Source organism: Ostrinia nubilalis, chromosome 13 (genome assembly GCF_963855985.1).
Source record: "Ostrinia nubilalis chromosome 13, ilOstNubi1.1, whole genome shotgun sequence".
NCBI classification, from domain to species: domain Eukaryota; kingdom Metazoa; phylum Arthropoda; class Insecta; order Lepidoptera; family Crambidae; genus Ostrinia; species Ostrinia nubilalis.
This window is the reverse complement of record NC_087100.1, coordinates 11,708,208-11,961,305: the sequence shown is the minus strand read 5'-3', so window position 1 is coordinate 11,961,305 and position 253,098 is coordinate 11,708,208. Positions and strand designations below refer to the sequence as shown.

The window sequence follows — 253,098 nt, the reverse complement described above, 5'->3', positions numbered from 1 at the left end:
AAATACAATTTTAAGGCTCAAAATCTGAAACTTAAGCGCGTGCAAACGTCTGCATCAATCAAGAGGCAGTGTGGTGTGACCCAGTTCCTCGAATGCGGGTTCGCACAATGTTCTCTCGATGCATTCGAACACTCTCTTTGAGGATTACAAGGAGCAGCATTTGCAATGCGCTTACGAACATACATTTTACATATACACTAAGGCTGGGTTGCACCATGTTTCTTTAGCTTTAACAAACGTCAAAAATCTGTTAAACTCCATACAAAAAGCATCCGTTATCGTTATAGTTACGGTCGAAGTAAGATAGTGCAACCCAGCTTTAGATCTATACCTTTATATTACCTATAGAAATAGGAAAGCTTCTGCCGTAACCTTTAGCATTTACATACAGTACCTGGGGAACGTAATCTTGTTGATAAATAGCTCTACATAGACTTTTTCTTCGCATCGCTCGGGATTTACGTAAGACCTAAACAAACCGCTTCAGGTAAGTAAACCCTACTTTTTCTTACCTATTTTACATCTAGGAAATATACTAACAAGGATCTTGTTTGTTTAGTTCTTGTTGAGCCTGTAAAAATGTTGACAAGATTTTGTTGGTTTTCATTTAATTTTGTGTCAAACCGATCATTATTTCAGAATATTTTTTATTTTTTCAGGTGATTTAATTAAAATGTCGATTGGTTAAATATAGGTAATCTTTTTTACGTGTCGTTAAATGGCAGTTAAAATAATCTTAAGAAAATCAGTTTATTGTGTGTGTTTTAGAACAAGCAATGCAAGTTTGTATATTGAACGCGAAGAAACAATTCAATCCCAATACGAATTTATCATCTACTTCGGGACAAGATTTATATTTCTACCTAGGTTTCAATATCCAACTTCTGCACGGAAGAATTAGACGTGTATCGGCGTTGTGACCTACTTTGCACTGAGTGTACACTGAAAGTGCAGGGTTGTAGCGCATCGATGCGCATTCCGAGGGGGGATTAGGGCTTCGTGGGGGATAAGGAACGCTATTTCGAAACTAACACTGCTAGAGAGTGGGAAGTAGGATAGTATTTGCTTTTACTAGTTAAATCCTCGATTTAGGAATCTGGTGCAATGGGACCTCGGAATTGGATCAAGTGTTAGATTACATAGCTTTTTTACTCGTAGTAAAAGGTGGTATACATAGAATAGAAGAAAAGTTTAAGTTAATAATTGAAAAGTTTGTAGCCTTTGAATAGGCACCTTTATGAAACTAAAGTAATTTCATTATTTCATATGAGTATTTAAATCAACTCTAATCTACTCTCCTTTCTTGTCAGGGACATTTAAAATATTTACGTAGCCTGTTTGTACCCTTACCTAGTTTATTAAAATTTAAATTATATCTTATCTAATGACTATTTCGGTAACACATGGCGCCAGCTTTACGAAATTACCTACATAAAACATGTTTTTAATAGAACATGCTAACACAGACAACAATACAACAAATTGTAACGAATCTCCGAATCAGAACATTCGGCCTCGGGCGGTCACAGATAATTAAAATGTAAGGTTTAATTGCGCAAATGAATCTTCGGCTTTGCCGGCTCAAACGGCTCGGGGCTGGAATGGCTCATTAGAATATTTTTGGGGCAATAGAGGCTGCGTAAGTGAATTGGTGGGTGGCATTGGGACGTCTTAGGACGAAAATGCCGAGAAAAAGGGTTTAATTATTGAAACAAAAAGTGTTTATATTTGTCGTATGAGTCAAACAAAACTAGGTCTAATTTAGGCTCAAATATGGCCCAAATTAGAAGTACGGTATTAATACCAACAAGTAGGTATAATAAATGTATATTTCCTGCCAGAATGAGTCTTGTCCTGACAGTTGAACGAGACCACTGAGGATGAAAAGTATTGACTGATTGGGAACTAATGTAAAAGTTGTATGTTACGCTTATAGAAAGAACACACTCTGAAAGCGAAAACTAATTAATAGTTTTCATACTTCTTGGTATCTTTTTAAAGGTTTAAAAAGCTCCTGCATAAATAAAATCTGCTATCAAGTAAAGAAATAAAACTAGCCTAGATCCGTCATTTCGTCGGAACTGGGTCACATCTAAATTAAATAAGGCCCCGACCTGCCATCGGTCGCAGTGACTTCAAATTTCATTAAAAAATGTATTTCGCTCGCCGGAGCTGCCTCGCGCCGCTACCTACATTTTTAAGGTAATCTCGGCTGAGGTACAGACAAAAAAGACAGCTCACTTTAGACTCAAATCTTCTTTAAGCAAAAGCGTTTTACGTAGAGCTTCGAGATGAAACAAAGATATTAAAATACAGTGGGTTGTCTGGATTAAAAAGAAACTATGAGTAAGCTCTATACTCTCTCTTATAACTTAGATAAACTCGCTTCGTTTGCATGTGTATTGATAAGCACTTGTACCTACCTGTACATATAACTATAAGAAGATAGAAGGCGACTTTGGCCATCCTCACCGCTGCGCTCACATTCACTTATATGAATATGCAGCAGAGTAAGTTTATGAAGTCAAGGTAGCGTCAAAAGTTGATATAGCATAGTCTGCCTTTTAGTTTCGTTCGAATTAGCCTGGCTGTTTCGTCTAAGCTTTTTTCACTCCGTAGGTACCTACCATCTGCTCCCATCTCGATACAAGACTTTTAAAAATTGATTATGGCGTTTGCGGCCGGTAATGGGTAAGGGCGAAACCTATTAATGCAAATGCCATGTTAATTTTAAATCAGCAAAATGTTCCAAAAGGAATACTTTGGTAACATCTAGTTGTAGGGAATGAAAATTCAAATATTACAAAGTTAGGGCCAACTTTGGTGAAGTGGGGCGCAAAAGTTACGTCCAACGGTACAGTGGAATTCATTTCTTCTGTTTACCTACTATTTAAAAAGCAATAAACTTGGTCTAGAAGAAAATTAATATTTCTGTTCGCTGTACCATCTTTTCCTTCGTTTTAACGTAATTCGGCTTTAATAAAAATACCGCTCGGTCTTCTTGAGAGATTTCAAGGAAAAATTTTTACGCGTAGGTAACTTGAATGGACGGTTTATATTTTATGAAAATTTTCCTTTATTCGCCGGAAAAGCGGTTTTTCTGTTGAATATAACATACTTTAGATCGCCGGGCTCATACGGCTCCTTCCTGTGGTTACTGTAATATGTAGTTACCCGCGACCTAATAAGACCCATGTAGTGTTGGGACTAGGGTTTCTGATTTCTCGACCAATTTTTTTTCTCGAGTCTCGAGAATTCTCGAGGCCTAAGTCTCGAGTTTTCTCGGGTCTCGAGTCTTTTAATGAAAACTGCTGAAATCGGTTGAAAAGACAATGCCGGAAATTGGCGTCTTTTTTTTTTCGCGCGGCCATCGACCAAACCTTGTTTTTTGATTACAAAATAATGTAATAAACCAAACTTACTATAACATGTATACCTCTAAACTCAGTCTGAACTGAGTTACGAGCATTAGAAGTTTGATGATTTTGCATACTAGATTTGCTTTTTGCGCACAAGTTTTGTATGGAATTGCAACAAAATAGTGACATTGTATGTGTAAACAAACAATACCATCCATTAAAGGCTCCAGACATCAGTGTGGAGTAGAATCAGCGCAATAAAAAATAGCGGAATATTTTGTTGCAATTTCTTACAAAACTTGCGCGCAAAAAGCAAATCTAGTAATGTAAATCATCAAACTTTTAACGCTCGTAACTCAGTTCAGACTGAGTTTAGAGGTATACATGTCATAGTAAGTTTGGTTTATTACACTATTTTGTAATCAAAAAACAAAGTTTAGTCGATGGCCGCGCGAAAGAAAAAAGACGCCACCTTCCATACAAAATCTGGCATTGCCATTTAATAAAAACAGGTTTTTTTAAACTAATATACCTACTTTCATGCACAACAATCAATATTAGAATTTAGTACCACTTATTTTGGTAAGGAAATAAACAAAAAATAAAATCTTCTTTCATAATTAATTTTTACTAATAATCATTGCAAAACGGGACTATTCCCACCTCTCGTTCCCACCACTGCAACTCCAGTGTAGCCAGGATCTACAGCTTGACCGCCACAAAAACCCAACCAATGAAGGTCATGTTTGTCCCGGGGGAAAGTTAAACTGTCATTGGACCCGCAACGAAATTAATCAGAAGAACATAGGAGGAGTTCGAAATTAAGGTTCGACTTCCCTCCATTGCAAAGCGGATGACAGGTGACAAACTAAGGTAAAACCTTTAAGAAAAGATTATGCACCACGGAGAATAAATTAAATTAAGGGGGCCTATCTTATGAGCAATTAGCAACTACCTGCCAATAATATTTTTCACAAAATCGCTTAAAAGCACGGAAATTTTTCCTTGTCGCGACAATATCGGTGTAATAAATTGCGGAAACAAATGTATGTTGTATTGAATTAAGCATTATATCATATCATAATCATTGCAAAAGTCATAAGGCGCGTGTTCTTTAAGGATAAATAACAAAAATCTGGAGCTACAATTGAATCACTTGTTTTCTAAAGAACACAAGTCCGAATAACAAAATTACGATAAATAGTTTTTTTTTATGAACAAAAAGAACTTTTTAATTAATTTTTAAATTTACAGATAACGACTTGAATAAACTTTACGAGGAGGCACGAGTACCTAACCTAACGTCTGTTAGGTAAGGTGACTGTCTAGTTAACAAATTTTTCAGTCTTTTAATCAGTCAGATTAAACATACATAATAAATATAGCATACTAGTTGGTGAACATTTTTACTTAGTTTCGATTGAGATCATTACTTGCAAATCAAATCAGTTAAAAAAGGAAAGACTAGGCCAGTCTAAAAGCAACGTTGACCTATTAAATAATACTTTTCTCTAAGAAAATAGGCTTTCAGTAATATTAAAGCTTCAAAATCGAAACTCGAGAATTCTCGAGCTCCGGTAATTTTTTTCTCGTCTCGAATGAAGCCAAATTTCTCGAGTTTTCTCGAGTTCGAGAAAGCTCGAGCAGAAACCCTAGTTGGGACATCTTATCGATACGAAACTAATCATAATAAGGGCAAGAAAACTTTTCGCAATAACTTCCAGCCTAAATAGTGGAAAAACGCTATTCTAGAAAAATCTCTACACCGTACTTTTTATAACATTAATTAACCCTAATACTAATATAAAACATATTTTGTAACATGAAAATTTTTGATGTTAGGCAGGATCTGTGAATTGGTGGGAGTACTTATTGTTGCTCATAAATCGATAGGTTTTTCCCGTAAATATCGACAGTGGCAAAGCCCTAGGGCTCGGTAAGCGGCCTAACCGCCGCTGTATGATGCAGCCTCATATTAAAATTTTAAAGCTTTTATTTCGCCGTGTTGTAACATTGGAGGCTTATTTATAAGGCTTCAAAGGCTGGCAGAAGTGTACTTGTAAGGCTGACTTTCAATCTGGCCTGTCTTTGTTTACTTTGTAGACAAATGAAAAATTAAAATAATAAGATACAAAATTGTTTTCAAAACATTTGTTTGTTATTGTGAGTATACTTTTACTCCCTAAACTATTTTGTACTAATGATAACAATATGTTTTTGTACATCGAGCTATTAGTGTGTTATTTTTGTATATAAAAATATCCTGAATCTAAAAGATATATCAATTGAAACTGGTATACCTATAAATATCATTTTAAATAACTTTAACAAAGGTTAAAAGCAATACAATTACTGAACGACGCGACGGTCAATCGTGAACCCAATCTGTCGTTTTACTTTCATTGTCTCCACTTCGCAGCGATTATGTGTCGTCCATAAAGCTAAAAGCTTAAAGCTCTCGAACAAATTGACCGAGCTTTTGCACGTGGCTGAGTGCATTCTAACTAACGAGGGACACGCCCTATACAGGTTTTTTGTCTAATATATTTTGGCTTTGTTATTTGTTTTGGATTCTGTTTGAATATTTAAATTGAAAGAACATTAATATGTAAAAATCTTTTTTTTTACTATGCTTCACAGTTCAACTATTGTTGCCCATTGGTGTAGAACAAATGCAGTTATTGCTTTTTTAGAAAACAAAAACTGCTATTAAAGAAAATTCCATTCGATGAAAATACATGTATTCTCTAATGTATTGATGTTCATATTTACCTATAATACCTAACGAATAAACCAATAGTTGCTAACGTTTGTTGCCAACCTTTAAAGTTCTAAACTAACTAACCAACCTGTGAGAGACGTCTCCAAATTACTACTAATTTTACATCAATTACTGATGTTCCAAACTCGGCACTAGTAAGTTAATTATAAGCTGCTTGCTTACTAATCAGTGTGTTTGCTTTGCTACGATGATAATGTAATTACAGTATCGGATACGCACTTATACATTATTCAAATGTTTCGGAGCGCGAAACGTATCTTATGAAACGCGTGTCAGTTCCGTATGAATAAATCGAGAAAATATACAAATAATATTTATTTCTTAGCGTATATTACGTTAAGTCAATTAACATTATTTGTTTTCCTAATAATGTAAAAATAAAATACGTCAGTTAGTAAAAGGATGGTGGTACTTCACGTAGCGTAGGTACTGAGCAAAATACTATAAAGTGAATTCCCTTATGAATAGAATGGTTTTAATGAATTCCCATGTTTTCCATTGTTCCATTCAGATGCATGGTACGTAGATTTCAAACAACGCAGCTTGATTCGTAGCACCGCGCACCGTAACGCTCTGCTACGAATATTTGCTACGGTTAGATGGGTGCAGTACTGTAGTGTTCTTACTTTAAAGCGCTACTTTTGCTTATTTTATTTTAATTTTAAATGATACCTACTGTTTTCTTTTGGTATATTGATGCTTTATTATTCAACGATTGTTCTTGACTTGCCAATTTAATGTTCTCAAACCGTGTGCTAAAATTATTTACTAGTATAAGCACTTTAGTATCACTTCATATATTTGATGTCTATCATGTGAAGCATTAGTGTCATAAATCAATAACATTTTCAATGCTGTCCACTTCAGAGCAGGTTAAATGTGTTAGCCAGTCTATTTGGAAAATAAATATGAAATCAAACGCTAAGAGGCTTTCAGATGGCATCGCCAGGCTGGCTGACGTTAAACCAATGATTCGGGCGGACATTCCATTTGCTCGTTTGCACTGCCACTTGAGCTTTAATACGCTGACTGATATATCTTGATAGTTGAACAGGTCGAAATGTCAGCTCAATTTTTGTGTTATTTTTATTTTAAAACGTTGAAGTAACATTCCATTAGGCGATCAAGCGCTAAGGCATGAGAGGCATCCACCGTGCGTGCACGCGACACTGCCATCAAGTTGTTAAGGAACGATACTGGGAAAAGTTACATCTTTGCGAGAAACTCTTTCATATTTCTCGTTTCTCAAGAAAAAATGTTAGAGTTATTTGTCACATTATGTTTTTGTTATAATTCGATAGTTGGGATTCATTTTCATTCTATTCACGAACAGTTATTGAAATCTTAACGTAAATTGAGTTAATTTATTACATTAATCGGTTGATACTCTTTACTGAAATAAGAATTATCACGTTTAATAATGATTGATTCAATATTCTAGCCCCTTTGAATATTCCAACAATAAATTTAATTATAGCTTAATAAACTTGCACTTACAATTAAGTAACTTGATAGCAATTTAATACTAACTTTGAATAAGACTGTTGCTGTCTTGTTGTGGCATGTCTTCTCAGCATTTGCCAAATGTTGGTTTCGAAGCGCTGGTAGGGCAAAAGTATTATGAAACGTGTAAAAGGCCCCATGGTGTTTTATTTAAATATTTTAACACTTATAAATAATTACTGTTTAATAGTCTATGTACAAATAAAGAAATGTTTGACTTTGGCTCCATGAAATAATCCCAAAAGGGATTTATACGGAATAATAATACGGTAGTTTATGAATCACTACAGTGTCAAAGCTTCGCAAACATTTCGGCGAACATTTCATTTGGCCGCCCTCCATCACGCGCCACTCAACACTTGAGCCTGAAACGTACACCGATGCAAGTCTCTTGGTACTTTAATAGTATTTTCCATTAAAACCCATTGTAATATGATCCTGATTTTATGTTTTTTCCTGATAATTTTTGAGTGTTTTCAGTTAAAAGAGAACTCTACTGGCCCCCAGATGAGTTTCAGATAAATGTTATCAGTTCAGCTGGTAATTGTATAGTTTATCTCACGTCAAGTATCAAGACATTAAGTCGGCATATCGTGCATCTATTTTGGTGGCGCATTACAGGATTTGAGTCGGGATTGATTATTCGTATTTCCGGAGGAATTATCCATTTTGTCCGAGCTGTGTTTACTAGCGAGGCTGTTTAATGGAGTCCGACGCTTTCATGCTTGCTGTAGGCCCGATCCGAGCTTTTAATTTCGTAGAATTTCTGATCCCAGGTACGTTTCAATTTCATTATTGAAATAACTGTAGCTTAGAGCTGGTGTAAAATAGGAATACAGACATAAATACGAGTTAACAGCAATTAAATACATAACAGAATAAATTCCGTCTGACACATGTTAACAGTCTTACAACTGATGAAATTAACGGAGAAAGGGAATCAAATTAACGCTTTTTGCGAGCATGACGAGTCAAACATAGAGCTTAATTAAATAGCTGTAATCGTGGAAGGCTCGCAACAAATTGCCTTATCACTCAAAGCGAATCCTTCTTGCGACTGTCATCAGCAGAGCCTACCGTCGAGGGGTGTAATCCTGTTCAACAATGACTCAGTCGCTGGATGTGGCTTTTTATTGGTCCTTTGCAAATATATACTGCCTTTGATATAGCTCAAACGTTTTTAAAGAATTAAATTCCATGTCCATGTCAACACACAATTTACTTAAGATTTTCTAAAACAAAATGTGTTAAGTAGGTACGTACGTGTAGCTTTTTTACTTAAATACTTTAGCACATGATTGCGTTAAAATAACTAGTAGGTTTTAATAATGTAGATATTATCTTGTAAAATCAATTTTTATGCTAAGAAACCCAACAGTCTTTGCGGACGTACGGGTGGGTTCATCATCTAAACACTACTGTACGAATTTTGATGAGCCTACAATGTCACAGCTTATTGCTCAGAACAGTACTCAGTCTATAGTTAGATATTACTTTTTATCAAAATTTACGCAGATGAAGTCACGTAAAAAGTCAGTGTAATGAATGACAAGCCTCACTATGATGACTTTATATCCGTGTTCAAACCGTGTAAATGACAATGCGCCGTGACGAGCTGTTTGATGTTCGCCGCATTTGCGTTTATTGTGGCGGTTGTCTGAGGTTGTCTCGGCCGGCCCCGAACCGCCGAGGTTGGTGGAAGCTTGGGTTTTATAGGCAAAAAGCCATTGTAACTAATCCTGTGCATGGCCATGTTATTTGGCAGCAAGGATTGGATTTTTCATATTTTGAGAATGGTTAACATTTTAACCCAAATCTCAGTGGGTAATCTAGGTTACATACTTTTGAGTCATGAATCTAACTATGTCTACAAAGTAGACGACTAGAAATAGGTTAAAACTCAGTTCGCAAGTCACTTTTTCGTGTAAGCAGTAACCAAACATATTTTTCAGTGTTTGATATTTGTGAAATGCTCAAAATTTTAAACCAAGTCTCAGTGAGTACCTATACTTTTGAGTCATGAAACCATACTTATATCTACAATGTAGACGACATATTTATAACTTAATACCATTCTCGTCAAGTTAAAGAGATAGCCTGCGACAGAAGTTGTGTAAGATGACACATCCAACCCTCTGAATCCACCATAGGGACCGCCTGACAGTCAGTGACAGCCACGTAATACTTTCGGAACAAAATTCCCAGAGTCAAACTTGGGAGACAAAGTTCATGGCATATCCCGTCACACGAGCGGAATGAGCTTTGACCCAGTTTTGTCTCTTAGATCTTGCACATTCTTAGAGATTTTAATCATCCTTATATGGACAGAAATTAGTAAAATTTTTATTTAAAACTAGGGGTGAAGTTTCGAGTTTTTTTTAGGGTTTTTCCGGAAATTATTCGAACTTTTCTCGCTATAAAAACCATCCTTGGACTTCAATAAACATAAAAAACATTACCGAACTTATTATATTAACATAATATTAAAATAATTTATTTGATAAAATTAGTCCAGGCGTTGTTGTGTTTATGCTCTTTCGTACCACATTTTGCCATTCATTTTTATATTATGAACTAAGGTTCAGAATCAGATTTTCACGAGTGTTAATTTAGGCAATCATTAAGCAGACTCACACAAAGCTAATTGACTTATTGTATCCTTTCTGAGTAATGAGGCCTGTAAATTATTGATTCATTTCTGAAATACGAAAGTGGCTTTTATGGTTATTTATTTTCTTTATGTATTTAGGTAAGTGTTGGTAGTTTAAAAGCCTTAAAATGGATTATAGCACCAATATAAAGTGAGCACGGTACCCATTATTTTGATTTACTGCAGATAACGTACTCATCATATCTTGTCTCAACATATATATACAAAATACGTGGCAAATCTTATCATAGGTCACAATTCACGATAGTGGCACTACGCCAGTTCATTTGCCACTTGTGTGCTCGAGCCTTGACAATGTATACGGCGGTCGAGCCGCTTGCTTCTAGTCGTAGTTACTCTAAGACAATGTACATTTATTACAGCTTAACCGTTCCACGAGTGTGCTCTAACTCTCTAGCTCCTTGAATTCCTAGAAAGCTACAAAGTGCCACTAAACTAAAGTGTCCACGTTTGTTACATTTACGTCGCTATAAGCAATAACATCTACAAAATAATTTTGTAATGTTGTTTTTTTTCTCTTTATAATCATAATCATCATTGTGAAACGTAATTGGAGGTTTGATATAGACTGAAAATGGGTAATTATTTTTTACTGCAAAAAACTAACGCCAATATTCATAAACATTATCATGAGGTCTCACAGTGCGCATGAACGCACAGGGTGACATACGAACCCATCACCGAGCTCTATTTTCAAAATCAAAATCAAAATTATCTTTATTTGTTTAGACTAATTAAATTAGTTCTTGCAAATCGTCAAATGCTCTTAAGGAGCCTATACATGTCTCATTCTTTTTTGCCCTACCAGCGCTTCGAGACAAACATTTGGCAAGTGCTGAGAAGAAGCGCCGCAACAAACTCAGTCACCACTGTCTGCCGGTTTAAAAATATAAAAAAGTAGGAAGTTGTTCAACGCTGTGCTTTCCAATTGCCGCTTCACCTAAGCAAACATCGTTTGTGAATGCGGGCGTAAGATTGTCACATGTGTTGTATAACTTGCATGAATTTCATCATGATTTTTCGGCGAAATTATGATGATTGATTATTTTGAGTTAGAGCTGTATCCGTTCGTAGGCATAAAACTTTACTATCAAATAAGTTAATTAATATAAAAGATCGGCAATGTTCTCTAAATAAAGAAGCAAGTGAACCGTGTCCCTTTAGGGTTGAGCCTCGTTGCGGTCTGTTCCGCGCACTAAATGCGACCTCTGCTAAGCCTTATTGTTGGATCTGTAGGCTTAGGGCTGCCTCTTTGAAGACAAATAACTCCCTGGCGAGGAGGATAAACAATTCCTTTGACAATAAGTTATATTAGCTTTTGTGATCCTTAAAATTATGGAGGTAAAGTGCCTGAAGAATTAATACGATTTTAATACTGTGGTAGGTATTTGGTTCGCTTGGAGTCTCTCCATACTTTGATTAAATAATAATGTAGAATTGAAGCTACAGGTAACGTAAATGCGCCTATTACCGCCAGTTTAAGCTCACTTCGGATAAACGTTAGAAAATTAGATATAAGACGTGGTGATAGAAAAGACACTTTAATTTATTTATAACAATGATGAAGTAATCTTTGAATTCAAGTAGTAAAAATTAGTATTCAATCACACAATAATTAATAAATAGCAATTTAATCTGAAAAAGCAGTTGTTTCTATTACCGACCTATAGACGAGGTGTGTTTCTATTAACGTTTTTTCTGTTTCTATTACCGACCGCTAAGAATATTGCTCTTCAATTGGGTATATTCCAAGAGGCACGGGTTCGATTCCCGCTCAGAGGCTCGGGAACCACTTGATTTTTTGACGTTAAATTTGTTTGCCTTTTAGTTTTAGTGAAAACAAATTTATTTTTTTTTCAAGTCAATTTTTTTTAATTTTTTTTTTATTATTAAAAGAAAAAAGACGCTTCTCGAAAATAAATAAATAAATCAAGCAAAAATAATAGAATAATAAATTCCTCTATTATACTTGATTACGCGGTACCCGGTGTTCTAGTGAGTAGTGGGGGTCATTATTTAAACTATATTTGAGTTTCAATAAAATTAAATATTCATTTAATATTTTATTTTTATTTTTAATTTGACTATAATTTTCAGTTACTTTTTGACTTATGTTTTTGATTTTAATTGTGTGTAATTGTGTATTTTAATTTAAACTATGGACAATGGACACGGTCTGTATAATTATTTTAAATATTTTTTTATTATTCAAAATATCTTAAAAAGTTACATAGTAGTTGTGATAACGCATGATTGGTTTGGTGTCATGTCATAAATGTTAGTTATATACAAAATACAGGCTTATAAGTCTTCGCAGGTGGCGTTATAGTTATGAGGCGGTAATAGAATTAAGTATGAACATTACTTTATTCTATTAGCGACCGTAAAAAAAAACAGTAACCAGCTAAAATATCTACTTTAATGAAGACGTGATCAGTGATGTATCATTTTTATTAGGTTTTATTTTATATCAAATAGGTACTAATTAGAATTTAACAGGTATTTATAAAATCTATTATCATACATTATTAGAGATATTCTTTAATATTCATTGCAGTTTTATGCCAAACCTATGACAATTAACGTATGGCGTTAATTGATTTAATTATGTGAAATATTCTTATGAATCGATCAAGACAACAAAATGGAGGTTAAATGCGTAGTTAAAGATATAAATATTAAAATAAAAATCTTTATCAAAATTCTAACAACGCCATGGGTCGTTATTAGGAACCAAATTATGAAAAGTGTTTCTATTACCGCCCTTATTTAAAATTGTATTTAAGCCACAAAAATACAGCGAGAGGGCTATATTGAGGGTTTATTAAGGAAACTAAAGTACGAATTAATATTGTTATGCAAAAACATGTTGGTATACTCATTTGAAATGTGTTAAAATCGCTAATTAATAACAAGGTGCACCTTAAGTAGCTGGGAGCGCGTCAGTATGAAAAGTGCGTCTGTTGCAGGCGCGTCCCATTTAATGTCAAATAACTCCGTTTACTGGTTATTTACGAACACAAACTTTAATCGTTTTGATAGTCAATAAACATATCTAGATATTTTTTAGGTAACGTGTTTTCTGGAACCTGTTATTATGTATTTTATGAAAGAAAGAAAAATAGGGCGGTAATAGAATACAAATTTTGGGGGGTCGTTAATAGGCGCACTTACGTTAATTATAACCTACTTACTAGCTTTTGCCCGCGGCTTCACTCGCGTGAAATTTATTTTGTCACAGATCGTCATAAATTATCGCCAAAAATTGTTTCATACGTGTCATGAAATAGGCAAAAACACTGCCTTAGACAACCCTGGCTTAAGCTCGCGAACAAAAGCGTCGGCGGGAACATGTGAAATGATTTTTATTATTTTACGCGTCGCGGTCGCGCACGCGCTTACCTTCCTGAATGCGTCCCATGCTGAATGCGCTTCAGCGAATAGCGCATATTTTACATAGCGTGTTTTAGGTACTTATGATCTACTATTAGTGTATTAGTTACTGTCACTACGCTAAAAATTCTTGTCAATCTACTATGACGACATTGTTATAAGTTATTTTGCTTTGTATTTTACTGGGTTCATAAAACCTAAGAACAGAACGCGATAAGTTAACAGAAGATTATTTTGAGGATTATTTTTTATTTAAAACCATATCAAACTATTTTCTGAACTTCAATAGAGACCCAATCGCGATATCGATGTTATTTACGTAATAGGGACGCGCCATCGATGACTGCGCTTCAGAAATAATGGCGCTGTATTTTATACGCGCGCTCTATCGAAACAATTTAGCGGGTAGGCGACACGTTTCGAGCTCGGAAAATCCACCAGCTTTATGGAATTGCTTAATCATGGAGACTATTGAGAAATATGAAATTTTTCCAACTATCGTATATTACATAGTTAGCTCTAACCTACCAGACCAGGTTTGATAGGACTTCATAACAACAGGGTTGGTACTTAGACTGGGTATAAAATTATGCTGATACTCATTACACAAATATTTGATCCCAGCGGGATTTCAACCCGCAACCACTGCTGTTGCAATACCTGAAATACTTACAGCACGCCATGCGTTGAATAAGCACTTAGCCTTCGTTTAGGTTTATTCCACTTTGTTCACCTGGGTGATCTTTATTTATTTATTAAGTCCATTAAATTAATGAAAAAAGTCGCATTTATCAGTCTCAAGTATCAAGTCGTTCACCTGGTGAACAAAGTCGACTCAATTCACCTGGGTGATATCACCAGGGGGAAATGGTTCCGAGGTGAAATGAGGATACTAAAAAATTTAGTTTCTTCATCCAGGTGATATCACCCAGGTGAAAAGTGGAATAAACCTTCGTTTTTGTGGTTAGCTAGGTTTACGTTATAGCCGAAGCTGTGGGCTAAGCCTATATTTTATTCGTGACAGATTAAACCAACACTATCTGCAATAACTAAATTACTAGGCGTTGTGAAAAATTTCGATATTGAACTCGAATAGAGGGATGGCTCTATTTGGCAAGCCTCCATGAAATAAATACTGAATAGCTGGCTAGCATTGACATTTAGTAAAGTTGGTCAGGGACAAGGTAAATGCCATAATTGGGTATAGGAAATTACCTATACAGGGTGTTAGGTTAGGTTAGGTTAGGTTAGGTTAGGTTAGGTTAGGTTAGATGGGTATGGGGTGTCCAGCGGGTGATGGCCGCGAGGGTAATACGTGGGTACCGCACCGTGGCTACTGAGGCGGCCATCGCATTGGCTGGAACCTTACCCTGGGACCTCGACTCTCTGGTCCTTGCTGCGATTTATCAGTGGCGGGGAGACCAAAGGGCCCAGGGCCAACGTCCAGCGCTCAGGGAGGTCGAGGCAGAAAGAGATAGACACGTGGAGGTAGCCATGGAGGCTTGGGGGCACCGTTTGGCCCGATGCGCTGCTGGCCGCCGCACCCTAAGCGCCATCCAGCCCGTGCTAGATGAGTGGGTGCTACGCCAGCACGGTCGTCTAACGTACCGGACGACTCAAATCTTTACGGGCCACGGCTGTTTCGGGGACTATCTCCACCGAATAGGTCGGGAGCTCGACGCCAGGTGCTGGCACTGCGATGCTGCGACGGACTCCGCACAGCACACCTTGGAGGCGTGCCCAGCGTGGGATGTCGAGCGGGAGTCCCTCGTAGCCGCAGTGGGAGACGACCTCTCTCTGCAGGCCGTAGTGGCCCGCATGGTGGGGAGTAAGGAGGTATGGCAGGCAATGCTCTCCTTCTGCGAGGCAGTTATCTCGCAGAAGGAAGCGGCGGAGAGGGAGCGAGAGGCTTCGGCTGACGCCCCTATGATCCGCCGCCGTCGTCCAGGGCGTCGAAGGAGGGTTTACAACCTCCACGCTCCTCCCTAGGAGTCTCGACCGCCGGGTATGGGGATGCCCGGCGGGCGCCTAACGAGACCCGTGGCGCCGGCGCACCAGTGTCCAGGGCGCCGTTAGCGGATGACCCGAGGGGAATCACTATTCCCCTCGAAGCTGGAGGGGCTCGCCCAAGAGCGAGCTGTAGCCTGAGACGGAGCCGCGGACGAATGTCCAATAGGACAATAACTCGCGGCTTCGTATCAATGGCCCCGGAGGACACCGTCGGGTTTTAGTGGGTAGGCCCCGCCCTCCCGGCGGGGAGAGTCCCACATAACCCACTGACTGACTGTCCCCATCAGCCAGTGGGCATGCGCAAAGCATTTCCCGACGCAAAAAAAAAAAAAAAAAAAAAAAAAAGATGGGTATGGGGTGGGGTGCGATGGTGAGGGACCTCCCCGTGGTGCATCCCGGGCAACGTCCGCGTGTTCTGTCACGCGGGCGGCTGACTCCTCACCGGCGCGGCAGGTCGCGTCAACTCGGCGGGCCTGTCGGGCGACCCGTTACCCCCCAACGGAGGGGGGCCGGGGGCCCCGGCTACGGAAGTCGGGGCCAAGACAAGGAAAAGTCAGTAAAACCCTCAAACGTCAAGGTCTGGCGGGGGCCGAGGAACGATATCGGGTCCTATTAGGCTCGATATGGTCGGTGGAGTAGCACCGGCCGTTACCCCGCCCGGGGAGTTGGTGGGGCAGCTGCGCCCGTAAGCAGATCACATAATGGACAGTGCTGGCAAAAAAATTATTCCCCAGGCGGGTCCCGGAACTTCCGGGGAATCCCGCCCCGCCGCTTCGGCGGCGGGCTGCCCTACGTATCTGGGGGGGGCACCCACTGTTTCTCGACTTCAGCCGTGCGAGAAGGAGGAGTGTACATATAGTGTAAATAGATGTGTGGGAGAGGAAAACACTGCGCCTGAAAATGCAGGCATTGTTGTAAATAGTGTAAAGGAAGGAACTGTACATAGTGTAGATATGAAGGAAGATGGTGCGAAGCCTAGCAGCGACAAGCTGCAAAACATCATGCAGCTCCGCGTGGCACGTGTCTCGTTGGAACGCATCGACATCGAGTCGGACTCAGCATCAGCGGTGTCCATGCACTCGGTGGGATCTGGCTCGGGAAGCGAGTGTGCCCGGAAGAAGTTCTGGAGCCGGAAACGAAGTTGGGAGAGGAATACTGCCGCTTCGGATTCCGAGAAAGATGAGAGCGCCCCAGACCGAAAAGTGTCGGCGGGGAAAGCGTCTCGAGGCCGGGGCCGGCCGCCAAGTACAGGCGAGTATGTTGGCAAAGCCAAAGCACAAGCGGCGTTCAGAAAGGCCAAGTCCGAACTAGAACGGGAGGAGCTTCGGCTTGCAGCCGAGAAGGAGATCGTGGACCTGACGGCTCAGGCGCGGTCAACCAGAACCAGCGCGGAAGTCAGGATTGCCACTAAACAGGCGATTGAGGAAAATGAGACGATAGACGGCCTGCTGAAACGTGTGCAGACCGGGATCGATCTCGTACAAAAGGTGGAGAAGAAGTCGGGCCGTCTCCAAGGTCCGATGCAAGCTGCTCTAAAAGAGGCAGTAGTAATGATTAGGGCGGCTACTAACACCCTGGCCACCCGCACGGTAACGGAGGAGATCCACGACCTTCAGGCCCAGAATGATGTCCTGAGGGCCGAAATAGATGAGATGAGGAAGGAAATGGCCGAGTTAAAGGCCCGACTCCGGGCGAAAGCCCCAACAAATGTGACCTCGAATGAGACGCCCCCCTGCAATATGGAAGAGTTGGCGTCCCATATTCTCAGCGTAACAACGGCGCGGATCAACGCCCGAATTGAAGGGCTCGAATCGCGCCTGAACCCAGAGCCGAGGCTTCGCCCGGCCCTGGCATTTGAAAGACGGCAAAAGGAGGCCCCTCTACAGCCTCCCCCTCAAATTGTGACGTCACACACGCAACCGGAAACGCCAAGAGAGACGGAGAAAAGGCGCTCTCCTCCGGCTGCGCAAAACATACCTGCCCCAAGGGCTAACGAGGCCCCGAAGGGCAAGGCCAAGAAGAAGAAGGGGAAGAAAAACAAGAAGGCAGAAGTAGCCCCAGTAGAGACTGCTCCACCCGTTCCCCGCACGCTACCACCTGCGCCAGCCTCTATGAGCGAGGGCTGGAGCACTGTCGTCAAGAAGGGAAAGACGAACGGAGATAAGGGGAAAAAGGCGCCCTCTAAGGGCCCGAAAAGGACGGCTCAACCTGCCCAGATCAAAACGCGCCCGCCCAGATCGGCCGCTGTGGTGCTGTCTATACAGCCCGGAGCGACCGAGAAGGGCGTTACGTACGAGAAGGCGATCGGAGAAGCCAAGAGGCGCATCGACATCGGAGAGCTTGGCATTGAAGCCGTGCGCTTCCGCAGGGCCATCACCGGGGCCACAATTATCGAGGTTCCCGGGGCCACTAGTGATGGTAAAGCAGACGCCCTGGCTGACAAACTTAAGGCCATCTTTAAAGACGACGAGGTGCGGGTATCTAGGCCCGTAAAGTGCTCGGAGATCAGAGTATCGGGCCTGGACGACTCAGTCACGGCGGAGGAAGTGGCAGCCGCTGTGGCAAAGCTGGGAGATTGCTCAGTGGATAACGTGAAGGTTGGGACCCCTCGCCGCGATCACACTGGGTTGTTGGCGGTGTATGTTCGGTGTCCCACGGCGGCTGCTAAGAGCGTGCTGGAGGGTCGTCTTCTTGTCGGCTGGGTTGCCGCCAGAGTAAGACTATTACCGAATAGGGATCTGAGGTGTTTCCGATGCCTCGAAGCGGGGCACGTCCAAGCAGTGTGCCCGGCACAGGTGGACCGCAGTCGGCAGTGCTTCAGGTGTGGCCAGCTAGGACACATCGCAGCACAATGTAGCAATGACCCTCACTGCTCACTCTGCGCGACGACAGACAGACCGGCGGGGCATCGAGTAGGCAGTAAAGCCTGCAAGGCTCCTGCCACTAAGATTGGAAGGAGGGCAGCGGCAAGTGCTAGGAAGAGCCAGCCAATGTCATCCCAGCCCGCACCGGGGCACGAGGAGGTTCAGATGACCGGCGATTAGTATGGCTCAAAGGTTCTTGTTGGCGAACGTCAATCACTGTGCCAGAGCTCAGGATCTACTACACCAGAGCATGGCACAGTGGATGACACACGTATGTGTGGTGACAGAGCCTTATTACGTGCACGAGAGGGATGATTGGGCTGGCGACCTGGAGGACAAAGTCGCAGTGATCACCAACCCAGCAGCGGACTCCTTACCCTTCAGTAAGATCCGGAGGGGCCGGGGATGCGTCGCCGCTCTGGTAGGCGACATTGTGATAGTGGGGGGTTACTTCTCTCCGAATCGCTCTGTCTCCGAATTCGAGACGTTCCTAGCAGAGGCCGGTACTCTGCTGACTGGGTGGGGTCGTCCCCACGAAGTGTTGGTGGCCGGAGAACTCAACTCGAAATCGCAATCGTGGGGCTCCCGTGTGAATTATGTAAGTATGACATTAGCATCACCGGTCTAAAAGCCAACTTACAGAAATGTTCTTCTCCTTCATATTTTGTTTATGAATAGAAACGCAAATGTGAAAAATGCAAATGAGTCTAAAAATATCTTGTGACACTGAAACACTATGATAATGACCTACATCCCTGAGGTGTACGAGTATACTCGTGTAATACACATTTTGTTTTAAACCACACCAGCTTTAGCAGTCAAAGCAAAAACGTACGAGCTCATTAAAATTAACGAGGGGCGAAATCAGGGATAGTCCACAAAGCATTATTAATTAGGGTAAGGTCACCTAATGACGTCTTAGTTGTGTCTAAATTCTAAAATACCTGTCTCTGGGTGACACTTCTATAAATAGGATACCTTTAGGGACCGGCCTGTCTGTCGTACCTAAAGTTTTGGTAAATCCGATTGGGAGGTACTTGGTAGGGCTTTATGCTAAAGCCCTGTTATGGCGTCGGTGGGCTAGGTAAAATACGTTGTATAGGAAAACGAAGCACTTTTGGAAATGCTTACAAACTTTGTTATTTCGTTTGTTGGAAAAGATTTAATAACTATGAATTAACAAATCTGTGCTACTTATAAAGCATTAAAACCCGGAATCAACTGTATTCTAAGGAACCTCCAACTCCAAAGAGGGTTTTATTGTGCTCCTTTTAGAAACTAGCTAGTCCGGCCAGCGTTTAGACACTTTGATCTCAAATAGAGAATATTCGGGCAGAAACAGAGAATTTCACGTGCGACCGGCGGCCATTGTGGGGTCGTCAAAGCAAACACGGCCGGCAATCAGTCGCACGCACCGCGGGCGAGCACAATTAACTTGGAATAACAGGTTCCTGTATGTAGCACAGGGTTCAAACTAGGTAGGTAAAAGACATTCTACTTACTTATATTTAAGTTTAAGTTTAATTAGCCAATCCGATTTTTTTATTAAGTATTTTAGCATGAGATAATGAGATCAGCCGGCCTAGGATGCACACCACGGAAATAATCTTATCCTCGATTTCGACAAATGTATGGGCTTATCGTTCAAAACCGAATAAAATGCTTCGATGTAAGGTAATAGATAGATTCCATTGTAGGATATTGTCAAACATGTCTAGACAATAAAGGCGAATACGGAGAAAATTGACAAAACTTTCTTAATAATATAATCTATCGATAGAACAATCTGAGACGATATTGTACAAAACTTTTTCAGATTGATAAATAAATGAAATAGCTTAGCAAACATAGCCCGAAAAACAGCCCGCGTAAAAGCACCTAGGTACCTACTCAAAGAAGGCCACCTGCTTAGGTACAAAAGAAAAAGTCCGAAAGAAAATGAAAACCAAGGCCACTACCACTGGCTATTGTAAGGTCGGCAGCACAACCGCGTGAATAATCCAGCAGAGGGCGCGATGAATATTTAACGCGCTGACGGTACGCTCATCCCGGCAGACTTATTTATTGTTTACGTGACAAGTGGATGCTGGGAATGTTTTTTTAGTTTATTATTCATTTAATACATCACTATTTGCGTACTGGTATGATTGGAGTGTTTTTTTTCTGTGACTTACGATTACAGCTGAAAAATTGAAAGCACTAAAAACTTTCGAGTTCGAATCGTTTGCGTATTCGAATCGCCATCAAAAGATTTAGTACGAAAACTACAACAGCGCCCTTGTGAACGTGTCGTAAAGTGAACTTAGTGTGAGAAATGGATGCACGAAACTTATTTTGAGAATCAAAATTGTCACGTTATCGTTTAATTCGAAGGTTGAGTATCGAATTTTGTCGAATACGCAAACGATTCGAAGACGAAAGTTGTTCATGCTAGAGGTACAGAGGCGTAGAGGTCACCGATGAGTCAAAAACAAGATTCCTTATTGTGTCCAGTTTTTCAGCAGTTAAAGACATACTTCTAAATCAACATCTGCTACTAAATGTCTATATTTTTTTGGCTATTTACAAACACCATAGAATTAGCCTTCAAGATAAAATACCATTGGCATTTACGTACAACAATGATACATCGCAAACGTGAATCAAGAAGCAATAAGTTCCCAATAGAAGAGTCGATGTTGCGTTATATTTTCATTACAGATATTGCTTACTATTGAGCGGAGAATACGGTTGGAGAATCGGTCCAATAAATAAGCTCTCTCATACAACTTTCTTGGGAAAAGACCTTTCTTTGTCCCGTTTTGTTGGTACTTTCAACGAGGGTCAATCACTTACTTTCTTTCGATTATCCCCACTTTGTGATGAAAGAACTACTCAAGGGTACTAAGCTAATAACCTATTCAAGTTAGGCTAGGTCAAGTGCTTAGTCATAGTTTAATTTAGTTTTGTACAGCCTTTTACTTACTTGTGACCCAAAACAATGGTCGGTTTTTTATCGCCTGCTATAGCGCTTCTATATTTTTTTTATAACGAAGGAAGTCAAATCACACTAAAAGTACATCAATAACGGTATTTTAAGAACTAGGTAGAAATTGGTGAACCAATACGATGATTACTTACAATATTAAATACTTTTGATTGCGATTTCTAATAAGTACTTTCAGTTTAACTACACTAACGCAACACCTGAAAACTATCCTACTAACTGCTAACACGTAAAGGTACACCTACTTCAAAAACAATTTATAAAAAACCCGAAGATATAAATTGTCACTCGACATGTTTGCTTGGAGGCAATAAACAAGGTTTAATTATCTGTGGAACGGTGTCCCGGTATTCCCTTAGGACTAGGAACACTATTCCGTAACGGAGTGTGTTCTCTCCTCTGAATTTGTCTCTCTCGCTCCTGGCAGTATCTTTGGATGAGTGAAAGAGAGAGATAGAGCTAAAAACATGGACATAGTTTGCAGAGTAGGACCTTACATTCGTAACGCGACACCGCGCAAATACCTTCGTAGAAGGTGTACTCGTATAGATAAAATAGATTTTTCAGGACGCGCCTCATTGAAATTAAATGAAATCAACATTCTACTCTCACTTCGTCTTACTTGGGTTATTTATTAATTGTCTGACGTGACTTAAACTGAGAACAAGTAGGTATATCAATCTTATACTCGTATATTAATACGAGTTAGGGAAAACATATTTACAAAATTGGCTGAAATGCATTTAGGTATTTTCCATATTACATTGGTTTTTTAGTTACTAATTTTTACGTGCCTGTCTGTGGACTTAATCCAGCGCTTTCTATTAGAACTTCGCGTCCTAACCAAAATAAATTGCTACAGTTTAATTCCCAAATTTCTAAGTCTAATTGCAGTTGTAATATGTTCACCTCGCAAGTTTTAGCTGAGAACGTCGCGCCGGGTGTTATTAAGTCTTTTATGCATGGCACGGCTGAACGTGCACTTAAGTGATATCACTATCCCAAGAGAGTAAGAAAAGTTAGCTCTATTTGTATTTAATTTTATCCTTTGATAACAGAAAGACCTAAAGCGGATTTATATCCGCTGTAAATCTAGAGAATGTATTCTCATACGAAAGCCTCGTGAAGTATGAGGTAATCACTAAATGAGGGTATCTTCCCATTCGGGCATTTTGCCATTTGCGCAACAACATTTACATAAAAGTCGCGTTTGAAAACTCTGAAGAGTGAGACAGTGCAAGGTGCGATATTTCGGGTAGACTTTTGAATGTTTTTGCAAGGTTTCCGAAAGCTACAGTGCTCAAATGGGAATTTTCCATTCTGCACGAAGTGCCCGAGATGAGGAAACATATGAATAATTCCTCTTCTCGGATCTCGTTTCGGTCGGTTAAGGAAGAATAAAGGCGGATAAATTACTGCACTGGAACACGCCTCCTTCGGGATAATCTCGGTGATGTATTGCCATGTGCGAGGTTCCCATTAGTCGCGGGAATCTGGGAGCTAATCAGAATATTGGCACATTCATTTCGCTCGCATATTCATCTCGTAAATGTACAGTCATACCAAAATAATAAGCACATAATTTTTGCAATGTTTCAACACATTTCAGCACGAATTCAAGAAGACTTTGTACATACAAACCTTGACAATTTAACATGAAGTTTTACACGCCAACTACATCGTAACACAACTTCCTCGTTTACAAGGTTTTAAATTCGGTCATAAAATTCTATGTCGTGCAGGAGCGGTGGAATAAATTCAGTTATCCGCGGCTTAATGAAGCCTGTTAATAAAAATGTTCGTCTAGCCACTTTGCATTTGTAAATTAAAATTTGAATTTGAATTTTTAAGTCCGCAGACAGCCAGCCAGCCTCTTTGTCTTCGCAATTTGCGGACAACGGTGCGTCTCTTACTATGGGTTGTCGTATGGAGTTTGTGTTTACCTGTCTTTAAAGGGATCAAATAGGATGACCCAGTTTGAATGAAGAGCTCAGCTATAGTGCTCTACCAGAAAATCAAAAATAAGTGCCATAGTAATATTAGGGGCTGTGCAATAAACCTACATATTGTCAGCCTAAAACTCCGCTACAAGAGTGGCATTGTCAGTACATTCATTATCGTCCTGCTTGCATTTGTTAACGTTAAATCTTTCAGTCGAATCATTTTCGTTTCATAGGTAACCCTATGCTATTAAACAACCATTTGAGCCATAATTATCTTTAGATTCTTGTTGTGAAAATCGTAATTTGAAAGAAGTTCTCTATAAATGAGTATTTCAATTTAGTAAATTTATTTTTGCCCATTATTTTGACCATGGTAGTGGTGACGAGGAAGCTGGGGACGAGTTAACACACCCAGTGACGCCGACAAACGGGTAATCGCGTTAGTGTTGCCACATTTTGCTGTCGCCGCCAGTTATGCGATGACAATGCTATTTTTATGTGACTTTTTGTTTCGTGCATTATGAGAACTGGGATGTTGCTTTATTTCTACTTACCTCTTTATTAAAAAGTTACACACGCGTTGAACAGTAGTTTAAAATGACATTTCCACTTCACTTTAAGCTAAAGGGGGTAATGTGTAAAGGTAACAGTGATGTTAAATGTCGTCTTCAGTTCATGGAATATTTAAAAGGGTATTTTTATTTAGCTGCGATATTTGAATACCAAATCGATTTGATATTGGTGTGTGTATAGTGGCACGTTCAACGATAGCATGTCTACTTCTTTGGCACGTAATTCATTCGTTTTCTAAAATTTTGAGTCACTCTTTGAATGATTCAAATCATTCAAGTTCGATGCGTTTAATATAGACTGACTTATTTGATAAATACTGACAAAATGTTACTTTTATTAGCACTTAAATTAAAATGTATTGTATATTGTATATGTATACAGCTCAAAACGTTGTGAGGATCGCGCACCATTTTGTAAAATAGGTACAAAGAGAATATTAATGTCTTTCATTTCGCTAGGTCATATTAATTTTTTAATTAACTAAATTATGTTTTTGTACCTGGCAACACCAAGGCTCAGCGCGGGTAATTAGACGCCGTAGGCTGATCCGGCGCACCGAGCCAATAGAAACTGACAATGTCGTAAATAGGTATGCTTAATGATAAAAGTTATAATAAAGGATTTTATGAAGTCCTTTTACGTTTCCCTGTACAACTTCAACCCTACCACTGCTTCGGGAGAATAAGAAGAAAGTAGAGCAAGAATCTCAGTCACCTTTGTCAGTCTCAAAAAGAGATTGAACTGTCTCATTATCCTTAACATAACTTCACTTTCAAAGATAGCTTTACTCATATGTTAGTTACAAAACTTGCCAGTTTCTGTTGTCCCAGACTATACGTTAGTAATTCACTTAGAATCTGCAGCGTGCGCCATTGTTACTTTGCGTTAATAGCACTACACTTGTAAGCATTGTTTGCGAGTGGATACTTAGGTGAGAGAAATGAGTGTAACAGAAGTGACAAAGTTTCACTTCAATGTTGGCCTATGGAAGAGAACGATTGAAAAAATACTCGAACGAGTATAGGTAGTATCATTCAAATACTCGTACTATGTACTTACCTCCCAACTATTTAGCAAGTCACTTGTAAATGTCGCAGTCAGATTGTATAATCCGCCGTTTTACATTACAGCTAGGCATTTTGCATTACAGCTCTGTTTTGTAATACGGCGGCTTAACGTTTAGCTGGATTGAATACTGCTGAATGAAAATCCGCCGGAATGTATTCGGTGCCAAACGTTCTTCAATACGGCTAGCCGTAACGTAAAACAGCGTGTCATTACCCGCCGCTTTGACAGTTTTTAGTTCCTATTTCAATACCGTGGCGCTGCCTGACATAACAACAACAATGGCGTCGGATACAGAAATTGTATTGTTAAAATTGCGTAGTTATTTGTGAATTTAACAGAGAAAACGTGATAAATAATATGTCTGTCGACAGTGACTTTAAGAATAATTATAATGTGCAATTAAATAATTCAATGTAGAACAGTAAAAAAACCGTGGACAAGGGAACGAGTTTTAGAGGTTATAACCCACATCAAAACAGCTAAAGTGGCTATGAATTCTGGTATTCGGCGGAATCCTACACAATATTATTAGTGTAAAAATATGACATTATGGCTGTGGCCGGTGAAGATAATTTTATCTTAAAGAAAAATAACCCAGAAAAAATGACTAAAACTTTATTTTTTTGAGTTATCTGTCCCCTGTGATCATTTTTAATGTCTAAAAAAGACTAAAGCCGAATATCTTGTTTATTTTTAAAATGTTTAGAAAAGTTTAATTGTTTTGAGTTCCTTTTTTTAGATGGCTTATCATCCTATCCCTTGTGATTTATAAATAAGTAAAAAAAATCATTTAGTAGGTATACAGTAACGAAGATAATAATTCTTAAAATCTGTCTTATTAAAATTTATTTTCACTAAACATTGGTTTATTTTGTAAGTATGGTGGTCACCCTACAATCTAAATAGTAGTACGATGCGGCTAAACGTGGGCCGCCGTATTGAAGAACGTATCGCAATGACAATCCGCCTAAACGTTGAGCCGCCGTATTACAAAACAGAGCTGTAATGTAAAATGCCTAGTGGTAATGTAAAACGGCGGATTATACAATCCGACTGCGACATAAATATCAACTAAAAGAGTTATTCAGTTTCAAAAATTTTCAGCGTGGAGTAATGTTAAACTTTTCAAACAAAAACAAGATTAAGGTAAGTTTCAGGATTTCCTGAAACTGTAGGAAAGCTGAAAATATCTTACAGCACATAGTAGCAAGAGCAATTTTTACTGCAAGTTCGTAATTAGCGAAGCGTGGCTGAACAAAACCCATTAGTTTCGCTAACTCGCCGCCGGCCGCGGATTTGCTAAGCTGGTGATTGTAGCTCTAATTTACAATTTAGATGTGAGTTATAGAAATTAACGACTTATGTAGCTATACTGGGTGCATGTAGAATAAGCGATAAAACTAAATGGTTATCTCTAGGTCTTACTCGTAAATTGGACTTTCTTATCCACAAGTCTAAGTAGGTACCTACACATAAATTAATACGTTCAACCATATTTCTATAGCCATTGATAACTATAATATTCCCAATATCCTTTCATTACTACGTATGGGACCTAGGTCCCAGATTAGGAGGATCTACATTATTCTCTACATTTTTACTACATTACTAAACAACAGACTATTTTCCACGTCATACGAGCTAGTGTTCTAGTGTAGTAGGCTAGAGACATTGCAAAGACGCGTACAGTCGTAGAACCTATCCCGGCCCGTCCGGCAGTCTGCTGCACCATTAGCCACTTTCCACGGCAAATCTCGTTAGAGAGCTCAGTCAGATTAGGTAATATACTATAATATACCTCGTATGAATTTACATTGAAGGAAAATGCAACCAGGCTTGAATGAATCTATTCTTAAGTATAAAGTAGCATCTATTACGATCACATAAGATGTCATGGTTGTACATTGATGTACCCGTTTAACGACTTAAATTCTATTCAACCTCATCACACCTACCTTTAAATTTATTGAATATCCTAATTCCACTAATAAGGTCTCATTTTATGTTTGATTTAGAAAATTATGATGGAGCTTGAAAGAAATGACTTTTCTTGAGTTTCTCTTTAGATTCCGGACCATGAAGTGTGTAGAGTGTGAATTTACAGTATATAATATCGTGAAAAGTTATAGTTGCTTGGAAGCATTCATCACGTCGACGTTCGCAAACTGAAAATGTTCAGCAACTGATGCTGTATTTCCTAGGAAATGCACGTTTTTACCTACAATTTTATACTTCAAAGTGATAGTTGGAAACTTCAGCTTGAACGCGTTGCATGCAGCAAGCATTGTAGATTCAGAATAAACTTCGACAGAGCGCAAAATCGAAAACCGAAGTTATTGGCTCTACCTATTCGAAATCGAATTCTGAACTTTTCCGCAAGCCGTTAAGTCATAGCCAAGCCATTCCTAATCGAACTAGACTGTTAGGGGCATTTCTACTGTACGGTGTATTTTTTCTCAATTCGGTGCTAAAATTTATATTTAGTTTTTTAAGTAGTTTCAATACAAAAAAATAAATGTTACTCCATTCTGAATGTAAAAATAGCATTGTCACTAAATATTGTGAAGTGGTTTATGAGAAATGTTAAGCATCGAATTGAGAGAGCACCGAATTGAGAAAATGAATCACGGAATTGAGAAATGAATCTCCAAATATAAAAATCACTCCGCAAACTTAGAATTGATGACATTATGAAGAAATTCCTAATGTATTTCAATATTTAATATAATAAATACTGAAAACGTTTTGATATCTGATTGCTGGTCTATTAGTTAGATGTTTCATTTTAGGTTTATGTGTCTGAAATACCAATGGAATAAAACAAAAATCCTAATCAATATGTTTATTTTTTTAATAAGGAACTATAATAAATTCTTAATTTTTATATATTATTTTAATTTTATTTAAATAAAACAAATAAATTTAATACATAACATAAGGTCTCTTTGTTTATTTATTCTTAACCTTAAACATAAAACAGAATTAAATATTGCAAAACCCAAGAGGTCAGTTTGTACACGATTAAAATGGCACTCAAATAGCTGAAATATAACAAGGCACCATGTGTTACGGCATTATAGCTGAGCTTCGCCGGTACTAAAGGCTCTACAGAATCAGTTCAATTCCGTCATTCTCGAAGAAAAAACGCCTCCGGCATGGCACAGAAGTGTGGTGATAGCATTATAGACTCATTGTTAGTGTTTACCTGGGACAAGAGTCCAGATAGTTAGGTCCAACTTTGAGAAAGAGGTCTATCGCTGAATTCAACTCAGCTAAGCATCGATCGGGAAGCTTCGCTATTACGTCTGAAATACCGCAGCGTCTTAAGACAAAAGTCTTCTACCAGTGATGGTGTATGGATGTGAAACTTGGTCGCTTACTATGAGCCTAATAAGAATCAGAAATGACGTGAATATCGGCAAGAGAACCAAAGTGACCGGCATAGCCCGTAAAATTGCATAAATCAAGTAGCAGTGGGCGGGGCACATAGCTCGTACAGATAATGTCTGTTGGGACTGAAAAGTTGTCGAGTGGAAACCACGGATCAGTGAGCAGGCCCCCACTAGGTAGACCGACGATCTGGTGAAGGTCGAGGGAAGAACCTGGAAGAATTATTTTAATAAGATAGCAATAGCAGTGTATTTTTTTTAATGAAACCTTAATAAATTACTTTTATTGTCTTCTGTCAAATGACTGGTACGGTCCAATGATTGGTAGTTCACCCTATTATTATGCTCTATTGATTTCATTATTATTTTAAGTTACACAAACAATTTATAGCACAATAAAAGTATCTATTTTCATTTAATATCAATTCGGTGTACGTGTTTTCTCAATTCGATGCCCCATATTCCGCGGAATTGAGATCCACGGAATTGAGGAAAAATCACATTTCATCAAATTACTCGAAAATATTATAAATTCCAACAATTTCTACCAAACGTAATGGCAGATATCAGTTAAATACTTAATTAATTCAGCAGTAATCTCATTAAATACTTCATGAACATTATTAATGTCGCACACCGGTTTGAGAAATGACCAGTGACCAAAAATTCTGAGTGATTTCAAACCTCTGAAAAATGCTCCTCAAAGCGACAGATCCCTCTTCTATACTGCTCGACCACTCGAGTGCAACTGCTAGTTTATGGGAATCAGTCGTGGGTGTTCATACTGTGCGTAGTTAGTGATATAGGAGCACAAAAGTAAAAATCACGGAATTGAGGCACACACGTCGGACAAAATTTAAATGTGTTACTGTATTAAAACCCAAGGACTTACAATAAATAAACTCATTTATATGACTTTATCAACTATCCCTTGTTCTGTGAATGTGGGTATCATAATTGGGAAGTTATTATTTCAAAAGTTATGAAGCAAAAACGAGTAAATTCTGGAAACCGGACACTCCATTTTAGGCCAAATTTCGCCCGTTTTTGAACTTTCGGATTTTTTTAAGGAAAGATGTAAAACCTGGCGGTCTTCTAAATATGCTCTCCATCAAGTCAAGAGTCCTATAATTACGTGTGATTTTTTCCAAGTTCGTACTTCAATTTTAAAGGTACTTTTTTCGCCCCAGTAGGTCGATCGGTCGTCCCCGTAGAAATGCCCTTAGCACTATCTTTCGTCCTTGTCCGACCTGAGCAAAGGTGTTGTTGTCTCTTTCGGGCAAAGAGCACGATTTCAATCACAGGATTGCTGCAGTCTCCGACCTCCGTGGATTTCTGCAAATTTTTTATTACAATGCAACAACACATTAATGCCCACGAGCACATTTTAGTGTTATTCTCTAAAAGAAACTAGCGAGTGTTTTGTTTTTATAACGTATGTTTAATAAGATATGACTTTGTTTATTTTACATTCAATTTGACGTGATAAAAAATACAAGAAGACTATCGTCCAACTGGTCCAACTAAGTTTCTATTATTAATTTAAAATAATGGTCTTCATATCGCAAACAATTTGAACGTTTTATCACTTAAGTTTGTTGTAAAACATTTATTAAAATATATTAATTTAAAACACTTCTTGTAGTCTCTACTTCCTTATTCTTATCTTACGAATTGATCGCGTTGAAATTAAAACTTTTTTGACATATGATTAAACTTGTTCAATGACAAATAATTATTACAATACCTTTCCTAAATAACACACTGACATGGAAAAACGTTACATTTTAATGAAACAATCCCCTTCCGATGTCAAAGTTTAATGAACACGCGGTTTCAACTTTCCGGGACGAATAATGTCCCCAATAAGTGCGGGACAAGCACAACAGTGAATGGCTCTTATTGTTTTAATGGTAAAGTTTATTATCAATTGTTTAAGCTGATGACTGAATGCCAGAATGCGATGTATGGTTGATGGGTACGGTTAGTAAACTCAAATTGCTTTAAACATGGAATAACTTAGGAGTTGCAATTTTTTTCTCAAAAATAAGTTCCAAACAAAATGCAAAATAATTCTAATACGTGAATTTTGACGAGGAGCTTTTATTTTTCTTGCTTTCTCATACTAGGTACAAATAATTATACAGTGTGGCCCTGCACAAAATGCAGCCCCGGAAGGGGGTCAAACTACATCATAGATTATCGACAAAAAACATATTTTTCTTATTAATTTTTTTTCTGTATCATCTTAAGTGACAAAGGAATAATTTAACTTAATATTACAACTTATGCGTGTTGTCCATTAAATATTTACAAATATTTACAAATAAAAAATATGTCCCAAATCGCTGTCCAAACAACGCGACATGGTGCCCAGAATGCTGGCTGCATTTCCGCGCTGAATGGCCAAACTGATTCGTTGGCCAAGAAATGCGCCAGCTCTTCTATCACCTGTACAGTCAATCAGCCGCTTGGCTAATTCCCTGTACAGGCGATGAGCACTTGGTCCCCACGGACCTAGCGTCTCGACCCCAAATGGCTCAAACATGTAGGTACTACTAAGATACTTTAATTTAGAATAGACTTATTGCTTTTTTTGCCCGCAAAAAATATAACATTTTCTTGTAAATTGCAAACCTCAATTTCCTTCAAGTCTCTACATCGCGACGGCAATTCCACAATTTCTCAGTTGGCATCTAATTTAGGTACCTAATTGTTATTACCCTCAACTGCGTAAATTTGATAAAGAATAAACCTGAATTCAGTGTTGTTTGTGCTTTCATTTTAACCGTAACATATGCACGGACATGCCGTATGCAGAAAATTACAGGCTGTTAAATTTTAATGAGGCCGTGAAGTGAAATGCTTATGACGTATTTATACGTACGTCAAGAGGCGTATGAAATTGTGTTTTTGTTATACAGAGTGTCCCATAAAGACCAAACTTATGGAAAAGTTAGATGATGAAAAATGAATCATATCTCTGAAACGGTGATACTTTTACTGGGGATTTTTTTGTCTAGATGCGGTCATCATTTTAGTCTTTGGTCTATCTTCTCCTTAAGTTTGGCTCGGTCTTTATGGGACAGCCTGTATATGGGAAAACCCGGGAGCTATTGAGTTGTTAGACACCTGTTCTTTCTCACATTATTACGAAACGTAAAGTATTCTGAAGTTTCTAATTATGTTTGATAGTTTGAGTGTCCATTACTTTATAATATTTAAACGGGCAATAAACGGGTCGACTTTTGATTAGAAAATTATACCAATTTACCTATATGTACACCCTATATACATATGTATAATATTCAAATCTATAAATACGGGACTATTCCCACCTCTCGTTCCCACTGCTGCAATTCCTATGTAGCCAGGATCTACAGCTTGACACCCAACCTTCACTAGGCTAAGTTTGTCCCGGGGGAAAGTTAAACTGTCATTGGACCCGCAACGAAATTAATCAGAAGAACAAAGGAGGAGTTCGAAGTTGTGTAAAACGGTATCAAGTGATAGTAAATACTTGATTCACGTACAAATTGTTAACAGATTACAACGAATTTAATTGAAATAGAATGGAAACCCAATGCAATTTTATGCTCTAAAACGCACATGGACAGACCTTTATTATGCGCCCGAACTAACCAACTCTCGCCTATATTGTTTTCATTTTAGCTCGCTTTGAACGCACCGCGCTACAGGTATAAAATGGAGCTTTTAAAATTCAAAATTCAATAGACTCACGCTATGTTGCAAGTTCATAAAGCATGGATGAAATTTCGACGATTTTAGCGAATATAATATGAAATATTGCATAAAAGCAAAATGGAATATCTTTTAAATCATATATATGAACTAGCACTGATACTACACCGGTAATATTAAAAGCATTAACAACGTACAAAGTGGTGTTTTGGTTCAGTGATGCGTCAACAGGAGCTCTTTGTTACGTTTACGAGTATTTAACAAGCATTTTGCGTGCTATTTCACATGTGAATTTTAGGTTGTCAAAAAGTTGCTTACTGTTATTTTGCTAGAACATTATTATGAATTTTCATAAGCGCCAGTTGAGTACTCATTTCCTACAAGAAAGATTTTGCGACAAAATTTTTAACAAAACTCATCAAAATTGATTCAAAGATTCCAAATACATTTGAACTTCGGCTCCAGTCTTTATTCAAGCAATATCTGAGGGCCTAAACAAAGTTACGCCATCGGAAACTAACAAGAAGTGCACAGCTTGGGGGGGTGATGTCCAGGGGAGGGGGAGAGGCGTCATTAACAAAAGTCACGTACTACTCGGACTCACAATAAGGAACTTATCTCCACCACAACACCATTACCAGCCCCACAACTTAATACAGTCTAAAAGCAGCCTTATTACCAAGGGTCAAGGAAGGGTAAGTGGAAAAAGTGGCGTGTCGCAGGCAAAACAGCTGGGCCGCCCGTAATGTCCTTAGATTGTCTAGACAGGAACGGATTCTTAAAGTCATTTCATAATTACGATCACCTTGCGATGGAGTGTTTTCCATTAAACTGACGATTGTGAGTGTTTTCAGATGCTTTATTAAACACGGTTTATAATAATCGTATCTGCTTATGACAACGTATATAGAGATTTTATTATGTCATTATTTGAATACTTTATCAATAACAAACTCCAAGATTGATAGATAGGCGAATATGAAGTTACATAAAACACTACCCCTATTTGGAGTACTGGAAATTAATATCTTGTTAAAAGTTAGACAAATGAGAGTAGCTTTAAATGGTAACCCGATATGTTTAATTTCACAATACCGGTTCAAGTTACAATTTAATAATAAACTTGTTTAATTAGCAAAGATGAGCTCGGAGAGCGAACTACGAAATTTGCCGTAGTTGCTACGAGCGGTAGTTGCTACGAGTACGAAGCGCTACGGGGACTTCGTAGCGTTGTAGTTAATTCTTTTTTTCATTTACTTCGAAAATGTCTTTAATCTCAATCTACAGAAAGTAAGTGACGAGGAAAAATAAGATTTAAGATTTCTGTTAAACTTTTCGAGTCAATGAACTGGTGTTCGAACTTTCTATTGTTATTAACTACTCGTTTATAGTTCTTTCTATTGATTCATATTGAGTTCATTTGTCCTTTCGTTCGTTTCAGCCAAATGACGTCCACTGCAGGACAAAGGCCTTCCCTAAGGATTTCCACAATGACCGGTCCTGCGCTGCCCGCATCATATTGAGCGTTGTCCATTATTCAAATGTCAATGTACTGGTCATTCATGGCATATACAGTACTAGCTTTCCGCCCGCGGCTTCGCCCGCGTGGAATTTTGTCTGTCACAGAAAAACTTTATCGCGCGCGTCCCTGTTTCAAAAACCGCGATCAAAACTATCCTATGTCCTTTCCCAGGACTCAAACTATCTCTATGTCGAATTTCATCAAAATCGGTTCAGTGGTTTAGGCGTGAAAGAGCGACAGACAGACAGAGTTACTTTATATTAGTATAGAAAATGTTAACTGGCATATTTTTGGTTAGTTGAGTTAAATTTAACATCACATTACTCTCTCTTGATTGACATAGAATATTGATGATACAATCCAAATTGAAGCTGTCTTATATTTAGGAAAGTTACGCAAGATAACCCGCGTCAATCTTAGATATATTTCCAATATAAAGTATTGCAAAAACAGCAATATTTCTCCCGCCCACATACATATTTTATTATCTACGTCTGAATCAGTTACGTTTATCTGAAACTTTACCTCGCGCGAGTTTTGTTCTGTTTTATCTTTTTTTATTTATTAGGCTGTATCGAGCATCGATATAAATAATGGAGGCCATCGGCCACAAATCTCGTGTATACCCATTTATCATAATGTCAAAAGATGCAGCACACCTGTTTGGAACCGACCTAATTCGACTATAGATCTTTAGTACCGGCCGATATTCAAGTGAAACTATGCCGTATGTCGAACGAGTTGGGTCTGAAATGGGAATGCGTGGGGCACAGCTATTTGGCACGTATAGCAGGCGATCCCGGGAGATAAGCATCGTCGTCATATTTCGTACGGTTTGACGTTAGTCTCTGAGGTTTCTCGGCATATTAAAGATTTTTTTGACGGCTCGAGGCATTAGGAGATTGGTTCGTGGCACATGGAATATATCTCTTAGCTCTAAAACAAGTCGGTGAAGAAAATATTACAGCGCTGAGCTTATTTACTCGCTGATACTACTTGGCGGATTCCTTTCGGAATTCATTTTCTTAAGCTAAGAGAACCGACAATTCTTCCTCCATACTTTTCTAGATTGTGTGTAGTATGACAGGACCTTAAACGTAATGAAATATAATTCTAACGTTATAAACATATCATTTTTTTTACATTAAATTATCCTAACGCTGCAATACAATTATCCACAATAGCATTACACATTACCTATATCAGATCTTACGAAATAATACCTACTTATTATGTTAAAATACATTTTTATATGAAACTAGCGGCCGCCTGCGACTTCGTACGCGTGGATCCCGTTTTACCCCTTCATCTATCTTACGCGGTTTAGATTTTTTCATACAAATGTTTTTTCCCGTGGGAATTTTGCAATATCCTGTTGTAACTAAGCTTTAAGTTTACTAAGATACCTGCATGCCAAATTTCAAGCGTCTAACTTAAGTGGTTTAGATTTTTTCATACAAATGTTTTTTCCCGCTAACTCCCGTTCCCGTGGGAATTTTGCAATATCCTGTTTTAACTAAACTTTAAATTTACTAAGATACCTGCATGCCAAATTTCAAGCGTCTAATTTAAGCGGTTTAGATTTTTCATACAAAGGGATTTTCCCGCTAATTCCCATTCCCGTGGGAATTCCTAAGTATCCTATAACCTGCCCAGGAGTACGAAGAATAATTGTACCAAATTTCCTTAAAATCCGTCGAGTAGTTTTTGTTTCTATAAGGAACATACAGACGGACAGACAGACAGACAGACAGACAGACAGACAAAAATTTTACTGATTGCATTTTTGGCATCAGTATCGATCACTAATCACCCCCTGATAGTTATTTTGAAAATATATTTCATGTACAGAATTGACCTCTCTACAGATTTATTATAAGTATAGAAGATGTAAGTAAGCAAGCAAGAAGCTGTTAAGATTGCGAATTTGCGATTTCTGGGACTCTTTCATATAATTTCGTATTTTGTTTAGTTTTATTCTCTCAAATACTATTTTTTATAAAAAGGGAAACCTTTCATTGGCTATACTATCAGTCTAAATCTTATAACTAACATTTTCAATGTATCGCTGTTGGTTTCTATAAAATAAATAAATAAATACGTCTGCATAATCTAATATGATCAGAGAGATAATATTTTTGAATGACGTCTACATTTATTTCATTTTCAAACCCGTATGAAGTCAGAAAACCAACCACAATTTCTGATGTTTCAAGAAAAACATATAGCTTTGATCTACCAAGCGTGACTTGTGAATACGTCGTTCGCATCAAAGAAAAATTGTTAATATTTTTACATGTGCCCGATAAGGGCGGGCTGATCTGGGTGCTAGTGATGAGACTTTTTCATAATATGCGTACTAGGTCCAGCTATTCTGAATATCTAATAACTGTATAATAGACCCGTACCCTTAGACGATTATCACACTGCACCGCGCTCCGCCGCGGTCCGCGTGGCGACATACCGCGGCGGAGCGCGGTGTAGTGTGATAATCGCCTTACTTGTGGTAGTGATACTCGTACACCAAGCATTGTCATTTATAATGTATGAATGAGCGGTAGAATAAAATTTTATTGAAAACTTTACTATGGATATATACAATGTGAACATGACGTGTTTCATGTGTTTCAATTGAAAGTTAAGCTCTACGCGGTTTAACTCGCAAAATGCCCTCTCTTATCTAGTAATTAAGTGAACTAGCCTACAGTGGCTGATGTGGTAATTATTTCAGTTGGGTGGACCTAGTGCGCTGATTGTGTGACAGATGCCTCTAGTACGTTGTATCTGTTCCAGTATTGTTGGGCCAGCTCTACGCGGTTTAGCTCAAAGTGCCCTTAGTTAGCAATCAAATGAAATAGCGCGCAGTGGTGACGCGGTCACAGTAATTATTGAATGCAGTGGTCCTAGTACGCTGATTGTGTAACAGATGCACCTAGTATAAGTATCAGTTCCAGTATCATTGGGCCAGCTCTACGCGGTTTAGCTCAAAGTGCCCTTAGTTAGCAATCAAGTAGAGTAGCGTGCAGTAGTGATGCGGTTACGGTAATTATTTGAGTGCAGCGGATCTAGTGCGCGTAGCCATGAAAGGGTTAATACGTAGTACGTACCGCATTAGGCTCCCTAGAGACGTAAATATGGGCAGATTATACTTCAGGTATATCTGTTCCTTTGATCATCAGTGTAGATAGCTGAAGACTTCACATTTACTTGTCTAATATATTTAAGCTTTTTATTAATAAACAGGGTAAGTTTTTTTTTATATTACTCACTCATATTATTCCTTAGTGATCCGAATTGATATTTTTTCTTTATTTATCTGTATTGCTTAATTTTCGCGGTGTTAGCTAACTCTCTATGCATTGACAATCGATATGCTCTATTATTCGTTGAAAATTGCATTAGGTACGTACCTACTTTACTTTTAAGTCTGAAGAGTTTCACGAGAAAGAAAACTAAAGTTTAAATTCATACTTTAAATTCGTAGTATCTATTCTAAAATTGGCTCACTAAAGAGATCTCTCACAATTACCATCCGCCATTGAGAGTTGAAACTGTAAAAAAAGATGCAAAAGTGCGTTAAAGCGAATATGACTGGAGAGGAATGGAAACGCGAAGGGTCTGCGAAATGATTGGAAAACTGATTGGAATGATTGGCGCGGACGCCCAGCTGATTGCAATAGTCTGACGATAGGGGGCGCTCACATGCGAGCAACCGGTCGCTGCGCGAAAATGAGATTTGGTTTACGGCTCGTTCATACAGCAGCTTCTAATTTGTGCAGCAGTAACTTTATAAGTATACTTTGTTCAGTGACGCTTTAGCGAAATGCTCTCATGTTACCTACGATGTTAAAACCGAAGGGGACATGCCTCTACACGACTGGTATTGCTGGTACTGTAGTCTACCCTTTCCCGAGAGCTATTTGAAGGTCGCAATTTGAAATGTGATATTGTTGGGTAGTGTTCTTTTCACTAATCCCCTTTGGCTTCCTCATTTTCAGAGGAAATCTTTCTCCAGAAAATGGAAACCTTACAATTTGCTCTTGCTTAATTAAAAAGTTTGATCCCATGACCTCAGATTAAAAAAACATATATTTGTGATTTGATGATGATGTGTGTACCTATATTTATACAAAATCAGTTGTCTTCCAGCCGTTTGTAGCCAATCCAGCCCGAGCCCTTACAGGTCGAACGCATACTCCGCGCGCCTCTAGTGCCGACAGCCATTGTGGCCGCGTGTCGCGCGAGCGCTTTATCTCTCGAAGCAGCGCGTGACGAGACACTACAACCTGACTGAAATAAAATAAAATGTGTCATGTTAGTTACTAATCTTCATCGTACTTCTAGTATAGCACAATTCAGCCCGCGCCCTTACAGGTCGAACGCATACTCCGCGCGCCTCGAGTGCCGGCAGCCATTGTGGTCGCGTGCCGCGCGAGCGCTTTAACTCTCGAAGCAGCGCGTGACGAGACACCACAACCTCTTTGACTGAAATAACATAATGTTTTGAAAAAGTTACAGGATAGAGAAACGGTGCAACGAAGATCAGGCGGCAAGTGGATGTGGCTTGCAGGACCGGTCGTTGTGAAAATCTTTGGGGAAAGCCTTTGTCCAACAGTGGACGAAATTGAAACAGTATAAAAATGAAAACACGATATACGTTACTAACGTCGTTATTAACGTCGTTATTAACGACGGTTTTAAGTACGACAAAATCGAAATTGATTAGGGTAATAAACTTTTTTATGAACCTCTAAAAGTATGAAAACAATTCCATCTATTCTGAAACATTAATCAGATTTTTAAACGTTAAGGACCTTTTTACCTCTTAACACGGTGACAGCGGAGTGGCACAGAATAATAATGTACATACTTCGTCTTGTGGCCACGTTGTTTTACTATTTGTTTGTCGTTTATGGCCACTATTAAGTATTTTTCCTGCCACCATGTAGGTAGGGTTAATATAGGCAGGTTTGACTCTTCAAAAAGCCATAACAAAGTTATATCCTCGTTTTTTACGATTTTGCTTTTAGAGGTGTATCCTTTACGTTTCATAAAGTTTTCCGGTCCTTTTCAAGTCACGGCCGATTTGGATCTTAAAACCTACTAAAGGAAATATTTTCATGAGCGCTTTTACCCTTTTGAAGTCCTTTTTGCGTTGATGATGTGTTCTAACATTTTTTTTTGCATAAAGCAAATATAAAGAGGCCGAAACATACGCTAAAAATTATGATACCTACATAACTACATACATTGGTATCCTTGGGCAAATAGACGTCTTTTTGCTATAAAATTCTAAACTCGTGTTCTATTCTAAACGATAGCTTCGTCCAGTGGTTCACGCACTGGACGTTCCCATTCTGGACTACTAAGCTAGCTGCAGTTGCTGGTTCAAATTCCGCTGAGGGCATCAAATCTGAGCAAGTATTCAGGTTTGACTAGCAAGAGTAATGGACATTATGTATCCATTTTCTATTTTAATTAATTTATTATATTTTTTCAATTTCAAATATCCGATGGGAAGTATGTAATATGTCAACGTGAAATTGGGAACTCCGTCAGTTTATAATATAACGCGTGAGATTGTAAACTAACGGTGGGTTAGGTTAGGTTAGATTGTAATCTAACTACGTCAGATTATAATCTATCGGAATTCACAATTTTACGGTGACATATACAACACGAGGATAAGTCGAGAAATATCAACACCATGCATCAAGTGAAACGTGTCGACACGTGTGACGGAGGGCAACTGGTTAATTAACTCTGATGGATGGCGGGCCCTTGATCGAGGCTGAAACGGGATGCTCTTGACGAATGCCTGTCCGGTACGATAGGTGCCCGAGACTTTGGCATAGATCCGCTGTTTATATGTCATGGTTGGTTAAATAACTTAGTTTTTAGTATTACATTACTCTTAACCGCCTCTGTGGTCTAGTGGTAAGACCACCTGCTTCAGACGCAGAGGTTCCGGGTTCGATTCCCAGTGGGGGCAGATTTTTCTGTTCGGTTTGGTTGGTGGTAGGGCTTGTTCTAAGTCCGCCTGGCTAGCTCCACCATCTTACCTAAGTCTGTCACCATAACAACAATGTTAACAGCATTGTTGTGTTCCGGCAGTTAGAGGTAAGATAGCCAGTTCCTCCATGATTGAGGATTCCGGGTGAAGCTCGCTTGATCGTCATTTACCATCAGATGAGATACAGGCCAAGAGCTTCCTCGTTGTGGATAAAAAATGACAAGTCATGTTTGGTTAAATAACTTAGTTTTTAGTATTATATTAGTCTCACAGTGTGCGTGGGCGCACAGGGTCACTCCCGAACCAATCACTTGCACTTAAGCAAGTATTGTTTGTGAATAAGGGCGTTAGCTACTTTTGTGGTTTTGGTTTTAAAAGGTTCTAGACTCGGAAGGCCTGGGCTATATCATCAAGAGATAATGCACAATTGAAAATAATTTTACAGCAATCGTTACCAAGATTAGGTTAGTAAGGATTAAGACTAGGATACACGACAAAAGTATTGGATCCTAGAGTGATGCAGAATGACTCAAGCTTCAACCACACCAGCGCGAATGACAGGTCGTGCGACCCATGACAGTCCGCGCGACCTGTCATTGGCCTATGATCGTGCCGCGCTGGCGATCTGCACTCGTTGGCGTGGTTAGAGCATAAAAGTGTCTCTTTGTTCTGACTTCGCATAGCTCCACATTGCATCATAATTGTTTATGGTGTCGGGCACTTAGTTAAGAGGTAACAAATAATACTTCGACTAAAGGTAGTTGAGGCTGTTCTTATTAGTATTCCATTTATATTTGTACTTAATTCAATGAGATTAGTCACTGTTTGAATACAAATTCCTAGAGGAAGCTGTAACAGCTGTAGTAAGTTATACATCTATATACACTCGACATCAAATAAATCGCACCTCCCGCGACAAGCATTTTCAAACGTATGCATCCTCACTTCCCACCAATATTGGCACCATTTAAAAGCCTAGTTCTAACCTTCATTTCATTAAAGGAAAGGTTTTTACCCCAAAAATGAGTCTTTAGAAGGATCCAGAGTCACTTCTTCAAAAAATAGGTAGTTACGCTAGAGCCAACTTTTATGGCTTTAAAACTATTAAGTTGGGATTAATCGCTATCCATCTGTTAAAGAGGACACGTGAGATCATTATTTGGTTTTATAACCATAAAAATTGGTCTCATTGATCCCATAGGTGGGCCCAAAGTGAGGTATTTTTTCAAGTCACATTTATAGTATATGTTAATCATTTATTAAGAAATTAAATGTGTTTTTCTTTAAGGATATTTATTGAGCTTTTAAATAACACCAATATTGTTAGAGCACCATGATTAAGTCAGAAGAAAATCGTTAAAGTTCGCGTCGCGGAAGGTGCGGTTTATTTGATGTTGAGTATATATAAAAGAAAGTCGTGTTAGTTACTCCACTTATAACTCAAGAACGGCTGAACCGATTTAGCTGAAAATTGTCAGGGAGGTAGTTTAGAGCCAGGAGAAGGACATAGGATACTTTTTCCCGTTCGAAATAAAAAAAAAGTCTGCTTATTTATTGCCATTAAGGCGGAACAAAGTTCGCCGGGTCAGCTAGTAATTTATATGATACTTATGCCTTATATGTAAGTGGATATTAGGGTGGAGCGAAAATTTTTTTTTTACATTTGCGTTTGTGAATACCTCTTAAAAGTTGCATCTTGTTGCAACGATTTCGAGAAAAATAAATAAAAAAATATTGCGACCATTTTTTAGCCCTCTACTGGCTTTTGAATATTTCATAAAAATTAAAAAATAGGACTTTATTGCAAAAATCTTAAATTACCTTAGAATAGGTTTTATTTGATAAATAATATATTTTTGTAACTTTAAATATAATATACATCGTAAAAAATAATTGTAAATCATTATAATAATATGCTTGTCATAAACTTAAAACAATACATTATTAAAAGCGCCGATTATAAGCATAATTCACAGTCAGCGCGTAACTTTGCAACTTGAACTGTTGACATCAGAATTAGTCCAGTTACCTATTTTCTTCTTTCTATCTTTGTCTTATGTCTTTATCTTTAGTTAACTGATATGAATCAAGTAGATAGTTCGTAATTGCGTTGTCTAATTTTATTCTTCCAAAGTCAAAACAAAATCGAAATTAATCACTCGTAGGGACCTATTTTAGGATCTCCTTATTTGTTTTGTACCTTAATCAGTGTTACTACTGACACCTGTTTTTTTTTAAAATTAGATAGAGTGATTCAGGAGGAAGATTTTTAAGTATAATACATTACGTTGTACCTACCTATGCGAAGCAGGGGCAAGTCGCTAATTGGAAATAAAAAAAAAGGCAAACAGCCCGTTGTATTTCTCAAATTTTAGTCGAAACTAAGAGGAAAACTTCTTAGCCTGTTGTTATGTTACGATACAACGAATAAAACAATTGTTAAAGTTTGTTCTAATAAGTATTCACATTTCATTCGCTTTCCATAACCAAAACAATCAGATAACTTCAACGCTAAACCACAGAAAAGTAAAAAATGCATACAAGAACTACCTATTAGATAGTTTTCTTATAAATCTAGTAATTTGAGCACTTGTAATTTTCCAAAAGATGAGAAGTGACGTTATTAGAAAGAGCATTTTCACTAGATCAGAAAAATTTAGAAAAATAGCAACAGGAAGTTTAAATCAGATCAAGCAAAGCAAGACTGAAATTGATTACATTATTAAAGTCTTTGTAATCAAATGTTAAGAAAATTATTAAACGAGTTATTCAAAGAGTCACGTTTTTTGCACACCCTAAGCATCTTTTGTTAGCTTTGATGTACTATGAAAAACAATTATGTATATCAGAGAGCTTGAGACAAATAATGGCAGCAAGAAAAGACAACAAAGTACCAGGAGTATTAGAGCATTCAAAAATCGGAAGTTAACCTTTCATTGATATGAATTAATTTTAAAATAGTGAATGTTTCTAAAGCAAAAGATGGATTTGGAAACAACTGAACGAGCAATATAATGGCATCTTTCAATACCAATTGAATTGCAATGTTCTAAATAAAAATTAAGAAAAATCTAAATTTTGTGATTTTTCCATATATTTTTTAATTATTTCTAATAGTGTTTTTTCGAATAAAACTTTTTAATTCACAAAATTTATTTTTTATTTACAAAACACATTTAAATTAATTCTATTTTCATTGTTCTGTTTAATAATAGGCAGATTTTAGAAAATTTCCATACAATAAAAAATAATTAAATTAAAACGACGGTAGAGGGCTAAAAAATACATTTTAAAAATAAAATAAAAATATCCTTGTTATTATCTTGCTCTCATGCAACTTTTAGCAGGTATTCAAGTTCGTTTACGTAACTTTTTTTTTAACCATACAATGACGCTCCACCCTAGTGGATATCTATGTATTATACTTTCCAAGCCATAAAAATATGATTTATGTTCTGCGACTCTCTTTTTATGGGTAAATAAAATTATCGCCCAAGTTCTATTATAAGTGGGCGTTCATTGTAGAAAGATGATGTAGTAGACTATACTTAAAATAAGTAGTAAGTTCTTGAATTTAAAGCTTACTTCACAGAACGAAATAATATCCAACGTCCACTAGTATCTGTTTTAATTAAACAATAACATCTCTTTCACCCAAATATGCAATAACAGCAATTTCAAACTGCAAAGGATTTTAGCCTTTACGAATTTTAAATTCCACAGATGAATATTAACACGTCCACTGCCAGCAGGGAGTTAAGCAAACAAAATAGTCCGAAATGCGAGGGATTTTAAGCGAAATACCCGTTTCCACGAAAACTAATATTAATGTTTCCGACATCGACTGTAAAATAACGCGATTGTGTTTTTTGGATAAAGTTGAATTGTTTTCAACAAGTGTGAGGTTTGCTTTGTTTTGATGTTGAATTTCAAATAACTAACCATGTTTCTTTTAACTTACAGCGGGTAAAAGTTTTACGAAACTAGTACAATACCTACTAGTGGGTAGCAAAAATCGCTTTATATCAAAATGCATATTATATTAGAGCATAATTTCATTAAGTTTACGACAAGTCATAAAAATGCAAACCCCAAACTAGAACTTAATTTTGACTAAAAGCAAAGCCGTATAAGAAAATTAATAAAAGTTATAACATTGCGTTCGGGTTCGGTAGAGTAGTTTTTTTTGCTGTTGGTAAAGACAATGAATGGCACGTTAAGCTTTACATTGGCATCTTGAGTAGTGGTAATAAGAGCTATTTTGTAGAAAAAATGGGTAGCCTGATGCGCTTTCGGTACCATCGTGATGCGGTTGTTTGCCCCTGTAGGTACTTCGGAGTACTCTACTTTGGAATGTACAGGATGTAAATATGTACGGGCACTGAGCGTCTATAAAAACGGTCTATTGTCACAAATTGACTTTATTTTCAGAGCGTTAATGCTTATTTTACGATTGTAATAGCTCTTACTTGTACTAGTAGTTACTCTACTTTGCGTTTTATTTTCCTTTGAAGATCTGATAAGGGTACCTACGTCCCCTGTACGTTTATTTTTTGTTGATACTGTCTATTGTATATTTTTTTAGAAATCTCTATTAACATTTCATGAGAGATAAGTAGGTCCATAATTTACAATTTGATTAGTACAAGCTCGCAATAGAGAGTCGTGTGTTTCCACACTCAGGTAACCCGAGCCATGGGAGCGCCGACGATTTGGTAAATAACATCCCGAGACGTTTGCGCTCCAGTGACCAAATGTACGTCTTGGACCGGGACAAACCAAGTAAGTAGGTATATTTAAATTATCTAAGATAAGTAAATAAATATACCTACATCGCATCACGAATTTTTTTTTACCATATTTGATGAAGCGTTAATATTTAAGGGCCTCGCCACACTGGCGGATTACAAAACGCTTGCAATCGGCCAGTGTGGCAGCTCACTAACACCGGTTGACCTTCGAGTCATGCAATTATGAAACTATTTAAATAATTAAAATAAATTGTAGAACGAACATAGGCCTCCCCCAATGCTTTCCATGTAGATCAATTGGTAGCGGCCTGCGTCCAGCGCTTCCCTGCTACCTTTATGATGTCGTCGGTTCACCTTTTGGGTGGACGTCTCACGTTGCGTTATCCGGTACGCGGCCTCCATTCCAGAACCTTGCTGCCCCATCGGTCGTCAGTTCTGCGTACTATGTGCCCTGCCCATTGCCACTTCACCTTTAATGGACGTCCTATGGCTGAAATGATGATGATAATGAATTGTATAACGAAACGAAACGATATGGAACTACTCTAAGGAATACGTCCTTGTATTATGATTTGTTTTTATTTAACTAAGACTACTTTTGAGTATGTTAATCATATCTTATTAAGGATGTCTCCTACCACAAACCAAAGCCATGGCCACACCGGTGAGCCCGTCAAGCACTCATTTCAGCTGGAGCGCAGCCAGCCCGCATCCCGGGACTGCGCCGTAATCTACAAACATCCCACTCCATCATTTTGGAAAAAGTAAGGTAATAGCATATTACGGCCCTGAGATTGGCTGCAGAGTGGATATTTTAAAAGTAACTTTTCCTAGGAAAGACGGTTATTTAGAAATGGACTATGATGTCCATAATTAAAAAGATTAGGTACCCTATATGTTTGATTTTTTACTTTCAGACGATTATCGCGAAAAATGTATTAATCAAACCCAACTTTGGCAGGAGGAGATTGGTTTTCAAGAGAAAACTTTTCTTTTAAAAATGAAAACTAAAAAACTTTTTTTTATGTAAGTAAATATTTTACCGTGATCCTTTGATCCTTTATGTGATTAAGTACCTATCAGTTCCAAGAAACTTGTTTGTGTAACTATAACTAAAAGTTGAGTTAATTTGAATTTTCTGTGAAAATTACTAACTTAAATTAAAGTTCTTTTTTGAGTCAAAAGTGAGCTGAACACAAATTATCGTATATCACACGAGATACTGTATGTACTTTAGATACATAAAGTACAGTCACCCCAAGTTTGCGGCATCGCGGCAGGACCAAAATATTATCTCCCAAAGTTTAGCAAGACTTGAGCATACTGATGATGGTATGTGCATTCAAATATTCGTAAGCTTCTTACAGGTTGTATTATTCACGGCTGAAAACTACACTGACATCGCAAATGTTTGTTCTCCATTCACCTGATGAAAATTTGAAAAGCACGAAGGCGACTGAAGATGTGTGAAGACAACTGTGGATAGAATCAGAAGAGAAGAAGTGAGTTGAAGATTGTCAAAATAAGTATTTTCAATAATCGTGCATGTTAATCTATCATTCATAATGCTGTTATTTGCAAATAAATGCCAAGAAATTAAAGAATTCGTAGGAAAAAATAATAAAAACGTGGGAATGGGGAAAATAGCAGACTAGTGAAATATCAATATATTCTTCTACAAAAAGTGAAACTATTATTTAAAGTTCACAACTCGATTCTAAGTAATTTATCAACTTGATACTTCAGAATCGACTTTCAATCGATTGATTGTCCGCATTTTCCCAGACTGGAGGTCCTTTTTACAAATGAACCCATCGTTTTCAGGATCCATTTCCGGGTTAGAGCGGAGTGGGATCGAATTTCACGTAATATTTGCGATTGATCACGATAATTGGTTCAATGGCGGCCTAAATCCTAATTGATTTAGTTAATTAAGCTGTAGTAAATCTGGTAACGGTTATACTCGTATTAGAGTCATTTGGAGTTATGGATGCTCTTAGTCCTACTAATTTAATGTGATAGTTTGTGGATAGATGTTATTCTATCAGGCTGTAACTACTGAAAGCTATAATTATAAATATTAGAATAAATTATAATTGATCAAAATACAACGACAAACTGAATTTCACGCGGTTGAAGCCGTGGGAAAAAGCTAGTACTCGGTTTCTGTATGTTTTATCCATTATCCAGTCGCCAAAATTTAACTAAGTGCTTAGTTTGGGGGCTAGGGAGTGCACGGTAGACACGATAGTTCTTTGGCATAAGTAATTAACAAAAATTTAAAATCACTTATTCCCAGTAAGTTAATCTAACTTTTACAACGCTCATTAATCTGAGTCACCTTGGACGAATAATAAGTTTAAATAAAGTTACGTTTTAAATAAATATTAAAGGTAAGATATAATAGAATACACTTTATTGTACACCATACAAGACAAAAGAGAAAAAGAAAACAAAAGATAGGACATTTAGGCGGTCTTATCGTTACAAAGCTATCTCTTGCAGAACATACCTAGAGGACAGATAAAGAATATCTAAAATGTTTTCATCATATGTATTGTAAGTGAAATACTTATTGCCATAAACAACGTCTCTGTACGAGTCAAATTTAATATTCATCCGGCGGGTTCACGCTTCACGGCATTCCGGAGATTGTATTTACAAAGACGCCATACATTTTACATGTACATGTATGACACAAATCCCGTCTTGTTACATGAAAAAACATGTCTATGTCATGTTATGTGGGTTGGCATTATAAAATTAATGAATCATTTTCTGTCACATAAAGTTACAACACTTATTTCAGACGTAAAAGTCGCCGCACAAAACAAACTTTGTTGTTTGAACATGTCTGGGTGTTTTATTATACTATTATGTATCTGTTAACTAAATAAAGTGTGTTATATAGGTTGTTTGATAACCATAGATACTTCCTTAGTTATGTGTTAAAATGTCCAGAGACATACAATTTCTGTTTCTATCACGCTACAATTTCTAAATTGCAGATGCTCCTGAAATATCAATTTCACCAAAGCGTTCTAATTGATTACACGAAAGCATTTGCGATTCCATCTATAACGTTTAAAATGTAAAGCGAGAGTCGATCCATCAATGTCCAGCCAAAATGTTTAAGTAGCTATACTGCTGTAATCGAATAAGAGTATCGTCGTATCGTACTTCTTTATTTTGGAGCGCAGTGAGTGATCAACCTTAATGAAGACTGGCAGATTTAGGTTAACTGGAAATATGGCACGAAATGCGAGCTATTGAGCTATATTTATTTTTCAGTCTATTCAAACTTAAGTACTTCGATTACGTTGCAAAACTTGGACGTTTCAGAACTCTTTTTGTGAAATAGGGCAACGAAATTGGCAAGTTAAAAGAAATGGGTTTGTCTGAAAGAAAATTCAAGACTCATTTTTTTAAGGAATTACTTGACAGCAAACTTGTGTAGTGAAGATGTATTAATATGTATTTACACTACGACTACGACTACAATGAAAAGTTTGTAATACATTCTGTAATTTATTTAAAACTAGCTGACCCGGCGAACTTCGTACCGCCTTAGCGTAGAGATTTTCTTTATATTTTTTTCCGTAAAAACCTTGTACAGAGTATTAGAAAACTATAAAAAAAAATCAGCCAAATCGGTCAAGCCGTTTTCATGTTATGTCGTGACAACGGAAAACGGGTTTCATTTTTATATACAGTGTGAGTCACGTTAAAGTGTACATATGAAAATAGATGAAACTAGACCTATTTTTGTCGACAAAAAAGAGGTCAAAAAATTTTTGAGATTTTTTTTTAATTTTTTATAGAATTTTTTTTCTTCAAATTACTTATTGTAAAGAAAACGTAATAACTTTTAAACTAAGCGGTATATCCTGATAAAATAAAAACAGTAATAATGCTAAATAACAGGCGATACTAAAAAAAATACATAAAATACACAAAAAAGGCCAACAAATAATAAAAAATTATACTTTTTGAAAAAAATCCGCTTAAAAATTCGTGTTTTTTTTGGTTATTTTATAAATTTCTCCAAAAAATGCCCCTATAACCGGTGGTTTTTATTACTTTGTATTATTTTCTATCGTATTATCTTTGTAAAACCAAAAATCGCATGTCTCTATCCCTATCACAACATTTGCTATGATCGTTTGAACAAAGGCCTGCCACAACATTATTCTCCGCTACAGGTAGAGACAATTTTAATTTTAACTAAAATGCTTATTTTACTTCGAAATCTTTTGTTTTTATTTGAAATCTAACTTGTCTTTATCAAAATTACAAATCTAGAGCCATTTTCAGTTTTGTTGTTAACGAAGCGTTGAATGGCGCGCCCGGAGAGGCTTAGTTCAAACGATCATTGCAAACGTTGTGATAGGGATAGAGACATGCGATTTTTCGTTTTACGAAGGTAATATGATAGAGAATAATACAAAGTAATAAAAACTACCGGTTATAGGGGCATTTTTTGGAGAAATTTATCAAATAACCAAAAAAACACGAATTTTTGAGCTGATTTTTTTCAAAAAGTATATTTTTTTATTATTTGTTGGCCTTTTTTGTGTATTTTATGTATTTTTTTAGTATTGCCTGTTATTTAGCATTGTTACTGTTTTTATTGTATCAAGATATACCGCTTAGTTTAAAAGTTATTATGTTTTCTTTACAATAAGTAATTGGAAGAAAAAAAATTCTATAAAAAATTAAAAAAAAATCTCAAAAATTTTTTGACCTCTTTTTTGTCGATAAAAATAGGTCTAGTTTCATCTATTTTCATATGTACACTTTAACGTGACTCACACTGTATACAGTGTGTCCGGGCATGTAGTGATCAAACTTTAAGGGCGTAATCTAAAGACAATTTTATCGACGAAAATACTTCAAATTTGGGGCTTGACCCATTTATCGCAAAATTACAAGGATTTAAGTTTTTAATTTTTAGTTTTCACCTCTTCCTTCAAAAACAAGTGAAAGCGTGGGTAGCTTAACATTAAAAAGCAAATATTTTATATCATGCGAAAGCCAATAAAATTATGTATTAGTAGAAGTAGAAAACAGACACAAGTTTCATACATTTTATGGGAGTAAGAATGGATTTAATTAGAAAAATACATGACTTTTTTCACTTCTTTTTCAGTTATTTTCCAACACAAGAAAAACCAGGTCGTTAAAGTATGTTTTATTTGCATTGTATTCTTAGTGTTTGAGCTATTCTACAAAACGAATGTAAATTTATTAGTCTACGTCTATTAGTTTCGACGCAATTGTTGATAAAAGATACCCCTTCCCAGCCGGCTCCATAGCGCTGCTAACATGCGAAAATGCACTGCCTGAAAGAATCACACAACCTATTCCGACGCACTATGGAAGCGGCTGGGAAGGGGTATCTTTGTTCAACAATTACGTCGAAACTAATAGACGTAGACTAATAAATTTACACTCGGTTTGTAGAATAGCTCAAATACTAAAAATACAATGCAAAAAAAACATACTTTAACGACCTGGTTTTTCTTGTATTGGAAAATAACTGAAAAAGAAGTGAAAAAAGTCATGTATTTTTCTAATTCAATCCATTCTTACTTCCATAAAATGTATGAAACTTGTGTCTGTTTTCTACTTCTACTAATACATATTTTTATTGGCTATCGCATGATATAAAATATTTGCTCATTAATGTTAAGCTACCCACGCTTTCGCTTGTTTTTGAAGGAAGAGGTGAAAACTAAAAATTAAAAACTTAAATCCTTGTAATTTTGCGATAAATTGGTCAAGCCCCAAATTTGAAGTACTTTTATCGATAAAATTGTCCCTAGATTTCGCCCTTAAAGTTTGATCACTACAAGCCCGGACACACTGTATAGATGTGTCGTCTTTCATTATTCTTTGATCTCTTATGGCATTATCCTCCGAAATCATTGTAATTTCCGAACAAAATTTAATAATAATTGAACCGGATTCATATTATATTCCCTCTTCGCTGAAAAATTCTTTTCAGGCACAGATTAATCGGGGTTGGAAATATTTAATTAAAGGAGAGCGAGAAACGATTCCTGCTGCTTCAAACGATATTAAAAAACTCCAAATAAATAACTGCCGGCCTCTATTAGGACGAATGGAAATGATATTTCTGAATTAATTGGCTATTACGCGGCACAAGTTATAAATAAAATGGTATATTAGTCATTGGAAATAAATATTAATCTTTGAAGAGCTTCAGGGCAGTAGGTATTCTGAAACGGAAACTGAAATACCGATCTATCAATAAAAAACCAAATAAACAATATTATTTGCACAAAAATAAGTTTTTTTTTTCAACATAATAAGGACTTTCAATAGCATTTCGTCCTTTCAGAATTCACATGTTAAAGCTGTCATAAAAAAATAATCTTAAGAAAATGAAGAAGGAGGAAGGATGTTACAATATAAGAACAAAAGTTCTACGTAGAAATGATAAATATATCTCTGGACCTTAGTTTCTATGAAATTGTTGCGTCAAGCTTCTTCCTGCATCCGCCAGGTTGATTCATAAATTCTGAAAACTACGTAAGTGTATCGGTACAAACTTCCCGAAGTTTCTTCATTAAAACAGTAGCAGCTTGGCGTTTTCACTACCGTGCATCTTAAATAACTGTTTCACCTTAGCGGGCTTCTTTGTTTTGATGAATTATTGCGCGAGAAATAGTTTATTACTATCAAGGGACGCACTTGGTGATTAGTTGGTTCAATGCGAAGGCAGTGTGTGTGTGTTTTAATTTATAGTGTAGAAAAAACTTAGTTGATGTATGAATGACTTGTCAGGAAAAATTAAAATATGAAGATGTTGACTTTAATACGGGACTATTCCCACCGATGCAACTGCCAGGATCTACAGCTTGACCGCCAATAAAAACCCAACCAGTGATGACTTTAATACTAAATCCATTTGAATTTGTTGAAACAGGGTTGACTGACATAATGTTTAATTAATTAAGATTTTAAGAGGAGCTTGATTCTCTATTTTAATTAAGAATACGGTCTACCTACTCTAAAATTGGCATTTTAATTCTTTCGTTCTACTAAAATATTCGCATTGGACTACTGCCTCGGAAATTGAGCAAAACTTTAAATATTCCATCTCTAATTTTCAGCGATTAATTAAACAAAGTTGGTTTGACTTTTGAATGAAATTATTAGGAAATGTGTAAGCCGTAAGCTTACACAAAAATATCCCTGAGAGATCCAAACTTCTAAATATTAATTTTAATTGTACCTACTCCCATTTTCATACACAAATAAGAATTCTTAATTGAACGAGGTCGGTATTCATTGTTTTATTCCTACTAATATTTAAATGCAAAAGTAACTTGTCTGTCTGTGTCACTTTCACACCTAAACCAATGTATCGATAGTTTAGGTCCTGGGAAAGGAGTTTTTATTCCGGTTTTTGAAACAGGGACGTGCGCGTGAAAGTTTTTCTGTGACAAACAAAATATTAAGCGGGCGAAGCCGCGGGCGTAAAGCTAGTAGTCATCGTAATTGTCTTTTTATTGTTATTTACATTAACATAATTAAGAAGGTTTGACTATAACTACATAAGTATACAATATTTATTCATATCTGTAGGGACAGTAAAAAAATATAGCGGATTTTATCACTGTTTGAGCAGATTTGACTGGCATTAAAGCATGATTTTACTGAAATGAGATTCCCAAGACTAAATCTTAATCATTAATATTTACTGCGTCAATACCTACTGTCATTTTAACGAAGGTTTAAACCCAAGCTGCCTCGTGTCTCAAATGTTGTCAGAGGGTCCCCGTGACCCTTGATTAATTATGTATCGAGTTCAGAAGAATTCAGTAAGCCAATAAATCTCCGAGCCCTTCTTACCTCCTCCTTTTGCTAATTTATGAATAATAAAACACATCACCAGTATTGGGCGAAGCGATTCCTATTGACTTTTGACAATTTGAGATATCGCTCCGAAGTAACATTTTCGGAGGTTTTTTGAGTTTTGTTAGGGGTTAGGACTTTTAAACGCTTTGATTAGGAAGTTAGCAATTGTTCCCAAATTACTTACATCTTTAGTGCTTAACAATGATATTTTAAAACTACACTCGACAGCAAATAAATCGCACCATCCGCGACAAGCACTTTCAAACGTATGCATCCCCACTTCACACCAATATTGGTACCATTCAAAAGCCTCGTTCTAAACTTCATTTCATTATAGGAAAGGTTTTTACCCCAAAAATGTTTCTTTAGAAGGATCCAGAGTCACTTCTTCAAAAAATAGATAGTTACGCTTGAGCCAACTTTTATGGCTATAAAACTGTTAAGTTGGGATTAATCGCTATCCATCTGTTAAAGAGGACACGTGTGATCATTGTTTGGTTTTATAACCATAAAATTTGGTCTAATTGATCCCAGAGGTGAGCCCAAAGTGAGGTCTTTTTTCAAGTCACATTTATGGTATATGTTAATCATTTATTAAGAAATTAAATGTGTTTTTCTTTAAGGATATTTATTGGGCTTTCAAATAACACCAATATTGTTGGGGCACCATTATTGTGTCAAAAGAAAATCTTTAAAGTTCGCGTCGCGGGTGGTGCGATTTATTTGCTGTCGAGTGTATTTTCTTTGTCTAACAATACTTATCGTCTTCGTACCCAAAAAATATACCTATCCATATCGTTTGAAAAGTTTCAGTTTTGGATTATTGGGTTTATACATGACTGATTGTAAACTGGGATTGCGCTGATCTTATAGATATTTCTGAATAAGTTTCTAGGTGAATTAACTTACAGTTGAATATTAATTTCGATAATTTTTAACTCTGATAATCAAAGTTATTAATGTAGGTATAATAGGTATAATTTAAATTTAACCTCTGTTATTGAAACTTAACATGTGAAATACATTTGAAACTTTAAAGAGCTGTTAATTAATAAATTCATTGGAAAATTCCTGCCGATCAGTTTCCAAAATACGTAGGAATTCTGGAAAATCATATTTCCAGTTCGTTCCCACAATATCCGCAGTCCGTAGTCAATCATTCGTAACAGGCGTATTAATGTACCCATATGCCACAGCCTACAAAGAACAGCTTCGTCTAATCTACCGTCACCGACGATTTATCATTATATCTAGCTGCTCTACAATACCTGGATTTTATTAATAACAGATATGCAGCAATAGTTTTCTAAGCAAATAGGATTTCATCCTTAGTTTCTTTACTGGAAATAGAGTACTTTCTTGCTTATTGGTATCAAATATTAGGTTAGGTGGTTTCACTTGTATTAAAAAAATATCCCTTAGTAGGGTAATTAATAGGGTACCTAATGGTTGAATCAGTATGCGACACAAAAAAAAAACACAAAACACAGCTATAAAATTGATGACTGTTGTTTATAGAGTACCTATCTTTGCTATTCGCGCTGTTCCGTTATGTAGCCGTTCTGGCGTATCTACTTAGTCTGTGTAACGATATTTGCGGTGAGATTTTTCTCATTACCTGCGCAAATTGCGTCCGTAATTATGCGGACGGGTCGCCGTCCATCCGGATACGAACCGATTTGTAGAACATTGTCCTGTTAATTAATTTACACCCTTATTGTTATTCTTAAACGGGTTAATATGTGATAATAGGCATGCTAATTATATGACAACTGGTATCCAATCCTAAAAGAAGTGGGGATACAAAACAATATAAGTATTAGCTATTTTTAGTAGTAATATTTATGGTTACGTGGCAGAAAGACTTCAAGGGTATGTTTTGTATTCCAGAGTTCGGTCAATGCATTTTTTGTGTGCATGAACATAATATCTGTTTTTATTATGTAAGTAGTTATACATAGTTATTCTCTAGCTAGAGACTAGGACATAGAAGTCTCTGAATTTAATTTAATTAGTTTATAGTTTAACATATGGCGAAATGGGTTACAACTCAGGAAGTCGAATTCACTCACATGTCCCTTGTGTAGCAAGAAACTACTAAGATGTCTTTGAAATTAGTTTGCTAGTTAGATTGGAAGTTTTAAAACAAGATTATGTATGATTCAATATCTGGATACCAAGGATCGAAGGTGAAGGTCAGTCGTTATGGACATTTGACTGAAACGAACGAATGATACAAAGGCCGTGCATACAACGTTTTTCCAAAAACTAGTTAAGACAAATGAGTTTTTACAATAAGTAAAAATTGACAACTTGATTTGCATTTTATTGCACTTGTCATTGGAGCTGCGTTGTCTTAGGCTGAGTAGCACCACCTAATTTTGACCGTAACTTAGAAGATAACCGGTGTTTTTTGAATGGAGTTTGACAGATTTTTGACGTTTGTCAAAGTTAAAGTAAGATGGTGCAACCCACCCTTAAATAGGCTGTATGCACAATCTTTCTTTAAAACATTAACAAACGTCAAGTCTGTCAAACTCCATACAAAAACACCGGTTGTATGTAGTTATAGGTCACAGTTGAAATAAGGTGGTGCAACTCAAACTTATTGCATTTACTTTGTTCTCTGTCTGTTATTTCTCTGTTTCGTTTTGTCATTTCTTGTTCTTGTCTTAGAACACGTGTAACCAATCTATTTTATTGCCAACCGTACAAGTTACAACATTCTTCCCTCCGAACTTGATGCTGGCTAAAACAAAGAGCAATTAAACTGAGGTTCGTTCCTCAGAGGTAACAGGTAGCTATATAAATCTCTGTAAGGGAATTAGAGGAGGATGTCAAACGACCTCTCTAGGGAGTGTCCACACTACCTCTGTTTTATAAACTAGTATTTTGTGACTCTTGTTACGTTGTGTTAAGGTTTATAATAGTTTGTTTGTTGTGGATTTTAGGAAAATTATGCCCGTGAATGAGGGCAGGAATTGGTTTACAGTGTTTGTGTAACGTCTCGTGTAAAACGGTATTGCGGTTTCATTCGAACTGGGCGATTGTAATTGAAACCGTTATTCGAATGATTCAATTATTCGGTTGCCTTTGAATAAAAGTTGATTATAGTGTTGTGTTTGATGACTTTAATGAGCATTCTGACGTGTTTAATCACCTTTTTTGTACCAAAGTGCGACAACCAACGACATAGTTACAATTTTAAGTTTTAGAGATAAATACCTACTATTTCTACTAATAAAGTTTTCACTAGACTGTTTTAAAATTAACAAAAAATTAAAACCAATCTAAGAAATGATCAGATAAAGATACCTACTAGGTATCTTTGTATTACCTAGTTATTACCTAGGTACATAATATACAACATACTTAGATAGGATATTAAAATTCACACAAAGGAACAACTTATTTTACCATTTATTTACCCAAAACCCAAAACATAAAGGGAAGCCTTGCTATACGTATGTTTATTCACACAATAAAACCTTTTATATAATGTTTTTGTTTCGGAAACAAAAGCCGAAATCTTATAAATACACAATCAGGGATAATACACGAGGATTGCTACAAAAAGAAAGAGGAGCATTCCCGATACATTGAGCGAAACCGAATTATCCAAAAGCTTCTGAACTTAATAAAACGCAATGAGAATACGATATTTTCTCCTCCGATGTGATTACGCAGTGTACAAACAAATTGATGTTGGTATTTTTTGTAACAGAACTCATATTAAGAATACCAATAAGCCTGGTATAAGAAGAAGCGTCACGCTTTTACTTGTAAGTTTGAATCAAAACACATAATATTATAATCACAAAGCTCTGCGCTGGCTATGTTTTCTGTAACGACAGATCATACCTACCGTACGTTATGAACTGTCAAATAAATACGATTGCCTTACACAATCACACTAGATCTACTATTTATAATTCATGAGAATTTCATGGAAAGCTTTTTATCATTATCTCCTAAAACCTTATAGTATTTTTTGTATATTCTCTGTATAACTAAAACTTTAAGTAATAAAATACCTTGCGTACCTATCTACTCGTGTTTGTTTGTAGTCACAGGTAGAGCTTTGCTCTTTGCAAAATATATAAAATAAAGTTTCAGGGTAAGTTTATAGGCCAGTAGTTTTACCCCGCATGAAACTTCACTGTGCCCTAAAAGGATTGTACTGTGCATCTTCGCAAACTTTATGTAAAACTAGCGGCCGCCCGCGACTTCGTACGCGTGGATCCCGTTTTACCCCCTTCATCTATCTTACGCGGTTTAGATTTTTTCATACAAATGTTTTTTCCCGCTAACTCCCGTTCCCGTGAGAATTTTGCAATATCCTGTTGTAACTAAGCTTTAAATTTACTAAGGTACCTGCATGCCAAATTTCAAGCGTCTATCTTACGTGGCTTAGATTTTTTCATACAAATGTTTTTTCTCGCTAATTCCCGTTCCCGTAGGAATTTTGCAATATCCTGTTATAACTAAGCTTTAAGTTTACTAAGGTACCTGCTTGCCAAATTTCAAGCGTCTAACTTAAGCGGTTTAGATTTTTCATACAAAAGGATTTTCCCGCTAATGCCCGTTCCCGTGGGAATTCCTAAGTATCCTATAACCTGCCCAGGAGTATGAAGAATAATTGTACCAAGTTTCGTTAAAATCCGTCGAGTAGTTTTTGTTTCTATAAGGAACATACAGACAGACAGACAGACAGACAGACAGACAGACAAAAAATTTACTGATTGCATTTTTGGCATCAGTATCGATCACTAATCACCCCCTGATAGTTATTTTGAAAATATATTTCATGTACAGAATTGACCTCTCTACAGATTTATTATAAGTATAGATAAGAAGACAGACGGACAAGAACGTAACGTAATAAATTCAAGTAAGAACTACTTGATTTAGTAGAATACCTAAGGCGTATAAGTAACCTGTAATTTACTTTATGTTAAGTCTAAACAAAGAAAATACGATATGATACAGTTGCTGTACTGAAAATAACTGAAAGTTTAATACATTTTTTTTATATGCATAACAAGGCAGGTATTAAAATTGCAAGACATGCACCGCGCACGATGTGCAATTAATGCCTCAGGCTGAATTTAAAGTTACTTTTGCTAGGCATGCAGTTCACAGTCGATGTGGCGAATAGTGAGTTTTTTAAAAGCCTGCTTGCAAAATAAATGAATTTGTATTTGAGTTTGTATCCATAACGCGTCTTAATTGTAGATTAAGATCATTTGTTTTATTAATCATCATCATCTCAGCCACAGGACGTCGTCCACACAGAACATAGGCCTCCCTGCATCCATTCCTGCTACTTTTATGTGGTCGTCTCTCTACCATGTAGGTAGAAATCTGGCAGGCTTAAAGATGTTAATTCAGTTAACGTGAACTAGCGCCTTTAGTGCGAACATTTCCATAAGGCTAAACTTTCAGAATTTGCATTTACAAGTGTGGTTTATTCACGACACGCGATCCAGGCAACCTAGACCCGACCTAGAAGGTCGCTGATAAAGTAATTCTGTAATTCTGTGACCGCGGTTCGGAACTTTGGCTTTATGCCGCCGAATAGTTTGGTCTATTCAAAGGCTTGGCTTCGCTTAGTTAATCGATGGAACACTTCATTAATTTGGAGTGAGAGCATTTTCCATGGATCGATAGCGACATGTTTGAACTTTGAAATTTTGATATTGACTTAGATTGTTCAGAGTTATGTCTTTTGTGTATTTGTCGACACAGTTTTCAATTATTCCTTGTATGATTATGTCTTATCAATGTCATTCTGGAAGAAGATAATGGACAAACATTTAAATATTTACTTATAACCTGAACATTTAAACCGGTTATTTAGTAATGTCAATATCTAATAAGTAGGTACATCTCGTAAGTGAATCCAGTTTTAAGTGTCATTTTCCGAAAGTGCTCCCCTTATTTACCACCGTAGGCTATATCGATTTAATAAATGATTTAAGCTAAATGATTAATTAAACAAAGTATACCGTTTCTGATACGTAATGAATGGTTAATTGATATTGTTTGTGATTTAACTTCACATCTTTTATTACAATTGTTGCTTGAGGCATCAGACTCAATCTAAGGAATCGAACAAGAATTAGGTAGGTATCCCGTTTTAGTTAACAAAGTGAGACGCTAAAAGGTTCCAGTTTGAATTAATCTAGCCTTTATTTAGATTTAAGCAAAATCAACATAAAGCTATATTCTAGTTTATAGTTAGGTATACATGGAGTGGGTATGTCAGGAATGTCTCGCTCCAATAGCTTAAATTGTTCGTGGCTTGCTACAGACCGCCTATCACACAAGAAATGTACGCTACATACCATGTATAGTCGAGGCATGCTACTTAGTACATTATAGAAATACAAGTTAACTGCAGTAAGTAGTAAAACGTACTGCCATATAAATAGGAGTGATTATTACCAAAACATCTTTAATATGTTATGAAAAGGAAACTACTACTATTTTATGAAAGAACAGTGTTATGATTTATACTATCACTTGCTCATAAGGCTAAATAAAAACTGTGTCTGGCTAGAAATACACAATCGATCGATCAAAGGATCAAAAAGGGGCGAAAGAACTCTAGTCAAGGGCGAACATTAATCTTCTTAGATTTAATCTTACTTGTGTTTTTATTACACTAACCATTCGATCATTTTGTAACACGTTACCACATTGTTATAGTTAAGAGGCTAATAAATTGTTTCACTATTGTGTCTCGTTTGTGAACTTTGAAGACACCATGTGAGGTTTTAGACTGGAGCACCCTGCCTTCTAGAGTGAACGTTCTTTTTCTCTTCTCTAATTGTGCGCTACTTTGACAACGTGTTACACTTCGGTGTGAGAGGATGCCCAGAAATGGCGGATAATACAGCGCTTCGGGACAGGCATTGTTACTCACTCAGCAGTTAATTGATCAGACGTGATTGGCCCAGCCGATACCTGTGTCCACTAACTCAATGATCAAACCTGGATATCCGATCGGAGGTATAAGTACTCATTGACATGTTTATTGGACTGATATTGATATATTATAACAGACAAAAAGCTGAGAGATTCATAACGTAACGCATGTTTTATATTTAATGAATATTATGCTGCTTGCCCAGGGTCTATTCGCTATTGTATCTCTAAATCTCACAAAGCCTAGTTCATTCAACGGCGTACAATTTATAATAGAAATCATACTTAATACTCAATAAGAATCATATCCGAATACCGATCATAAAACTCGGAAAACGTATTTTAATATACTGTGACAAGGATCAAATAAAAAATAAATCAACCCGTCTAACAGCCCGGAACATCGAACCCAATTACGGAAATGTTTAATTCCGTTAAAAAACCTCACGCAATTACAAAGCGCCTTTGAAAGGGCGCTAACGAATTCAGGAAACCACGTTCGACAAACACAAAACTGTCAAAGGATAAGTATCGTTGTCGGTTAAATTAAGCTCTACAAATGTATACGGAGGGTTAACAAGATCCATAACCCGCCCGGAACTTTATTAAGGCGCAGGGGAACGGGAATGACCCCGTAAAGAATTCAGATGAGACTCAAAGGGTTAATAACGGGAGCAAACACGATCGGTTCCCTGGCTACTGGCTAGTCCAGTCCACAGTGCCGTGTTTCGAGTCTGTTTTTTTTTTGGACGTTTGACCGGTTGGAGCAATATTTACCTGCGTTAGTAGACTCAATTTTTAACTATTCAGTGCAACAGGACAGCCTTTGACAGGACAGGAAATGTTTAACTTTTGCCCACAGTTTTTCCATGCATCCTCAAGAGTAGATAATGTATAGCTTTATTATTGGTGAATGAATTTTCAAAATCGAACAAACTCAAACTCTTTAAAACATAAGTAATTATAGTCAAACATAATATTTAATGAATCTTTCATTTTTGCTCCGTCATAGTTGGATAAAAACAATCAGTTGCTAAACAGAACACAAACATCAAAGGCACTGAAATAAAAAGCTAATGAGTCGATGTTAAATTCTTTTCCGTTATTAAAGGAAGAAAATATTAACAGTTAAAGACTTTTTATGAGACGACATTGGCATGAGCGCATTCTACTAACAATAGCAACATTCTGCATTTCCTTGCTAAATCAAAGTGAACAGGCGAGCGTTATCTACAGAATATCCCAGGATTTTTAGATTTTAACTGGATTCAAACCGCTTTTCAGTCTTTTTTTCCGCAGTAGATTCTGCCGCGCGCCCGGTAAATTAGAGGCCAAGCTACGCTCGCAAACGCTACACTTCACTGGGTGTGGTATTTTTTCTTACCGCTCGACTCTGGTTCAGTTAGTTAGCTTTTGAATGTTGGTCTATCTTTTTTTGATTTTCAGACCGTTACAATTGCTTTAAACGCTGTCAGAATCTGTCAGATGCACTGGAAATGTGAAAATTTTGCGAAAATTGATGTTTGACTCTTTGACCAAAACCTAGAAAACAGATTTTGATGAAACTTTACAGTATTATTATTAAACATCAGATTAACATTAGCCTATAATTTAGGGGAGATAAGAGTTGTTCTAGTTTGACATCTGAGCCCACCAGTAACACGACAAATTCTATAGAAATCTATAGAAATACAAACTAGTTAGTTTCTGTGTTTTGTAGTATTGAAAATCCTTAAATATTACCAGTATGCTAACCTTGTCACTATTATAAACCTTAAGTTACAAAAAAGATCGCAATCCCAATAATAAAAACAAATATTCCTTCCCCAATATGCTACATAAAATAATTAGTAAGTAATCGCACAAGAGCCACCCGCGGCACAAACAGCGCCCGAAACAATAACAGCGAGCGCAGCGCCCATAAGAGTCGCCGTTATTGTTACAATCAATTAGCGACAGTCCAAGATTGCTTCCTTCCCTTGCTGTATGTATAGGGTTGTTTCAGAGCTAGGTACATGGTATATCGATAACCAAAACTTACGAATCATCCCGTAGATTTACACTACGATAATAGTGATTTACGATGTCGTCGGTCCACCTTGTAGGTGGACGTTCCACGCTGCGTTTTCCAAGCATTGGGGGAGGCCTATGTTCAGCAGTGGACGTCCTATGGCTGAAATGATGATGATGATGACGAATAGGTATTTACACTCATAAAAGGCTTAAGCGACATACAGGCTGATTTTGCAAACAGTTGCCATTTTTTTTTAATAAGCTCTATAGAACAATCTGAATCTAATTTTGAAACCGCGGGCAGCGGATAAACTGATTCTACCTGACCCAAAATTGCAACTGTTTGCAGAGGATTTATAGTTTGAAACTTTCATAAAAACATTCCAGATTCATTAATGCTATCTGTATAAGAGCGAAAGAGAGAAAATGAAATGAAATTGTGCACTACGAAAAAAGTGCTACAATATTCTACGAGTCTCGTAGACAAACTGTGTAGCTACGGCGTAGCTATGACGCGGAGTAGCGACGAAGATGTAATAAAATTATCTAAAAAAGTTGATAACATTGATGAGAGAGATGCCCAGTTTGAAAAAATAAAAATAATTACGAAGTTACCTTAGCACTCGTATATTTTTAAAGGAGTACCTACCTATTTCCCAAAACGATTTACAGTTTAGAGGTTAAGATTACAAAATCCAATTTTACTTTAATTGCGGCGATTTGGCGGGAAAATAAACAGTAGCCATTATCTGTGGAGTGCGGATCCAATCGGAACTTGGGAGAAATTTGAATTTTATCACTCTCGGGATTGTCTATGGTGATTGCGCAATGGCTATTTTGACTTGACTTCGAACATGACCGCCATGTTTATATTTGTTTTAAAGAAATTAAAACTTTGGCAATACTGCGATACAGGCCAAGAGCTTCCTCGTTGTGGATAAAAAAGAACTAAACATTAAGCAACCCATAACACCACAGAATTTTTACGGGAGCAATTAAGTATACATAAGTTTGTTTTTTGGTATAAGGTGTAGATATTTTTTACTGCTCAATAATTAGGTACATAAAATCTGAGACAGTATTATGTTTAACATAACAAACCGTGTAAGGGTATTTCTCATCGCCACGGTTCTCATCGTCACCTTCGTGGCGAATTTTATTTCTAACTTATTTCAACTTTTTGTAAACAAAAATTGTACCTCTTGATGTGAAGATTGTATTCTCAGTAAATCAGTCAAATAGTGAGTCTCGTTTGGAAGATTTAACGTTTTGAATTTTTTGATGCCACGAAAGTGATTCTGTACTTCACAGCAATAATTTTTTCAAACTTTACTACTGTAAGTGACTCTTAAGTGTTTATAAAACATATATTTTGTCTTATTTTCATAGATAAATAGCAATAACATAATATAAATAGGTACCTACTTAAATACAAGACAAAATTTTACCGATTAGGTCACCTACTAAGTTACAAGATTCTACGCAATTGGTTTTAAGGGTGACACTGGTGGCTTTTTGAAATGCTAAAGAAGCAAAAAACGGATTATCAGTACCTCAATAAACAGAACAGTTGCCATTTTTTTTTAATAAGCTCTATAGAACAATCTGAATCTAATTTTGAAACCGCGGGCAGCGGATAAACTGATTCTACCTGACCCAAAATTGCAACTGTTTGCAGAGGATTTATAGTTTGAAACTTTCATAAAAACATTTGTTTAACATAACAAACCGTGTAAGGGTATTTCTCATCGCCACGGTTCTCATCGTCACCTTCGTGGCGAATTTTATTTCTAACTTATTTCAACTTTTTGTAAACAAAAATTGTACCTCTTGATGTGAAGATTGTATTCTCAGTAAATCAGTCAAATAGTGAGTCTCGTTTGGAAGATTTAACGTTTTGAATTTTTTGATGCCACGAAAGTGATTCTGTACTTCACAGCAATAATTTTTTCAAACTTTACTACTGTAAGTGACTCTTAAGTGTTTATAAAACATATATTTTGTCTTATTTTCATAGATAAATAGCAATAACATAATATAAATAGGTACCAACTTAAATACAAGACAAAATTTTACCGATTAGGTCACCTACTAAGTTACAAGATTCTACGCAATTGGTTTTAAGGGTGACACTGGTGGCTTTTTGAAATGCTAAAGAAGCAAAAAACGGATTATCAGTACCTCAATAAAAAAGAACTCTAACTGATTATCAGCCCCTCAACAAAAATATATTTTTTATTTAGGCCTCGTATTTTTGTTGTACAACTTTTTACTCAAACTTCAAATTAAATTTATCTTACAAACAGATACACAGTCACATATACAGACATACATACAGTCATACAAACAGACAACAAAAATACGAGGCCCTTATTTATTTATTGATGTACCTACTGATCTCTACTTTACCACGTATAATTTATTAGTTACTAGCTGACCCGGCGAACTCTGTTCCGCCTTAAAGGAAATAAATAAGCCATCGCAATTTTTCCTTATTTGCTCACCGTTTAGACCTACCCTGGACTACGACAAACATTTTAAAACCAAAATCAGCTCAATCGGCCCAGCCGTTCTCGAGTTTTAATCAGACTAACGAACAGCAATTCATTTTTATTTGTATAGATTAAAATATTGTAAAAACATAAACACCAGTCACTATATTTTAAAATAAACCAAAGCAAGAAATCACTTTCGTGGCCTAAAATCACCTTCGTGTATAAAACACCACGAAGGTGATGCCACGAAGGTGACGAAAATTTTAGTTTTTTATGAATTATCCTTAAATTTGAATTTAACGGTTCAAGTCGAATACTACACAAATAAGTCTAACATGTTAAGTTTTCAATGGCAAAGTTTCAATTAAATTGTTTAAATTTTAGAGGTAGAAAATATTGTTCAAGCAAGCGACGGTATGTCTATGGACAATCACAAAAAGCTACGTATTTTTTTCGCGGAGCGACGATCGACCTATCTCACCTCCCCAATGGTCGAAGCGTGACTGACGTTAACCGAATAGAACACTGTGATTGGTTCCTGGTGTTCGGTTTAACGGCAATCTTGTATTATTACTCAAAATTTTAGGTACCTAAAATCGTGTGACCAACGTATTTCGCTTTCTCAATTCAAAATAATTATAAGAAGATATTTTTTTGACTATTGTGTGGAAAGTATATTTAATTACGATGATTTTAGTATATGCTACACACAAATTGAATGAAAATTGTGAATGCAGTAACCAAATGTTTCATTGCAACCGAAGGTGTGACACGATGAGAACGCGAAAAATTACCCCGTTTTTTATCGTTTCATGTGATGTTTTCGTATTCTTTTTGCTTCTATTACGATAAAATTTATTTTATATGTAGCTAAATAGATATTTTATCATCTGATTTCAAAGTTATTGTTCTAACTTATACCGTTTATGAACTATTATTGTGTGACCATCAAATTTGAGTGTAATTGAGAAGTACCGTAACATAAAATCTGACAGTAGCAAATAGGTATATTAGAATTTGAGTCTAAAATAAAAGATTTGAAGTCCTAATTAAATAATTTAGGAGTTACAAATAAACTAGGAAAATGGGAAATAAGCCTAGTCCTAATGCCCGTTTTCATCATCAATCCCTAATTTTTAAGTGACCCCAATGAAAACAATATGCCTGTTAAGAGTTACCATAGGGGTCACTTACAAATTAGGGATTGTTGGTGAAAACGGGCATAAGTTTCTTAGAGCTCCTTAATATAACGTCGAGCTCAGTACAATTCCGAGAGCAGTACACAATCCTAGATAGAGCCTGCAGCGACTTGGCCAGAGTTTTAATTAGCCTCATAAATACAAGCACGAGTATAGTACAAACACAATTTGACTAAAGCTGTGCTATAAGTTGTGATTATAGTACAGCTAGTAAGTGTATCTTCTAATGTATTGTTTATTAATTTGATTAAATACTCAGAATTTGGAACCATTTAAAAAACTTAAATTTTATATGCAGCTTTAGAATACGAGAAAAGCAATAGAAAAGTGTGGCTATTTCTTAAAAGTTTTTTTTTTAATATTTAAATTACATTTACTTGCCTTTTATTGCAAATGAAACAAAAGGCAAATTGAAAAAAGAACAGTATTCCTTAAATACAATGACATCTGAAAGCCTCAGTCATAAAATAATAGTTGCAACGTAAACATCCAAATGACAGGAGAGCTTTGGTCCTTTTTGAAGGTAGACGTATTTTATTTCCTTACACCTTACGTCACGGTCCGCACGTGTGTCGTTAACCCCACAGCTGTATTTATGGCTTACCCCAAGTGCAGAAACAAATGTTTTCGAGAACAAGGGGTTTATTCTACAAGACCACTTGAAAACGGTAGCTCTATCTGACCCTTTCACTCGTTTGACGGTGAGAGAGGGCGCTGGAAATTTCAAATCTTGTTGGTGGAAAATAGGACTTCTGGTAGCACACACAAAGTGCCGTCATTCACACGCGTTTTAGGGTTCTTTACGCTTTGAACAAGGAGTATCTGAGAGAATGTAAGCTAAAAATATTTATTTAAAGACATTAAGAAAGAGAAAACGCTCATTTGGTACCAAATGACAAATATTTTACTTTAAATTAAACTAAGCATTTATTTTGAATTAGGAGAAACTATATTTATTTTATTTTTAGGATTTTTTACTTTAAACTTTTTTAGCTTAGGTACATGTTTAGGTTCTTACAGGTACTGCAATTTTCGTGGTATCTCTTGTTTATTTATCAGCGTTATTAAAGGCTATCAATCGATTTTAAGTTCATATTTTCAGCCAACCTATAGTCGAGTACGAGTCCCGAATGGTCACTATCTCATGGCACGGTTACGATCCGCCCGCCCAACCAATTTGCTTTGTACACGAATCACGGAACAGCGCTATTTGGCAGCGTCGAACGTCGGCTATTCGCAAGAATTTTCTACCACGGTAATGAATGACCTACTTTTGCACTGTTGGTAGTTTTGAGACTCCTCATTTGGGTTTAATTTGAAGCTGTTCATATAGATTTTTGAGGCTCTTTAACCGAGTACGTTTTATGTACATTTTCTTGTAAAATTGCTTCAATAAGTGTTGTATCTTAATGAAGAGAATGAGTAGGATTAATATGACCTTATTCCTCCCGCTGCGAACTTTCACTTGTTATTATACATTCCAAAAATAGACCAAAGAACCTCTAGTTCCTTATTCCTACCAATATTCACCGAAAGGTTGTCATATGAGCAAATAATGTGACCAGCTGTGGGTCCCTCGCACTTGTCCCCTATTTTTTCGTGCAGGCGGGATAAATCAAGGTGTTCCCGCAGCTCACCGGCAATTCGCCGCTTTTGCCCCAAACGGGCCCATTTGCCCGCATCGAATTTTTGGCGCGCGTCTTGCGAGCTTCTTATGGTTAGAAGAAAAAAGCGCAGAAGCAGGTTCATTGATGTGAAATACGGCGTTAACATCTTTCTTTGTCTTTCTAAAGTATAAGTCAATACCGCAAGCTCGTCGACGACAAATCTCTATTCTTCAAACATACCTAAACCATTTTCTCCATACCACTTTATTTCATTGTATCTTGACAAATGACATGAAAGGAAAACCATAAAATTTTAAATAATTTTAATTATACAAGAAATGGTATGTTGTAGTACATTTTCGGAAAGGTTTGAATGCAGTTCTCTTTCTGTTCAAAAATAAAGGAAAGAGAAAGTATTCCTAGAGTAAATTTTCCAAACTCCATAGAGTAAATGTCTACTCTGTTCAGTTCAAAGAGACAAAAGCTCTCAATCAGTTAAAAGTTTAAACATTTTATTTTATTTCATCATTCAAATCTACTTGCCCAGCATTAAAACAAACTCCAAAATTCCGGAAGACAAGTATAGGGGAAGCTTGCACTTAGCAGTACAGTTTATACACTACAAAGTTCTGAATACACTAATACTTTAATACATGTCTTTAATACACGCAGCCACAAAGCTGTTCCGAATTGAAGTTGTATCTTCTACACATTTTCATCGCCCGCGGCGCGCTGCGAAATGAATTTTTAGTTGAAAAAGACAATTTCCCTGACTGCGAAGACACACTGAAGGATGATGTTATGAATTCTTAGAACGTGAATATTGTTTGAGTATTCTTTGACTTAAGAAAGTGCAATATGAAACTCGTGCAGTTTTCTATTTGGTCTATTTATACTCTGGAGTCGACGTGTCTTTGAAATCTGGGTATGAATATACAAGATTATATAATCCTTTATTATTATAACTCAGTGGGAATATATTTGACTGGATACTGGATGAGAATGCCTTATGGCATTAAGTTCACCTAGTGTTAATGTTTTTGGCATTGAAGTATAAATAAATATTTCCCATCATATTTTTAACCATTTATTCGCTTGTATTAACAAAAAGGCAAAAACAATGATTTTTAACATGTTATCTCCATTAAAGGGTTAAATATTTTCTGGAATCCATTAGCCTGTTGATTTTCATAGTACGTACACAGTACTAAATTGATTTGTGCCTTAGTCTAGACGAGCCAAACCGCAACTATATTAAATGATACATTTGCTTGAAATATTTTACTAAGTTATACCTACTTCGATTATAATTATGAATTGAGCCATAGTTTATTTATTGAACTTGTAGGGTAAATAATTGTGATATTAGCTTGATAATATTGAACTGTTAGATTTTTTAGCCCAAAATGAATGGTCTCCTGTCTCCCTAATTACAATGTTTCGCTTATTACATCATTATTTGGAGCGTCGACAAATTGAAAGAGAGGCTGCAGCCCGTTTGATTCAATTTCATAAGGCCGCTCACTTTGTGCCCGCCCGTGCATCCGAGAGCTGTCTTCACGAAACGCTTTGTTTATATCACGTTATTATTCGGATTTCTGCAAAGAACAGCTGAAATTCAGCTGGAATTTTGTAAAGAAAATACTGTAATATGTTTGAAAGCGACCTTGTTTGTTGGAATTCTGAAAAAGTTAGTCACGAAGTAACCAAGTCTGTCACGCTTCTATAAACTATAAATTAAGTAAGTAATGCCCGTTTTCACCATCAATCCCAAATTTTTTAGTGACCCCTATAGAACACATAACAGGATTTTTTTTTATAGGGGTCACTTAAAAATTTGGAATTAATGGTGAAAACGGGTACAACCTAAATACAAAAGCAATTCAATATGAAAAGAAAATTCTTTAAATAGGAATACCTCATAAATATTCAGTTTCGTGTACTGTTTCAATCCAAGTATTATTACGAAGTACCTACTGATAAGGGTGGATTCGGCCAAACAAGAGTAAATATTAATCTCAGAATAAATCGGCAGTTATTCGACATTTTGACATAATTATTTCCCATACCGAAACTGTAAATGTGCCAGTTATACCAGGAGTTATTCTCGGATAAAAGTTTGGTTGAATCGGGCCTAAGACAAATAAAGCACGTAATAAAAGTGCAATCCACAGTCAAGGAGCGGCCAGCCGGCAGACGTCAAACGTAAAGAATCGACAAATTGCACGCGGGGAAATGACTCGTCTACGCCGGACGCGATATTGGCGAGCGAGGCGGCTAGTGATGCACGCTTAATGCATTCATTTTATCGAGGTTTTGAGAGGCTTGTGCCCTTTTTCACCATCAATCCCTAATTTTTAAGTGACCCCTATGAAAACAAAATTCCTGTTAAGGGTTACTTAAAAATTAGGGATTGCTGGTGAAAACGGACATTGGTCTGCCACCTGCCTATCACATAAAAAATAGGCTATTTACCACAAGGGAGGTGCCACCTAAACCCTTGATTGAGTTAATTAGGTAGGATAATAGCAGTGCCAGGCCGTTAAAACCTCACATAACCATTAAACCAACCATCTAAATTAGGTATATTGGCGATTGAAAGTAACTGTAACATTGCAAAGGCACGTTATTTAAGAAGATAAATTAGTAAGCATAAAATTTATAGTTGGATTCGTGACCTACAGACGCTCTTAGCACAAGGTTGAACTAAGCTAGGAAAGCTTTTTTTATTCAGCAGTGGATATTGTAGTCTGATAGCATAGTTATCAAGATGAAAACCTTGTTATATTTTATCGATAACACTCATAAAACTGAACTATCGACAGAGAAAACGTCGATGAAGAGACATCACTGTCGTCTCTTTGAACATTGCACCTCCGGCCACAACGCGAGACACGGATTATTGCGGTAATTTGTCGCATTTTAGTGTGTTTCTACTGCAGTTCCACTTCAAATTCTTTGTGTATAGACCATGTTCTTACACAGACACGTTTTAAATCTACTTAACTATAGCGACTGTTAATCAACTTATGCCTATGTAACATACGAGTAGTAGAAAGTAGAGTCAAAAAATCAAGTACAGTAGATCAAATCAGTAGATCAACCAGCTGATCCAGCGAACGTCGTAACGCAAATAAAAAGTTGTCTATACCCAACAATCAAGTCTTTCCTCTTTAATAATATTAGGCTGAGTTGCACCACCTAACTTTAACGGTAACTATGACGATAACCGGTGCTTTTTGTATGGAGTTTGACAGATTTTTGACGTTTGTCAAAGTTAAAGTAAAATGGTGCAACCCAGCCTTAGTGTCATAACTAGAGAAAAAATGAGAACCTTTTTGATAAAGTTTATTTTAATCCAGCTATTGTGGACGAAGTTATAAGTTTATACCAAGAACCTCCATTATCATGATTTTTTTATAATATAGGTATCTACTAACATCCAACTTATCTAAACTTCAAAGTATTAAGTCTTGTAATACTTGAGCCACGGAGTCCCATATTGCCCCGTGATATTATTCCCATAAAACATTATAGTCTCCCCACGTCTCATCATCCAATACTTTCTAGCCATAAAAGGCTATTAGTTTGCGGGTAGTCGCCGAAGAAAGCTTTTGTTGGTACACACACAAGGACACTGCATACTCTATAGTTTTATGTGCGTCTATTCTACAGGGTGTTAGGTAAATGGGCATATGAGCCGACACTAGCCCATGTTAACATGGTCATATAAATGGTACGGTGAAGTCAGAAATTTGATGTCATCATTTAATATTTTTTAATTTTCATACAAAATAAATTTTATAAAATCCGATTTGTATGAAAATTAAAATAATTAAAATGAAGATATAAATTTTCTGACTTCACCATACCATTAATATGGCCATGTTAACATGGGCTAGTGTCGGCTCATATACCCATTTACCTAACACCATGATACTTTCAGTTCAAATTTTAAAGTACACAGGTTTAAAAACACATGAAACGTAGGACCTGTATGGGCAATTTTCTAATCAGCTCATTTTTAACCTTATCTAATTGACTTGTTCGAGGAGTGTGCCTCTCCACACAACTCCTGGGAGGTTATTCAATCATAATAACGCCACTTCAATACTCACACACACTTTATTATTAAAATATTATCAAAATCTATTACATATTAAATATTAAAACATTTACAACTGAATCTATCGAAATCCAATAATACAATGATACAATGTCACATTTTCTCGCTTTTCTACACCTGTCATTATTTTCAAACTTTATTCTATTGCTGTTTACTTTTAAAATAAAACCTGCCAGCAACATGTCATCTCATGATAAAATTCTATATCCTAACATCCCCTCTGAATTTTATCTTTATATCATCATAACAACTACCTATCTACTCCTTAAAACCCAACTTAACTAACTTACCCAATACAACCATACAACAAATATACTTTTGAATTAATTAACCTAAACACCTTACATAACTAACTTAAAATTAAAATTTCAAGTTAACTCCCAAAAACCTTATATTCTAATAAACCTACATAATTCGTCACATCACAAATGTCCACTATGTATCACTCACTATACATTGTCTAAGTCTCAAAAACTTTGTTCTATCCAGTGGTTTAGTTAAAATATCAGCCAAATTGTCTTTAGTAGGACAATAATAAATTTCTAATAATTTTTTATCTAATTTCTCCTTAATAAAATGGTATTTCACATCAATGTGCTTGCTCCTCCTATTTAAGATTCCGTTTTTAATCAAAACTATTGCTGATTGATTATCAACAAACAATTGTGTTTTTGGTAACTCCCCTGTCAACTCATGAATCAAACTCTGAATGTAAAGCAGATCTTTTATACACTCGGCTGCAGATATACAGTGTGAGTCACGTTAAAGTGTACATATGAAAATAGATGAAACTAGACCTATTTTTATCGACAAAAAAGAGGTCAAAAAATTTTTGAGATTTTTTTTTAATTTTTTATAGAATTTTTTTTCTTCCAATTACTTATTGTAAAGAAAACATAATAACTTTTAAACTAAGCGGTATATCTTGATAAAATAAAAACAGTAATAATGCTAAATAACAGGCAATACTAAAAAATACATAAAATACACAAAAAAGGCCAACAAATAATAAAAAAATTATACTTTTTGAAAAAAATCCGCTTAAAAATTCGTGTTTTTTTTGGTTATTTGATAAATTTCTCCAAAAAATGCCCCTATAACCGGTAGTTTTTATTACTTTGTATTATTCTCTATCGTATTACCTTCGTAAAACGAAAAATCGCATGTCTCTATCCCTATCACAACGTTTGCAATGATCGTTTGAACTAAGCCTCTCCGGGCGCGCCATTCAACGCTTCGTTAACAACAAAACTGAAAATGGCTCTAGATTTGTAATTTTGATAAAAACAAGTTAGATTTCAAATAAAAACAAAAGATTTCGAAGTAAAATAAGCATTTTAGTTAAAATTAAAATTGTCTCTACCTGTAGCGGAGAATAATGTTGTGGCAGGCCTTTGTTCAAACGCTCATAGCAAATGTTGTGATAGGGATAGAGACTTGCGATTTTTGGTTTTACAAAGATAATACGATAGAAAATAATACAAAGCAATAAAAACCACCGGTTATAGGGGCATTTTTTGGAGAAATTTATAAAATAACCAAAAAAACACGAATTTTTAAGCAGATTTTTTTCAAAAAGTATCATTTTTTATTATTTTTTGGCATTTTTTGTGTATTTTATGTATTTTTTTAGTATCGCCTGTTATTTAGCATTATTACTGTTTTTATTTTATCAGGATATACCGCTTAGTTTAAAAGTTATTACGTTTTCTTTACAATAAGTAATTTGAAGAAAAAAAATTCTATAAAAAAATAAAAAAAAATCTCAAAAATTTTTTGACCTCTTTTTTCTCGATAAAAATAGGTCTAGTTTCATCTATTTTCATATGTACACTTTAACGTGACTCACACTGTATATTCAGCCTCAGTACTAGACAAAGCAGTTACTGACTGTTTGCGAGAACACCAGTGAATTGGACCACCACCATAAAACACTACAAAACCAGTCGTGCTCTTCCTAGTATCAGGATCACCTGCAAAGTCTGCATCACAATATGCTTTTAAACTTAGATCGCTACCACGAACATATTTTATACCACTGCTAATTGTATTTTTAATATATCTAAAAATGTTTTTAATATTTGCAAAATCATTCAAATTAGGATGTTCCTGATGTCTACTACAATAACCAACATGAAACGACAGATCTAATCTTGTTTTTTTCACTAAATACAACAACGAGCCGATTAATTGCCTATAACGATGCACATCATCATCACCACCTTTCCCCTCTTGATGTGTATCTACCAAAATATCTGGATGACTACTATCTTTTAAGCTTTTGTATTTAAATTTATCTAAAAGTTGATTTATATAACTTTCCTGAAAAATTTTTATAAAATTTTCTTCAATTAACACATCAAAACCTATAAACTTTTCAGTTTTATTAAATTTCCGCATTTCAAATTCCGTTTCTAATTGATTTATTATTTTATTTAAACATGTCTCATCCTTACCAATTAAAATACCATCATCTACGTAAATTGCTAAGTATATATTTTTATTTTTATTATGAAACACACATGGATCTGATTTCATTTGTATCAATCCCAATTTCTTCAAAAATTCCGTCAACCTCTTATTCCACATAAGTGGCACTTGCTTCAACCCGTACAAACTTTTCTTTAATTTACACACCTTATTTTCTTTGTCCTTTATGTTGTATCCTAAGGGTATCTCCATAAAAATATCTTCATTTAATTCCCCATATAAAAACGCTGTTTTCACGTCGAACTGCTTTATTTTAAACCCTTGTTGAGCTGCAATAGCCAACAACAATCTAACACTTGTTGTGTTTACCACTGGACTATATGTTTCTTTATAATCAATGTTATACTTTTGTAAAAAACCTCTTGCCACTAATCTAGCCTTATATCTTCCACCAGGCTTTATTGTAAAAATCCATTTACTTGATATTATTTTTCTATTTCCTGCTTCCTGCCTTTCTACAATTTCCCATGTTTTATTCTTCTCTAAAGATTCTTTTTCTTCATCAATTGCTTTCTTCCATAAATCTTTATCAACACTACTCAAAACTTCCGTAAAAGTTAAAAACGAACTCTCTAAATCATAATCCATTAGCCTAGAAGGTAATCTCCTCTCTCTATTTGGTAAAATCCTTAAACCATCACTGTCTTCAACAGCTGAGTCTTCTCTAACCTCCCCTCTCAAATTTATATTTTCTTCAATACAATCTTCAATATTCTCAGTATTTCCACCATCAACTTCAACATCTTCAACTCTATCTTCAAAAACATCAGTAACTCTTTCTTCATAAACACCATTATCTTCAACACCATTTCTAATATCTTCATTAACTTCCTCATTACCAACACCACTGCTTATAACTTCATCACAAATATCACCATTAATAACTTCATCACTAATATCAACACTAATTTCTTTAAATAAATTATTTAAATCACTTTGTCTCACTTCCCTATAACACGTTTTTAAAAACTCACTAACATCACTCTTACTATTATTAAACGTTACATCTCTTGAATAATAGATTTTAAAATGTAAAGGATCCCATATTTTATATCCGTTATTGGTATAACCTACTAAAAGCCCTTTACTGCTTCTTGAGTCAAGTTTATTTAACTGAAAATTATTTTTAAAATATGTTAATGATCCGAAAATATTTAAGTGTTTTAAATTTGGTATTCTATTAAACCACATCTCCGCCGGTGTTTTAATGTTTACTGTGTTTGAACATCTGTTTAATAAATAAGCAGAAGTTAAAACCGCTTCACCCCATAGTTCATGTGGTAGCTGCATATCAAAGAGTAAAGCTCTTGTTCGTTCCATTAAGGACCTATTTAACCGTTCAGCTTTACCATTCAGTTGAGGAGTATACGGAATTGTATAATCAATATTAATACCTTTGGAAATACAATAAGTTTTAAATTGGTTACTGGTGTATTCTCCACCATTATCACATCTGAATGTTTTAACTGTTGTGTTAAAATGATTTTCCGCCAAATTGATAAAGTTTAAAATTTTAGAAAAAGCTTCGTTCTTGTTTTTAAGAAGAAATACTTTAACAAAATGTGTATAATCATCTAAAAATGTAATAAAATATTTGTAGCCATCCCATGTTTCCTTTCCAATAGGACCACAAATATCACTGTGAATAATTTCTAAAGGTTTAGTAGCTCTATATCTAACAGTTTTAAAAGGTTTTCTACAAAGCTTAGATTGTATGCAGACTTCGCAGATGTCTACATCATCTACTAAGTTTCTATCTATACCTAAAACAAGGTCTTTAGTCTTGTTTATAGGTACATGACCTAAGGCACGATGCCAGAAGCCTTTAATAAGGAATGTTTTGTCTGACCTCGAATGCACGACTGACTTTGACATGTCCATTGGCAGTTTCATATAATAAAGGCCATCCTCTCTGCGAACTCCTGTCTGCTTACACTCAGAGTTCTGATCCATGATTTGGCATTTATTTCTGTAAAATTTAACAATATAATTATCATCAGCTAATTTAGACACAGATAATAAATTCTTTTTAAGTTGGGGTACACATAAAACATTCTTAAAATTAATATTGTCTGTATAAATATTTCCCATGGTGTTAACTGGATGTATGTTTCCATCAGCAGTCATAATTCTATAATTTATGTCTTCTTTGTCATTCAGATAGTTTTCAGACGTAACAATATGACTACTGGTTCCTGAATCCAGGATGAAGTCCACAGTTGTTTTTAAAGGAATAAAATTACTCACATGCTGTTGTTGCTGTAGACAGAATTTCGTGTAATGAGAATTATGCTTGCAGTACATACAGTTCGTTTGTTGACTGCACTCCGTATGTTTGTGTCCGAACTTCAGACATCTGAAGCATTGCAGGTTATTATTTTTCCATCCACGATTTGCATTCATATTCTGCCGACAATACTTGGCAATGTGTCCTTTCTTGCCACATTGAAAACAACTCTTGACTACAAATGCGTTGTCATTTGTTTCTATTGCTGACGTAGACGGCGTCATTTCGGGTTTTTCTAAATTTTGATTTTCATTTTCTTTTCGCATAGTAAGTTCTAGATTTATTCTTGATAGTAGATTTATTAGTGATTTTTCTGAAGTTTGGGTTGACTCCCACGCAGTTCTAAAAAAGGCAAATTTTTCTGGTAAGCTTGATAAAATTTTAATCATGATTTGTTTTTCGTCTATGCTGTAACCCAAATTTCTTAATTTTATTGCTTGATTTTCAATTTCTGCTATGTCAATCATCAAATCCGAATTTGAAAATTTGAATTTGTAAAATTGTTCTAAAAGTTGGCAAATTTGTGTATCTTCATGTCCTAGAAATAATGTGTCAAATTTTTGTAAAATTTCTTTTGTTGTATTGCAATTCAATGCATATACAACAAATTTATCACATAATGAGCTTATTATAATGTATCTTGCTTTTGCATCCTTTCTATTAAAATCCTTTTTGCTCTCAGCATTATTTTCCAAAACACAATCTATATCTTTCGCTGTCAATAACAATATCAATTTCTTCTTCCAGTTTGTATAGTCTTCTCCTTTTGATAACGTTGATAATTTAAAATTTTCTTCCGACATATTGTTATTTTAAAATTTTCCAAAACAAAATCAGGATAGATCTTTAACTTTCATTCTTCTTATTCAAGAGATAATTCTTACAGCCCTCTGGATACATACGCTGGGCCCATAACCTGTTCGAGGAGTGTGCCTCTCCACACAACTCCTGGGAGGTTATTCAATCATAATAACGCCACTTCAATACTCACACACACTTTATTATTAAAATATTATCAAAATCTATTACATATTAAATATTAAAACATTTACAACTGAATCTATCGAAATCCAATAATACAATGATACAATGTCACATTTTCTCGCTTTTCTACACCTGTCATTATTTTCAAACTTTATTCTATTGCTGTTTACTTTTAAAATAAAACCTGCCAGCAACATGTCATCTCATGATAAAATTCTATATCCTAACATGACTATCTCTCTATTTAACTCATGTTGTTGTTTCAGTCGAAAGACGTCCACTGCTGGACAAAGGCCTCCCCCAAGGATTTCCACAAAGACCGGTCCTGCGCCGCTCGCATCCATTTAACTCTTGTACTTTCACCAAATTATGGACATAGCACTAAACGAAAGACGCATGTCACTTTTTAATACTTGCCAAACTCTCGCTTACCCCATCCACACTCGTAAAAGCGCCATAACTTGGCAATGCAACAATCTCTTTTGATTTAGATTATCATAAAACAAACATAAAAGTCTCGCACTAAACTGAACAGTGAATGCATAATACGCTCATTCGGCAAATGGCGCCTGGACCGCCAATAAGGACTGGTTTCACTAAGCGACGAGAAAAAAAGAGATATTATGTTGTAACAACAGTTAATATTTTGCTTGTTTAGACACGAGTAACTACGTAAATTAACCACGTTTTCTTTGATGAAGCTTGTAAGGCTGTCCTTCCATCAGAAATGTGAAAAGGTACGTAGAGAATTGTCTATGATACATCAAGCGTTTCATGTAGGTAGTTTATTTGTGAAGTCGAATCACTGTCCCAAACTTGATATTATTTTTTTTCATTCCGTCATTGGGGTTTTTCATAAACTATATTGACTTTAAAAATGATAATCTTCATTATGTTTTTACTTTATTTTACTCTAATATATTTTGGAAAACAGAGTTTTTACAGTAGTTTTACTTAAACCTGTCTATTCCATGCACAGGGAATACAGTAGGTATTCAAGGCTTAAATATTAACCAATACCTGAAAAGCCAGTCCCCATTTCCCTGCGCAGACCGGAAAATGGGGAATAGTGTCCAGAATTTACAGACCAGCGTGCAATTCTAGCAAACACTTGCTTTCTTTTCCACATTTTACGGGAGAACTTCCAAACTTTGTCTACGGGTATGTATGGGATAATCGCAAACAAAGCCTTCGTCGAACGGTCCGAATACTGCAGGTAGGTACCGATTGACTTAATAGTTACTTACTTGTGAAGTAAAAGATTTGCTGAGCTTTAATTTTGCTGGAGGTATTTAATTAATTTTGCTGAGGAGAGCTTCTAGCTTCGCAAGACTGGTGATTGGTGTGTGAATATTAACCCATAAGAGGATTGTATAATTCAGCGCTGTGCATTCGATTAGCTCCTTCACTTATGCAAGCATCGTTTGTGAATACGGGCGTAAGACTATACATAAATATCTAAACAACAATCAGGATTGATTTCTCATACAAGTTAAGTCAGTCGCAATCTATCTTTCTATTCTTTACCTATTGTCGCGGAACACCAATATCGGAATGTTCTGGTGAAAAGTGAAGCAGTAATTACAAACAATGCAGGCATTGCAACTCGCATCTCTAGGGCTGGCAATGTAAGTACATGAAACTGAAAACATTTTGAACTACTCGTACTTTTAAAAAGTATTTAAAACATTTCGAAGTACCTTCGAAACCATTTTTGGATTTCGAGTAGGCACCACCACAATAATCACTTTGGGCCTTTACAAAACACAAGGACAGATTTTCAAAAACTTATACCACTAATTTTCTTTTTTTTTTAGACCTGGAGCGAGATCAAGCGAGAAGCTCAAGACCGAACGAGATGGAGGACTGTTGTGGACGCCCTCTGCCCCATCTAGGGGACATAGGACCATAAGTCAAAGTAAGTTAAGACATCCCTTGGCTTGTGAAAGGAATTTTAAGTTTATTTCGTGAACATTTATTTTTAAAAGTGTTCAATCGTCGAAAAATTATTACAAAAAGAACGCAGAATCAAAAATAATACATTATTTACAACGATCAACCACGATTACAACGATCAACTCACTGAACAACGTCCATAAAACGCTGAAGTGTTCGTAACAAGTGAATTCTGGAGTATTGAGTTTATTTATTCGCGCAACCCTGAGGGCTGTCACTTGTCACTCTTGTCAGGTACAACGATACGGGAAATTGGTTTCAGTATTTTAGGCGGACGTTTTATCCCAAAATAATAAGCGTAGGAACTTATTTGTCAAGTTCATGCGAATTCTCTTTGAATTTTGAGTTATTTATAAGGATTTCGAGTTATTTATAAGCATTTCGAGTTAACGTCAATTATGACTTACGAGTTTCTCCAATCTCACGCAGGTTTAAGGATGCGGGAAAATTTTCATTGACACACTCTCAGTGTTTTTTTATCTGATTTGGATTTTTTAGACAGTTCGTTCGTTCGTTTCCGACGAAAAACGTTTTCCACAAAGACCGATCCTGCGCCGCCCGTACCCAAGCACCTCCCGCGACCGTCACCAGATCGTCGGTCCATCTAGTGGGAGGCCTGCCCACAACTACGTCTTTCGGCTCGTGGTCGCCACTCGAGAACTTATTCCATTTGAGATTCGAGAGAAATGACGGTATCCGAACTTTGTTAAGTCCTATTTGAATAGTGCAATTGGTAGTACCGTTCTATTTATAAATAAATAAATCGCATGTTATATTTGGGTGGAGTACCTATCCTGAAAAGGGCCAATACCTGTAGTAATAATTTACCTTTTTTATTTTATTTGTGTTTCCGTACAAGTGGCAGCCCTAGCATTTTGTGGGCCAACCGGATGATGAGTATTGCGCTCACGCGCGGCTTAATGAAACCTCCCTCAGCCCTCGATGCAAATACTCCGAATTATAGTTTATTTACCGATACTGACATTCGTTGAGTATTGTTTCCGTTGGCTGATATTGTGGAGACGAGAGTTTAATATGGGAACTAAACATAAAATAGAAAAGAAACCATAAATGATTCTATGAATAAACTTTGTAGTGAACAGAAGTAAATGCTGGATTCATTCAAAACTATAGAGTTTTACTTTACAAGTAAGCAACAAATGAGACAAATAATACCTTAATGTTAGGTATTTTTATGAAGATAGTGATTGAATCCATTTCATTAGCTAATTTTCGTTCTTTTCAAAGACATTTTGAGGAACATGTTTCAGATAAGTACCTATTTGATCCCATGACTAGATTGGAGTCCGGTACCGGTATTATTACCTATTTGTAAAAAAAACCTATTACTGTGTAAATATCTTCTTGTCAGTGCTATTATTGTGACCAGACAAAATATATCAGTTGAAACATTCCCTTGAATAACAAATTATTTTATTTTCCGTTCAAAAAATATTTAATTAAAGCACACATATCACACCTTTGTTGAGCAGTTTTCATATGCAAATTCCAGCGCACCATCAATCCGGGGTGAACGCCCGCCATAACGCAATAAAAACAATTTACTGCACTTTCCCCCTATGAGTGCACCACGAAGATCTAAATTGACAGATGTGGTCCTGCCGTGAGTTGCTATCACGGAAAAATGTGTTTAGTTGTACCTACAAATACGTAATTTTATTATTGCGACACTTTTTTACGTTGTACCTAAGCTTTCTTTGAAAGACCACAATGTACATACCTAGGCACTTCGTAGGGCACATTTCTTTTGTTTGCTTACTATAATTCTATCAAGCTAACTAAGTAAGTTACTACTATTGTACGAAAATATTAGGTTTAAAAATAAAATATGAAGATATCTAGATATTTTTCTTCTATTAATTTATTAAACATTATTAACATGTAAACTGACGTAGAGGGTCTATGCTACCTCTGGCATAGACCCCCTACGGCAGTTTTCATGTTCCCACAGCTGCAACTCCTGTGTCTACAGGACCTACATTTGACTGCCAATTTAATCGTAGCGTAGGTAAACGTAGACTATCTACTATCGTAAGACTGGAAAATAGTTCACGTAAACTTCTTTTATAGATTGATCCATCCATCAATTTAGTTCCATGGCGCACCCTACATGTTAGGTCACCAGTCACCACTCGTCCCCGTCTTATGAGCGTGAAAAATGAAATGTTTATCCCGTAAAATTTACGTCTGGGCGGGACTCGCTGAAACAGCCATTTTTCCATCGGCTTACAAGCTCTTATGCATGGTGGAACTTAACCCTACGCTGGTTTTGAGGGATGCTAAGTATTCGAAAAGTTCTACACTAAATATAGCTGTATCACATTAAATATACCTGTGCACACAGTACACTGTGAACTGTGAAGTCGTTTTAGAGCTAATATCGCAGTAAACTAAGACTCATCATAAAGTAAACTTATAGCATTATAAGATGGCCTTACAGCCAGTAACCACCTTTTTTCACGTTTAAACTATATTATGCTCATGTTGGTGTACTTTTGGGAAAGTGTTTTGAACTAGAACCACCCTCGCTATAATAGTTTTCTATGACCCACTTAAATCTTCGAAGGCAAAGCTACAGGAAGGAGTTAGTATTGGAATAATAACAAAATGCCTTGAACATATTCCAGTTTGAAGAATCGTTTTAAAAGTCCAATTTCCGATCTGCCAAGAAAACTGCCAGATACAATCGTGGTCGAGATAAAATTTTACAGCTTTAGCAATTTTTGGCTGACACCGCCAAAATCATGAAGTGGGAGTAAAATACTGATGCCAAGAAGATAAATAATATAACGGAAAATAAATCTGATCATGTTAAGGGAATCTGAAACACGCGTATTCTTATGACATAAATATAAGTAATAAATTACGTATAAGTAGGTACGTAACGCTACACGATTTTCAAGCCCTGAAGAACCCTGAAGTTTAGGGTTATTAAACTCGCTTCTCCAAAGATCGCATCTTCTCCCCGAAAGAGATTGTGAGCAACTAACATCAGAGCAAGCTTTAATTTCTTCTTTTGTTAAAAACAATGTGTTTCGATATAGTTTCGAGAAAAATAATCTTACCTTAACCCGTGTAACACGTTTTACATTAATTTCTAATTTCTATAAAATAAACAAAGAATATCTTTATTCGCGCCCTACTTGAGACATAATGCACTTCCCAAATCGTCGCGACAGCTGCAAATACCAACCCTCGAAAATAATGATCGCGTAATTTGGCCCAGGTTGGGAAATCGCAACAGCTGAGAACTTTCTATGCAGATCTCGAAAATCCTTTGAATGGATACAGCTTTTCGCTGTGGAAAGCCACGGGAAATTGTACCATGACACCATGAGATCATCAAAAACAATATTTTACACATGGTCTGTGCTAATTTTAATATTGCTATACTTTAGTGATAAAATACCTATAAAGTACCGTTTTACTTATCAATTTTTTGCGTTCTATTTTCGTAATTGACGATTTTCAACAGTAAATATCTTCAATAAAGATCCATCAGATCAAAAGATTCCATTTTCTAAGAATACCGAGTCCGAGCTCATAGTTTATTAAATGTAAGATACTTGCTAAGATTTCACTCTTATTTCGCCTTACATTTTAGATTGTAGGTAAATGTTTTTTGTATACTAAGCTTAAGCACATCAGTGAAAAATCGTCATTTCTATTTTGTGAAATCGTTTAAGGTGAAAACAGCCACTTTAACACTTGTGTATCTAATAATACGAGAGAGCTTGTCTCCTTAGTGTCGAAAGATAAAATCCAACTAAAAATATATCCCAAACCGCCTCAAAGACTGCAAACACCGCCTTTAAAATAATGTCGGAGTAATTTTTCGCGGGATATGAGAAATCGAGTGCGCCAGTCGGCGTCTCAAAATCCGTTCAGCTGCGATTGTTGAATCAGCTCAAGCTGACATATTGTTTGTAATGCAACGGATCCTTACGAACGAATGTTGAGTTTGTTGAGTCATCTATTCTATGGAAAAGATCTTAGGACACGGATCTATGAGCAAATTGAAAATGAAGTGTGAACATGTTTCCGTCATAATGATAACTGCTCTGAAGTAAGGTACTTTGGCGCTATTTGGCATTACATTGCAAGAAATAAGAGTTAATTTTACTTCCATTCTCTGAAGTGCGACAAAAAACCAGTATATGTATATTATTTAGTTACCGAGTGAAAATAATTTAGAAAAATAAAATGATAAGTACCTACTATCAATGTATACTTAACTTTCATTTCACAAAAAAACGGAGACAACCCTCGTAAAAAGTGCATTATCCTATGCATTTCGGATGCGCAAAATACTCACAGTGAACTGTATTTTTTATTAATACTTAATACCTCTTGTATAAAAGTGTATGAGCACAACTTTAAAGACTAATAAAGGTGGTTTATGGCCGCACTTCATTTAACTGCTGCTCAAATAATAACAAGATAAAGTTTTAGTTTTTCATTTTTGAAACCACAGTTTAAAAGGTAATATTGCTGCACATAGCTCTACGTTTTCTAGCTTGCTATCTTATTAGTACTTGTTAACTCCGCAATGCATTTTGAAGTTATAATGTTGAATGTATGAGTAGTATGGTGGGACATCCACCCACAAGGTGGACCGACGACCTTATAAAGGAAGGCGCCGAATGCAGGCCGCTACCAATTAGGCGATGAGGAAATCATTGAAGGAGGTTAGTAGTGGATGGCTGGAATGATGATTTCAGGAACGTGTTTAAGCAGTTTTTTAACGGTAAAAGTATGTACCTACTACTTACTTACTACAAACTTGCGAAAATATTATAGACAAATTATACAGTGTGAGTCACGTTAAAGTGTACATATGAAAATAGATGAAACTAGACCTATTTTTATCGACAAAAAAGAGGTCAAAAAATTTTTAAGATTTTTTTTAAATTTTTTATAGATTTTTTTTTCTTGCAATTACTTATTGTAAAGAAAACGTAATAACTTTTAAAATAAGCGGTTTATCCTGATAAAATAAAAACAGTAATAATGCTAAATAACAGGCAATACTAAAAAAATACATAAAATACACAAAAAAGGCCAACAAATAATAAAAAATGATACTTTTTGAAAAAAATTTGCTTTAAAATTCGTGTTTTTTTTGTTATTTGATAAATTTCTCCAAAAAATGCCCCTATAACCGGTGGTTTTTATTACTTTGTATTATTTTCTATCGTATTACTTTCGTAAAACCAAAAATCGCATGTCTCTATCCCTATCACAACGTTTGCAATGATCGTTTGAACTAAGCCTCTCCGGGCGCGCCATTCAACGCTTCGTTAACAACAAAACTGAAAATGGCTCTAGATTTGTAATTTTGATAAAGACAAGTTAGATTTCAAATAAAAACAAAAGATTTCGAAGTAAAATAAACATTTTAGTTAAAATTAAAATTGTCTCTACCTGTAGCGGAGAATAATGTTGTGGCAGGCCTTTGTTCAAACGATCATAGCAAATGTTGTGATAGGGATAGAGACATGCGATTTTTGGTTTTACAAAGATACTACGGTTGAGAACAATAAAAAATAATAAAAACCACCGGTTATAGGGGCATTTTTTGGAGAAATTTATCAAATAACCAAAAAAACACGAATTTTAAAGCAGATTTTTTTCAAAAAGTATCATTTTTTATTATTTGTTGGCCTTTTTTGTGTATTTTATGTATTTTTTTAGTATCGCCTGTTATTTAGCATTATTACTGTTTTTATTTTATCAGGATCTACCGCTTAGTTTAAAAGTTATTACGTTTTCTTTACAATAAGTAATTGGAAGAAAAAAAATTCTATAAAAAATTAAAAAAAAATCTCAAAAATTTTTTGACCTCTTTTTTGTCGATAAAAACAGGTCTAGTTTCATCTATTTTCATATGTACACTTTAACGTGACTCACACTGTATATTATTTTAGATAAACTGGTGACTGTATCCCACCATGCAAACATAATAGAAAATAACGAATAATCTATTGTTAGCAGTAACGTTTGTAGAGCTAGGTTTAAAAACCGATAAGGCCTGGGGCGATATGCAGGCTGCGAGAGACGTCGGCGGCAACAGGATATTAGATGGTACAGCTTTAGCTATTAAACTCACTTGTCTGGGATGAACTGTGAGGGAACAAAGAACCTTCTTATATCTTGTAATAATAGCAATTGATTTTAGAGTATGAACTGAACAATGTACCGCCTGAGGTGGAAATGGTGCTAAAGGACCCATTCAAAAAGAGCTCTTGGGCGAATCGCCCCGTGGCGTGGGTCGAATAATCTTGACTAAACGACTAAAGACCCGAAAAAGAACCCACAAACTACGGAAATACATACTGTTTTTATGAGTTAAAAGTAAAGTAGAACCAATTGGATTTTTCAAGTGTAATATTTTTGACAATACTATAAATAAACGAGGTTCTGTAGAAATGTACCTGCACCGTGACTAAATTCTCCATACATAGGTACTTGGCGATGTAATATTTGGTGCCACAAACTATCCACACTAATATAATCGAACCGCCATCGCCAGCGAAAGCTTTTAAAAACATTTTCCCGCTATAAAAGGCTAAATAGTTATTATTCAGCTCTATATTGTCGTTGGAAGGGTCTGCGTCTGACACTTGATCGCGCCATAGAGCAGCGAATAGCTCCGACATAGTAGAATGGCTCCGATCGCGACACCACAATGTCCCGCCCGCCGGATCACATTTTGTATGCATTTTGTTTGGCTACCCTTTTTATTTTACAGCGTTTGTGCACTGTATCGCCAGTTTGTTAGGTTTTTAGATTCAAACTTTGGGGAGGACAACAAATACAGGGTGTCCCAAAAAGTAGTATCAAGCCGAAGCCCAGAGGCAGAGCATCACTAGGGCTACCCGAATCACCGCGACTTTTGATAGTTTTCGAGTTATGATATTTTGGTGCCAAACAAGTCCGCTTTTGGGAACAGTGCCTACCTAAAGTTATAATAAATCAGTGTGACTTTTCTAGCAATTGTAACCAGACAAAATAAGGATTTTATATATTGGAATCCTGTTCAACTGGACACCTGTTGTCACAATCCTTTTAACGTAGAAAAGGACACACTACCTTACTTTTTGTAACTTTCGTTTACTTTGTAGAGACACGTTTGATTAGAAATTATTATTTTTATTAAGTTAAACTTTCAAAGCGATAATACCTAAATTAATTGCTGCCACGCCGCAAACTTTTACATTCCCACCACTCAGCGGTTTTAAAGCCCATTGAAACGATCGTATTGTCAAAAGCCTTCATTCGAGGCTCACCTCCGACACTTCCAAATGTTTGGGCCAAATTGGCCAACAAGTGATTGTAAGCGTTGTGAGTGCGAGGGAGTGGAAGTGGGTCACTCGAGGTGCCCCGGATTAGAGCCAAAGCACACGATGCGTTGCGGCGGTAGTGCGACGCCGGAGCGGTGTCGCTGCGTCGTCTTACATAGATATGTCCTCCTTACAAAACCGCCGCTTTTCGTGGCAGCTTCAGGTACTTGGCAACAAAATGTTGGAACAACATTCCTCCACCAATACGTAACTGTGTCACAGTCAGAGCCTTCAAAGTCAAATTCAAGCTACATCTGCTATCTATCCAAAAGAATATTTAAAGTACCTACCTACCTGCCTAAATGTATAAACTGCACATACCAACATTAAAAGTAATTATGATATTACACTCAATACATATTATTATTCATATTATCTTTTCTCTCTCAAACTTATTTTAAATACCTTAACATATATTCATATTTATTAAGTCATAAACCTTTATTGCATCATCTTAGATTATCATCATAATTATAAGGTGCTCAATAGCACAAATTAATGCACACTTACTTATTTTCTTCTATTCGTCAAATTTTGTAGTAAGTTGTAACGTTCGCTATGGGCCACGCACCCCTCTTTCATGGTTTCTGCAGAATACCAGTGGCCGTAACGTGCTCTTCAGTACGTTATGACCTCATACTGAGCAGAGACCAATTTGGTACAATGTATTTTGCTTTTTAAGTTGATTGTATAGCCTGACCAGGAACATAAAAACCCTGGCATAGAGGCGCGTCAATTGCATTTGATAGTGCAACACTGAGTACAGTCGTACCTGTGTTAAATTAATAGGCTAACTTTATGTATCAGGATTCAGGATTACGGGCTAATTTGATATTTTCATAAATTAACGAAAAAATATTATTAAAGGTAACCTGGTTTAAATAAATTAAATGAAACCATCAATCGAGTTAGTAGGATTTATTTTATTATTCATCAATAATCAAATTCAAAACTTGAATATTCAACTGCAATGTCTGCTCATTAACGCTTCAAACTCGGTACTTCTTTCCCAATTCCATAAAATTCAAAACTTAGAAAGTGACAAAAAATTTTAAAATAGGTAGTTGAAACAGACTACAGCTAATTTTCATAGTGGACTGTACTATACGATAAACATGTCAGTCAATTTGACAACCTTTGTCGGAAACATTATTCAATGAAAATATTGTCCGAACCGTTAGTATTTCTCTTCGACAAATACATTAACACATTGTGAACCACTTTTCTTTCACGACTATAAAAATATTTTAGCAGTTTAATTCACAAAATAAATTGCACACATTTAAAATAAAGTTTGTTTACACTTTGACAACAATAGACTGACATGCAAGGTGACATGTCAATGAAGTTTTCAGTTACTGTTGCCATTAAAAGAAATTAGTACCATTAGTTTTCCGCAACATGGCGAGGGTTTTTATGTTCCTGGTCAGGCTATACTTATTGTTTAATTTTTTGGTACCAAATAAATGTTTTTTCTTTCTTTCTTTCTTTCTTTCAAATATCTGTGGCGAGCACACGAGCGCGCTCGTCGCTGCGTCGCGCGATACGACGAAATCTTTCCGATGCGAATCCGCAACGCATCGTGTGCTTTGGCTCTCACTCGAGTTGCCCCGGGTGAGTCAGAATTTCGTTACCCTTATACGCCGGGGGAGAAATTACCGGCTTATGTTCATGTTTCGATAAAAGACTTTAGGGCTTAGGAAATCGATGTTTCGGTTTTAGCAGCTAGTACCTAATATTTGTAATACCGGACCAAAAGTGTAGACTACTAGGTCTTATCGTGGCTTACTCGTAGAGATCAGAAACTAGGTCAATTCTTTGGCAGAGTAACCTTACCAAATTGGTGAGTAAAAAGTAGATTACTAAAACTAAGAATACATTAATTTGTAGGAATCTAAGTAATCCAAATAGTCCAGTAGAATTAGCTTTTAAATCGGAAATAATTCCTACAAAAGATTTTATTGCTTTAATGGCTTCATTGGTTGCCCATTAAGACTCTCCTAAGTTTTCGACTTCGACGGAGTTGTGCTTAAGTGGTGGGGGCCCCCGAAAGGGGCGCTTTTTCGGTTTTCCAGTTATACCGCGTAAAGGACTTACCCTATCGAAAAGTGGTCTTCCTGATGGTTGAAGGGCATTTAATTCTGCATTAAATAAGACCAAATTCATATGTTTTGAACAAACCGTTCTCGTGCAAATGTTCGGCAAAGTAGAAAATATGTGTATAATTAATGACCCTCTCCACGTCCAATGGCTCGTTACCCGCAGGCTTCCAAGTCTTGAAAAGGAGCGCCTCAACCAATGTAACCCTATCAAGGCATACGAGCTGGATTCGCCGATCCTTGTTCGTCCCAGCCGTTCCTTAACTGCGGTTGCTGCACCTCTTCCTGGCACTCACCTGAACGACTCTGTGTTACCTACTGTGGCTGCCCCTCTTCCTTGTATCCTCCTGCACGACTACGTTGCCTAGCCGTATGCCTGGTCTAAGGTTTGACGCCAAAAATAGCATAGGTAAACAAATTATCGTTTTTACATTATGTTCTATCAATGTTTCAAAATTTACTTACACAATTTCAAAGTGCATTATGTACCTTATTACATTTTTAACAGTACGGGTTTTGAATATTTTTAGAATTAAATCTCAATGAGAATACATTATTACATTTAAAGGCAGTCCTTTCTTGTCCACTTTCAGAGGATACATTAAATTGTTATCTACTTTCCTATTTCATTAGAGGGGGTGAGGGCTTTCGGCCGGAGTCCCACGGGAACTTAATAAGAAATCCAATAAACTTGAAATTATTATCTCGTTATAAATATACTTAGACGAAAAGCTATAGCCATAGTCCGTATAGAAGATATTAATGAAGCTTTTGTTGTTGCTGGATTTACATAGTAATTTCAGGATTATGAAATAATCCCTAAGGAGAGAATACGCGTTCACAATGGATTATGCAGGTTTTTAAGCCACTTAACATTTTTAAGTGATGTCTAATACCTTTATTGTTACACAGGGTGATTCTTTGGCAGGTGACCAAACACAGACTTTTGATCCTCCTGCCCAAATGCAACAACTTTTCTCAAGAAGAAAGTGAAAAAAAAACTACATACAAATTGTCAGTCATCGTTTTTTTTAATTCTAGATATTGGTCCTGCAGGAAAATAAGTTGTATTTTGAGTACTTATTAGAAGTAACCCTTTTTGTTTGATCACATTTAACTCTACATTTATACATTTTTAACGCAGCTGCGTTCATCCAGATGCTGATGCGTAGATTTTATCTTTGAATTTAAGATATGACATTAAAATTAATATGCAAATGATGGCAAAGGAAACAATTTTCCACTCCATCTAAGATGTTCTTCACGTCAGTCATTTTGAGTGACATCGGGAGGGGAGTGACAGCGTGCACTCATGTTTACGAATCATTGCAGTATTGAGAACTCTCTTCGTAACTCGTGCTTGAGAATATGATTCATTCTTTGTTTTGTTTGAATAATTCGTCGTTATTATTTGTCGATAAATTATTTTGGCATGGCAGTTATATAAAAGGATGTTGGTTTTCTATGCTTATTTCTTTAATCGCATAAAAGAATTACTACTACCTACGTATCCACCTTTTTATCGCGGCTCGTGTGATAAAAGATTTCCAGTAAACAGAAGTACCTATAAGAAGATATGCGTACAAGAGCCCTTCTTAGTAAAATAAGTATTAGAGTAGGCGCACACCGTTGATTTTTCTTGCACACCGTTGGCTGTTGATCAGTATGGGCATGTATGGGAGTGCGCACACTACGCCGATTCGATTACAACTATCGGCCAACTAAAAATCAACGGTGTGCGCCTACTCTTAACTTACATTCACAATGTGTTGCTCATTCTTCTTTTCAATATTTAATATATCGGCTATATCGCGCCTCACGAAAAAGATTCACGGCGATATCTTGCCCAATGATTCTTTACAACCTATTCATTGACTTTTATTTATCGGCTAGCCTCAGAATGTATTGTCGCGGCCTCATCGAGTAAGTAGAGATTCGTGTAAAGTCTAGACTTTCTTGAAACTAGACAGATATAGAGCCTTTGAAACGGGTTCTTTTTGCGACATCGGAGCGAAAGACTTCTTCAATTCGTTGCTTGTCTATTACAATAAGGACTTGGGGACAAAAAGGGTACGTTCTTGTAATAAACTTGTCTGGTTCTGGAGGGTACTACTGAAATAATGGCACAGATAGAAGGACTGAAAAAGTGCATTGCAGTTTTTTCTCTCAAGAGGCAGGCAATCGCAAGTAAGTAATAAACGCGCACCCATAATGTTAATCGCACTTATACTTACCTAATACACACGCGGGCCCTGAAGTTTAATGTTACTCAGTATGAGTACATATGCGTACGTATGTTTAGCACATAGAAATGTATATAACTAGGTACCTACAATTATTATACAAATTATAATAATCACTGGGTGTCACAAGATGACTGAAGAGGCGACCTTTATATCATAAGCTCACTGGAGCGTCTTAAATTAGCGGTTACCAACAAAAGCTTTCGAGGAAAACCACTATCTAAATGTGTATTCAGAGCATAAATAACTAGCTGACTGTAATTAGTAGGTATTCCTTGTTAAATGTGTTAATTTCATTGAAAGGAGATTAATTTACGATATCTGAATGGTCTATTTATGCCATTCACCTCCCCCTCTACCTTCTTACCCTTTGATATAATGTAGAGAAAACATCACACAACCATCTACTTAGTAGTAAGTTAATATCAGTTAAAGCCCAAAAGATTGACAGGAAATACCTAAATACCGTACCGTGAAAAATGTAGAGCCAAGCTTCTCTGACTTTACTAACCAAACCAAGCTAAGACGCTAAGTAAGTACTCAATCATAACTAAATTAATCGACCTGAAACTAGGCTGAATCTACCTTGCTCGCTAGAATTGGTGTGAAACTGTATCTGTTGCAAGGAAGTGCAAATTTCCCAACTATGATCGATTCAGCAGACAAATTGTATTACAAAACGTGCGTATAGCGCCGCCGCCGACGCCCGAAATTAAATCTTCCAACTGATTTTCACGCCTCGATAGTTCCATAAAGGCTCCGCGATACCTATCCTTCGGGAACATCATTTCATTCAATATCGCATGCGAAACTTCCCGTTTGAATTCCAATAACCGGGTTTGTACTCCATATAGACGTAATAAGCGGCCCTTTCATATCACAACGTTCTTATATAAAATCCTTCTTCATGTTTCCCCATACTGAATTCACCTTTTTATATTATTTTCAAAAGTCGTTACTTTGTGTCGGAAAGGTCAATCGGCCGAATCTCCAAGGCCGGAAACGACTTTTTTCAAATAATAGCACCCGGGCAACGACCTCTATCAATTACCTAGGGGTGAAAAGGCCGGATGGCAGAAATATTTTATAATAATATTTTCTGTAAACGCCGAGATTTGAAGGTACACAGAAAGCTTTTATCTGCCTTTTATATAATAGAGCGGACGTATTATCCTCAACCAGATTTAAAAATACATGTCTACCTACTAAAAATAATAATAGAGTCTGTTTTCACGAAGAGATTATTTCGCGTTCAACCAAATTATTCAACATACTTAATTTTAAACAACGTGTTTAGGTGCATCGTAAATCCTCTTTACGTAACTATGCATTTACGTGCCCCAGTGCACACATGCAGCGTGCAGCTCGTCGCAGCATGCAGTGAATACACAGCTTAATTACGTCACGTCTTCTCTTTCGACCAAATTCGGGGCAAATTCGGCTCAAACATTTGCCGCTGCTAATTAAAATTTAATCGCTATTCGGTCTAAAGTTCGAGCGAATAGTTTCGAAATTGTGTTCATCAATTAGTAGAAGGTAATTCCATGATTACAATAGTACCAGCAAGTATACCGCAAATGGAAAACTGAAGTAAATTGTTTAGGGCAGTATTCCCCCAATGCAATTATGCTGAGTCCCACACGACCGGCGAGATACATTTAGCAGCACCATGCATTGTTTTAATCGTAGATTAACTTTGTTGAATAATGTAGTTTCATCTTCTGGATTACTCTGCTGAGATAGCTAACTATACAATATGTTTCTAAGTACCTAGTACTTATACTAAGTACGTTCACTTTGAACTTAGCCTAACACCAAATAACGTCAGTTACGCACTCCGTTTAAATCACTTGACTATCCAGCACTCAATTCTGAAGATTATCGTGCTAATAACTCTGCAATAAAGCTTTGTAACGAGATATTTATGTGATTAATATTCTACAAGTATCCAGTTTCTCCTGAATTTCCTCTTAATATCTCTTTTTCAGGCGCCGGGCATTCTTTTCGTGGAGTAATTTGTATTTTGCGTGTCGAGGAGCAGTATAAGGCTTATGGCCAGCTTATTATTTTGAGTTATAATAACAGGGATGGTAGTTATTGCTCACAAAGGTTAGTGGCGTCATTTTAATTTTGTTTATCACCACCAGTTGAGAGCTTATTAAGTAAGCCATCGTTAGCCCTACCTACTTTAATACAAATTACTAAATAAACATAATTATACAGCTAAATAACACCAGATATTGGTGTAAAAGCACATTTTTAGTGGACCAGGCAGAAGTGGGAGGCACTCCTCCCATTGCTTCGTATCTCTCATTCTACATCTTATTGCCCCAAGACCTAATTAAATAGTTAAATAAACGAATTGCCTCAGTGAAATAATACTAAACTTTTACCGACTTTTAGTTTTAAAATGTTACCTAATTAACCGGGCCCCAAGGAAAGCTACTTTCAAACTAATTCTGCAGAACTGCAGTTAAATTGCAGTGCTAATTAGAAACTTGACCTGTTTAAAAGAAACGTTTAAAGAAACTAGGAAAATATACTATTAGTTTAAACTCGCTTCTTTGGGTGCTTTGGAATGGTAGATAAAGTAAATATACCTATTATGACGTTGCAAAGTAAAATGAACCAGATTATAAGATCTTTAGGAGACCCTTATCCTTACCTTGCTTGGAAAGCACATTATTAGACTGCTAGTTTAGTTAGTCTCACACACTTAACTAAACAAAATCATATGAAGCCACGTTAACAGCATTAGCTGAAAACCCACTAAGATTTATTGACTTTCTTATTCTACTTACTTCTTAGAATTAACAACATATACATATAACTTAACCATACACTGGTAACTAAAAACCTTTATTTTGTACTTCCTTTGTAGGTTCAGTCAAAGCGTAGAGTGGGAGCTACTATAAGTTTATGAACAAACTTTTCTTGTTAGTGGAGTTGACATGTACCTCGAATCATAGGCATCTTAGTCCAGTCAATAAAGCATTATAGATGGAAAACTGTAGAACACAATTTCTGACTTCAGGACTATATTTAGACTAGTTAGGAGGTGAACATAGCAAAAGTCCCCGCCCTTAGCCCTTGAGCCGGCGGGGAGAGGGGGGTTTAAAGGTGCCACTTTTCGGTTTTTCGCTTAATCCTCGGAAACTATGCGTCCTAGTGACATGACTACTTTGAACCAAAAAAAGCATATTCAATTTGCTACAGATGAGATAGACAAGTTTTTCTATAAATTGTATAGTTTTCGCGGCATCTGCTCTAGAAGGTCTGTAATATTGGAAATTTTATTTTTGTCTTACATTTTCCCATCAGGAGAAAATCGACTAAATCAACATTGAGCAATCATTCTAGACATGCGGGAGCATGTTAAGCCTAGATCCAGCGAGGGGACTACACCGTGCGTATATTTAGACGAATCACTTTGAGCCACTTTTGAATCCTCATCACTCAAAAACTACTGTGCATTAACACTTCAAATTTGGCTCATGTGTTGAGACTTACAAGATATACATCAGTTTCAAATTTCATAAATATGCCTCAAACGGTTCTTTAGATATTGACGTCCAAAAATCTACATGTCTGACCTATAGACCAAATTCTAACCACTTCCAGATGACCTCGAAGGTTCAAATTTGGCATCCAGAAAGGTAGTTATGTAAATACAAAGGAACAAATAAAAAACCAGTAAATTTTAACATTTCACATGTGATAGATAGATAGTAGTGCTCTAAATATCGATTTTTGAACGTCTGTACATAAATAACCGTTTGAGGTATATTTATGAAATTTGAAGCTGATGTACATCTTGCAAGTCTCAATACCTGAGCCAAATTTGAAGTGTTAATGCACAGTAGTTTTTGAAAGATGAGGAGTCAAAAGTGGCTCTAATTGGTTCGTCTAAATATACGCACGGTGCCGTCCCCTCCATGGAACTAGGCTTAACATGCTCCCGCATGTCTATAGTGTTTGCTCAATGTTGATTTAGTCGATTTTCTCCTGGAAGGAACATGTAAGACAACAATAAAATTTCCAATTTTACAGACCTTCTAGAGCAGATGCCGCAAAAACTATACAATTTATAGAAAAACTTGACGGTCTCACCTGTAGCAAATTGAATAAGCTTTTTTTGGTTCATAGTAGTCATGTCACTAGGACGCATAGTTTCCGAGGATTAAGCGAAAAACCGAAAAGTGGTACCTTTAAACCCCCCTCTCCCCGCCGGCTCAAGGGCTAAGGGCGGGGACTTTTGCTATGTTCACCACCTAACTAGGCTAAATAAAGTCCCGAGGTCAGAAATTGTGTTCCACGGATTTCTCTCTACACCGTCGTTAAGGCATTCATTGACTGGACTATCTGTTGTGTTGTATTAATGAAAACATAGTTTTCTGAAGTGTTTTTTATACTTACTACAAAAAGCCTGATTTACAAAGCTGCCTACAATAAGTAAACCGCCCACAAACCTTTTGAGAAAACCGATGTATAAAAGACCCTACACTACAATAACCCCCGGGATTTTTAGCTATACTTACCTAAGTGAATGAGGTTTTATAAAGTGTATTATGTAATATTTACCTATTATATGTAGGTAACTGCACTAGTAATGTGACTACATTTTGATTACAAACTAAATTAAAATGGAAAATCTAAGTTCATCTTTTATTGTTACAGAATTATTATTTGAAGTCACTGCAAAGTCCATCCCTAGTCAGCACAACAGCCGGATTGTAGGAGCAATAATTAGAAGAGGAATATAATTTCACGACTCTCGCCTTGTGATTGATGCTAACTTTCGCTCCAAATGTTACGACGAATTTAATCCTAATTTGCAAGGTTCTGTTTCTGCACAGCATATCTTTGAATAATTTCCTTGACTGTTGGAGCTAAAAGGACGTTGTAGTGAAAATCTTAATGGAATTTTAATAAATGTTCCAAGAATACTTTACTTACCTACTTACTTTGATTCTTAGAACTTTTGCTTGTGTCCTTGCGATAAAATCTATTTTAAAAAGAAACTGGGAAGGTACCTAATCAGATTTTTTCCTTTTAACGTTATTTTTTTACTTATTCTTATCAGTAGAAGAAAAGGTAATGTTTTCTGTTCTTTAAAAGTATAAGCAAGTGTAAGTATGAGTAGGAATATTTATTTTGTTGTTTTTAAGTAAAGGCAAACGGCTTTATATGTATAGATTAGGTTAAAAAAAAGTTATAGAAAGTGTAGTAAAAAATTCAAAAATCGTGTTTTTCTGCTTAACTAGTTTATTGTATTAATTAAATCAAATGCGGTGAAAACGTAGGTAGGTATGTAACGTAATTTTCGTGATTGCCCCATTCTTCCAAGTTGGAGCGAGATGAGCCGGCGTTGGCGAGGTGCCAGCTAGTCCGAGGCATTATCAGCTCTGCGTGCTGCGGACCCTGAAGGCTTTGATTAGGTTCTCCCGTGATAAGTAATGAGCGACGCGACGTCATCGTCTGTCAATTGATTTTGTTTTTTATTAGAGCGATGATAAAATTGTAGAATTACCAATGATCTGGAAGAGATCGCTTTATAGCAATGAGACCGCCTAAATTGTGCCAAACGTTTTGCGTATTGTTTTGTGTGATGTACAACAATAAATTGTGTTCTAATCTATTTATCTATGCGGGTTTGTTAAGGTAATATCGATACATTGTCATAATATTTTTTATGGAAGTCATAGGATATTTCACCTCAATAGAATGTAGATTTACAAAACATGGTAGAATACGGGACTATTCCCAACGCTACAACTCTTGTACGGCCAGTGTTTCCAGTGTGATCACCAACAAAACAAAAAATTGATAAACGCGAAAGACAGGTAACTCGTAAAACAGTTTTCCAGTCTTATCCCTTTTTATCGAATAAATCTTAAAAACAACTATAAGTAGTAGATACGATTTAAAGTCACTATTCGAAGCCATTCATAAGTTAAAATGAAATAAATAATAAATCAAAAGCACACCAAGCTGCAATTTAAGCTGAGCGCTCCTAAGTGAGCTTAGCTCGCGGCAGTCCGAGCTAAGCGAGCTACAGCTCAGCGGTTGGCGCGGAGCCAGATTATTTCACGGTTTTCTTCACATATCGCGGTTCCGACGCTTCTTCTTTTATTAATTCTCAAATCTTGTCAGCTACTTTAATCTTGTTATAAATGACATTGTGGTTTATGAGTCGTTAGTCATGCAATTTTTTTAATTTGAAGCGACAAGGGTGGAAAGATTCGATAAAGTGGACTGTGTTCTGACGAAATGCGACTTATTATTATGTAGAAACTGCGATTGACGAAATGTGAACGACATAACGACCGAGTTCAACTTTCCAACTAACAGTGTTGCTGCTACCCGAAATTAATAATAAAGTTGCAACACTGAAGTAGTTCCGAATTTACGACAATGGTGAAAATAATTACATTTTTTAACCCTAAAATTGACAGTGAAGAAGGTAATGAAAAGGGTAGATTATTAAAAGACATCATTTCATAAGAAATAAAAACTTTTATTATTATCAGTTCAAATATCGTATTTACATTTTTTGAACGAGTAAAAGCACATTGTTTATACAATAAAAAAAATTAAAAATCATAATCAGCAGCAGGACAATTTCGTGATACCTAAAGTAATTAAATGTAGTTAATACATCTTAAGAATTAAAAATATAAAATAAATCTCATGTGTCTCCCTTACTTTGGGGACACGATCGGCAATGGCAACTCATAGGACTGTCAGAACTAAGAAACCGTAACAACTAATTAATAATAACTATATACAGAATTCGTTCCATCGTTATACTAATGTAGCAAACGGCGTGATTTAACATCAGTTCTTGGTAGAAATGCAAATAATTATGTATACAATAGAATTTCCTATCCTCATTCATATAAATGCTCCATATTACTAACATTTATATATGTTACATGCACGCACAACGTGCCCGGTGCCTCACTCAACGGGTGATTTATTTACTTTGCCACTCTCCCTTACAGTGCGGCGACGAAATGGGCGGGTTCATTGCGAAAAACTATTTCAAATACAGCACTTTTTGTTTTAGTTCCTCGTTTGAACGAGATATGAGCGAAGAAAACACGTCAAGTACCCAACACTCACGATCTTTGAGATTCAGAAGCGATCAAACTTATTGGTCACGATTTAGCTTATCCCCACTCATATTTCTTCAAAAAACGTGAAGCTCAAAATCAAAAATCTTAAGAAATTATTCTAATTATTCTATTCTTATAGCTTCTGCACCGAGTGAAAATTAGATAGCATTGAGAAATATTTTCACTAAATATAACACCAACCCTTCGTTTTCGCTGTAGAACCGCCGATTTCGTGGCCGCAACCGAAAAATATACATATAGACAAAACTCAACAAATCATGTACACAGAAAATATAGAATTTCACAGACTATACAATTTACGTACTATTTTGGTGTTCGCAACCGAATTTATACAGGGCGTCGCAGGAGTTCCAATTTGTGCCAAAATTGTCACTTTTGTGCTAATTTTTTTTAGTCTCCTGCTACGTATTCACTCGTATGTTTCGGTACACGCACACTACACTAAGTTGATCTACGCTCACTATTTCCCCGGCGCACACAGACAACTAAGACTTCCCTACGTATCTCTTATCAAACTACCTAATGAAGTGGCAGTGCGTTTATTGCGGTGCAGTTCATGAATTTTAAATAGAACCACCCTGAAACCTGTCCTTGATGTCAAGGTGCCAATCTATTAAAAGTAACCTTGAATGATGTGTGGAAAATCAATTCATTTTCAATTACGAATTAGTAAATTACTTTCATAACGAAAAATATTCGCTTCATTGACATTTGACCGTCATTTTAGAAAATAAGTTTATTATTAGCCTAAAAAATTACTGCAGTCATACCAATGACATAGTTATCGGATGATATTTATTTAAAATCTCTGGACTACACAGTGCATAAGGCTCCATAATATCCCGTAATATAGCCTCTTCTCGACCTACACTGAGGTAAGTATATTTCAAGAACGTACAAATTTTGTAAACCTATCGAAAAACTTTTAATGTGACCCTTTATTGCTACACATTACAGAGCCACCGCTATGAACGTCATTTCAGATTATTTAGTACCAGAGTAATTGCAAGCAGGAGTAAAAAGCGTTTTCATTTCACTTATCAACAAGGTTACCAGATGAGGTATCGTTATTCCATTTCATTAAATACATTACGTCATATTCAGACACTTTTTGCATATGGTAACCCTACTCCATTCCTACTATATTTTAATATTGTTCATTTCATATTAATTAGTATCATACAATGTCTGTAAAATTGTACAAAGTGGCAATCTACTTGTTATTGTATCATTATGAAAGATGTCATTAGTTGACTACGGACTAGACTGTCACCTGACGTGAATATACATTCCCCCCTATCGTTATAAAATTGTTTACAAAATGCGATTCCACGATCGTCCTATCGCGAGATCTGTCCGAATGAAGCGATTCATTAATTTAATTTACACGTTGGCACAAATTGGTGTTTACGTTTCGACAGGACTATAAACTATTTTCAAATCACAGATCATAATATTAATTTTAGATCAGTTGCATTTATGGTTCAAGTCGGCAATCTGACTTTTGAACCATAGACAAATCAAATACGAGTGTACGAAAGCCAAAAATTTACCTTAACCAAAATCTAATTACCTAGCATTTTCATACATTATGCATACCAGTTGAGAGTTATTACAAGTCAATTGAAGCTCATAACTGAGTTATGACCCAAGAATAGATGCTCCTTACAGCTATGCTTGAGTTTGAATCTAATTTTGAGTTCAATTCATGTTACGGATCTTAGTTTCAGCAGATGTACTATTCGCTTGAGATTGCTGGTTAAAATGTAAAATTACCTACAGACTTGTATCACAAATGCAACTTTAGATAGTATCTACACTAGAGACGATAGAAAAAATCGCATTCCTTAGCTAATCGTCAGTTGCCGATGCGCCGGTCGTCACTACACACTGCCTAACCTTACAGTGGGGGACCACTAATTTGACTAAACCGATTAATTTCACTAATCTTTAGTCTAGACGGAATCTACCTTCCATCTACTCTACCTCTCATACACCACAAGAGTCGAATCGAATTCACTATCACGTAAAAATTTACAGTAGGACGGTCCCACACTTAACTTGAGATCGGTCGCGATAAATTAATTTTGGTAAGTTTGTATCTGATCAATTCACGTTGTATCACTTCAGTGGCAGTCGCCACTCCGCCAGTCGCCACCCTAACCTTACTATTTGAGCACCGTGGAAGGAATGTGTGCATAAGATTTAGACAAACGCCAAGATTAAGGTGAGGGGGCCCTTAACACGAGTCACGGACGTGCGGTGCAGTCAAGGACAATGAAAAGTACACCCGAGGCTCGCGTAACGTTGTGGCGTTAAGCGTTGTTACGTGGAGTTATCTCAGCCAATCTGGGTTAACGATGTTCCCAAGTGTACGTTTCTTTGCACTTGATCGTACTTAAGATGCATTTATATGCATGCTTCTCTTCCTAGTAGATCAAAAAAGGATGTGGCGACAAAGATAATGCTCTTCGGTGTACCTCTTGTCATTTAATTTATTGTAAAAAGCTTTTTCTAAGCGGCCATTTAACTCAAACTAAAATAAGTTTAGAAAAAAACATGTCGCAATTATAGAGCATTATCCCTGACACCATAGGTTACACAAATCGCGAACTCGTGATAAAGGCCTCAATTAAAAAACCGTATAGCTTTCATAAGACTGCATTGGAGTAAACTTCGTCGACAATTATCCCTTATTATAAATAAACATCTTCAAAATTTTTACCAAATTATGAGCATATATCCAGCATAAAAATCTTTTAAAATAACACTTCATACTCTTCTCAATTATAGATATACATGGCACACTGCTCTGTTTATATATTTATACATATAATTCGTACACTCGATACCTATCAGTTTACCTTGTCACCATAGAATAATTGAATTATATGGATGGATATTCCGTTAGAAGCTTAACAAGCGCTTAAGTATTCATCGACAAGCGATCGACGGATGGACAATCAACGAACGAAAGGTGCGAGGAGTAGACGAATACTGCCGCTGGCATTCGATGCCCTGTGGAGCGTTTTTTAAACTAACAAGAGAAACTATCACGAAATATTGGTCCACCGAGACGATTCAACCAGATTTCGACGTTAAAACTATAGGAATTGAAACGTACTAGCTAACGAATGACGTCGCGCGCGGTGCGATCGGCGGCGAGCGACGTTCGGCGGCTGGCGAACGTTCGGTGGGCGATCGACGCGGCGACGATGCGGATTCAACTAAGGCGCTATGGGGCTCACTTGATGGCGGCGTGCCGGCTCTCGGCGTGCATGCTCACGCCTTCCACTGTGAAGATTGACACCTCTGCAACAAAACACTACGTTAGAACACCTGCATTGTTGGTCAATTAATTGTTATCCGCATTTTTTTGGAACTATTTTGTTAACTTTTCCTAATGTCCTAGGACTTCTAGCCGGAAAGTAAGCAATTATCCACGACTTATGATATAAATAATAAATAAATAAATAAATATCCTTGGACATTTTACACTGCGCCGCTAGCCCCAAACTAAGCAAAGCTTGTACTATGGGTACTAGACAACGGATATGAACATACTTAAATACTTTTTTTTTTGTAAATACATACATATTATACATAGAAAACACCCAGTCCAATACAAACAAATATGTTCATGCACACAAATGTTTGTACTGTGCGGGAATCCAACCCGCAACCTCCGGAATAGTAGTCCGATTCGAACCACTACACCAAACGGCCGACAATATTCGTGCATATAGTAGGATCCGAACTCCTATAAGTTGGCATTTCCATCCATTACGCCAACCACTAAGATAAGGCGTATAAAGAAGAAAGCGAGCTTCAATTCTCCCAAACTCAACTTAATATTCGTAATATCTCAACTTCTGAACAATGGAAGGTATTCAGAAATACCTATCATGAAAGCCAGCCGTCTTGAACTTGAGAATTCAATTATAAACAGCAATCTATTTTTCTCTAATGTATGCACAATCACATGACACATTTTACTCTGAAAGATCATATCAAACTTACAACTTTTACCAACATCCAAAACGTATTTCGTTAAAAACGCGACCTCGCGGGAATAAAGCCTTAAGCCCCACGACGTTTCTCTCTCATTTGTTTCTCCCCAACAAAAACATCGCTGAAAATCTTCCCCCATATTCAGTGATTTAAAAACTACAATGTCATTTGTTTTTAAATCAGTCTGCGGAGTCGCACGCGTCCCTCGTCACGCCTGGTTTCCCGCGACCCCTCAGTTTTAACTCAATTATGACCTCGTTCAGTCAAAGGGGAGACACCTGCGTTATTTTGATGGTGTGCTTTCCCATTCCGATGCGTAAGTGATAGTAAATTTTATTATCGCTACATTGGAATTCCATTTTATTTTTGTTTACTTCCCGTTTGCGGTAGTTTTGGTACAAGTTGTAAAAGTTAAGTGGATAATAAAAGGAGTTGAAACAAATGTGTAACATGCCGACATTGGTCTATCCAACTAGCGTGGGGAGTGTAGGCCAAATACTAAATTTGCATCTGGTAAATTGGACATGGTTGGGTTCCTGAACTGGAGACTAAAATTACCCTGATGATGAAGCTATGCATTTTGTAAATGTATTCACTTCTCTTTAGCAGGCTGTAGTAACGTGGCCGCTAGTCTCAACCTCGCGCCCACCCTATATCACGAGAACAGTTACTCACCATCAGGCAGGTCTCTCAACCGTGGCGGCAGGGAAGCGAAGTACGCGTGATACAGCGCGCTATGCGCCGCCAGACGCCTGGTGGGATCTGGCTGGAGTAACGTGGCCGCTAGCCTTTCAGTCCCCGGCCCTCCCGCAGTCAAGAGAACACATTTATCAAGTGTACTCACCATCAGGCAGGTCCCTCAACCGTGGCGGCAGGGAAGCGAAGTACGCGTGATACAACGCGCTATGCGCCGCCAGACGTCTGGTGGGATCTGGCTGGAGTAACGTAGCCGCTAGCCTCTCAGTCTTCCGCAGTCAAGAGAACACATTTATCAAGTGTACTCACCATCAGGCAGGTCTCTCAACCGCGGCGGCAGGGAAGCGAAGTACGCGTGATACAGCGCGCTATGCGCCGCCAGACGCCTGGTGGGATCGGGCTGGAGTAACGTGGCCGCCAGCCTCTCAGCCTCACGCCCTCCCTCCCTAAGCTGAGCGAATATATTTGTCACAAGAACAGTCACTTACCATCAGGCAGGTCCCTCAACCGTGGCGGCAGAGAAGCGAAGTACGCGTGATACAGCGCGCTATGCGCCGCCAGACGCCTGGTAGGATCGGGCTGGAGTAACGTGGCCGCTAGCCTCTCAGCCTCGCGCCCCTCCTCCATAAGTGTTCGTCAAGTGTAGTCACTCACCATCGGGCAGGTCTCTCAACCGTGGCGGCAACGAAGCGAAGTACGCGTGATACAGCGCGCTATGCGCCGCAAGACGCCTGGTGGGGTCGGGCTGGAGTAACGTGGCCGCTAGCCTCTCAGCCTCTCGCCCACCCTCTCTCAGCCGGGGGAAGGCTGACCCAAGCGGCCGGCCGGGGCAGGTGCCCCACCGGGTCACGTGTGTCCGGAGACCGGGTAACCGGCTGACGCCCACCCAGCTTTCTTCTGTCGGCGTGCCTACCACCTGTTAAAAGTTTTTTGGTTAGATATATGGTAGTTTTACAGTGACCAAAACGCGTTGTGAGCCTTTATTTCTATCTTTGAGCGTAAGGCAAGGTATAATGTAAGCAGTAAGCAGGCTTCCCAGTCACGAAGGTTATCCACCCGGATTAGGGCAGCGAAGGACCGATCGCTGTGGAAATTTTTAAAACCCCCTTTATTCAGCAGTAGACATCTTCTGGCTGAGAAAGGCTCTCTTTTGAGGGCATATACCTATGAGGAGCAGCAGTTCTAACCTTGAAGATCTTGTCGAGCTGGTCATGCGTGTCACGCACGCCAGGGAAGGTGGGCACGCCGCACAGCATCTCTACGAAGATGCAGCCCACGCCCCACATGTCCAGCGACGTCGAGTACTCCGTGCTGCCCAGCAGTACATCTGCGAGACAAGTTAATGCTGCTGAATGTTTATAGAACATAATCCCTATGACTATCCCTATTGTATTAAGATAGATGTAGCTCGTGCCCCACATATTAGGGACGTCGAGTACTCCGTGCTGCCCAGCAGTACATCTGCGAGACAAGTTAATGCTGCTGAATGTTTATAGAACACTAGCGGCCGCCCGCGACTTCGTACGCGTGGATCCTGTTTTACCCCCTTTTCCCGAATTTTCTTTGCTATAAACCTCACGGAGCCCGAGACCTTTCCAACGAATGCAAAACCGTGGAAATCGGTTCGTGCGTTCTGGAGTTATAGCGTCAGGGAGGAAAACCCGACTTATTTTTATATAGTAGATGATCCCTATCCCTATTGTATTAAGGTAGATGTAGCTCGTGCCCCACATATTAGCGACGTCGAGTACTCCGTGCTGCCCAGCAGTACATCTGCGAGACAAGTTAATGCTGCTGAATGTTTATAGAACATGATCCCTATCCCTATTGTATTAAGGTAGATGTAGCTCGTGCCCCACATATTAGCGACGTCGAGTACTCCGTGCTGCCCAGCAGTACATCTGCGAGACAAGTTAATGCTGCTGAATGTTTATAGAACATGATCCCTATCCCTATTGTGTTCAGGTAGATGTAGCTCGTGCCCCACATATTAGCGACGTCGAGTACACCGTGCTGCCCAGTAGTACATCTACGAAACAAAATATTCATGCTGAAAATGTTCTTAATAATTTGTCAGTAATTGCTTAATATCCTAAAATTGCTAAATGACATTAGCAGGGAAGCGCTGGACGCAGGCCGCTCGCTACCAATCGATCAACGTGGAAAGCATTGGGGGAGGCCCATGTTCAGTAGTGGACGTCCTATGGCTGAAATGATGATGACGATGATGAATTGCTGAATTCCTGTTAACCCTTACGAGAACGGTAAATATATGCTTAGGTTACGAGTTGATCCGATCCAACAGCCCTGGAAGATACTGATGGGTTTTAATGGACAGGCCCCGTCCTTCTAGCGGGAAGAGTCCCACATACCCCACTGGTTGCGCCATCAGCTAATGGATATGCGTAAAGCATTTCCCGACGAAAAAAGCAGTGGGTTCACCATAATAATCCCGTGATCGAGGGTGGTCTAAATACTCAAATCGTAGTCTGATGCCAACACCGATCTGTTCGATTGTGTTTTGAATGATCTGATTTTTAATTTAGCTGCAGTATTCTAAAGATTCCTCAGTATACTATTATACTATAATAAAAAAGCTGTACAGATATTCTTCATTAAACCTAATTTGGTTAAAATAGTTTTTTTTGCCGGTCATCTCATGAAGTGGTATTAAACTTTAGCCATTAACGTGTGCTAAAAATAACTTTAATTTACTCTTAGCGGTTTTTCCACTCACGTAGAGCGCTGAAACCTATTTGTGGAACTACAAATGACAAAGTAATACAAGTAACACATTAGGAGCATGCTAAAATTAGCGAATGCATAAATGAGTTTACACATACCAAATATAAATAATTGACCGGCCTACGTCAGAGCGTCACACCATATTAGCAAGGTAAATTATGACTATAATAGGTGATCATGATCGTTTATTTAATACTCGTTTCTGCCCTTGGCTTACGTAGACTTCATACAATAAGGTTGTGGCTTTTAGTTTTCAGTTGTTGACTCTAGGGTTGTGACCTCAGTAATCACAATCACCGTGAAAGAACCTCCCCAACCAGTTTGCCAAAGTCAATTCCTCCATTTGCCTCTGGTAAATTAAGAGAGGGTCGTGCTCCTGCAGTAATAACTAAATTGCCTGATGATGATGATTACACGAAAGAATAAGACAAATGACAAACAGTTTTCTTCTTTCTTCTGTCTTATCTGGAGGTCTATACCATAAGTGACGATTTTGTGCGAGTACGTGTGACTGGGAACCGACATGGCCCGCGCCAGCCCGAAGTCCGCTAGCTTGAGCTCGCCGTGTGAACTTATGTGACCTCAGTAATCAATGATCACAATCCAGTTAAAAAGAAAGAAGACTGTAATTGCTGTCTCACCTGGAGGTCTGTACCATAACGTCACGACTTCGTGCGAGTACGTGTGGCTGGGAACCGACTTGGCCCGCGCCAGTCCGAAGTCCACTGGCTTGAGCTCGCCGTGTGAACTTATGTGACCTCAGTAATCAATTATCACAATCCAGATAAAAAAGAAAGAAGACTGTAATTGCTGTCTCACCTGGAGGTCTGTACCATAACGTGACGACTTCGTGCGAGTACGTGTGGCTGGGCACCGACTTGGCCCGCGCCAGCCCGAAGTCCGCTAGCTTGAGCTCGCCGTGTGAACTTATTAGTAGGTTCTGTGGTTTCACGTCCCTGTTTCGAAGAAATAAGTATGTTTATTAATTAAATACATTAGTACAGTCAGCGTCAAATAGTTCGTGACACCCAAAGTAGCCAAAAAGTTCGCAACACGTCTTGTTAACTTGTCACGTTTTCTCAACTTTTAGCCCACTTTGGGTGTCACGAAGTACGAACTATTTGACACTGACTACAAGGATCGCTAACGAAAGAAAAAATTATATGACACAATGATCTACAGGAATAAAGACTGTTTTTATTTTCAGACAATAAAATTACTTCAACATACAATAACCCCTGGAGAATCGAGTCATTGGGTTTCATGAATGCGAAGCAAAATAACGAGAGAACGATTTTACAGTAGTGGTCGGATGTCAGAGTTAAGTAGACCCATAATTTTGTACAAATTATAGTTTCAATTTCAACGTATGAGCTTGAATCATTTCTTGAATATAAATACATAATATGTACTTGGATGTCGTCTCGGTAAAACTGTAAAGTATCACCGGGTGCAGGCATCGATATCTGCCGGCATCCCGCACGCCGCTCACGTCCGCACCGAACTTACGAAGCGCTCGCCCGTGCCTATATTAAACGCGTTATTTGCTGTTCTTCAAAATTACATATTTTGGATGACAAATAATAATAATATGTATGTAATATGTACATGGATGTCGTCTTATACTACGGGCTTGTCTCGGTAAAACTGTAAAGTATCACCGGGTGCAGGCATCGATATCTGCCGGCATCCCACACGCCGCTCACGTCCGCACCGAACTTACGAAGCGCTCGCCCGTGCCTATATTAAACGCGTTATTTGCTCTGCTCTTTTAAAGGCACATCTTTTGCTATTGGTATAATTATGATGACAAATGTAAGTTACTGCTCTATTGAATACTGTAACGTAATAGTCATACTTGAGTATATTCTTTAGAATACTAGGTTGTCATAAGAAATACAAATCAGAGTAAGTGTCAGCTGAAGTGACATTATTTTTAAACCATAATCTTACAATAATAATTAGTACATATTTGTGACTCATGTCTGACTGTAGAGGAGTAAAAAATAAAGAATCGCGTTATTAATATAAAACGTGTAGGTGAAATAAACGAATATAATTTAAAGAAAACAACGTTTGACGATTAATTGACGTATGTAAAAAAACAAAAGTACCTACATGATGCCAACATAAATAATTGTGATTTATTTGCGATTCGTTGTAAAATATCAGTCGATGTACTGATATAAATTACACAATTCACGACAAATACGTCATGTAACGTACCGGATACGTTATTACAACGAATGTAAGCTAATAAAACGAGCTATAACCAATTTGAAGTTTATTGCCGATGTGAAGTATACTCCGGAATATCGTAAAGTAAAAACTAATATCTATAAATAAAGTATCAATGAACAATAATCGAGTTACATACAGGGTGGGTTGATCAAGAGATGAAATAAAAATAAAAATCCCGTATTGTAAAACGATACTCAAGTATGTTTTTTTACTCCCGAATGGATCAATTGGTCCAAATATTGAATTTGAAACTAATCATAACAAGCTTCAACTAATGCCCGAGTTTGAATCGAATTTAATCGTTTCATTACGGGCTTAAGATGAACTCGTTTCGTGTTGAAACATCTAGATCCAAATCCAAATTAACAGCTTTTATTTGGACGAAAGCTAAACTAGATTCGAAGATTGTGCAAGTATTAAGATCTGGCAAAACGTTTCAAGACCTGTTTAATTGCCCGACGACTCAAGAAGATAGTGACTGGATGGAAAAAGCATGTGACAGTGGGGGAGGCTTACATCCCATAATACAATCACAGCAAATAAATGATTCTTGATTCATTAGTAAACTGTCAATGGCTGAAATGATGTTGATACTTTTGCAACACATACGTCAGCATTTATTGTCGAGAAGTAATACGGTTAAGTAATACTGGGAAAGCGCTTTTAGCTTTTTGAAAGCCTATTTGCAGGTAGTAAATAAATGACTATTATAACTTTCATACCTGTGTAAAACTCTTCTCCGATGGCAGTAGGACAGGCCGCGTAGCAGCTGGAACATGAACAGTCTGACGTTGTGGTGGTTCAACCCGCCCGGATGCCTCTCCATGTATTGTGATAGGTCCGTGTCCTGAGGGAAAAGGCTAATTGAAACACAACATTCTGTGTGACGTAGGCATGAAGATAAAGGTGCGTTTACGTTGATGCTGAGATACGTAGAGCGGAGTTTTCATGCATTTCCGACGCTTAAATACGTCGGATTTACCAAAATACTGGTCCGTCAAGCTCCGCTCAATCATCAATGGAAACGCAGCCTTACAGATAATATTTATTTAGGGCTCTTGTATGAAGGGTCAAGAGAGTTGATTGTTATTTTTCATGTAAAGCATAATGTTAAAAAAATTAATGAGATAAATCTTGCATAAAATTTCAATATGTAATACGCAAATACGAATTACGAAGATACTTAGCGTTATAGGGCTGATCATAAACCCTTCTTCCTAGAATTACTTAATACTTATCACTATCTACAGCTTGGTCTTTGTAATCGTTGAAAATATTAGTCGGTACCTACTTCAAATGCCGACTGTACGGAAAAATGTTTTATTTTATTTTATTCCATTTAAATAAATTTGGTTAGTTCTGCCGTCGAAAATAAATAATACAAGCAAATACGTAAGCCGAACGTTTGAGTGTTAAATTTTATAGCAATTTATAGCACTTCCGTTGTACTTAATACTTATGTGCTGAAATGTGGAATAATATTGCTTCAAAATATACTCGTAAATTCGTCTATTTTGTTGGAAAACTTTTACGCTGAAGGATAATTAACATTTAAATACTCGTTACGAAGTTGATCGCTCAGATACCGAAGTTTCCTCATTTACATGATGCGATCAGAATATGAACACAACAAGGGTGGAATATTTTATTATTGTTTGTTTATCAAAGAACGATTCAATTAATATACTTATCAAGGAGCAAATTAAAAAAGTAACTTCCTTATACCAAGACCGTGTAACGTAAAGCATCTATAAATTAAAACAGGCGTATCAGGAAATTAAATACAGTCTTTTGCAGAGATTCTGTATTATAAATCAACAATTGAGACGTAGTTGGTACAAAAAAGTATAAGGCTGAGTTGCACCATCTAACTTTGACCGTAACTGTAATGATAACCGGTATTTTTGAGTTTGACAGATTTTTGACGTTTGTTAAAGTTAAAGTAAGATGGTGCAACCCAGCCTTAGATTGGGAAAAATAAAAGAACAACGAAATAACAGCTGCAGTCTGTTTTATGCACAAATTCATCAGTAGGATACCCGTGCTAATATTAATCAAAACTAAACTAGAAAACATTAAATTGAGAACACAAGAACAATATTTCACGGAAGCAAACTCGTGTTTTGACTGCACACAACTAAATATTAACTCGCCACAAATACAAACACCAACGTGCAAGTTTCGTGGTACCGTTCGCGGTAGTTCGACATATTCCCCTTATTACAAAAAAGTTAAACCCGGGAATAACACTGGTTTAAATTGTCATTTCCATACTAAATGTCTATTTAAACCAGAGTTTAACTTTCTGTAATAAGAGGGATTGGGTTCGGCGTCTTGTAACGAGGAGTATAAAAGTGTAGGATTTACAACATGGAAAAGTTAAACTAGGCTGAGTTGCACCACCTATTTTAACCGTAACAATAACAATAAATGGTGCATTTTGTATGGAGTTTGACAGATTTTTGACGTTTGTCAAAGTTAAAGCACGATGGCGCAACTCAGCCTTAGAAAATTGTGGACTTCGTTGATTGTTCTGTTCAGAAAACACGTGACAATTTCAGTATCTACAGGCTTGATGCAGCTTAGGGATAGTCCATTAATCACAAGTTCGGAAAAAGGCGCGACATGTCACAAGGGGGTGTGCAATGAGATATAACGTGTATTAATTTTTTCTATGACCGCGGCTACTAAGCCAGAATTGGGCAAAAGGAAAGTGATTTTGGCGCCAAATACGTTTGACATTGCCCCGTATGTTACTTGTTTGTATCTAAAGATAATGCTTTAGGAAGAGGTGGTACGGGTTTAGTCTTAAAACTTCACCACGTAATGGGAGGAGGTGGTGAATAAAAAGTTGGGAACATTGTGATTAATGAGCGACGCCCTTCTTGATGGAAACGTATTCCGTTGTTTCGGGCTGTCTCCAAGTTTCTTTATTTACCTACTTACACTTCGAATGCATTACAGTTTGAGATAGGGCAAGGGTATGCCAACGCAGTAACAATTTCAGATTAGGGCAAGTCGGGTATGTGACCGCCTAAGGCGCCGGGAGTAAAAGTGACGATGCGGGGAAAGGGCGACCTTAAAATGTGGAAACCCTTTTTGGCCATGAATGTTGACATACAACATCATATTGCTATTGATGGAAGATAAGTATAGGGATACTTTAGTTCATATATTTCTTTTAAAACTTAGGTATCTGTAGCAAAAAGACTACGGGCATTCGTTGAGATGAGGATAAGAAGAGTGGTGAAGTCGAAGACTCGAGACTAAACAAACGTCTGTCAATTCGATTCGATGTTCAGCTTCCAACGACGCATCACGAAAGTGCCATCCTTTTCTTACAGCCTCATCTTTACCAACGTGGGACAGGGACAGCCAGATGACTCACCACAAACTCGTACACGAAGGTCAGCGTTTCCCGCGTGTGCACAATATCGTGCAGCGTGACGATTTAGGCGTGCTTCAACTCTTTTAGAAGAGACGCCTCACGGATCGCCGTGAAAAGCTTACCTCCTTTTCTCGCAGCCTGATTTCTACTAAAGAAAGACAAGGACAACCAGCTGACTCACCACAAACTCGAACACGAAGGTCAGCGTCTCCCGCGTGTGCACTATGTCGTGCAGCGTGACGATATTTGCGTGCTTCAACTCCTTTAGAAGCGACGCCTCACGGATCGCCGTGAAAGGCGCACCCTCCTCTTCTTGCAGTCTGATCTCTTTCAGTGCTACTACTTGCTGTGTTAAACTACGGACAAAGAACGGTTTATTAAAGAAATTATCTTTGAGTTGAGAACAATCGTTTTCACTGATATACTTAAGTAGAGGCATCAGTAGGTACTTGGTCGTGTGAATGGAATGACATAGCTATCTCAAGTTCATTGGCTAGACAGCTAAACTGTCTTGTTCTAAAATGTCTTGTTAACACCTCATTTGCTGTTAATGATCTGCTAACAACGCCTTTTTAACTAGTCATTCAGAAACCGTAGACGTAGACTTCGTTATAGATTAGACAAGAATGGAACCAGATTGAGACAGGCACTTTTAATTTAAAATACCAAGAAGTAACTGTCAAGTTGTCAAGTCGAATTGCCAGTCAATGAGGCGAGAAATAAACGTTATTTACAGCCGTCGAAAACTATTCTCTAGTAATTACCCTATTACGTTGTAATTACACATAGATGAGTGAGCATTAAACTGTACTAATCTGTTCTCTCGTTAGCTCATTTATTCGCATAGGGGGAGTTAGCGCATCGTAACTTTGGAGTGTTTGCGGACGGTGTACACAAACTGGGACGAAACCATAAACCATGGTAGCGCTGAAAGCGCAGGCTCTTTGAATATGGCCAAAAGGTTCTCATATAATATTCAATAATAGAATGAGTATCAGGAAAATGTTATTTTATTATTATTCCTGTTAATCTAAAATGGCTCTACAAGGTGTATAGGTTCTAAAGTTAGGGCTTGCAAAGTTAGAAGCTTGTAGGTATAAGATCTGATAAGTTTTTGATAGTACGAGCTGTAAATTTTAATGGCTTCGTGTTTTACAAGTAAATCATTTTTTAAATAGTATGAAAACAACGGCAAAATTTGATAACACGTCTAACTGAACATAATGTACACCAAGTAATTCCCTCGCGACTACCACACCCTCTCTTGCCATTTACATTGTATCGGCAACACTCGACAACATAAACAATAGACAACTTTCGTTTTAGCGGCAACTCTGTAGAGTCCGTACACTCCGACCCGATTAATTACTTGCTCCCAAGTATTCCCAAACTAATTAATTGTGGGAAACGTGCAGACACGAGCCAACTCTGTACCGCTGCCGGCTACGGATAACGCGATAAACTGTGATATGTGTGGACATCATTCGGAATTAATTAAGTACGTACATAATGGTAGATTAGTGAATTGTGGTATTAAGTAAAGTTCTAGTACTTCTGTGGGATTTCCAGCCTCCCGAAGGAAGAAACTGCTCGCCAGATATGGGTAAAAATGAAGAGGTTGACATGATACTGTATCATTACCCGACTGCACCAGAAGGAGGGATATGTTTTTTTTATTGATGTTATTACGTTATTTCGCTGGCTGGTAGCTTAATTAGTTTGAGACTAGATGGAGCTGTGTTAAATGTTAAGAAAATCGGACAAATGCTGATACATTTGAATGTTAAAAGCTGAGTAGAGCCTTTGGTCAAAAGTGTTCATTAAATACTAAAGAAAAGAGTCTAATTTTATCTTTATTTAAACTACATATGAGACAGTATCAATACCAAAGAATTATATATTTATTACTCGCAGGCAAAGACGAACGTCATTACTTTAATTAAATAGCTGATTACTTAAGAACTAAGTTTCTTTCAAGAAATTTTCTCTTCAGAATGTGAATGAAAATAAGATTTTCTTTACAAGCACTGTGAAATATCGTCTTACGTGTGTACATATTATGTATTACAAACAAGTATAATTAGGTAAGAACTAGTAACTGGATTCATCAGACTTTTAAGAACAAAATTATAAATCTTGGAGCATTTTAGCTCTACGTAGAATCATATTACTCCAAGTCTGCAAACGAGAAGTTAAAACTTACACTAACAAAGCATAAACTTATGTTGTACAACAACAAAAGCAATATCAAGTCGGACTCGCCAAGTCAAATGAAACAACAAGTAACCGCTAAATCACCGGAGTACCCACTTGGTCTGTGAGACTTGGACAGACCGTGAACCACTATTATACTGGCTATTATATTGGCAGCATTGGCATAACCAAGAAGGCTACTTAGGAGTCGATAGAAAACTTTAAATCTATGGAAAAACTGTAAGCATGAGCGCCTTTTTGAAAATTCTGATGATCTGGAAGTTCCTAATAAAATATGAAACTAATTTACTCTAACGAAGGAAGATACCTAGTGTAGAGCTTGCAAAGTATAAGCACAGCATATCTCTACTACTTTCATAAGGTTTTTAGAGCAAACAATACTTAAAATCAACCTAAAACAAAAATACGGGAAACTGACATAATAAAACCCAATATAAGTAAATGCCTCTTCAGTACGAGTACACCTTACAAGAAATCTACTCCAATTCCACCAATAAAAAGTAGAGCGCTTCCCTGCTCCTCTTTTCTTCGGGATTTTATTCTCGAAGGAAAAGATTTTTCCCGGTACTCGAATAAAACTTAACAGCTTCGCTGACATTGCTTTGTCACAAGAATAAAATATATCTAAAATGCGGACATTGATAAATTAATGTGTGTAATAAAGAAAGGGATGACAAAGTATTTCATAAATTCTGAAGAGACGTGTTTAAAGTTTTTGTAATTGGCTATATTGATATGGGTAAATGCCAATAAAAACATTATGTTCGTTAACACTTTATACATTCATAAAATAATTGCATAAACCCAATTAACTTAATAAGATAAATTTGAAAGTGAATCGAGAACTGAATAATAATTTAGATCCAATTAAGCCTTGTAGTCTCATTTTATTCAAAGAATTAATAATTACAGTAATTTGACATGAAAGTTTTTTATTTCAGTTCTTACCGACAATTTCCAAAGCGTTTGGCGTATTTACCTACTTGAAAGTGTTGTTATAAAACTGATTTAGTGTCAGTTTACATGCCAATAACCAATAAAAGACACATTGGAAAACAATTGTTATCATGGTTCATGCGATCGCTTGGTGTTGGTAGTCTATGATGATTTAAGGGTGATGCCACGTACTCGTAGATGCACATGTATTGCAACACGACCCGCTATGACGTCAAAGCGTTTCACCCCCGCCGTTGTGCATGCGGTGACAAACAGCATCGGAACGTATCGTGTGGTATGTCCTTGTAATTGATACGAAATACCCAATGCATGCTGTTATACATCCGTTGAGATGACAAAGGACATCGCAAACTGACGATATGTCCTCAATTAATATGAAATACAACGCAGCGACAGCACTCTGTAACCGCATCGCTCAATCGAGTAAAGTCAAGAGTATCGACTCAAGACCAATGTTTCTTGCATAGGCTCTGTTCTTCCCAGAACAATGGCACAAAATAAATACTTGACTAGAAGCACCACTACTTCGGGGTGCTCTGCTTCAATATTCATTATCCGGCTACGAGTGCTAGACTTGGCTCTCGACACGACCTCGCTTTGGAAAACCTCAATCATTTGGAGCTGGCATTAATGCAGCTTCGCCAACTGAATGGAAATTAAAATGTTAATTGGACGGCAGGTTAATTACCGCAAAATAATCTATCGAACGTGGCTAGACTGCAAAATCGACTAATCTAATGCATAAATATGTTTGCATTTCGTAATTATTGTACAAATCGTTTTGATGTTTCCGATTAAACTTTCCTCTTTTTTTATTTAATATGTTCTTTATGTTGTTTTTCTGTACAATAGGTAAGTTTTTGGGAGACAACAATACATTAAACATTGTGATTGTGACGCGCAACCATTGAAAAAAACGGTTCCACGTGAATCTTTAAATGTATTCGCTGTGGTGTCCAAGTAGGTATATGTATACGAGGTGTGTTCAATAAGTAAGGTGACTTTTCAAATTTCGCGGGCAACGTACTTTCGATTATCGATTTTTTTGTTTTGTTATGTTGGTACACTCTTCCCGAACATCTGTACCAAGTTTCAAGTGTATAGCATTTTTTGTTTGGTTGTGAGAGGCGTAAAGGTTATAAGTGTTTTGCGTGCTCGGCGATTTTTTGCTATCGAAAAATATGGATCATAGGATTTGCATCAAATTTTGTGTAAAAAAATTTAAATTTAGTGCTCCGAAACACTTGAAATGTTGACAGTGGCATACGGTGAAACTGTTCTGAGTAAAAAAAAAATGTTTCAAACTCTTCCAAGATGGCTGGGAAGATGCCAATGACGAGCCTCGCTCTGGACGCCCAAGCACGTCAACAACTGATGAAAACGATCAAGCAGTGAAGAAAATTGTTTTGGAAAATCGTCGAATCACTATCAGAGAAGTTGCTGAGGATATCGGCATATCGCTTGGCTCGTGCCATGAATTTTTTTCTAACGTTTTGGAAAAGCAATTCATGGCTTTTGCATCACGATAATGCCCCTGCTCACTCATCTTTGCTTGTGAGAGATTTTTTGGCTTAAAACAACACCACAATCATGCCTCAGCCACCATATTCACCGGATTTGGCCCCATGTGAATTTTTCTTGTTCCCAAAATTAAAGAGACCTATGAAAGGACGGAGATTTGCAACGATTGAGGAGATAAAGACTGCATCGCTGGAAGAGCTAAAGGCTATACCGAAAAGTGCTTATGAGAAGTGCTTTGCGGATTGGAAAAACCGTTTGCATAAGTGTATTGTATCTGAGGGGGATTACTTTGAAGGGGACAACATAAATATTGATAAATAAATAAATATTTTTTCTTAAAAATACAAAGTCACCTTACTTTTTGAACACACCTCGTATTACTCCCATTTGATACAAAACGACCAAGCTTTACATATCAAGTGACGTCACGAGGTACATTACATATGCGGAGCACAGGGGCCGCTTGTCACTCTACTAACAATCACTAGTTTAGTGGTGAAAAGAAAATAAACAAAATATTCGAAAATGAACATTGGGTTGGTTGGGACCCGTTGGGAATCAAAGTATGAAGTTACATTTCTTTAAAACAATAGAGTTGTGGACTTTTGGGTAGGACCTGACATTAATATGTTCCATAATGCAGTTGTCTTGGAGAGATTAAGTTGTTGGTATTTAAAGAATCCCTGTTCTAGATGTCACGCATCCTATTTATTTATGTCAAAATCACGCCTTTTAAGTTCAAATGTTCAGGAGCTCTGAGCCAGTTACGCAGTACCTAGAGAAGCTTGATACATGGAATGTATCAATTTTGCTTTAAAATTTAGCTTTGGTTCGTAAATCCATCCATTCTATCAGGACTTTTTTGAATGCACACTATTTCCCTCCACTCGATACAAAACAATATCAACATTTCAATCGACAATCAATCACTTGCTGTATTGGTTGTATTGAAAACCATCACTAAAATGTACTTTAAAAGTATTAACTTTTATAACTGATAGCCTTGGATATTTAAAATCTTAATTGGTCAGTCATTTATCTACTTAACAAGACAACTATGTACATGATTTACAAATTCAACTCTAATTGGTGATAAATAAGAACTACATTAACTAAACTAAATGATTGCTTCCTCAGTTTGTACTTTGTACATAATCATAGATTTATTAATTTTGAACAATATAATTAACGAAGTGAAATTGCCGGACATTTGGAACAATTACCAACTAACTTTGTGGGTAGTTTTAATTGGTTTTGAGATTACTCAAATCTATTATTAAGTTTCATGCAATAATATTTCAGTTAATGTTAACAACATGAAGGCCGGCTTAACGTTAATTAATGAAGTCGTAATTGTTAATTTGTTATAGATTTCGCGATTATTGTTGTTATAATTATTACAATCAAATTAATTAATAGAATTAGTATCGTCATCATTTTAGAATAAGGTTTTTATATCAAATACAAATATGATTTGTGAATCATAGGTAAAATGATGACATGTTACAGTAGTATCAGTTTGTTCCACTCAAAGAGCATACAATTTACAATTAATTACATAAGTATCCTACTGGTAGTTAACTAATTTGAATATTGGAGAAATCTTATGAAATATTTTATTTAAAACTAAGCAAAAGTTGAGATGCAGATTGTTTAGCAAGACGGTTGCTGCTATTATCATCATGATCATCATCATTTCAGCCATAGGACGTCCGTCTTCCAGGCCTCTTCCAATGATTTCCACAATGGCCGGTTGGTCTGCTATTATATCTATGAGATATACCATGGCTTTAACTCAAGGAACGTTGTTTTATGGGTCTTTGTCCTAGTCCTTTCCTATTATTTGGGGTCGGCTCTCCTGGTTCGCCGGCGCACGGTATATCCGCGATTATTCCCGCCTTAGGCAGTTAGATTTAATCACGTTATTTAAAATTTTCAAAATGTCCGCGATTATTTCATAAGAATACTTTAAATGGTTTACATACAAGACTAGCTTAGTGCGTCACATTATATTGTGAGCTAGATCTCTTATCACACGGCCTTTGAAGCACAATGCTTAAGGTCAGGTGTGCATATCCATTACAATGGCAACCGATACGGGTGAATAGATACACTGAAATAGATGTGTGTGTAAAATAACAATACAATACACGACGATTCAACGTTCTGCGTCGTGTAAAACAGGACACAGCGTGGAAAAACTGTCGCGCACCAATGACTCGATAATCTCTTCCAAATTCCCAATGGAATAAAGAAGGAACTGGTTGGTTTGACGCTGAAGGTATAGAGCCTTTCCATGAGTAAACTAACCAGATCTATCAATAGGATCTACATCCTTATAGGAATTCCTGTACAGGAGGAGGTTGGAGGGTCCAGTTTAATGCTCATACATTAACTGATACAATCTTCCCTATTAAGTAACCCTGTCATGGGTAGGTTATGTAAGTACCTTTTTATAAAGATTACAAATAATTGTAATGCACAAATCACTAATCTATTTTCGTTAACCTTTCAGCAGCAGTTGACGAGGATCGAACAAGTATCCTCACGTATTGGCCATCCGATACCAGCGGGCCATTGTCGCTTCAAAGTGTAAAATAATCACTTTATTAACACATCCATCTAATAAATTAATTATGCTTTATCATTTATGTACTCACTTGCTATATCCCTTATATACTGTGGCGTAGGAACCCTCACCGAGTTGCTCTAGTTTTATGTAGGCTTCGGACTTCCCGAACGGAGAGTCACCCTGCGGACAAAAACAAAAATAAATCATTTGTCACTGGCTGCACGCAAATCCGATGATGTACGGCCGGCTGAATTGAGAAGTAACGTTTTGTTTTGCTCGCCACTGTATAAGGTGGGCCATTGTAGTCGGATTGAAAAATGTTGATACTTGAATTGATATGGATGTTGGTTTGCGTAGACACTTATTTATTATTATTATTTGTCACAATGTATTGTCATAAGAGCCGAATGGCAAGCTAGTAGCTTTGAGATAATTGGTTTGTATTTTACAAAACACAAGAAAGTATCATAATAATTAGCAGTATCTACATAGTTGCAATGTATTTTCAGAATCTGCGCCTGAAGACTGTAACAATCGTTTTCAATTCCATTTCGTGATCAAATTAGGTATAACTAAAGATACTTAGTTTAGAGTGAATAACATATTTTCATATTTGAATATGCCCAAAATAATTCCTTTTGTGAACAAAAATGAAATCATCAAAAACACAGAACACCAACACGCATTTGTCATAGCACTAATCCCGTGATCTACGGCCCACGGTTCATACCCTGATGGGGTCAGCGTGGCTTACTGAACGGGATTACACTTCAGGGCTAATCCCCTTACGTTGCAGTAATCTCGCTACGCAGGCGAAAGGCCAACTAAACTTTGTGAATAAATAATACCGTAATGCGGGCAGAATGTGTGGTTACTTTATGATGTTTAAACAGGGCTAAGGCTGGGAGAGTACGAGAAAAAAATGATTTGATGCGGTTGCCGAAAGCTACTGCTGTACTGAAACCATGGAAATGACCTCTCTGGCAATAGAATTTGACATAAGCCGTGTAAAATATTTTTGTCTGTCTATACAATGTGTGTTTTAACTGCTGAACCAATTTAAATTGGCCGTATTTGATTTCATGGCAAACCAAAACCCACGCGTGTAATGCCGCGGCTAGAAACTCTTTTACAAATCATTATTTATCACTAATGTTTTATTTATTAGATAATCGCGGAAACCATTACGAGTAATAAGTAATCAAGTAAGCTACTATAATTACTAAAACAACGTTAGAACGGTATATTCAGAGTCCGAAGCCCGTAAAGCGAGAAAAATAAGTCTGCCTAATTAATAGTTTTGCAACGTAAACCGCTAATGAGGTTCCCTTCCATCTCGGCGATTTAGCTGTAAATCTTCAAGTTTGCGGAACTTTTGAGAAAATACTACGAATTTTCTGTTTAAACTTCAGCGCTACGATAATAATCGCCAGTCAATTTCAAATATTAATCATCATTTATTATTCTAGAAGCAATTAGCCATTAATTTGTTAACGTAGAAAAACTGATTTTTAGAATTAGGTTAATTTATTAATAAACTGAAAATTTAATTAATATGAATGAACTGTATATTTTTATTCTACATCGCACAAGCAGAACTAAATAAGCACGATTTTTTTAAGAATCACTTTACTTTAGCCTGTAAACTAAGATTACTTTGCAAAAACCTGTTATAATTAATATTGAAATTAATACGTAGTTATTTGATTGGGTTGCGTTGGATCGCGTTTTGACAGCTCATAAAAAGAAAAAGAAAGATGATGATGATGATGAAAAAGAGTCTGATTAGTAGCCAGTGACCAATTATTCAACTCACTTTGTGGCTGGCACTAGTTTTATATCAAGCAACTTAGGTACTTTCAAATGACTAAATTTTCATTAGCAAAACCATTTGCCAGGGAGGCACTGCCTTTGCTTATATGAACATTGCACGCTCTGATATTACAGTACCTACCTGGACTTTACGGACAGAGTAATGCTGGCAATAAATTGCTATAAACTAAACATTGTATTCAGCAGGTCGGGTAAAGCGTACTTTATGCTTTCAGAGAGTACACACGACCGACAGCATATCAACCTAAACACCTGGGCATCTTATATGGTAGTAATAGGGTCTACTTTGGAACAAAAATGTATAGTCCGAGGTACATTTTGCTTCGAAATGTAGACTGGGCACGACTTAACCGTTGTTTATACCGATTACGGTGAAGCACTGCCTGAAGGCTGCCGTGTAGGGATACTTTAGTGATGGCAAAGATAAGACCTAGTACTTGTATTAGGTACTGGAGTATTAAATTACAAATCGCAGCTGATAATTCAATAGGTGTGTGTAAAGTGCAAAAATTACCTTCCAGGATTTCTTAGGTTAATAAAATTTAAGAATGCTACGATTGCAAATCGCTTTTTGACAGCCCATAGAAGAATGTCGCTTGATTGGTGGTATTTGATGGTAGTGGCGGCTTATTTTAAAATAAGGAACTATCGTATTTCTAAGTTACAAAATACGTTTGCCATAATGGAGAGTACCTGCTATCGACCATCATGGGTTGCCACACAAAACTTCAGCGGCACGTTTGTCTTAGAGCTGTTAGCACACCGAAGTACGCAGTATTTATTTTCCCCTCACTCCAGTCAAGTTTCACCTCATACTCTAACTAAAGTGTATTCTACACAGATTCGCTTTCTTCGCCCACTCTTCGCCTGTCCAAATATTTAGCTGCACTAATGCACAAGATGCGGCTTGCAGCGGCGCACTGCTAGGATTTCTATAAATTACTCCGCAAGTATTAATAGTACGCATGCAACAGTGTTACATGATGTAGAGTAATCCTTTTACTTTCTATTTATATACGATTTGTTATGAGCCCGTGTTCATACGTGTTTAGTGTTTACATTTTGTAATTAATTTATCGATGTTACTTCGCGAAAGCAAAATAGAGTAGACTAATCGAAATTGTATAGACAGTTTTAACGTCGATTTTAAGTTATGCACCCCTCAAAAATGTGGAAGATTTAAGCAAAATAAATTTTGTGATTAACTTAAATTAAGTCTAGGAGCTACGCCCTACATTTTATCATCGTCGCAAACTGAAAGTAGGTAAGCACTACTAAAAAACATTGCGATAAACATCACCCCGAAAAGTCCCAACAAAATCTCTTCGTGAACAGTTAACAAAACGAAAAACTCCGTAAAAAAGTTTCTCGCGAGCACTAGATCTTTTCCAGCTAAATCGGCAGTCAACTTGGGAATTAGCGCGAGGAAGCGTGAATTCGACGCCGCCAAAATTGCTACAAAGATCCAATCTTAATCGTACCATATATCAACGTCGGCGCTCGCCTATTTGTACAGAGCGATACCGCGAGCGCCAGGGAGTCATTTATCATTATTCTTTGTAGTTACCATACATGCGACTCTGTAACGAGTGACCGCACTCGGCGAGACAGCGATCCTGTGCAAATGACTGGAACTACATGGCTCTTGCTTCTCTCTTTTTCGAGCGACAGTGTGAATGTACTTTTCAGCTAATTTTTCCGTGATCTCGGATCATGTGGCATAGGTATCCAACACCGTGAGAATCAACGACATACATACATGTAACTCGTGTTACTTGACGAAATTACTGAAACTAATTCACGTAATATTTTCTCTTGCTTCGTTTGCGAGCGATTGTGGGCAAACTTAGTGGACTATATTCTTGTCTCAATAACATCGCTATTACATGAAATACATATTGAATCTGTAATGTATGTACATTCATAGAATTCTCAATGGCTTAATTTCTATATCCATTGGAATGTATAATGTATAGCGACGGATAAATCTCGGGACTTGGCACCCGATCGCAAATTAGCAATGCTTACCTACGTTATGGGGCTGCTTTTATATTCGAAGGAATCTATGGATGTCATCGATTCAGATTAATTTGGATTTTCATTTTACGTATTTCCATTTTGCTAATGATGTTGATTTAATGTAAGTATTTTAGAAGAATACTTATAAAACAGCACTTACCCCAAAGGCACTAAATCGCTTGGTGCGTCGGTTGGAGTGGTCATGCGGCCCTAAAAAGGCCTCTGACTTGGGCCTAGGCGGCCTTTTAGGCCTCATGACCACCCGGGCGTCTTCCCTCGCACCCTCGTCCAGGAGTTTGGAGTCGGACGACACTGACAGCTGTCTCCGCACACGATACTCCCCATTCCCCCCTCCACTCCATTCTGCAATAAAAAATATTAGTCAATAAAATATTACAACAAATAACTCAATTTGTACCGGAGGGAAACGTCCATTTATATGTGCAGTCAGTAAGAGCGAATAAACAATTTTATAGGGACATTTTTTATTACAACTCCATTTTTAAATGGACGCAATTTGAAATGTAGTCAAAAAAACATCACGAACAGCGTTCGCGCTCACAAAACGAGTATCGATAAAATTTCGCATTCGCTGTTTGATAAACCCATTGCCGGTAATGTCGGTCGCTTTTCGGGCCCGCTTTTTCACCGTATCGCGCGCATCTGACGCAAACCACATTCACTCGCAATCTCGACGCGATACAAATTATCAAAGCACTCTCAAACACAAACATTCCCAGCGCGAGCGACGTCAATTGACAGGCTGAAAATCCTGGCACAATTTTCCCCGCAGCACTTAGTAAGCAAATTAATTCACGAGAAAATAAAAAGCGCGGAGTGGCGCCGCGGTTTGAAAGCGGCTATTTTTCTTCGCGTCGTCGATCGAGGGGCACTCTGGAGCGTTAGCGTCACAAAGAAGCGATATCGATGTGACGTGAATGCTTAACGAATAAATCATTGGCAGACAGCGAAATAGGTTCTCGGGCAAATCGATTATGGAGACAATCGATCGGTCCGATTAAAACATGATGAGAACGGACGAGATTGGAGCTTTTATCTTTATTAGGTAATCGACTCTATGCATATTTAATTGATTACGACGCCAGCCAGGGGGCATTGATAGATTAGGTAATAAACAAATCCAGGCTAAGCTTGCGTTGCACATAAACAGAACAGTTTTAATTCGATAGGTAAGCTCACGGTTTTGGTTAGCACATAAGAGTATGTAGAGCTCATTAATTTAATTAATCCCATTCAATCCGTTACCACAACTTGTTTAGGCCAATGAATATGATTGTGATTGGTTAAATTTCTATAAATTCAGACTAGTCACATGAGTCTAAGCTCATCAATTTCATTCATGAACTTAGACTCATAGTTATGTGTGTGTCGTATCGTAATTCATAATCTGATTGTACGTTTACCCCATACACATCACCCATGAACGGTTTAGTGCCCTTAAATTGTAACAAACTATGCGCTATAAAAACTTTATAAGCCAATCTGTACGCGGGAGCACGGTCTCGTAACGCATTTGTACGCAATAATACATTATTCTATGAAAAGCGGCATAGAGTAATCGTATGTTATGCTACGGATGTTCTCGGTGTATCATTCCGGGTAACGCCGGGAAGGCAATCATACAAAGTGCGCTGTCATTTCGCTAGGAGCTGCTCCCAAAACGTCAACAACACCCGGGGCCCTGTCCCAAATATTACAATTTGGAATATCGCTGGCCGAAAGCCGTGGTCCAAACTCCAAAGCTGTTCCTATACTGTCCAATGTAACGGCTAATGGCTGCATCGTGTTTGTTTGTCAGAACAATATAAACACAGATATTGACTTGAGCTTGTGCCTAATCGACCGTGAACTCATAGCCATTCAGGGAAATTACTGATGTGTGTAAATCATGATCAAATCGTCAAATGTTTTGCTTTTATTTACAACATTCGAAGATACATATTTGATGTATTATCATTACCATCTACAGCCCAATATGAAATACGAATTTTGCACTAAAGTTACAGTATGTATTCAATCGCTGATATAGCTCTGCATTACGTTAATAAAACCGTCGAATCATGCCTTAATTATTGTCACTAAATTAAAGTGGTTAGATGAACCACTGTTAATTTAGGGCCAGCCTAAAAATGTCACAACACCCGATCCTCATCCCTATGACATTCCGTTGTCCACGCAAATTCATATCCTGTGTGATCATATCACGTCGCGCACGCACATCGCACGACATAGCAGCGCACTGAGAGCCAAAGCACACGATGCGTTGCGGAACCGCACCGCAAAGATTTTGCCGGTATCACGCGACGGGGCGTCGCATTCGTGTGCCCGCCACAGATATTTGTAAGACGAACCAGTGGATTATTCCACTTTGTTCATCTGGGTGATATCACCTGGGTGAAGAAAGTGGAATTTTAGTTTCCTCATTTCACTTCGGAACCAATTCATCTAGCTTCATTTTCCACTTTACGACTAAAGTGGTAGTGGTTGTGGTAGTGAATTAATTCCTAGGTGAACAAAGGCGACTGCTTTAGTCGAATCAATTCATCTGGGTGATATCACCTGGGTGAAAAGGTTCCGAGGTGAAATGAGGAAACCCAGGAGAAAAAGTGGAATAATCCAACGCAGCGTCACCGCTCCGGCGTCGCACCGCCACAACGCATCGTGTGCTTTGGCTCTCACGGGCGTATCGTAGGTGCGCACGAAATGTCAATTTGGCATGCGCTCCCGGGCGCTAAGTAGGTCACCGGGTAAGGGATAGGCCGCCCCTCGTTACCCGGCCAGTGGCTATGATAATTTTATTGATAACAGCCTTTACGGCTAATCCCAAGTATGCGAAGTTTTTATGGACTGTACCGCTGTAAATACATGTTTGCGTGTCAGTTTTCGTATTTTATGATCGTCTTTTTTGATGTAATTTTATTTATCGAATGAAAAAATATTTACTGTACACTCAAACACTTTTTGACTTGCATGAATAATAAATAATAAATAAACAGAATAATAAAATACTAAAGTGGAATTTATTGACATGACAATTTATTACGAGGAAGACTACTTTTTTTAAAGTAACTTTATTTAATAGTAGCATTACACAACAAGGAAAACATTTTAAATCTTTTCTATAGAGACCAAATCAAATAACTGGCCTAATTTCAGCAATCCTCAAATAGCTTCCGCCGCCAACCGTCACGGGGGAAAACTCCGTCCCAAAAAACTAAAAGGGAACCCAATAAAATCGTTAAGTCAAAATTATTTATTCACGTAGCCGTTCCACAAACGTTTAGCGTTGTCAAAACACGCTAACATCATCATTATACGTCCATTTAGGGGGTTTAGTAGTGCCTATGCCACGTTACCGTATTTTATTGATACAGCCTTTGACACCGCCCCTCCTGACCGACTTTCGAACGCCTACGTGTTATGTTTTCCGTGGGTTGTAATAAAAAAAGTTTATTGGTCCCACGAAAAGACATGTCACCCGGCGCGCCCCCCAATTCAGCATTTCCGTAATTAAAATGGACGTCTCTCATCGTGACGGTTATGATCGTCGAAACAAAAGACAATTAGCCTAATTAGGTATAGCTTGACGCAATGCGTAATGGTAGAGCTGGCGGGAGATCTCGCCCTATCATTTTAGGTTAAGACCACACAACTGGAAATACTAACTCACTACTGCTAACCCTTGTAAAATATACTATAGCTTAAAGTTTATTCAATTTGACAACCAGAACAGAAAAAGGTTAGTGGGTTACTTCTGCCGAATTGACTTACGCCAGTATCCCATACATGTTTCTTACATGTTAGTACCTACCAGCCACTTAATTAATACTGGACCAATATCTTACGCCTATACTGAATTTTAGACAGTCAAGACAGAGCACCGACTTGTGACATGACAGGTCATGGCGTGCGTCAGATCAGATTGCGACAGCTACACCGCCGTGTCACTTGTCTGTACGGTACGTGACAAATCGCAACTCCGCTTGTTTGGCGTTAATTTACAATCGTGCGTACGGGGATTCCCCTTCCTGTATACGTGGATATGAGATACGATATTGTACGGTTAATAATGCCCTTTAAAATTTTGAACGAGCTTTTTTCGTGTCAGTCTTTTTTCCTTCAATTAACACACTGAAAAAATATCAGTTCAGAATAAAAATAAACGATTTTAATTTTCACAAAAGGTTCTAACGTTACCTGCCTTTTTCACATAATTATTTCTCGTGATAACATTTTTTCAGGTTATTAAAAATGTACGGAGGAGTACACCGACACCCTTATCACGTACATTAAGGTCAAAGCAAAAAGGTGGAAAGAAACAAAAGCTCCTGTGTTGCTGGACCCGCGGTAATTACTTCCGACTGTAATGAGAATAAAATACGCCGAAAATGGCGGGCGGCGTGAAATAGCGAGGCAATTTCAGATCGCTACATAAACAGTACATAAACATGATTAAGGAAATTTCCGAATAATGGCCGCTTTTGAGAGCAAAAGTTTTTCAATTTCATTTTAAAATGTAGAAAGTACTTTTGTTTTGAATACAAAGGTGGAAACGTTTTGGCTAATAGTTCCACAGAATAACTAGTACTGAAGTGCCTAAAAAAAGTAATTAAAGAAAATTAACAAAGTAAATGAATTGAGCGAGTTTAAATATGTATTTAGTAGTAAAAGCTAAGTATTTACTTTTGTAACAAAACAAAAACTTATTAAAGCTTTTGTGCTCTTATTCAAAAATATTTTCCTTTCAACTTATAATATATTCGGATCATGTCAAATATATTTTCAACGAAGACTCCAAAAACTGATGTTTTATGCTTTATTAGGTTTGATTATTAGATAAGTTTTGTAAATGTAATATTAAAACAACGCGATTAGAATACAAGATTATGGGCACGTCAAAGTTTTAATAAATCTACTTTATGTGATATGATTTCTAAATTTACTTCGTGCTCTATAATTAGCTACCTACTTACATAATGAAAGCTTCATCTTACTAAAAGATTGATTGATATAAGACACAATATGGAATCAGGTGCATATCCATGAAATTTTAGTCAACTATTAAATAGGAAATCCGTATTACGAAATTAGAAGCTCATGAATTCATAAGACATTTTTGGCAAATTATTTGTGAATAGATCCGAATCGATTACATAGGTAAGCACCACAGATCACAGAAACTAAAGGGAGATGTGACAAGGGGGCGGCGCCGGTGTCGCAGCAATATGCCCAAAAACATAACACATTTCTCGTGACAGCAATAATGACAGCAGCGACGTCAGTTTACATTGCTTACGTAATATAGTTCCAAAATACTGGACTGTCCTGTCGATGACATTGACAGTGGGGCGCCACCGTCGATACCGGATCGCTGGTTCAGATTTTTGTCATGTCGGAAACCATATATGTAGTTGAACGATGGTAGCGCCCCCCTGTCATTGAGTTTGGTGGGACAGTTCAGCGTGGGTCATCTATACTAAAGATTATTCGAACGTTGGGTACTGATACCGCAGTTGATGTACCTACATATTTTGATTACTTTGTGTGTGTGAATTTCTAATGCGACACGAGTTTCGAACTCAGCGCATTAATTTATAGCATCTCTCTATATCTTTATGGTAAACACATATTATTTGCATTTACCAGTAAACAGTTCTTAAAAAACATACAGAGTTCTAAAAAATGGACCCTTAAATCTCTTGTAATAGATACGAAACATGCTTCCATCCCATAAACAATCCGCCATCCCGGGCGGGCACAAAGCTGTGTCCGAAAGTAAACAACCGCATATTACCCGTTTATTTATTCAGTGTTTTATAAGATTCCCCTCGCGTCGAAACAATAACTTGTTTACATGTCCAAATAAGGGAACCCCGCGCGGTTGTGGGGTTTCAAACGGGCAAGGATGTCAATGTTTTGAAATGTTGTCCATAAATCATTTAAGTCAAATATTGCAATAAAAAAAAATGATTTTAGGCACCGAACTAAAAGCGTAGATTTATTTATCGTTGTAACAGTAAAAATACTGTCTCTATTAACGAGTTACCACTATAACAATCTTCTAAGAGCTGTCGAAGCACTTTATTGAAAACCGTATCAGATTCCATATTTTAAAAAATGTAAGACTCCTCTCAGGGCACTAAAACACGTCCCAAATTATAGTCTATGCTATTACCACTTCGGGATAGAATATCGGCTAGCGATGAAAAGAATGAATTTTTGACTTTTTAACTAAGAAACCGCTTAAAATAGAAAGAAAATTGCCATAAGGATCCCCAGAAGACTCTTTAATAAGATATCATGATGTTGTAACCTCTCAATTGGCAGCCCTAAAGACCGCAAGAACGGGGTGCATTCCCTCATTACCATATTATTATGTAGCGTTCTGACCGCTCGTGGGTCAGATAGAGATTTATGACAAAACTGACAGACGTCATTAATAAAGATCGCAGTTTCTGTAAAGCATTATTTTGCTGACCTTATTAAATTTCAAAATCATGTCATTGAATAAAGGGGACGTGGGTAAAAAAATGCCACTTTTTTTTTATTCACAACGAGGAAGCTCTTGGCCTGTATTTCACCTGATTTCTTCACTTTTAAGGTTGATTAATTATAATGAGAATGAGAGATGAGTAGAAAAATTATGTATTAAAATATTTCAGATGCGACAATAGCTCAATGGATGTGTTGGACTGCCGATTCTGAACTTGCCAAGGGTGGGTAGTTTGAACCCCGTAGCAGTTGGACTATTATGATGAACCCACTCGAAACACCACCATAGTTATAGCATAATTTGTGCCATCAAAATTATTAACATTGTATTTTTCTTCTTAAGAAGAAAATTATATTTATAAGCTACATACTTTCCCAAAATAGCATCGATAAAATTAATAAACGTTTCCTTTGCCAAAACCTCCGCAAACTTTTCTCACTCGCGCCCATTTGCGTCGCTAACAACAGTATAACAACGCAACTCCGCTACTTTGTTTGTAAACACATTCACAAGGTTGTTTACAGCTCGATACACCGATCGCGTATCGGCCACTTTATAACTGATCATAATCATTATTTTATCATTGAAAACGTAACACGGTTAGTCGGTTATGTTATCTGGATGTCAATGACCATGTTGTCATAAAACGTAAACGCATCATCAACGACTAGAAGGAAACATTCTCATTCTCAGAAAGAAAAGAGTTATTTTCGCATATGTTATGTATACCTACCTATACATAACATGCGAAAATAACTCTTTTCTTTCTGTTTGACATGATTTAGATAGAAGTAATTTTGGTACAGTTTTAAGACCCATCGATAATAATTTATCTCCATTTTTGAAAGTGCACGGTAATTTCTCTCTGCTACGGACCGTGCGAGCGAAGCTACTGGAAAAGCTAGTTTATTTACTTATCACGCCCCACAGAATCTGATTTTGCAATCTGCAAACAAATTAAGGCCCGAAATACACCAGTAATTGAAATAACTTTATTATATCAGCCAAATATAACGAAATTATCAGACGCATATGCCACAATCGTCACCCCGCACGTGACTGCGAATTAATCAAACTGTTGACAATTATTACTGAAATGTGTTTATTTTTTGAGTTTCACATTGGTTGAGGTTACAAACGTTTCCATATAAAACTAACGTATTTGTAGAATTGTAAAGGAAAAGAATGTGTGGTAGGAAACCTGGCGACTTGTTGACTTGAAAATGGAGAAGACAATGGCGATAAAAATCGTCACGGAAAAGTTTCATTTCACATTATGATACGATACGACTTCAGTAAGAAGTAAAGGGGACAACACCTTGTGTTTACCTACAGATATTATACCTAAGATTAATTGTTATTACTAAGAAAGTGGCACACAATTTTCAGTTAATTTTCCAAAATAAATATATATAATTTCACAAATTCCAATGAAAGAGTCATTGGAATTTGTGAATTACTTATTGGAGTCTTCCAGCTACTTAGCCCACTTCTAACTTGGTCCAGGGGCCAAGTCACTGGATTGAATTTTTAAATATTTTTTCTTCTAACATCTGGCCCACTCTGAAAAAGTAGATTTTTGTTTACTTGGCCCGAGGACAACCTGAAAATTGGCTAAGTCACTGGAAGACTCTCCTATTCGTAAAAAACGTAAAGAAGTCATTGTGTATTTCCTCAGATTGGCCCCCATAAACTCTACATAGAGCAGCGGGAGAAATTAATACGTGAAACAAAATGCCAAGCTAATTTAGTCAATTATTATCTCCTGCTTATCCAAAAAATAAGGTGCATTATCCTAACTGCGTATGCATCATGATAACTGTACATGAGCACATGTTAGCTTGCGTAACAACAACGAGCCGAAAACGGTCCGTAAACAATCGACGTCGCTTATTTACACTGCGACGACGCTGTCATGGGATGTCGTACAACCACTTGTTATGCCGAGCGATGTTTGTTTTTGAAACTGAGTTTATTATGGACCAAATAAGACTTAAAATTGAGCTGATGGGGATGAGGTTTTGATAATAAACAGCTTAAGTTCAATGTAGTCCACATTGATTGAACTAACGACTGCTCTACAAGCTAAGCACTGGCGTCTCTTAAGTAGGTAGTTTTATTAGATTCTAAATTGTAATGAGTAGAAGCAAAGCATGTTACTTATTGGTACAGATACCCAGTTGGTTATGTTTTTTAAATTAACTGGCCAATACAAAAGGTTCTTGAAAAGGGTAGCGTCGACACTAAAACCACAAACCACAGGGTAGGTTTACAAACCACAAGGCGACCGCCGCTATTTGAAGGACTAGATCCAAAAATGTGTAAGGTTTATTTGAATATTATAATAATATTTAGAATATTTTAAAATATAATAAGAGTTTTTCTTGACTAGTTTTAAAATTAGTAAGTTTAAAATATAATATCATTCTTTTAAATTCAAAATTAACACTTGTAAATTATATACAAATCCTTATTTAAATTATACAATAACTATAAAGCAATAAATACATTAAAGTAAAATAAATCGCCAAACGGAAATCAAATTAGTTGTGCGACACTAGCGCCGCCATCTTGACAAAACTGAGAGACTTGGCTGTTTGGCTCATTCTGTATCGAGCTCTTGAACTGTGCAGTAGTGCCTAGTAAAAGTGTAAAGTATTGTGTGAATACTGGAAATAAAAAGTGTTACAACAAGTTGGTGTAAATTATTCTCCTGAAGCAGCATCTTCTTACAAGTCAGAAGTGGGATGCAACGCCACATGCCATAGCGCGTAAGTACTCGCCCATAATTCATATTAATATCATTAGTTTTAAAGAAAGCTTTGAGAGTAAGAAATGCTGGGTATTGTTGTTTAATTTTATTCATATTACGAAAAATGCTACTGCCTCAGTTACACGTAGCGAAACGCATTTCTGGTGATTGCACAACCGAGTGTTTATCGTAGATTTTATACATGCTTATAAACTTATAAGCTTACCAAATTTCTAAAATACCAACTACCAGGAACCTAGAAGGGTTTTAATTACACCCACATTTTTTTATTTATTTTTTACTTTGCAAAGCATAAACTTATGATTTCTATTTTTAAGTCGTACTTTTAAATAAACAACGAGTAAGTAGTAATATCAATAAGATCAACGAAGTTATGTGTCTCCAATTATGCTGTGTAGCACATATTATTACTATAATAACATTTATATTTCTATAAATACAAGAACTTCTTTTGTTTGTCGTTGTGATTTAACCTTCGTGATTACATCCAGACAAGTGTGTAGTGATATATATTAACGGGAACGTAATTAAAAATATTATCAATTTGGGAGATGATATTATGTAGTTTCGTTCCCGTATTCGGATGGTTATATTATAACCCTTACTAATCATCTAAATTTGTTTTTACGAGGTGTCACTATGGATGAGCAACCCGAAAGTCATGAAGGCGGACGAAAATTAGCTACTCCAGAGCGTAGCCCGCCTCCATGCGACATGGACAGCCCAAGCCGTGGCCGCCCTCGAAGTCGTCAAAGTAGAGAGCCGCCGGGGCGCAAGCGTAGCAGCGCTTCTCAGCGGCCTCGTAGTGGCGGTCGCACGCGCAGCCGCACACGCAACCGGACGGGGACGCGCAGTCGTAGCCGTCACTTGCGTAGACGGGAACAAGAATTGGAGCTGGAACGAAGACGAATTTCTCGCCTGGAGCGGGAATTACAGAGGGACCGCGACGGGAGCCGCAGCCTCCATGAGGGCAGCCGCAGCCGCCGCGAGGGCAGCCGCAGCCGCCGCGAGGGCAGCCGCAGCCGCCGCGAGGGCAGCCGCAGCCGCCGCGAGGGCAGCCGCAGCCGCCGCGAGGGCAGCCGCAGCCGCCGCGAGGGCAGCCGCAGCCGCCGTGAGCGCAGTCGCAGCCGCCGCGAGAGCAGCCGCGGGCGCAGACGAAGCAGCCGACAAGAGGGTCAGCGCTACGAGCAACGCAGCCCTCTGCTGCCGTTGAAGACCAACACCAGCCAGCACGACGAGTGCGCCGGCGCGAACCAGCCTCCACAAAGAGTACGTAGCCCTACTTTTACTACTAAAGACGTTTGTAATCTTTTGCAATCTCTCAAAAGTGGCTTGTCGTCCCAACCGCCATCACAGAGTGCACAATCAACTTATAGAGGTCTAGATTCTCAAAATCTCGTATAGTTCCAAATTTTGACCCTGCAACTAAAAATCAACGAGTAGACGTCTGGCTGAAAAAGGTCAACGAATGTGCCTCTGTGTACGGGTGGGACGAAAGGACCACCGTACATTTCGCCATGCAGAAGCTACAAGGACTGGCCAAAATATGGTACGAAAGTCTTAATTCTATTTTATATTCGTGGACTCAATGGCAGGAGAAACTTATTAGTGCCTTTCCTTGCGAACAAAATTATGGCCAGTCCTTGGAGGACATGTTGAAGCGGCGAAGTAGATTTGGGGAACCAATTGAGATTTACTTTTACGAAAAACTTGCTCTGCTAAATCAATGCGATATCCAAGGCAAACGTGCCGTAGATTGTATCATCCATGGCATAAGTGATAGAACTGTTAAGTCTAGTGCTCTCGCTCTGAGATGCTCCGAACCAGATCAGTTACTCCAATTTCTGTTGAGTAGCAAGGAGGCCATGACGTCTCATTCTCATACTAATGTACCATACAGGAATAAGAGCAATATGACTACGGCAGATGGTAATCATAATAATAAGACAGTAGTGAAACCAGTATCGGGTACTATCTATTGTTTTAACTGTAAAGATAAAGGACATGCATTTACTCAGTGCCCTAAGCCTCTACTAAAGTGTAAACGTTGCAATAAGATAGGACACACAATTGAGAATTGTTTCGCTAAAGACAAAACCACAAACATAGACACGGTTCAGAAAACTATGTGCATTTCCAGCTCGAATCAAAATTCAAAATTTATTAAGCAGGTCTTAGTTAACGGTGTACATTTAGATGCATTTGTGGATCTTGGCAGTGAAGTCACACTAATTAGGGAATCTACTATGAAGGAACTCAAGGTAGTTCATGACGAACAGCCGACAATGATGAGGGGATTTGGTAACAGCTTAGTCCAGTCGCTAGGAACAGTCAAATTAAATATCACAATCGACAAAGTCCCGGCTACGGTAGCCTGTAGAGTAGTTGAAGATAATTTACTTGAAAAGCCAATGCTGGTTGGCCAATCTTTTTCCGAGCAGTCGCATATTGTGATTTACAAAGATGCAACCAAGTTACAGTTTCTCACGCTTAATACTGTTATGCCTGTTGATGGCTTGGACCACGAAAACGATGAGCCTATATCGAGAGTTAGGATTAGTAAACATATTAAGCTTTACGGAACTGCTAGCGTCAAGGCTAAAACTGAACCTATTTTCACGGGAGATATTTTCCTAAATACAGGTATTGTAGGAAAACCGAACGCTCAATATATTGTTTCGGGAGGAGTTTACCACGTAGAAAATGGTAACATATTTGTGACTATAACACCTTGCTCAATACCTTGTTGTCTATTAGAAAATTCTATATTTTCTCGCGCTGAAAGAGTAGAAGTAGTGAATCGTATAGCTGCATCAATGACGAACAATAACGTCTCAAGTGCACCCTGCGCTCCAATAAATAAAGAGCGAGTAATATTAGGGGATGGTGTGTCACAACAGGACAAAGCTAGGCTTTTTGACCTTCTTGACAATTACAAGAATTGTTTTGCAGATGATTTGGCTAGTCTAGGTTGCACGAACACCACAGAAATGAATATTGAGTTAAACAGCCAGCGACCTGTTGTGTACAGACCATATAGATTGTCACATCATGAACGTGATAAGGTGCGTGAAATGGTGGGAGACATGTTAGATGCCGGGGTTATTAGGGAATCTGTGTCTAGTTATGCGAGTCCCATAATTTTGGTAAAAAAAAAGGATGGTAGTGCAAGAATGTGTGTTGATTATAGAATGCTAAATTCCATCACGGTTAAGGAGCGGTATCCTATGCCTTTGATAGAGGACGAAATAGCTAGGTTGTCAGGTCAGGCATGGTTCATCACTCTTGATTTAATGTCTGGCTACTATCAGGTGCCAATTTCCGAACAATCCAAACACCTAACAGCTTTTGTCACGCCTGACGGCCAATACGAATTTAATCGTATGCCGTTTGGCCTGGCAAACGCACCAGCAGTGTTCCAGAGAATGATGAATCATGTTCTGGGCCCCATGCGTTTCGACAAAGCTACAGTTTACATAGATGATTTGTTAATATTTGGAAGGACTTCTGATGAATGTCTTAATTGTCTAGAAGAAGGGTTGCAACTCCTTGATAAAGCCAACTTAAAATTAAACTTATCTAAATGCAGTTTTCTAATGAATCAGATCGATTACTTGGGGTATGAGATCAGCTCTGAAGGAATGAGACCCGGTGAGGCGAAAATTAAATCTGTTATTGGATTTCCTCGACCAGAAAATGTACACGGGGTACGTCAGTTTCTCGGGTTGGTCAGCTATTTTAGGAAATTTATTTATGGATTTGCGGTAATTGCGTTTCCCCTAACTAAACTTCTTAAAAAAGAGGCAAAGTGGGAGTGGACTGAAGCTCAAGAGAATGCTTTTAACTCTTTGAAAGCAAGACTGACAGATAGGCCTATTCTGGCTATATTTGATCCCTTAGCAGAAACGGAGCTTCATACTGATGCTAGTAGGGTAGGTGTAGGTGGTATTCTGCTACAACGATCTCATGATAGCGAAGCGTTCAGGGCCGTGGCTTATTACAGTCGGCAAACAACACCTGAAGAGAAAAATTTCCACTCTTATGAGCTGGAAACTTTGGCCGTTGTTAGCTCTCTGAAAAAGTTTAGGGTTTTTCTATTAGGTAAATCCTTTAAGGTGGTAACCGACTGTAGTGCGCTACGATCAACCTTCCAGAAGCGTGATTTAGTGCCAAGAATAGCTCGATGGTGGTTAGCTCTGCAAGAATTTGATTGTTCGATAGAGTACAGGGCAGGCAGTAAAATGTCACATGTAGACGCGCTTTCAAGAAATCCGGTTGATAGTTCAGAAAATCTAGACCCGGAACCGTTTCCGGCAGTGATGGCAATTAGTGACCAGGACTGGCTCTTAACCCTGCAGTTAGGAGATTCAGAGTTGCAAAGGGTGCGGGACATCCTTCGTAGTAGGGTGGATGAAAAAGGACTTGAGTATATTAAGGACAATTATATTATTCATGATAACAAATTGTTTAGATATTTGAACGGTGACAAAAGTGATATTCGGTGGGTGGTTCCTAAGGGCGCAAGATGGCAGTTGTGCAAAATGAACCATGACGATATAGGTCATGTTGGTTATGAAAAGACCTTAGATCGGATAAAGAGCAAGTATTGGTTCTCAAAAATGGCTCGTTTCGTCAAGAAATATGTCAGCTCATGTATAGAGTGCGCATACGCTAAAAAGTGTGTGAACTCACGAGAAGGTCTATTACATCCTATTGACAAAGTTGCAAAACCCTTCCACACTTTGCACATCGACCATCTTGGGCCCTTTGTGAAGTCGAAACGGGGTTACCCCCACTTATTAGTCATTGTAGATTCATTTACAAAATTTGCTTTTATAAAGCCCGTTAGGAATACTAACACCCAAAATGTCCTTAGAGTTTTAGAGGATATTTTTGATACCTTTCGAACACCAGAACGCCTAGTGAGTGATCGGGGTAGTAGTTTCACATCTCATGCATTTAAGAAATTTTGTCTCGATAGAGGGGTTAAGCATGTTTTAAATGCGGTAGCGTCCCCCCGATCCAATGGACAGGTAGAACGCTACAATCGGACAATTTTAGACTCATTGACTGCACAGAATTTAAAATCTGACGAAAAAGATTGGGATAACAAGTTAGGTCGGATACAGTGGGGACTAAACAACACAATACAAAAAACCACTGGTAGAGCTCCAGCTGAGGTGTTGTTTGGAATGTCAATGTCTAGTGAATTGAATCCCATTCTTAATGAGATATCCGATGAAACTCGCGAGGCAGTGGATTTAGGCGTATTGCGTAGTGAGGTTAAAGAAAAGATTGATAAGGCACAGGCGAATCAAAAAAAGTATTATGATAAGGACAGACGGCCAGCGCGTTTATATAAAAAAGGGGACTTAGTTAAAATAACCAAAACCGCTTTTAACAACCACGGAAAAAGTTCAAAGCTCATGCCTGTTTATGAAGGGCCGTATCGTGTAGCAAAAGTTTTGGGCAATGACCGGTATAAGCTAGCGCCAATACCGGGATTTGAAGGTATGCGGAACAAACGCAAAACAACTGTTGCCTCTGATAGGATGAAGCCGTGGATACATATATCTGCGTTAGAAGTAGAAGAAAATAGTGATGATGAAAATGAGGTAGGTAACGTTAATGAAAATGAGATAGGTAGCGTTAATGGAAATGAAATGAACACCAGTTTTAATGATAATGAATTACCCGATTAATTTAACAACTTACTTATACATTTTTACGAAAATTATTAATATTATAATCATCTTGAAATTTGAGTGATCAATTGGTTTACTAAATTTATGAATTACTTTACTTATTTTATTTTAGTTTATGATGATGTTAATTATTACTTATTTTTAGTAGAGATGAAACGGATATCCGGTAACTATCCGGTAGGCCGGATATCCGGCCTAAATTTACTATCCGGCCGGATACCGGATAGTAGCTCACTATCCGGCCGGATACCGGATATTAAAAAACTACGACAATTTCCTGTTAATAAAATAAAATACATTAATATTTGAGGTAAATATCAATAAAATGGCTTATAATAACGGCGGCTTTTATTTAAAGTCCAAAAAGTTACAAAAAAGCCATATTAAGGCCTTTCAAAAAATTATTTCTTTTTCTGAGCTATTCACTCTAAGGACAAATACATAAATAGTAAATATCTGTTAATGTCGAAATATTGCCAAATAAAATATGCGTTCTTTTTTTCACTGATGGTCTGATGACATGATGCAGTTCAGTCAGATTATGCAGCAAGTAAACTAATTTAATTTTCGCTATTCAATTACACACTCACGATGGCAACCGAAATCGCCCGAATTGATCTGCCCCCTTTTCAAGTGGCAAAATCTGACATTCTATTCGGACGGTTTCGATTTTCGAAAAGTTTGACTAGTCTAGTCTACTAATGGTCGCGTTCGAAGCCCCTGTGCGGCGCTAAACTCGCCACGACATGCAACGAGACAATGGGCAACTATCCGGCCGCCGGATATCCGGCTATCCGGCCTAGCAGCTGGCCGGATATCCGGTATCCGGTATCCGGCCAAACAATTATCCGTTTCATCTCTAATTTTTAGTCTTATATAATTATAAGAGTAAGCCTTTGAAGTGAATTTTTCAAAGCATATTGTAAATTAAGTCCTTGGAGTGAATTTTTCAAGGCATTTGTATAGCTAAGTAAGTCCTTGGAGTGAATTTTTCAAGGCATTAGTGAAACTAAGTCCTTGGAGTGAATTTTTCAAGGCATTAATGTACCTAAGTCCTTGGAGTGAATTTTTCAAGGCATTAATGTAACTAAGTCCTTGGAGTGAATTTTTCAAGGCATTCATATTAATTGAGTAACCCCTTGGAGTGAATTTTCCAAGCTATGATTTGAATTAGCTTCAGAAAGTATTTTGGAGGTACTATTGATTTGAGCCCGGAGTGAACTTTTCGAGGCAAATTAATATGTATCATTTGTTTTGTATTCTTTCGTAAATTAAGGTCGTATATACAATTAACCTTATCACATTATTATTATGCTAATAATATGTTCCATGATTTTGCATTTAATATTTATTATACCATACGAACATAATAATTGAGTGATACGTTAATTGTATTTAGACCCTATTATTGTAGATAAGTAAACAATAATAAATCAGTGTAATGTTTAATGTTTTTTTAATGTATAATACTTAGTAAAGCCATGTTGTTAATTATACAGAAGTTCCAATCAGCCAAGTGTAAGGTTTCACCAGATGCGTGTATGGGGACCACACACGATATCAGGATGGTCGAGTGTAAGGTTTATTTGAATATTATAATAATATTTAGAATATTTTAAAATATAATAAGAGTTTTTCTTGACTAGTTTTAAAATTAGTAAGTTTAAAATATAATATCATTCTTTTAAATTCAAAATTAACACTTGTAAATTATATACAAATCCTTATTTAAATTATACAATAACTATAAAGCAATAAATACATTAAAGTTAAATAAATCGCCAAACGGAAATCAAATTAGTTGTGCGACACTAGCACCGCCATCTTGACAAAACTGAGAGACTTGGCTGTTTGGCTCATTCTGTATCGAGCTCTTGAACTGTGCAGTAGTGCCTAGTAAAAGTGTAAAGTATTGTGTGAATACTGGAAATAAAAAGTGTTACAACAAGTTGGTGTAAATTATTCTCCTGAAGCAGCATCTTCTTACAAATGGGTAACAATCCGATAAATAATTAAGCCTTAAACCACCAAAACAATTAAGGTTTAAGAGCCTTCCCGTAATCGCAATCGGTAATTCCGACATTACCGACCTTGCATACGTTAAATTATTTACCATTTTACGGATATCACGGGAACCCGGCCCCGAAGGGTATTGGACTAATAGGGATGTAATTGTTCAATAGACTTCGAAGAATGCTCGACTTCATCTAGACATGCTTGAAATAATTGTCTGTTGGCAAGCTAAGGGACATTTTACACTCCTGATTAGGGAAATTAATTGTAGTGTATCCTTGAGCCTTTATAAAAAGGCCATAATTCAATTCAATAACTACAGCTCCAAAGATTTTAAGGTACAATTTGAAAAATAATGTTGGTTTTGTTAAGAATTAGGTACATAAACAATGACATCAGAATAGGATAAAGTCCAATTCTTTTTATAAGCGGCTTGTTATGTAAATGACGTTGTATGCAAGTCCCAATTTGTCATTAACGTCACTCAACTTATGCGTAGTAAGTTAAATTACACTTCGCAATAGCAGGCCTAAAAAACCATTGAATAATCTAATCTAAGAAACCCATCAAATTCCTTATAAAACAATTGAAATATCAAAGCGAGAGACAGCGCGGAAACTTCGACAACGCAGTGAAGTATGACATGCTAACTCAAGAAACTCAACAAAAGCCTAGTAGGTACTTAATCATAGGGGCTAGAGTATTCCCGAACTCCGCGTATCAACTATCCAAGTTTCAGAGGATGCGAGTAATGAAGCACTCCCAACAATCCGGGCTATACCCGCTATTTGTTTAAACAACTGCATAGAACTATTCTAACCGAACTCGGTTCAAATGTTGACTTTAACTAGTTTGAAACTTGTCCGAAATTTGTTTAGGGCAATTTGGGCGCTCAAAAATTGCATAATGGGAAAGCAAGAAACTTCCAGTTAAAATTGCTGTTCATAAAAATAGGTTAAGCAGTTCACAAACAAATATTTGCTCAAGAGGAAAAACTGCTCGAGTAAAAACCAATAATGTGGAGGTAATCCACTTAAGAATATAACCAAAAGTACATAAGTCTATTCAGGTATAACATATAATCCTACAAAGTACACGCCTTTCCTAAACACAAAATGAGGCCATATGACCCATCACGCCATCACATTGAAAAGTAGTTTCGAGGCTGCTCACACGGCGACAACCTGAAATTCATGTAAAGCAGTGTACTTTTTAGGTTACACCAGTTACACTAAAAGCCCTACTAAGTTTCCGAAGAGCCCTATTTATCTTTCCGAATCTTGTAACTTTTGAACAAAGGAGTACTCTTCGAGCGGAAGATCATTTCCAAATCACGCAGCGTGCGCGGAACCAACTGTCACGAGCACATTAATTGCAAAATTGAATGTTGCATCGGACAAAACTATTCCTTATTTCTGTGTTCTTAACCGCCAATGTCGTGTCTAGAATGAGTGATGTGACAACGCTGCCCAAGAGCACTCCAGTGTCGCAGTGCGGCTCGACATAAGGACGTAATCGAGTTAATCGCCGCTCCACATACATTCATGTATGTCGGAGTTAACATCGATTTGCATCTCGTACACACAATTTACATTGCATTATGCCACCGTGTAATGGGAGTGTACTAACATGTCAGAAAGCTTGAGGGTTTAATAGACACTGGATTTATATTCCAAGCGCTAACCTATTTCGATTCATATAAAATAAATATCAAAGACGACTACAGCGCGAAATGAATAACTTAGCAATTTCGTGATATCTACAAAACGATTTCTGAGAATGTTCTGGTAATAACTCGGAAAAATAATTAAGCCGACCTACGCTATCTACATAGCACTGCGATAAACAGAAAAAAATTGATGATAAAAATATATTATTTACCCTCAGTAACTCAGTATCGCCTATTATGATACCTCTGACGTGCGTCTAATAAGAAATCTCGTCTGCGATGCTATTTATATCGAAGATTTAATAACTTTTTGGCTATACAGGAGTTACATTGTTGAAAACTAAATTCCTATCTTAAAAAATACGCCATCTTTAACAATATACTGTCTAATAACGGTCCTGATCTAAATATGAATACTTGTGTTACGAGTGCGTTCACTATTGTAGAGGACATTGCTGGACATTGGTCCAGCGGCGGCGGCGGCGGTGTTTGATCCAGGGTTTCGGATCTCCAGTCGGCATGTCCGACACCTTCACCGTTGGGCTATTGTCGCCTCAAACATCATTATTTTGCTCTTGTTCTAAGCTCATAAATATATTATGGTCCTCACCGTAATGCGGCTCCTTGTCGTGGGGTATATTCCCGTTGGGTTCGAGCCGATCCAGGCACTCCTCGGAGTACCCGTTGTAGGGCAGCTTGCCGCGGCCGCCGCCGTTCTGCTGCCGGCCGCGGCACTCGCTGACGTCACCGTCTGGATCGTCTTTTGTTGCTGCAACAATGACAAAAGAAGGTTAGAGAAAATGGAACAGACGCATCTCGGATAAATCGCCGTCCACTAAGAGAAACCCAAAGTTACCAATTTGTTTTGAGTATTTTTTGAGCAATCTTGAAGGTTCTGACTAAGGGACTATTCGTACTCGTACCTCTCGTTCCCACCGCTACAACTGCTGTGTAGCTGTGATCTAAGGCTTGACCACCACTAAAACACAACCAGTGAAGGTCAAGTGTCCCGGGGGAAAGTTAAACGGTCATTGGACCCGCAACGAAATTAATCAGAAGAACATAGGAGTTCGAAGTTAAGGTTCAACTTCCCTCCAGTGCAACTCGGATGACAAGTGACAAAACAGGTTTTGACTAGAAACGACACTTATAAGTAACAGTCCTACTCAATTTAAAAGATAAAAGAAAACTAGTCGCAAACATTAAACCGCGTCAGAAATATCCTCCCACACAATTCTTAGAGACGAGCAACAAATTGAGTGCAACAACCAGCAAGTTTGTACAAGCAACAAATTGTATACCATAAAATGTAGCAGCAGGAAGCGCGGTGTTACGGGATCGGGCTTAACTTGTTTGTGCTAACAAGAAATTAATGTAAGAAGTAAATTTACATTCAGCACGAAATTATACCAGTCAAAACAAAGACGCAACTGACAAAGCAAGATTTTAGTAGTTTGCTTAGCTGTTTTTCATGAGATATCCAAGTCTCACGTTCACAGTCAAGTTAACATTGCTAATGTAATTTGGAAACTTATCCATATTGTAACTCCATAACACATAACAACGCTCAAAACTCGATTCAACCTCCATCTTAGAGACTATCCGAATCCATCTTAGCGAGTCCTGTGATTGGCCTACATTTTCAAATTTCATCAATAAGATGTCTCAATCTTTGCTCGAGATTGAATCGTGTTTTGTCCTGAGACAAAAACGTATGTTTAATTTTAACCAGTTTAAACCACAAATCAATCACACTGCCTCGACCACACTTTTAACACCATGTTGCACACGAGTAAATACAAGTGCAATTATAACATTACAACGAATGCATAAATTCAAACAGATAGCAATTAAGCGACCCTGTCGAAAACAGCCTTTGTGGTCAGACTGAATCCCGCAATTAAAATTGAAAGCCATTTTACGGGAAACCCGGCTGCAGACGACGATAATACTAGTAATAATTAATAAATCAATGGGTATGACGAATTTAAGCTAAATTGTAGAGCTATATTACCATAAAGGACATGATTTAGGACTTTCAGAAAATAGTTAATCTATCGAATGTAATGCAAATTGTTGAACCTCTAGCTCATGATAATCTACTCATAACTAAGCAGTTATTGTGGATGATTTCCCTAAAATCATCACAAAATCATAAGATAAAATTCTACTAACGTCACTGTATCCAAAACAAATATTATGTAAGAAGTCGTTTCAAGTATTCATATGAGTCGAGTAATGACAGATAAAAAAATCACGAATATAATACTGAAATAATCCAAAGTGACATTTAATAACTCTATTTGTATACCGAGACAGGCCTCAGAAAGTGACAAATCGAAATCCAAGCGAGCATATGTACGAATAAGTAATTCATACCTGGATCCATTACAAAACCCTCCACTTATCAAGAACATTATTGAAACAAGAATTTCGTGTTAAAACAACGTATTGCCATGTCCCAAAATTTTATACTCGTATTTCGGAGAAGACAATTAAGTTATTCGACTGCTGGTGGATGGTAAATAAATTACCAAATGTGAGAAATTGCTGGTTCCCGTACCTACACATTGTGTCGAACGAGATTCATTTACTGTTAATTTACGGTACGCCCTCGAAGGTTACAATGAGGCCGTATTGAATCATTAATAGACGTCAGAGATGAAAGAAAATGTTAATGAGCTGTTGTGTAGGGAAGTGAAGGCAACAAGAGAAATCGGAGCAAACTAATCCCAGGTTACTGAGCTGGGCGTGAAAAATTAACAGGTTCTTATAAACTACAAAAGGGAGCCTCATCAAGCAATTACAGCAACAATATCCGGATAATTTTACCTCTTCCTCAATTAGAAAATTTGAGTTTCCATAGACAATAAATTTAATTAATTACAATATCGTGTCCGTAAAGAAAGAGTTCCCGGAATCGAATTATGCAGAACAATTGTCTTTCAAGTCTGATATAAAAGTTGCTCGGACTTTATTCAATTTTGTCATGGAGGTTTCTCCAGGGAGCCGTAATTGAATTACCGTTTGAAAAATGAACGGAAATACAGTGGCTAAAATGTAGGTGAAAGTATAGGTATAAGTTTGGTCTGGCTCAAGCTGCTGCAAACCAACTGTGCAACACTTTGCGAAGTAATTTGCATATATCCGAGGTAAGTGCGGATTCAAGAAGCCCCCGATATCTTAAAGGCAGGATATGAAGTGACAACTGCCGTTGGGGGACACCCCAACTTTAATTGGCCGCAACCCCTTTGTGATTCCCTCAGAGATAAAATTAATTATTTAATACCAGATTCCTAACACATGTAAATTATTGAACCAAGTTAATCAGACAAGCGAGCGTAAGCTGCGATTATTAATATTCAAGAATCTGACTTATAAGATGCAATAAATAGACAAATTGTATAATCCCTTACAAATAGTAGTAATTAATAGAGATAACCATAAGTAATGAGTAAAAGCGACTAGGCGCTCTGGAGAAATTAATTATACATTCGCTACTGTTTCACGCGTTTCCAAAAGAGCAATGGCCATCTGGCTCACGGAGAACTTTATCTACTTATCTTCCTTCGCGAAATGTAAGAATTTATGAATAGTTACTTAAGCTATGAAGGTATTTTATAATGAAATAACATAAATACAAGACGCATTCCGAACTTTTTCACAGTTCGTAAATTGTTCCCCCGGAGGCACTCGTCTTCTAGCAAGGGTATTTCTGAAGCACTGCTGTAACCACAAAGTAACACAACACGTTCGCCACGCTCCAGGGCAGACGGGTTTAATTATCGAGACGCATTTGCGGATTCCGCGCCAACTCGAGCTTTACAATAATTAAATTCTTAAATTAAATTTATTTTGGATACTCGACATCACATACCACTCATTACATGCGCCGGTAGCGCCTCGGAAAGTTTCGTACGGACTGAATGTGGCGAGCAACGTTGTTGAGATATTAAGTGTTGTGTTCACACGGGCGATAATTCGTGCAAACATCCCATGAATGCAGTGTAAATAGCTTGGCAAAACAATGGTTATTGGTTTTTTCCGGGTCGGATTATCGTGGGATTAGAACGGAGGAGGTTCGGAGCACGTGCGTCGCGCGGCTGCGATAAGGCCTTATAAATTGTGTTCTAGAGAACAATGCGTCCTCTCAGGCCGCAGTTCCGCTCATCGTCTAGATACAATTAAACGCGGATGGTTCGCTTCCGGGTTTTCGCGTTGCCGACGACGGCGGTGAAACTCTTTATCGGGGCAAATGATCAATCTCCATTTCTTGTGTCAGATTGAGTGATGCCTCCAATTTGTCAGCAGGATTGCAGTTTCGTGAGGGGCGATTTTGGCGATCGCCATTCTAAGACTGAATGGGGTCATGTTAATGGGATCCGTTTACGTAGCCGTTTACATCAGCGAAATCATCTTGACGTCCAACAATATGCTCACGTAACAAGATTTCTAGGTAAGTATATTTCACCAACCGTTATGTCTTTATAATTACGGCGACGAACACTATTTTGTGTTTGTGACAGGCTTGTTATTTTCTTGCGTAAAATCTTTAGTAGCGTTAAAACATACGGTCGGCGGTTATTATTAGGTCTTGAAGTAGAGCCGCCGACAGCGGGCGATGTGAGTCATAAAGTGTATACTGCAATCGCGAATGTAACTCGGAAACTATTCGACCTGAGGTCATAACACCACATAGCTGTTTTATTATCGCGCCGAACAAAGGCAAGGAGTTGATCTAACATAAAACCGGTGTTTGAGTTTTCTTACGCGAAGGGCATACCAGATCAGGTTCGCGAGAGAAGGGAAAATGTGTTTGAATAAAAATTTTCCTGAGAACGAGGAACTAGCTTAATCTGATGAATGATAAAGAAAAAGTTAAGTACAATTAGCCGAGGCACGTACGATCTACGTGCTCGTTTTTTACTGCTGTAGCACTGCAGTTTAAGCTAATAAATTTTCTTACACGCAGTATGCAAAAAAGTTTTTATTGCATAATTCTGGGAATCGAGTCGATTAAAGCAACAAAGAGGCAAAAAACTAACACTTCTAATAAATATAGAAACATACACCAAACCATGATGATAATGGTGATGATACAATGCCTACGGATCATAGGACATTGAAATCAAGCCATTTCATTTGCAAATTGCAAGAGGTCGTAAAGTATCAAACACACCAGTGGCGGCCCTAGGGCGGTGCGAGCGGTGCGACTGCACCGGGCGCCGGTTATGGGGGGCGCCGAAATCAATCGAAACGCGCCCGCTTTCGCCACACGTCACCGAAACGATTATTAAAAAAAATCGTTATTGACCGACGATCCATCTGGAGCGCAAACGGGCGGCGGCAGCGTGCAGGGCGGCTTTCTTTGATAACAGAAGCAGGCAGGCGACGTGCGAGGGAGAGAGGTGAAATTTCTTTCGTCCGTCGGTCGTCCGTCTCGTCACTTCAGTTGTGTGCGCCGCAGTGTTGTTCTTGATACGGCAATTGCCGTAATATACGGCATTCAGGCATCTTAGGCACCATAAATACGGTATACGGCAGCACTTTGATTACCGTATCAAAATATACGGCAATTGAGTAAAGTAGAGTTTTATGAGTTTTTCATGAGTTTTTAGTAAACAAAAAATAAATATTTCGTCTAATGGAACGAAAAAACTTGTAAACCATAGATGAAGTAGAAGCGCCACGAAAAGAAACGCCAAAAATGCAACCTTATCTCTGAGATTTTAATGTCTAAAATCGTTATTTTCTCATTTTGGTAGATTCTTCACTTTTGTTCGGGTAGGTTCTTGGACTAAATTATTCAAAACCTTAAAAAGTGAAGAATAAAAAAAGTAAGTTTAAAAGTAGTATACGCATAGTACATAATACATCACTTGTATTTTTTTTTAAATTTAAACTTTCCAAATAAAGATTTTATACAATACGGCAATTTTCTTAGTTTTCCTTAAAAATCCGGCAATTTTAGAATTAGAATACGGCAACCCTAAATTTGTCAGGAACAACACTGGTGCGCCGCGCCAGTGTCAGTCAACTGCAGGGTGAAGAAACTTCCATACAACGGTCATCAAAGTGAAACTTGCTTCCAAACAGCGACATCGGTGAATAAATTCAAATACTTTTTAACTACCTTAAAACGCTCTAGATGTCGCTGCTCCTGTTTCCTTCATATTTTCATTTTTTTCTTAATTAAAATATATTTGAGAATATTGTTAATTACAATGTGAAAACTTTTTTTAAATGAAATTAATTTGTTTTAATTTAAAACTGAACATTGACATTTTTGTTATAATTTACATAATAGAGTAGTAGAAATTACTATTTAACATATGGCAACTTTGTTTTTCCTCCAAAATGGCCGGTGTTGTTTTTGTTAGGTTGAATTGAATGCATTATTGTTTTCTTAGCCATCGTTTATGAGTTCTGTGGCCCTATTAAAGTATTGAAGAGTCGAGTCAAATTCAAGTTCATTCCTTCGTACCTGCTGCTGTTCTGGTTCATCGGAGTTTTGTTCGTTCCTTCGTGAATCGCGAAGAAACTTTCTGTTATGTTCACAAGTGATCTGAGTTTTCTCAATGTGCTGTGTTCTGTGTTGAAAACTTTGCGAAAAGACGCTTTTGGTGTATAATATTATGTGTGTTCATAAATAAAGTAAAATTATTAAATTCAAAAGTTTTTGTTTACTTATTTGCATTTCCATGTGCAATGTAGAATTTTTCCAAATACCTTGTTTTGAAAATACGTACACCATAAAGATAAATATTTTCAAAATAATGGATTTGAAAAAATTCTACATTGTACATCATAAAAACAATAATTCTTTGAAGGTTATGAGGGCCTATGTGTGCGTGAACTGTGTGTATGTGTGAAACAAAATTATTACTTAACTGTTTTTATTTCTCATCTGTACAATTTGCCTCAGTCAGCAGGGCATGAGGGTAATACAAGCGGGATTGACGTCATTTTTTTTATTGCGAATGAGCAGAACAACTGCTATGACAAGCACGATAGTCATCATTGTACTTGCCTCATATATCTATAGTAATTTGGCAGATCTAATACTAGTAGGTAATCACGGATAAAGTAACTACATAGTATAGGAACAACTCGGGGCGCCATTTTGAGATTTTGCACCACCTAAAACTTTTGCTAGGGCCGCCACTGAAACACACCATCTCTTCAGACTTACAATCTGTGAAGTTATAACTCAGCTTTAAAAAATAAAAACAAATATGCAGATTGCAGATGCGAAATTGCATTATACATCTTGCCGGTGTCAGATTGCGGAAACGCATCGCATGACCGACGACCTTGCGGCTGCGGCGTCATAAACAACCGCCGAAAGCGCAATATTTCATCGGAGCCTTCGATAAACTTCGTCATTTAGCTTTATGCTCCTTTATCAACGGACCTGTGGATCGGCAGAAAATATCGCGCGACTAAGTACAATTTATGTCACTTCGGTTGCTGTTCTTTATTCTTTGATGAATTGGTTTTTTTACGAGGCTCTCTATACCACAAAGCTGCAAGTTCCTAAAACGAAACAAATATAAACTTAACGTTAAAATAAATTAAAGAAGGGAATATTAACAATCGAATGTAAAATAAACGAAAGTCTTAATATATGAATCACTTTAAAATATAGCAGGCAGAAGAATGTCCATTCGATTTTTATGTTTTATTGTGATCGTTAACTGCACAATGGAAATCGTAACAGAATAAAAAAGTTCTCTTTAAGTGAATTCATACTTTCCAGGGCAATTATAAAGTTTCAAAGCTCGTGAACAGGATAATTGATACAATATTGCTAGCTGGCGATACGAAGAAGTTAGGTACGCACAATATAGTTGTTAGCAGGATGAGCAGAGCTTGATTCATCAGGCAACTTTATCTACAGAACAAGTTACACATGAGTTTGTATAATGTTAAAACATCATTTAAAAGATTAATTGACTGAAGGATCGGCCTTTAGATTTAAAGTTTTACTAATTGGAAAGATAATGGCACATGAGGCTCAGAAAAAGACTGGTCTGAAACGTGAAAAAGAAAAAGTGGAATGCAGTCAATAACCCCATATCCAGTGAGGTCAAACCCGATATTCACACGGCCAGATGCGAATTGTGACGTATGAGAAGGGTAGACGCGTCACCCGTCAAGAATGAAGACACTGATTCACCCTCCCTCATTATTCGACTGACACATTCAGATTAGGTTACAAGTAATAGACATGGGGATATTGCAAAGGATTCATTTCAGATAATGCCTTCTCAAGTTTGTAATTTTAAGTTGTTATCAAAACCAATGACAATCGGTCAAGAAACTAATTTATATGGTTGAAAATGCAATAAGCTTACTAAACAAACATCGGTAACCAATAGTCGACTAAACCAGAACTAAACTAAGGCAAGTAAGTTCTAGATTAATCCTCGCGAAAGCATTTCAGTGTAACTAGAACTGGAATCACGGGCGTCGGAGGATTGCAGTCCCGCCGGTGTCAAAGTTGACGAGGGTCCTGCGGTCATTCCCGACCAACGCTTATCAGCTAAGTTCTGATCGGCACTGGCATTAAGTCAACCAAACGCGATCGGTTGCAATCAAACTTTAACAAACTCACCCTTATGGCTTAGAAACCACTGAAGTTCGATAGCGATCATCGCAGAACAGTCTCGATCGCATTGTAATAATAGCCCCGCAGATCGAGTTAGTTACGTACGAGCACTCAAACTTAGTCGTTACAACACGCCAGATAAATTGCTTTTGTCGGAGGATTATGAACGCTATTGGATGCGAATAGTTTTATTACTTTCGAGCGATGAAAAGCACGAAAATAGAAGAGATTTTAATGGAAAACTATTTTTAAATGGAAAAGCTTACAAGAGAATTGAGCGCGCAAAAGCAAGCTTTGCAAATGCATTCAACATTAAAATTAAATTGAAATTAGTCTGCTTATCTGAATGAACATCGAATTAGGGAAAATGTGAACGAAAACCATTGTTTTTTTTTTGTAGCACTGAATTAAAGCAAGCTCATTGATTGTAAAACGAGAAATGTGTAACTAGGTAAGGGAGACTAAAATTCTTGGTAACTGTGGAAATCGGATGTAGCCTACTTGAGCCCAAATGGTTGTGTCTATGTTTGTAAACAGTATTGTTAACATCATATTTTAAGATATCTACGCAAAACCACTGAAAGTCGACTTAACCTTTACCATTTCACAAAGCCCGCTTGATTGTCCCCTCGCGAAAAAGGTTTCCACAATTTGTATCTGCACAAACGAACACCTCCTTTGGTATATTTTCTTTTGTGGATCAGCCTTAATGGTGAGCTATCCAGTACAATTGGGCGGCAAAAAGGCTGGGGGAGGCATTTGCGACACTTTCCCTCGGATGATGTAGGTCACGCTATCCAGGCTAGACGTGTTTGCAAGGCAGAATGCGACGGCTCATTTGCCGCCTTTATGCTAGATTAAACTTCTGCGACCACCGTTACAGGTATGTTAGCTCGGTTTGGATGCAGTCTTTTGGTCTTCGAAACAGATCGTATTAGAGAAAATACGGTTTTAATGGCATATAAAGGGTAATTGACTCGAATATTGGAAATTGAGAGACGATGATTTGTACTTGTACTTTCCACTATAAATTTTATGTGTATGATTGAAAGACCTACAATTTAATGCGTAATTAAAGCAGAATATAAATAATAATCAAAACTTTCTAACGGAGAAAATTGTTACGCCGCGCTGCAACTACTCGTAGTAGATCGGAATATTATTTTAATTATTATGATTTACATGAGAAACTTGCAATTATAGAACTATTATTACGTTCCATTATTAATTTTCCTACACGGAAAATACATCATGTTGGACAGTTTAGTAACATTTTAGTCGACATTTAATAGTCCGTTCAGGATCGAAACTTAACACAGTTTATATGGAATCAAATGGTTACTTGTAGAACCTTACCACTTTTACTTTTATTTTACAGTATTTTTTAGTAAAACTGTTCCTATAAAAATGGTACGGGAAAGTGAACCGGAAAAGCATATTATGTTGTCGCTTTAAATCATGCGATAGAAAGAGATAGCAATCGGCAGTTAAACAATGGGTTATAAATTCATCACACCGAACGATTAATGCAGTATTTTATAGAGATAAACATAAAACATGTGTTAGAAAGTGATTATAAAAAAACCATCACATGATGAGACAACAATCTCATACAAAGTTACTATTTTATGTTTTCCAAAACCTACCAACTGTGATAAGTTTCCTGATATCAATAGAAGAAATCTGCGTTCGTATAAATTGAATGAGATTCAACAAACCTTTCACGATTTCGTACGCAAAATAGAGCGCATCAGATCTTCACTCAACAATACAAATAATACACAAAGGATGATGTTAACGTTTGTTTGCACAATACATTATCTTGAGTGAACTTTTAAGTTAAATCGTATCTAAAAAACCTAAGTAGGGTGACTGACTAAGTTACTTAAACTACGGTACCTATATGAAACAAAGTAGTAGCTTTTGTTCTAACGAAACATTTATGTATGTATCTCTGTGCACCGCAAACAAAATATGATGAAAATTTCGAACAAATGATAAGCCTTGACAGTAAACAAACATTCCATAATGAACATCACTAAATTGCAAACAAACCGTCCAAAAATTGCACATACATTATCGAAGCAAATCGCACAAATACACGCAATACGGTTAAATGTCATAAAATTACAGCTCCCAATGGTAATGCTTATTCCAATTGCGCAACCTACACACGTACGGGGACCATAACCCTAGCACGGCAGCCAGACATTGCGTAACCGACCTATTTCGGGGGATGGCAGACCGAAATCGTGGCGAAAAGGTTAAACTCCACGCAAACGTCTCCTTACTGGGTCGTAGGCAAGGGGCTGGTAGACATTTTCTTGGAAGAATCGGGGTTTGAATTGACCTAGGTCATTGACGAAAGAAATTGACAATGACTCCCTAAGTAGTAGAGGCAAAATATATGTTTTCTGAGCTACGAAGTTCAGCTTAATTGGATACAACTCAAATATAAAGAAATCAAGGTAGGGCTTAAAATATCTCTGCTGGTTGTCAATGTGAATAATAGTTACATTTATAATCTGAACGTAAAATTGCTAGCTCTAAGTCTACAAGCCACACCGTAAGTATAGGGCTTATCTAATCGCAATGTACCTCGGGATGACACTACAAATTTACATAGGCCTGCAAGATTGCCATTATTAACTCTGACGAGGGTAAGTGTGGAAGGGTAAATTGTTACTGCACTCGATTCAACTTACGGGGAATTTTGCTGGAGTGTGCATCGAACCCTCTAATAACGTGGAGCTATAACCCGAAGTAATAAGCAATTATTACCACAGGTGTCACGTACTAACAAGAACCTTGGGAAACTATGAGAAGATAAGGGAGTAAGTGGCAGCGATGTTAATAGTCAAATGCTTTACGTTAACATACGTCAAACAATGTAACGCGTCCAACATACTGTTATTGTTGAATATACTCGTATTCTAAATCCGACCACGCATACCGAAATGATACGAAGAATAATTTATGCCTCAAATTAACGACCGCAGCTGTGTCATAACAGCATATTTATCAAATTCGTTATCAGACTTAACCCACATACCTACAAAAATAATCTGTACATTTTTGCAGTTGATAGTGGCGCATAAATTATGAAAGTTTCCTCGTGCTGGCAGCGTTAGCGCCTAGTATTGATTCTAGGAAAGGTCAAAGTTTAGCCAAAGGGATGGATGTATGTATCTCAACTTTGAATCTGCTAACGTAGGCATATGCGAATCGGTCACGCTTCAGTGGATCGGAAACGTCGTCTGATCACTATTAATACATCAGAAGAGGAAAATGTCAATATTAATTAATCAAGTTCTAATCAAAAGACTAATATCCGCTATAATGTTATGTAATTAACCGAAAACCGTTTCAGAGTAGTAAGAGTTGTCAATGTACAGTTGAAAAAATAAATTAACTCCAAAGGTAGGCGGGATCCATTTACATAGCTAGGTATAGAAAGGAGATGACCCATTTCAATATGTAAATCTTCATTAGTATGGCGATAGCGCAAGTGAATAAAAAAGTAATGGGCAAGTCATTAACTTTATTATGATTGGTCAATGCCCATGTCTGTTATCGTATGAAGGAAGCTAATTCGATGAGTCATAAAAATATAACGACGTCAACACACTATCCCCTTGGGAGGCGTGAGAGGATACGAGTCAGGGCCAGTCATTAACCCGTTAAACAATTCAGGGCAAACAATCGGCCCGATGGGGAACAGTATGAACAAACAGACACGTGTGATTCACGCGACAATGGTGCCAGTGGTCTGGAGGAGATTCCATAAATCTTTTATGGACATTGATGGTAAGTGTAGCAGAGTTCAGAGTTTTTAAACAGTTAGTCATCGTTCCTCGAAATATTATTGTGTCAAGAATTTTTATTCAACAGTGAAAAAGGTCATCTGCTCATTGAAAAAATATCCCAATAACTAAACTTATAAAATAGTTTGTTTTAAGATTTAGAAAATTTATCCAAGATATTGAGCAGTTGTTGATCCTGTATGTATGTAACTGGTTCCCCTTTTCACTAAGGGTGACACGCTTCTCTAAAATCTAATAAAAGTTTAATTGTGCTACTTAATTGGAACAAATATGATGTATAAACAGTAACCACTACAGCCCAATTCTGACAACGAATAGAAATTGGATGCCGTGGTAGTTACTATGGGGGAAGAACAAACATTAATTACTGAGACCAGGTCAAAATACACGACATTTATGTTGTTAATGAAGAAGTAATATTTGTTATTCTAATTAACACACGCCGTAAATTAAACATCAAATGGTAAACAGTCGAAGATAATATTAATATACACGATGAGTAATCTAATCAAATCTTAGCGGGGAACTATTTGCACCAACGACTAAAATGTAATTTACGAAGTTGTATTAGTGATGCTAATTATAAATTTGTATCGAGACTAATTTTGAGCATAGCTTGATGATTTGCCAAGCGAATATCACAACTGGTTCGAACATAAAGGGTTCAATGATCGTATTAAATTCAGGTTGTATATCAATAGTTTCGAGCGCAAAGCTATATTTATTTGATTATCATAATTTATTGTTACAGATAAACAATGCAAACATAATTAATAGGAGAGATACGAGACTGTCTGTGACCTTTTTAAATGGAAATGTTAATGCATTGGATAGAACTGACCTATCGAGGGCAATGCGATATGACCACACATTATTTATTGACGTCAACATTTGCTGTACCCAGCATTGAAGACTACTTGATATGATGACATAGTAAAACCCACATAAACATTGCACCGAACTTGTCTAGTTTGGGTCATCAAAAATGATGTCAGTGCAACGAACCCACAGCACATTACAAGGTGCTTACGTAATCAACCCACAGTTGAGCAACAGACAATTGAGGCAATAAAGACGAAAACATTTTCAAGTGGTCAGGAATCACTATTAATGTAACATTAGGGGCAGAGACCAAGTGCGCCGCATCAATCGTCGGGAATTGAGTGCATTGAAATGCAACATAACGTTACATGGAAATTAACAGGCTGTGTTGAAGTATCACAAAATTTTAAAAAGGATATGAAAAAGCAGTCGACGCGTTCACAAAAGTATTAGAATAGGTGGAAGACAATAGGACGGGTCGACAAAAGGCCGGCCAGACTTCATGGTTGCGGTGCAGGGTAACAATACAGCGTTCCTGTGCGGTCGAGTGACTCGACAATTCAGCCCGCATATTGTCGTGATATGAACAGGATTTTACAAGACGAAAGTTGCTGCCGAGAGAGGACTAAGGACGAAGTTTTCTCCTTTAAGTGGAGACACGGCGGAGTTAACAACTTGTGTGGCATCTCGAATTACGCAAGAGACAAGTAATCTGATAGTGCGTTGAGGAAACAAAGTAGACTGTATCAAGTGTGTGTATCTACGTGGATGGTATGCTTATAGCGGACTTCGCGTAGGGCAAGTAGGGCAAATAACTATTATCTATCAACGACCCGCGCGGAAGTCTGCTATCAATCAACGGCCAGATAATAGACACGTTGAACCCCGTGACGCGTGCCGGAATATATGCGTCCGACTATATTTTAGGGGATTCATTCCAGCGACAAGATAATAAAGTGTTAAGTAACGCGTGTACGCATATTATCGCGATTGAATCATTAATCTTTCGCTGATTAATGCTTGGCTTCTGAAATTCGGTATATTTTAGGAATAAAAGATTGTCATTAAGCTACGTCACGGCATCAAATGACTTACTCGTTATTAATAATAGCTGATTACCATTACAATAAAAAAGTTGATGTCTTAAGTAGGCAATGTTTGTGATGAGGAAGTGTAGCGATAAGTCTTCATTATAGTCTGTAATCAATTTGAATATTGATGGTTAATTAAATGTTGATTGCTGATTTATCAGCAACTGGTACCAGGCTGCGAGACATCGTGAGGAGGTCCATTTATGGTGCAGGCGAGTCTACTGTGCCTACGGTTGATTCACGCCAAGGACACTCCCACCGCTTCCGTCGTTATTACTCATTGTTTTTATTATTGACGGCTTATCACTGTTTGGTATACATTGATACGGATTCTGAGTGAACTACCACATTAAAAACAAAAGCATATCCTAATATTTGAGAATTTGTAAACTCTAGAACTGAAATATTCATGCGATTAAATACATACATAGAAAGTTCAGACTTGTGGTACTAAACGCCTAAAGACTTCAAAAACATTTTAGAAATTCATTTTATTATCATATCAAAACCTGTAGAAATAGTAGATTGAAAACGGCTTCTTATTATAGCGTACCTATATTGAATCTTAATTCGTATAGCGATTTAAATACAGTAAGTAGCAGAACTAATTCGTTTTCAAAGCAAGCGTTTACGTCTAACACGCTTGAGTTCGTACCAAGTGATGATTCATTGTGCCACTATTTAACTTAGTCGAGCAATCTAAAGAGATCTAAAAATAGAGAATCTATTTTGGCTCCCTAATAAAATTGGGATGATATTGGTTTACGTAGTTAAGACAGTTAATTGAAATAAACCAAGTTAGTGAACTAATTAACAATCTAAGTACAGTAGAGACTTCATCTACTCGAATGTAGAAAAGGACTTTCTCATAGCATTCCTTTAACAAGCTCATGCTAATAGAGCATGTCAACACCACCAATTGCTTAGCTGTCATAGTTTTTATTGTCTGCCATAATAAATCTTTGTCTATTTTATTGTTCTCTATAGATTTAAGGAAGTGTACTTAATAATGTCTTCTTTCAATTATTTATTCATACCTCTTCCTTTAGAAATAATGTGGTGGCAGTTCAAAAGTATGAAATAAAACTACCAAATGTAAATAAACAGATAACGGAATAAACTCGATACAAAGTTGTTTTACAATTCGATACAAAGTTGTGCTACAAATCCAAAATGGTTATAATTAACACTAACATAATGTGGTGACACGATAACATGGAAATATAATATTAATTGTGGTTCTGTTATGCAGTTGTGATCATGACACAAATGCGCCATAAGTTACGTAACAAAAACAATGCTGATTCACGCTTTGAATAATGAATAATGGCATGGTGTTCAAAATGTCCTTAGCTACAGACAAAATAACATGTTGCACATAATGTCACTTTGCAATTTGTCTTAAGCTCGACAAAACAATCGGTGATGACAAAAGCATTATTTCAACGTCAAAAGGTTTTAAATTGTATGGAGTTGGTGAAACACAATACAACACCATTTAGAAATCCACAGTAATTACTGCAAAAAGTTAGTGATAAAGACCCTAATACTGAATTACTGACACAATATGATCCAGTTGGTTTCATTTAAAATTTTATGTCACCAATGAAATGAGTGAGACAATACCCTTAGTTTTATTTATGAGTCTTTATACAATGCTTTGGCTCCATCTAGCTGTATTCATGGAACTATTAACAAGTAACAACAAAATCGGAACAACATCACAGCTGAAGTATGCACATAACTTCGCATAACAAACGACAAACTACCGTGCTCGAACAACAGAAATATGTCACGAAGGTCGTAATTGAATAAAGATCGCGGCTCCGTTGTTTAATGCAAACCAAATAAGGACTGATGTTTTCCTGATACTGTGTGTACAAGAAAGCGTAAATAATAATGCTGGCTATGTTTACTGTCTTATCGAACATCTAATACAAACATCTGGTTACAAAGATCAAATGAAATCAGGAAAATCTATTCACTGTTAAATATGGGTGCGTGACAGTTTATATAAGTTTATATGATATAAATTCATTTCAATAACGTTCATATTGTATAATAAACGTATGTTATAATAACACTTGATATAATTTTTTAACATATAATGTTTACTTCATATAATAAATCATTTCTAATAATATCATTTCAGATACCAATCACAACGCATAAAGACATTTGATATAAACCTTACTTAATCTAAGACTCATTTGATGTAATTTTCTTTAATTTAAATATTATTTCACATAACCATTACTTGTAATAAATATTATTTGTTATACTCTTTAATTGATATAATTTCTGATAGATATAACTTTAAGTATGTTCTTCTTTAGCTTGACTTATAAATGACTTTAGTGACAAAAACGAATCGCCGTAAAACCGACTCCACGTAGTCTTGTCTGCCCTACCCCTAGAGTGTAATTTAGAAGCGCGTAGGCACGGAGGGGCGAGGCGGCCCGCGGGCTGAGGAGCAGGTGGCTGGAAGCGAGGCGCCGCGGCTGAGGCTGGCCGGCGAAGCCGGCCAGCAAGCCGAAGACGCGGTGTCGAGCGAAAGCCATCTGCGACGATTAGCACGCGAGGGACCGCCAGAGCCCCGCAGTGCCGGAGCCGTGACAGAAGTCTCAAGTTTTTAGTCAAATTTGCATGCTGCATGCCTGCATGCCTGCTTGCTTGCTTGCTTGCCTGCTTGATTGCTTGCTTGCCTGCATGCTTGCTTGCTTGCTTGCTTGCCTGCTTGCTTGCCTGCTTGCTAGCTTGCTTGCCTGCTTGCTTGCCTGCATGCAATGCTTATTATAACAAATGAACTTTATATAAAATTATTATTGTAATAAATGATTTAAGTTTTATAGGAAAAGAATTTTATCTCATTTGATTGTTCGACATTTTATTTTTATATGATTTGAATGTTATTTGTTTTAAATAGTATACATTGTAAGTTTTATAGAAAATATTCATTATATCAAACCATTTTATATCAGTTAATAGAACAGTTATTTGTCTTAAAATTATTCGTTTTAAAATTATATTAGTCGTTTATTATAGTAAATAATTATTATATTAAACAATTTTATATAATTTGATGTTATATCCTCTAAGTATTATATGATATGTAGTTATATCATACATTACACACCCGTTAAATATCATAAGGCTAAGACTCTAAGAGATGTGATTTACAACCTAAGTCGCAGAATCCTAAAAATGTCAGTAATAAAATACAAAACGAAACAAAATTACCGACGTTGAGTACAAGATAATCCGACAACACAAAACTGATAGATATTTGAATTAGTTGCTGCGAACAAATTGGCGGTACAATTTTCGCCGCAAGGGAGACAAAGGAAAACTAATCAAACTTCTGTATAAGAATCAAAATCTCCGCATTTCCTCCGGCTTAATTGTATTCTATCCGCACACCAACCGTACATTTTGCAGGATCAAATATTTACAAACAAAACTAATACAATTTCTCGACAACTGCGAACTCGTGCGATAATTCGGAAAACGTTTTCCCAATAGCAAAGGCTTACGGTACAGTGATCGATAAAAATGTATTGCATTTCCTGCTTTTATACCTAGAAAATAAAAAGAAACTTTGATTTAACTCAGCGGTTAAAGCCCGATTTAAAATTAGATTAGAAGAAATAAGGGATAACTTAGATCGATACAAGTTAATTTATTGGACGGCGTATTGTCAATTAGCCGATTTTAACTTAACTCGTTAGATTCCCAAATCGCGAGTTGACTAAACAAATTGTGAAGTGGGCCAAAGAGATTATCGAGGGTTCGGAAAATTTCCAAACTTTTGAGGAAAACTGTATTAAAACGCGGAACGCAATGGCATAAGCCGCCGAGTGTACGTTGCCGTGATCGCGTAAATAATCGCAGAGCACTGTAAACACTCTTCACAACTCTTAGCAACGCGTACGTTTGTGTTTGTGGTGAATTGTTTTAGCCGTAATTTGTTCGCGAGTCGATACTAAACGTTACGCGTTTTATGAGTCACAGTTATTTTACCTACCGCACTAGATTTTATTGCCAATGGAGACGTATTTGGTAGATAAACACCTATTAGTATGGTTAAATAATAAAATTACATAATTATTCTACACACTGTTGTTTACCAATGTCAATTCCGTCATTATTTAGAATGGCATCAGAGGAACGCAATAATTTTACTAGATAGGTACTACTGTTCTTTCAATTTACCCTTCCACTTGATATTCAGAAACCACAAACCAAGTAGATAAAATTAAATGAACAGTTAACGAGTACAAGAAACTTCCCATGTCAGTAAATAAGTAACATAATTATAAACATAACGACGATCGTGTTCAAACATCCAAAGCTATCAAATTTAAGTAAATCAATAACGGTATCAGTTATTCTCATAACTTATTAAAGTCAGTAAAATGAGTGCGTTAAACTGGAGAAGGCGAAGTTCATCGTAAATATTAATAGATTACCAAACAGTACATAAGTTTCCTCTTGTATAATCGACAGCACATCATACTATAAATTTTTGTTGCAAAATAGCCTGTATTACAATCGGACAAGACACCACTGTCTTTAGCTTATGAGCTTTTGTCTATACGTTGAAATCGGCTTCAATAATAAAGGACAGTGCAACAATAATTATATCATTAGATACTGATATCCTTAAAATACTCCGCATTCCCTATATCTGTTTGACTCTACCATTGACCACTCTGAACTTCTTCTGTGAGCTCTATGCATTCATCAAAGCAAATGTTAGCATAGATCATGGGTGGCCAACCGGTCGATCGCGACTATTAGTCCAGTCGATTGTAGCAAGGCAAAAAATACCACATGATTGTGTACTAAACTATGCTGTTTCATTTAAGATTTCAAGAAGTATGTAAGTGGTAGATCACCCAGGGTTTCGTTAGTAAACAGTAGATCTTATGTCTAATCAAGTTGGCCACCCCTAGCATAGATAATGCCCATTCTTGTTGACACCACTTTCTAAGAAATACATTTTTTGATTTGATTTGCATAAAGTTGCTTCACCGACTGTTATCACCAACAATAACTTACAAGATACAAACAATCCACGATCCATTTATATCTCGATCAGAGTGTTACTCTCCCGAGGCCGATGATATTACGGGTCAATAATACGGGTGCTTCGAACAAACAGATTTGTACTTGGGTTTGAATAGATCGCTTCCTGTGCACGCATAGTGTGCGATCGACCGTACACTGTTTACAGTGATAAGGGTCACCGGGCGGGGCTGGCAGGACCGAAACTAAAGGATTGAAAACAGAATGAAAAACAGGTTGGTACCTAATGCATATTAAAATAACAGTTTTGTTAAGTCTACGTTTAAGGTATCCTTCGTCTGGGGTTAGGTATCATTAAGTATTTATTATTACGCTCTTAAAAGTATCTCATAATTTCAGCCAATGTCAGTCGACTGCTGAACCATAAGCCTCAAGGAACCTGCGGGATTACTACGAAAAATTTATCCGAAGTTTTGAACGTTGCCATCCCTCTCACGCAAAGCGAGATTCCAGCATGAGCGACGGTGACCGATAGACCCGAAACTAGTAAACAGCTTTTCGAAGTAGCCCTGCAGGCACATTTTTGATATCGCTGTCGCTCATGCTATGCATGAATAGATTCGTCACTTGGAAAAGTTTTTTTGCAATAGGTAGACCCGCGTCACAATGGCAAGTTCGATGAGCAATATTTTTGCCACTACATTGTTTAATTGTTTTCAGTTCAGTGACCGGATGTTTTGAACTAAAAAACTTTATCGCGTCACTAGCTGTAACAGATTGAAAACAATTGATGGTAGATAATATTTAGGACGTCACAACGACTACCTACTCCCTTATTCCTCATCAAGAATTCTGACTACATAAAGGGAAGGCAGTACCTATCAAAAATCACTCAAGTCATAAATTAAATTTTACCTGAATGTTGTAGAACATCTACTGAAACTCTTATCCCAGACATAATCTGACGGGGATTTCTCTTACGAATGCCATGTTTACTTCAGTTAAAATAACCTCAACGTATGTGTGTTGGCATAATATGATTGAGTTTTGTTTGCCCGAGATAAGCCTGTCTCTTGAATGGAGGATTAGCTATAAAAGATTACCCGGTTGTACAAGTTTTTCTATTTCGGGGCGAAATATTAGTTTTGGGCTTATTTGGATTATGTGTGTATTTTGGCTTTTCGGAACGTAATTACGTCTTACACATTGTTTAATCGTGTTCTGTGTGTGATTTCATACGTAAACTGAAATATGTGAGTGTTTAGAAAAACCCCGATTATCTTTATCTTGTAAATTAATTTATTTTCAGCAGAAAAAGGTCGTAACTGGATTTGAGTCCCTTCCATCTTAAGCAGTTTAATATGTTAATAAATAATTTCCTTGAAAGATAGCAATAATTTTCAAGCTATGTCCGCTTTTATCAGGATTTACACGTCCGTCCGTTACTCAGGTAAAGAGTGTCCGTAGACAGTTAGCGGTGAGCAAGCTCAATTAGAACCACTAAACGACGTCCCGTTCCATAACTGTTACAAGATGACTAACAAACTGGCGATGCATCTGTGCATACATTAGATTACTTAAGACAAAGTTAAAACAAAGCTTTATTATCCTTGTTAAAACGTACTATGTGTAGTCATACCTCTACCTACAATGCATCATCACTGATTCGTCAGTAATTTGACAACAAAAAGACCAACACAATAGGCATGACCAATCAAGTGACTTAATTTTTACAATCTGACAAAACATCATAACGTCTTCATTAGTATTCTCTTTGAAATTAAGTAGTATTAATTTCAAGAGCTTGATATTGATTTACTTAATTTTTAATTTTTCTCACCTCAGGAAATCGTCAACATCTCATTCAGAATTGGACTTTCCACAAGTTCTACATGCTCTACAAAAATAAATAATGCAAACATTTTGAGTGTAATGGAACGTGGAAACCTATTTTGGGAAATCTACAATTCATCTGGAAATATTGAGCTAAGGCTTTACAATCCCTTATGCCGTCACAAAAACACAATTTTCAGTAGCACTTACAAGAGGCAATTCCAAAACTTCCAAATGGGGATGTATTAACCAATCATTGAGGTTACACTGCAGCGTAAGCATCGGCTCCTTAATGGTGTTCTCAAATAGAGACGCTTAAATCTCTTAAGGGCAAATGACCCTTTAAGGAAAACGTCTTCATCGATTGGGAAGGGACGAGCCGCGGGTGAATGGAAACAATACAAAGTGACGATCATCTACATTTCAAGCGGCTGTAAATTATTTTGGCACCAGTCTACTGTAAATAATGGAGGGAAATGAAATGGAAAAGGCAAACGAATAGAAGAATACAAAGAAATAAGTTTTTATAGAGATTTTCATCTACATATAAGAAACGTAGTAAAACCTCCATGGGTTATAATAATGGCTTGAGAGTTGAATCCTCTCGATACAGAGATTTTTCTAGCTTCGATTCGAAGCACGGATATAAAAACACCAAAAATATAATTTTTCTCATTAAGTAACCAGAATGTCCGGAAAATATTTATGCTAAACTGATAAATTTTAGGAATATCAGACGCCTAGGCGCCTATTTAATAATAACAAACAACATCACGACCGAAAACTGTATTCAATGAACATTTAAAAGATCTTACGTGTGTTGTTAGTTACTCTTTATATCGTTTCGTAATACGTACAACAAGGTTCCTCCTATTGTTAGAGGCTCATAAAGTACATAACAATCGGGTATCGATGGTTCGGTACCGAGAAACGACGCCGTGGGTGTTTAGATGTTTATTCGCAAGATCTTCAAGACAGCGCAAGCGCCTACGCATCGAAGTACAGTTAGGTGCATTAAAATATTATTTGCATATCTATTACGCTGAATTGTTGTGTAATACATGTAATATTTCATAATATTTTATGTAAATACAAAAGTGTTCAAGTTCGGTAACTTACTCATATATACTATGCAAAGTCATAAGCAAATTTTCACTAACTGCTTTGCCGACTAGGCTTCGTTATCGTTACACACTTAAAATTAACATCGTGATTGTGCAATTTATACATATTTCTGCACCCGACTATACCGCTACTAGTGTCAGGCTGAATAAAACATGGCGTGGGCCGCGGTTCCTCCCTGCCGTTGTTGATGTTCATTAAACTATAAACTATCTTTTATACTAGGATGTATCTGTACAAAACGATGAACGTTTAGATATTACAGGTTTCCTATCTTTGGTTCTGGAATAACTTTTCAATTTCATATCTAAGATGAACATTTTTAAGTTGTAAATTTTCCCTTCCAGGAATAAAATTGGAAATGCATACAGTAACTCTACACTTATTTCCATAATCAGAACACACATGTTATAGATGGTTGCTCACAGTTAATAGGACACCATCGCATTAGATGACATAATATTGTTCGAAAATTAGCAACAAATCTTCGTGTAGCTCAATTATGTACCACACGCGCTGATTTTGCTACGAATGTTGTAATTTGCGGCCACAATATGCCATTTCGTGTGTACTAAACACACCTTACGCACCTGATCACGAATTCAAACCCACATCTGAGGGCCAATTCTGCAAATCGATCTTAGTTTCTCATTCCGTCCCTCTCGCTCATGAAGATATCTTTACATGTGAGAGTGATAGCAAGAGTCGAAACTACGGACTACGGACACCGTTTTTCGGAATAGAACCCTGTATTTAGGTGTAATTGGCCAAGGGCCTCATCGTAATGGGTCTAAGGGACCGTTACACGCCCATGCAACCTCCGTAATGAGAGAGCCGGTACTTAGAGTAAACACCTCTAAACTGTACAGCCCTTTGACGATCCCACTAAATGTGAGGTGCTTAATGAAACACTACACTCAGCAACCGTACCAAATATAATATAAATATGTCTGGAGATCCAGGAGTTCGGCGAAAAAGAAGACAAAGAAGATTCAAAGAATTTCTGACAAAACAATAAGAAGAATAGAGTTTCCCAATAACATGCCCAAGCGAGAAAATTCCACAAAAAATATTCCAGAGAGAAAATCTAATATTTTTATGAAAAAACATTTGTTTGCTGAAGGTGTTTTAAATGCGGTGATTGGAAGAATCAGTGCTATTTGACAATCTTTATACGTTCACAATAGATGTTTTAGACATTATTTGCAAAGTATATCCTAACTCAGGATTTTCTCAGATCATAAGACTTGCCTGTGATTAGCACGCATATTCTAATTCGTTCGTTAACACCTTGTCATATGATGGAAGTACACAGAAAACACTTATGTACACGGTGACACTGAGTGTTATTATTATGGTATGTATTTGACAATAATAAAATCATATGACTCGAGATTTCCGTCTTTTTCTTACTTAAAAATGAATACTTACATAATCTACCGAAGCTAAGGGACAGGCGCTTTCTAAGCTTTTGCATTTTGCTCATTGCGCCGCCCCTTTTTTCTCTCATTGTCACGCCTGTGAACAAAAATAAAGCAATGTTAAAATAAGTCACAAATACAAAACTCAAATGAGGCACATTTTGAATGAATCAATTACGAAGATATACGTTGTTTGTCAAAATGTCTGGATTTAAGTACCTAATAGGAAAATAAAGTAAGAATTTCTTCACAATGCAGCTCAAGACTTGTAACAGTAAAAGTGGCAACGAACATTAATCTAGAACGGCAAAAACAGCGCGGAAGAACACACGCACACTTCCACCTTGTATTTACCAGCTCAGCTAATGCTCAGCAATCATTACACTCCCATTAACATACGAAATAACAATTAACAAACTCGCATCACAACACACGGAGGAGTTGCTCCGAGTTGCTAACGCGAATGCGTTAGATCCAAAGCACACGATCCGTTGCGGCGCCGCAAAGAAAAGATTTCACCGTATCGCGCGGCGTGTCCCCGCCCGCCACAGATATTTCTAATGTAAGACGACGCAGACGCAGCGGCACCGCTCCGGCGTCGCTCCGCCGCCGCAACGCGTGTGCTTTGGCTCTTACAGAGTTCTTAATTAATTGCCGGGAGTTATAAGCTGCAGTCACGCTACCACCCACCCCCATTCCGATCGAATATTACACTCAGCTTAACAGGTGATCGCGTGCTTGCGAATATTATACTTCTTTAATTTAATTAAACTTGATAAATGGCATTTAGTCTGTCTACAGTGCATTTGATGATAAGTAGGTACGAAAATTCTTCGATGCTCGACGACTATAGGATTAGAATTGTCACAAAATACTAGCTTCTGTCGTGTAGATTGAAACGACTGAAGTCATAACAACCCTCCAGTCAAGAGTGACAAGTCCGTTATGGCTTAATCAGACTGACGCGATGAAGCTTTAGCGGGTCCCTCAAATCACGTCAATTACATTTCTCCCAGACAATCAGATTAATTCAAGCCTACAATGTAAGGAAACTGGGGAAGAGAGAAAGGTAGCGCTCGAAAATTTTATGACAAACTGAGCACAATTACCTTTTACATTTGACGTAAGGCCTATAAGAAAAAAGAGATACTAATATTCAAGAAGAGTTGGAAGTATTACCCGTTTCAAGAAAATAACATACAAACGAATATTTATATCTCATGCTATTATTAGTACAGATGACGCAACCAAAAGCAGAAATATACGGGTAGAATTTCAGGAATGTTCGTCTCAAAACGGAGTGATAAAGATAAATCGTCGAATATTTATAGCCGAGACTCCCAACTTATTTTCTACTACAGACCACGTTGTAAACGCCACAGAAATAAAGTGTAAAATCCTTGAAGTGAAGTCTTGTCCGTTTGCCAAACATTTTTCAAGGGTTAGTAAGAACGACCACGAAATTTAATATGTGGTCGTTAATGGCCAAACGGTAGTAACTTCAGCCAAGCCAAGCCAAATCGCAGAATGTAAACACGGTAACGATCGAAGGAAGCATTTGGGGAATTTATCGAATGCCTGCGGAATCACGGCTTGCCAATATTCCAAAGAAACATGTGTTGTGCCAACTTCATCAACATAGAATGTCAAAATTTCAACAGCGTTTTCACGTTCAATTAAGTAAAGCGTAATATTTGAGGGGAGAGTTTTACAATGGAATGGACGCAAACTGAAACTATTTTTCCCTCCATTGAATTTTGACAAATCCCTAGCTACTTTACGTATGTACCATTCTACCATTATTTATTGATGAGTAGTACACAGCACAATAATCATTTGATTATAGAAGCTACAAAGCTTCTAGGCTCATTGCGGCCATTAAAATAATTCGCCTTATCTATTTCTGCCACGAGTACCGCGAGGATCGCGGGAACTTTATACGTTCAATGCTCTGCATTCGAAGACGTCGTGACCATTACAGAGCGGAATCAAACCCCGTAGATGTCACAAATTGCCCGTAATCCGGCGCAGTTTCTGGGATTAATAGGGTTTACATCGACGACATTTTATCTTCGATTGCCCGGATGCTCGTTGATGCGTTGCCAAACATATGAGCGGCGCCGACTGGACGAGGATGAATGAGTTCATTACACCCTTTTTGCTTGCATTCTTTCATTATTAATTATTGTATTATGTTTATAAGCCCTTTGTATCAATGCAGGTTTTTATTAGAGTACTTTTTTTATTAGAGTGCTTTAAATGTTTGAAACTTTTCAAAATGTTCACAATATTCATTTTCGGTGAATGTACGTACAGCGCCAAAAAACTTCAGACAATTCGCATAGACGATGTTAATATATAAACTTCCCAGCAGAAACCCAGTCTGCGTAGAATTGCCTGCATTGACCTAGAAACCATTTTATGAGTTCTAGCACATTGCACTCAAATGAAATCGATGTATTTTATTGACTCGGCAAATGGAAAATTTTATAGATGAACCAGTATCTTGGCTTCATAGAAGTAAGTAATAGAAGCTCGCTAAGAGGATTTTAAATGTCAATTTCTTATGAAATACTTGTAATTAAATATAGTAGAAATAGTGGTACTTTCCCGTTAATAACTTCCCAGAATATTAAATTTACAAGAAATGTCTACGTTTTATTAGAGAAAACTTCCAACGGTAAATATCTAGTACATCTAAAGTAATAACATGTATCTAGAGTATCGTATTGGAAACGCGCGAGTTCACATGCACCATCGAACATTATACAAACACGCCATGTTTATACACGAGAACTAAAAACATCACCTCTTCCAAAAATTTGATATGGGTTCAATAATTGAATGTATCTTGCAGTACCTAGTCACCAGGTTGTACGGTTCAAATTCGAACGAACTCCCAAATTGGTTGGTGGAAGTTCAATCAACAGCCCTAGGCTGTTCAAACATGACCACCATGGACAAACATTCGCACTGACATCGCTATCTAATCTGGAAAGCGACAGGGACAATATGCTACGGCCTACGTCTAACGTAATATTTAGATTGATGACTAGCCTCGCTGTTACCATAGACAGTGTACACATAACTGTAGTAACAGAAATTAACACTGATAAAACCGTAATCTGCGTTCTTTACATTCGTAATGAATTACTCAATACTTTTGCAACGAGATAACAGTAAAATCTTTTGAAATCCTTCATTTTATGACTCGAGCATCACGTGTGGAAGATCCTTTTGAAGATAATTTCCATTCAGTTAATGGGAACGTTTCAGCTGCCAATTCAAGGCCATTACACATTATTAACGATGTAAAAGCTAATAATATAACGAGCGGGGTTCCTTTATGAATGGATTTACGATGCATAAATTTACCGCAGTGCAAGTACGGTTTAGTATTCCAAACATCCTGGCAATGCGGAGAGCGGGAGAGGGAGTTAAATCCTCACGTTACGAAACACGTCAAGAGCCGTCAGAGTTATTCGAACATGTCAGCCGTCGGCATACATTGGGGGATTCCGCAAAAGATGACGTGTGGGCCAAATATCACCCGCTCCGTCAGTGACGCGAAATATTGGCAATGCTGTTGCTCGCGTAACAATATCAATAGTCGACGTATTTACATAGGACGCTCGTAAAGTTCCTGTTTGGATCGTAAATAGAATTTATGCTCTCCAAAGAAATCGTACATGTCACGGACTCACGAAATCTCAAGTTATGGTATGATATTCAGACGGTCTTCTGCAGTCCGATAAAATAGCTTTTGTTTTGGCCAAAAAAGACACCTTAGCAAAGCCATAAATTTTAGAAAAGCGTTACTTTTTCACACTTATTTCCAGCCATATGTCACTCCGTCTGTCGTTAGGTGTCAAATTTTCATTGGTGTAACACGCAGGAAGCTCTACCCTTTCAATCGGCGACACGAGAACCCCGCCATTACCTCTATCACCATCTCTCTAATTGTACCTATTAATGACGTCACTATTACGTACTTTCGCTCGACGCCATTAGCTATCGAGCCCATACCATTACACATTTGTAAAGGGTTCACTTAAGGGGTAAGGTAAGGTTAGACGATTAGCAGAATGAAATACCCAATGAATTGCTCATTTTCGAACCGTGATTTTGTCGGTAGGTCGAACATTTCGATTACACGTGGTATCATTAAATTCATGTTTATTAATTCACAAATTATGTTATGATTATGCTACAAGTTTCCAGATGGTAATCGCGTTATTATATGCAAAGTCAATTTCGTTTAATCCAACATCCAAACAGGATCAACGTGAACGAAACAAACAATCGTTGGAAATTGGTTTTGGTGGAACAACCTATCAAGGGATATCACACGCGATTAAAGCTAAGATAATACGGTTTGAAAATAGAGTGGAGGGAACATAAATCAAAGTGGTAAATGGCGAATATAAAGCATGTAATAAAGAACTGTCATTTCCAATGAAACGTCAGGCGGTGTGAGGAAACAGGCGGCGATTCTGGAGTGCGCGGCAGTTCCGCGTGTTTGCGATGGACTTGTTGCGCCCACGCATCTTGAGATATATTTCAACTAAGCGCTTATCATTTTTCACGACAAACATATGATAGTCGGAAATCTATTGAGCGTAAAATTTAATAGTATGAAGCCTTTTATGAAGAGAGAAGACAGAAGATAGAAGATAGAAACTCTTTGTTTTACAAAAACTTGAGCTCTTCTATAACATGATAGATCTAAAAGTGCACTGAAGAAATATGTCTCCAATACATGTTTTGACAAATGAATGATGTTTATATCTATTCGGATTTATGTTTGTAAACATAGACGCGTTGATTTAAAACTATAGGTACCAATCGTACGACAATAATTTCGGCATGTCTACAAAGAATGCTCTTTCGGCGCCTACGCATCGTGCATGATCATTTTTCTAAGTGACGTCTGTCATCATTTTATTTTTGGTAGATACCTAGTTATTGTTTGTTTTGCATTAAATAAAAGGAGTAAATATAGAGACAAATAGCAGAGTGGCCCGAGATCATAAAGTGTGTTTCTAAGAGCATGATGATGCACCAAGTATAGTGTACGGAAAAGCTATTTTCACAAGCCGGACACTTATCGTATGCATTTTTGATTTACAGAGGTCATACATTCCACTAGACTCTAGACAATGAGTTCATAGAACGCGTGTAGGAAGGACATTTTATAACAGAAACAGGAAGTCTGGCTCATTTTGTGTATACGCCAGAATGTTTTGACTACATCTAATCTAACACAAATACTGATGATTATCACAAACATCGAATTAATATTGCCAATTAGACACCACTCTATAAAATCAGTTTATTGACGCAACAAACGATTAACCAGTAGTTAAATTACCAATAAAACTTTGCATGAATTCAATATGAATAAAGCACAAATGTGGCAACATCCGTTATCATTTCGACATGGGCCATGGCATGACCAAAAAGGCACATGACACATCTTGACACTGTCCGAACGCCACGTGGGCGGGTGAGATAAAAACGCCTACGACAATACTTGCTGATTTGTGGTGCATTCATTCAGAGCGAGAGCTATAAATCTAACAGCCACATAGGTATAGAAGTCGAACCTTAACTTCGAACTCCTCCTATGTTCTTCTGATTAATTTCGTTGCGGGTGCAATGACAGTTTAACTTTCCTCCGGGAGAAACTTGACCTTCACTGGTTGGGTTTTTATTGGCGGTCAAGCTTTAGATCCTGGCTACACAGGAGTTGTAGCGGTTGGAACTAGAGGTGGGAATAGTCCAGTTAGGTAAAGAAGATAGAACATCAAGCTGAACTTTGTGTGATATCTTCTAAACATAGTGCCATTTTGCAACAAATACAATATAAATAGTCGGCTGTAACTGTAACTTAAAATATAAAGGAAAAGTTTATATCAAAGGATACAGCTAGTGAGTTACTCTCTGTAATAACTGATCTCATTCTGGTTAACTACACTATTCCAGAGTATTATAGAAGGGTATTATCGCGAATATGAACCCGAGCGATGGGCTGCGCGATAGTCAATCTGTGACAAATCGAAATTGAAGCTAGAGGAGTTTAGTACCTATAGACAAGAAACTCGGGTAAAGCCTGATTCTACCTCAGATAAATATTCAGGGATTTTATACTCAAGTGGTAATTTAGATGTAAACTAATGCGACCTTTCGCTTAATTGATCGCCAAAGAGCAATACTGTTACTGTTGATGAATAGGATAGCACGAGACTTGTCAAGCAAATCTACAAACTTGTTTGCCAACTAAATGACTGGATTATGTAAAGCACCTAGAAGCTTTAGCAACAGAAGCTTCTCAATAATATTTCAAATCGAAACAATTCTAATTCGTGTTAGCTAAGTACACTCATAAATTTAAGACTTCTCAAGCACCGAATTGACATGTAATATGTGTGCAATGCTATCACGATTGTTTATAAACAATAAATCAGATAGGTACCTACTGCTCAACTTGTGAAGCAAACCTGGCAGTAAATCAATCATATATCGAATTTACAATCTACAAATATTCCTGAGAAGTTTATTTGCAAACTAAATGGCAGCTGGTATCAGCTAAGACCTCTCAATAACATTTCAAATCTAAAAGCTTGTAACTTATGTTACTACATCATTAAAATTCCTCGTAATTAGGATTAGTTCAAGAGTTCAACAGACTACGGCTCTTGCGCTCGGAAAGCACCGATTGTGACAAAACCGGGTCCCAGCGGGCTAACTGCTAAGCAATCAAGTCGTAGAGATGTGCGCGTCGATTGTTAATACGCATTTGAATTCGCAATTATGCGATTAAATCGATTATCATCACTGTGATTTTTAAAAGCATAGGTATAAAAAACTCGGAGAAAGGTTTGGCGATCTGTAAGATGTAAGGGTAGCATTCTATTGTATGAGTTTAACCACAAGATATTTCAGAAAATAAGCCTTTGACATCGCTGCAGTTAGGACTGAACATAAAAGAAAAATACAGGTTAAATATTATGACGTTGACTCTACATTTTACACTAGGAGTGCCTATTGGAATTAATATTTCTGGGTTAATTATAAGGTCACTATTCGATATGTTTATTCGTTTGTGATCGACTCTATCACCGCACTAATACGAACGTGCGAAAGTCGTTCGTCGACCTTGCCGCGAGCGTCGCTGCGCCCGCGCCGCCGGCCGCGTGCCATTCCGCCCACTGCGCACGATTGCACCGCGGACAAACAAAATAGTGCATTCGCGTTGCACTTGCCTAATCTGTTTAATAGGTTAGGTGCAGACCCATTTTTGCTGCAATTTCACTCCTATTACAACTGCACAAGATCCCAGTGTTTACTTTGACGTGTCTCGTCCGTCTGTGCAAATAATACTTATTTTAAATATTAGGTACGTATTTATAATCGACGTATTTGGTGACAGACATCTGGCGCCCGTGATGCAAACATGGTCAATCAATTTGAATTTGCATAAGCGGTTTGGGCAGTCGCTTTGTAAGAAACCAGCAAATACTGCAAAAATTGTTGAAATAATACGTTATTCGTGTTTTATCGTTATGCATATTGCAAAAGATCTAAAATAAAGATAATGCATGAATGTTTTAACAAATTTCTCAAGGCTGTCTTGGATAAATTATTGCAATTCTTATCATGTCACACTTAATTACTTCCCATAGCGAATAAATCACAACGAAAAGAACGTTACCGTAATAATCCGTGTTTTATCGCTGAGATCTTATTTAAGACGCTTATCGGATTAACAACAAATGTACTCCTTTATTAAATCGAAACCATGTTACGTGTTAATCCAGATTAGAAAATCGATTTTTTAAAGCCATAAGTGGTCGATTCGAATTCGACACCGTTGGTATATCAACAGTTATCCAACTAAAATGTGAGGATAAATAATAAATATACTATTTTCAACGAGGCCGCACAGTAAATGTCAGATGAAATGGTGCGCTCAGTTTTTGTGAAATGTTATTAGTGATGACAAGAGTGGCGCCAGCTTTATAAATGCGAGCCAATACTTGTACGTTTCTGGGGCACTAGTGATGATCCGTGCCTCTTATTTTAGAAAAATCAAGCCTCATTTAATTAGTAAATAACAGACAATGCCAGAATTAGTATCCGCAAGTTAATTTTATCTGAGTCATTGCTGTAATCTAGTGACTCATCTTGAAAATATGGGTAGCTTATGATTAATATGCTAATAACTTTGATCAATTCCCTGGATATTCGGACAACCGATAGTTAGTGTAAATAATGATTCTAGGAAGGTTATTCGTGGATCACTGGAATATTGTGCTAAACCCACTCCTAACACAAGCAAATAATTAGCGTAGACAGAGGCGTAATTTTGGCAATAAAAAAATACAAATTACTATAAGTATTACCTACCTACTTTTAATTAAGATGAGAATGAAGGAATGTAAATAACTGAATCAATTGGGTAACAATATTTACCTCAATATTGCTGCTTTGAATACAAATAGTTGATTCACATGAATGGATTTTCCAAGAAGCATTCGTATTGAGGTGTACGTGAATCATGGCGCTATCAAATTGAAACACTATTAATTCCAGTGTTTAAGCGTCAATTGGCAATATTTCCTTTAATGAATGAGTAACGGCACTAAATAGGAAGTGAGGAAGTAAAAGGAAATGAAATCAATGTTATAATAGCAATTCCAACTCGACATAATATGAATAAACTATAACTATTATTAGAGGCCGGTAGATCTATTTTCATAAATAAAACACTGGATACTCATCTTTCACATTATATTGCCTTATTTTAGATACAATTCATCACTTAGCACAAAAGCGCGCGGAGTCGTCTCCGCGCGTCCCTCTATTCTGACGTTTGATGCTAGCGTGACATTGACGTATTGTCAATGTCACTATGACAGCAACTCATTGGCCACAACTATACCGTTATTTTAACGTTTTTGATTTTTCATAATTAACAGTTCGGCCATCCTACATTTCCTTCGCCCTCGAAGGCCTACTCTACTCATAGCACACTTGACGCCTCGTATTGGGATCCAGCTGTGCACCTTGCTAGGTCCACTCTGCCATCTCCACCACCATTCGCACCACACGTTGGCCGTGAACGCGCTCATAGGCGCCCACAACGTGCCCTGGCTCACGCGCGCCCTGCTGCTCCACCACGCGCGCACCCGCGCGGCACCTGCTGGACTCCTGCTGCGCCGACCGCGCCGCGCACCACGCAGCGCTCGGCGCGCTGGCGCCGCTCGTGACGCGCCGTCTCGCCCGGCTGCACCGCCTGCTCGCGCACGACCTGCTGCGCGCCGAGCGTGAGCCGTTGCCGCTGCTGGCGCTGGCCGCGCTGCTGCTGCCCGAAGCGCGCGCGCTGACCGCGCTGCTGCCCGCGCTGCTGCCCGAAGCGCCCGCGCTGTGCGCGCTGTTGCCCGAAGCGCGCGCTGTTGCCCGAAGCGCGCGCGGTGACCGCGCTGCTGCCCGAAGCGCGCGCGCTAACCGCGCTGCTGCTGCCCGATGCACGCGCGCTGAGCGCGCTGCTGCCCAAAGCGACCGCGCTGTGCGCGCTGCTGCCCGAAGCGCCCGCGCTGACCGCGCTGCTGCTGCCCGATGCACGCGCGCTGACCGCGCTGCTGCTGCCCGATGCACGCGCGCTGACCGCGCTGCTGCTGCCCGATGCACGCGCGCTGACCGCGCTGCTGCTGCCCGATGCACGCGCGCTGACCGCGCTGCTGCTGCCCGATGCACGCGCGCTGTGCGCGCTGCTGCCCGATGCACGCGCGCTATGCGCGCTGCTGCCCAAAGCGACCGCGCTGTGCGCGCTGCTGCCCGAAGCGCGCGCGCTGACCGCGCTGCTCGAGCCGCTGACGCCGTTACTCATCATGACCACAGCTTGTCATGACATGTTCCACACAGATTGTCACGACATGTCGCAACCAGCCTGTCACGACATGTCCCACACAGATTATCACGACATGTCGCAACCAGCTTGTCACGACATGTCCCACACAGATTATCACGACATGTCGCAACCAGCTTGTCACATGTCCCACACAGATTATTATGACTTGTTCCACACAGCTTGACATGTTCCACACAGATTGTCACGACATGTCGCAACCAGCCTGTCACGACATGTCCCACACAGATTATCATGACATGTTCCACACCACACAGCTTGTGGCACCCGCTGGACACGCGGCAGGAGCAGCCGCGTGCCGGCCGCGCCGCGCGCCACGCCGCTCTGCACCGAGCTGGCTGTCGCGCCGCTGCGGCCCGCCGCGCTTGAGCCGCCACCGCTGCCCACGCGCGGGCACCTGCAGCTGGCGCCGCTAGGCGCGCTGCACTCCACGCACCTCTGCACGCTGACTACTTTCGGCTCTGCTGACACAAGAAATCATCATACAGTACATCTATACACCATCATACAGTACATCTAATGTCATCATCCTAAGTGATTTATGGGATTAGTTAGGGTTCTTCGAACATTTTCACTTTAAACCCACACAGATTAGGCCATTCCACATAGCTTGTCGTGTCATGCCACATGTTCTCCTCACACAGATATCAGGACATCTCACGCAGAATGACAATGTCCGCCCAGCTTCATGACAATGTCCACTGGTGTATGATCAACAAGTACATCATATACATTATTATTATTATTTTCAAACCATTCCCATAACCACAACATTATCAACATATTAAGATGAATAACACAACTACATAAATCATCACTGACAACAAAACAATGCAAGTGAAACATATTGATGCTTAACATTGTGTTTGGGTGAACACCAAGTTGCTCCACACACAAATGCAACTTAATCAAAATAAACCTCTTGTTATTATCTTAGGTAACAGCACAATTGCAAATACTTCAATGAAGTTACCATCCTCAAAGAAATACCCAAGTACTTTAAATAACTTTTTGCTTAAGGCTGCTAGCGGCAGTTGGGAAGTTCTAAAATCTAGCAGTAGACTGTAGCTAATTAATTATTAAAATCTGTTCACACTCAAGTTGATTGTATGCAATTTCATGCCAATGACAAGAATAAGCACAGTTAAACAACCAAGCCGCAGTGGCACTGCTAGTCTCAGCCCAACCCTTGCAATAAAACATTAATTCAACTCACCAAATATCACAGCTGATTCCTTTTGTATTGCATTTTCACTCACCAAATATCACAGCTGATGCCTTTTGTATTGCATTACCTTCTGTCCAACTCCAAATCACTTATGTGGAGTACCCTTGCTCAGTGTTAAGCTTCACTCTGGTATTGTGCTTGACTGATTTGCTCACCACAGGGCCAACCCGCAGACAGATAGGTCACCATATCTAAAACTCAAGTCAAATCTAAAAATATGCACACACAACATGCTACAACCAGTAACCTTTTTATTAAACAGCTAATAAAATAACCTCAAGATTAAAATCATTTTCACCATGTGGGAAGAATAACCAACAGTAATGGCTGGTACACAAGAATACTCTTTAAGTTAAATGTACCACATTCTATATCTTTTTTTTAAATTATAATAATTGGATAAATTTTAATCACCCACACTAATTTTCAATTTTAGTGATACAACCCAAATCACTACTGGCAGCAGAAATTAATTGATAAGTTGGAAAAGTTCAATATTAACATTATCTTAACTCAAAATATAGCATCATGTAACATAATAATAATTATGTTTCCCAATAATTGAAGTATCAATCACTATAAGAGTACCAAAAATACACCACATGTTCAACGGCATAACTGGCTGCTTTACTTAATTTCAATTTACAAATAAGGCTAATTAATTTTATCTCATCTTATAGTGCTCAACATCAAGAAAGAAACATCATGATACTAAAACTGGTTTACACAACACAGACCTTAGCTTCAATTTACTTGAATAAAACTAATTATTAATTCTTCTCCAAAATAATGCCAAGAGGTTACTCGGGCATGATCACCAAACTTATTTAATTTATCTGACCATATTCTATCTATTCTTTATTGATTTTAAATCTCAACAGGTTATTCTTCGCAGAATGCAAACATGAACAAATGAACACCGTTCAATTAATTTCATTTACTAAAATAGTTTATTAGGCATTGCAATTAAAGTGAGCACATACCATAGCTTTCACACACATTCCTGGCATTATCAGTAAAGACTGACAATACCTATAACATTTGATGCATCATTCACTTCCATGCATTATTTTGCTCAAAAAGGAAATGTGTTAATATTGTTGCTGTTGGAATAATCGATAATAATAATAAATCGTACCTGCTCTGGGGTCATCGTTAGTCAAATTGTTCACCACTTACGTGACCACAAGACAAGTTAAGGAGGGAGTATCTTCATAATTTGCGTCATCATTTCTCGTACTTAAATACTTTTCTGCATCTCACACCTTTGTCAGCGTGGTTTCCTTGACATCCTCCCTTCATCATATTCATTTATAATCATAGAATCGTGGGCGTTTTGTGATAACATTCGTGACAAATAACACGAAACATTGGTCACCTGGAACACTTTGAAATCACGTTACTATCATAGGTTTCAGATCTCACTTCTGAACTATTAGAGGCCGGTAGATCTATTTTCATAAATAAAACACTGGATACTCATCTTTCACATTATATTGCCTTATTTTAGATACAATTCATCACTTAGCACAAAAGCGCGCGGAGTCGTCTCCGCGCGTCCCTCTATTCTGACGTTTGATGCTAGCGTGACATTGACGTATTGTCAATGTCACTATGACAGCAACTCATTGGCCACAACTATACCGTTATTTTAACGTTTTTGATTTTTCATAATTAACACTATTTAAGTAGTGCAGTAGCAAATTGTGAAATGTCACTAGCGACAAGGCTAAAACTAGTCTCAGTCAGTAAACCAGTCAGCAATCAGTTTAAAAGCGACAACATACTGTGTTTATACGGGAGCTAGAGTCAGTGCTAGGAAGCGTGAGTGTGCACTCGGTCGAATAAATAAAATAGGGTCCCGTCCGAGTGACAATCTCATCGTCACTAGGCCGAGTGTTCGGCCGATTCATATGACTAGAGATGTGCCGCTGAGAAAGTTCTCGTTCCCGGCAATATTCCCAGTGAGAATATTCTCGAGAACCGAGAACGCTCCCGGGAATATTCTCAGTGTTCTCGATAGAATACATTTAGTTTTAATTTTAATTTTGTTGTTTATGTGATATTATTTGTAATGTTTCGAAACTGGGCGTTAAGACTAGTCGTTATAAACAAGGCATGACACGTGTGAGCGAGATATTGCTGTCTTGCTCACTCTTTTCGTGGCGAACGCGTACCGCGGCTTTACGACTCGCCTACGGTATTTGAACATCAGTGTGCCTCTGAGTTTTAAGGCCCTTGCCACCCTAGCGGATTGCAAGCGGATTCAAAGCGGATTTAAAGCGGAGCGGCAACGCGACGGAGACGCCGCGTGAAAATATCGTGAAGCTTCCCGAAGGCTGCCAAGCCGAGCTGGATTCGATGATTGACCTTTTTTCGAAGTTGAACCTACCTAACTGGACTGTTTGTCCCAGGTATACATTATTGTCAACAACTTCGAGTGTAGAGTCTCCAGCTTTTAGAGGAGTGAGTGCAACACGGTCTTTAGACATGATTTTTAAATCTTGTTCATGTTCATTTTGAGACCCACTCGTTGAGAGACTCTATTGAGGCCATCGAACATTGTGCCTAGATCGTCCACGATATCGGCCATGACTACGATATCGTCTGTTGTCTGAGTGATGTGCTCGCCGTTGATATTTATGCTGAATCCGCTCTAGCCCAGAAGCTTAAAAACATCTTCCAGGGCGATGGTGATGACGTCTCCCTGTCTCACCCCTCGCTGCAACTGGATAGGTTTCGGGTCCTGGTCTTGAAACCGACTGTCACTGTGGACAAATACGCCACAGTGACAGTCCAAGCCTTTCAACACTTTAATGTATCGATAGTCAATTTGGCACAGTTGGAGAGACTGCAGCACTGCCCATGTCTCAATCGAATCGAAGGCTTTCTCATAGTTCACAAACGCAAAGCGGCTGATTATACTCCTTGATCTTCCATATAATCTGCCGTAGCGTATATTATTATGGTCTATCTATGGTACTAAAGCCTTTTCGGAAACCGGCTTGTTCGGGGGGCTGAAAGTCGTCGAGCCTGCTAACGTGACAATTCGTAATGACTATAGAAAACAGCTTGTAGACATGGCTCAGAAGCGAAATGGGTCTATAATTCTTCAACAAGGTCTTATCGCCTTTTTTGAAGATGAGTATCATTTAGTGATGGGCCGACTATGGTCTTTGCCGACTAACCAACTAGCCGACTAATCGGTTTTCAAATTGCCGATTAGTCGGCCGACTAATCGGCAATGCCGATCATTCTAATACCTACTTGTCCGAAGAATAAATTATCTAGATTTTCTCAAAGAAATATGAATATCTAGATTTCTAAAGAGATAAATATAACTTTTTGAGAAATGAGATTTTTTTAATAATAAGAAAAAATAAAAAGCAACATTACAATCACCTAACAGTATCTGTACCTAAGGTAGATGTCATAATTTTCGGCGGCGGAGGGGTCAGAGGAGGTGACAATATGATCGCCTCCTGCTGGGCTAGGATGCGTGCCGCGATAAGCGCAATTTTGCCCATACATTTTGACGTCGATAAGTAAGAATAATATCACGGCGCGCATCCTAGCCCAGCAGGAGGCGAGGTCCACTGATTCCTCTCCACCCTCCACGGTGATGGTCAGCAAGCTGGGGGCGTGGGGGGTACCCCCGCCTGCATAGCACGGACTTACCACCAGCACCGTCGGATAGGCAGGGCCCGCCATACAGGTGGGCAATTGCCGGGACGGACTGTGATAGTTGATGGCTTTGTCCGGATTCCCATAGTTCTTCACACTAAGGCGATCGCGATCTCAGGGGTTATTTATGTGGGTATTCCTCATCCTTCCGATGAAAGGAGCCCCACATAATCTACCACTTCCCCGCAGGATAGGAATGCAATTCCATGCATTTTTTCCCCGAAAAAAGTGTCCAAAAAATTTTGGACAAATGAAATTACATAAACCTTGGTCTACATCATAATCATCTTGGTGATTATGAGTTTATTTCATTCACATATTTAATTATGTAATGCGCCGATTATAATCGGCATATTTTGCCGAATAGTCGTCACTAGTCGGCCGACTACAAATGATGCCGAATAGTCGGCTTTCCCGACTAGTCGGCGACTAGTCGGCCCATCTCTAGTATCATTATACTTCTTTGCCATGCCGTAGGCGTTATTCCCTCGAGGATGACGGAATCGAGCAGCTTCTGAAAAGCCTTTAGTGCCGGCACTTATCCAGAAGTGGCGAAACAGGCCCTTACTAAGCGATTGTGAAATATGTCCTTAATTTCAAATAAGAATAGTTTAAAAAACTAAAAACACGCTTTTAATTACTAACAGCACTAAAAGGCCAAAAATCATCAGGACCCTGGACATCATCTAGCATTAAAGTGCTCAAAAAGACAAATCCAACGAACCCAATTCGATGAGTTTCCACCGTTTCGTTTAGGAGTTCCTATGGCCACCTTCCAGTCCCATCATCAGACCAGCTGGTACCACAATATTGTATTGTCATCTAATCTACATTATAATTGCCAAGTTTCATGATGACACAAGACTTAGAAGTAGGTGTAATTCAGATTCTACGATTCCATTACATAGTTAGTTACATACACGACGACCTAATAAAAGCGTGTTAAAAACGAAAAAATGGACAGTTACATTATTTAATTACGTGTAAAAAGAAATTTCTGTCATCTTACATATCAATAAAACGACATTTCACGACGAAAAAAATAAAATATAATAAAGGTGCAGTTGCCGAGAATATTGCCGGGAAAGTTCCCGAGAATATTCTCGGGAACACTGGGAATATAGCCTTTCACTGCAAATAGAGTGTATTGTTTAATATACACTTATCTGTCGACTTAATTTAATACTAATTTACTTAAGAAAGTTTGTTTATTTCCATTTGATAAACATGATTCTCAACCTTTCTCACTTAGGAGAACGCTCCCGGGATCGCTCCCGAGAATATTCTCAGTTGGGAGAGCGTTCTCGGGAACGGCACATCAATACATATGACTACGTGACTAGGTAATTGGTATGATACCTGGAATTCAGAACTATTCAGAACAAAATATGGCAACTATACAGGGTGACGTGGATGATCAAACAATGATTTAGATAAGTTCTGTTGGAAAGTTGTTGCATTTGAGCAAAAGAATCAATTATTTTCGTTTAATAACCCACTAATGGGTCACTCTGTATCCTACTAATATTATAATCTATACTAATATTATAAATGCGAAAGTAACTCTGTCTGTTTGTCTCTCTTTCACGCCTAAACCACTGAACCGATTTTGATGACATTTGGCAGGGAGATAGTTTGAGTCCCGGGAAAGGACATAGGATAGTTTTCATCCTGGTTTTTGAAACAGGGACGCGCGCGATAAAGTTTTTCTGTGACAGACAAAATTCCACGCGGGCGAAGCCGCGGGCGGAAAGCTAGTAAATTATAATTGTTTGGTTGTGTTTGTTAACCCGTGTAGAAACTTTACTACTGATTCTATCTATGTTGTGCTCGCTTGTGACATCATATTGTATTTGATTATCAATTTCAGATGCAAACTAAGCTTGACGATTCTTTAATAGATCTATTTACATACAATAGTGCACTGAGTACAGTTTAAAATATAATGCTAATACAAAATGTGACGGTAGTCGCCAAACGAATAACAATACAAGACGATTATTACTTACTATACATAAACGATGTAACAAAACTTCAATTACAAACATAGTAAGTGCAATAGGTGACGCACAAAGGGACGTTATGTATTAAAGCAGTATAAATTTGAATTTTGATGTAATATGACACCCTCTATAAATTTTATGTCCCAGTTAAGTACATAATCAATTACGGATATAGATTCTTATGTCTTTGTGATTGAATAAGGAGGCTTTTACCCGAAATAATTCCAATGCGATCTATCATAGACCAGTATCAATATAATGTAAATAATTCTACTGCATTTACTTTTATTATTAAGTGACATTATCTGTCTTGAACAAACAATGCAACAAACCGTTAAACTAACGACTACTAATTAGCAAACCTGACATAGTTATCACCAAGGTTTAGTTTGGTTTACTCTCAAACAAGGCTAGTGTGGTACAGAATGTAATTATATTTATTCACGCTATCTCTTGGCATTGAACATTTTAATTATAAATACAATAATTAATTATACAAGTTGTTATTTTTTTATAAAATAATCTGTTTGAAAATTCAACAACTAATTTAATGTTCTGTATTAAACGTCAAATATTTACACGTATTTTTAACAAGGAGAGTTCAATATTTTAATAATAATGATGAAGTCAATTAAAGAATGAATTTTCAAGAGCCGTCAAAATATTGACAATGGAAAATGTAATTAAAGTCAGACGAATAAAATCTGAAATCCGTCTGGTAAAGAACGACTGCGGAATAATAATCAGCATCATTTTAATTTCTGATTACACTGCAGGTGTTTCCACAGCTCCATTTATTACTTTTGTATAGCCAATTTCAGTGGAACATAGGATTAAAACCTCTTTGTGACTTGTAAGGTAAACCGCAAAAGCTAAAAACAAGCGTTCAATTTGATACAAAAGGCTTTGCATCGAATACCGAAGTAGAATTCCCAAATTGGTTCAGTTACTTTCCAAAATTAGCAAACACTTACATGTCATTGCACTTTAGAAGTTACATAATTGTTTTCAGTTTCATTTTAAAACCGTAGCTTTTGAAATAATGATCTCCCGATAAAAAAAACTGGCTGTATATGGGCGGCCTACTACGCCGATTAACGACCCAAAGCTGTATAAAAACAGAAAACGCTACTCTAGTAAATGCAAAGCGTTGGAACTTGGAACAAAAGCGTTCATTGAAGCAAGTGAGCCGAGTGCACACGACTCGTGACCTCGAACCTGCGACCCTGCACACAATGTGGGCAATTGTAATGTAAATGCTGACTTAACCCGCGCTGTCTAACTGTGGCGCCGTTTATTACTGCCTTGGACGAACAAACCACTGGACGCGTAACGAGTGACGTTCTCGTCTTTACCCCGCTAGCACTTACCAAGGCTAAATTAGCCATGGTAAATGTTGTCAGGTTGTCACTTTGTCAGTATGACGCGAGCTCTCGAAGAGTAAAAATATCACGAAAAATGGGTAAATGCGCCGTACTTTATTGCAAAAATTATTCCGGTCACACAAGAAATGTTTCTTATCACACGTAAGTACATTTTAAATCTATTATAGTAGCTATTTTTTCGTAAAATAAATAAAATTTGATATGTAAACAAAATATGATTACGTCATTTTAAAAAGTACTCATTGTACATGTAAATGCTTAAAACATGTAGCATATTTAATTTGGTTGGATTATAGGTTTCATTCATTCATTCACATCTCATTTTTTATGACGTAAAGGGCTTGAAAAATGTCGATAAGTTTATCGATATACCAAACAAACTGAAACTGAAATTATTCAAATTAATTTAAGATTTCCAGTGGATCCAAATAGAAGGAGAAAGTGGATAGAGGCAGTCAGAAGAGAAAATACGTGGATTCCAACTAAAAACCACTGCATTTGTAGCATTCATTTTGCGGAAGAATGCTACAATGCCAATTTTACGAAACAGAGAAAACTGCACAAAGATTCTTTACCTACATTGAATTTGCCTAAATTTGTAAGTACAATCATCATCAAATTTTATCAGATATTTTATCTTAAAAGTCAACTAATTCACCAAAATATCAGTAGACACAAAACATTTATGGTTCAAATTGTGTAACTGGTAGGGCTCAAAAGATAAGGAGACATATAAAGTGCCCTAAAGGGCTACCTTTTTTAGGGTTCCGTAGTCCTGACAAGGAACCCTTATAGTTTTGCTGTCTGTCTGTCCGAGGTTTTGCTTGGAAACTATTGGCACTAGAGAGCTGTAATTTTGTGGAGGTATGTATATTAATCACGCCGATAAAACAGTAAGATAAAATTTTGAAAAAAAATAATACGGCAGCTAGTTGCTTTGCATCTAGGGGTAGGTACATGTAAAGTGGGGGTGAATTTTTTTTATCTTCTACCTCATCGTGTGGGATATCGTTGGACAGGTCTTTTAAAATTGCTTAGGGGTTTCTAAGGCTATTTTTCCATTTAGAGATCTGTTTGCAAATTATTAAAGTTTAAAGTGCCAATTTTGTTTCGAGTCCCCTCTAAAAACTAAACCGTTAGCTTGAAAAATCTGGGAAAATTCATAATAATAATTTATTTCATGAACTTTCAAGGAAAACTATAACGGTTAAGATACATCAGTTAGTTTAGGAGTAATAGTCATTTGACTCATGTATTATACTTAACTAATAAAAATTCCTTAGAAGAAAATACAAAAAGTTACTTTAGATGAAGTAATTGCTTGCTTCTAAAATATATTGTGTTAACGACGGACAACAACTACGGAACCCTACATTACGCGTGGCCCCCGCCCGACACGCACTTGGTCGGTTTTTTTTAAAATTATCTTTGACATTCATAAGTGCCAAAACACTGGTCAAATTTGAATAAAATATTTATGATTTTGATTGATTTTTTGGCATTATTTTAGTCACATGAAACAAAAGATGATGAGATCCACACAGATGGAACATACAATTTAAACTTTTCATTGCATCTAAATATTAATAATATCATCACAAAAATACGCCAAATGACTACGATTACATATTATTATTATTTTTTATTTTATTAACAGGTTTTATTTTCGTTATGCAATACCGAGGTGGAACCTTTTAGATCTGTGTCATCCCTCACGTTTAGTGAAATACCGGGGTGGTTGGAACTTGATTTGGTCCATCCTGTCATCAACTGTTTTTCAATGGGACGACTTCTGAACATCAGAGAGATCTTGACTGTCAAAATACGTGAATTAGGCCACTGAACTTTTCAAAACAAAACCAACACAGGTGAAATAATATCTGAGCATCTCCCTTGACAACAAATTGAAGCACCCACTCTAAGACTTACAGGAAACGATCTATGAAAGCAAAACAAGGAGACAGGATATTCCGCGATTCTGCACAAAACCCTAAAAGAAATACCCCTCATCAACAGGATAGGTACCCTGTGTACACATCTTCGACCAAAGATAATATCCAGCTTACAGCGGAAACGCGAAATTGCTCTGGAATCAATGAAGTTAGGATATACCGACGTCTTCAAAACCGAAATAAGTACTGGGAGGTCTTCTCGAATGACCTAAACATAAGAATATCAACAACATTAGATAAGAATTAAATAATATCAGATAGTGCATCCGTACTGCAAGCGCTACAAAGCAATACATTGTCATAATGTTATCAAATTGTGTTTGATGAAATGTATAGAAATAGGCTATTGATGAAACTTTTGTCCGTGACGTGAGACAGATTATAACATTTGTTGAGACCAAAAGCTAGTTAGCAGTCGATCGTAACAGAATATTACTTGTTTATTGCTTTACGAATTTGATAATGATAACACAGCAAAAAAATATTTCACCTAGTTACCTACCTATATGAATAATTTGTAATATTATTTGTACCTATGATTTACCAATGGCACTATAATAAACACGATACAATAATTAATTATAGTCTTTTAATTAAAGAAACTTTCAATAATAAATCAATCCATAATTCATTTATCTCGTTAGGTTCATTCATTCATTCATTTACATAACTATCGATAAAAATTTACGATCTTTTCCCAGCACTAAATGTCATTATTTGACAATTGTCAAACCTCTCCCCCCGCAAAAAGTGGTTGATCGTGTTTCCTTAGAAATCTTGTAGGTTTCGTGTCCAGTGGTTTATTCGTCCAAGATTACTGCACATCACGCTACCCAGGGACTAGGGATATGCAAAGCAAAAGTGAACACATAAATACTGCCGCATAAGTGACATTAACATAAGAAAGTAACTAGAACTAGGTTATGTATTAGTGTTAAATTATCTGTACGTACTGTTTTACGTTTAGATTTTTCAAAATACGCAACGGATTTTAATGCAGTTTTTATCCGTAAAAAAACTGAACAGAAACTGAAAGAACTATGTGAATAAAATTAATACAATATGGTTATCTAGATACAAAATGTATGATTTTTATTCAATGAAAGTGACATCGACTTATCTTAGCATAATATCTCTCGAAGCATTAATAAAATCATATAGCTAATGAATTATAGCTAGAAATTTGAATTAGCGTGTTTAAAACTAAAATTTAAAACGTACATCTCACACAAAAGCAGAAAGCGAGACAAGTTGGCTATTCAGTGATTGTCACAAGATTGCTTTCACGCAAGCTAATTCATATTTCTAATTACGGTAATTAAGCGAAACTTTTTACTTGCAGCTTGTTTGCGTGAGAAACTTTGACAAGTTTGCAAAACTAAATAATAAATAGCCAAACGCGTAATTTTATCCCTATACATGAATACACGGAACAAGCAGATGATATCATAAAATAGGATTACTAATGTTTGGCCAAAAAACGTTTCCCAAATTATCACTTCGCAAACAACGTTTCGCAAATTTTCATTTGGCAAAACAACTTATTGCAAACTTTTAATTCGCAAATGTCGTTTTTGGCATATTATTGTTTAGCAAATTATTGTTTGGCAAAGTATGTTTTGCCAAATGTTTCATTTGGCAAAAATATTTCACGATAAACTATTTACAAAATAATTTGATTGTCGCATAGAATGGACTACAAATTAGCTTGTGGTTATTATTTTGTTTAGTGGGTAGATAATTTAAATTTTTTTCTAAATTAATTTTCATATTTCATTCTTTTTATCGAAATTTCCAAATGATTCATTAAACAATAGAGGTGATTCTAGCGCTCGGCGGCCGCTACCGCGGCACGCTTCGCTCGCCTTCGCGCGTTAAGGGTCACTGTTCTAACCTAACCTAACCTACTATTTTCTGCGATACCTACTTTCTGCAACCATACTATTTTCTGCAATCTCTTTATTTTACATACAATTCTTGTGAAAACCATGATCATCTGTCTTATGCTTTGATTTGTGGGTAACGGTGGGTAAGTATGTGAAGTGTCAATTTGACCAAACAAATTATTTGGGATATAATATTTGGCAAAATAAAACATTTGCTATATAAACATTTGCCAAGTAAAATTTTGCCAAATGATAATTTGACCAAATGAATTAGTTGCGAAAAGTACAGTTGCTAAAAGTTCATTTGGGAAATGAAACTTTGGCGATAAGTTGTTTGCGAAGTGAAATTTGGCGAAAAGTAATTTGGCCAAACGGAAGGATACCCATAAAATAACATCCAGAGAATACATGCAAAATTCGAGCTCAATTAGGTATACACTGCCAACTGGGTCAGTTCAACATCGGATACATACGCGGAATTTCATGACAAATTGGACTGCATATAACGTTAAATAAAACTAAAAGCCTCTAATGGAGAACATGTCCAATCATCTGCATAAATAAGAAATGTAGAGCGTTGGAGTGTTAGCTAAAGCCATTCTCGCATTGTACGAGTATAAGTCGCTAAACGCAATCTTGCATTCGAGTATTCGTGACTAGAGGAGATATAAAGTGGGAGTATTAATGCAAGTGGTGCAGATGACAGGCCCATAAACACTATGGCTCTTAAATGAAGTTGTGATAAGTGCTATTTTACAACAGGAATGTATGATTTGACGTGATGTGGACTGTACAATAGTTTCCATATCAAAGTGGCCCGAGGCGCATCGAGGCGTGGTCAAGCAGCGCGCCCAGCCAAGCGTTCAGTTCTCTCCCTATGGCCATGGGTTCCGGTCTGAGATTAACGAATTTAGAAATCTTATAGACATTCTATTAAATGATGCTCTACAAAAAATTATGAAGAGTTGTTTTACTAACTATAAAGACAACAAACAATTTGTACATTTGTAATTTTGTCTGTAAGGTATCTCGGATTATACATAAAAAATATTATACAGGACAAGAATTGAAAAACTTGTCATGGCAACATTAAAACTTAAAACCCTTGAAAGGCGTGAGTTAAATCGTAAAGTAACAGTACTCACACGAAGCGGACAAGTTTTTGCCGCATCTAAAATTGCTGGTAATTATTCTTAACAACTTCCTAGAGCTAGGTACAACCGCGTATCATTGACTGCGGTACACACGCCAGGGCGGCCGTTGAGATGTGGCCTTCCAAGGTCTGTCGCAATACCGCAGTAGGTAACAGAGTATAAGACTTCTGTTAGAAGCGACACTGATGAATTGCAACTATTTGTACATGCACGCTACGGCTCGCCAAACGGCCAGACTTCACCACAATAGAAGATAATGTTGCCACTGTATGCAAATTGCAAATATAGATCTTATGTGTACTCAATTCTAAACCATTACAGGCTCATTAAAATGCATCGAGCGTCCACTCACCAATATCTAAAGCAAATATCGATATTCAACCTCCAGTTAATTTCAACGAAGAAAATTTACATGTAATACCTGTGGATTGCATTACGCGGAGATTACCATCGGGGTCACGTACTTTAATGATATGGCGTAGTTTATTTTTTAGTACCACATAAACAGCGGGTAGTGCGACCAGTTGGCAACATCGATGCTATCCAATTGAAGTAGAATGCAACCGTTCAACTTCTTGTTAACGGCTTGAAATCGTTGCATGAGCAAAAACGATGGAGTGTCGAGAACCCGTCGCGAGGCAGCGATAGATGGAAACGGTATGTGGGTATTTCCAGAAACAGTAAAATACAATGGAAGCATCTCGCGATCCGCCCATACTTAGCTTGTAAATGAAGAAACAGTTCATAGCAATCGAGAATCGTGCAACGATAGACATGAGTTGTCAACTTATCTTGTAAGATTGGTGTATTTATGTTACGGTCAAAGTGATAAATGTGAAAATTATGAATAATCGCCGGTTATTATGAATAATCACCGCATGATTTGGTAAATGTGATTAATATGAGGTCATTTATGTGTGTATAAAACTAAATAGGCGGCTTAGGGGTGGCCCAAGGGCCACCCCCGCCGCACCTTAACCTATTTTTCACTTTAAATCAAAACATTATGTTATAGGCATCATGGAAAAGTAACATTATGCAAGAAACATTAAAAACTCATTATGCCAAATTATATTAATATATGATATCAAAACGTTCAAAAGTTTGGCTGTACACGAGCACGTACACAAGATGTTGTTCTCTTTTATGAAATTTGTTAGTACTAAGGTTGAATTATTAAATAATCACTGTTAAATGTGATTAATTTATCACTTTTACCGCGACTGTCGGTAATTATTCATAATAACCGGTTATTATTAATAATTTTCAATTTATCACATTAACCGTAACATTTACATTAGAGACGCAATGATTGTGTATTTTACACTTATTCACTAGTTTGTAAAGTACTTTAGGTATTTTTCTGTCTCGGTTCAAAAATAATCTTAACTTGTTTAAATAATACACAATCTGAATAAGCTTTCCATTTACCAACTTGAGATATTATAACATTATTTCTCCTGGTGTTTATATGAGAATCGTGTCCTTAAATCCTTAAAACGCAGATCGATTGCGAGTTAAAGGAAATAAATTGTTCGGGTGTGTGGTTCATCGAACCCGGCGCCGGCGCACCTGTTCATGCGCCGAATGTCAACTGGATCGCTGCGAATCAGGCGGATACCATCAAGGCCAAGTGCTTAGGGGTCTGAATCATTGTTCCAAACGGTTGTCGAAAACTATGGCCGTTTTTTGTACGATGCTTATGACCTGTTTCGTCTTGTGGCAACAAAAGATCGACGTTTATTCAAAGTCATCCTTAGATTCTAATTTTATATTACTGGTAGTAAGTTCTCTTGAAAAGGATATCGCTACTGATACCCGCATACAAACTTGAAACAAACAGATTATTACTAACTGGTGGTCAATCTAGAATAACTTTTTTATTTTCTTAACATAATAATTTGATTGTTTTAGCTAATAAAGTCAAAGATGAGGCACGCAAGCCACAGGCCCAAATAAACAGGTGTTTACCCAAAATCGGCTACCTGCTCCAAAATAATTTTCAATTCCAAAATGGACTTTACAACAACTTGGCTGGAGGCTCTTACATGTTATACCATATGTGAAAAGTGGACACGAAATACTCTGACAGGGGGATTCGCCGTAAAGCCGAAGTAAGAAAGCGTTTAATAACGCTACAAAACGTTTCCGAAGAGATAAGATGGTAATGAATGGTGCTGTTTGCGAAAAAAGAAAGTAAACTTTCACGGAGTATATGAATAAGCAATATCATCGCTCATCAGGTGTTACCAATAAGACAAACTTATTTGCATGTGCAAAAACCGCAATCACAAAGCAACTGTTATGAGTGGGGAAATTCTTTTATTGACTCATTCTTGAGGAATCTCAAATGCTTGACGAGATAACGCCAACAAAAATACTTACACCTCTATTACTTTCATTGAAGTTAAGTACTAAAATACCCTAACACATTGCAAACACAACAATTTGTTGATTACGTGAATTACATAAGATTGTACGGGCAGATTATATAAACAAAGAACAATCCCAGCACGCATGTGCATTCAAACAGCAGCTGACACGTAATAGAGTATACACTTAATCAGATGAAATGTGCACCGATCAGAATCACATAAAGTGCAGTGGCTGTTGTACAACATGACTCACTAGACCTGATTTGCTGTTTGCAATGATAACGGTGTTTCAATAACAAAGAATAGAAAATGTTATTGTAACATTAGCGTGCTATTATGAATAATAGCGACCAACTTGGTGTACAACCACAAAGTTCTAAATGGAAAATACGTGCCGTTTTAACGTTAAATGAATCATGAATTTCGTTGCAAGCTCTAAACCAAAATAATACCGGATTTGATAAAACATTTTATTACCTTCAGAAATCGTAGGCAGCACGTTGACGAAGTTAACAATCCCGACGCCTGTTAACTGACTCATTCACCAAAACAAATTCGCAACAATTCCAAGAAACGTCTACCTAACGGTGGATATCCGTATATTGTGACAAAATTCGAAACAATGTTATTAACACTTGACACTTATCATGTAGCCCACATAGATAAAATTGGCTAAATTAAATTCGGCACTTCAGATTTTCGTTCACATTTGGGTGGTCGGTCGCGGGCCGTTATATATGAGTGGTCACTGAGCACACTTCTGCCATGATATGAGAGATGGTGTATCACATGAGAGCGGCCTAGTTATCGTGCGTCGGGTGCGCATACGCCGTGTATTCGAGTCGGAGCGCCAGAGCGGACTGGCCGGCCAGACAGACAAGCCAGTGCCAACGCCCGTTCACCAGTTCACCTACTCTTATCTTGCGATGACGGCGTACTTGCTCGCTCGCTTATTCCGCGCTTGCTTAACTGGTTACTTTAGGGCTGTCATCGAGTTGTTCTCCCAGGACGTGTCCTGATTTTTTGGAATGGAGAGTTTTAAATAGAGCTCTGAGTTTCTTAGTGTCTTGTTTACATCGTTTAAAGAAGCGCTACTATTATCTGAAATTACTAATTACATACAGCAGGTACTCATTGTTTTGTTTTATATTTGTAATGCAATTGATTGAAGTAATTGAATTATGTAATTGAACAATAATTAAATTGCAATTAGTTTGGCTTCATTGACTCTTGTTTTCAGTTTGTCCGTTAATTGTGTATTCTGGTATTGCTATCTTTAAAATGTGGTCATAAAACTTTGCATAGGCAACCCTGGGTTACTTGAACACTGCGTCGAATGCAGTGCATGTTCCATTAAATTATAATAATGCGAGATGTCGTACTGCGAACAGATTCGAATCTGCCTCAGTAAATAAGATGCCTGTTATTGCATTCTGCTATTGATATTGCTGTTGTGTAAACCGCAACGTAAGACATTTGCTTTGTTATTGCTTGATTTTAATTGCAACGCGGCAGTAACTTTCTACTTAAATTTCTCTTTTCAATTATAATATAATTGGATGATATTATTGGATGATATTATCATCCATGAATTTCCTTATAGCTGACATCTCTACTTAATTTGATTCAATCTTCCGAGGATTTTAAAATCAGATTAGAGGATAATTTTCCTGTAATGCCCAGAAGGTAATGATTACTGATTATAGAAAATTAACAGAAACGTTATGAATTATTAAAATGTGTGTTTCTGCTCCCGGCTTCGGACGTATCTAACGGTATATTTTTGCACTTTAATTTTAGATTTTCCAGCACCGTTAATACAACTAATTTAGCTTTAATTAAGATTCATTAACTGTTAAAATATCTGTTCATTTCATTATTGATCGTAATTAGGTGTTCAGATGTGTTTTTTTTTTCGATACTGTAGTCCAGTCAATGAATGCCTTAACGACGGTGTAGAGAGAAATCCGTGGAACACAATTTCTGACCTCGGGACTTTACTTAGACTAGTTAGGAGGTGAACATAGCAAAAGTCCCCGCCCTTAGCCCTTGAGCCGGCGGGAAGAGGGGGGTTTAAAGGTACCACTTTTCGGTTTTTTGCTTAATCCTCGGAAACTATGCGTCCTAGTGACATGACTACTATGAACCAAAAAAAGCTTATTCAATTTGCTACAGGTGAGATAATCAAGTTTTTCTATATCTTGTATAGTTTTCGCGGCATCTGCTCTAGAAGGTCTGTAATATTGGAAATTTTATTTTTGTCTTACATGTTCCCATCAGGTGAAAATCGACTTAATTAACATTGAGCAAACATTCTAGATATGCGGGAGCATGTTAAGCCTAGTTCCAGGGAGGGGACTGCACCGTGCGTATATTTAGATGAACCATTTGCAGCCACTTTTGACTCTTTATCACTCAAAAACTACTGTGCGTTAACACTTCAAATTTGGCTCATGTGTTGAGACTTACGAGATAAACATCAGCTTCAAATTTCATAAATATACCTCAAACGGTTATTTAGGTATTGACGTTCAAAAATCGACATTTAGAACACTAAAATCTATCTATTACCTGTGAAATGTTAAAATTTACTGGTTTTTTATTTCTTCCTTTGTATTTACACATCTACCTATCTGTATGCCAAATTTGAACCTTCAAAGTCATCTGGAAGTGGTTAGAATTTGATCTATAGGTCAGACATGTAGATTTTTGGACGTCAATACCTAAAGAACCGTTTGATGTATATTTGTGAAATTTGAAGCTGATGTTTATCTCGTAAGTCTCAACACATGAGCTAAATTTGAAGTGTTAACGCACAGTAGTTTTTGAGTGATGAGGAGTCAAAAGTGGCTGCAAGTGGTTTGTCTAAATATTACGCACGGTGCAGTCCCCTCCCTGGAACTAGGTTTAACATGCTCCCGCATGTCTAGAATGTTTGCTCAATGTTGATTAAGTCGATTTTCTCCTGATGGGAACATGTAAGACAAAAATAAAATTTCCAATATTACAGACCTTCTAGAGCAGATGCCGCGAAAACTATACAAGGTATAGAAAAACTTGAGTATCTCACCTGTAGCAAATTGAATAAGCTTTTTTCGGTTCATAGTAGTCATGTCACTAGGATGCAAAGTTTCCGAGGATTAAGCGAAAAACCGAAAAGTGGTACCTTTAAACCCCCCTCTCCCCGCCGGCTCAAGGGCTAAGGGCGGGGACTTTTGCTATGTGCACCTCCTAACTAGTCTAAATAATGTCCCGAAGTCAGAAATTGTGTTCCATGGATTTCCATCTATAATGCTTTATTGACTGGACTACTGTTTGCGGTTTGCTCCAGGTTTCGAAGAAAAGAAAACGTAACTTCAATAAATTACAGAATAGGTCGTCTTATGCTCAGACTGCGCCAATGAAGCGTCGCGTCATCTAAATAATTAAGTGACAAAAAGAAGAATGCCGCTACTAACCGGGTAACATGGAAAGCATTGAGGGAGGCCTATGTTCAGCATTGGACGTCCTATGGCTGACATGATGATGATGATGATGATGATGAAAAAGAAGATTAGACAATTAAAATTGTCCACCAACTGTTGCTAACGATGACCGCCTTTAATCTTAAGGACATTCAATATTAAATTACTTAGTAAGCTGCCGACAGTAAAGATGCGTCTCTTAGTAGTCTAGCTCTACTAAAGATATTTAAATTTAAATTAATTTTAAATAATATAAGCTTAATATTATACTCGTATTATGAGTTTTTAATGTTTTTGATCTATCAAACTGTTTCAACTGTATTGTTGTTAAGTAGGTAGCTTCAATTAAACTCTCTTGCAATATCATTGACGTCCAATTATTTTAGTCAGTTTTTCTTACATAGATGACATTTTACTTTCTCCTGAATCCCAAACACCAAGACCTATTTATTTTTCCATTTCACGTGGTAGCACGAGCAGAAACCTCACAGATCGATAGGCACAACCACCCACAAAGGTCGTATGCATTATTTATAGTCTTTATCATACTAATGTTTAATCGTCCGTCAGGGGTTAACGCGGCTTTATTACAGGTCAACGTGGTTAATACTGGTAATTGTATTATAAACATGTAGTGCGTGCGTCATACTATAGTTTAATAATAACTGACTTGTTTGAAAGTAGAATTTAATCATAAAGTCTTTAACCCAAGGATTCGATATTAGAATGCAGCATAGATTTGTCACTCTTTTCACCCGATTGCCAATTTTGAATGTAGAAAAGTCTAAAGATCTTTAAACACGCAATTAGATAAACTTTCACGTTTAGTTCTATTTAATTCTTTCTAATTCTTAGTTATATTCGTTAACACGTCCAACTATTATTTAGTTACGTTACGTGGTTGTTCTCCTGATTCTTCCCGTTTTTTTCGATCCTACTGAAGACTCATCAAGCTCTATCATTAAAGAAGAACCGCACAGTATTGTCATCATATTGTTCTGCGAATCTTTAAACGAATTTCAGCAATTTTATTGAATAACAAAACACAAATAGAAATCAGTTTTCTAATTTATTTGATGTGTAACGTTTCGAATCAGCGATCGAGTCATTGAAGCATACAGTACCAGTCAAACGACGTATGATTAATTCTAGCAATAAGAAACAGGTTGGTGCACTACCAATAGCGGTGACGTTGGACCACTCCAAATAAAAACGGTTACACAAATGACGTCATTTATTATAGTTTTATAATAGCTTAACGCCAAAGTAGAGAATCATTGTAAGGTTCTTCTAAAAAGAGCCAATAAAAGGCTTTATGTATGATTGCTGGGATTAGATTTAATGAGACTAAACTGTCCACTAACGAATTAAAGCAGATATAGTTTTATAAAAAAAATTCCCGAAGCTCCATACCTTGATTTAATTTTATTCAAATATTTCTTTAATTCGCCAAAAAATGCAGACTACGTATGGTAAAACATCACATCGACGAAAGGGGAGCGTGATTGCGAGTTTACGACTCTATTAAACTGATTTCTATCGTTTTTAACACGATACGATTAAACGAAATCCAAATTCTCATTCTTCAAGGGTGAATTCGATCATACTTGCGATATTATCGCTAATCGCTTACGTAATACAGGTGCGGATGACAGCAAGGTATGATGATGTATTTTAAACGTTGAACGTCACTCCCCTTACAATGGGAATGTGACAGCTGCTGTTGCTAATTTATTAATTAGTCATACAATAACTGATATACGTTCACGAATTACTGCTATTGTGTGACATACATTATCAAAGGTAGGTGGAAACTTAAATAGAGTGAGACAACTTTTCAGCAATGGACAGATAGGTAAACAAGACAGATATTAGATGGGACAGTAGGCTTTAAAATAACAATTTCCTGGACACAGTAACCGGTATAGCACAGGTAAGATAGTTATATTCAGGTCAAAACATTTCTAACACAATCACCCCTCAATAATCTAACTCAAGTTAATAACGAGGCTATGTGTGTGAAATATCACGACCGGCTTTATCGATTGTGCGGCATTCAAAGTTGTGTCATTAAATTTTCATGAGAGCTGGCTAACTCACGACAAGCCCTCACAAACCTCCTTCTGGCCAATAAATCGTGATGCACCTCCTCTCCGATTGTTTTAAAACAATATCGTTATCTAGTCCACCTTTGTTTATTAACTAGTGTCAGAAACAGGCAGGACTAATTAAATTTACCAAACAGTTCTATTCTAGTATCTACTCTTGTAGGCGAAGTGAGATCACCAATAAGGATTTTTTATCAATACCTGATAAGGATTTACGAAGAACAATGTGTATATCCGTTTTTAAAAAGTAGTAAATTGATTCATTCTGATAGCAAAGCTAACTTACAAAAACATCTAGTACCCATACGAAGAACGTTACACATACTTTCGTCAACAAAATTTCTGCTCACAGTTATATTTTCCTGTAAACATTCGAACTTTTACAAGTGTTACTTCCTAACCTACTACACATTGCAAATTAATCTATTGTAAATAATCCAAAAATAAGGAAAGTAGAGACAAAAAGTTAAATGTATTTAAAAACAATGACTCACTTCTTTTAGTCGTACCGAAGCCATCCTCGTGGCCGTTGTACATTCTATCTTCATCGTACTCGTAAACCTTGAAACTTTCGAAGGAATACAGCTTGACGGCTTTGAAGTCTTGTTTATTAAAAACGAGCTATAAAATAGCTCGATCAAGTCCGATAACTCTTAATCCGGAACAGTTCAACAAGATCAAGATCCTTACGTCACTCGTTCACTTCAGGGAATTCGAGAGGGTCACTTTCAATCAGAATTGTTTACTTCACTGACATGGAAGCGAGATAACGCACATCGCTATTGTGTCCGAACAATAGGCGAATCCGAAACTTATTCGGGAAGTTCGCGAGATCGTTGAGACGTGGCGAGTAGCGTCCGTGATGGCGACCGCGTGGCGTCTGGCTGGGCTGCGGTGCAGCGCCGCGCCGCGCCGGCGCCTAAACTGTGTCAGGGCAGACGCGGCGAGCGCCCGGCACCGGCACCCCGATTCCATACACCTCTCTCTGCCCGACGCATCAATACACTCATTTACGTGCACGGCAAATTGTAATTGCCGACGCAGAAGTACGGGAAGCCTGCGTTTGAATGGCCGAGATTGTTAGCGGAAACATACAGCCAACTTTGCATTAATTAAATCCCTTTTGAAGTCCATCCAGTTACATTTTCCAAATGTTTGAAATACGATTCGCAAAACAAAGGATATGAAAAATGAGATAGGCGTATCTTTCAGTTATGACTTGAGAGTATCGTTATCAAAATATTACGAGCCAGTGACACCCCTCGCCCTAATGAAAACTTCCTAAAGAACAATGTAAAAGTTGTCCCGAAGGAGCCTAATCTTAATTTAAAATCTATTAGGTCCATGATGGTTTGTAATTGATTCTTGATGCCATATTTTTCTCTTTCCAATAAAGCCGACACATTTATCGGTTTAGCGCTGAGAGGGAAAACACTCCCCATTGATCGGAAGGCCCGCGTTAATGCTAAATTGGGAGCCTTTCTCGCCAGCCTCCCTCCCCCACCTTCTATTTTTAGTACGAAACCCAGAAAATAACTTTGAAAACCTAGGTCACGCCCGTATTTCACGAGAGCTCATCCGTAACTTTAGAAAGTCCCACATTAAGTTAAAGTACTTTTTTGTCAAAGCTATTGGAATAGTTTTTTGACTGAATAATTACAGAATGTTTCATGTTAAAAAAAATAATTCTTTCAATTAACAGTCATAAACGAGTTTTAACAAACAATATTTTTGAAAACAACGTTAATAGCATAGGTACCATATTTACCCCAATTTTCATTTCTTTTGCATGAGTAATGGCTATTACAATATTACTATGAAAACAATGAACACTGAATGAGTAAAATATGAGCGACTTAATGTGCTTCTGGAAAATTCTGCTGATTACTATGTTTAGAACAACCATTGTCCGGATTTAGCAAAATAACAACAAAGGATCTTATTTCTTAAGAATTACGCTTTCGAGGAACGATGGAAAATTGTCACGAATAAAGTGAACAATACCCACTGAGACGCTGGTTAATTAAGTTAATAACTAGAGCTATAGCAGCAATATGTAATGAGTCGTCTTAACTCGTATTGTTGTCTACGAAGCAGTAGTTAGACACAACGTCCAATTGTTGCAAAATAGTTTCAAAGATGTCGGGTTTAAAATTAACCAACAACGGCTCTTTTAATTAGGAACATAAATATCTGCTTTAATATTAATTTGAATTGGATCGCAGCGAGTAACGAGGCAAAGATAATTAAGTAGGTTTAATAATACATTTCACAGTGAAAGGGAAGGAAATTTCTTTCATCTGATATTTATTATCTGTAATTTACACTCGACGGCACGTCATCAAGTTCTATCAATTGCGAATTCGCTCATAGTCTGCGGTAAATATTAATAGTCTCACGGTGTGCTCTGTGTGTAAAACGCGAATTTTGGTTTTCTTGCGAAATAGTAGAGCGTTAGCAGTGTTCAATTTAAGATTATGACAACCCTGCAGAGCTCTATCGGTCCGCAACCTTTGGCATTTGCAGCTGCATGAGGCCAGCAACCTAGGAAATGTTATTTGAACTGGCACCAACGTTGACGCCGCAATACTTAGAATAAATTCATTGTTCTAGACTAACCCTGGCGTAATTTTAATTCTACCACACAATTGCATTTTAAGCTGATTTCTAGAAACGGTTAGCTCGTGAAATTAACGATTGTATTTGCGGCAAAATCAATTAGTTTAAAAGCAATTTACTCCTAAATACAAGGCATTTTGATTTTCTTTCGGCAAAACAATGCACGATATTGCGGTTGTTAAGAAGACTAACAAAAAATACAGAATTTCGCTAATTACGGATAATTAACTCTTTTAATCTTATTTTTTTCAACACAAACCGGAAAAACGCGAACCGATCAGCCAAAGGATAGTTAAAGAAGAGCCCGTCACTGCTTCGTTCATGGTCCAACCATTAATCGCAAAATTTTTAATGAAGGCGCCATCTTCAGTCAATCAGTCTGACCACGCGGCCGTTGCTACGATGATTGGATTAGCTTATTCGTGGCGTGAACTATTTGTTCTTTTGGCCTTACATCACCACCCAAATAGCACCGAGATTCGAGACAAGTGCCACAGACAGAACACCGAAAAGATAAAAGAAGCAGCAAAATATATGTTTAAGGTTAATATGTCAAAGAAAATGTTATGAATAGACTACAAGGATGATGTGATGACGCACTGAGATGTGCGAAGCAATTAATTTTTCATCCATTCATTGTATAGCTAAGCAACGAAGATCAAAGAACCTGAAATGGCAAAATAGGTAGTGCTTACATTTTAGGTAACAGACCCGTATAAAAACGTAGGTTAACAGGTTTCTACAAGCCACGCAGATGTTACCAAGCGCATCTAACTCGCTAGAACATAGAGCATGAGAGGAGACGATGATGTTCGGTGTTGTGATTTCTATTTACGAATATTCTTTTCGATCCATTCAACCGACATTCAACATTTGCGCGCGCGATTACAGAATCCTAAATGTCCTGATTCTCAAAAATCTATAAGATAGAAGTTTATGAAGATTTAGTTATTACCGCATGATCCTCCTTTTTGACGACATGACAGTCTCCGAAAGATTTGTGAAAATAATAATCCATATTTCTACATTTTATAGAATCGCGGACTGCAGTATTTCCGTAATATATTTCTGAAAAGCTATCTTTACTTGGAGAAACTCGATAAGATTATGCAAAGAAGCGGTCTCTCGGCGATTCGAACTTGTGATTCCATGAAATCCGAAACGGTAGACGGTAAATGGATCAATAAAAGTATATCGAGAGCCCCACGCGAGACACATCGATACGAGACGAGCCTTGACCCGGTTGTTGGTAATGGTTGATGGTTCTCGAGTCTATGGGTACAGTAAGTTCTCATGTCCGAATCGAACTCCGAATTTAAATTTTAAAACTGATAGAAATTCCAGTTTTTAATCCAGTACAAGGCAGGTTTTTTTTACTGCTGTCGTACTAGCCAGAAAAACAGAAATTTTTTAAGACCAAAATTTTCCTTGAATAGCTTATGGGTTCCATAAGGAAGGAAATTTGATAATACCATTCCTGAAGGTTCGGGAATGGGGAAGGTTTTTAGGGAATCCGATACTCGGGTACGGGGACGAAGTTACCGGCGGCGGATCACGTCTGTCCGTTGAAAAAGTCATTAGGTAATTTTCGTATTATTTACGTCATTACGTTTCGTAATGGAAGCGCTTTTCGTAGGTAATATTTATGTACGACAAAAATGCTCTAAGTTAAGCCATAATGTCATTGATTTTTTTTGCGGGTTTAAATCGCCGCTTACTTTGAACAGTGCTAAGCCTACTGCATAGAGTTATATTGCTTCAACCGACTTCCAGCGATTTGGTTAACAATGACATGGCTGAATGGTGAATGTCGCCTTTTATAGCTTACGCCTCTAAGGCTAGCATACTTTTATGTCACTTTTGTATTTGGCATTTTGTCTGACATTTAGTGGACCTAGGTTTATATTTTAAACTGAAAGATAGGTTAAGGCTCTGTAGGTTAGAATGGTTAGAATGAACTTAAAGCACAGGAGATTAAGTTACATTATAGATATACAATGGATGTATTAGTACAAAATATTTTCAATGCTTCAGCATTATCTATCCCTTTTAAGGCTCAGCCTCGAGTTTAGCGGGCAGCGGGGCGGGAGCGGCGGCGGCGCGGGAGCGGCAGGATCTTATGCGTAAAATCAAATAGACCGGTTCTCGAAAACAGCGGCGCGGCAGCGGCGCCGGAGCGGGCAACGAGCGGGCAGCGGCGAGGGAGCGGGCAACGAGCGGGCAGCGCACTCCTTCTTTTGCCCACAATAAATCGAGCGTTAGGAATAAATTTGAATCGAAATAAAATTTTCGCCGTTGTTCAGACATTTCGTTTGCGAATAAAAACAAATAATATCTCGACAACACAACCCCGAACACAACACTTCGCCGCTAAAGCGCCGCGCGAGCTGCCCGCTTGTTTCGAGAACGGGTCTGCGTTGCCCGCCCCGCTCCCGCGCCGCCGCCGCTCCCGCCCCGCTGCCCGCTAAACTCGAGGCTGAGGCCTTACTATTAGGATGAGTGGGAGGAATGAGGTGGGAGGGAGATTGTGGAATAAAGGAAATTCTTTTGGAGGCTTTGATGGTGCTACTTAAAATTGAAAATATTAATATTATAAGACTGATGCTACATTAAAAAAATCTTTTAAACTTTTTTGATGTGATATTCTTTAATTCTTAATAAAAAGAAAAATGAAACGGCCACCCTATTCCTTGTTCAGTGCTTGTTACTATAGTATCTAATTAGATTGTAGTGTAATGTTATTTATAAATAAAAATACTGTGAACAGATAGATTTCATTAATAACATGCATAATAACTTCATATTAGGCGCAGCTTCATATCGGCACTGGCCCATATTTGTCAATTGCCATCATCATATCACTATCATCCTAAAGCAAACATTTAACCTGAATATGACAAACTTCCTACTAGTTTGCCTCCTATCCTATATACAAAATTTAAATAATTACTACAGTGTGCAATTAATAATGTAAAATAACCGCAAACATAATTCAGTGCAATCTTCAGAACATTAGGCATCACTCGAGTTACGGTAATGTGCCCCACATAGCCAAAATGTAGATCTGAAATAAGTGTTCACTGAGTTTGCTGCTCTCAATTTTCAATCTAGTGCACAGCAATTAAAAAGTAAGATAAACCTGATAAAATTGACACTTGATGGAATAAGTGTAACATATTACACGGATTGATAACTAACATTAATAACAAAATAACAACTAGGTTTAATTCTTTGGTGAATTATTCAAAATAAAACATTTTGATGTTTCTTCCAAAAAGTTGCAGATACACAAAACTTTCATGTAAAGAAATGTAGTTCTTCCTTCGTATCTAATAAAAGCCAGAAAGTATTAGTAGCCTCTTAAATTTCAGAATTTATCTAAAATGATAGCATAGCAATAGCAAGCATTTTAAAATAATTTGAAGCTAAATCACAACCACACAAACTTACCATCTTTGACATTCTTGGAAGACTGTGACGATGACACTCCGGGTATAGTTTTATTATCACTAGCACAGTACATTGTAGGATTTTTCACAAGCTGGTACTATAAAGTCACTCTCATCTAGCGAAACTATACATATTAGCATCAAATCGACTTGATAATCCAATACAATTGCACGTAACGCGATACACGGCAGCCATTCCACATTCCGGTTGTAAATATAAGGCCATAGACAACTTTTTATTCTTTCACTTTACGTGTTTTGTTTGACAGTTAGTGCGATAAAAGTCGGGGAAATGAGGAAAAATAAACCAATAGCTTCCACCCAATATAACTAAAGATTTTTATTAGGCTGGATATAAACGTTCTGTAAGTTTTTTCATAAAATAATGAAACCATAGAGCCTGTGCTGAGTGTGCTGTAAAAATTTCAGAACGTAATCAAGAAACGTCAAATTTGACAGTTATCAAATTGACGGGCGAGCTTTCCTCACGTCATTTCAAAAGATTTGCCAAATAATTTTTATTAATAAATTGTAATTTTTGTTTCAGCATATAAATCCGTTTCACAATGATGCAACATCAGTACTGGGTAACAAAAAAGACTGTTCTGAAAAAATTGGGCACCAAAGAAGACGAGTGTATTGTTTCCTCGGACGCTGAGCTTGACGCAAAGTTAGAGTTGTTTCGATCAATATCAGATAGCTGCTTACATTTACAACGAGTGTTAGATCAGTATCAGGAGAGGTTGTGTATTTTGGCTCAAGAGGAGAATTCTTTGGGAAAGTTTTTGCGGGATTCGGGTAAGGGGAACAATGCGGCAGGGAAGCATATGGTGTCGGCGGGGAAGGCGATATCGTATTCGGGTCAGCAGCGTTTATCAGTGCGGGGGCCTTTGTTGCGGCTTTACCATGAAGTGGAAACGTTTAGAGGTCGCGCTGTGAGCGATATGCGGGCGACGGTATCTGCTATGGAGAAGGCTCGCATTGAATATCGCGCAGCGTTGAGTTGGATGAAGTCTACGAGCGCTCAACTGGATCCGGACACCGGCCGCGGGTTGGACAACTTCAGGAAAGCGCAGCGACAGGTGCGCGAGAGCAAAAAACTGTTTGATAAGCTGACACTAGATGTTTTGCAGAAGGTATGTTCATTCTCTGTACTTACTAGAAAGAAATGAAAACAACAGGTACTGGATTCTATTATAGCTCAACTCCATAGTAGTTAGGCACTTCACAGACACAGTTTCTGAACAATGGTGTTGATGAAAAATCAATGATTGTTAATGTGAATTTCAGATAGACCTGCTAGCTGCAGCAAGATGCAACATGTTCTCCCATGTACTGTCCAACTACCAGTCGTCCTTCTTGACGTTTGCCACAAAAGTGGCGCAAACACTGATAGCCACGGCTGATACAATGAATGCCACTCCTCAGTATGAGTTCTGCATTTTGAAAGAACTGTCACAGAACTTAGGGGAAGGTGAACCTAAGCCAGAAGAGGTGATTCCACAGGATAAGGATCAGATGCTATTTTTCCAGGTAAATAAATTAATTGACTTTGTATTAAAAAATATCAATAATTTTTAGAGCTTGCTTTGTGAATGGTTTCTAGCCTGAAAAGTATAGAAAGTTAAGTTCCCAGCCATTTTATTATTTATTTATTGGATTTATTTAGAATGTTATGTTATGTAAAGTTATCATTGACCCAAAGTGCTATTACTGAGATGTTACATCTGTTGTTATCAGTGAAATTAACTTTAGATACCAAATAAAACATTCCAGGAAGAGTACAAAGATGACAATGTGGACAAAACCAAACCAAACAATGAAGTTAGTAAAGAAGCAGAAAACCAGCCTCCGTCCACTGCATCCAAAGAAGAACCTTCCACTGCAGTCAACTTGATTGACACCAGCTGTCTGGAGCCTGAGATGTCCAGAGAAAGCTCAGGCATTCTGTCAGACTTGGCTGGGTTACGACTTGATGCTGATATGCCAGCTAATTTTGGATCTTTTATGCCTTCACAGTTATTACAGGTAAAACTTTTTAATATAAACCCCCTTAATAATAAAAAGTTACACCTAGGATGAACTCTGGATTAAAATGACATTTTCATACTGAATAACAATTTAAGCCAGAGTTCAACTAGGTTGTAACTTTTATTAATAAGGGGGATAGTTTCCCACTAACATACAAAAGTTATTTTTTCTGTATGAATACTTTACCATTTACATTCATTCAGCTGAGTGTTCCTAGGGACTGAGTGATATTGAAGATAAAATGATCAGAATAATTTCTTAAGTGTTAAAGGCAGTTCATATCAAGAAATAGAACTGGGAACAGTGTATTAAAAATATTATGAAGTCTGCAATTAGATACTTAATTTCAATTTAAATGTTTCAGGACTTGGCTGTTCCAAACTTTATAGATGGTCCCATGACTCCAGTAAGCACCAACAACAACAAGACACCCCAGTCACCACAGCAAGCCCCCACCAAGTCTCCGAAGGTTCCGAAGAAGGACGACAAAGCTGCCTGGTTCAAACTCTTCGCTGAACTGGATCCATTAGCAAACCCTGACAGTTTGCCTGGTTCCAACACCAATCAGAGCCATGCTGCTTAAGTTTACTTATTATTATCATCAATAAGGTTCACTATCACAAGGTATTTCTTGACCTAATTTTGTTTCAATTTATCAGTATTTTCTTCAAAGTGAAATGAATCATTAATCAGTCAGGCTAATCGAAATTAGGGCTGGTGAACCTTCTGGTCTGTGTTAAAAATCCAAAAGCTCAAGAGTGCTGTATGATTGTCATTGTGGTATTTAAATACTTCGTAAACTCTTTGTTACAAGCTGTATAAGAGAACACAAAGTTCAAAGGAGTGCTGATTGTACAGTATTGATTGATTTGTACAGCAGCTAAACCATACTGTATATTGAATGTGTCGACCTGTTTACATGCGCAGCACACCTTATTAATTAAAGCACATTAGTTTGTTAATGCAGCCCTGATTCTTGAGTGGCGACTACAAACCGGAAGACGTGTCGTAGGCAGACCTCCCACTAGGTGGACTAACGATCTCGTGAAGGTCGAGGGAGGTTCCTGGATGCGAGCGGCGCAGGACCGGTCTTTGTAGAAATCCTTGAGGGAGGCCCTTGCCCAGCAATGGACGTCTTTCGGCTGAAACAAACAAACGAACAGCCCTGATAATTTTATAACTGTAACCAATCTGCCTAAATGATAACAATAACGCTCTTAGTTTAGCACCCACTAGTCATACGCCGCATCGAAGTGTTGCCTTGTACCAAATGAAACAGGGAATCTTGCTGCTCTGTTCATACTTTTAAATAACCCAAAATGATGGTGGGCTAGCAAAATTAAGTAAACCAGTCTTTAAAATAATCCGAAAATGTTATTTTTTTACTGTGTGAGATTCCCTATTTCCACACTTTAGAACTCTTATGGCGCCTAGCTTTACCAACATGTATATTCCCTTACCCCTTATTTATATCATAAAATATATTGATGTATGTACTTATAACGCTAGGTTTACAACCTCTGAACCATCACATAGGCTAAGTACTTAATCAAATACGAACGTAGGTACTATGCTCATTAGCTAAATATTATACATATTTAACTATAACTATAATATTGTCATTTGATTTTTACAAAAAAATATTATTTACATATTTGTTTTTGAGTGTAAGTACCTACATTAAATTTATTAGGTAGGAACATGTATTCATCTTTATTTTATAATGCCTTACCAGTGTAATCAAATATTGTATTGTATTTTTTAATGTTATTTTAGTACAATTCTTTAATTATGCCAAAGATTTTTTTGTTTTAGATATGTACTGAAAGAGAAAACATTCCAAAGTGCAATATTGTGTCTTAAAATACTAGTCCAAACGATCTGATATAGTGTTATACACATTTTAACTATGTCATCTGTTTTATAAATAAAATAATTATGTAATCTTATGATATAAAATATTAATTGAATAATGGTCTAGTACGCCATTACAAAACCTTATTATAATTTTATAAGAATTTGCATTCCATTACTTTGTGTATTCAATTTAAAATAAAGTTATGTAAAAATAAGTATTTTGATTTCTGAACTTTTTTCACTTTTGCCTAATCATCTGCGAGTTGTGAGACCTAAGTTGGTATAATTTATAAAAAATTGCACCAATATTCGTGCGTTGATCGTCATCGAAGTCTCCTTCTCCCATAAAGTTGAAGATTGTTTTGTTGAATGCGCGCTAATCTGAGTAACAAATGGTCCGATTTGAAAAATTCTTTTTGTAGATGGGATAGCCCATTTATCGAGGAATGCTATAGGCTATTATTATAACATCACCATACAGCCAATAGGAGCGGAGCAGTAAAGAAAAATGTTGCAAAAAAGGGGAAATACCTACTTATTGTTCAAACTTTTTTCGCATTCGTATGAAGTCGCGGGCACAGTAGTGCTTATTATTTAAACGAATCTAAAATACAGATGGCGTTTTATCCAATCCTATAAAACGCCATCTGTATTTTTAAGTGAGAACTATACCTAAGTCCACAGGTCATTAATCTGTGCCTCTGCTGTCACTGCTGTCAGTGCTGGCTGTCTGTCAGTCAGTTTTCTGTCAAGTTGGTTTAGTCATAGAGAAAAGTAATACATAGGAAATAGAGAACCCTCTCTGTCAAATTTTTGAGCCTACTAATTGACAGCCTGGTGTTAAATTCCCTGTACTTAACCTACGTACGTAACGCTCACATACATACATAGTACACGCACACATACATACATAAAGTCCACGCACACATACACACAGTTCACGCACACATAGGCCCTCATAACCTTCAAGGAATTATGTTTTTATGATGTACAATGTAGAATTTTTTCAAATCCATTATTTTGAAAATATTTATCTTTATGGTGTACGTATTGTATTATTTTCAAAACAATGGATTTGGAAAAATTCTACATTGCACATGGAAATGCAAATAAGTAAACAAAAACTTTTGAATTTAATAATTTTACTTTATTTATGAACACACATAATATTATACACCAAAAGCGTCTTTTCGCAAAGTTTTCAACAACACTAAAAAAGCATTTGCACATTGAGAAAACTCAGATCACTTGTGAACATAACAGAAAGTTTCTTCGCGATTCACGAAGGAACGAACAAAACTCCGATGAACCAGAACAGCAGCAGGTACGAAGGAATGAACTTGAATTTGACTCGACGACTCTTCAATACTTTAATAGGGCCACAGAAAACTTAAATGATGGCTAAGAAAACAAGAATGCATTTAACATAACAAAAACAACACCGGCCATTTTGGAGGAAAAACAAAGTTGCCATATGTTAAATAGTAATTTCTACTACTCTATTATGTAAATTATAACAAAAATGTCAATGTTCAGTTTTAAATTAAAACAAATTAATTTCATTTAAAAAAAGTTTTCACATTGTAATTAACAATATTCTCAAATATATTTTAATTAAGAAAAAAATGAAAATATGAAGGAAACAGGAGCAGCGACATCTAGAGCGTTTTAGGGTAGTTAAAAAGTATTTGAATTTATTCACCGATGTCGCTGTTTGGAAGCAAGTTTCACTTCGATGACCGTTGTATGGAAGTTTCCACACCCTGGGTTTAGTTTTGTAGCGATCGTTGCGGAAAAACTGCGTCGGAAAATCATAATATTGCGTGAAAAAATAGTATTGATTGTATCCGATATTGTGTAGTTCATAGTGCAGTGTTTACTTCCTCAGCCTAACAAATTCCTTGGCACTACAAGGCTGCGGCAATATTGAATAAACATGTTGAATTCATGTTAGTAAAATTATTGTGCCAAGATATTATTTTTGCAGTTTATTTCAGTTACTTTGCTTAATTTGATGATATTCTTAAATTTTTCAACAGTTTTTCGAGGTCTCCTCGGGACTGAGGAGTCTCCTACAAAAGTCCTTGAAGTGCGATCTGATAACTACATTTCGAGGCCTGTTCTGTACAGAAAAGATTCTATGATATTGTATGCACCGAAAATTCCGCCAGATACCAAGAATACTAAGGACAGATTCTTCGAAATCATCCTACATAAGCCATTTACTGAGAGCTTGCATACTATGTACAGGTCAGTATATCTTGTTATTTCTATAAATTGAGATGATTCATTGCTTTAATTATACATGATCAGATAGTTACACAGTAATGAGAGCATTGTTAGGTATTTATATATTGCGTGAAGTTACAAAAATTATCTAGGGTTGCTTAACCTTGCGATTGCTATTTTATATCGAAATAGTTTTTTATTCTGTAAATAACATTTTGTAATGTATCTTTCAGTTTGTTCCGATCTGAGAATAAAGAAATAGCAGAAGAGAGGTTTATTGTTTACAAAGAAAGGATACCAGTATACATCACTGTGACTAAGGAAGTAAGTGGATGTCTAATAATTTGGCTTAGTTTTCATACATAAACAAGAAAAAATTGATGTTTCTTTCATGTATCATTAATTAATTTATTAAAATTAGTTATTACAGAAATTTTTTAGAAATATGATGGAGGAAAAAGATTATTTTAATCAGATTGATTTTCCTTGTTTTAATAAAAGTTAATTACATGTTCTGTTTAAACAATATTATAGTTACTTTTTAAACTGCATTGTAACTTAGTTCTTGGTTATTTTATTTATTTTTACATGTGAAAGGGAATTCCCCAAATGAACTGTTGAACTTTTGTTTTCCACTGCTATCTTATTTATTGTTCATTAATAAAATAGCTGTCATTTTGTATCTTAGTTCCATTTCTAGATACTAAGAACCCATTTTAATATGTTTATCAATAATAAAAGTAATGGATGAGAATATAAAATCTGCCCTTAGTCACATCTATTTAAGATTGATTTTATTTGGCTCCTTTCCATGACTTACCTAATTTCAAAGAAATTACAGCATCTGTAGCTGAGATATGAGCCAATGTAGTACATACAAGTATTATTTACAACCATTTTGATGACTAAATGATAAATATAAAACGCTAAAAACAAACGTAAAAAGACTTAGGGTGAGTTGCACCACCTAACTTTGACAAACGTCAAAAATCTGTCAAATTCCATACAAAAAACACCGGTTAACGTCATAGTTACGGTCAAAGTTAGGTGGCGCAACTCAGCCTTACACAATGATTAGCAAACAGGAGTGTTAAAAATAGTTTTAATGGTAGCTTACGTTTTCTATTCAATACCGTGAACTTGCGAATTTCCTACTTTATGTCACTAAATAGGTCTAAAATCTTTGTATTAGTGTACAGTGGCAGGTCTACAAAAACTCTGTGACACATTGTCAGAGCACCAATCATGGACAATAGCCCATCTGGTGGCCCACATCGGGCCACACGAGCTGTTTAATGACCCTGAGGTACAGAAGCATATGGATGACACAGACCCAGCTAATGGAGCTACTCCTTTGATGGTAAGAACTTTTTTCTAACTAACAAAAAGGACTAGTTGAATGCTTTTGATCTGGAATTCATAGGATCTAGCTATAGCCAGCCAGACACGCAAACCATTTGCTGCAATTTGTTCCAAACTTGGAAAGATGGATAGCATTGAAGGCTTAAAATAAGTGGACAGAACTAGCCTTGATATAGAGCCGCATTATTCGTAATCTAGATACGGCCATATACGCGCCATATGACACAATATTGCTGACCAATGTTGCAGTTTACTACCACACTTAGAAACTAAATGACCCTTTTTAAAAACTTGCTGTTGGACTATGGAAATATTACACAGTTTTACCAAACGACATCTTGTTGAATATTGGATACGCAAGGGCTATAGTACGTAAACGTGTTACGTCTTATCTTTACTTTTAGGAAATAATAGTACTATTATTTCCGTAGTACAATAATAATTATTATTGCATGTTCGTTATCGATAATTTAGTATTGATTTTAGATAAAAGCGATTAGTTAAATTAGTGACAGCATTGTAATGAATCATAAACTTATATTAGGATTTTTTGTTGATTCCAAAGTTCGAAATATTACAGTAATATTAATGATGTTCATATTTTTGCTGATACGTTTCTTGCACCCTTTATTGCCGCTGAGGCGTCGTAATCTCTCATTGTTTAACTCTAGGTTTGAGTCAGTCAAGCTGCGTGATTCAAGCAGCTTGCTATGGAGAACCATTCTATTGTGAACGCCTACAGGGTGATTATTATGACGTCATGACAAAGTATATGTAACTATGTAAGGTATTTCATATATCAATTAACTTCGCCTGCTTGTATTGTCGTCTCTCACGAACGCTTCTCTAATACCGGAAGTGTATAAAAACACTTCATTCCTGCCTGACCTAAATTTTACATATCCCGTTACTAAGAAAATAATTGATTACCCATACCTACTAACTTCATCTCCTATTTCACCTACTTCAAGTTTTTGCAAAGGCTCGTGTCCTACTCAAAGGTTCAATCTAGCCATACATCTTATTTTACGTCTAAATTTATTATTGTGGATTCAAGCATAATTTCGTTAGATATTTTCCAACTACGCAATGGTTTTTTATGAACACATGTTCACAATGAAGGCAAAACACTATAAAAAAACTCGTTGAAAACGTTACTGACCTTCAACTTGTGTCGTTGTCTGAGGTCGTAATGGGTTGAGTAATATAATACGAATTTTATGTAAGATTTAGACGTGTGATATGTATTATGAAATGACGCTACACCGCCAAAATATTATTCAAATAGGACTAATTTCGTTTCGCTAATAGTTAGGCATGTGGCGAATGCAAACTCTATAATAATATGCGTCTTTACAAAAAGCAATCGCTAAAGAATCAGTTTTAAACTATAATAGCTTAGCAGCATTTTAGAGACGTGTAGAAAACTAATCTAGGAATATCAGAGAGTTTAGATAATCTTTTTAAACACACTAACCTTCGTAATAGGTAGGTAGGGTTGTTTCTTCTTATACGTTCTTATTCATCTAAGTAGGATATTTACTCGTATGTTTGAAGCATCTTTTAATTCGGATTTGCAAACCAAAAAAACGTCCACGGCTGGACAAAGGTCTCCCCTAAAGGTTTCCACAATGACCGGTTACACCTGCATCCAAGCGATTTCCGCGACCTTCACCAGATCGTCGATTCATCGAATGAGAGGCCTGCTTAGACTTTGTCTTCTAGCCAATGCCCCAGCGAACATCAGTTTTTTTTAATTTTTAACGTCGAAATTAAAAATCACCCTTTGTTCTTTGTTCCGCAGGTGGCAGTGAAGTCATGCAACCTGCGCATGGTACAAAGCTTGGTGTCGCTGAACTGTTCTTTAGACGTGGTCGACCTGGACGGCAATACGGTGTTCCACTACGCGGCTGCTAGCAACAAGGAGATTATCAACGTAAGTAATACATGGGCAATTGGGCATACCTAGGGACGAAGGGCAGGAAAGGGCAGCTGCATATCCCTATAGTCTGATCCGTGAGCACGTAGAATTTTGTCCAATGACCCCAAGCTACCCATCCTTAACGCTCGCGCGTAATTATGTTGCTGTCACGCTCGCACACTCACTGCGGGCGCTCGTCGCACAGTCGCGATAGCAATATAATTACGCGCGAGCGACAAGGATGGGTAGCTTGGGGTCATTGGACAAAATTCTACGTGCTCCCGGACCAGACTATACATACCTTTACCGTCTTTAAAGCCTTTTTCGCACTTGAGAGGGCAGGAGAGGGCAGCTGCCCGCCTCCGCTAATACTCGCACGGGTGTCCCTGGGGGTCTGCATCGAAAAATATGAACAGCGCATGCGTGTGACGTGTTTCCACCCTGCCTAAAAAAGATTCCACTCTCTTTTTCGGGGAAAAATGCATTAATTTGTATACCTACCCTGAAACTATGCATGGTCCTAATAAACATAGTATCGATATATGTTTTTGTAACGTTATATGTCTAGAAATTGTAAAAAGCCTTGAAGAAGTACAAGTATGTAAATCTCATTAGGTACCCAAAGCGAAGATTCGTGTTTTTACTTACTTGCAAATATTAGTCATAACAAGTAAAAATAACTTGAGATAAAGTTTGTTTGCATTGACGTTTATGTAACAGACTCGCCTGTGTTGACAGAGAACAGACTGATTTATATTTTTGTCGTATTTGCGAAACCAAGTACGATACTAGTTTTCCCTATGGTCATCAAATTCGCTATGTGTTTTCGCAATTTGAGATATGGAGGCAAATGGCTCATGCAAATGAATGAAATGTATAATTTCAACGACTATCATGTCGATTATAGTCCAAAGATAAAAAAAATCCACCTCATAATGAGAAACACCTTTCCAGAAATAACTAATACTCGTGTTATGTAAAAATGTCACCATTCCTACATGTTAACAGTACGTTAACACTAAACTACCGAGATGGTGAGGCCATTCCACTATGCTTGTCTGGCAATTGTACAATAGAGGATCAGAGACAAATAATTTTTGGAACTAACTCAAGTTTCATTTGAAATCTATACACTTTCTGTTTGTTCATTTAGAAAAACAGTAACCTACAAGTGCTGTGAACGCAAATTACTTAGTCCTGTACGAACTATATCTCTAAACGTCTATAGTCTGTCATCATATTTGAGCCACAGGACGTTGACTACTGAACATAGGCCTCCTCCAATGATCTCTACATCGCCCAGTTGGTAGCGGCCTGCATCCAGCGCCTTTCTGCTACCTTTATGAGGTCGTCGGTCCACATTGTAACCGTCCACGTCCATGTGTGGATGTTCCAAGCTGCGTTTTCCGGTACGTGGCCTCAATATCATCGGCCGTCAGTTCTGCGTACTATGTGCCCTGCCCAATGCCCTGTAGTCTGTGAGGTGTTTAAATTATCCTTGTTTTCCACCACAGGTGCTAGCCGGCAAAACAGTCGCATCTCTAAACGTGTTCAACATCCTCTTCATATGACTTTCCTGGCCAACGCGTCAAAATGCGTACACGCACTGTTTTAAAGTCGGAATAAACCCTTTCTCTTTCTATCCCAGGTGCTAGCCGGCAAAACAGCAGCATCTCTGAATGTGTTCAACAAGCAGGGTTACACGCCTCTTCACATGGCGTGCCTGGCCAATGCTCCAGACTGCGTACGCGCATTATTGATGGCCGGCGCTGACGTCAATCTTACAGCTGCGCAGCGGTCGGCCACTAGTATACCAGGTGGGCTACTTTGATTTTAGGGATCCGACTTTTAGAGACCCCTCTCTTACTGCTCTAATTCGCGTGCTGCCCCAATAAGCACCACCAGAGGGACCTGTCAGGTTTTATGGTTACGCTCTGGCAGGGAGTGACCATATCATCCAATGTTGAGAACTACTTAACAAGTTTCGATTGTAATTGTTCTTTCTGTAAATCTAAGTTTTCATTCAAGATGCTCCAGCTTACTAGGATACCTTCGTAGCTAACGGAAGTTACAGTTATATGACCACAGACTACTGGCAATCTAAAAGAATCAGTTAATGGACCCAAAAAAAATCGAGTTAAATAAACGACTAATCATATTTACAGGTATCGTAGGCGATCTGCTGCAAGACAACCAGCCAAAGCTCCACCAGCAAGATATGAAGCATGGAGGCACGCCTCTCCACTGGGCCACATCCAGGGAGGTCATTGAACCTTTGGTCGACAAGAACTGTGACATTAACGCTGTAAACTTCGATGGCCGAACTGCCTTACACATCATGGCGCTGCGCGGAAGACTCGATTGCGTCACAGCACTACTGTCTCGAGGCGCGGAACATTCAATAGGAGACAAGGAAGGAAATACACCCCTACATATAGCTGTGAAACAAACGAATATACCAATAGTACAAGCGCTGACTGTTTTCGGCGCGAATTTGGAAGCCAAAAATAAGGAGGGGCACACGCCAAGGCATAGCGTGCCCATTGAAATGTCGAATAGCAACTATGACAAGATCTTGTATGTTCTTCACGCTGTTGGTGCCCAAAGGTAAATATTTTATGTGCCTGTTAACCTCACATATTCTTAAAACAAAATATGCGCAATGTATCTTATGAATAAAATACGGTAAGGCACAAGTTGGCTCGTAGTTAAATGTTAACGGGGATACCCCCGTGTTATTAGGATTACACAAATATTCAAAAATATACATAACAGTATGTGCACTTTGACATTTCGTCTAGCAGTTTAAAAACATTATTGACGTCGTATCATGTTTTTCTAATGGTACTAACACTTTGAAACATTGAACATATTTTTGGTCAAAAACACTATTTGATACCCAAAAGCATGCAAATTAGTTTTCATGTCTGCAATAGACAGTGACCTGATAAAATATCGCTTCATTCCTCCTATAATACCTTCACGTCACTCAGAAAACACCTTTATCCCACCACATTCAAGACACATTTTCACATGCCCAGGCGACATATGACTGCAGACTGAGTTACTCGGCTAGCATACCACAATAATCGTCTTTACCCCATTACATCAAGGTCCATTTTCTCATATGCCCAGGCGACATGTGGCTGCAGACTAGTTGCTTGGCTAGCATACCTACCACAATAATCATCTTTACTTGATTACATTTTAGGTCCATTTCCGCAGATGCCCAGGCGACATGTGGCTGCGGACTAGTTGCTTGGCCAGCATACCACAATAATCATCTTTACCCCATTACATTCAAGGTCCATTTTCGCAGATGTCCTGGCGACATGTACGGCTGCCGAACGGGTTGCTCTGCCAGAGTACCAGAATAATCGTCCTTACCCCATTATATTCACGATCCATTTTCGCAGATGCCCAGGCGACATGTACGGCTGCCGAACGGGTTGCTCGGCTAGAGTACTAGAATAATCGTCCTTACCCCATTATATTCACGATCCATTTTCGCAGATGCCCAGGCGACATGTACGGCTGCCGAACGGGTTGCTCGGCTAGAGTACTAGAATAATCGTCCTTACCCCATTATATTCACGATCCATTTTCGCAGATGCCCAGGCGACATGTACGGCTGCCGAACGGGTTGCTCGGCTAGAGTACTAAAATAATCGTCCTTACCCCATTATATTCACGAACCATTTTCGCAGATGCCCAGGCTGAGTCGCTCGGCTAGCATAAGCATACCACAATAATCATCCTTACTTGATTACATTTAAGGTCCATTTTCGCAGATGCCCTGGCGACATGTACGGCTGCCGACCGGGTTGTTCTGCCCGAGGGGAGTACAACGGAGTGCCCCCTCCCCCCGTTGCCCGCGCGGCTGCCCGAAAAGTCATAAATGATATGTTGGCTGTGGCAGGCATAGAGAAGGCGTCGGGATTTGACGAGGATAAGAAGTGTGGACGGTGAGTGACTAGTTAAGCACAGAAGATGTCATATCTGATGTAGCCCGCATTATTGCCTAAGTGGGCAGTAACATTTCAGCATGCTATGATACCCCCACCCCCCCTGTAACGTCAGGCCCCCCTTGGAAAAGAACCCTAGATACGCCAATGGGCAGTTGGGGTAGAATAGTTCTCGAGTGAAGGTCGCAGGAAGCACCTGGATGCGGGAGTACAGGACCGGTCGTTGTAAATCCTCGGAAGAGGCCTTTTTCCAACAGTTGACGTCCATATAAAGACGATCACAAATGGTATATCAAGCTAAAGGCGGAGTGCCTTCTCCCCGCCTATCTTGATGTGATAACTAAAGCCCGGTCTCCGAGCACGTAGAATTTTTTCCAATGACCCCAAGCTACCCATCTTTATCGCTCGCGTGTTGGTGTCGCGCTCGCACACTCACTGCGGCTGCCCGTCGCACAGTCGCGACAGCAATATAATTACGCGCGAGAGATAAGGATGGGTAGCTTGGGGTCATTGGACGAAATTCTACGTGCTCGACGACCAGACTATAGTTAAGATTATGATTTTATTTTATTCGCTCTATTTTCGTCTGTAGTAGTATTTGTATTATAAACTGGCTGATATCCGGCTCGAAGGACCAGTCTGTATATTTCCAGCGATTGTAAGTAATCCAATCATTCATTTCAGACTCCTCTGCCTAGACGGCGGTGGCATCCGCGGTCTGGTCTTAGTTCAAGTGCTGTTAACCCTTGAAGAGTCGGTCGGGAGGCCCATCGTAGATTGTTTTGACTGGATAGCGGGGACCAGTACGGGAGGAATCCTGGCGTTGGCACTCGCCTGTGGGAAGACCTTACGGGAGTGCCAGAGACTGTACTTTAGGCTCAAAGAGATTGCCTTTGTAGGAATGAGGCCCTACCCGTCGGATCCTTTGGAGAATATACTGAAGGATTGTTTAGGTAAGGTTCTATATGTAGTTATAAACTTACCAATAAAAAATTTGGCATTTAATGCTCCATGTCATAGACCTCATCTCACTATTCTTTGTGACAATAGTTTTAATGGGTACGAACATTAGTATGTTGTCGATTTGGGTCTTATTTACAACTCGACTGTTTTGTGCTGCTTTGTACTGCGTATACGCAGTCAGCGAATATCAAATCTCGCAGGAAATAGAAGTTACATTTTGATATTCTAACTAAACAATGTATAATCAAGTTTCAAACTATGATTACAGGTACTGAAACCGTGATGTCAGATATTAAACACCCGAAGCTCATGATCTTAGCTGTCCTGGCTGACAGGAAGCCAGTTGACTTGCACATCTTTAGGAACTACCAATCGGCGCAGGAAATCCTTGACGCGTACAATGGAACAAACAGTGAGTCATCATCATCATCATCATTTCAGCCATAGGACGTCCACTGCTGAACATAGGCCTCCCCCAATGCTTTCCATGTTGATCGATCGGTAGCGGCCTGCTTCCAGCGCTTCCCTGCTACCTTTATGATGTCGTCGTTCCACCTTGTGGGTGGACGTCCCACGCTACGTTTTCCGGTACGCGAGCGAAACAGTGGGCACTCTAGATAAATGACAGATGTCAAACTTGAATGAGATGTCAGAATAACGCCGGTTACTAGTCATGTTACAGTAAAATAGGAAAGATGATAAGCTTTAGTTAAGTATCCAGTGTTTTACTGTACTTACCAAGCTATTTTTATAATCAAAGCAGACACAAATCAAATAAAACAGTAGTTTGTCTTTTATGGTTTTGTTAACGTATGACTTTGTAACATTTAAACCACATTACATTACTATGCTCGGAGTTTCCCTGCGTGATCGAATCAAAAAAGAGTAGATCCGCAGGAGAACTAAAGTGACTGACATAGCCCGCAGAATCGCTAAAATCAAGTGGCAGTGGGCGGGGCACACAGCTCGTAGAGCTGATGGCCGCTAGGGCAGAAAAGTTCTCGAGTGGCGACTACGAGCCGGAAGACGGTAGTGTGGGCAGGCCTCCCACTAGGTAGACCGACGATCTGGTGAAGGTAGCGGGAGGTGCCTGGATTCGGGCGGTGCAGGACTGGTCTTTGTGGAAAACCTTAGGGAAGCCTTTGTCCAGCAGTGGATGTCTTTCGGCTGAAACGAACGAACAGTGCTCGTTAAAAGTTGAAAAAAGCATTTCTTCAAATTACGGTAACGAAGACAGATGTCTAATGATTATTTCCAGGTCCCAGGGCAGAAGCAGGCGACCAAGTGTCAGTGGTGTCATTACCAGTCCCGCCGCCGCCGTCCGAGCAGTTAGTTTGGCAAGCGGCCAGGGCCTCGGGCGCCGCGCCCTCTTACTTCAGGGCTTCGGGCAGGTAAGCTATCTAATATACCAATGAGGGTTTTCGCGAATGAAAGATCCGCTAGATGGCGGGACGTGGATGTGGGGTCTGACTGCTGCGTGATTGGTGGATTTTGACATATCTGTCAATGTCATGTCAAAAATAACAAATCATGCAGCATTTGGACTTCGCGTCTACGTATTGCCATCTGGCGGATTTTTCATTCGCGAAAACCCTCATTGCAGTACACATTGATACTAACAGGATGCTTCATACTGAGTCACTGACCAATTCAGTCACTGTATGTATCAAACTAACCAAATAAGTGATTATAGGTTGCATACAGACCATTTCAGTCGCTGTATTTATCAGACTGACTAATTCAGTCGCCGTGTGTAATAAATTGACTAAAGCAGTAACTTTATGTATCAAACTGACCAATTCAATACTGTTAGTTAGTATCACAATATTGGCATATTCATAAGTACCAAAATACTGGTTGAAATTTAATAAAATATTTTTTATTTGATTAGACTAACCATTTTCATTACCCGCTAATAACCAGATTCGTGACATGACGACTTGTGTCATGTCACGATTTTCGCTGAGCGGGGGCGGGCGCCTTTTCAGCATGGCTCAGTAATTTAACCTCTGTACGTACATGTAAGCACATAAATGTTAATGCTGAATAAAGGTATTCTATTCTTCTTCTTCTATTTAGTGGTGTGTGTTTCAACCTAACCAATTCAGTAGCTGTATGTATCAAACTGACCAAATCAGTAGCTGTATGTATCAGGCTGACCAATTCAGTAGCTGTATGTATCAAACTGACCAATGAGGGTTTTCGCGTATGAAAAATCCGCCAGATGGCAATACGTAGACGCAAGGTCCAAATGCTGCATGATCGGTTATTTTTGACATGACATTGACAGATATGTCAAAATCCACCAATCACGCAGCAGTCAGACCTCACATCCACGTCCCGCAATCTAGCGGATGTTTCATACGCGAAAACCCTCATTACGTGGCTATAATTATGTACTGAGCAATACGTTGCCGTCTGTTGAGAGGTCTAAATAAGCTGATGATGCTGATGACGACTTATATCCATTCCAGGTACCTAGACGGTGGTCTCATGGGCAACAACCCTACGCTGGACGCTTTGACAGAGCTAACGGAGTTGAGACTGGCTCTGAACGGCGTCGGTCAGTACGAGGAGGCGCGTGCGACCAACCTCAAGGTTGTGGTCTCTTGTGGCACTGGTAAGGACCGAATGCAAATACAGTAATTATGTAATATAGTATTTTGTTATTGAAAGTCAAAAATATTGTTCACAATATACTATTAATGTGGACAAAGTCTAAAATGAAATAGTTTTTCTTTGAACGGATCATAAGAGCGCTTTCACATTTAGGCAATTTAGCAGCGCGACAAACGGGCTGCAGAAAAATTTATACTATTTGACAGTGGATGCATGCCTTCACATTATAAAATGAACTACCAAATCGTCAATTTATTTTAAAGAAAAATACTACTACTGACTTCAAGTTATGAATGAATGAATCATCATCTACACCAATAGCAGTTCACTGTGGGAGCATCTCCATAGGAATACCATGGACATGGACATGAACCATTATCTAAATCTACGAATATGCATTTGCATGAGTATTTTGACACTGCTGCAGCTATTTTTTAGCTAGAGATTCTTTCCTTTTCCAGGTCTAATACCTGTCACGAAGTTGAAGGACATCGACGTGTTCAAACCAGAAAGTCTATGGGACACGGCGAGGCTCGCGTGGGGTCTCTCGGCCATCGGTGGATTGTTGGTTGATCAGGTACGATACAACAGACGTAATAATTATGTTGATCGATTGGTGTTGATCTTTAACAACGTAAAGCGAATTTTTATTCTAACTCATTTACAGGCAGTCGACGATGTGACTACTACTGTTGCTAATTTGCTACATTTGACAGTTGCCACCTACAAGTCTGTCAAATTGCATGTATTTGGCTCATCATTACTTTCACATTGCGTCGTACTCTTCGCCTGCTATTACAGGCTGTCTATGTGATTTTCGAATTTCTTTGGTGATTGGTTTACTGACAGCATATTTTCAACATCATCATCATCATCATCATCTCAGCCATAGGACGTCCACTGCTGAAAATAGGCCTCCCCCAATGCTTTCCATGCTGCCCGGTAGCGGCCTGCGTCCAGCGCCTTCCTGCTACCTTTATGATGTCGTCGGTCCACCTTGTGAGTGGACGTCCCACGCTGCGTTTTCCGGTACGCGGCCTCCACTCCAGAACCTTACTGCCCCATCGACCGTCAGTTCTGTGCACTATGTGCCCTGCCCATTGCCACTTCAGCTTGCTAATCCGTCGGTCTATACGCGACTTTAGATTACAATTTAGATTTTCAACTTAATCTATACGAAATAAGGTTCATTTTCCTCTACACTGTTCAAATGGCAATGCCAGATTTTGTATGGAAGGTGGCGTCTTTTTTTTTCGCGCGGCCATCGACCAAACTTTGTTTTTTGATTACAAAATAGTGTAATAAACCAAACTTACTATGACATGTATACCTCTAAACTCAGTCTGAACTGAGTTACGAGCGTTAGAAGTTTGATGATTTTCATACTAGATTTGCTTTTTGCGCGCAAAGTTTTGTAAGAAATTGCAACAAAATAGTGAGATTGTATGTGTAAACAAACAATACCATCCATTATAGGCTCCAGACATCAGTATGGAGCAGAATCAGCGCAATAAAAAAAATAGCGCAATATTTTGTTGCAATTTCTTACAAAACTTGCGCACAAAAAGCAAATCTTGTATGAAAATCATCAAACTTCTAACGCTCGTAACTCAGTTCAGACTGAGTTTAGAGGTATACATGCCATAGTAAGTTTGGTTTATGACACTATTTTGTAATCAAAAAACAAAGTTTGGTCGATGGCCGCGCGAAAAAAAAAGACGCCACTTTCCATACAAAATCCGGCATTGCCATTTAACTCACTCTTTTCCAGGCAACGCAATCCGACGGCCGCGTCGTAGAGCGAGCGCGCGCTTGGTGCAGTTCACTCGGGGCTCCATACTTCCGCTTCTCGCCACACATGTCTGCCGACCTGGCCATGGACGAGCGGGCCGACGACAAGCTGGTCACTATGCTGTGGGAGGCCCAGGCTTATATGCGCGAGCACCGGGACGAGGTGCGCGAGCTTACGGCGCTGCTACGAGGGTAGTCAGGTCAGTTTTAAACAGTAATTTGATGACATTGCCCCCCTATAATGACGTGGCACTAGCTAAACTGACGCGGCATCGACTCGCCGCTTGGCTCAGCGTCGACTCGGCGCTGGCTCAGCATTGACTCGACTCTGGCTCAGCATTGAATCGGCGCTGGCTCAGCATTAACGTCGCGCTGGCTCAGCTTTGCATAGCGCTTGCTCAACGTGCTGGCTCAGCATTGACTCGGCGCTGGCTCAGCATTAACGTTGCGCTGACTCAGCTTTGATGTAGCGCTGACTCAACGTCGACTCGGTGCTGACCAAGCGGCGACATGAGTCTGTCTTAACATAGTTAGCATCGATTCGGCGTTGGTTCAGTGTCGTTTTCGCGTTGGTTCAGCTTCGGCTCGGCATCGCGACGCCAATGCTGAGCGGCTGCCAAACGCCGGATACCCAGCGTTGGCGGCACGTTCGTTTCAACCAAATGACGGCCACTGCTGGACAAAGGCCTCCCCCAAGGTTTTTCACAATGAACGGTCCTGCGCTCCCCGCATCCTGGCTCTTCCCGCGACCTTTACCAGATCGTCGTAGAGCGGGCGCGCGCTTGGTGCAGTTCCCTCGGGGCTCCATACTTCCGCTTCTCGCCACACATGTCTGCCGACCTGGCCATGGACGAGCGGGCCGACGACAAGCTGGTCACTATGCTGTGGGAGGCCCAGGCTTATATGCGCGAGCACCGGGACGAGGTGCGCGAGCTTACGGCGCTGCTTCGAGGGTAGTCAGGTCAGTATTACGAGTATAACGCCTGTATTCACTAACATTACTATGAGGTCTCACAGTGCGCGTGGACGCACAGGGTCACACAAACCAATCACAGAGCTCTATTCAACGCTGTGCGTTCGATTTGCTGCTTCACTTAAGCAAGCACCGTTTGTGAACACTGTTTGCTAGGAGTGTCAAAGATCCCTCCATAAATATACTGTTCTGATAACCGTAGATAAAAAAAACCCTATGGGATCCCATACACTAGCGACGTTGACTTGTCAGAACCCACGCAGCGGCGACTCGACCCTGGCTCAGCGTCGACTGGGCGCTGGCTCAATGTCGATTGGTGCTGGCTCACAGCGCTGCTGCGTGGGTTAGGTCAGTGCGGCACTGCCAGGTCCTCGCTGACGTCACAAGCTGGTCACTATGCTGTGGGAGGCTCAGGCTTATATGCGCGAGCACCGGGACGAGGTGCGCGAGCTTACGGCGCTGCTTCGAGGGTAGTCAGGTCAGTTTTTGTAACGCTATCTGATAAGAGTGTAACAGATCGCTCCTGATAATGATAAAATGACGGTAGATAAAAATTAGGTACCCTATGGGATCCCCACACTAATGTCTTTCAAGCGGCGTCCTGCTGACGTCACAAGCTGGTCACTATGCTGTGGGAGGCCCAGGCTTATATGCGCGAGCACCGGGACGAGGTGCGCGAGCTTACGGCGCTGCTTCGAGGGTAGTCAGGTCAATATTTGTAACGCTATCTGATAAGAGTGTAACAGATCGCTCCTGATAATGATAAGGTGACGGTAGATAAAGATTACCCTATGGGATCCCCACACTAGTGTCTTTCAAGCGGCGTCCTGCCGACGACAAGCTGGTCACTATGCTGTGGGAGGCCCAGGCTTATATGCGCGAGCACCGGGACGAGGTGCGCGAGCTTACGGCGCTGCTTCGAGGGTAGTCAGGTCAGTATTACGAGTATAACACTGTTTTCTATGAGTGTCAAAGATCCCTCCATAAATACTGTTTTGATTAGATAGATAAAAAATACCCTATGGGATCCCCACACTAGTGTCTTTCAAGCGTCATAGCCATTGTCAGGGCCAGAGTCGACTTGACACTGGCTCGAAATCGACTCGGCGCAAGCTCAGCAACGACTTGGCGCTGGCTCAGCAACGACTTGGCGCTGGCTCAGCGTCGATTGGGCGCTGGCTCAATGTCGATTGGTACTGGCTCACGGCGCTGCTGCGTGGGCACTGTCAGGTCCTCGCTGACGTCACAAGCTGGTCACTATGCTGTGGGAGGCCCAGGCTTATATGCGCGAGCACCGGGACGAGGTGCGCGAGCTTACGGCGCTGCTTCGAGGGTAGTCAGGTCAGTATTACGAGTATAACTGTTAGGCTGTCTGTTCTGATGACCTTAGATAAAAAATACTCTATGGGATCCACTAAAGCATGGTCCGTGAGCACGTAGAATTTTGTCCAATGACCCCAAGCTACTCATCCTTATCGCTCGCGCGTAATTATATTGCTGTCGCGACTGTGCGACGCGCGCCCGCAGTGAGTGTGCGAGTGCGACAGCAACGTAATTACGCGCGAGCGATAAGGATGGGTAGCTTGCGGTCATTGGACAAAATTCTATGTGCTCACGGACCAGGCTTTAGCAACGTTGACTTGCCAGAACCCACGCAGCGGCGACTCGACCCTGGCTCAGCGTCGACTGGGCGCTGGGTCAATGTCGATTGGTACTGGCTCACGGCGCTGCTGCGTGGGCACTGACAGGTCCTCGCTGACGACAAGCTGGTCACTATGCTGTGGGAGGCCCAGGCTTATATGCGCGAGCACCGGGACGAGGTGCGCGAGCTTACGGCGCTGCTTCGAGGGTAGTCAGGTCAGTATTACGAGTATAACACTGTTTTCTATGAGTGTCAAAGATCCCTCCATAAATACTGTTTTGATTAGATAGATAAAAAATACCCTATGGGATCCCCACACTAGTGTCTTTCAAGCGTCATAGCCATTGTCAGGGCCAGAGTCGACTTGACACTGGCTCGAAGTCGACTCGGCGCAAGCTCAGCAACGACTGGGCGCTGGCTCAGCGTCGACTGGGCGCTGGCTCAATGTCGATTGGTACTGGCTCACGGCGCTGCTGCGTGGGCACTGTCAGGTCCTCGCTGACGTCACAAGCTGGTTACTATGCTGTGGGAGGCCCAGGCTTATATGCGCGAGCACCGGGACGAGGTGCGCGAGCTTACGGCGCTGCTGCGAGGGTAGTCAGGTCAGTTTTAAACAGTAATTTGATGACATTGCCCCCCTATAATGACGCGGCACTAGCTAAACTTTGACTCGGCATCGACTCGCCGCTTGGCTCAGCGTCGACTCGGCGCTGGCTCAGCATTGACTCGACTCTGGCTCAGCATTGAATCGGCGCTGGCTCAGCATTAACGTCGCGCTGGCTCAGCTTTGACATAGCGCTGGCTCAACGTGCTGGCTCAGCATTGACTCGGCGCTGGTTCAGCATTAACGTTGCGCTGGCTCAGCTTAGACGTAGCGCTGGCTTAAGGTGCTGGCTCAGCAATGACTGGTTCAGCATTGACTCGGCGCTGGCTCAGCATTGACTCGGCGCTGGCTCAGCGTTGACGTAGCGCTGGCTCAACATCGAATCGGTGCTGGCCAAGCGGCGACATGAGTCTGTCTTAGCATCGTTAGCGTTGACTCGGCGTTGGTTCAGTGTCGTTTTCGCGCTGGTTCAGCTTCTATGGCTTTGTACGTGAATTTGAGCTTTCTTGAGTTATAGCTAGAGACTATTTTCCAATTCAACTTTTTTATTGTTACAGATGAATACAAACAACAGTAGGTCCACTGCACACAATAATCTTGAAAGACTTATTAGCAGGTCTGTAGAAGAATGTCTGTCTGCGTGTTTTTCTTAGGTGAGTCAGCAATTTTCCTGTGATTTTAGACTTATGAGTTTCTAAGTTCGTGCTATTTTTTACTTATGAACTATGTTACTATGAGATGTGAGACCTATATGAACGAATTATTTATTTAATAAAAAAACTATTTGGTTGGCAAAAGTTAATTCGATTGTAAACGACAATTATTTTGTATTTAAAATAATTTTATTACGTTATATCAATGTCTATGATACTTGAATTTGTTTATTTACTTTTTATTAGTAAACACAATGTAACTTTACAGGGTCGGTATAAGTATATGAAATGGGTAGAATACCAAAATCTGTGACCGTAGTGTGTTATTTAATTTTAGTACATAATATCACTGCTCACCGTTTCAGGTTTTATCCATAATTTGGGTAAAATAAACATTAGGAATAAGTAGTAGTTTGCCTAATTAAAGGATATTTGTATCGGACTTGCAACGAAATTTATAACCTGCTACGTAATTATCTCGATATCATTATTATCTAGGTACATAATCTATCTATATTCGGCGGGTTTCTTGCCGTTTTTTTTTTTTGGAAATGATAAAGAGTTTTTTAAAGTTTAAAAAGGAAAAATTCAGAAAATTTATTTTTATTCGGCATTATTTCATTAATCACGACACTTTGAGATTCGTTACTGAAGAAATAATAACCAATCTTTTTATTCAATTATCCGACTAAAACAAAAAAACACTGTATACTGTACTGCCGATTAATAGCCGAATATTCGTTGCAAGCCGTTTTATTTATTTCATAAATGGTGTGATAATACCCACCCAGTAACAGATTGCATTTGAGAGTCGGGCATCAAAAATTGCTAGGGATGTACAATTTTTCGATAACTCGATATTCTATATTGAAGTGAAATAGTTAAAGAAATGATGAGAGACGAAAGCAAGTGCCTGATTTTGAACCACTCGTTACGTAATGTAGATTAAAGGAGATTAATTTTGCTTGTTCATAGATATATCAATGAAATGTACCGATATTTAGTTATGTATGTAGTTAAAATGTCAGATTGTTGTTGCTTGCTTATCTTGATTGTTGTTGGTATTTTAGTTAACAAGGGTGTAGTTTGTTAGCTGTTTTAGTGTATAAATATTTAGCTGTAGTATGTAATGTTTTACCGAATGTAAGTACAAACTGCATGGATAAAGAATTTGAACAAATGACAGACGTGGGTGCTCTTCTGTGTCGTTTGTTAGTCAGACGGGCAGACGCAAATATTAGGTTTATATCTCGGTGATGATTTATTGATATGCAGTTATCGCTCACTATCGATACAAACTAAACTATATTATCGATAACATAAACTCAACAATGATATAGACGATCATAAAACTCAATACTGCTGATGATCAATACCTGTGACTGAAATCACACACCATTAAAATATATCGTTTGTGTAAACGTATAGATAATTCAATATCATATCGAGAAACGAAATTTTGCTACTTCCACAACACTAGATGAAAGCTGTATTATGCTTTTGTATGCATTTCTACAAATTAAAATGATTATTTAAAAATAATAATTAAACAAATATAGTATAATCGAATTCAGTTAAAGAACTAGTATTTTTTACTTAAATTATGATGAATAGCTGTAATAAAAACATTTAAACATAATTCTTTATCTACGCGGATTGTCCATAATAAACGACTTAATGTTAAAGATAGTCTGAAAAAAATCACAAATATACTAATAGCTTTCTTTGTTAAAACATTTATTATTAAAATATTTGTACACGAACAAAATTATGTAAGAGAAAACGAAAATTATTCGAGTATTAAGAAAATGCCTTTGTTGTTTGTTAACCCGTAAAATCTATCTTAGATTATGACAACAGTCGTCTTGTTTAGATTATTTACCATAGTTCTGCAGTTAAACCGCAAATGAGACGATTGTCCATTGTTGCATAGTAAAATATACCAATTGCATATTACTAGTCAAAGTGGTTTTACTTTAATTTAAAAAATATTACGTGTTTCCGTTTTAGTACCTGACTGTACTATACTATTTCTGTTTTATGTATAAATTATGTAGTCATGTCGTTTCATCATAATGAAGTTATTTTTTTAAAGATCAATAATTTTCTTATAATTAATTGTTATAATTTAAAGTACACATGAATGCAAAATAATGTATGATTTCAATTGTTAAAAATTGTTGAAGTTCGTCAATTTAATAAATTGAAGGAAATTACCTAATGTAAGATTATTTCAAAAGAAATATGTATCAAGAATTTATTTATGTTGTGTAAAATTAAACTAAAAAATCTATAAGAAGAAATGAAATATTTCAGAACTATCAACAGCTTTGACATTTCTATGTCAAAATGCCCTTCACGATTTGTCGTCCTACATGGTATTGGTATATTTCCCTTATAATTTCCATTATAACAAGGAAATCTCTTCCCATAGCATTTTTACCGTGTAATCCAAATAAACGATAATATGAAATCCAGGTGTTTTATTAAAATACAACAATTATTTTCAAAGCTCTTTATTCTTTATATTATTTTTCTATTCTAATGCTTATACAAAGACTCAATAATATCACATTTCTGATGTGGATATTATCAATCCACAGACTAAGCTAAAACTAATAAAAATAAATCCTATATCTAATTGTCTATTTCTCTAAGTACCACCATATGCGACCTATTTCATAAACACTTATGAATGCAGTCGAAAAAACTATGTTTTAGTGTCTCTTGAAACGCTTTTTGCATAAATAAAATTTTGTATACATTTTGAATGGATAAGTACATTTTGTCGTTTGAGATTCTACAAAGTCTAAGTACCAATGGGCGGTTTACAATAATGTTAAGTATCAAATAATTTAGTTTTCACAACATTGGGTCGATTAAATAATAAATACTTAGACAAAAATTAATTTTGCACATTACTACGAAATAATTCATAAATATGTTTACAATTATAGGAACGGAGTTCTTAAACTAAAGTACACAACTACTTTTATTGGCGCGTGTTGAAAGTTCAAGACTTGAGGCACCGATTTAAAATAAAAAATAATAAGAAAAAACTGTACTCATGGATATAAGATGCAGTAAAAATTTAAATCAATTAGAAAAAAAAACATAATATTTATTAAAAAAACATTTAGTGATGGAATCATCATTAAATTGTTTAAATTGTTCCCAGAATAAAATATGAACTACATCTTATATCCCAAGTACAACAACCATACTTCACTCAATTTTAAACTTAACTGGATTTTTGACATTTATATCTAAGAAACACATTTTAGCATTTATCAAAATGTTTTGTACATGTATTATTTTATTATTAACACTATGACAGCTTTTTTAGGGTTAAACAAATATTTTCTGAACGCTACGTTATACAGCTTTTAGTTTTTATAAAATATAAAATCGGTAACATTCTATTTCTGCGTCTGATCATTTTTTTTTGCATTTGCTCAAAAAATTACAAATTATAAAATTCTATTACATATTGGTTGGTACTTTTTGCATAGGTACCTTTACTCCCAACAAATGGTAACAAGTTTCAAAATAGATAAAATGTCATATTATAAATTATTGCTTTGTTTTGGTGTTTAAATTTTGGTCCGTTTAACGATTTTAAAGAGGTTAAAAAATAGTAACTTTTGTGAAAATAATAGCAAACTGTCGTGTTGCTACAAACGTCTTTCATTTAATTTTATGAATGAGAGCGCTTTTTGCTATAAAATATAGGTTGTTGCTTTATTAAAATAAATCATAGACATTTTATCCATTCATAAAATCCTATTGTAACCCATCTAAAAGTATTTCTTATTCATACAACCACACTAACGCGCAAGTACAACTAGTCAACAAGTCGATTTGATAAAACATTTGTTTGGAAGAACAAATGACAAGAATGAACGAAAACAACCATATTATCATGATTTGTGGGTGATTTGAACACAATTTGCGGAATAGGAACAGTTTGTCAGATTGTATCTTTGAGGCGTCATCTTTTTTGCGTCATAACATCGTAATTTGAAGCTTATTATCTAACTTTACCCATTCTTTCTTTTTTTAGTAAATGAAAATAGCCAGAACGTTTTTTCTTCAAAGAAGAATTTGTAGTTCTGTTAAATAATCTACATATAATATATGTCACACTCATTTGTCTTGTTAGTGAGCAGCGAATGGGTTAACAGATGTATTTTTATTATTGAATAGAAAGAGATAAACTGATTAGTTTCGGCAATAGTAGTGTATGAATATCCATTATTTTTAAGATGACTGCCTCTAGATATTGCAAATAGATATTTATATTGTTTGATATAGCAGTGATTTTAACGGTTACATAAATGTAATATCACCAATATACCAAGGTTCACAACGCTGATTGGTAACATTGAATTACACAAATAAAATTTTATATCCTATTGTATAAATTTGGTATAATTTTACTGATATTTTTATAAATAGTTTTGTTTTAAATGCCATAAGTACATATACTTAACGCACGACTATTTTTCGTTATTATTGCGACGTTTTATAAACATTTATACGAAGAATTTTACGCGATGCAAGTGTATTCCACTGCATGTTTACTTTCGGTTCTAACAATAAAAAAACAAGGGCATTTGGCACGGTATAATAACGAAAAATAGACACAATGTTAGAATCGTGTTAAAATTAACATGGTTTGGCAAGTCTCCATATAGATTAGAGATCAATAATGCTTCTAAGCAATGTAAAGCTGGTTGCTTATTGAATATACAAGGCACATATACCTACCCGGTGCCAGGCCATGGAAATTTTATCGATATATATCCCACGATATACTTTATCTACAGTGGCGGGGCAAGACCTAAATTTGATGTGGGCAAGACAGATTTCGCGAGGCCTTGTTCTGTGGCGACCTGAAGACGGATTTTATGAAATAATAAAAAAACGGGTCAATGGTCTATTCATTGACAGTTTCTGATTTCTTGATTCAGTGATGATTATTTTTAAAGGAATTTTGCGCCAAAGAATAATGTTTGTCACTTAAAACCGTGTTGTTGCTTAATTTTGTGTCTGATTATGGCTGAATTTATTTGGAAAAAAAAATTTTAGCTACATTGTTTAGCTATCAATAATTTATATTTAATAGTCAATGTTTCAAAATTTTTGATGCGCGAGGCCCCTTGTTCCGCGAGGCCGTAGGCGGTGGCCCACGTCGCCTACGCCTTACGCCGCCACTGTTTATCTACACACCAGCCTAAAATCTAGTTCCATGTACTCAGATTTTAGCAGCCCAATGTATACACAGCCAGATACTCACACAGTTCTCCATTAGTAGTCGCTTTATATCAAATATCACATATATTTCAGCCTAACATGTACTTAGAAATAGGTTTATGCGAACTTTGTTAGTACAGAATTACCATAAAATTAGAACAATACGAGTTCAACACACAGACCTAGAAGACAACGGAATTTGAAAGCTGGATAGTAATATTTGAAATTAAAATTATCTTTTTGATTTTATTCTTAATTCTTAATGTCATATCGTCCGGCGTCCTTCGTGCAAAAGTTCGCAGCAAACCTATTTCATGTAAACGTCAATTATTATTTGGATTCCCTAAAGAGTAATAACTCGACCATGATTCTAGAGCCCTAGACGGAATGAGGTGATCCAACTAATTTTGTACTAACCCCTAATTTAGCAATTCGGTTACTCTAAAATCAGCCTAAAAGCTACAACGGAGAGTACAGTTCAGTTTGTGACGGCGGAAAGCTGAGAGCTCTATTTACCATGGTCGAAAAGCAAATTTTAGTACCGTTAGTACTCATCAGGTAGTTCCATGTTGGCAATAAGGTTCTTCTTCTCTTCTTTCCCTGGTTTGGCATCGCCTAAGGTTGGTCTAATAGTGGAACGCGGTTCGAAGCAAGGCTGTAACAAAAAGAAAATTTTTGTTAGTCAAATAAACTTTTACCTGTTTGTGTAGAAAAATTTCTTCTCAGCTACTAGCTACTCGATGACAATCTTATATTCATTCCGTTAAAAAAAATGTTTGACTTTACTTTTTAAAGCTTTTGCCCATCTAACACCCTGTATAAATATTACAAATCTACTACAAATATAAAAACTAACATTAGTATGTCTTAAATACAACTTAAATAAAGCTTATTGTTTTTGAAAAAACATCACCCAAAATGGGATCAAGAATCATTAGCTCGTAGTGTAAGAACTAGAGCTATTTTTTCCCAATCCCATTTGTTTTGTTATTATGGCCATTCAGTTATTCTGCTCTTGTTAGTACATCAACCACCGTTAATGTATGAAGCGTGGTATGTATTTTTAAGAAAAACCTTGGAAACGGACGCCAATTTCAATCCCAGTTGATATGCTCGCACCTATCTCCCTGCATGAAAATAAAAATGCATAGATTGACCACAAATTGTTAATAATAATGGTAATGTGAAATGAATAAACACGTTTTAATGCCAAGTTAATGGTTGTATTGGAAGTACGAGAAACTGAGCAGTTAGAAAAGTTGAAAAATGTAATTTCACGTTTAGTTACACACGCCGTATCCGTAGTTGGTTTAAAGGTTATAAGAAGACACAAACCCCCGTTATCCATAAATAATATTAGAACAGCATTTTAATTGTTTCTTTTTTCTCTATTCATCTTAGTGAAATAAAAATTTGACAGAAAGTACGAGTATACATAAGCTAATGTGGTAGGTATTCTAACACTTTAATTTTTCCGAATAAGCTGTTGTATATTTTTTTATATGGGCACTTTGTTCGTTCGTAACTACAAAATTGCGTAGGTTTTGATATAAAATTAGTATGTTATTGTGGTTTTCCTTCATTGAATTTCGGAACTTAATTAATGACGAAATTGATATTAATTAAAATAACGCAACGTGAGGTGTTATTCAAACGTAACACTCTTTAATGACTAATTTTTGATATTAATTAAATTAAGTAGGCATTGTTATGGCCTGGAAGGTCAAGTATTAAACAAAACTGAAACGCATGCTAATCAAAAACTAATATAGTTGGATCAATATCATGAGGTTTTGTGTTATAAGAAGTAGAAAAAGAAAATTAGTAAAATAACTTACAGTCTCACAGATGTTCATGTTGCAACAGTTTTCTATAGTGATCTCGCATTGATCGGGCCGCGCTGTCATCGGCGTCACGTTCTTGTTCACTATGATGCGCTTCTTTATTCTGAAAAGGAGATTACATATTGCAAACATACAAAAAACATCACATAATTAACCGATTGAGTCCCAGACGGCATTAATTAATGTCATAACAATTGATTATCTATTGTGTCTACATTCGCGGAGCTTGAAGGATTAATACCATAAACCAGGGGTGGCCAACTTGATTAGACATAAGATCTACTGTTTACTAACAAAACCCTGGGCGATCTTACATACTTCTTGAAATCTTAAATGAAACGGCATAGTTTAGTACACAATCATGTAGTATTTTTTGCGATCGACCGGTTGGCCATCCCTGCCATAAACCATGGAATTTATCATAATAAGTATATCAGAAAACAAATGCAAATCAACAAGTATTATTTAGTCTCGAAGTAGGTAAGTGAAGTTATTTTCGTGCATTGCATGGGTTAAACTTTATGTGAGTTGTAGATCAAGAGATAAGCCTTAGCTTCACTTGCATAACTTATAGTTTCCCATAGTGTTTGTATAGATTGCAGTTTCCACACAACTATGGAAAACTGCGTCAGCTATGCGAGCTAAGTTAATTTAGCTTAGCTCTTGGTCTGCAACTCGAATTATTAATAAATCACACTCGTCTTTCACTCACAACACAATCAACCAAAAAGTCCTCAAGATATACCAATCTTACCTAGGCCTTCTCTTGAGCTGCAGAACCTTTGTAATCAGCACCGTGCAAGCCACACATAGCAGCCCGCACAGTACCCCAAGCACGACTATCACTGGATCCCTCACTGTATCCCACCCTTGGCTACATTCGGATGGCTCCACAAACTCCCCATCGGTCTGCACTGAATTCTCGGCCTGGTACAACGAGCGAGTCTCCTTGGTGCAACTGGAAAAAAGGTAAACATGCTATTTTATTGGCGTTATGTCTAAATATGTGGGTAATTTATACTTCGATCAATATAGGGGGAGATAATAATATTGTTCTGATTAAATTCGTAGCGATTTCCAAGAGCTCTTTCCAAAGACTACTCAACCTACACTTGTTGGGTTTTTATACGGGAGTTGCAGTGGTGGGATCTTGAGGTGAGATTAGTTCTGTAATGCTGACATTACCCTGGTGACTGAAAGAAAAACCTGTCTGTCTTTGGCGCTGTCCTTTGGGGAGACTTACATCCAGCAGTAGACTGCAACTGACTGATGCTGAACTAACTGCTCGAGCATTAACATACATAAGATTATTTTCCAAACACTCACTTGCAATTCGTTGCTGCTGGGATTGGAGCTGCTTTCACCATCTCACACCGCTGGCCTTCATAGTCTGCAGAGCACTGGCATTCAGGTATCTGATCTTTGTTGACGGTGCAAACACCATTGTTCAAACAGTACTGGTTGCAGACGTCAACTTCACACTTCTCTCCTTTGTATCCGTGCTTGCAGCTGAAAATAATAAATTGATTAAGATTAATGCATGCTGAGCTAAGATTAATGTATGACTTAAAACATAGAATTTTACAAGTTAGCATTGTAATTTATCAGAGGGCATCAGCCCTCTCACATTAACCTCCAAACAAAGTCCTTATATCACAGTCGTCGTCAAAAATATGAGTCTTTCTTTATTATAATTTATCATTCACAAGGTGTAAATGATGGAGAAAGGGCCTACTCAATGTACTATCAGTGTCGAAAGTTATCTTTAAAACATTTGTAAAAAACAAAAGTCCATTAAAAACGATAATGCGTAACTTAATACATATTAAAGAAATTACCTGCACGTAGGTTCACCTCCTGGAGTAAGACTGCAATCGCCTTGTAGGCAGTAATTGCTACAGACAGATATTTCGCAGCGGTCCCCTATGTACCCCGGGGAACATTTGCAAGCCAGTTTCCCTTCAACCTTGACACCATAGAGACAGAACAGCCCCCGGTCCTTGGGAATGTTGAAAGAATCGTTGATCGCTGTTTTATTTTTGGACATTCTGGACAAAGCGTCACACTCAGGGATGCCTTCAATTTCATCAGAAACCTGGTAATTCGCAATAACCCCAAAAGGCGCTTTATGTGAGAAACTGAGCAATTCGAAAGGTTCAGCGTTATTTTTGTCCTTTGCCAATTTCCAGATTTTCTTGTATAAATCGACCCAGTAGATCGAGTCTTTTGACACTGTTAAAGCATTTGGTTGATGTTGAACGCCCCTTAGCAATGTCTGCCTGTCCTTTCCTTCAAGGTTGGAACTTTCTATGGAAAAGTGTATGCCCTCTTTGTCATCTGCCCAATATAGTCTCTTAGTTCCCTGGTCGATGGCTATGCTGACTGGCATGTAGATATCAGTGTTGACAATGACCTCCCTTTCTGAACCATCAAATCTGGATCTTTCTATCGTTGGATTTGTAATGTTTGTGTTTGTCCAGTAAATGTATCTGGAAAGAAACAACAAAATTTTATGTAATTAATTAGATACTATTGCCATAAACTGACATAAATAATTAAAAATAAAAGTTGCTACAGCAATAAGTAGCGAAAAAATGTTCAAACACTTATGTAACTTTTAACTTACCCTCGACAGCTATCGACGGCAATTGCTCTTGGAATCTCATCGTTCATTTTGATCAAAAGGTTTCCATAGACATCGTTTTTGGTGCCTGGCATTAGCGACATCCAGAATATGCTCTTTGCATTTGTGTCAGTCCAGAAAAGCATTCCTTTGACAGGATCGAAGGCCAGACCCTGGATGTTCTCGTACGACCTCCTCCTGACTAGAGACTGGTACTTCTTTGTTGCTAAATGGAAGCTGAATATGGATGCATTGTCGTTCTCCTTGTCGACGAAGAGCAGCATGTTGTGGACAGCATCATACGCTAGAGCCGTGAGGTCCCTAAAGCGGGTGCCTTCGCTGCTTGTTTTGGTTTGGTTGCTGTAGAACTCTAGTTGGTCCCCATTGGTGATGGCAATATCTGAAACAAGGAAATAGAACATAAGGATAACTGCGAAAATATTGCTAATTGAAGTTAAACTTTCATGGTCACTAACATTAGAATAATTAATAACAGGATTATTAACCTTATTATTTACGAGCCTCCGATATTTCGGCACCCGCGAAATCTTCAGTTACTGCGTGATCATGGCGCTTTTCAGCAACAGTGCTGAAATATCGGAGGCTACATAAGGTAGCAATCACGTTAGTAATAATTATTCTAATTGAAGTTAAGCACCTGAATTTAATAAAAATAAAAACCTACAACGACCATAAGACCAGAATACAAAATTCCACACAGGTTTCAATCACGCAATTGGCCAATTTATCAGGGAGAAAGTGTTGCAATCTTACCGGGAGCCCGTAAAAACTTTTATTTTCGGACGAAGTTTGCAACTGAATTAATATTAGATGAAATTGAAATAAAATTACCAAGTGGTGGTTACATAAACAGTGAACTGATGTGTACAGCTATAGTCAATGAATATTTGGCATCGAGATCGCCACACTGTCTTGTGACTGGGCTGATTTTAGAGGTCAGTCACACTGATAGGTTTTACATAACCGTTTGAAACAGTTTTTTTTTGCATTGAATTATTCATTGCCTTGGTGAGCTAAGTCTAGAAAAAGTGTCACGGAATAGAAGAAAGGTCGTGAAGAGGTTAAATACAAGTCCTTGTAGACAACATCCGCAATTTTCCTGTGATTAATAGTCTAAAATCGGAATAAACAACTCCAGTGCGAAAAACACATTTCACGCGTTGATAACCTGTGACTTGTTTGTTATTATTGACTATTTGTTTGTGATTTTATTTATAAGTTAGTAATTATTCCTGGCCTTTTCAGTGATGCAAATGAATCGAAAGTAATGCCCGTTTTCACCATCAATCTCTAATTTTTATGTGACCCTTTGAAAACAAAATTCTTGTTGTGTTACCATAGGGGTCACTTAAAAATTAGGGATTGATGGTGACTACGGGTATTAGTTTCTTATCTAGATTGGTCAAAAAGAAAACTTTCAGTTCTAATTTCGCGTGGAGATAATGCGCAATAAAAAGTTTGAAAATTAATTTGGTTTATTTGCAATCCTCGGATGAGATCGTTATCAAGCACGAATCCATTCCTTTTATTTAAAAAAAAAACTTGTTTACAATTTTAATTGATTGATTAAAATACTGATGTCATTTACAAGTTATCTTTTCTAACTCTCCGTAAGATAATCGTGAACATTACACTGTCGTCTTTAATTCCTAAATCATCATTACATTCCGATGTCTCGAAGATAAGTAGGTTATCCGAGCCCCACCTGATTGAAGTATTTACAGCAAACGATAGCGTATCAATATCTTTGCTGCATAATCGTTTTCGCCATTTATCGCGTAATTTGACCCGCTGTAGGTCCCATGGCTACGTGACTGTCCTCACGTACAAGTTTTGGCTTTCAGCGTGGTCAAAGTTCAATTGTTTAAAGCTGAACGTCCACTTACTCGGACGCTAAAAAGTACCTAAACGAAAATTTAATTTGTGTGACGCTCAAGATGTTACCGGACGGAAAAATACTGTAAGCTTTTGTGTAAAATTCTCTGTTTATCTAAAACAGGAAAGGAAAACCTGCCTTTTCCAGGATAGACATAATGGATGCTGGTAATTTCAAAGATTTCATAGAATAGACTTACAAGTAAATAAACTCAAAATTGCCAATTATTTGCACAATGACTTCAATAACAAAGTAACTACCTATTTGGTAAAGAAATGAACTGACGGTAACATTGCAATTGGCGTGTAGCAAAATACAAAACGCAACCGCAACATGACATTCCATTGAAATTAAAAAGATAGTGTGTTAAAAATTATTATTAAAACCATAAAAAAATTATTTTAACTCTTTTATGACATCAAAAATAAACGTCCAAGGCTACCGATTCAATTATTTCACACTGCAAAATTGGCTGGTTTATTAACCCAACAGAGTATTTACTTTTTGCGTGATTGGAAGATTACTTTTGCCAGTGACGTAAGATTGGTGCCGATAGCATGCGTCTGCGACGCCTCATTAGCATAACGTGACGCTGACAATAGAGGTGAATTCAGAGTTCAAGTTTAACAAGTAGGCACGTTAATTACAAAAACATCTTACAAACATTTTCCAGCCATGACTGAAATTACACAGAAAATTAAACAAATAAAAGTTTCTGTTGTAAAAAATTTTGTTAAGCGTAAAATGTCTCAGCAGTGGACAACAGGACTTATTAGAAAGATGCCATTTATAGATCAGAGTAGGCGCAATGGAATGTATTCATAACTCATATGTCATCAATAAATCATTCATCATCATTGGTTTACGGAGATAAAACAATCGTCGTGTTGAGCTCTATCATAGAAGCTCTACAATGAGGGTTTTCGCGATTGAAACATCCGCCAGATGGCAATACGTAGACGCGAGGTTCAAATGCTGCATGATTGGTTACTTTTGACATGACATTGACAGATATAGTTATTAATTTTTAGCGTTAAGAGTCGCATCTCAAACTAATTTGAAAATTATAAATAACTTGAAAAAATCGAAAATTTATAATTTTCAAATTGACAGATATGTCAAAATCCACCAATCACGCAGCATTTGGACCTCGCGTCTACGTATTGCCATCTGGCGGATTTTTCAATTGCGAAAACCCTCATTGAAATCGCTTTTCATTTCTGTTTCACTTACTCGCTTTGGATGTTGGGGTGAGTGAGAGAGATAGGGAAACGTAAAGATGTCAAAGTAGAATAAATTAGACATAGATATTGGTGGTAGAGCTGTTCATGATAATAAATGGAAATAGAGCCTATAATGTAACTGAACATTAGTTATTACGTACATCCTAAATAGTAACTACCGATCTATTTCTAAGGCTAAACAAAACTTTCAAGAAGATTTACGGAAAAAATACCTACGATAGAAACAAGGACTAAGTTTTTTTCCATTTATTTTCGGAAATGTTAAGAAAAACATACAAAAAAAGGTCGACAACTTATTTTTTCATCTGACGGTCACGTTAAATGTTTGTTTTTCTATTGTCTTCTTTACACACGTTGAAGTTGTATATGTATAAAATAAGACATTGTTAAAAGTCACGTGTTTGTCTGTATACTTTACAAGAAAGGTTAACCAAACTATGTATTGTCTTGTACATAAATGTAGGCACTTAGATAATTGGATTTTAAAGTATAGCTCATATAGGCACTAGCATTTATTCTGTGGTATAGGTGTAGTACATAACGGTACGTTTTACATTTGTTTGATGTATCGACCTTCGTATAGTAGTCACGTAACAAGCCTTGCTTGAGAGAGCGTTATCGTAGATAAAATAAATTATTTATACCACGGAAATGATATAAAGTAGAGCAAAATGCAGGACGCTCGACGTCTTGTCAATGACCTCTATTATAAAAGTAACACAAAATACCTATATGCCTTTCTGGATTGTGATTCTTTGACGTCACATTCTACTCTACGTACACGATTCGGGCGTTGTTCCACTTGTTCGTAGACGTTTTTCTTTTTAGTCGTTTTGTAGAGTTTAATAAACCTATCAAGTGCGAGTCAGACACACACATGATGGGTTCTGTACTACCGTATATTATTCTAACGATATATTTTTTATTTAAACATGATTTAGTCTTCAGCGGGATATACTAAAAATGTCTAGTGTCTATTATGGTTCAAAAGATAGTATCTCTCCAACAAACAGACAGCAAGTCTCAATATCAATGCCCTTTGAGTTACGGAATCCTAAAACTAATGATATAACGCTATTTTACTAATTAAATTTAATTACGTAGCTACGTAGGCAGTAGGCATTACGCGTTGTGAGCCCAGGAACAAAAAAAAACATAATTGAGGAATAAAAATGTTAAAAAACTTGGATACTGTTAATTAATTAGCACAACAGAACCCCACGTGTAAGTAAAACATAAAATTAAGCTGTTAAAAAGGAGCCAGACATATTAATTATTTCTGAAACTCTAAAGATAAACATTGTTATAGACTCCACATATTTCAGAGTAGTAAATAATAGCCATGTTAAGAGTAGAGTTATTAACTCAAATTAAAAGCCAAGTAAATATTTATTTATTTATTTATCTTTATTAAAGAAACATACAGCCTTGTTTGACACATATAAATATGTAGGTACTATCAGCTCCTATCTGTTGACGTAGGTTAAAATGACACTTCATAGACATTCTTTCAAATATTTTATAGTCTTTGACAGGGTCAAACAATCAAATCTGTGAGCTTGACAACAAGTGAGTAATTTCTATGGAATGGCACTCACTACACCGTCACGCGACTCGGTTTACCCACTGTAAATACGAGCATATCGTTATGTAAAATATATTCGGCTAATGTTGGAAAACAACCAAGAGTGACGTCTGTGAACGTCATAAGCTTTGACGTGTATAGGCAGGTTTTTAGATGTCCAGGAGTTGAAAGGTGAATTACTTTTTATTGAGGAAGTTGTATAGCTTTCCGAGATTTCCAGCCAGGATAAAATAATATAGAAATGTGTTATTTCTGTACAGATTATAAAAGAAAAAAGCTCTATCCCAGCTCGCGGTTTTTTAATAAAGTTAATTTACGTCTGTGATTAGATAGGTGAAGATAATATTAAAGAAGACACATTGAAAAAATGCTTAAAGTAATAATTACAATTAATGGCGCAACCCGCCAAATTTTATCAGTTAAATAATGTGAGACGATAAGTTTTTGATTATGACTCAGAATCTAGACGAAAAATCTGACTTATCAAGTTTTCACGCGTCACCGATTTCAATATGAGGTGCGTTTTGCTCACACAAGAGTGCCATTTTGAGGATAAAATTAAATATTATATAGGTAAAATACATATTTTGTTTCTGATAAGTAAACTTATTAGGTAAATTTAAATTAACTATTCGTAACTGAGGAAAAGTTTGCAAATAAAATGGACCATGGATGAAAGATTATAACATTCATTTATTTACCGCGTGAAAACAAGGAAGTACAAAGTTTAATAATAATAAGGTACAGAGATTTGCAAATAAATGTACTTATCAATCTCTTGTGTCAAGTTTATTAATTAACTGGGAAAGTACCAAAGAAAATCTCAGATAAAGATGACCTATTTAATGATTAATGACTGTCATTAATCAAGGAAATGCAATAACTCTAACAGACACGATAACACTATTTTTAACTTGTTTTGTTTATGAAAAGATGAGGGCGATAACTGGAATCTGGACCTTACTTCTTTGTAAATAATAAGTACACGTAGTAATTAATTATTTTGTAATTAATCTATAACAATAGGTACCAAGAAATTTATTGCAATGAATTCTTTCATAGTAATTTCACTCGTGACACAAGCATATTTAGCTTAGTACGAGGGGCTAACGGGAGTATTAGTAATTTGTGTAATAACAAATTACTAATAATCTTTAAAAAAAAAAAAATTCTCAGGACTTTTTCCAAAGTTTCTGATCTACAGTAAAAATCTAGAGTATAGAGAAAAACCTGTGTTTATATTATCTATATCAAAGATCAACCAATCCTAATTCTATGATCGAGCTTCTTGCATCGAATTACCTACCCCTCAGAGGTAGTATAGGGGTTAAAAATAGAGATGCTCTAAGCACAAAAGCTTTTCACACTATCTAAGTAGTATATTCAATTAAGTGCTTCAAAGCTCCTCGTGGACGTCCATTCTCCCGCCCACGCTGAAAGCTCTGGAAATTGTCTGTTTTTCTAAGATGTTATTTTATTGCCCATTTTGAGATATAAAACCTAAGCATAAACAAATAAATAAAATTCGGCTAAAACTATGAAACTAACTCGCATGTTGAAGTCACATTCTCATTATGTATCAATCACTCAATATTCCTACTACTCGTAATATTATAAATGCGAAAGTTTGGACGTCTGGATGTCTGGATGTTTGTTACTCTTTCACGCAAAAACTACTGAACGGATTTTGATGAATTTACAGTATTAGGTATTGTTTATAACCCAGAATAACATATAGGCTATAATTTATGACGATCTGTGACAAACTAAATTTCACGCGGGTGAAACCGCGGGCAAAAGCTAGTACTAGATATATTATACATAGATAGACAGATAATAATTATTACTTATTGTTGATTAAAATGGATATTGCGAGATCTTCATTTATTGACGTGGTTTGAGATTAGAAATTGCAAAGTTCATATTTTTACTGATAGTAGAGTCACAGTACATTATTTATTAAGTAGATAAAGGGTACATGTTCAGCCACATCAAAGATAATTTAAGTTTAAAGTGTAGTTCATTGCTTTTTGTATACAGTGTGAGTCACGTTAAAGTGTACATATGAAAATAGATGAAACTAGACCTATTTTTATCGACAAAAAAGAGGTCAAAAATTTTTTGAGATTTTTTTTTAATTTTTTATAGAATTTTTTTTCTTCCGATTACTTATTGTAAATAAAACGTAATAACTTTTAAACTAAGCGGTATATCCTGATAAAATAAAAACAGCATTAATGCTAAATAACAGGCGATACTAAAAAAATACATAAAATACACAAAAAATGCCAACAAATAATAAAAAATGATACTTTTTGAAAAAAATCTGCTTTTAAATTCGTGTTTTTTTGGTTATTTGATAAATTTCTCCAAAAAATGCCCCTATAACATGTGGTTTTTATTACTTTGTATTATTCTCTATCGTATTACCTTCGTAAAACCAAAAATCGCATGTCTCTATCCCAATCACAACGTTTGCAATGATCGTTTGAACTAAGCCTCTCCGGGCGCGCCATTCCACGCTTCGTTAAGAACGAAACTGAAAATGGCTCTAGATTTGTAATTTTGATAAAGACAAGTTAGATTTCAAATAAAAACAAAAGATTTCGAAGTAAAATAAGCATTTTAGTTAAAATTAAAATTGTCTCTACCTGTGGCGGAGAATAATGTTGTGGCAGGCCTTTGTTCAAACGATCACAGCAAATGTTGTGATAGGGATAGAGACATGCGATTTTTGGTTTTACAAAGATAATACGATAGAGAATAATACAAAGTAATAAAAACCACCTGTTATAGGGGCATTTTTTGGAGAAATTTATCAAATAACCAAAAAAACACGAATTTTTAAGCAGATTTTTTTCAAAAAGTATCATTTTTTATTATTTGTTGGCATTGTTTGTGTATTTTATGTATTTTTTTAGTATCGCCTGTTATTTAGCATTATTACTGTTTTTATTTTATCAGGATATACCGCTTAGTTTAAAAGTTATTACGTTTTCTTTACAATAAGTAATTGGAAGCAAAGAAATTCTATAAAAAATTAAAAAAAAAACTCAAAAAATTTTTGACCTCTTTTTTGTCGATAAAAATAGGTCTAGTTTCATCCATTTTCATATGTACACTTTAACGTGACTCACACTGTAGACGACAGGGTCGGGTGGGTTTTTAATGGCGGTCAAGCTGTAGATCCTGGCTACACAAGAGTTGCAGCGGTGGGAAAGAGAGGTGGGAATAGTCCCGTTGTATAGACGAAGGCACATCAGGCTACTAATTTTTATTGCAAATTCGCTCTTATCTCAACAGCATAAGACCCTAGAGTGTTTACCTTGACGTGCTGTCGTACTGTACATTGAACAGTCCTTACGTAGTAGCAAGCAGTTTGTATGTATAATGTTTATGTTTAGATAAGCTACTATGTTGTGTTGTTATGGACAGATTTGCTAATTTGTTATATCAACATTTGCTAGATGAGCATTACTGAAGATAGAAGGATCGCGTATAAGATATTGTTTCCATACATTAATATATGTATTATGTAGGTAATTAATTGCCTTTTGCAGTGGCTGTTAATGAGCCATGCGATGTGACATGTCAGACGACATACAAACCTACTGGACCAGTGTTTTTCAACCTGTGGGTCGCGACCCCCTGGGGGGTCGTCAAGCCTCAAAGTTATAAAGATAGACTTATCCGAAATCTAATTATGCAAATGCAGAAATATTCGGTTCCTACAACAACTTTGTAACAATATAAAATGCATGAAAAAAAAAGCGAGCGGTCGGGGGATCGCAAAATATTTTTTCATACTGGGCGACCCCGGGGCCATGTCATGAAAAAGGTTGAAAAACACTGTCTGGACTACCCACATAAAAGTATGTTAATTATTATATAATAATTACATTTTCAAGATAACATAATAAGGATGACACAGTCAAGAAAAAGTAAAATCGCATACAAACTCGGCTTAAATCTTTTCGCTTATTTACATAGGTATTTAGCACTCACCTACATACCTACTTCAAAATACATAAAAGAAAAGTTGCTTCAATACATTTATAATAGCTAAGATTGCTCAAAGCACTTGTAGCTCTTCTTATCTTAAAGAAATCAAATTAATGAATACCTAAACGTATTAGGTAATTGATTTAATTTCTTTCAGTATTTTATCAAATTGTCAGTTCAGCTACGTGACCGACCTGCGATAAAATTCACCAAAACAACGATGCGTTGTTAAGCTCTGTCACATGATTACAAATAGCCAAATTAATCATTAATGATGCAATAAATTCACTGTCTTTAGGTAAAATCAGAAATATTTATTCATTTTATCATCGAGTGGTGTATGAGTGGTGTCTATTATCTAGTAATTACACAGAAAACATTATTATTCGTATGTTCTCTTCATTTGTAGAGAACCAAAAAAACATACAGTCGAACATATAACCTCCTCCTATTTTGAAGTCGGTTAAAAATGAAATAAATTTACACCTAGAAATTACGATTCTCACGCCAGCTGTAGATCCTGGCTACACAGGAGATGCAGCGGTGGGAACGAGAGGTGGGAATAGTCCCGTCTTATGACATCCTCTCCAATTCACTGAGGCAAATAGGGACTTGGCATAAACTCCCCACGCTGACTTGGGTTAGCGTTTCTGGAGTAGTGACTGATGATAATGACTCTCACATGGTTTTTTATAATCTCTGATGAAAAGAACTTACCCTGAAAATACTTAAGTATTGAATTTGAACTACAACTTTTGTATGAATTCAGGGTCATTCATTTTTATACCCACTTCAAATAGATTTCAAAATATAAAAAAACATGATATGAAGAAACACTTATTAGGATAAGTACCTACGTCCAATTTATCATTTCCTGCAGTGTCAATTATTCGATATTTCATTTTATTGATTTCACACATAGATCATCCAGTATCGGCCCAATAATCTATAAAACTGATTGATTATACAGCTTTCATATTTATTGAAGATACGTGCGATTTATAAATTGCAATGAAGCTATAGGTCGATAAAAAAACCAGCTAAGTGGGATTTGAATCTACGAGCTGAGGGTTCCGTACATTTTCCAAGATACAAATCTTATGATTTCCAGATGTATTATAAAAGTAGTTAAATACAAAGTTCAATTAAATTGTTATTTCCAAGTCGTTTTAGTTTAATAGAATTTAACATTCTACACTAAAATTACATAGTTACTATAAGGTAGAGTCAAGCCAGCATACTGGCAATATAAGAAAGTATACTGAGGAGTTCATCGAGAAATGTGGAAGAAAGCTCTTGATAGAGAGAAGCTCGATATCTCTATCAAGAGATTTTTCCAGCTGACCATGATGACAGGTTAAAACTGGGATTATAGAGATTGAGTTAGATGAACTGACGTCATAGAGATCACAATGTAGATTTTATACCTACGGAATCCTAAAAATACGTCACATTATTTCGTAGTCAGATTTTTCTTGGAACTAAATCTGATTTCAGCCTAAAACTCAGATCTCATCTGATGAGTGGTCACGAGTATTAAAATGGAGAACGCTTACTCAGTAAATAAATACCTATTAATTACATTGTCTACATCCGATGAAATATCCGGCTGAAAACCCTAACTAATCCTTTACACAATATGTACTTTCGTCTGTTACATACTAATACTACATTGTTCTACTACACTCATTTATAAGCCTAGGCCACTAGGAATAGTGCGCAGACCACCGACTTTTAGTTGGCCGATAGTTGGGGTCGGGCTGTTGATCAGTATGGATAATAATTGTATGAAAGTGCGCACATTACACCGATTTGGCCGATTCTTCATACAAATTAGAATCGGCCAACTATCGGCCAACTAAAAGTTGATGGTCTGCGAATAGGCTAAAAGTATTAATTCAAATAGGGTTGTCATAAACAAATTTTGAAATCCGAATGATTTAAAACTGAAACAAAAGCGTCGTTTAAATTAAAAATACCTTAGCTCAATAATAATTTAGGTATCTACTTAGATAAGTAATCTTACTTCTTACTAATATTATAAATGCGAAAGTTTGGATGTCTGGATGTTTGTTGCTCTTTCACGCAAAAACTACTGAACGGATTTTGATGCAACTTTACAGTATTATTGTTTATAACCCTGAATAAAATATAGGCTATAATTTATGACGATCTGTGACAAACTAAATTTCACGCGGGTGAAGCCGCGGGCAAAAGCTAGTTAATTATAATTAACACTCATTGTTATCTATCAATCTTCGAGTGCTTTCCGATAAAATACACTTCTTATAATTAAGTGCCACTTTAAAGTGTTTTGAATAAAATATTCATCACATATTATTTATCACTAGCTGACCCGGCGAACTTTGTTCCGCCTTAATAGCAATAAATAAGCAGACTTTTTTTTTAATTTCGAACGGGATAAAAAGTATCCTATGTCCTTCTCCTGGCTCTAAACTACATCCCTGACAATTTTCAGCTAAATCGGTTCAGCCGTTCTTGAGTTATAAGTGGAGTAACTAACACGACTTTCTTTTATATATATAGATATTGTATTTTATCGCAAATGCATATACCATTCACCACCTGTACTTACAACATACATCGTGTTTATTTGTATTGTTTTTGAATAAATACTATATTATGCTTTAGGTAGGTAAAGAAAAACTTTTTGGTTAAAAAATGTGAGTGAAAATTTAAAACATGTACGCAACAAGTAAGATAACAATACTACAACATTCTTTGAATATTTGCCGCAGTTTGCTTATAACAGAACGATTATAATTTTATCATGTTAGTCATGGAGCTATCTGATAGATAAGCAATCGATTAAATGGAAAACTTTGATAAAAAGTACCTGAAAAGTTTGCATTGGCGCCATGTCTGCACACTTCTTTTTGTTATCTAATAATTTAACCCTTCAAGTACCCGCGAATCTAGACATAATAGATATTACCGCGGCCTCCATGCGACCCCTTTAGAGTTTGATGGGTTAAAAAATGGTTTTTACTGATTTTCCTTATTTTCTAAAAAAAAAACTAAAATGAAACCCTTTGCATTTAAGCAGAAGAATGAAGAAAAGTTCGCAGGCAAAACCAAATTCACGAAAAAAGCTTAGGATGCTATTAAAAAAAGATTACCTACTTAAAACTCAATTATTGTTAGCAAAAGCATGCTTACAACTCTATTGATGTAGTTATAATAGCTTGAATGCTCTACCAGTGGATCACTCCATTGTCTGCAGTGAATTTAAAAGCTCCTGTCTTGTTGTGATCATCTCATATTGCATGCAGACTCCTAATTTCGAACCCGTTTCGGGATTTCTATGGGATTTTATTGTTTAATGCCTTTTAATAAGGCTCAATTATAGAGAACGACGTGCTTTTAAGGGTCATTCGTTGACAGCGAAAAAAGTGGTCAATCCGTCAGACACCCTTTATTTATAACTGGTTAATATTACATAGGTAACAAACCATTATAGTGTTTTATTACTATAGTAGGTATAATAATTTACAATGATAATATGGTAGGTTCCAGAAGTATTTAAAAATATAGAGCTAAATATAATTAATTGCGATTGTAATCAATCTTCTACTACCGCCTTAGATAGGGGGATTTATTAATAATAGATATAGGTATTTGTGTATGTATTTAAATATTTTCTCATACACGTTACATAGTTCTTGACGTTTAAGCCAATAAAAATAACTGTGATAGGTTTAAATATTGAAAGTCATCAATCATCCTTCATCTTTACACTTGTGGCCACAGTAAGTGCATTTTGCAATAAGAATGTAAGATATACTATCTATTGTACTATTGACTGTACAATAATCAAGTAGGTACTAAGGCAAATCAGCCTGAGAACCACTTACGATAAAATCTGTCAATAACTCCTTGAATTTGCAGGTTCCATGTAAGTGCTAAGTTAATACTGTTAGGACTTCCTTTCGATAAGGAATATAACGCCATATTATTATAACCGCCTTTGTACCTACTTACATACCCATTAGGTAATAATAATGCAACGGAAAGTGCACGTACGCCATAATAATCAGCTAGAGGGCTTTCCAGAGTGATTATACCTCCATTGGGAGTTCTAAAAATAAATTTTAACGTGATTAAACTTTTAAATTAGTATACGAGATCTTTTTTTATTATTTTTTTATTAATATCTACCTATTGGGGGAGAATAGAACAGATTTTCAAATAAAAAAAATCGGTAGAAAGTTCAGTAAAAATGTCGACTCTACCAATGATGGATAAAGCAATAAAAAGCATTGTCATTATGAGATTCCAGATAATACAAAGGTACCTAAGTAATACTACAGTTATTAACATTTTCCCAGTTTCAAGTACGTTTCAGTTACACTGCAAAGTTCATTTTTATGCAAAGGTTAAGAGTTAAGATCCTCGCGTGCGTTTGATCCGCATTTTCATCCTCCGACGAGGTTGCATTGTAAGTGAGCAAATTACCGTCCCACGCCCTGTACACAACCGACAATGATTCAGAAGGTCCACTCATTCCAAGAGGTGGGGTATGCACTTTACAATAATATCGAAAGCGTGTTATTTAACGGGTAAGCATAATATTCATGATGTGTGAGCAGAAAAATGTAATCGATCAGAAATATATTGTTGGTCAGCAAACATTATTAGATCGATCGGGCATTTTTATCATTCTAGATTCTGTTCTATGGTTCTCTCAACCAATCTTATGCTTGATTTGAATCTGCTTAGTTTGAGCTTCATTCTTTAATGCCTCAAAACGACAAATTGTCAGACAATTATAATACTGCTTGATTTCATAGAAACTTAAAAAAAAAAAACAAAAAAAATATGCATAATTGTTACTTCTACCTAGCTTCCATTACTTAATTAATTTCAATTTTTACTTCATTATAGCAAAAGTCTCACAAAGAAGAGTGAACTTATAGTTTGAAACTGACATTTCTGTTTACATTATTTTTAACACCGATCAGACCTACTGCACATTACTTAATTATGTGTCGAATTTCGAAGAAACTTCATTGCGATCTAATTACTACCACGTAACCTCTGATACCTATTGTCACAAACCATTGTATTCAAAACTGGGGCACGGACATTTCTGAAGATTTAGTTTTAGACTTAGTTTCGTTCTTGTACCCATTTTTTGCTGCGTGACCTTATGTAAGAGGCAAAGTCGCATGTGTTCAGTCTAGTAGGTATCATTTACATTTATAATAATATGCAGTGTAAATAGTTCAATAAAGTATATAATGAGTGGCTTATATCGCTTTATTTACTTTTTACAACCTGTTTAGATTAGCAGTTGCGTACCAAAATTTTCCTTTTGTCCTTAAATTCGGTAAGTATTTACCTAAGTAACTTTATATTTAGTTGCTAAGGACACTTAATTTCTATGGCTATTATTAGGTATAATTATGACTTAAATAAATGTAAAAAAAAACAAATCACGTTGCAATAATTGTAATCGTTTCAGTGACGGTCACATATCCACCCACGTGAGTTGTTTTCGACACAAAAATAAATTAACGTGTCCCTGATTAACTTTTTTTGCCATTCTCTCAACACTTTCAGTTTTAAACAATTGAACTAATGATTTTAAGTACCTTAATGAATTATTTGCTATGATTATTATTATTGTATTTGACATTGGATTTCAAGAACATAGGCCTACTTAGGTTCTAAATTACCTAATTTAGAAATTAGATAAACATCGAGGTTCTGGTAACAGCTGGAAACAGCTGGAAACTTGATGATGCTTTAAGTGTCATCATCAGCATTTAATCGAATTTCATACATAACGGTGATAATGCAAAAACTTTACTTGTTTACATAGTTATCAATCAATGTTGACGTCCGATTTTGAGCTACGGTTGCTGGTTCGATTCCATAGGGGACAAATTAATTTAATGTGAACATTTTGTTATTATTAATTTTAGATTTATTTCTTTGCCTATTGCTCATACACATAAAATAAGCTACAGTTCTGAGGGCTGAGTGTGAGTTTTCATCATTTCATTTTTTTAAAAATGACGTTAAGGGCTTACTTTAACTTTTACAAACGTCAACAATCTGTCAAACTCCATACAAAAAACACCGGTTATCGTCAAAGTTACGGTCAAAGTTAAGTTCAAAAACTAAAATTTTCATACATTTTTTAAATGCGCTCACGATGTAAACTTGCACTCAGCCCACTGTAGTTTGGAATTGAAATTCTAATTAAAATGTAATTAATTATATAAAAAATTTGTTCCTAACCTCTACATAAATGACGCATTTTATATAAACCTAATTCAAGTACCTGCGCACGCGACTGATCTAACATTTGTTGCGTAACATAATAGGGTTGTCACAATATGTTAAAAAGTTGTAAAACAAAATTATAGCAATTTTAAAATTGCAATGATTGAAATTACTATTAGAGTGTTAATGGTGTTGTCAATAATTTACTTATATATTTTAATTATTGACACGACTTGTACAAAATAAGCAAAAAGAAAAATTTTATATATTTTTTTAACAGCTAGTTTAGGAATATTTAACCATTTTTCAGGAATTGGATATTCTCTTTCTTATTTTACAATACAAATCGACTGATACGTTTTGTTTTTTAAACGACAAATATATTATTTTTCTTTAACCTATAACAACTTTACTTCCTACTTTTAGGCACCGGTTTTCTTTTATAAATAAATTTTGGCTTAATAATTACCTACTTATGTAGATTAGATATTTAACAACTGCGTCATGTAGTCCAAATCCAAACTAAGCAGAGTTCGTACCTACTATGGGTACCATACCAGAATTTATACACATGATATTTGATAATAAGTAATTATACTGGCTCAATTGACAAAACTGGTTAGCATTAGCATTGTATTAACTGGTTTGAACCAAAAAATATGCTCTGGAATGCGAAAAAAAAACAAATGAAGTAGATAAACTATTTCAGTAATAAATTAAGACTGTGGTAGGTAGATATCGCAGATATTAATATTATGTTTGTTGTTAGTTTATAATCTTTAGTTGGTATGTAAATATCAATCACGTTTTCAATAACATTCTTGATCATTGTATTAGAATAAGATCACGCAAATGATTGGCATTCTGTGTTAAGAAAATAAACATAAGGTTATTGTAACAAACAGTACCTACTGTTGACCTGAATGTTTGGAGTGATACATATTTTAATTTTTATATCATTTTTGTGTTCTTAAGAACTTAAAAAATAATTCATATCAACTGGCTGAGCCTACATTACATTGTTTACTTTATTCATGATAAAGATAAAGTTTTACGCATGAGAACCACGTTGCTTCAATTATAATTTATTGCTTAAATTTTATTATTATTTATGGTGACTTTGTTACATTATAAAAATACAGTTGTAATATACTCAATACTCTCATTCAGCATATTGGCGGTCAAAATCATAAACGTAGGTAAAACGCGCTTTTCTGCAAAACGCCGCAACCGCTTTCCACTTTTCAGGAACGCTACCCGAAAAAATGACGTCGGTCGCCTATAAGTTTGCAAAGGCACGAGGAAGAGGGTCGCCTAAACTTGGTCGGGTACGCAAGTGGCCTACGTGACTCGGGGCCCCCGCGTTATGGCGCCGACTGCCAAACAATTAACAACTTTATTGACACCCGTGAAATACCACATTCTTGAATGAAAAATCAACCGTCTACCCGCGCTTGAAAGTCATCTGACGTCCCACTAATATAACCAATTACATAATACATAGTTGGAGTAAAATAGCACGTGTCAAAAAGTAACGTATCAGCTGATTTTGAGATACTCACCCCATGAGTTAACTAGGCCGATGGATAAAGCGACGACGGCGAGTAGAATCTCCGTCTTACACATTTTGTTTCATAAAATATTTTTTGTCCTTTACCAAATACACATTAGTTCGAATATCGTGCGTGAGTTTCAGTCCAATGTCGTACAGAGGGCGCGCGCGCTTGCGACCGCACCGAACGCGCTTTGCGACGAAACTAAAGCGAGCGACGAGACCACGTTTTGACGCGAGCGGACGAATTCTAAATAGGTCCATTGAAGATATTTTGCGCATGCGTTGCTGTCACAGGTCTTATCATTATCACAGTTACGTTGGGCTACTCCAAGTTTTCGGCGTGCCCTTGAATTGCAATTAATTTGTATGAATTGTGTATGTTTGTAATGAGCGGATCGTTTTGGATTTTGGATTCGTTTTGTGTGCTGAAAATAATGTGATTAGGTTAGCTGATTACCGTGTTGCGTGGCGCGTATCAAGATGGGTTTATTACGGCATTTTCGCGCGTTATCGTGCACTTGCAATTTAATTGCAACGTGACCCACCTATCTATATGGATTAAGTAGATCTATCTATACAAATACTTTAAAGAGATAATACAATTTATTTTTTATTTAAGGCGATTAACGTGTTATTACGTACAATAAAAGAACATCTGGTCTGGAACAAACAAGCATTTGTTTGTATGGCATTAACATTAATGCAGAATAAATAAATGTTAGTAAATACATTTGTTTGTTCAGTCAGCACACGGGACCACTAGTAGAATGTAGGTACAACTGTTTATTTCAACACTTCGTTTCTATTATTTACCTACATTAAACTGTATGATCTACATTAGCCATTTATTTTTGCATCTAGTGAAACTAACATCTAAAGTATTAAAAAATATATTTAAAATGCACGAACAAAAGTGGCAACCCTAATTTTCATATTTCGTAAAGTTTTTATAGCTGAATGACTGTACATTTATAAAATTAGTACTTATTAAAAAAGTGGTTTACTTGTCTTTAAAATGTTGAATGTAAAAAGGTTGCAAAAAAGAATAATATAAAATAATATTTAATTAATTTAGAATTATTATGGTAAAATTTAACTTCAGACTTGGAAAATATTAACAAGGGGACATTTTTATTGAAAAATTTTAGTAGCTTATTTAATATGTGACTTTTACTAATGGAAAAACATCGAAATCGTTTTTACATTTTTTTACTTGAATTTTCATGTTTATGTACGAGTATAGCATCTACTTTTTTCGGCAATTGTTACAACGAAATTTTCTGATTTCTGTATTTACGATTGGGAAGAGATCTGAACTTATCTGAACTCTCTCATCTCAGGGGTTTAAGATAACGTCAACCACGTTGAGTAATTTGTTCCTTATCTTTTAGAACATTTCATAAGTGTTGTTTTTTTTTGTCTTTAAAAGGATCTCGATGTCATTCTGAATTATTTCACAAATAAAAAACTGCTGTACTTTTCTAGAATGTTTTAGGTGTATGAATTTTCTTCATAAATAAGTTTTGCTAAAATTTTAGACTAGTAACTTCTATTTCTACGGTAATCGTATGTAGGTCAAACGTGCGTGCTAAACTGCTAAGGCAGAGGTTGTAAACAGTTTTACTAAAATTAATTTCATCACGAAGTAGGCTTAATTTACGGTAATAAATGTTTGATGCTGGCAAATATTCATATTTTTATTGTAGCTTCAATATTATGGTTTTTAAGGTGGTTGGTGGTGGTGGTGGTAGAAAGAAAGTTGTATTTTTTGGGATTATTTTTTTCTGAGAAATGTGTGCTATCTCTGTTTTTATTTTTATTTTGGGGCTCAAGGTTTGAAACGGTGACCTGGCTGTAGAAAAAGGCTTAATAGGCAAGCCGTTTTGACGTAGTGGAAGACAGGGTTTCCGCTTTGGTATGGTCATTATTTTAGCTAGTTTTTCTAATGTAGTGCAGCAAATTGACTTAACACGTCTGTACCCAAATGTTGTCAATTCCTGCCTCTCGATATAACATCACAAATAACACTGAGTTAGGTATAGGTACTACAATTTACCCGTGACTGTATTGGTTGTTTGGTGTTATTTGTGAAAGGTTTTTCATGACTGACGCAAGTTATTTACATTCTATTGCAATATTCAATAATACCTACCTACTTAATCTCACCAGTTTTGAGAGCTTGAATGGATGTGGTATGATGACTCGCCACGTACCTATTTAGGTATTTATAGCTATAATTATGAGTTTAATTTTGAGTCCCGCCCGACTCAGGATCAGGATCCGTGACAAAATATGAAAGCAAAAATATCAACCATCCTGAACTAAAATAGAGAAAAACCAGTCTCAACGCGTCATTCGCGTTAAAGGTACCTAGGCCTCCCTGATCTTCCAATTGCCTTTGATAAATAGAGAAAATCGTGCTTTTGTAACACAGTTGTGCTACGTGTCTTGTAAGTAGTGGAGATTAAAATTACCTGGTGATTTTTTTTGTATGCTGACCATAACCAAAACCTCTATCTCTATCTTATCTAATATCTGTAGCAGCCTTTGGGGTACGTCTTCGAACATAGGCCTCCTCTTCAACCTTCCACCGACTTCTGTCCCCGGCCACTTTCACTTGCATCCAGTTTATTCCAGCTTGTTGCCGGATGTCATCTGTCCACCTTTTAGGTGGTCTTCCTCTGCCTCTATGGAGATGGGCAGGACACATTGCACGGATGAACCACGATCAACATCATCATTACAGCCACAGGACGTCCATTGCTGAACATAGGCCTCCCCCAATGACTTCCACATCGCACGGTTGGTAGCAGCCTGCATCCAGCGCCTTCCAGTTCCTGCTACCTTTATCTGGTCGTCGGTCCACCTTGCCACGCACGATCCACGAACTACGATCGCTGGGCCAGAAAGACCTTAGAGTCAGACTCCGCAATAACCAAAATCAGTGATACGAATTAAGTTATTTTGTAAACTGAAGGTCACCTAAAGGTCTTCTATAGAATTATGAAGTTTGCCAAGTCA

General features: G+C 37.4%; 6 protein-coding genes and 1 long non-coding RNA gene across 9 annotated transcripts; 5 read left to right on the top strand and 2 right to left on the bottom strand.

Moving 5' to 3' along the window:
- The first annotated feature begins 16,419 nt into the window (after nucleotides 1-16,419).
- Nucleotides 16,420-18,762, top strand: LOC135077329 (uncharacterized). Its single transcript, XM_063971857.1, has one exon. The coding sequence runs from the start codon at nucleotides 16,420-16,422 to the stop codon at nucleotides 18,760-18,762; it is 2,343 nt and encodes a 780-aa protein (XP_063827927.1).
- Nucleotide 18,763: 1 nt separating this feature from the next.
- LOC135077328 (uncharacterized) lies at nucleotides 18,764-19,210 on the top strand. Its single transcript, XM_063971856.1, has one exon. It carries the CDS (start codon nucleotides 18,764-18,766, stop codon nucleotides 19,208-19,210), a length of 447 nt encoding a protein of 148 aa, XP_063827926.1.
- A 78,254-nt stretch (nucleotides 19,211-97,464) lies between these two features.
- LOC135077673 (cyclin-dependent kinase 14) lies at nucleotides 97,465-201,411 on the bottom strand. Of its 3 annotated transcripts, none has more exons than XM_063972236.1 (11): nucleotides 201,211-201,411; nucleotides 163,982-164,068; nucleotides 140,830-140,988; nucleotides 121,706-121,908; nucleotides 117,782-117,873; nucleotides 110,611-110,785; nucleotides 107,764-107,888; nucleotides 105,620-105,756; nucleotides 103,243-103,382; nucleotides 102,710-102,971; nucleotides 97,465-100,660 (listed from the first exon to the last, which is right to left on the bottom strand). In XM_063972236.1, the coding sequence occupies exons 1-11, from the start codon at nucleotides 201,281-201,283 to the stop codon at nucleotides 100,593-100,595; spliced, it is 1,521 nt and encodes a 506-aa protein (XP_063828306.1). In that variant the 5' UTR covers nucleotides 201,284-201,411; the 3' UTR covers nucleotides 97,465-100,592. The 3 variants fall into 3 exon arrangements, with proteins under 3 accessions (XP_063828306.1, XP_063828308.1, XP_063828307.1); XM_063972238.1 differs by lacking the exon at nucleotides 201,211-201,411 and adding an exon at nucleotides 195,636-196,006; XM_063972237.1 differs by lacking the exon at nucleotides 201,211-201,411 and adding an exon at nucleotides 190,047-190,519.
- LOC135077204 (uncharacterized) lies at nucleotides 182,746-184,733 on the top strand. Its single transcript, XR_010258426.1, has 2 exons — nucleotides 182,746-182,800; nucleotides 183,860-184,733. It is a non-coding gene; the product is annotated as an uncharacterized LOC135077204 (long non-coding RNA).
- Nucleotides 201,412-201,688: 277 nt separating the features above from the next.
- On the top strand, nucleotides 201,689-205,313 carry LOC135077671 (islet cell autoantigen 1). Its single transcript, XM_063972234.1, has 4 exons — nucleotides 201,689-202,345; nucleotides 202,500-202,742; nucleotides 202,986-203,237; nucleotides 203,605-205,313. The coding sequence occupies exons 1-4, from the start codon at nucleotides 201,776-201,778 to the stop codon at nucleotides 203,821-203,823; spliced, it is 1,284 nt and encodes a 427-aa protein (XP_063828304.1). The 5' UTR covers nucleotides 201,689-201,775; the 3' UTR covers nucleotides 203,824-205,313.
- Nucleotides 205,314-206,869: 1,556 nt separating this feature from the next.
- On the top strand, nucleotides 206,870-226,292 carry LOC135077681 (85/88 kDa calcium-independent phospholipase A2). The gene is made up of 15 exons (XM_063972246.1): nucleotides 206,870-207,046; nucleotides 207,137-207,347; nucleotides 207,560-207,650; nucleotides 208,519-208,686; nucleotides 210,493-210,624; nucleotides 212,258-212,426; nucleotides 212,775-213,216; nucleotides 214,401-214,574; nucleotides 215,259-215,527; nucleotides 215,806-215,949; nucleotides 216,796-216,928; nucleotides 218,012-218,157; nucleotides 218,618-218,733; nucleotides 219,928-220,147; nucleotides 223,724-226,292. Exons 1-14 carry the CDS (start codon nucleotides 207,034-207,036, stop codon nucleotides 220,141-220,143), a joined length of 2,424 nt encoding a protein of 807 aa, XP_063828316.1. The 5' UTR covers nucleotides 206,870-207,033; the 3' UTR covers nucleotides 220,144-220,147; nucleotides 223,724-226,292.
- Nucleotides 226,293-229,044: 2,752 nt separating this feature from the next.
- LOC135077672 (protein cueball-like) lies at nucleotides 229,045-250,357 on the bottom strand. Its single transcript, XM_063972235.1, has 7 exons — nucleotides 250,085-250,357; nucleotides 233,546-233,942; nucleotides 232,758-233,408; nucleotides 232,246-232,428; nucleotides 231,674-231,877; nucleotides 230,914-231,022; nucleotides 229,045-229,730 (listed from the first exon to the last, which is right to left on the bottom strand). The coding sequence occupies exons 1-7, from the start codon at nucleotides 250,146-250,148 to the stop codon at nucleotides 229,620-229,622; spliced, it is 1,719 nt and encodes a 572-aa protein (XP_063828305.1). The 5' UTR covers nucleotides 250,149-250,357; the 3' UTR covers nucleotides 229,045-229,619.
- Between the last annotated feature and the right edge of the window lie 2,741 nt (nucleotides 250,358-253,098).

What these genes read in the sequence shown, in the direction of transcription:
- LOC135077328 (XM_063971856.1), top strand. Translation starts at nt 18,764, where the DNA reads ATGGCTCAAAGGTTCTTGTTGGCGAACGTCAATCACTGTGCCAGAGCT.
- LOC135077671 (XM_063972234.1), top strand. Translation starts at nt 201,776, where the DNA reads ATGATGCAACATCAGTACTGGGTAACAAAAAAGACTGTTCTGAAAAAA. An exon ending in CACTAGATGTTTTGCAGAAG is followed by an intron (nt 202,346 to 202,499) that starts GTATGTTCATTC and finishes TGTGAATTTCAG; the next exon opens with ATAGACCTGCTAGCTGCAGC. An exon ending in TGCCTTCACAGTTATTACAG is followed by an intron (nt 203,238 to 203,604) that starts GTAAAACTTTTT and finishes TAAATGTTTCAG; the next exon opens with GACTTGGCTGTTCCAAACTT.
- LOC135077673 (XM_063972236.1), bottom strand. Translation starts at nt 201,283, where the DNA reads ATGTACTGTGCTAGTGATAATAAAACTATACCCGGAGTGTCATCGTCA. An exon ending in TTCCAAGAATGTCAAAGATG is followed by an intron (nt 164,069 to 201,210) that starts GTAAGTTTGTGT and finishes TTTTGTTCACAG; the next exon opens with GCGTGACAATGAGAGAAAAA. An exon ending in GTATATAAGGGATATAGCAA is followed by an intron (nt 110,786 to 117,781) that starts GTGAGTACATAA and finishes CTTTGTCCGTAG; the next exon opens with TTTAACACAGCAAGTAGTAG.
- LOC135077329 (XM_063971857.1), top strand. Translation starts at nt 16,420, where the DNA reads ATGGACAGTGCTGGCAAAAAAATTATTCCCCAGGCGGGTCCCGGAACT.
- LOC135077681 (XM_063972246.1), top strand. An exon ending in ACATCACTGTGACTAAGGAA is followed by an intron (nt 207,651 to 208,518) that starts GTAAGTGGATGT and finishes TCTTTGTATTAG; the next exon opens with TGTACAGTGGCAGGTCTACA. An exon ending in GTCGGCCACTAGTATACCAG is followed by an intron (nt 212,427 to 212,774) that starts GTGGGCTACTTT and finishes TCATATTTACAG; the next exon opens with GTATCGTAGGCGATCTGCTG.
- LOC135077672 (XM_063972235.1), bottom strand. Translation starts at nt 250,148, where the DNA reads ATGTGTAAGACGGAGATTCTACTCGCCGTCGTCGCTTTATCCATCGGC. An exon ending in GCCGTCGATAGCTGTCGAGG is followed by an intron (nt 233,409 to 233,545) that starts GTAAGTTAAAAG and finishes GTTTCTTTCCAG; the next exon opens with ATACATTTACTGGACAAACA. An exon ending in CAGCTCAAGAGAAGGCCTAG is followed by an intron (nt 231,023 to 231,673) that starts GTAAGATTGGTA and finishes TCTCCTTTTCAG; the next exon opens with AATAAAGAAGCGCATCATAG.